This window comes from Leptosomus discolor, chromosome 2, assembly GCF_034619465.1.
Source record: "Leptosomus discolor isolate bLepDis1 chromosome 2, bLepDis1.hap2, whole genome shotgun sequence".
Lineage (NCBI taxonomy): Eukaryota > Metazoa > Chordata > Aves > Leptosomiformes > Leptosomidae > Leptosomus > Leptosomus discolor.
The window spans coordinates 43,498,868-43,760,561 of NC_141392.1; the positions used below are offsets into that span (position 1 = coordinate 43,498,868).

At 41.0% G+C, this 261,694-nt stretch overlaps 4 protein-coding genes across 12 annotated transcripts; 2 read left to right on the top strand and 2 right to left on the bottom strand.

Annotated features, from left to right (window-relative positions):
• Nucleotides 1–75,232: 75,232 nt before the first annotated feature.
• Nucleotides 75,233–162,721, top strand: LYST (lysosomal trafficking regulator). 3 transcript variants are annotated; one of them, XM_086482341.1, is made up of 51 exons: nucleotides 75,233–75,421; nucleotides 77,788–77,878; nucleotides 80,696–82,772; nucleotides 84,516–85,545; nucleotides 87,157–87,318; nucleotides 87,984–88,140; nucleotides 90,440–90,666; nucleotides 91,933–91,999; nucleotides 92,831–92,940; nucleotides 93,992–94,415; nucleotides 95,688–95,832; nucleotides 96,617–96,790; nucleotides 98,466–98,626; nucleotides 99,681–99,871; nucleotides 101,393–101,638; nucleotides 103,234–103,407; nucleotides 103,945–104,094; nucleotides 104,705–104,842; nucleotides 106,601–106,799; nucleotides 108,061–108,192; nucleotides 110,566–111,199; nucleotides 111,674–111,851; nucleotides 112,753–112,922; nucleotides 114,655–114,885; nucleotides 115,847–116,013; nucleotides 116,510–116,662; nucleotides 118,080–118,271; nucleotides 118,818–118,996; nucleotides 120,107–120,313; nucleotides 121,635–121,811; nucleotides 122,298–122,374; nucleotides 123,343–123,531; nucleotides 124,251–124,396; nucleotides 124,472–124,568; nucleotides 125,228–125,289; nucleotides 125,651–125,706; nucleotides 126,706–126,858; nucleotides 127,200–127,444; nucleotides 128,137–128,203; nucleotides 129,086–129,242; nucleotides 129,637–129,777; nucleotides 130,183–130,400; nucleotides 131,710–131,940; nucleotides 132,631–132,820; nucleotides 133,744–133,880; nucleotides 135,449–135,547; nucleotides 139,037–139,176; nucleotides 139,468–139,565; nucleotides 141,157–141,313; nucleotides 154,970–155,075; nucleotides 162,593–162,721. In XM_086482341.1, the coding sequence occupies exons 1-51, from the start codon at nucleotides 75,233–75,235 to the stop codon at nucleotides 162,719–162,721; spliced, it is 11,427 nt and encodes a 3,808-aa protein (XP_086338467.1). The 3 variants fall into 3 exon arrangements, with proteins under 3 accessions (XP_086338467.1, XP_009959271.2, XP_009959272.2); XM_009960969.2 differs by lacking the exons at nucleotides 154,970–155,075; nucleotides 162,593–162,721 and adding exons at nucleotides 141,517–141,588; nucleotides 142,961–145,057; XM_009960970.2 differs by lacking the exons at nucleotides 154,970–155,075; nucleotides 162,593–162,721 and adding exons at nucleotides 141,517–141,588; nucleotides 142,961–145,057 and having other exon boundaries at nucleotides 110,566–111,175; nucleotides 111,656–111,851.
• An 11,990-nt stretch (nucleotides 162,722–174,711) lies between these two features.
• B3GALNT2 (beta-1,3-N-acetylgalactosaminyltransferase 2) lies at nucleotides 174,712–203,318 on the top strand. The gene is made up of 12 exons (XM_086482346.1): nucleotides 174,712–174,814; nucleotides 184,806–184,956; nucleotides 186,288–186,388; nucleotides 187,483–187,676; nucleotides 189,049–189,144; nucleotides 193,358–193,468; nucleotides 194,140–194,218; nucleotides 195,487–195,670; nucleotides 197,316–197,441; nucleotides 201,244–201,403; nucleotides 201,819–201,875; nucleotides 202,238–203,318. Exons 1-12 carry the CDS (start codon nucleotides 174,712–174,714, stop codon nucleotides 202,370–202,372), a joined length of 1,497 nt encoding a protein of 498 aa, XP_086338472.1. The 3' UTR covers nucleotides 202,373–203,318.
• A 47-nt stretch (nucleotides 203,319–203,365) lies between these two features.
• TBCE (tubulin folding cofactor E) lies at nucleotides 203,366–234,649 on the bottom strand. 4 transcript variants are annotated; one of them, XM_086482342.1, is made up of 17 exons: nucleotides 234,587–234,649; nucleotides 233,924–234,057; nucleotides 231,963–232,047; nucleotides 222,561–222,749; nucleotides 221,332–221,420; nucleotides 220,539–220,638; nucleotides 215,259–215,361; nucleotides 210,555–210,631; nucleotides 210,206–210,301; nucleotides 208,736–208,800; nucleotides 208,584–208,648; nucleotides 207,977–208,129; nucleotides 207,054–207,207; nucleotides 206,503–206,571; nucleotides 205,360–205,419; nucleotides 203,949–204,040; nucleotides 203,366–203,706 (listed from the first exon to the last, which is right to left on the bottom strand). In XM_086482342.1, the coding sequence occupies exons 2-17, from the start codon at nucleotides 234,021–234,023 to the stop codon at nucleotides 203,614–203,616; spliced, it is 1,590 nt and encodes a 529-aa protein (XP_086338468.1). In that variant the 5' UTR covers nucleotides 234,024–234,057; nucleotides 234,587–234,649; the 3' UTR covers nucleotides 203,366–203,613. The 4 variants fall into 4 exon arrangements, with proteins under 4 accessions (XP_086338468.1, XP_086338471.1, XP_086338469.1 ...); XM_086482345.1 differs by lacking the exons at nucleotides 233,924–234,057; nucleotides 234,587–234,649 and adding exons at nucleotides 223,164–223,232; nucleotides 224,315–224,391 and having other exon boundaries at nucleotides 231,963–232,002; XM_086482343.1 differs by lacking the exon at nucleotides 234,587–234,649 and having other exon boundaries at nucleotides 233,924–234,138.
• Nucleotides 234,650–240,203: 5,554 nt separating this feature from the next.
• GGPS1 (geranylgeranyl diphosphate synthase 1) lies at nucleotides 240,204–260,192 on the bottom strand. Of its 4 annotated transcripts, none has more exons than XM_086482347.1 (4): nucleotides 260,084–260,123; nucleotides 255,402–255,494; nucleotides 245,085–245,155; nucleotides 240,204–241,323 (listed from the first exon to the last, which is right to left on the bottom strand). In XM_086482347.1, the coding sequence occupies exons 2-4, from the start codon at nucleotides 255,466–255,468 to the stop codon at nucleotides 240,562–240,564; spliced, it is 900 nt and encodes a 299-aa protein (XP_086338473.1). In that variant the 5' UTR covers nucleotides 255,469–255,494; nucleotides 260,084–260,123; the 3' UTR covers nucleotides 240,204–240,561. The 4 variants fall into 4 exon arrangements, with proteins under 4 accessions (XP_086338473.1, XP_086338474.1, XP_086338475.1 ...); XM_086482348.1 differs by having other exon boundaries at nucleotides 260,079–260,118; XM_086482349.1 differs by lacking the exon at nucleotides 255,402–255,494 and having other exon boundaries at nucleotides 260,084–260,192.
• Between the last annotated feature and the right edge of the window lie 1,502 nt (nucleotides 260,193–261,694).

Here is a 261,694-nt window from a genome sequence, read left to right on the forward strand (position 1 = left end):
GTGACAAAGCAGATGGGGTTGCAGTAACTTAATGCTTTTCTTTTGTTCCCAGAAGGATTCTGGAGCTGATGAATGGGGACAGACTGCCATTCTCACAAGTAGCCACGATGGTGTATTTCAGCCTTTGGCTTCTTTGTCTTAAGTATTCACCGGAGTCCATTCAGTTTGTGGTGGTGTTGCTCGCTCTGGGCAGGCGGTGTTTCCTACCCGATGGGGTGTCTAGAACACACAGGAAGCACAGAGAGGAGCTATGTAGTGCAGGGCCTTCAAGATGAGGAAAATGGCCTGCTATACAGATGTTGGTGGGTCATGCCAAGTGGCAGCTGTGGATCTGATCCAGTAACTTTTACAGCAGCATTGGGAATGACAGTGGAGATCTTCCCTGGAGCTGGGTGTAAGCTTATGGAGAAAGGGGAATTGTGGTGGAAGGCAACTGAAGAGGAAGAAGATCCAGTGGATGTAGATGTGTGCAAAGTTCGGGAGGTGGGGCGAGCAATTACCATGATGGTTGTAGTATTGTGCTTTTGTGGTCTTTGGTTAGTTTAGCAGTACACTGATGGGGATAGGTTGAGGGAGAGTAAGATGCAGAGTTGCTGAGTTATAGTGGATTTTGGAAACCCTTTCAGTCTCTTCCTTTCCCACTAAAACCAGAGTACCCCACTAAAACCAGAATGTCCCACTGACCACAGCACTCTCTTCAGGCACTGTGGAATCCCAGTTCCAATTCTATTTGAGGACAAAACCCAAGAGCATGAGGTTTTTGTTCTTCCCATCCCTCTTCCCTGCTTTATGCAGATAAGAAACCTAAGTGGATAAGCCAGAAGAGAGCAATAATACAGTCCATCCTGCTTCTTACCAGAGGGAGGGCATGTTGCTGAGCATGTTTTCCCTCATTCCTGAGACAGCCCCAGATACCCTGGTGAGCCACTGCTGTCAGTTCATGATGCAGCTGCTCTCCCAAGTTGATATTCCCCAGTTTATCTACACCCGCACCACCTCTTCCAGGACTAGATCCTCTAGCTATGACTTGTTGTGCACATTAACCATACACCAAGTCTGTCACAAGGGTCTCCTTAATAATAAACAGTGACAAAGCACTAGTCTGCTAACAAGCTGCTAAACCTGTCCAGCAGCTTGGATCCAAACATCTCTGATGACGTGTTTGTAAGCATGAGATTTTTTTTTTCCCTTGCATTGTATTACAGGCTGTCTTACTGGTTATTAGCCTTTGAGCAGATGTATTTTACATATTTTTAAGTGACTGCCCTGTAATTAATAATTTATCTCAGCACCCTGTTGTCCTTTCAAACATGCACACATGGGGAAATGGCAAACTGCACCGCTAATTTCATTCTCTTCCATGCAGAATATCCTTCTAGGCTCTTGGTTCCCAAGTGACAGTGCAACCATAAAACTGATTTCTTAAAAAAAGTAAAAGACTGATGTACTGCACTCAGTTTCTGTGCTTATATGCCTTGTAACTCAGCTGTTAGGCTGACATCCCACACTGACATTTTTAGCTGACCTTAACCTGCAGAACCGATGGGGTTTGCTTTACAGTTGTTTCAGCTTAAATCCTGCTAGATTCTGTACTGTGTTACACCCAACTAACAAGGCAGAGCATGAAGTCTGGTACGGCCTCTGTATTAATTAAATAAAATGTATCTGGTCCTGGGAAAAAATTGGCATGTTCGATCTTCTCCAGACACACATGTCCATGCTTTATTGTGACAGGAGCAACTTGTGGCAATGACAGACAGCTGTGGTCTTCATGTGCTTTACCCTAGCTGTCTGTGACTTACCCTCCTCCATCTGGTACGTTTTACTGATTAGTTTTATGAACTTGGGAGTCTGGACTTCACCAGTAAAGATGTTTTTAATGTTAGCCATTGATTAAGACAGAGGAGGAAATTGTTTCTCTCAGGGGAGGTGCTGCCACAGATTTATGTGCTTCCTCTGAAAGCTCAGTCCTCACTGGGTGTTCCCTGGAGTCCAAACTTTTCAAGTACAACTTGGCAGTACTCATATTTGCCTGATCATTTCTTAGTTTGTCTGCTAGATTGGCTGCCATTGGGAGATGACATTAGAGTCTGAAAAACCTTTGTAGATTATACATTTCTTCTGATACAGTATTTTATTACTGGTGGAGGAAGAAAATTTAGCTTAATTTTTGTTCTCCAGTGCTGTGACGATTTTCTGTTCCTGCAATTACACAATTTTTATTTCTTCATTTTCAGCTTGATTTTTACTTGAATGAGGAATTACAAAGGGAGGATAAGCGTGCTTTTAAATAAAAACCTCTTTAAGACATTCTTTTAATGAGCAACACATGTACAACAGTTAAGGAACACACAATAAGAGTTTGTTCACAGATCAAGAATAACATTTTCTCCTAAAGCGTCAGCTCTTACATACATGACCCCCACTAATCTTGACTCCAAAAGGCAAATAAAAAGACCGACACACATGATATTATTTATATTAACTATATTGGGGCAATCCCAACCACAGATACAGGCTGGGTGGAGAATGGATCGAGAGCAGCCCTGTGGAGAAGGACTTGGGGGCACTGGTGGATGAAAAACTGAATATGAGCCAGTGATGTGCGCTCACAGCCCAGAAATCCACTTGCATCCTGGGCTGCATCAAAAGCAGCGTGGCCAGCAGGTCGAGGGAGGTGATTCTTCCCCTCTACTCTGCTCTGGTGAGACCCCACCTGCAGTGCTGCGTCCAGCTCTGGGCTCCTCAGCACAGGAAAGACATGAACCTACTCGAGGAGGGCCATGATGATGATCAGGGGCTGGAGCACCTCCCCTGTGGGGACAGGCTGAGAGAGTTGGGGTTGTTCAGCCTGGAAAAGAGCAGGCTCGGGGGAGACCTCGTAGCGGCCTTCCAGTACTTAAAGGAGGCCTGCAGGAAAGGTGGGGAGGGACTCTATCAGGAAGTGCAGTGACAGGACGAGGGATAATGGTTTGAAACTGAAAGAGGGGAGATTTAGATGTTAGGAAGAAGTTCTTTACTGTGAGGGTGGTGAGACACTGGCACAGGTTGCCCAGAGAAGCTGTGGCTGCCCCCTCCCTGGCAGTGTTCAAGGCCAGGTTGGATGGGGCTTTGAGCAACCTGGTCTAGTGGAAGGTGTCCCTGCCCATGGCAGGGGGTTGGAACTAGATGGTCTTGAAGGTCCCTTCTAATCTGAACCATTCTATGATTCTATATGCCTTCTCAGAAAATTCATATAGAAATTTAGATTGGATAGAACCTCTGGAACATGTCAAGTCCAGTGCCCTGCTCAAAGCTGGGACAACATCGATATAAGAGCAGGTTGCTCAGGACCTTGTCTAGTCAGCTTCTGAAATCTCCAAAGATAAAGATGCTACAACCTCCCTGGATGATGTCTCAGTACCAAACCACTGTGGTGTTGAAGTCCAATGGGAATTTCCTTTGATGCAACTAGTGACCATTGCTTCCTGTCCTGTTCCTGTGCATCTATGCAGAGGGTTTCACTCTAGGTCCTTGCTCCAGGTAGTAGAAGACAGCAATTTCTTCACCCCATTTCCTCATATGCCATGTTCTTCAGCCCTCTGACCGTCTTGGTGGTCTTTAGTGGACCTTCTCTAGTTTGTGAATATCTTTCTTGCCCTGAGGGCCCCAAATGACACAGATGTACTCCAGATGTGGTCTTACAAACCCTGAGTAGATGGATGTAACTGTCTTGGTACCTGATCAGGGCTTTAACTTTAATGCTTGGGGTGAGCAATAGTGAATGCAGTTCTTAAGAACTGTCTTTAGAGACTGTTTGGTTTCTTACACTAAGCTTACCTTTGGAGCGAGGGGGGGAAGCTTGGTGTCAGTTTTTCTCCTGGTCGTTCTGAAAGCATGTTATTCTTTGTGGCTCTTTGCATTTCCATTTTACAGGACCCCTATTCCATCATACAAAATGGGTATCTATCTATTTGTTTGTCCTGTTTTCAATCCTTAGAGCTAATATAGAGGGGCTGCGCTGCTACCCCTCTCCTCTGAAAGCCCTGGGACTGCTGGAAGTCCTGGAAAATATGAGAGGTGTATTCATTCTCCATGCATGAGGTGAATTGATCCACCATGCTGCAACTTCAGAAGGACTGGCATGAACATGGGAGGCTTCTTACTGTCAAAATGCAGCTGAAAGGCTTTTGGGTATGGAAGGGTATAAGTGCTTGGAGGGAGCTTCATTGGAAAGGGTGGAGTGAGACAGGCAAAAGAATGTCTCATCTAAAAAGTTCTGCTGGGACCTAGGCATTGGGCAGGGTCAAGCTATAGTGAGCTGAGTATGCACCAGCTGAAATTTGGACCTTGTAGTGACTGAGTGTGCAGAAGGGGATGTGAAGTGCTCAATGCCATATCTATGATGAGCAAGACCCCTTCTGGGTCTGCTCCTCATTCCTTTCGTGTGATTCACTGAGCAATGATGGCTACTGGTGTTGCTCAGTGTCAAGGGATGTTCTGTGGCAAATTGCTTCTAAATATTTGGTACCAAGTAATACCAGCAGCTTCAAGCTTACTAGTTGGATGTGAAAATTTTGAAACTTTAGGTGGTTAAAAGTAAAATTATTAACACAGGAACCAGGTCAGCAACTCTGTTATGTGTGAGGTAGTCTTAAACGATGAAGTTCAGGGGCACAGCCCTCAGACTTTTCTGCAAAGATATGCATGCTGCAAATGGCAGGGGCGTGGGCTAAGCATTTTCTCAAAAGATCAGTAGGGCAAGAATGACCTTCATCTAACAAATTTTTATTATGTTAAAGTCAGGATTGGAGCTGTCACAAGAAAGGGAGCCTTGTGAAACACATTTAAATTAAAGATTCTGTCACTTCAGATACCAACGAGGCATGATACGAATGAAATTATTATTGTAATGTAATAAGAAATATAATAAGGGAGTTTGGAGACTGTGGAAATAGTCATGTGTTGCAGAAAGCTATGTTGAAAATGAGATCTCTTTTATTTTGTGTCTGTCTGCATTTCAGATTCTGCACTTGTTCCACTGAGTTGCCATTGGTCTCATGAGCTCATGAGATGTTTAAAACACAATCAGTCCAGTCACAGGACATTAAAACATTCAGCTGCAAAATACAGCTGAATGCAATATGCCTTCAGGCAAGTCACTGAATTTAATCCTTGATGTCAAGGTATATCATCAAGTTGCATAATACAAACGGTGTCTTTAAGTACTGTATTAGTGTCATTCAGTTAAACAGCCACCTAACTACACAGTTTACCCTCGAGTTAGCCATAGTGTTGTATATGGATCAGGTATCATTTTCTTAATGCAAAATGGCCTGATATCACGTAAATTACAGTATTTTCTGATTCAGTGTTTCAGACGGCTAGGTAAATTGCTAATTCTAAAGGGAGAGGCTTCAAGTATAGTTTCCTTAGGCACTTGCCCATTTTCATAGTTTGAGAGGCTTCCCAGGGTTGTGCATGAGAACAATCTTTTGTTCTTTGTATCTCGGATCAGTGTGCTGCCTGGAGCTGCGAGATGCTTCCAGCTGCAGCTGCCTGAAATGGAAAAGAGATTAGGCATCAGAGGAGGGTTTTCTAGGCTCCTTGTATTTGCTTGGGTCCCCCACCCCTGTTACTTTGCTGTACAGTCCCCTTACAGCAAATCACATGGCTGTAATTCTAGTGTTTTATAGGGAAAAAAAAAAAGTAAAATCAAGGTAATTTGATAGAAAATGTAAGTTACTGCAAATTAATCTGATTGTGAGGCAGCTGTTGAATGGTTTAGAGTATGCTAGCAGTTGCAAGCCCAAGGTCTGCAGAAGAAAGACTGCATGTAATCTGACTGAACTCAGCAAAGTCTACTTGTGGTGGGCACACTGATTTGTAATACTCTTACAGAATAAGAGTCTAATTTGTGCTTGTGTGTACAGGTATCACTCTGAGGAAAACATGAAAGGGAGACCTCTCTTAAATTACAGCTAAACAACCCTGAAGTTATGAGTTTCATCACTTTCAAACAGCATAGGTAGCTCTAAACATATCTCATTGTCTATCACCAGAGCTGATCAAAAGGTCTCAGATGAATTCTTTTTCTATTCAGTTTTAAATCATTCGTTTCCCCCTTGTGACACTGGTTAATTAAGAGGGTTTTGTCATTTTCCCACCATGAAACCGTGCTTTCAGAGACTTGCCATGCAAACAGCAAAACTGGGTTCAAGTCACATTTTCTAGTAATTTTACTGCAAATTTCTTCATAGATGAGCTTTAATGCTCCTTTTCCATTTCTCCTTCCTCTTTTTCCTTGCAGACATTGTTTTTACTCTTTCTAAATGAAGACTTTGCAGTGTATTAATCCAGAAAAAAAAGAGTTAATGTGCCCTGGTTTTCTTGCTAGTGAATGACTGAGGCCCCCTGCTGCCTTATTTATTAGCAGAGCTGGGAACAGAGTGAAGTATTGCAGTAACTGAGTTTTCCGTTTGCCTTGTGTTTAATCATATGGGTAAAATAGGAGTAAAGGCGAAGGAGAAAATGCTTTTTTCCAGTACACATTCGTCTCTGGATCCCACAATTCTTCAGTGCTCTCGTACCCTTTCTTTTTCTTGCAGTTTTCCTCACAACAGTATAGCTCTACAGAAGCTCTCAGGTGACAGGTACAAGACCTTATACCAAGCTCTCCAATACACAGGAAGGGTTTCATTTTTTTCAGTCTGGCTTTTATAATCTTTGTTGTTGGCTCGGTTGGACAGTGGTGGTGGTGTTTGCTCTCTGGACGCCCCTTTGCGTTTCCCCTTTCCACACCCGCCACCCCCCTACTTTTAGAAAGGGTCTTATGCATTACTTCAACCCTGGCTGACATTTCCTTGGTTGTAGTTAGGTGCTCTGTAGTTCATTGCTGCTGTTTATGCAAGAATCCACATCAAAGACTTCATCGTTCCCCCTTTAAAAGATCACACGGAGATCAAAAGTAAGACTTGAAAAGCCAAATCTCCCTGGAAAAGAGCTTACCCAAAATATCAGCAAAAGCTGTTAGAGCAAGCACTCAGCAATTCTGAATGTTGTTTTTTTGATTAATGCAGGTGTGGTTACAGCCCGGGGAACTGGACACCATCTAGTGGCAGAAGGTCAAAAACAATCTGATTCCAATCGTGTGCTGATCCATTCTCTGGGGTTTGTACAAGTGCTTACGGTGGGCAATATGTAGAATCTTCTTGCTGCAGATCTTTCTGTGGTCACAGACCGAACATTTATTTACTGTAGTGATTCACAAACTTAGGGAACTAAAAATCAGCTTCTCGTCGTCTATTAAGAGTTTGCAGCGTATTTATTATTTGAAATTATTTTCCTGTGAGTATGATCAATCAGTATCTTGTTTAGGAGTAGTCTGATGCGTAGAATTCAGTAATACATTTGAAACCAGTTGATTTCTAGGTGTGCCTGGGTTTTTTTTGTTTGGGTTGTGAGTTGGGTTTTTTTTGTCTGCTCTGATTTAAAAGCGTGAACTATTTGAGTGCAGTGCTTAAGAACAACATTGCAAGGAAAGTATTGCTTAGTATTTGAACACGTATTTTGCCCAGTATTTTCTTAAAACTTCACAGATTCAGCTGTTCTGGGGTTATTGGAGAGGGCAGTGTCTAAAAATCATAGAATCACAGAACAGCAAAAAGGTAATTCAGTGTTTTGTTTGGATGTTGTTTACACAAACAAACATATGTTAAGGCTTTAGTGCCTTTGCCCATTTGTTGTAAATAAGGTATTACTTTTTCTTTTTCTTTTTCCTTTTTTTTTTTACTTGCTTCTGTGTTGCAAACAGGATGTTGAGTAGCTAATTTTGTTGGCTAGTACAGCATGGTGGATGAGTTGTGGAGACTCTCAGCTGACAGTATGGATACCTTGTGTTTCTCTGCTTAGCAGAATAAATCCAAATCTAAAAATAAAGAACAAATCTCAACCTTAGTTATACAGAGTTGTTACATATTGTTAGTAGGTACTGAAACTGAGAACCATACTAGGTGCTTTCTTTTCTGCAAGTCTGCAAGGACTGTCAGGAATGTCAGAAGATGGTAAAACTGAAGAATAGTAAATTTGAAATTCATCCACTTCTTCTCTAAAATGCATGTTTATTTCAGGCATGGGAAACTGATACATGAAGATGAGTTTACGTCTTTCTCACTGGAGCTGTCTCCCAACACAAATAGATGTCACCTGTGGCAATGTATTTTAATTCCTTCATTTTATGACAATCATTCATTCTTCAATAGCTACATGAAAGACAAGGTCGCCGTTTTGAAGCCCAAAAGTCTGAAATTGGCATCTAATATCAAAGCTGCTGAGAACAAAAAAGATCTGTCCCAAAGAACAGGACAGCTGTTAATTTATGGTGTCCAAATAGGAAAGGGGAGTTTAAGAAGTGTGAACTCTAAGTCCAAACTTCAAGTTTGGGGAGGCGCTGAAATTTGAAACTTCACAGCTGGATCTCATTCTCCTTTGTGAAAAGATCCATATACTTTACCAGAGCTGTAGGCTATGCATAGAACACTTAAGACATGAGCCTCTGTCTTGAAGTGAATGTGTGAAAACAGGCAGGTTGTACACATAAAAGCAGAAGAAACAAGAGGTCTTGCACCAACAGTCATGTATGAGAAAACCCCATAGATGTAGTCCTGCTTTATCCAGTGTCTCTAATGAACCACATGAAAAGTTGAGATCCGTGTAACTGGTAAATTTCAAACCTTTATTTAGTATAGCTCAAGCACAGCTTTACTAAAAAACTTAAACACTTCTACATTCCTAGATACAGGAAACACAAATGGGTTTATCTTGAATCCTGGTGTTAATCAGTCGCATTACCACTAGGAAAAAATATCTGAAGCATCAAGTAGCGACGATCCCAACACTGACAGCGTGCTCGCTTACTTTTCCCTAGGAGGCACCCATGAAAGTCCACCCTCAGATGGTCCTTGTGGGACCACCCAGCAGCCACTTCAACACTCCACCCAGGCTTGCTGCCAGCACTTTGAATTACCACAGCCCCAACAGCTGCACGTTTTCAGCAAGCACCAGCTCTCTCCCCTCCCAGCCCAACATCAGGAAGCCTGCCCTAGACCCCTCCTCACTTCATAATCTCACTGGCAGCTGCCTGGTTTTGCGCAGCTCCAGCAAGTTCCCTTTGATGGTGCCTTCAGCTGAGGGACTGGATGAACGGGCTGATCTGATACAGAGATGAAATCACTGGCATCCGTGTTGCTTGAAAGAAGTCAGATTGTTGGGAAGCTGTGATTTATTTGAGCAAACAGCTGGGGGGAAATAGTTTTAAGGCACAGGTGTGAAATAGAAATAACATACTTCAACTACAGATTAGAAGCGGCCACTCTGACTTTAAAAGAGTATTTGGCACCTACCGAGCAAAGATTGTTGGAGAGGAGAAAAGTGAGTGGTTCAGTGGTTAGTGAGAGGTCAGGGGGTCATCGAGTCAGTTAAAGTTTTGTAGCATTTCCTGGGGGTTGGCATAGGGGCCTGTATGATTTCTCTGCTTTGCTCTGCGGTCTTCTGTGGGTGCATGTTCTGCTTGAATAGCGTGCATGGTAGAACTTTTACAGGCCTGAGAAGAAATAATTGGCAATTTCAGAAAAATTACATGTCCTAGTTCTTGTGTAAAAGTCAAGTGTGGAAGAGAGCACAGAGCATCCCGTGTTCAAACCTTTTCTGATGGCAGTTTTGTGACAGAAAGATAATGTGACTTGCTAGGTTCTTTTGCTTTAAAACTGGAGAGGTAATAGCTTCTCAACTCATGGCTTTGCTGTCAGAATCAACTTTAGACCATGAGTATGAAAAGGCTTGCAGAATTGCTGTTTGACAAAACCAGGGCAGATGCAGTCCTGGTCTAATGGGGGGAGGTGGATAAGAAGGAAGGCTGCATAGGTCTGACCACGTTTGCTGCTTCACTGACAGTGACAGTAGTGGCCACAGCTCTGTTGCCCACTCAGTAAGTCTGTCTGTTCCTCACTTACACCCCAGTGCAAGACCTTTACTCCTGTGCCTGAGCTGTTCACTAAGATGCCTTAGGCTGGGGATAAGGCCAGATTCATGGAGATGAAGGAAGGGCAGATGATGGAAATTTTGTGCCCTTTTGCATTTTTAAACAAGTGGAACCCTTCACAACCCTTCTCTAAAGTAAAGATTGGAAAAATGCTTTGTCAACATATCTTTGCTGCCTATAGGCAATGAGAAGCTTTTCTGATTTGGTTTGATTTAGATTCCAGCCTGTGTGTATTAATATGCGAGACCAAACAAGTACATCAGAAAAATGGCGACCCCTTCCATGGAGGGTCACAGGCTGAAACAAGATGTGTGACAGGTGGGTAACACCAAAGAGCAGGCTGGATCTGGGGCAAATAAACAGCCAGGTAAAAATTGCATCCACAGACCTCACTGCTTACCTCTCGAACTGGGTTGGAGTTACCAGGCTGCGTTAGGGAAGGCCATGCTTTTGAAGAGGAACTCTGTAGCATACCACGGGTGGGCTTAGTGACTTGCAAGAGGAAGGTTTTTCTGGAGTAACATGGGAGGCAGTGTGAAAGTGCAGGAAGAGAAATACAAAATCAGCCTTTTGCTAGGGTAGAACTAGACTGTGAAAGTTTTTGAAGAAAGGACAAGAGATAGGTACCAGAGACAACAGGAAAGGATTAAAGTTGAGGGTGATAAGAGGAAGAATCAAGAACACTACCCATGACAGTTTGGCTGACCCAGAGGAAAAGTCATCTGGATCAGCAAGGAGTAGATGAGTTGCCAAAGCAGGGGGTTAACAGGTTTGGATGACAAGTTTAGCAGCAGTTATGGACTTGAATGGTGACATGGCTGGCTGGAAGGAGTGTTTGACTGGACAGAAAAAAGGGGAGGTTTCAGAAGAGAGGTTGGGTGTTGTGTTCTGGCCCTGTAGGATGCAGTGAAAGGCTTAACAACACTTCTCTGTAACTGATGTTTTGTTTTTTGTGTGAAGGTCTGCAGACATCAGACAGGTAGCAGGCAAGGCTAAGCTATGTGAGATTACCTGACTGCAACAGTAAAACTCACGTAAGCATCACTAAAGGATGTTAATGGAAGTGTTGTACAAGAGGAGGAACAAAAGGCTTGAAAGATAACATACATAGTGGCCATGGGACAAAGACATAAATAATAGGTTCAGTCTAGAATTTTAATTAATTTGTTTGACATAATTGTAAGTGACAGAGAAAGTTATCTGTTAATGTGTTTAGAATGCACTGTAATTAAGGTCAGTACAGCATTTCAAATGTAAGCGCTGTTTCGCTTCTCCTCCCACTTCTGTACAACCAATCTCTGGGAATCTGGAAAGGATTCACCTTTGTGAAGTGTTCCACAAGTGGAAAACTTCCTACACAGTGTATGCAAAAGGCAGTCCATCAGTTTTCGAAATACTTTAAAGAACTGCTTAGCAATAATTGTCCTATACTTCCTACAATCCCCAGGTAGTGGGCTGTGATCATTGGATGCAGGATGAGGAAAAATTGCCAAGTTGAAAAATCAGCTGAAACAAAATGTCAAGAGCTTTTGCAAAGAATTCCCTGCTTTCCTTCCAAGGAATGCTGAGGTTAGAGCTCTGTGCTACTGCATGTTTTCACCACATGTTTTGGCTGGTAGGAGAGTTAACACTTCTTTTGCACTTTCAGCTTTAAAATCTGCTAACTAGCAAACAAAAAGCAAAAAGGGTGAATTTTATTCAGAGAGGAAATATTTAAGGCCGGTACTTGCGTGCCTCATCTCAGCAGCAAATGTGAGAGCTCTGCAACTGTGTATTCACACTCACAAATCAGGGAAGCAGAATCTAATCTGATGTTTTGTCCTACTGCGACACTTGTTTTTTGTGGGATGTCCTTCATCTCTGTGTTTTGGGGGGATCATTTTCATCCCCTCCCTGTTCTCTGCTTTCTCAGGGCCTGCATAGCGTCAGAGTACAAACATTTGTAATGGTTAAAATGTTACAGTGTCTTTAGCTTAATATGTTTCTCACATCTCCTGGAGCAAGGCGTGAAAAGAAGAGCAGAGGTAGAACTGCTTTTGAGAGTACTGTGTTAGATAAGAAGCCCTTCTTCAGCTGAAGGTGTTCCGTTGTGTCTGCTTTTGCCTTCTGAAGCTGGGTGGTGCTGGTTTTGCAGCCAGTGGCTGAAGGGTCCTCTTCCTGAGGGCGGGCACAGGGCGTCTGCTTGGGAAGCCGGTGGCCGCAGCTGGAGTTTGCCCAAAACAACCAGAGTCACCTTGGAAGGTTGGATCCATCTTGCAGATCAACAGCCCAGCTGCCTACTTAAACCTGGGAAGGGAGAGCTGGGCTCCAGACAGCGACAGTTTCTACTTAGGCAGTACTTAAACACGTCTCCTCAAACACAGATTTAGCCCTGTCTGCTGCAGGTCTGTAATGGAAGGAGTGACGGTTTGCGCAGAGCTCACTGCTGAGCGGACAGCCAATTTGTAAAAATTTGATGGTGAGGATCGATACTGTTGTTGATGGTGGCCTAGCGAAAGAGCAATATCAACAAGAAAGCAGCAGCTGGAAGGTGCTGCATGAGCAATTGCTGGGCACAGCATGAGCACTGACATTTCTCAGGCCTTTGCCCTGAAACTGTGAGATAAAGTTCAGGAGACTGAGAACAGAGCGTGCTGTAGGGAATCGTCCTATTGGGAGCAGTACCTGCCACTAGGTGGTGGTGTATGGACACAGCATGTCTTTTTCCCCAGCTGTGAATTTTATCAAACCTGAAGCAGGGGCAATCAGGGTGGGCTTGGAGCAGGGAGAGGCTGGGCAGGGTTTGGACCTGCGGAAGTTCTGCTGTGATGCCTAGGCTACAAAGGAATGTAACTCTGCATGTTCCCTGCAAAACCTGTGGTGATTGGGGGTTTGAACCGTAGCACAAAAAAGATGGTGGAACAAAAAAAGATGAGCGGCCAGCTCTGGGAGTGGCACCCTTTTCCTCCCATTAAAAATAAAAGTGCAGTATAAACAGAGACGAGCCACAATCTAACCAAATATGGTGAGGCATACCCCTTGGGATGGCACTGTGCCAAACGCACTTTCTGGGTTACTAGAAAACAGCTATTCTAAGGAAGCTGCTATCATTTTATCAAATTATCTTAGAGCTCTTAGCTGCTATCATGCTACTGAGATGACTCTGCATTAAGGCACGTAGGCCCTATGCAATCTTTAGTTTATGGGTCCCTGGACAGTACTATGCTTCACAACAAATCTCCCAAAAAGCTGCACTGAAATTGGGTTAAGTTCATTTCTATCGGTAATGTATATTGCAGCTATTGCTATAACTTTTCTTGAACAAAGGCGTTATGAATGCCAATATTAAGGTTCAATTTGAGAGACTCAAACAGTGCAGGCAGAGAAAAGTTCATCTTTGTTCTGCTCTGTACTATTACCAGCAGTAATATTGGGGCGGGTCAGTGACCTTCCCATTAAATAGTTCCCCATGGAAACAAAGTTCCAGCAAAGCAACCTGTTGTGAAAATGTTAATTCCGGTAAAACATGCAACAAACCCCAACAGGTTGATTTTTTTCTTCCAGCACATTCTCGGGCCTGTCAGTCAGACCATCTGCCTGCCAGCCCATTGGGACCGGCTGCCATGCCAGGCAGTCAGAGTCCTGGCTGTTGGTAACATGCCCCACAGTCTTGGTCAAGCAGGGAGTACCTGGCCACTGGCCACCCCAGAGCACAGTGGAGCCATTGGAACGGGCTGTGGGAGAAGGTCCCAATCTGTGTCTCATCTGACATTGAATCTTTGCAAAAGATATTTTTCACGTGCCAAACCTCCTATATCTGTTTGTTCCAATTCTGAAAAAAAAAAAAAAAAATTAAAATCAAAAATCTTCCTTAGGAGAGGAATTGTGCCTGTTCAAGACTGACCAATGTGCTTATCAGAAAGCCTGATTTAGATCCTTGATTTAAAAGATCTTTCATACGGAGTCATTGTGGGCATTACAGCATGCTTTGTTAATTAATGAATAAATTGAACCTTTTGTAAAAAGGTTTTACATGTTTGGTATTAAAGCCACAAAATAATAAGGGTAGTTACCAGCACCTTGCAAAATTATAAACTACAATGATAGGGTCATTTAAGTATCTGAAAATAATGGATGCTACAAATGGAGAAAGCATGAGACAACTCTATCTCAACATTAAAGTGCCATTCAATTTTCTTTTCTATGCAAAAAGTTTTTTATATATGGCAAAATAGCAATATTTTTAAGACAAGACCTGAATTAAGTACGTTTCTAGGCCAGATACTGCACAGAGTTTCGTGGACTCAATATACTGTAGCAAGTATTCATAGCACAAGAAACTACCGTCACATTTGTCTGGGAACTTATAGCGCTTGGAGGGATCTTCTGAAACAGGGAGTCCAGTTGTCTGCTGTTGCAGGCAGCCTTGTCCTATTATCGCTTTATCAGATTTATCAAGCTCCATCTTAAAACTGATTAGGCCTCTTGCAGCCACTGTTCCTGCCCGGAAGTCTGTTCCAGAGCATTACTTCATTGATGAGCAGAAATAATTGACTAACTCCAGTCTAAATTTTTATGTGGCTGTTTCTTTACAGTGTTTTTGCAAAAAGCGATCATATGCCCTCCCAGACTTTGTTAGATGAAACAATTTTAGCTGTTTTAATCACCTCTTATAAAATAGTTTGAGATTCCTGACATCTTTCTCTGCATCCCTTCCAGCATGAAGTAGTTTTTCCTGCACATGGGGGGTCATGATGCTGTGTTTTGTCCCGGAAGAGCCTTACGAGGGCAATGCCTTACACTGTGGCATTCATGCACAGTGCTTTTCTGCAAGCTTGCTGCAGTGCATGCAAGCTTTTGGCAGTTATTCCAATTATCCCAGGCATGCCCAGTCCAGCCCAGTTCAGCTGAGTGTCCTATGTCATTATGTCCCTTCTGCTCAGGAAGCGAGCTGGAGGCAAAAAAAAAAAAAAGAAAAAAAAAAAATTAAAAGAACTGGGACTAAGGGGGAAATTCCACTCCAGACATCTCCCCATAGACAGGCCACGTCAGACAAGCCTTCGAGCACTGTGAGTATAGACTCTATAATTTCTGAATTGGTCAAGCCATAATAAGAGGGTGTTTTTCCTTTATTAAATCTTTCCATATCCCTGTTCTATAAATATGGTCACAAAATAGTAGGTGCAGCCAGTACTATATGTTTGATAGGACTTGGAGTTCTTCCAGTTTGGCCAGATAATGTCTGATGCCAATGCTTTCCCAGGTAATTTATATACCCACGTGGATTGGGTAAGCCGTAACAAATATAACAAAGGGTCTCAGATCCCTGCTATCCAGCGCAGAATGAAACTTTTGTTCTGGAATCTTTTCAAATTGGGATGTTTTAGGCCTACTAGTGTTATTTAAAGCCAGATCTGAATTGTACCCAAACCTGCTCTAACCAGTGAGTTTCCTGGAACTGGGAAAATGCTTTTCTGTATTTGCTGGATTCTGAGTCTGTGACAAAATGGGAGTGGAACTCTCACCCATGAATGGTGTTTGGAAGGACACCATAGGTTCCTGTGTTAGAGATGCTCTAAGGGTATATGCAGCTACTGCTTTTTTAACTTAATTCTTTTTTTGCCTATTCCAGTTGGTATCCATTGGCTTCTTTGGAGTAATTTCTCATTTACACTAGTACATGGTCCGAATATAGGGATATATATAGGAAAGCCTTCAAAGAGCATTTGGACAGAGCAGAAAGCAAACAGTGTATTTTGTTCAATTCAGTGTTTTTTTCAAGCTAACGTGGCTCCATCTAAAGCAATGATCAGTAAAAGGTGGTATCCACAGCCATCCTAGTCCTTGACTGCATTTGCTGTTCCATTTATGTACCAAGTTCCAGTTTCGCTGCATTTCTTTCTTGAATTGTTTTGCTACTGTATAAAAGTCGATGAAGTGTTAAAAAGATAAAACTGTCCAGATGTTGAAGCTCATGACAACCGAATAGATCAGCTTGACTTTTTTTGAACAGGTATTGAGCCAGTCAATCTGTTCTGTTGCCTTGCTCTGCTGAATAAGGACCTCTTTGCATGTGAGAAGCTATACTGCCTAAAAGGCAAGCTGTACAGGGGACAGATATGTAGCTGCATCTTTCTCTGACACATTTTGGGGAAAGCATATAAAAGGACAGAATAACTGCACAGAACAGCTGACGGACTCAGGAAAACATTGTCAGCCTGGGAAAAATCACTGAATCCCTACTCCCCTTTTTATTTTTGTTTAACATTTTTATTATTATTATTTTTGTTTATCCCCCGTTGCCTGATAGAAGATAGTGAAGATGAGTGCAAGTATTTATCACAACCGTATTTTTCAGTAGGCTGTACCTAGTGAGAGATGTGATTACGTCAGTATGTTGCAGACCATATGGAGAGAAGCAGTTTCACATGACACCTTCTCACTTACCTACCCAAGGGAAGTCCTCAGGAGAAAGGATTTATTGAGTATGAGGCACATAAATAACCACTAATCCAGAAAAATTCTGCTGCCAATCCCACAGTTTTGTTTCGAGATTAGGTGTTCTGCTTGAGATTTCCCCTTCATTTTCTATCTCCCTGACTTCTGAAGTCCTTCTCCTTTTGCCTGCCTCTAGCCTCTCAATCTTTCTCCTGGAACAAGAAAGTAAACCCATATTTTTTTTGTGTCCGTTCTGTTTCTACTTTGCAGGAGGAGAAAGTGCAAAACAAGAGAAGAGTTTGTGCCTTTCACTGCAGTTCCTTGAGGAAAGAGCTAAATGCTCTTAATAGTTATAGAGCCTCTACTGTTGCTAATACTGGGACAGAGATCTCAGCTGCCATATATGAGGCTCATGTTCAGTACTTGGATTAAAAGGATAAAAGGATTTGATCACTCAAAGATCTTGATTAAATCACAAGCTGACTTGTGCTTTAAAGGTCCATAAATATAAATAAAAATACAAGTAAGTCTTTGCAGACAGGACAGGCTGTAGTCATAAAATTGTTTTCCAGCCATGTTCAATTTTAGGCCAATAGACTTTTTAATCTACGGAGGGTGACGTGTAAGCATTATCCTTGATAAAACCTCCTTTCTATTCTGCTGGCTTTATACAATCAAATTTTGTATTTCTCACCTGATTTAATTCTGCTGAACAGTTAGCACTGGTGCAGTGTTTTGGTTTATGCAAGTCTGAGAGTGAAATCAGGCCCTTGGGGACCTTTTGGTTCTCTCTTTTTCTTCTTGTCCGTAAAGTGAGAGAAGAGGTCCTAAGTACTGCATGTTCCTATGAGGGATTTGAGATAAAATTAGTGTACTTTTTAAAATACATGTTTTACCTGAAAATAACTTTGAAACTGAGGATGTTGTCAGGACTTGCTCTTCACTTCTTTATTTTCAGAATCAGTGGAAAATACCAAACTGTGTCATTTAGGCTGACAGTTTCCTGTTTCCTGAACTGGAGATAATGAAACGGTGGCAGGTGTTTATAAAACCTCTTCTGCAAGCTCGTTATGATATATGCAGTAATTAGCTCCCCTGGGGATGTGCTTCCCAGCAGCCTGCACAAGTGACTCACACTGACTTCAGTGGGAGTTCCATGCAGGGAACTGGATCCCTTTATATAATCATGGAAAAGAAAAGCGCTGTCATCTTTACTTAAGGAAGGTAACTTGAATCCGTAGATATTGCTGGCTATTTTTATGTCATCCTCCCATTTTACTCACTGCCATTGAATTCTGCCTACTCTTTGTATTCTTTCAGAGATTCTTTACTCCCATCTCTCGCGTGGCATTTGATTTCCTCAGGCATTGTAGCCCATGTTTTTCCTTTTAGGCGCATCATCCCCACTGATGGTAGTATCCCCCCAGTGAACAGAACTGGTTCCCCTGGCTCTGAAAGAGTCCTCTTGTCTCCTAAAGTCAGTCCAGTTCAGATTTTTCTCCCCCTCTTGCCTACTCCTGCTATATGTTACTGCAGCTGCAGTAGTTTCAGCAGATCAAATCCTGGCATATGTTATTGTGAGAGAGCTGACTGCTGCTTTGTGTTTTGTTTAAGCCTTGTCACGCTTGCACAGTGCAGCTTGTAAGCCTGACATTTTGTGCATTGTATAAGCTATGGATGAGTCACAGAGTTAAAGTTTTGTGGGAATCTTTCCAGTAACTTCAATGGGCTTTGACTCAAGCCTCCAGCACCCTTGGCTGAAACAGATGGTGTGTCTGCAGGAAAGCAGGCAGCCTGATGGACATCACTTATGGCTGTGTGAAGTCATTGACAACAATTTACACCAGTTGTTAGTGAAAAAGTACTTCACACACGTGCAAAGCCTTTCCTGAGATTTGCCATACCGAGTCCATTCCTGTCACCCCTTTATTCCATCATTCCATCCCCCGTAAGTAGTGAAGCAGCAAAGGATAGATGTGGCAGAACCCATTTCTATTACCATCTTCTCTCTTAAGTATTGGGAACTGATATGGGTTTAGTCCCTAAAGCATGGGATGCTTTGACCTTTTCACATTTTATCGCTTATTTTTAAAACATTCTACTTGGAGGGGATGAAGTGCTTTACTAGAAAATGGCTATCTGTCATTTCTACAGAGAAAAATGGAAATGCTAACGTGGACTTCAAAGGTAGTACAGTAAAAGTCTGTTTACCCACAACACAACCTTTCTGAAGTCATCCTGTAGTAGAGGGCAGCAGCCTAAAATGTACCAGAAAACCTTTAACAGTTGTGGAAGTATCACCAGATATTTCTTGTCTGTGTAGCAGTAAAATTACTCCTGTTATTAAGGTCTCATCCTAAGAGCTGACAGAAGGTAAATAAATCACACAGCAATCTCTTTTGTACCACTGAAACATGAAGGAAGGGTATATCCTGTAAAGACCAGTATCTTCAGGCAGTCTACAGGTACAGTTGCCATTTGCCTTTGAGGAAACTTGCCATGATCACTTCCTTTTTGCTGTTTGATTCTGATTGCTTCTTTTCCAGTAAAATTCTGGAAAGGTGATAAATTTCAGCACTACTTAGTCTGGATGTTTGAGGGTTCCCCTTGTTCTGGCTTTGTCTGCTGGAGCTACTGACCCCTAGGCCAACATGACGGCAAATTCTCAGGAAGAAAAACCCAGAACGTCTTTATTCCTACCTCTTGGCAAGGATTCGAAAGCTCTTCTGTTCTGCCTTCTAAACTGTGGTGTTTTAGATAACTTATTGAGCTTGTAATTTTCAATGAGAATGAAAATCAGTCCAAAAAATACAAGCAGCTGTTTGTCAAGATGTAGAATGCAAAAGTGAAAACGTAAATCTCTGTATTTAAGTTTCCAAAAGTGAATGGAGGTATTAAACTAAAACTGGCCTGCTACGGAGCGCTGAAAAGCAAGTTCTAGTTTAATGGAATGTTCGCTGTGATTAACCAGTTTCACACAGTTTCTTTTCTTCTTAAAACACCCACTTGTACAAGGAACTCTCTTACTGCTCACACTCCATCAGACTCATGTTTTATTTTTTAGTCCTGGAGCAAAGAATAGAGGAGAATCCTTCTTGTTGAGAGTACAAACTTAATCTCCAAATCAACAAAGTCTCCATGACTCCCGAGCTTTCTCGTCTGGTCAGATCACCCACTACCAACAGCTTCCTCTCCTCTGTTTACAGCCTGCTCCACTGCAGCTGGGAGCATGGACTGTTCATGTCGCAGCCCACTGTCATGCTGGTGATGAAAGAAGAGGGAAAACTTATTCGTATGTCTCTAATAAACTGTGAGATGTGATGAAAAAATTCAGAATTTAAGTCACCACCGCCTTTAGAAAGAGCAGTCTTCAGGGATTCTGATGTACTTCTAATATTTAAAAGAAATCAGATAACTTTTGTCTTGTAGACACCCAAATACTAATAGATTGCTTATTATTTTTAAGGAGGAAATAGTGAATGGGTTTTGTTGGCTTGGGATGATTTTTACTAACGTTTTAGAATGGGAGTTTGCAACAAGTACCACGTGTTTTTTATTTATTTTTCTTAGGGGAAAAAAAGAAATTGAACAGGAAATATTAAACAATACATAGAACGTGTCTGTCTGCATATATGCTGTCAGATGTATTATATATGTGATAATGATGTACTGAATTGAATTGCATCAGGTTCTTCCCTACATCTATGTATGTCATCACAAACTTGGCTCAGTACCTTATGGGAAAACTTCCTTCTTGTGTAGTATTGTGTTTTGCCAATTACTGAAGTTTTAGGATTTCTCATACACTGCTTCAAATCTGGTTTATTGCTTCTGATCTAAAAAATTACATTTCCTATGATATTAATCTGAAACCTAAATTTAAAAAGTGTTCCACGTGCAAAGCTACTTGAGGATAGTCAGGAAATATCAGTGGTGGTATACACAGTTATGGGGCAAACAAAGAGAGGAAGAAAACAGTTACACTTTGTGAACTTGCAGCTCTTCATTTCAAACATAGTCTTGGGGGATTTCATCAGAAATACACTCTTATCTCAAGGCATGGTTTGCTTATAGCGGGTGGTAGAGGTTGGCTATATATATGTTCCCTGTTCCTGCTTTAGAGTGCAAGACCATTTCTTCTGCTTCCTCTTGTGGCTGAAAACAAGCTGGCTCACAGATAGTCCAACTCTGCGTTCCCAGTTGTAGAGATAAAGAGTTCAAAAGAAGAGGGTTGTTATCCACTTCTTGCTGTTCAATGACACAAAACGAGTTAGTGGTTAACGTGCAGATGTGCACACCACAGAAACATTATGGCCAGAAGAAAATTACACAATAAACTCTATTGAGCTGTTGGAGGATTGTCGCTTACCAGCAGAGCAGACCCTTGGGAGCCCTTGAGGGGAGCTCTGCTGCGATGTTCCTCTCTGCAGGAGACACTACACTGCTCATCCTTTCTCTTGCTGTCTTTTGCCTCTGCATTTGTAGAAGGACTTCAGTATCCAACTTCAGCAAGGAGAGCTGGGCCAAGCTCTGCACGAAAAAACACAGAAGTGACATTTTTTTCCTTGCTGAAAAGTATTTGTATTTTCCAACCTCTAAGCAGTAATTAAGGCATGTGAAGATCCCCCTGCCAAGTCGCTAGGTCCCACAGCTGTTGCAGGGGACTCAGAAGTGCCGCTGAGACCTTGGCAACCCAGCTGTTTCTGCACACACGGCTGTCTCACAGGTAACGGGAAGCAGTCAGACTGTCAGCTGGCAGCACTGCTGAGCAGCACAGCAAGACTTTTGGCATGCAGAAACATGAAGTGCCCTGGAAGGTGCCCTTGCATGCCTGTTCAGACCCTTCACCCTTCCTCTCCAGCTTCACTACACCTTCTCACAGAAGTCCAGCAAAGCAGTACTCTGGGGTTATATTTACAGGTATAACACATCACACATACGGAAGCAGTGTCTTTGAGCATTTCAAGGCTTTGTTCATATTTTTTCAGCATTTGTGATTTTTTTTTTTCTATCTACATTGTAATGTATGGTAGAGAGCTTGAAGAAGCTTTCTCTTACTTTTCACTCAAGCCATGGCCCCTGTGTGCTTTCACCAGAATAGAGAAACATTGATTTCTAATGGCCTGACATTTGTCCGGTTGAAAAGAGACAGAAAGCAACTCTTAGGAGCCAGTGGTAGATTTCACATATATTGAGCCAGTCTGTGTGGTGATTTCAAGTGCTGTTCACACACGAGTCATGCATAGAAGCTATTCATTTTAGATGCAGGTCACATTCTCCAAATGCACGACAAGTTATATATGTTGCCATAGATCATATATCATGATACTTTCTTCTTTTGCAACAGGTATGATATATTTAGTTCTAGTACATTTTGCAAAGAGATTATTTTATAAAGCAGGAGTACAAAACTACAGCCACTTCACACACAACAGAAATTGAATGATTATCAGAATTGGGTTATTATTCTACTTCCTTAAATGTTGTAACTATGTAACTCCATTTGTAGTGATCAGTCCATGTCCAATAGTTTAATAGCATTAGCTACCATAAGTATTTATTTAACCAAGTGGGTTTTTTCTGAGGTCTTTGAAGTTTGGTTTAACTGCGCTCAGGCTGTGAGGCGTAACACCTTTAAGAGTATCATCTGTTGTGCAATGAGTAGAACCTAAACAGTTAGCAGCCCACAGTAAATAAAAATGGAGTCTAAACCCTGTGGATAAAGCAAATATGTTCTATGGAGTATAAGAAGAGAAAGAAGGAGTCTTAAGTATTAATAAAGTATGTCTACTCCTCACAGTGTATTTTGTGCTTGAGAACAAAAGCTCATAGGTAGCATCGGAATGCTTGCTTTCACAGCAGCACTAATAAACTGCTGTCCAAGTGAACTCACCTTGAGTTATCTTGTCAAGTGTGAGTGTCACCACAATAAGACTCTAGAGGTGCACAGAGTTACACTGCAGAGTAGGTAAGATTGCACCCTCGTGTTACAAACATGTGATAACAAATCTGCCTCAAAATATTCCTCTTTCTCACCCTGCTGCAGCTGATTTCACTGTTTTTGTGACTGGACTCTGAACTATGTCAAAAATAACCTGCATCGGTGACATGGGTTCACCTTCTACAGGAGGGACTGACTACAGATGACTGACTGGGTGTAGGAACCTCTTCAGCTGGATCTTCTGGTGATGGAGTAGTACCATGGAACTGCTGCCTGGTGGCTCAGTGAGGACAAGCCCGGGAGCTCATCGATAATTGCAAAATGAGCTTCTATACTCTGTGCTGTCAGTCTGCCCCTGCCCTGATGGGAAGACCATTACCAGCATGTCTGTATCTTTGCTTTTCACTGGCCCATCTGGAGCATACTCCCTCTCTTCCCCTGTCCTGTGTGAAATTCTAGGATCAACCATCTTGTGTCTCTAAGGTTCAATATATTTTACCAACCATGTCTCTTCTGTCTCTTCAGAAGCTCCAGGTGGTTCAGCATCTATGAGACTTTCCTTCTGGGGCTGACAGCAGCAGGCAGACAGAGTGACTCACATTTGATCATCCCCTGGTCTCTGCAGAGATGTTCTAAATCAGTCAAGTGAAATGAAGTGAGTGACTTCTGGTTTAGCTGGGGACAGAGAAGCAGAATAGGGCCCTTTACTCATGCTGGGCTTCAGGGGACAATTCAGTTGCACATGCCTGTGCATTTACACTTAACAGTCCTAAGGCACCTCTGCTGGCAAGAAGTTACTGGGCACAATTAGGAGCCAGTCTTCTTGAGGAAATAATATGTCTGGTTTCTTCTTTTCAATGTCCCAAAGAATTTTAACCCTTCTTGTGGATAGATGTTATTCTGTTTTACTTCAAACAACTAACTGATTTATAAATGGCAACATTTCTCACACTAGTTAATGCATACTGGTTTTTTGGTTTGACTGAAAAATGCTCTCTTTCCTTGATTTTTTTTTAAGTTGGACTTGCAGAATATCCCATTTTGTGGACCAGGCTGGCAATTGGAAGCACATGGGTTTGTAAAACAAACCCTGAAATGTGCTGAGTTTATACAGAAGGATGATACCAACATCAGCAGTTCTATCAGAGCATCTGAAACAACTGTAATAAGCTTCAGTTCTTCACAACAGAAAGTAGCAACAGTTCATGAAGCATTTTAGATTAGTTTGTTTCCGTTTTGAATAAACTGTAAGTCTCCTTCCTCTCCACTAGTAACAAAATATCTTGGGACTGGAGATGAGACAGTTGTTCCAGACAGTCTCAGGATCAGGACAATCACCTACAGGGAGCCGGCCTGTGGCTCTTCCCCGTACAGGATAGGTACATCACAGGGTGTTTTATTTCAGGTAAATTGAAAACTCCAAGCAAATATGAAAGGCAGCAAAATCCTAATTAGCCACTTTCTGTTTTGCAAAAACAGACTTGCAGATTTCATACAGTTTCAGTGAAGACACCCAATGTCATTACCTATAGAGCAACAGAAGGTAAAAGAAGTGAAAGCCAAACATTTATTTGCATTATTACACAGGCATGTTAATCTCTCAGGAACAGAATGTATATTGGTGCTCACAGGTATTTCTGTTCTCTGTTTGAAAAGAAACAAAATGGTATACTCAGCTCTTACACTTTCATTCCAAAAATAAGTAGGAGAATTTTTATATTAAAAACTACTACTTCAGTATTTTTCAGCCTGTAGAATGAGTAATTTACAACCAAGAGTTTAAAAAAAAACCCCATAGATGACAAGATATCTAAGCTTCTGATGTTAGTATATAACAAATTAGATATATCAGTAATTGTCAAAACTCTTTCACCAGCTTGCTTTTAAAAGCTGGAGCTCCTAATATTGAGGACAGAATGGTGCTCTTTTGAATGCCAAAACGTAGTTCTGTCTTCCCTGTGATGAATGAACATGTCTTCTCTGTCACAGGTTAGGTCAGGGCTAGGGTTGTGATTTTGGAGCTTATTTTACTTTCTAATATGATTGCTGTATTCCAACCCTGCTCATTAATTAGAGATGCTTGGAGTAAATGTAACTCACCAGATGTATGGTCTTGCCTGAAAAGACAGGATTTCAGAAGTTTTTGGTGGTTGGTCTTCAGTTAATACTAAGGGATGACAGGTAAAAGATTTCATGGAAACTGTGGTCATCTGAAGGGAAGGAAGGTAGACTTGGATCTTATTATAGTGACTCATGTTCCCTCTGGAACAGACACAAAACTACCTATGAGGAACTACACCCCGCACCAGCTAAGACACGAACTCTAGTATAGTATGAACGGACCACTTTTAAAATCACATTAACAGCAGCATATGATATTGGCGTTGTGTGATTTACACGAGCTGGCTGTTGGTTTTGGTTACCTGAAGTTACCATTTTCCTCAACTGCGGTGTGCAAAGGAATTGAATCAGTCACCTTCTGCTCAAGGGTAAATGAATTTCCTTGTCCTTCAGAGGACCTCAGGTTTGAAACCACTGTGGTTAGAAAGTCCTCCCAATCTAGACAGCAGCACAGGACCTATGACAGTACCTGGATCTCTGTCGAGGTAGTAGTGGTATAGAAGCTGATGTCTCAAGACAAAAAGGGAAATTGCAGTCAGTGTTATTAGTGGCCGTCTTCACTGGAAGCAGGAAGCAAGAAGCAGTCAAAGATGTACTATTTTCCTGTACACTTAACTTTTAGCTAAGTAACCGGAGCCAAAGGTGGCATGTTCTTGCATGTATGTATTTGCTATGGATGGAAAAGCTGCTGACACTTGTGCCTCCTAGAAATCAATAACATGGCTCCTGTCATCTTCAGGGGGAACAGAGGCCAAAGCTGCAAATCCTATCAGATAATTATAAATGAAACAAAGAGTTACAGTATGCAGTAAAAGCCTGCATGGCTGTGATTCAGGGAAGCACTCAATGTTCTTTGTCGAGAAAGTAAATCATGTAGCAACAGGAGACATTTTCAATGTTTTAAATCCTCATCAGGAAAACTAAACAGTTTTGACTATGCACGTTTAGATACTCCGTACCTTCATGGTATTTTTCCACCCTTGAGGATTTTCGTGGTTTTTATCACAAAAAAAGTTTGTTCCTTCTTTTAATACGTTCCAGTGTGCATTTGTTTCCACAGCTGATCACTGAAAGCCCAAGAAAGCAATAGCTGTTGTGAATGTATAATCAGATTGCCCAGCTAATGAGTGGTTTTAGATGGACCTGGGGTCTTTTTTCCACTCTTCTCCTTGTGATTTCAATGTCAATGACACTGTCAATAAATTCTTAATGAGGAAGAATGTTATATAAATATTGGGTAAACTAGGTCTTCTTTCATATTCAGAGCATAGCACACAATTAAAATGTGCCATGGATAGGATCATAGCTTCATTTAACTCATCTCAACCTACCCACTCTGTGCTGAAATGAATATATCCTGCTTTTCATTTCATGTGTCCTGTTGTGTTAAATGTACCATACCGATCTAAAAGTGGCAAATTCTGTGGGTGCCCAGAGTTGTCATCAGAGCCAGACGCTGCACGCTTGCAAGACTTGCCTCCACACAGCTCCTAGAATTAGACAAAAAAGAAATGTGTAAAATGATCTCACTTGTCCTTTCAAAACAGGTTTCTAATCTATTTCCTTGCAAAGAAACCATTGAAAATACAATGATCCATTAAAGTTGACAATCTATTACTCATTTTTTCTGTAACATTTCCTGATTTATTCATGGCGCAGTCACAGTTAACCAGGAAATAATGCTGTAGTCTGTAAGGAACTTCTAAAATTAATTGGAAATCATTACTTTAAAAACCTGTTATTCAGGATCACTTCTCAACATTAATTTTTGAAGCATACTGATTTTTTGCAAGGGTTTTCCCCCCAAATTATGGGTTTTCTTAAGAATGAGATTTTTAAAGATAGAGTGTTATGTCTAAGAATCACTAACCAGAGGTTGAAATCTTCTGAAATCCTTCCTCTAATAACCTCTGCCAAGGAGGGCTGGCAAGTAGGAAAAAAAGAAAAACCAAACCACCAAACAAAAAATGGATACCCTGCAGTTTTTTAAAGCACAACTAAATGTTTAACAGTTCGAAGTGTAAATGAATCTAATTTCTTCAGTAATGTGAAATTTTTAAGGAAATATATATTTATGATAAACTCCCATTTTGTAGAAAATGCACGTGTCATCAGCTGTCTTTCTGGTGGAAAAGTCTTGCTGTACCATGTGTGATGTTAACCGGCCTCAGAATACAGAGAATTATTTAGCTCCTGTACACTGCCGGGGGAGAAAGGCTATGTAGGCTTCTGCTTATCATACCAGGGCCCCACAAGCCACGAATCAGTCTCACTACAGAAAATAATGACATTTGCTTTAGAATTCATGATGTTTCTGAAAATAATAAATATTAATTTCTTTTTTAACCTTCTGTATTCTGAGACTTTAGCACTTTCATTTTCCACGCTTCTATCTGCAACACTGAGGATGTGAGTAATTTTTGAAGGGGAAGTGGAGTTTCTTTGTTGACCACATAAATGCAAGAACTGGGCTTTTATGAAAGACAATCTGCTATTATGAAACTGCTGATGAACCCATCACAATTGGTATGGCTGAGGGGACAGGTTTAGACCATGAGAAGTACCAGGTGCTAATGAACACAGTGAAGGGAAGAAAAACGATTCTGAGCTCTGGCATTGCATCCCAACAGCCAAGTACCTATATCTGGAGTTCAGCTTGTTTATTCCTTTTCCTTGCAGGCACCAAAAAATGTTTTCCTGCGTGCACCCTTTTAAACATCTGTCTGTATTGGTGGGTAGAGATTTAGCTTATTTACCTAAGGTTAGTCTATCTGACAATTTCTATCCACTTACCACCTGTACCCTCCTCAAAACTTTTCTTTTTATGGTCTTTTAGATAAAAGATTTGATACTTACGTGTCTCAAACTCTAAGGTTATATTTGCTTTAAACACGCTGTTGGTGTGTCTATGTATAGAAGCTGAGTATAGGCAGTAACAAAGGTACATGTGCTTCTGACCTATATGCAGGGGTTAGAGTCACAAATCAGAAAGGGAAAGAGCTTTTCCTTTCTTTTGGAAGTGATATCCCAGCTGTTGTCATTGCAAATGTTGGAGCAGTGCCTCTGCAGCTCAGTAGGTAAGCTCTGCCAATCTATTAGTTAAGTCATTTAGCATGGTCTTTGATTAACTTTCCATCAAATTTAACGTTCTCTTGGACAACCTGGCTGTTTTCTATTGTTGCTACAGTTGTGGCTAATATCTTGAGATCTACATTATAAAAATGGATAAATAAATGATTGTATTGATAAGGATTTTTTTTGACATCAGCAAGCTATATTCATGACTACCAACAGCTGAAGCAGCCAGACGCGTGTGTGTACGTGCGTGGTTTTTCAACCACATAGGATTTTGCACAATAAATCCATTAGTGCTGATTGCTTCCCTTTCTCTAAAAGGCCCTGCTTTTTCACTTCGTTTTGCTGTCTCTAACTCTAATTCAGCAAATAGCTTTTAGTAAAATCCTAGAGAGTAGGACATTCATGAATTATATAATTTAATGCATTAGTCACAAAATAGCAGATGAACTTGTTAAGGGTGAGTCATGATTTTATGGCCGGCATCTTCTAGATGTAAAGTGAATCTTTGTGGCTTCCTTTTTTTTTTTGCCTCCAACCTTCTTTGTTCTGTCCTGAATGACAGAGGCCTTGTCTGCTTTACAGCTAGGAACACATACTGTGTGAAAAAGGCACCTGCTTTCTCTCTGCGTTTAGTCTGTGAAACCACACCCTTTTTTTTGCTGAGCAAGTTGTAACTATGGCTTCAACATACATTATATTTAATGCAAGGAGAGTATTTCTTGGCATTTTTCACCAGGATTCGGAGTGGCTCATGAACACCTTGCAAAGCAGGGAGAGCACCCCTGGAGTTGGTGGGGTCTGGCTGCTGCTTTCGGCGTGACAGAGCAGACCTGGGGCTGGGAAGCATGTGTTGTCTGGTCTCTCAGTGGCAGAACATCCTCCTCTCTCAAAGGAATAATTTTGGTTTCCAAATTATAAGTTGTTTTATGGAGGTTTATCACCTTGGGCTTGAAACAGAGCCCACAGCTTAAAAGTCAACCTTCTCTCACAAAATTAATATGCTACTTTGGAGTGTGGCAACCAAAGGCAGCTAGAGGAAAAAGTGATTTCCCCGTGACCCCAGCTATTTGTTTCATACATTTACCAATGCATTTGTACATTTCTCAGCACCCAAAGCTGCACGTTGTGACTAAGCTGTTACAACACCTCCCTGCCAGCAGAAGGAGAGGTCTTCCTTCCTCCCTGCGGCCCTCCCACTGCCCAGTCCCCAGCTCTCCCTTTTGCCCACTTCTACTTCCCAGTCAGGGAGCTGGGGCACCTAGGTGTCTTGGCAGCACAGGGCCAGAAGAGGAGGAAGGAAGGGAAACCTGGGGCAGGGGAGAAGATGCCATCCCCTTTTGATGGGTCTGAGGTCAGCTCGTGCCAAAGCCATAAGCTGTGTATCTTCATCCAAAGTTCCACTTTACCCATACCATGGGTGGTTAATCGATGAAACTTTCATATTGCCACACAATACAGAAAAACATTTTTTGAAGACTTGGGAAATGCAACTGGATACTAATGATATTTGAAGGCACGTGGCAGATTCCTCCTCAGGGAGGAAATTGTCACACTTTCTTCTAAAGATCCCAGCCTCTATCACAGTCTCCTCAAACATGTCCTAAAGAAAGAGATCACATAGCTTCTTCATGGAGTAGCTCCAACAGATCCCTTAAGTCAAAGTCTGTGAGTCAAGCTCTTGCTCATTTCCATGGACATTCCAAGGAGCCTGTTTTTTAAGGCACATACCTTCCAGGCAAGTAGTGCTATCAGAAATGATTGTAGTGATGCAGCTCCCTCTTCAAAACAAGCCAGCATTTGTCAGTTCACTGGACATAGGTGCCCGTGTCCTTTGATTAGAAGGCTGAGTCAAAATTCAGGTTATGCCTACAGATGCACGTAACAGGCTTTGCTTTTCTCAGGAAACATCTTGCTGCTTTCTTTCCCTCTATGTACCTCATGCATCTTTGCCTACTATGCTATGTCCTTTAAAATTTTAATCACCGAAATTACTACTCAGTTATCAGACCTTCTGTTATCTCCACCATAGTGCTTCTCCCTCAGGAAAACAGCCCATTCAGCTCTTGACAGATCATTTCATACCAGCCTTCCCTGGGTACTCTTTGCCCACATTTCACTTTCTAGAGTCAAGGCTATTGGTTAAATATTTTTCCACCTCTCCTCTGTCCAGCAGCACACAGGAAGCTGGAGAAGCACAAACATAGTTCATAAAAATAATACCCAAACCCCCTCATTCCTCACTGAGAGTTTACGCAGGGGTACGAAAGAGTTGCCCAAGGGCTCCTGAAGTTTTGCATAAAGCAACAACTTAAATGTTTCTAGTTCACATGTGCAAATGGAACAACATTTCAGGAGTCTGCAACTATCACCTGCATCCTTGAAGACCAGAGTCTGGTGTGCTGAGGGGAAGAACGTTGCCCCTTGTGCTCACATACACTTTATGGACTTTGTGAGGACTTTGTAAAAAGGATGATTCTGTTAATGGTTAACCAAGTCAGTAACAAGACTGGGAAAACTGCTTTCCCTGAGAGTGCAGCCAGAGCAATTTGTAAAATGATGTGTGATATCCACATGCATACACAGACACATGCCAAGCAGAAGTGGGCAGAGTATCACAAGCAGTGTGCAAGGCTTCCTGACTAACTGCACAAATAACACGGTCAGGGGAGTATAGCTTGGAATGATTCCTCCCCAAAAATGGTGTTATATAAGGACAAAATTCACTCCAGTTGTGGTAGGTTTGATGTCATCTTTGCCTGCCCACACTTGGCATGAGAGCAATAACTTGTGCCAGACGGTCCTTGACTCACAAACATCCAGGTCTCTGCGTGTTGTTGTGTTGACTGGACACTTGTTATGCAAACACTAAATCATAGGGAGTACAGGCAAAGAAGAGAACTGGTTTGCACTGGGATGTGGCTCTACAGCACTCAGTCATTATCTCCATTTCAGCCCCGCCTCTGAAGAAGATGGCTGCTTTGCTTATGGCCACTGCCTAAGTGCCAGTGGCTGCATATTAATACCTTTGCATCAGAGAGGCAGATCAGCTTCTCAGGGACAACCCCACTACCCGTGCCACATTTGTGCCAGCCCTGCCACGGTCTGTACATTACAGCAGTATTTCTGTGAATTAGCAGGGCATGGTTTTGAGACACCTCTGAAACACCACGGGCATCCTCTTCTGCAGGCTGGGGAAGGGCTGCTGTGCTCTCCCAGCTTTCACCGCCTGTCTGTGTGCCTCACTCGGCAACAGCAGCTGATGGTCTGTTCAAAAGGAGCTTTCACATCTGTCTGTAACCCTAGTGACCAGCTTGGTCCCAGTGCTTTGGGTTTCCAGGAGTCAGAAATGCAAGTGCATGTATAATGTATCACTTCTGTGGCACCTTCTCCCTTTCTTGAAAATACCTGTACATTCTCCTCATACTATAGCCACGGAGTACAGCAGACTTATGGAAAGTAGCTCCCCTTGTCATATTTAAAATAATTTTAGAGCCTCTTTTTTTCTTTCCAAAGGAGTATCACTTGGCTTCCAAAGTATAACTTTAAAACAACATGACTTCTGTGACTTATCCTTCATCCACTGCATTTGTATAAATAGCTTCAATAAAAAAAAAAAATACTAGAAGGGTTACTAATGCAATGCAAATCATCTCAAAAGGTATCTGTCTCTTCCTCCCTCTCATATTACAACCTGCAGATTTGCTGGGTAGCTTCCCTTTGCATTAAGAAGACTCAATATTTTTGTTTGGCTTTCTGCCACTTTTCATTGCTTAACTCTTTTTTATAATTAGCAGCTCTTCTGTTTATTAGGTTTGCATCAGTTTAATGAGGCATCTCCACTGGGCACTGTTAAATCTGTCTCTCTGGAGCAGCACTTCTCATGCCTAGTGACTAGTTTCTCTGGTCCCTGCAATTGCATTTAGTGAAATTCCAAGCATCTCAGCCTGAAGTGTAGCGCGCAGTCAGTGTTGGAATAGTGCAGGGAAGAGGAATACCCTCGTCAGAGGTTGACCCCACAGCCCACTAGCTCCATACATGAGTCCAGATCCCACAGTGGCTCCTATGCAGACGAATGACTGCCCCAGCCACCGGAGGCTTTGCACACCCCTGGGGATCTGCAGGCACGGCAGCACATGGGTGAGCCCAGGCTGAGAGAGACACACTGACATAAACCTTTTGGAGAGATGCAACATAAAAGCACCAACTTCTTTGTGAATTATTTGTATAACAAAGTTAGAAAGTTACTGAGTATCAGTGTGACTAAAGGAGCTGATGTGGGTTCTGCTGAGCAAGGCAGCACAGCCTGGAGAATTATTTTTGCTGCCTCTTGTGCTCTGTTTGGGCTGTTAGGCTGAGTACACTTAGTCTGTCATGTACACAGCTGCTATGGGAATACATATGTAAATATGCACTACAATAAGTAAATATTCACTAAAACAAATATACCAGCTTTGGTAAATGCACCTCTTCTCGAGGAATCTGACACAAATTAATACAGATATTAAAAGTAGAGATTTCTCCTTTTGTGTGTACAGTAGATGCCAGCAAACTTTTCTGTTGTCACCTTTGCCACGATAGTGATATCTATACCATAAGTGGTCTATAGGCTAACACACAGCCTGCACTGTATGAGATGGAGGAAAGGAGGGTTTTCCTCAGGACAGTTAGACTTAAAAATGAGAATTTAATCCTTAAACAAGACAGAGATGGCCTTGGATTTATTCAGTAATGCTTCAAAAGCTAGAGTGCCTGGGACCTCTACTTATCTGCCATATAAAAACAATGGTCTGCAGGCATCACAGCCAGAACCATGTTTACCAGGCATGTAGCTGTCACACAGGCAAAGCTCCCACAGTCCTGGGGCTCTGCAGCTCCACGCACCTCTTGTTCTCTAAGGCTCAGTATTACAAAGCGACGGAGCAACTCTGGCCATGCTGAAATCTCTCAGCTTCTGTGGAAATTAACTGAAGTGGAAAGTGCTAAACACTTTCCAACAGTTACTTGACACTCTGCAAGCTGAAGCTGTAGCAGTTTGTAATTTATTTATCTTTCATTTGCATGTTGGCCATCTTGCTGAATGGAGCTTGGTGCTTACTTACATTAAGGCATCTCTGAATCACTCCAGCATTACAATGTCTAAATTGTTTACCTCTGTAGTGGGAATATGGTCTGCAAAGCCTAAACTACTTTTTATAATTCTGAAAGGCTGGGGCCAAACTGTCACATGCTACTGCTTTGATGGGGGCTGTCAAATAAGGGTGCTCGTGAAGTAACAATCTAGAATTTACAATAAAATCTGATAAATGGAGCAAGGAGGCAAAAAAGCGCAAGTTAAACTAATTACCTGCATACTGTAGTTGGTCACTTGCATTCTTGTGTTCTCTTCAGATAATCAAATCCTTTTGAAAGAATAGATGTAAGGCTTATGATATCTGATGCTTGCCACAAAATGGAAAGTTTGGAAACTGAATCTCAGGACCTGTGCCTACTGAAGTCTGACTAAGGCTTTGTGTCTTTGTTACATTTACTTGATCCACGGTTCAAATTACCACTCAGAAACTGACCACATAACGCGATAAAAGAGAAGTTTATCTGTATCAGACATAACCTTTTCATCTCTTGTGCTTAGTCTCTCTCTGGATGAATTGGCATAGTTTGGCAGAACATGAATGAAAAAGGAAAGAAACTATTTCCAAATCTTTTACTCATCCAACAGCCACCTTTGCTCAAACTTACCCTACTTCTTTTTTCATTTTATTTTCTACCACCGTTTGCAAAAGGTTTGTCTTTTTACTCACATTTCAGAGAGCTTTTTTTCACGGACCAGGTTTAGATAAACTCACTAGCAGGCAAGTGCATAGCAGAAATAACGCATATGATTCAACCCACGAGTCACATGCAACGAATAATGAATTATGGATAGTAGAAGCCCAAAGAGAAGTCACAAGGCCAATGCAGCATTTAAATCCTGTTTACAGCTTCAAATGAGGGTGCTTAGATTCAGTTCTTTGCATATTTGCCTACAAACTGGCAACCTTTCGGGTTTCCATGAGCCAGAAAGGAATGTCATTGATTTCCCTTTGCTAGTTCTTTCCCTCCATACCTTGCTCTATAGCCTGTTAAAAAAAAAAAAAAAAGAAAAAAAAAAGAAAACAAGAAAAATAGGAAGATGTAAGAGACAAAGAATCAATAAATGTCTTTTAGCTGAAACTTTAAAAAAAGCAGCCATTGGCCAATGCAGGCTGCAGAGGTGCCGCTGGAGCTGCCAGGAATTGCCACCTTTGCTGAAAGACTCTGCACAGAGAAGCAGCAGCAGGTCTTTGTGAGAGGCAAACAGCTGCAACACCCCCGCCCCCATGTTCTGTGGCCCCCGTAGCTGAACAAGGCACACTAAAGGCCCTGCTTACCCTGTACGTGTCTTGGGGTTAAATGCATGGCTTTACTTTCCAAAAGCCTCGATTTGGTATTTCTCACGAGTTTTACAATCACACGTATTAAATTCATATGTGGCCATGGGTGGAAGAAACACAAAACGCATTTTGATTAGTTGCAGAAGAGTCTGAGGCTTGGAATAAAAGTATCACCGCACAATGAGTTATACCTCCACTTTGGGACCGAGGTTGTATCTTTTATATATAGCAATCAGCTCAAATACGTAGTTGTTTGGTTTGCACCTTCTGGCACAGATATTGGTGTGATATTGACCTAACACAATCTTTCTCTTCAGGGTCATGCTGCTCAACATCTGCTCTGCACATAACAGCTCCAGAGGCAGAGCTAGCTGAGCAGGGAGTTCATTAAACAAAAGCAGGGAGGCAAAACCAGCTGACATTGTGCTTGGACTGTTTGTGTCCCCGGTTATCTCTTTTGCAGACCGTCTATCAAGACAAACTCTGCCATCCCTTCCTCCCAGTCCCCTCACTTTCAGCCAGCTTCGCTGCCTGTTCTTCCACTTGTCCTTCGTCCACAGTTTACCACCTTCAGCCTTTGTTTCCCATTGTACTTCCTTTCCTCCCCCAGATAAAATTGTGATGGCCTGTTGTCTCCTCTCTTCTTCTGCTTTTTACCAGTGGACCTATCTGCAGCACAAGCCCCTTGGAGCAAGGACTGTGAGTTTGTGCAGTGCCCACCACACAAACATCCCAACACAGTCTGAGCCCTCTCAGTGCTGCTTAACCAGCTCATCCCCTGTATAGGGACAGCACTGCCCTCCCTCCCAGTGGATCTAACAAGGTGATTTTGACCTCTGCTGCAGACACTGCCTCTGAAGGCCTAGTTGAAATCACGGCTCATACAGGAGCTGCCTGATGATGAACATCTTCTTCAAGCAGCAATTAATTCTGTGACAACTCCCTGAAGTCTTCACCTCTTTTACCCCACCTCTGCTCCCCTGCAGGTCCATGGCTTTTCCACACTATACCTCCAACAGCCAGAGGAGCAAGGTGCTCTCTGTTTTCTCGCCCAAGCCTTTACCAGCTTGGTGGCAGCCTCAGGCATAATTTCTTCACGCTGCTATGTCTCCTGATGCTCAAGTGGCGTGGGAGAGGCAGGGAGGAGCCACCCTGTGTCTCACAAGCCAGCAGAGCTGACCCAGGCTGGTGGCCTCTTTCTGCTCTGGCTTGTGAGGCTGCTGCCTGGTGCCTCCTCCCCGTCCCGAGGCGAGGCAGCCACCTGCCTCCTTCAACAGCCCCGGCTGGCCCAGCCTGCCAGAGCAGCGCGGGGAGATGGGGGCCCGCAGAGCCTTCACCTGTGAGCTGTGGGGCCAGCTCTGCCTCTCGCCACCCTGTGCTGCACGCCGGCGTGGGCTGCTGCGCATCGCCTGTCTGCAGGCCTCTGGGGCAAGACATGGGCTCGAGTGAGGCTTCCCAGGCTTGCCCTAGCACCCTGGTGTCAGCCTGTGCCGAGGAAATTCGGAGGCTGCCCCAGGGCTGAAGAGGCGCTGAGCCCCACTGCAGGGAGCAGAGCAGGGTCTCCTTCACCCTGGCTCAGGAAGACAAAGCAGAGCACTTCAAATTCCCAGGTGTTTGATGTCCATTAAAATCAACCGAGATACTGTTCCCTGCTAATACTCTGCCAATGTGCTGGGATTTGGGGGGGGCTTATGACAAAGAAAAATGCTGGGTCTGGGTCTGTGAGAAATGGTCCCAGAGGGCTGATTCTCATGTAGAAAAGGCAGAAGGATGCCTCCTTCTCTGAGACCCTTTCCAAAGCACCTTCCAGTTCTTTGCAAGGACTTTGCATCGGCTTGTCATCCTGGCCCCGTAAGCAGCTGCCTGGCTATTGCCATTTCCCTGGGGTCTCAGTCACTTCTGCTCCCTCAGACAGGAGACTGGGGGTTTTTGAGGGGCTACTGGAACCTGTGTTTGCAAAAGCAGCTCCTCCTTCCCTCTGCTCCAGCCAGCCACCTGGTAGCACAGTTGTCCCCTTGTTGCCATAAGAAGTAATGTGAACCCTGTGCCACTCTTGCACCTCTGCCACATGGGCAATGCACTCTGCTTTAACCCCTGGCTCGGAGCAGTCAGCCACACACCAAGGTGCCTGCTTACAGAAGACCCATAGGAAAGTGGGGCTGGACACTGTTCAGAAAGGCAGGCATTGCGATTTGCAGCATTTGCTTTCACTCCTGACACGATATCGCTCAGCCTGTGGCCTTATTGGGTAGTTTAGGAAAATGAATACTTTTGGTCAGTACCAGCCAGCTGGTCCATTCTTATTTGGAGGCAAATTTCATGCTGGCAAATGCGTGTGGAGTTAGCTGACAGAAAGCAAACAAAGGCAAAGTTTTTCTCTATTACACAAAATGATTTTGTTGTTTAAAATGATGCAATTATAATGAGCCTGATTCATTAGCTCTCTTTAAAAAGTCCTACAGGTTCAGAGATAACAATCTTTAAATTTTAATTCCATTTCTAAGTGACTTGGTTTGACCTGTTTTGCTAGAAATAGTAATCCTGCTCATGAATACCATCTGCCCATTCAGACTGCTCGTGTACCAAATAATATCTTCAAGGCTGGAGCTTACGGCTTTAACTATCACATGATACACAGTCCCATGCCTCTTAATCAGAGCATCAAGTGATTTATTCAATGTGCTTTTTTATTTCCTGCCACAGCCTGCCCTCTCAGAAGTTTCCAACAGCTCGAGGCAGCCAGAATTCACTCTTAGGGCTGTCTCCTTTCTGACTAGCAATGCTTTTATAAGCAGCAGCCCTTTCTGCTTTAGCTTGCTCTGTTTGTTTCTCTCCTTACAAACTTCCCTCAAAGCAGTGAACATTTTCAGACAGAGCATGTAGCTCCACAACGAATGCAGCAAGATCTCCCCTGCCTCCAGACATTGCAACCTGCTTTAAGGAAGGATGTAATCTATTTGTACAACACCTGGCACAATGGGACCCTGAATGGGCCAACCTTTAGGCAGTACCGCAGTGTAAATGTTAATAGATTGACAAGATTGCATGAGTAAAACTAACTTGGTGTTTCCGTGTCACATTGCTACGGAAAATCTCAGCCTGTAATATATTTGGGAATTGGCATTTTTGGATTTACATGGCCGTGACCTGAAAATGGCATATCATAGGTGAGCCGTGTGCCAATCGGTATACTGAACACTTACCACAAGCTCACTTGTGAGATGAGCAGCCACAGTGATTTAGATGCATACAGAGCACTCATTTAGAAAAATTTTCTGCTGAAAATGTAACTAGACCTAGCTACCCAAAATTTGATCCAATCACCAGACTTTAAATCCATCCATATGAAGGTGCTCCTGAGCTTTTGCAACTCTATTGAAAGAACAATTCAAAGACACAGTCAAAGAACAATTTGGCCAATAACAGAGGAATATTACAGAAAGCAGGAAAAAACCCAGATTGTTTGGTCCCTAATTTTAAATGTCAGGGATTTTTTTGTATAGGACAGTGTGCAGTGGCTTCTTATTTCACACCAACTGTAACTAGGGTTTATGCACCAGACCCAACTTGTACATGAAACTGTTGTTTGATAACAGTGCAGGCTCACTGCACATACAGCAGGGGACCAGGCAGGGATGGACAAAAGGGGATCCCACATGATGGTGTATGTTTCTTCTGTAAGTCTGTCAGCCAAACCGTGGAGGGCAAGGGCCTGTAGTGAAGTTGGAGCGCTAACCCAAATTCAGCCTTCCAGGCATGAAGGACAGACAATGTGCCGGGAAGAGGACACGATGCCGTGTTCCCACAGGAAACATGTCACCAAACACATGGTAGGTCTTGGCTTGACTGATCAGATTAATAACAGGCAATGACATTACACCATGCTCACTCCAACGGGCTTCTGCATAGGTCCTGTAGATAAACTATGTTTCCCTAGCATTGATAACAATGTTGCCTGTCTTCATCAGTTCTGACACTGATTTAGTGATAGAATCACTGATGACATTTTCACCAACTCTCCTGGAACATCTGTGCTGCAGTTGAAAACCAACAGACTTTCCCTTTCCCTTGGGTTGCTAACACACACGTTTCTACCTTTCATTTCTGTGTTATAGCCCTGCCTTTTCAGACCAAATCGGTTTGTTTGTGAATGCTTTGCTGTGAAATCAAGGGCATTGCCACATTAAAGACTTGACATTGTGGACAGAGACCTTAAAAGCATTTTTTCACATCTTAAAAGTTCTTAGAGTCTTGTAAGCTAAGAGTGCACATCACTCACTCTTTCCTAGGGCAAACAGAGACCAAAGCTACCAAGAAAAACTTTGAAAAGCTGAACGTTGATCTCCTGACTTGTAGCCTGCGACTATAATCACAAGACTACCCTTCCTGCCTTTTAGTAATGAAAAGCAACAATCAAAACTAGAATGAAATGTGACAAAAATGTCTCTGTGTCATTGCAAAGTGCTTAAAAATTAAAATTAGGGATGTGGATTGCTGTTTGTTTTTATTTTAGGTCAGGGTGAAGTTAAGGAAGGGAACTTTCTTAGCATCTCCTTTCAAAATGGGTGTCTCCCTGAATGTACGTGCACAATTTGATTCTGGCCATTTTATTGAAATGACAGCCTCCATCTGTGACTGAGTTGCATTGTGTTTCTCTCACAGTGCTACGAGGAGAACATAGGAGCTGTTATACTGTACACAGGGTCAGGAGGGAGGCTGTTGTGAAGCAGTGGAGCACACAGCTGAGGATACCGCCCCCAGCCTTTCTTGACACTTCAATGACATTCTGCTTTTATGTGTTTTAGGTGGAACATCACACTGGTGCTGAAGAAGCGGAGCCCTCTGAGATGAGTCATTTGTGTATCCTGTGACTGGGATTTTCTTTATCAGCCTGCCAAGATAAAGATTAGTATCCTTTGAAGGATGACTAAAAATTGTCGTATGTTACAGCTAAATCAGCATCAGCTTCTACATTAGTATTATCTTCTAACTTTTGTAATCTTCCTCACCCATCTCTTACAGATTTTGTGTTAACAGAAACAGACATCTAGCTTTCTTCAAGGCCCTAGCATTGCTGTCACTGCCTGGGACAGCATTAGTGCTACTGAGGTGACACTTCTTGTGACAGCCAAAGTGTAGGAGCATGATTTCCTGAGTGTATTCAGTACAAGCAGGATGAGTTAACGCAGCAGGTATGCAGAGTGCACGCCACAGGGGAGAGACTCTGGTCTTCACTATTGCCTTGTGAAAAATACATGTTCAAGAACTGACCTGGTAAGTCGGTACCAGCGTAAGCAAAACCAACCTCACTTATGTACTGTAAAGACATTATTCCAGATGCAAGCATCTTCCTTCTGTCTTCACGATGTTCGTATCAATTCTGTCTATAGTCACAGTGACTTGGACACCAGTCCCAGCCAACTGAAGAAGTAGCTTCTCGTAAGTTTTCAAACACAAGCCTTGTTGTACGATGGGAGAGGACGGAGTACTATTATAATCTGCTAGGCTAGTCCACTCAGTCCCCGAGTGCCAGCACCAGTTTGAAGCCCTTTTCTCAGAAGACAGATGAAGGTGAATGATAAGCTTTCATTTTCTGCTTGTCGTGAATATCTGAGAGATAGCTGGGTTGATTTCAGGACATGCCAGAACTGTGTAGGGAGAGCCAGAGACTCAAAGATGGCTCCCAACATTCATGATGTTGTCAGACACCTTTGAGGGGCAGCCTGGCGGGATGGCTCCATGCTGCACCTGAAACAGCTCTTTGCAGCCTCTGACCATAAACTGATGTTCCTGGGTCCCAAAATGAAGAATAGCAACTGCAGAACTGCTGGATAGCGAAATGGGTGTATCTGTGTCCCCATCCGGACTTGGGCACTGACTGCACCACAGCTCTGCCAGTTTGAAAAGGAGCACAGCGGTGGCCACCCAGAAACTTCTGTTTTCCCCTTGGCAGTATCACTCAGACAGGGGCTTGTAGCTGGGAGACCTGCAGCCGGCACTGCTGCATTGTTGGAGGCAGAGGCGAATGGTACAGCAGCACTCCTGGGAAATACAGATGGATGAGCTCCCCAAGAAACCTCAACACGAACTTAAATCATCTGTTTGATCCTCTTCTCCAGCAAACACTGGAGAACCACAACTTACGCCAATCTGTGGTGATGCAGACATTAGAAGGCTGTTGTGGAAAGGGCTAGGACATGAATATCACATGACTGGACACAGTGCATACAATAATAGTCCATATATTCTCTTTCCTCTGAAATACACTGGAGCTATTACTGTCTTGCTGAGCAGCTGACTAAACATACACAACAAACATTGATAAAAATTACTTTTGACCGCTTGTGTAACCACAAAAATTTTACTTGTGTTTTCAACTAACTCTCTTACCAGGATGAAAATTAGTAGAAAGTGATGAAGAAAATGGCTGAATAAATGCCTGTAACTAATTATTGACATCTGATACCAAGCTTTCGTTGGGAAAGGAGCTGGAATGCACAAGCTAAGTAAAAGTTATTTGGAGATATAATCACAAAAAGTGTAATGTCACAGTTGGGAAATCAGTACAGAGAGAATCCAGCAGCTTGTCAGGTAGTGGTAGTTGTATAATGTGATGGTTGCAATGAATGCATTTAAAGGCAAACATTAATGGACTCTTCTGATAAAAGATCAACTTTATTTTTCAGTCAAAGCATAGAGTTACAAGCGGTATAAACCAAAATTATTTGTAAGTGTAATTAATGTACTTGTGGGAAACCCAAGCACCTTCTGTAATAAAGATAGCCAACAAAATACCTAATGCAATAAAAACTGATGAGCTATGTGATATTTTATACTTCATTACTGTTTTCATAGACAGTCATAGCTTCATTCAAAATGAGTCATACGCACTTCGTTTTCTGTTTGTTGCCAGTGTAAAATACTTCAAAAGAAAATCCCGAATACCCTGGGCTGTGAAGTACACACAGTGCTAAGCTGAGCTAAGGAGAACATCCTGCAACTAAAAAAAGAGAGAACAGTCTTCTGCGCATCAGGAATAACAAAAGCAGCGAGAGCTATGATCATTATATTAAGCCAGGCAGCCACTTACTAAGCGCTAATCAATACAGACAGATTTAGAAACAAACATAAGTCATTTCCAGTAACAGAAGTAAGCAGAGGGCTTGGAAATAGCATAGCAACAAACCTGCTCTGCCTGGAGGAAGCCATTTCCATCAGTCAAGCCCCATCGCTGTCAGCAGGCCATGGAAATGGCACCACTTCAGTGCTGAGTACATGCAGCATTTAGGCTTTTCTGTTCCCAAATTCCACATACATGCAACCTGGTCTGAGCAGAAGGGTCTGTTTAAAACTGTACTCATGGTAAGATTCATGCCCTACCTGGACTGGAGCCAGCAAGTGGCAAACTGACTTTGTACAACATGCATATATAATTGAAAGCCTGACGCTCACTCTCTGATGGAAGAGCATTTCCAGACTTTGAGGTGCTGCAGACTTCTGGACCTTCGTCAGGTGGTTGTGCTTGTCTCCCAGTGTGTTGGGCACACCCTCAAGGTGAGCAGGATGTACCCCGGCTTTGGACCTCTGCACTCCTGCTCAGCATATGGTTCCTCTGCCCACAATAGTCACCTACCTGAGAGAGAAGACACCCCCTTCCCACCCCAGTACAACTGCATGAGTCCTGGGACTTCCCAGTGGCCTAAGTACACCCTGTACCAGACCTCCAGCCCCATGGACGCTTTGGTTTCCCATTCTATAGGCAAATGATAGTTCAAGAAGTGAGAAGAAAATAGACTTGCACAAGTTTCTGACAGACGTGTGAATAGCTTACACAGCACCTGATGCACACAGCTCTAGATTATCCTCACAACCCACTTCATCCTCATGAATCTGGGTTTTCTTTAATTCATATCAGTCCTTTAGTAAGCCCAGGGGAGTTATTTTCCTTCTTCAGTTTAAGGCAGTTGCCTTGGCTTCTTCTACCGTCAATGGAGAGAGAGGGAGAGGGGCATTTTCGGGGGCCAGCTCACCATACGTATCTAGCTCACCGTATGTTAGGAGGGACTGATTTGTCTTCTGGAGGTTCCTGTCTCTCACCATACAAGAATTTTGTTTCAGATTGCATGTCTAATTTATTGAGGGGAGAAGATATACGAGATGAACCTCAAGACTCATCTGCCCATTGCACATGTCCGACTTCCAAGCAAAACTCTAAAGACCCATCAAAATTTTTATAAATGCCCAAGCAGATGTACAAACAGACCTCCTGGTCATCCTATGACATGGCAATACTGCAGCACCAATGCAGGATTTGTTTTAGGTTTCTGTGTCAGACAGAAAATTACACTATAGTATTTCATAGAGTCCTGTGCCAGATTTTTGTCTCCTTAAAATTGATAAGCAGCTTTCTCTTGGTATAAGAATAGGAAGGACTTTCACATCTGGAGAATTTCTAGGAGCTTGCTCAAATTAAGAAGTCAAATTAAATAGCGATCACGTTTTCAGCAACATTGCACTGGCAGTGATCTGTATCTTCTTCCTCCATACAAGCTGTTCCTTGCACAGTTACCCCTCAGACAACTATAAAGTTGGAGTAAATCCTCTGAAGTTAAGGTGGTGTCGGTCTGGTGGCTATAAATGCAGACTCAAGCACAATACAACTGTGCTTCACCAGCCCCTGAGTTGTTCAGCAAGCATGTGGTAAAAGTTGCCTTCATGGTGAAGCTGAAGAGACTGACACGCAGGCTGAAATCAAAACGGGTGGCGCTGCACTTCATCTTCAAGATGCACGTACCCCTCCTCCCTTGTGTTGGCACAGTACTCATGACTATGTCATCAAACAGGTCAGCAAGCTGATCTGGTTGAAAACTTGCCCTAGAAAAATAGCAGATTGTTTTTCAGCTGGGTCAGTGGGCTGATCCAGCTGACTGCAAGATCAGACAAGCACGAGCACTCTTTCCAGCACCTGGGCTTAGTGAAACTGTGCCGAGATGTAACTGTGACTATGCAGAAAGTAAAAAATGAATGTGCCCAGCAAATATTATTTGTGGCCAATTCCAAGACCATATTGTACTGACAGGAGAAGCCATAAATATAATTCAGTATATTAAGACCAATGGGTAAACTGGCATGGTGATAGGTGGGAGGGAAGCTCAAAGAAGCAGCCTGTACCATCAATTCTTCATGAAAAACACAAATATTACATTGACAGCTCAGCTCAGTGCTCAGGGAGGTGCATGGAGAGTGACTTCTTAGTTGTGGCTGTGCTTTTGGCACCTGGCTGCTGCCAGTACATTGCCAGTGCAAAGGCAGATCACCGTCTTAACGGGTTCGTGGCTCTGGATCTCTTCCCATTTAGGTGAAACCAGCACGCCAGTGTCAGCCATAAGAGAGCTGGTGCCTATGCAGTTGGGATCACTCACATTTAGATCAAGTAATTTGGTATTTTAGAACAAATATAAATTCTTTATTGTGACTAGAATAAGGGGATCCTGGTCCTTACAGATGGAAGTTCAAAAGGAGGCATCTAAAATTGCAGGCTCAGAGATGTATGTGCAGATTTTGAATTGCATGGTTTGATCACCCTTGTCTCTTTTTAACGTTGTGCTTAGAGGAACTGGAGACCAGAAAGTTTTTTTTGAAAACCAGCTCAGTTTTGCTCATTGAAATTTGTTTTGGTAGAACAGGACAGAGTTTAGAGTTCTTCACAGAGTTGTCTCAGTGCATGGATGTAGCCTTAAGGCTGCACTGTTCCGTTATTTTAAGCTTATATACAGTACTCAAGCCAACACAATGGAATTGCATGTTGGAAAGCTTTGACCTTCCTTCCTTCCTTCCTTCCTTCCTTCCTTCCTTCCTTCCTTCCTGCCTTCCTGCCTTCCTGCCTTCCTGCCTTCCTGCCTTCCTGCCTGCCTTCCTGCCTGCCTTCCTGCCTGCCTTCCTGCCTGCCTTAATTCCTGTCTTCCCGCCTTCCTTCCTTCCTTCGTGCCTTCCTGCCTGTCTTCCTTCCTGGCTTCCTTCCTTCCTTCCTGCCTTCCTTCCTTCCTTCCTTCCTGCCTTCCTTCCTTCCTTCCTGCCTTCCTTCCTTCCTGCCTTCCTTCCTGACTTCCTTCCTGCCTGCCTTCCTGCCTTCCTGCCTGCCTTCCTGCCTTCCTGCCTTCCCTCCTGCCTTCCTGCCTTCCTGCCTTCCTGCCTTCCTGCCTTCCTGCCTTCCTGCCTTCCTGCCTGCCTTCCTGCCTGCCTTCCTTCCTGCCTGCCTTCCTGCCTGCCTGCCTTCCTTCCTGCCTTCCTGCCTTCTTTCCTTCCTGCCTTCCTTCCTGCCTTCCTTCCTTCCTGCCTGCCTGCCTTCCTTCCTGCCTGCCTGCCTTCCTTCCTTCCTGCCTGCCTTCCTGCCTTCCTTCCTTCCTGCCTTCCTTCCTTCCTGCCTTCCTGCCTGCCTTCCTTCCTTTCCTGCCTGCCTTCCTTCCTTTCCTGCCTGCCTTCCTTCCTTCCTGCCTGCCTTCCTTCCTGCCTTCCTTCCTTCCTGCCTTCCTGCCTTCCTTCCTTCCTTCCTGCCTGCCTTCCTTCCTGCCTTCCTTCCTGCCTTCCTTCCTGCCTTCCTTCCTTCCTTCCTGCCTGCCTGCCTTCCTGCCTGCCTGCCTTCCTGCCTTCCTTCCTGCCTTCCTTCCTGCCTTCCTGCCTGCCTTCCTGCCTGCCTTCCTGCCTTCCTGCCTGCCTTCCTGCCTTCCTGCCTTCCTTCCTGCCTGCCTTCCTTCCTGCCTGCCTTCCTTCCTGCCTGCCTGCCTTCCTTCCTGCCTTCCTTCCTGCCTTCCTTCCTGCCTTCCTGCCTTCATTCCTTCCTTCCTTCCTTCCTTCCTGCCTGCCTGCCTGCCTTCCTTCCTGCCTGCCTGCCTGCCTTCCTTCCTGCCTGCCTTCCTTCCTTCCTGCCTTCCTTCCTGCCTTCCTGCCTTCCTTCCTTCCTGCCTGCCTGCCTTCCTTCCTGCCTGCCTGCCTTCCTTCCTTCCTGCCTTCCTTCCTGCCTTCCTTCCTTCCTGCCTTCCTTCCTTCCTTCCTGCCTTCCTTCCTGCCTTCCTGCCTGCCTTCCTTCCTGCCTGCCTGCCTTCCTTCCTTCCTGCCTGCCTTCCTTCCTTCCTGCCTTCCTTCCTGCCTTCCTGCCTTCCTCCCTTCCTTCCTTCCTGCCTTCCTTCCTTCCTTCCTGCCTTCCTTCCTTCCTGCCTTCCTTCCTGCCTTCCTGCCTGCCTTCCTTCCTTCCTGCCTTCCTTCCTTCCTGCCTTCCTTCCTGCCTGCCTGCCTTCCTTCCTGCCTGCCTGCCTTCCTTCCTTTCCTGCCTTCCTTCCTTCCTTCCTGCCTTCCTTCCTTCCTGCCTTCCTTCCTGCCTTCCTGCCTTCCTTCCTGCCTTCCTTCCTTCCTTCCTGCCTTCCTGCCTTCCTTCCTGCCTTCCTGCCTTCCTTCCTGCCTTCCTGCCTGCCTTCCTGCCTGCCTTCCTGCCTTCCTGCCTTCCTTCCTGCCTTCCTTCCTTCCTGCCTTCCTTCCTGCCTTCCTTCCTGCCTTCCTTCCTGCCTTCCTGCCTGCCTTCCTGCCTTCCCTCCTGCCTACCTGCCTTCCTGCCTTCCTGCCTTCCTTCCTTCCTGCCTTCCTGCCTGCCTTCCTGCCTGCCTTCCTGCCTTCCTGCCTTCCTTCCTTCCTGCCTTCCTTCCTTCCTGCCTGCCTTCCTTCCTGCCTGCCTTCCTTCCTGCCTTCCTGCCTTCCTTCCTGCCTTCCTGTCTGCCTGCCTGCCTGCCTTCCTTCCTGCCTGCCTGCCTTCCTTCCTGCCTGCCTTCCTTCCTGCCTTCCTTCCTGCCTGCCTTCCTTCCTGCCTGCCTTCCTGCCTGCCTTCCTTCCTGCCTTCCTGCCTTCCTTCCTTCCTGCCTTCCTGCCTTCCTGCCTTCCTGCCTTCCTGCCTGCCTGCCTTCCTTCCTGCCTGCCTGCCTGCCTTCCTGCCTGCCTTCCTGCCTGCCTTCCTTCCTGCCTTCCTTCCTGCCTTCCTGCCTTCCTTCCTGCCTTCCTGCCTTCCTTCCTTCCTGCCTTCCTTCCTGCCTGCCTTCCTGCCTTCCTTCCTTCCTGCCTGCCTTCCTTCCTGCCTGCCTGCCTGCCTTCCTGCCTGCCTTCCTTCCTTCCTTCCTTCCTGCCTTCCTTCCTGCCTTCCTTCCTGCCTTCCTTCCTGCCTTCCTTCCTTCCTGCCTTCCTTCCTGCCTGCCTTCCTTCCTTCCTGCCTTCCTGCCTTCCTTCCTTCCTGCCTTCCTTCCTTCCTGCCTTCCTTCCTTCCTGCCTTCCTGCCTGCCTTCCTGCCTGCCTTCCTTCCTGCCTTCCTTCCTGCCTTCCTGCCTTCCTTCCTGCCTTCCTGCCTTCCTGCCTGCCTGCCTTCCTGCCTTCCTGCCTGCCTGCCTTCCTGCCTTACTTCCTGCCTGCCTGCCTGCCTTCCTTCCTGCCTGCCTTCCTTCCTGCCTTCCTTCCTGCCTTCCTTCCTGCCTTCCTTCCTTCCTGCCTTCCTGCCTTCCTTCCTGCCTTCCTTCCTTCCTTCCTGCCTTCCTGCCTTCCTGCCTTCCTTCCTGCCTTCATTCCTGCCTGCCCGCCTTCCTGCCTGCCTTCCTTCCTGCCTGCCTTCCTTCCTGCCTTCCTGCCTTCCTGCCTTCCTTCCTGCCTTCCTTCCTTCCTGCCTGCCTTCCTTCCTTCCTGCCTGCCTGCCTTCCTTCCTTCCTTCCTGTCTGCCTTCCTGCCTGCCTTCCTTCCTTCCTGCCTTCCTGCCTTCCTTCCTGCCTTCCTTCCTGCCTTCCTTCCTTCCTGCCTGCCTTCCTGCCTGCCTTCCTGCCTGCCTTCCTTCCTGCCTTCCTGCCTGCCTGCCTTCCTGCCTGCCTTCCTTCCTGCCTGCCTTCCTTCCTGCCTTCCTGCCTGCCTTCCTGCCTTCCTTCCTTCCTGCCTTCCTGCCTTCCTGCCTTCCTTCCTGCCTTCCTGCCTTCCTTCCTGCCTGCCTGCCTTCCTGCCTTCCTTCCTGCCTTCCTTCCTGCCTGCCTGCCTTCCTGCCTGCCTTCCTTCCTTCCTGCCTTCCTTCCTTCCTGCCTTCCTTCCTGCCTTCCTTCCTGCCTGCCTGCCTTCCTTCCTTCCTTCCTGCCTGCCTTCCTGCCTGCCTTCCTTCCTTCCTTCCTTCCTGCCTTCCTTCCTTCCTTCCTGCCTTCCTTCCTTCCTTCCTGCCTTCCTTCCTTCCTGCCTGCCTGCCTGCCTTCCTTCCTTCCTTCCTGCCTTCCTGCATTCCTTCCTTCCTTCCTGCCTGCCTGCCTGCCTTCCTTCCTTCTTTCCTTCCTTCCTTCCTTCCTTCCTTCCTTCCTTCCTTCCTTCCTGAATCCAAAACTCCGCAGGACAGGCTGCTTGTGTGAAGCTGAAAAGGAGCCAGAGCATACCAGCAAGGAAGCTGTGATTTCACACAGCAGCCTGACAGAAACTCCGGGGCTTCACTGCAGCAGTTTGTGCAGATGAAGCAGCAACCCTCTGACCGGGGCTGTATCAAGTGCTAGCAGAGAGGAGTCCCCAGAAGGAGGATGCCCATGTAATTCTGTGTCACTGTCCCCTTGCTTTCTAGTTGCAGCTCTCTGAGGAAACCAGGTATGCTCTACAGGTTTTTAAACGGTTTTTATTCCTTAGGATGATGCTTGATTTCCAAGAGAAGGGTAAGCTGCATGGGAATAGAGAAGATTGGAGAGAAAGAAAAGCCCCCAAGGAGGGCTGTTCCCCTCGCCGTGGAGTGGTGGTAGTCAGGTTTCTTGCAGGAGGAGAGACGGGGAAATCAGCCTGACTGGGAGCAGCTGGGGTGTTTACCTGGGCTGCAGGTTGGCAGGGAGGGTTCTGGCGAGGTCTGGCGTGAGGGCTCAGGGGTGAGTAGCAGCTGTCACACGTTTTGGTGCTTTCTGGGGACTGATCAGAGCTGGGGACTGATATTTGTGGTTTGGTATCTGTGGACAGCTTGTGTGCCAGGCCAGCAGGCAGGGGAGAGCTGCGCTGGGGCAGAAGGGTTAGGACGGCGTGTGCTGGGCTGGGGAAAAGCTGAAGATGATAGCAAACCCATTTGCACCAGCACGACTCTGCTGAAAGCACTGGAGCAATGCTGACAAAATTGTGAACAGGATTTTGCATTATAATGCGAACAAGAAGATTTGGCAGAGTGCCTGGAGGGGTGCTGGGAGCTAGTCTCTGAATGTACAAATGCGTGTGTTTCTAAAAAAGTCTGTGCTGGTTGCTGGATAGATGTCTGAAGCCCTACGAGCATGCATCACCTTTCATAGGGAACAAAGAGGCTGTTGCCTTTCAGACAGCCTGCCCACTGAATTATTCAATGCAACTAAATAACTACAGAGCCCCACTGAGCTACAATAAACTGCAAAACTGGCTCCCTCCCTTGCTTTGAATCAATGCTATTTTCTCTTTCTGAGTGCTATGTTATAGCACCAAATGGGTGGCTTGGAGCAATGCTCAAGAACAGAAAACATAGTAAGCCAAGGATGGAAGGGAAACTGACATAACACTGTCAGGGAGGTTCAGGCCGAAGCACAGACTGCCACTGGTCGTGGGGAAACGACAGTGTCTGAAACAGAGTACGCTTTGTGCCCCGTTGTGTCTTCAGAGCTAGTGCCTGTCCAGAAATGCTAATCTGGAGACAGCACCCCCCCAAAGAAAAGTAGCAAAGCAGAAAGGCTGAGTGTTGTTACTGTGACTACTTCATGTGCTGGGTTTGTTCCAAAGCAGCTGATGCAAACCCTGTGTACCATCCACACTGGCTCTCTTGCACCCTTTTGCTTGCTCAGCGTCATCACTCTTCTTGTCAGATCCCCCCGCTGTGCCAGGGCCAAAGCTGGTATACGTACCAACAGGGAACCAGATGCCTCTGATTGTTCATGCTCCAGAGCTGCCGGGCTGGGGGGAGCAGTTTGTCCCCATTAGAGCAGCACTAAGGAAATGTCCTGTTTGTGATGCTGACATGAGCGTCCAAGAACACTGTGACAGGTGGGGAATAGGTGCTGAACCAGTCCCTCGCCTCCCCCTGACACCATGCCAGTACCTTCTGCACAGGGAGACAGGCAGACACGAGCACCCCAGCACTGCAGGAGTATTTCAAGCATCCCCATGATTGCTCTGTGTCTGCTTTGCCAGCAGCTGAGGAGCACCCTGAATGCTCCTTAGCATTCCACGCATTGAAGTGGGTTGCTGCTTCTGAAGATGGAGACATCCAATGCTCTAATCAGAAAAAAATAGTGTTTTCAAACATTGAACATTTACCTCATTTACCTTTGCTGAATTACCTTTCCTTTTCCAGCCAAGATAATTCACTGAGAAATTAATGGCTGGACTGGAAACAAAACTATTAGATTGCTAATCAGAAATCACAGAGAGGAATGCAATATGAGTCTGAGTGCAGGAACAGAAATATTTTAAACAGGTCAGTTTGTTTGTTGTTACGTAGAGTTAATAATTTGTAAAAATCATTATCAGTTTGCCAGAAAATGATTATGTTTATCTCATGATTTATTCATAGTGTTGTGGTTAACAACTTTGTGTTGTTGATCTGGCTTATGTACGAGGAAAAACTTCTTTACTCTGAGGGTGGCAGAGCCCTGGAACAGGCTGCCCAGGGTGGCTGTGGAGTCTCCTTCCCTGGAGACATTCAAAACCCTCCTGGACAGAGTCCTGTGCGACCTGCTCTAGGTGAATCTGCTCTGGCAGGGGGGTTGGACTAGATAATCTCCAGAGGTCCCTTCCAACCCCCACATTCTGTGATTCTGTGATTTTCCTCTAAAAAACCAGAACAACAAAAACTAATCACTATAGAGCGACATTGGTTTTTTAGTGAAAGACAGTTTTGCTGCTCTATCTTTCTAATGCTACATTGACTATAATGAAACTCATGAACTTTAGAAAGACCCAGCTTTAAAAAAAAAAAAAAAGAAAACCAGTTTATCACAACAAATGCTTTATGTTTGTATTTTGAGATCTGACCTGAAGTGACCACAAATAGTTGCATAAATATTGAACAAATTGGTATAAACCGTAATATGTAATGTAAGTATCAGATGCATGAAGATATGGCATCTAAATAGAAAAAATCAGTACAGCATTTGTAGAAACAAATATATCACAGTTCTACTAGCATTTTTTGGGAGGAGGGAGGAGAGGGGAGTTGTCAGTGAAGTCTTAGAAATCTGCCCCTGGACTTCTGTTGTTTTACTTCTAATATTCTGGGAAAAGGAAGTGTAGTTTGAGGTGAGAGAGTTTCCTGATAGTAAGTTACTCTAGCCAGCAAAAATGAAAGTCAGCTGGAAAAAGGATTTCAAGCTACGAGTTTTTGAGTAAAAATGGCAGAAAAAAATCGGTGTTGATGAGAGCAAAGGAATGCACCCCGGTCAAAATGATCCTAATTTTGCATGCAGAGAGAGAAGTGCTGAAGACAGAAGTCCTATTACTTGAGTAGAAGAGATCCCTGAGTTATGACACACAGTCTTATGAAGTTGTCAGCCCAGTGCTCAGTAGTGGAGGAGGAAAGGGAGTGTAACGTTAGGAATTATTAAGGAAAGTATAGACAGGAAAACGTAAGCATACTATGCAGGAAACTTATGGTGGACTCACATCTTGAACATTGTCTGCAGCTCCAGTTCTCTCATGCTAAAAGGAACATGAAGAGGTTCAAAGAAGGGCAAGAAAGCTGAAGCAAATGATACACAGAGAATGATTAAATAGTCTGGGACTCTTCAGAGTGGAACAAAAGGAGCAGAGGGAAGATTTGGCAATGAGTCTTAAAACCATGAGCCATGTAGAGAGAGAGACTAGAGAGTAATTATTCCCTCTTTCACAAAGCAGAAGAACTAGAGGAAACCAAGAGAAATGGGCAGGTAAAAGTCCAAAACAAATCAAAAGAGGTGTTTTTTAGCCAGCCGTGTAACTGAACTTTGGAACACTGCAGGACTTGGTGGATGCCAAAGCCTTAAGTGGCCTCACACAGCTACTGGACAAATCAATGGAAGAAAAAATAATCAGTCTATAGACTATGAGGATACCACATCTGTCCCAGGAGTTTATTGAGCCGCAGGCTGCTGCGGGCTGGAAAAGGTACTAAGTATCACCGTACACTTGTCCTGTTCATGTAGCTTCCTGCAGGAAACTTTGACTGATGCTGGGCTGAACAGCTCTTTGGTCTGACCCAGTCTGGCCATTTTTAAGACAAGACTGGAATCCAGCAGGAAACTGAAACAGTGACAAACTCATGGAGGTATTTGCACTGAAACAAAACCAAAATTGTCCCCCCCCGTCAAACTAGACAACAATGAAGAAAGGTTAGCTGTCATAAGAATAATGAGCAGTATCAGACTGTTTCAACTGTGTCCAGGCAAAATGAGTAATTTTTAGTTTTTCCTTGCAGAAGGGAAAAGGAGAGATACACCAAGAGTGGGAGGAACAGGGTGAAAGGATTCAACACAAAAGCTTGCCTAAGATTTATCCAGACAAATACAAACTCCTCTCACCCCTACCATACAGTCAATGGTGGTTGGACCTGCAGTTCTCAGATCTACCACTCTGATGATATATGGTCCTTTAAAAGACAGACTGGTATCCTGACAAATTCTTGGGGATACCTTTTATTGTGATACAAATGGATCTGCAAGTTTTGACAAAAACATGCATATGGCAACAAGATCTTTTTCAGGGGCCTTGTTGTCCTTTTGTGAGTTACTAATTTTGATTTTGCTTTCTCGTTAGAAAATATCTACCCATCCTAAACTTTTCAGACCAATCTTAATTTAATTCAGAAATGGTGTATAAGTGGTGAAAAATAAAATCTACTAGGACTTTCCTTATGAAAAGTACTAACAAGAAATTAAAAAATAATACTTCTTTCTATGAGTTACCTAATTTTATAGTGTTTATCTGGAAAAGAGAAAGTATCTGTTATTGTGAACTGCAGATATGCTTTTTGCAGTGGATTAGGAAGATAAGGAGGTCTCCTATTTTTGCATGGGTTGTAGATCCAGCTATGGCAATGACCATGACTAAGACAACGATATACCTAATAAGAACATATGAAAACAGCAGCCTGATCTGTCTTTATTGAGATTTCACCTCAGTTTCATCTCTTGAACCGGCTCAGCTCAAGAACACATCCTTTGCTGCATTATTTACTGTAGAACAGGGACAAGTCTTCAGACACTGTTACAGACACATGACAATGTATAACTGTAAGAGACTGATCTGGTGTAATTCATGCATTTGAGAGCTGTGAGACAGTGCAAATTACAGCTCAAAGTCCTGTATATAGGTTTTTACATAATTTGCATTTCTCATTAGGCTTCTCTCGTTCTTTGCAGTGATAATTATTCTAGTTTCCATCATTTCTATAGAAATTTATTTCAATCAAGTTTTGTTACATCATCCAAACTCACTGCACTAAAGGCAATTTGGTTCTAGTTCAGCATACATTGCAGCTAGTGATTTATCTCAACTGTTTCTGAGTAAACTTTAAACTGGGTGAATTACTTCTAAATGGGAAAGTAGACTCACTGATTCAAAACTGGTAATGCAAGGCTTTTTTAGTTCTTTCATCTAGGTTAGACATTGGACAAATTTAGGGGTCATACAATGAGTTACAGCCAGGCTTTCCAGCTACTTGCCCTCCTATTCTGGAAAAGGGAACTAGACCCATCAGTAAATAGATCCTTCCATCACTGTGTGCTGACCAGGAATAATTGCAACGAAAAATCAAGCATCGCTGGGAGTCAAGCCCTGCCTGCAGTAGGCAAGCCTAAACAAGGATTACAAACAACTAGGGAAGGCTTCCCACGACTCCTGTGCTTTAAGCTCTTTTTGGAAGCTTTTCATTCAGCCTTTGATTTCTACCCACTTAACGATGTTTTCCTTCTCTCTCTGGTCTTTCTATACCACCACAGTCAACTAGTCAAACATGAAGAATGCAGACATGAAATGTGACCAGCCTGGATTTGTCCGTCCCTGAATGTTTTCAACAGCTATCTCCTCCAACATTGATCTGGAAGTGCATCTACTCACAGACTGTTTCTTCTCATGATAGAGACAGACCCACATCTAAGCTAGTGTGTTTTTAAATGAATCCCTCAGACCATTCATTGATTCCCTGAGCGCGAAACTATCTCGCTATTTTATTCACTCTTTCAGATTTTTTACGGTAGCATAGGAAAAAAATAGAGTAATGTGCTTCCTTGGGAAAACAGACCATTATTCATTCCCTGCTGAAAGGCTGCTCATCTCAGCTGACAAAAGATGCCCTTTCCACAAACCTCTTTCATTTAAGATCGTGGATTCAAGACAGCTCGCATATTATATGTATTACTCCACAGTTTTTATTATTGACTTTATTGTGCCATTAAAACAGAGGTAAATTTTCCTAGGCAGGTAAATACTCATTGGAAAGGAGTGAGAGAGAATGAGATTGTAGAAATGGCCCACAAAATCTAGGCCTTACATTATCTTTGTAATGCTTTCAGATGAAATTTTGATGATGAGAGTAAATGGAGCCTTATGAAAAATGTGTAGTGGCTACTTAAGAAGTTCTGGGAATGGACAGTGACTCATTGACCCCTAAAATTTTGGAACCATTGATCTAAAGCCACTGTCTGTGAATACAACATACTGGAGAATTTGAGTACCAATGTGACCTGCGCAGGTCTCTGTGCTGTGGGCTTGTTCTATTGTCCAGGAGAACAGTAGGGAAATAGCACTCATATTCTTGTTTCTTGCTGGTTTTCTATCTTACTATCTTCTGCACGTATGCAGAGGAGAGACAATTATAGTAGAAATTCAGGAAGAATTCTGCTGAAAAACTGTACAGATTTCGAGTGAGTACTGTTTGTAGAATAGAAGGAGTTATCAGTGAACCAATGTTGACATGAAGAACCAGACTTGATTTAAAGTTACTCTGGCATGAAATGGTGTCATTCTACTCACTTTCATGGACCTGCTGCAAATTTATATTGACATACATCAATTTAGAATGCATAATACTTTACTGACAAACTAGATTTAAAACTGAACAACAGGCATGCTGTCGTGTCTGTTGCAGGAGACTTAATTACTATAAAGAAAATCCACATGAGCTGAAAGATAGGTTGCACTTTGAAGCATTCAAGTGAGAAGCACATTACCATTCTGATAAAATCTTTAATTGCACCTACGTACCTTTCTCAACAATCTATTTAGTCCAAATAGTTTATAATCTTTTTTTAGCACAAACGTGACAGCTGCTTCAGTGCATTTCAATTTAGGGTATGGCTAACTTCCCTTCCAAAGATTTTAAGAGCTATCTTGCAAAAATTCACTCAGATGTTTGTATGTGGTGGCCAGTTCTCATCTGAAAACTTAGTTTCAGTAAAATTAATATTATCAATCTGAAATGCTTCTATTCTTTGCACTTTAAAAGCTAATATTCCAAAGGTGAGTTGATGTACTGTTGGCCATCGACTTCATTTTCATTGCTGCTGTTTCCGTTCTGTCACATAACCACACAAGGAAATGTATGGGCTGCTTAGTTTCACTGCTGTCCTTGAGAAAACCATAGCCAATGTGTAAATGTCAAGCACCGTCTTGGCTCTGCCCTAGCCCTACCTCTGCTGCTGAGGAAAACTGGGCAGCAGCAGAGGTACCAGCAAAGAGCCTTGGAGTTATTGCCAGGCAGGAGTTTCATAGGAGAGGTCAGTAGAAACCTCTGTCTTCCTGTCACTGCCAGGACAGAGGGGCATACGCATGTAGTCATCCTTCAGCAGCTGGAAGATATGAAAGAAAGATAAAATAGTGATATATCTTCTTTTTGGTAAACAGGAAGCCCTGGTTCAGAGGTAAAAGAGACTTCTCTTTTCTTGGCTGCAGGAAGTGGAGCAGCTTCACAATTAGGGAGTTTGCTTCAGGGCAAGGACTCCCCGAGGCCAGCATGGGGAATCTTGGCTCACTTTCCTCTCCAGTGGCTAAAGTGCCAGCTGGGATGGGCTAGACCAAATCTTACCACGTTTCTCAGGAATTTAAAATAAACTGGCTTAAAAGCCGGATTTAGTCTGCCTGAGTGAGCAACTAACTGGCATCTAAACTCCAGGGCATTGAATATACCAGGTTTCCCAAAGTCCCTAAGTTCTCTATGGCCTCTGAAGAGATCTAGGTGCCCTTGAAGGCCACTTGTATCTCTCTGAGCTGAGATCTGGCCTTCCCAAGGGTGGGCACATATCCATGGGCATGGGGTGCCACTGGGGCTCCCATGCCAGCAGCTCCGTGGCTGTGCTGTGTAAACTCACTCAGCAGCACAGCGGTGTGTTGGGCTCCTTGCTCTTCCTGAGTTTAGTGAAATATCGGTGTCACTTGCCTAGGACTTTTTTTTTTTCAGGGATTTAAGACATTTGCAAGTGTAGAAGTGTTGTCTAGGTGCCTAACTTCCAGAGAAAGGCACTGTCCTGTGGTCTGCACAGCTGGCCCTTGCAGGGAAGTTGCATTCTTGGTTTGGACCAGAGGTCCATTTAGCCCAGGACCCATCTGACAGGGACAAGTTGCTTTCTGTCAACAGGATGAGGACCAGCATGAACAACAGCCAAAAGCAGCAGCAGAGGAAAAAAAAATAAGAAACATGGCCATAAATAGATGCCATGTGAAAGAGTATGGGAAGGAGGGTGTACAGGCAGATCAAAGTTTATATTTGCAAGAGGCTTAACCGCTGTTACCTCATGTGTATCTAAACTTGCTTTGACAGGTGGGTCCTGGGATCCTGCTATCTGAAGCATTCCCAAGATCTGGCTCTGTCCGTCCGTGTAATCCTTGCAAGCAGCCCGGCTTAAGTTTCACAAACCTGACACGGCACCGAGGTAGCCAGCGGGCCCTGGGTTGGTGACTGAAATGCAGTCGCAGGGCTGAAGCAAGTCCTCACCAGGAAATGCAGCAGAGGTTGGGGAGCAGGAGGCCGATGCACCAGGGAGAGGTGTAGGGACGCGAGCAGGATGCACTGAGGCAGGGACGTTTGTGCACCCTGCATACCTGTTTCTGACTTCAAGAATCAGGCGGATTATGCCAAACCTAGGTGCATATGAACATGTGACGCCTGTGCTGTTAGCATCGCCTGTGGCCTGTTGCTGCCACTTCCAAAAGATTAGTAAGTGCCCCGGCCGTGTGAGATGAATTGCTGGAGAGGGCGAGAGCGGTGACACAGAGCCAGGGCACATCAATTTACTAGCACCCGTGAACCGGCTCTGACAAGGAGTTGATGGAGCAGCACTCGGGGCGATCCCTTCTTCCAGGCACCTCAGCCAAGCGCCAAAGCCCAGCTCTGCGGCCCCCGATCTGCCCCAAGAATTTACTCAGAGCAGACCCCAACGCAGGGCACAAGCTCTCCCGCTGCTGGCCAGGCCCTTCAGGCCCAGAGCCCTCCGTCGTACAGCGAGTACCGCGGTACAGCGCTACCCGGGAAGCCGGATGCGGCAACCGGGCAGCACTGGATCCGTGCTCCGGCAGCCTACGTGACAAATATGCTAAGAGCGATCTTAAACGTTGACGTGGTGATCCGAACCGGCTGAGCCCTCAGGTGGGAAGCACTGGCCCGTGGGCTCCGGAGCAGGAGCTGCAGGCAGGCAGGCCGGCAGGCCGGCAGGCCGCCCATGTGGCACCCGCCGGGCGCCTCACGACCCGACCCCGGGAGCAAACGGAGCCGCCAGCCCCGGCCACACCAGCCCGGGACTGACCCGCCCTCCGCCGGGTCGCTGGGAGGCGGAGCGTGGCGGAAGTGGGCGGTGCCCCTGCGCCCCGAGGGGCGGGTGAGAAGCTGCCCAGGGAAACCACGGCCCCGCCCAGAGGGATTCCCTCCGCCCCCCGCTCGGCCAGGCGGCGGCGCCGATTGGCTGAGGGTGCGCGCGTGACACCGCCCGCGCGCCGGTGCTGGCGGAGCGGCGGCGGCGGCGGCGGCGGCGGGAGCGGGCGGGCCAGGTGGGGCGAGAGGCGGGGCGGGCGCTGCGTTGCCCGGGCGACGGGGGCGGGCAGCGCGCGGCGGGGCCGGGTCGGGCCGGGCCCTCCCGCCATGGGCTGCCGGGACGCTGTCAGCAGGATAAGAGCGGAGCGGGCGGCCGGGCGCGCTGAGTCTGGCGGGGCGAGGAGCGGGTAAGGGCGGGCGGGCAGGGCACCTACACCGCCGGCTCGGGTTGCGGGGGACGCGCCCGGCGGGAGGCAGGCAGGCAGCTCGGCGGGCACAGGCCTTGCTGCGGGTTTCGGCGGGGGGGCGCCCCGCCGCGGGCTGAGGCCGGCGCCGGCAGCCGCAGTGCGTGGGCCGGGGCGGGCTGTCACCCGGCGCTGGGAGGCGCGGTGGCGTGAAGATGCCCGCCGATCGCCGTGGGTGGCTCGGGGCAGGCTGACGGGCGCGCCCGCCCCCCTCCGCCTGTGGGAGGCGGAAGAAGTAGCCGCCGGTGGCGCAGGCGGGGCCCGGCCTCGCCTGAGGCGCCCTGGGGCAGGGGCCGGGCCGCGGCGGCGGCGGGAGCGCGCTCTGCGCCCGTGCCTTCTTCAGGGACGGGAGCCGGGGCTGGCTCCGTGTGTTTGGTGGCTTTGTATGAGGCGGTTTGTGGCCCCGAGTCGTTCTTTCAAAGTTGTGGCCTCCGCCTTTCACCGAAAGGCGACGCCGAATGCGCCGTGTGCGTGTGCAGGTGGTGGGCGCGGGTCTGCTTCCTGTGCCCTCCCGCGTTACCGGCGGGCTGCGGGCTCCGGCGGGCCGTGCGCTGCCGTGTGTTTGTGCCGAATCGGACCGCAAAGCCTGGCTGTTACAAGGCGTTTGTTGCAGATGGGAGATAGCAGTTGAAGAAAAGCAAATGTGGGCTGTTCACGGAAACGCGATAACGGCGGTGGATGCGGGCTACAACAGCCGGAGCACTTCAGCACCTGAACTGTGGTGGTGGTTGTTTTTTTTTTTTTTTTCTAATCTATTGAAAAGAGTGGGCAGAGGAGCAATGAGAACTCTTCTAGATATTCTCTGAGCATGGGGAGAATGTGTGAAGATACTCTTCTGAGGAAAAAAGAATAGATCTACGAATTGGACATTACCTGGTATCCCCAAATGAACTATAGAGCTGCCTTTTACTTACCTGTACAGTGAGAGAGAAGGCAAGGGAAGCAGGTGCATTACTGGAAGTGAAAATAAAACTTACTGCATAAGAGAAAGCAGAGCAACTGAAGAAGTTCAGGAGGATCAGATGACTGAGTGTGGTGGCCTAGGAGTTGGAAAAGCATTTAATGTGGTTGTAACTGGCCAGAGAAGAAAATCCGGAAGGGAGAGGTTTTTTTTACTTTTTAGTTGTAGTGCCACATGAATCAGTAAGATTTCAGATTTAAAGAAACTTGGCATTAGTGACCCAAGCTTGTGTCACTAACAGAATCATACTGTTGCCTATGAGATGGTGCAACAACCTTTGGCAGAAAACCATCAAGGAGGTCTGTTTTAGTCATGCATATCATAATCTTACGCTAGGTAGCAGAAAATAGATGTCTAGAACGGTAAGCCCTTCCTGAAGGAAGGATCTGAATTTGCTTGCTTGGACAAGAGACCATGTCTGCATGGAGCTTTTATCATAATGGGGCTACAGCATGGTAAGGAGTTAAGAAAATACTGAATCTGCTTTTTTGCCTTTGACTGTAGGTTCACAGACCAATAATACAAAGAAGAAAGTATCCTCTTAGGTACCTTAGAAAAATCTGTGGTTTAGTGGCTCTGATAGTTCCTGGTGGACGTTTAAAATAGAATGAATGAAGAATGAGAATGCTTTCATATGCTGTAATAGAAAAAGTCAGCTTTCTCTAAGGTATTTTAATTTTACTCTTCTTTCTTCCTCATTGTGCCTTGGACAGAGAATCTTGGAAGCTAAGAGCAAGTAGCTTTCAATGCCTTACTTCTAATCCCAAAGTTAATAGTAAATGAGACCTCAGGAAGTCAGTCGTCACTTGGTTTGTAAGACTATACAGATTTCTTAAGAGGAGCTTTTTAAGTGTCACTGCCTTCCTGCTTTTCCTCTCTCCTTCCCCCATTATTTTTTTTACTGCACTGCAAGACAGCTTTCTGTTAAAAAAAGTTTAATTAATTGTAAAGAGTTTTTCTGTTATGTTAGTAACTGTTTAATTAAGATTATTCTTAAATGCTTCTTGTGCTTCCTCCTTTTTCTTAGTCCCTGGTAGGCTTTTCATGTGCCTCTGCATCAGTTTTTAGTGCAGTTGAAGACAAGAAAAGAGGCTGTAGGCGCCTTGGACAGTAGCATAGAAAGTAAGACACAATATGTAAACATAAGAAAAGAGAAACTACATTCTTAACACTTACTAAAAGTAAGTTGCTGCTTTTATAGTTCTCTTTACAGTTAAGCTCAAAGGGTGTAAGCAAATACTATGAGATATGAACAAAGACTTCAGGAAGCTCTCAGTTCTGTATTTTTATTGTTGGTAATGTCTTTAATAGACTGTGGTGTGTCCTTATTAATATCAAGTGTTAGACCCTTGCAGCTTGTGCAGGGATCTTATTTCCTTTGTATTTGAAGAACTTTGCCATTGTCATGGTGTTCTCTTTTAAAAGACAATAACGTTGCACATGAGGGAATTCTGAAGCAAAACTGGTTTTGATACTTTTGCTTTTGTAGGCAGAAGGGAGCAGAGGGAACGTGGGGTGAAATGATTATTTTGTAAGAGGATTCTGGCGCACCAGGAAGCGCTTGCTGTCTGGAACATGCTTGCTTGTCCTCTGGGGGTGAATTGTTGTTAAGTGAACAGCTGTCATTGGCAAGACCTCACTAATATCTGTTTTATTCCTTTTTGAGATGTTAGGCTCCTTGGGCTTCCTTAGTGAAGAACTGCAGTTGCTGTTGCCTGAGATGTCACTACTTTATATTGTGGATTCGACTTGAAGGTCATCTTGTGTTTGATGGAAAATTGGATTATAATGTTGGAAAAGGACTGTTATATGCAGCAGAGGGAGGGCTGCATGTATGTATGTTTGGGATTACTTGACTCTTGCTTTCTTTGCCAGTTGTGAGAATGTCATTTACTCTGGCAAATTACTGCTTGATGAAGATTCATCAGCCTTTAGATAGTATCAAGCAAGTGAGCTGGTGTCATCAGAGCTATTGGCTCCTGTAACAGCACTGATCTGGAGATGGTATATGTGTTTTTAGTGGGACAAGATCAGGTAGAAAAACCTGGTTGCTTCTGTTCTGTCACCTGGACTGATTTGTCTGAGCTAGCTAAGCTGATAGAGCAGCTGCTGAAGGGGGAGATCTCCCTCCTGCCACCCTCCCTTTGCTGGCAGTGACAACTGCCTGATCCCTCAACATGGCAATTCAACAAAAAAAAAAAATCCAGCTGAAAAAACTAGTTTTCTGCAAACTTGTGGAGATGAGTCATATTGAGAAGGAACTGGATGAGCGCAGTGTTGGAGGAGGAGGAAGGGAAGAGTTGCTGGTGAGGAACAGGAACACCTTCTTGCTAGTCATGAGTTGTCAGGTGGGCTGAGCTGTCTTGTTTAGCTGTACCCTAGCTGCTCCTCTGAAGGTGGGGGCTCTTGCTTAAACTCAACAGGGTGCCTGCTTCAGTTGTCAGTCATTTGAGAAGAACTAGTAAAGGAGCATGGTATGCACTAGATCCAGATTTTTCTTTTCCTCTGTTCAGATTTGGATCTTGTATTTGAACGAGTCTTCCAGTGACTTGTTGAAATTAGTGCATGGGAATGTCTTGCCTCCAGATAAAGCGCTCTGTACCGAAGTGATACTGGAATGTGTGAAAGGGAAGGGAAAGGGGGAAAAAGATGCTATGTGTGGTCTTGAGGTTTTTCTTGCTAGAAGCTATTAGCTCTTTATGGTTCATGTTTGCAGCCTGTGGTCTGATTAAAATCCCATTTTTCTAGAAAGTAATTTTTTGTACTATTAGATTAGGAGTGTGAGTCTTACTAGTGCGATTTTTAGGTAACTATGCTGTACTCTGTAAAAAGATTAGCTTAAATCTGATGCTGACAGTGAGAGCAAGAAAGAACAAAATAAAGCACAAAGTTCATTAGCTTATGTATGTTGAAGAAGGGATGGGTATATAGTGGTGTGATCTGTGTAGTGAAGTCCCGGAATAGTGCTGTAAGTGCTGAAACTTTTATTGTGTCTTTGTTCTGGATAGTTAAGTACCACTAGCTTTTTTTAGTCACCACTGCACATTTCATCTTTCATACTCTAGCACAGGTATTTTGTGGTTTTGGTGTGTTATGGAAGAGCAGGGCTTCCACTCTTCTGCTACTCTGACTTTATTTCTTAGCCCCCTTCTCCCCCATAAATAACTTGCTACTGCCTGCTGTTACTGTGGGTGGGATTTTGCAGTGGCCACACATTGGATAAGCACTGAAGGGGTTGTCATCTACATTTCTGAGCTTGTGTAGTTCATGGCAGGCATCTGGGGCTTGCCCTGTGCCACTTGTGTTTGTATGGGGTTTTTGAGCCACGTGGAGCTGAGGCACTGTGATAATTACTCTTACATTGTGAAAGAGCTTTTCTGCACTTACTGGGTGATTTGAAAGGTGGGAAGTGGAGGGCAAAAGTGATGAATGGTGGTTTGTGAAAGGTGGTGGAAGACCAGTGCCTGTTAGACTGTGTCTGTTAGAGTGGTTGAGCAAGCATCTGGCAATCTCGGCTAATCCATACGTTTAGGCATTCTTTGCCCTCTTTTCCTGCATCCAGAAAGTTGAGCTCCATGGAGAAGTATGGGAGCATGAAAGTACAAAGTGTGACATGGGAGCAGAGAGTTCCTGGTTCTTCAAACTTCTGACAGTAGAGAAAAACCTTTCTGCTTTCCCGAGAGAAAGTTGGGATGATGAAATGTAAGAAGGGATTCCCGTCAGGTAGCACCAAATGCAAGGCTTCATTGGAAGCATTAAAACTGATGTTAACTTCATCCAGTTTTATTTTAGCAAATGCCTGGTTACATCTATTCCTCTTTAGTTTTGTGGACGCATTTACTGAAGATTTGTATTCTTGGCAGGGGAATAAATGGCAAAAAAACATTTAACTTGCTCAGTCAGCAGCTGATTTGGTTAGGCTTTAGAGTATTAACTAGAAGTCAAGAAATGAGTAACAGAAATGTCAATGTGAAGGGATGAATAGTTCTTAATGTCTTAATTCTTGAAAAGAATGAATTGATAAGGAAAATATTTAAAACTTAAGGAAATATTCCTGATAGTTCATAATTGTATTGCAGGAACTGATAGAAGTCCAGTGATACAGTTTCATTATAATATTTAAAGAACTGAAATTTGTCCAGTTTTGATTCAGTAATTCAAACAGACAGTGAAATAGTGTTAAAATTAACCAAAAAGGGCAAGTGTTTTACCTTCCTGTTCTTTTTCTGTTGGAAGGCAAGAGAGTGTAATAATCCTAGTTTCAAAGAATTGAGAGCAAAAATTCTTATGACTTGCTGTAGAGAAAACAAAACAAAAGCCCCAAAGTGTAAAACTTTGTGTGCTACCCGAGGTACATATTTATCTTTGTATTACTTGCATCTTTCAATTAGGAGGGGAGATTTGAGTCACTGAGGAGTGTGTAGTTTCATTCTTCGTTTATAAATTTCAATTAACATAAGATCAAAGGAAAGCAGAATTTCCTCTATGTGTCTGGATGTATAGATTAAATGCTATTTCTGCAGTCTTTTCAGTCCAGAAGGTACTCTTAATTAATCTAGAACTATTTTTAGAAGCCTAAATTACTTCAGTTTCAATTTGATTATTGGAGTCCTGCTAAATCCTTAGCATTCGCAGAAAAAATTATCCTATGGTGTTTGGTTACTGAAAATACTACTTGGCTATGTCTGTAGCCTTCATCTGGCACACTTCATTCATCTCCCCAGCTACCCCTCAGCGGTGTAAAATCTTATTTGTGTGTGCATGTGTGATAGACATCTATAGTTTGGGAACTTAAATGTAAAGTTTGGCTATCTTTTGCATTGTGGATGGATTTAGGGTTTTCTCCAGTGGTTTGGGATTTTCTTAAATATTTGTCTGTCTAGAAATAGGTAAACTGGGAAACTTCATACTCTTAGTCATTATTATGTGGAATTGAGTATAATTGTCAATTATAGTTTTTCTGTTGGAGTCTATACTGCTTGACTAATTTTAAGTCCTGTTTAAACTTCAAGAATAAAATAAAAATCCTAGCTATTCCTTATTTGCATTCCCACTGTAGAAAAGCTACCTGAAGTTACATGTTTTTTGCCTGTAGTTCTCCTGATGGCTGGGTCTTCTGGGGCCAGTTCAGTGCAAGGGGGGTCAGCACAGCTGTAGCAAATACCTATTTGATGTAAGGCCTGGGAGAAGTACAGGGCCTGCTTCCCTAAAGCAAGGAAAGCTGTTTGCACTTTGTAAAGAAGCTGGCAGACTGAGCTTAACAGGAATAACAGTGTATGAAGCTCTCAGATATCTAGGTAATTCTTTTTTTAATACCACTTTCAGAATTGCTACCTGCTGTTTTGTCCGCATCTGATTACTCATAGAAAATACGGACTTCACTGACCAGTTTTAAAGTCACAGAAGCAGTCTTCTGCCTATTAATGATCTCTTTTTTGAACTCTAATCATTGACTTTCCCCTCTTACTTAATTGCTCTTAGTGAGTACTTCAGGCACAATGCCAAAATCTGTTTTAAGCACCTTACTTTCTAGTTTGAATCTTCTAACTACTAAGCTTTCAGTTTCAGGAGTAGCCTTTACTCATTCATATCACTTCAGCAACAGTGCCTCAAGATACTGCTCAACTTTTTTTGCCTCTTCTATCCCTGAGTATTGGTGCAATCAAAATGTATAATCTTATAAGTTACAAAAATATTTGTATGTTACTCCAGATCACAGTTTGAGTGGTACATTTGTTGTTTAAAATAACATCCAGGTAGATGCAGTGTGGTCTGCATAGTTGTTTTGTGGTCACAACTGCAGTGTTTTTCCCAGTTGTACTGGAGACCACAGTATCTGCTGTACTGCAAATTAATGTAACAGAGCATTCACAAAGTCTGCCTTGTCTTGCAGGGCTGGTCTCTATGAGCTTGCTACTGGAGCGGCCCTGAACTTCTGACTTACCTTCTGTAGTAGACTGCTGCTTTCCTTTCATTCTACAGAGTCTGTGGAGGTTAGTCTTGATCTTTAGAGTTAGTCATTACAGTGCAAGCATGGCTGTCAAGACTTGATTTGTAGTCTGTTTTGGGGGTAAGTATCAAACCTGAAGCTTGGAAGAAGATATTTATTACCTGTATATATTTTAATTTGGGGAAGAACTTGTTAGTGCTCTTTGAGTGGTGTTCAGAACAAGGCTCACTTGGGAGCTATGCCATTTCAGCCTTTTCACTGATGAATGTTTCACGGACAATCGTCATCCCTCAGTTTTCTTTTGGAAGAACTTCCTGGTCTTTCAGAGCTTATTTTCTACATAGATTCTGTCTTGTGGTGGAATATTTGTCAATTCCTTTCTCTAATAGCATGTGTTTCTTGCATGTGTTTTACTCAGACACTTCAGATAAGATCTGGAACAGATCCTTGGCTTCGTATCTGCTAACAAAGCTTGTCTCTAGCATTTTCATGGCACTGCTTACAGGCTGGTATTCTTTAGTGCATTTTAGCTGGTTTCCATGATAGCAAGCATGTTGCAATAATTGTCTTTGAAGGCCTCCAGCTTTCCCCATGTCTATTCTAAAGAATGTTTATTCTCTGTGTTTGCATGCACTGGTCTGAAATATGCAAATTCTAAATGAACTGGAATGGATTTAATGTGGCTAACAACTATATTGTAGTTACTGGCTTTGGATATTACAAGACCACAAGCTAAGCATAAACTTGACTATAGCATATGTACAGGGTTAATGCATTACGTGAGTGTAGGTGGTTGTTTGAGAGCCTGTCTTTCATTAGTGCTGTACTTTTTATCTTGTAGATGAATCATCTCTGATCTTTTAACTCAGCTGCAGGCTCAACAAGAATGCTTTCATAGGTATTTCACACTGTTTGATGTTTGACCAAATAAAACTCCATGTTAAGTTGAGAGGCTGTCCCAAAGCACTTGTCTAATATGCAGCTAGCCTGTGGGATTCTTTGCCATTAGCTCTGTCTCAGTGATACTTCATCCAGACTCAAAAGGAGGAAATTGTTGGTGATTTGTAACTTGTAAAGGGATACAGATCTTCATAGTTCAACACAGAGCTGGATAACCTGGTGAATTTTAGCAAGAAGAACTTTCCTAGCATTGATCACTTAATCTCTGCTGCTTTCTTAGCACACAGTTGGTATTGCATTGCTCTGTTACATTACGACAGCTTGCGTTGGTCATTATTACAGTGAACACTTCTTAGAACTTTGCAGTAAAGACTCCTAAAAATTTGAATCTAATCTAGTGTTTTTTCCAAATAAGGGTCAGATATGTCAAGTAGGTATTTATATGTGGAAAATCTAGGACGACATTAAACTAAAATATTAAAACATGCTATTTTCTGGCCAACAGATTTCTTCTTTCCCTTTTCTTACATGATGATATATGTAATTAAAGTTTTTGATAGTGTATTGTACGGGTTGACAGTTGGCATTTAATTCTAGTTCCCAAGGTAATAGTACTTTCAAAGAAGTAAATATTAAGCACAAATAGGGTTTGGTGCTACATGTGTTAAACTTAACACATTCACTTTTTAAGCATCTTGAAATTACAGCAACATAATAAACTCTACTTGTAAAATCCCTGTTATGTGTTAAACAGGTAATACAAATTAGTTTTTTGCAAGCAGACTTTAAAATGATGAACAAATCATTATGTGAATACTTCACGATCAAGTAGGACACGAAGTTGTAGTTTAAGTTAAATGTTGATTAAATACCATTTGTGTTTCACTGCTATGAATGTTTCAGTAGCTTATAATGCACGAAAAGCTGCACCAAAAGTCACTAAATTTGTCTTAATGAGACATTCTTAAAAATTACTTTCTTGACATAGACCAATTAAATAAATTAAGTAAAGTTGCTGTACGGAATTTTGCTACGGATTTCGTGTAAGACATGAAAGCTCTTGTACGTGTTCCAGAAGGTATTAAGCTGCAGATGTGGTGTGAGTGAGGACAACTAAGACTCGAGAGGAACTAGGATGAGAGGGGGTTGTTAGCCATCTCAATCTCTAAAGCTTGCTAGGTTTGAGTAACATGTAGTTTGCCTCTACCATACTCTAGTAACAGACTTTGCAGTGTACTGTCCCTGAGTTGTGAGGCCCTGGTAGGCTAGGGCGGTTGCTGAAATCCTAAGTTTTGTCAGTAGCTTCATCATGATGGATGTCAGAAGTAGAATATTTCTTATGATTATAATGATTATGGTTTTAACCTTTGTAATTATAGACCTCTAAAACATCATACAAGCTGCATACGCTCAACTTTGTTTGTAGATCTCTGGTGCATTGCTGATGTGCAGAAAAGTCTGCATTTAGTTTGTATGTGAGCTGGCTTCCTTTTGGGGCACTCATACCCTGCAACACTTGCTCTTTTCTTGCCAATTTCTCTTCTAATTTTGGTAGTCCCTGTTTGGTCAACATTTTTAGCGCAGTTTGTTGTTCTTGCCTTGGTTTCTATTCATCTGTGTGCTGCTACTAGTTACAGTCTTTTTATAGTTAGTGGCAGCTTATAAACTAAAACTTACTGTTTTGTCCTGATAGTCTTCATTAGCCTTGTAGGACAGCCTAATGTACTTCAGGGCAGGGCTATTAGTACATTTTGCATTTAAGGGACTGACATCTGTCAGATGCACAGAATAGTAAAATGACAATATACAGTTGAAACACTAGGGATGTAAATCAGAGTTCATTTAATGGAAGTAATGTCCTAAGATCACGCTTTGGAAACGGTTGAACAGGAAAACTGAATTGTGAGTAAATAGAATCTTTTTTTTTTTGGTTGTATGTCAACAAGAATGCTGTATATGTGTTAATCTGTTACACCTTTGTGAGTTGTGCTTCTATCATTTGTTCAGAGCTGTTGTTACCAATAATTATGCTAGAGAAAAGTGAGATTCTAGAAATAGTCAGGTTGGAGAGAGCAGACTTAAACACAGGTCAGAATATACCACAGGAACCAGTTTAAACTCTAGCAAATACATTTTAAGTTACCTTTGAAATATACACCAGCCAAGTTTAGGAAGTGTAGTCTGGAACAAACTTTGTGCCCAAAGAAATTACTCTTGAGCTTTGTTTCTAACTGTCAAAAACCCATTGAGGCATGAAAATACATGGCAAATGATAATTTTGGGGTAAGGAAGGGTTTGGGGTTTTTTTCTTCACTTACCTCACATTCAGTGTGGCACAGCACAGGTCTGGGTCTTGATCAGAAGAATGGCATCTCTGAAACTGTTTCTGAGAAGTTGACCTGCCTGTACATGTAATGCCATTTTCTGTATCTCTAGGTGCCTGTAGCTTTCGGTATGTTTGCTAATTATAGGTTTGGTAACTTGTTTTTATATATCTGATAGGTATTTTGGAAAGTGCATGTTTCTTTAATTTGGCCAAATCTAGCATAGCATTTGTCTGATCTTGTGTGCATTTTTCCTTGGTGTTCCTATTCTGCAACAGGAATGGCTAGTTTAGCCATCCATGTCACAGTGTTTCCTGACCATACACAATATGAAATTACTATTTTTATTTAAGGATTATTTTTTCAGAAGGCACAGATAATGTAATTCCTTAAAATTCTGTCTCTCTTCAGTGTAGGGTGTAATGCTTTCACATCCACTTAGAGGTAGAAATTTTCTACTTCTTAGGTTGTATAAACACTGAGCTTCATGGATTAAATTTTGTGTTGATACCTAGGCAGCAGTACATAAAGTTGACTGCATGCTTACAGGAGGCTTAAGATACTTGTAGCGGCAGGACTCAGGCTTTGGGTATTGCAAGACAAGCATCCCACATAGATGAAGTGGGAGTTAAATATACTTTGATTTTACATAAAAGTGGCATTAGTAAGATTGTACATCCATAAACACACTTGTATATACAGCAACACCATTGCTCTGAAGGTCTCAACATACTTTTCAGTGTTCATTAAAATAATACTTGTTTACCATCTCATGAACTTGACACACTTTTCCCTGGTTAGTTAAAAGGACAGTGCATGTGATGTTTTACTCATTTTTTATTTTTCACTTTATTCTGGGGAGAGACTCTGAATAACTTGTTTGGAAATAATATTGATCGAGTGGATTACACAGAAGGCTAAAAGCTAGTTGCTGAGCTCCTTGATGACATGAAGGACTTTGTCAGAAGTAGGACCGTGCCAAGAAAATTGACATCTGCCTGTAGTCATATGATAAATTCCTTATGTTAATAGGTTGCTTTTCATGTGCAACTTAATGGCTGAAGCAGCACTGTCTTAGCATGTTTTAATAGGTTGCCTGCTTCTGTAACCCCAAATAGTTAATAAATAATAGCAAAGGACAGAGCAGAAAGTGGTTGGAAATAAAGAGTAGGTAGGAGGTCTTCTGGGGAGCTGGAGTGTTGTCTGCTGTCTGTTTTGAGAATGAACCAGACTTGAAGTGTCTTGGTTTTGCTTTTTGTTTGCTCGTGTTTTTGAATATCAGAGCTGTTGAATGGTTAGCAAATGTCCACTGCCTTTTATAAGCTATGCTTTTGGCTGGTTGCCTTGCATTGGTAAAACAAGGCATCAAACAAGCTTTCTGTTGATGCTCTGCTTGCATTGCAGGTTCCTGTTTTCTTAAAGGCTTGTGTCATTCTCCTCCTGTGTAACCTATTTTGGCAATGTCAGCTGGGCATTTGTTTCTAGCCTGTTCGAAGGTTTGAATGGTATCAAAAGGACAGAAAAGGAAGGATGCTGATTTTGGGGATGTGTTGGTTTGAGGCTCTACTTGCATTTTACCACCAAGTACAGACCTCAAGGCAGCACTGTAGGATATGTTCCAGTTTTGTTCCAGGCCATGCTAGATACGTATTTCTGTATTGCACTCTCTCATGCTGTACTTGTTTTTCCTTCTTCAGTTTGCACTGAGGAATTAATTGTAGTATTCCCTTAGTTTTATGGTTAACAAATTTCTTTAAACAGAAGACAGTCAAATTTGGTGTCTGCTACTAACAAAATTTAGTTTCTGTCATAAATCTGGCAATCTGTGCTACAGTTGCAAAAGCCTGTTACAGAGTGTTGTGGTGTTAGTAACGTGCTGGTGCCCTTCATTATGCCTGTTGTCCTCTGCTAAGAAAAGCTTGAGCTTAAATTGAAAGTTTAACCCTGAAGTAAATCTGATTAAAATCATTGTTGATATAATGGTATTACTGTTAAAATCATTGAAGAGATCACAGGCATGTTCTCCAGAGCAGAAATGTTAAGTACAAGCGATGCGGCTGGGACAAGTATTTGCTAAATGGAATGAATACTGTATAAAGTAAATGTAGCGTTTATTAATGCATTAACACATACTTTATTGTAGAGAATGGGTAAAGGGGGGCTTCAAGTTTCAAACTGGAAGCCAGAAATCGCTGTATTGTACAATGGCTTATAGAAATTACACTTTTTTCAAAGTGTTAATACCTACTAAAAATGCAACTGCATTGTACTCTGTACTTAAAAGGACTTGCAGCCGTGCTGTGCCTGGTTAACGTTTGTCTCTTATCTGGAGCAGAAAACTAGGGAAGATAAACAAATTAATGACTTCATGTAGATACACATTCTTTACTCCTCTTTGCATGATCTGTAAAATAGCTTCTCATCAGCTTCTTTTTCTTATGAGTATGGCTGTTGCTCCTTTCATGCAGTAAGACAGTCATATAACCTGGTAGATAGACTGCTTTTATTGAAGATAACATAGTGAGCTATGGGAAATTAAGGCTTGCAGGTGGCTCGTATGTGCCATGCATACCCTTTTAGGCACACTATCACTTTGTTTTATGCAGGCACCCAAGCCTGGCTATGGAGCTGTATGAACAACACTGAGTGGCGTGGTTGTTTTAGACTGATACAACTATTTACTAATGAGCAATCTGAAGAAATTTGACATCTGCTTCACAATAAATAGAGGTGCTTTAAATAGTTTCTTTTTTACTAGTACTATAAAATTGTTAAAAGAAAACCTACCCAAAATTTAAAAGGCTGTGGGCAGGTAGGTTTGTTAGACCACCAGACTGGGCTATTGTGTGAACTGGAGACCACCATCAAACTTTCTGCCTCGCCTTTACACTTGCTGTAGCTGTTGGACAACAGTTACTGAAAGTAATAATTTAAGTTAGTGTTCTGAGTTTTACTTCATTTGTCTTAGTACGATATTTTATTATAATGCTGCTGTAGTTAATTTAGTGATTACATAATAATAATTTAGTGATAACATTCCAGGCCTTTCTGGGCAATGCATTGAGGAGAACATAAGCAAGTAAAAGACCCAGTTCACTCCCATATACAGAGTGCTAGCTCTGACCTTGCACTTTTGTTGCATTCTCTTCCTTCCCCAAGTTGGTCTGATGTTAGAGAGAATACAATCTAATTGTTAGTACAGTCATGATTCAGTATCCGACTGCTAAATTTGATTTATTTTTAAGTTACATCCTTTAAATTATTCAAAGAATGGTTTTAATATTTTCTTTTAAAGACTTAAAGTGCACTGAAGTAAGTACAAGGCATTCCTACACTTTAAGATGCTCAGCTGATGAGCAGCTACCTAAAAATGGAAAGAAGTCCAGAGAAAATACAAGTTTCATGTGCAGAAAATGGATTTATACCACAACAGCAAATAGAAAGTAAGTTCTTCAAGAGCTGGTGCAGAAAGGGGCCAGAGGGCAGAGATGATATGGATTGAATTAGGAAGATGATGAAGATGGGCATGAAAAGGGCAGATTATATGTGAATGTCAGATCATTCACGGTTAAGTGATTTGTCCTTTTTAAAGCTTGTAGATTTTTTCTGTTTAGAAATAATACTGTTTGTTTGAGGTGTTTTTTGTGAAATATGATAATCATATTCTTCCAGAGGGTGAAATGGAGTTTAAGGATGTCAGGTTTTTTCAGGGCTAGCTGTCTAAGTCCTGACACATTGTATATTCCAAAATTGTAACTGTCTCATTGGACTGTACACAGCAGTAGTGAACTGTGATTCTGGTAGGTTTTTTCCTGCACTCTTATGTCTTAGTTACTGAGTGGTATTTCAGTTTGGGTTTTGTTTTTATTTCTGTAGTTAAGATGACATCCCTGAAGTCCAAAGACAGGTTAAGCCAATCTACCTTAGTACAGGTGTGTTATGTAGCATCTGCTTCCGTATTACCAGGCACCACAGCAGTTACAGCCATGTCACTTTAAACAAAAGAAAAATTCTGCAGTAGAGTAGTTCCTACTTAAAGCATATTGGTTGGCATACTTTCTCAGAGTAAGATGAAATGCTGTGCTGTGTAGGGTGTAATATCAGCATCCCACGATCTGCAATGGAAAGAAGGTGACAAGCAAGCTGAAACCTTAGAGTGGAGGTGGATTTTTTGCTTTTAAAAACAAAACAAAACCCCCAAAAAACACCTCTACAGAGTGTCTGCTATGTTACAGCATCAGCAGGGCAAGTTCTTCATAGAGTTCTTTGACAAGCGATGTAGTTTAAATGCTCAAATCTTGTCAGGAAACAAATATGAAAGGGAAGAAGGTTGTCTGTGCATGTGCAGCTTTTTTTGGAAGTGTCTTAATTATGTCTCAGTTCTCCTTTTATTGTTCTTTGTTTCTACCTTCAAGATGGGATGAGTAATGAGGTTATATCTGAAGCTGTTTCCAAAGACACGTTTGTGCTGTCTGTCTGTTTCAGAACTTAATTGCAGAAAAAGAATAATTACGAATAGTCTAGTACAACTGTAAAACCGCTAGCTGCTTAAGCTACTCAGTTGCAATGAATTGTGCATGTTAGCTGTATGGATAAGTCAGTTTTCTGTGAGGCTGTGGATGAAATATGTTCCCAAGCACTCAAAGGGGGCCTAATTATTAGGAGCTTGCCTGGGGAATCTGTAGTGTTTCTCTCCTTCCTCAAGGAGGTCTTTCGTGTTCATGCTTGTCACAATTGTAAGTTTAAAGTTGAAGTTTTTGTTTAGTTACCACCTGAGAATACTAAAATCATTAATTTAGTCTTTCTTCTCTGTGTTTTCCTATCACTATCTCTCTTCCCCGCCCCCCCCCCCCCCCCCATTACTAATTAATTATGGATGAGTGCTCACCAAGAGACCTTTGTAGTTTTTCTTAGTTTCTGCCCTTTGCGTTCCCATTGATAGCAGATGCATTTTTGGCTCTTTACCATGTCTGGAGAATAAGGTTTTAACATTTAGACTAGCTTGCAACTGGAGCATCCCAATTTGTGGACGCTTCAGTAAATGTGGGTTTGGACAGTTCATCTCTATGCCTGATTTGTCAGTGGGTAGAACTCCTGAGAGTTTTAGGGCTTTGTTAGAAACTGGGCTCAGTTAAAATGTACTCAATGGCACCAAACACAAATATTCTAACACTAGTTTAAAAAATTGGAGTTAGCTATAGGGAAGACTGGTAAGGAGTCCTGTTACTGTTGAATGGCTAAATAATTAGCACTTGTTCAAGATTTCAAAATGGTAGAAAAAAAATGCTGAGAAGTTGCAGAAGTAAACATTGCCTCTGCAATTCTTAGTGTCTCCTAAAACAGCAGAGGAAGTATTCAGCCAGTCAGATGAAACCATACATTAGGATTTAAAGCACCTTTAAGGAGCATTTCAATCTTGTTTAAGTAAATAAGAATATTTCACAAAGATAAAGATTTTTTTTTTTCCCCTTTTCATATAATTCTAAAGATGTTGGGGGAAGTGTGATAACTAGAAACATGAAGTTTTCAAATGAAAAATTAATAAGACCTTTGATATTTTAGCTTACAGCGAGGAATATATGATGTTGGGGCTTTACAAATGCATATGCTCTACAGCAATCATTTTCCTTGAGTCAGAGTCTTTTTGCCCTTTGTGCAGAGCTCACAAAGACAGGGCTTGGTGTATGTGTTGTGGTGTTTTGGCTCTTTTGCATGTACTAGGGATAACTGGCTTGCTATTTTTTGCCATTCTAGAGTAAATTGGGAGATTACTTCTCCCTGTTGTTATCTTAGTCTTTACTTCTTTATTAATTACAGCTCAAAACAGAGGTTGTTTAGAGTATTCCTCTTTTAGGCAAAAAAAAAAAAATCATTATCTGTTCTGATCCTTTGTTAGGACTGGAGCGAGTTAAAGGGTTAGTAGAGAAATAACTCTTAAATTGCTTTAGTGGACTGTACAGAGCAGATACAATACTGTTCCTTTCCAATTTTATTAATTACAGCTTTCCCAGTGTTTAAGGTAATAAAGATTGGTTATCTGTCAGGACAAAAGAGAAGAACAGGCTTAAAATGCATTTGCATCAGCATCTGACTACACAATTCAGTTTCTCATACTATCCATCACTTGTACCCAGAGCTGCAAGTGCTTCAGGTGTTGTGTGGAGGGAGCGATCACTAAGAATTCATACTGTTTCTAGAGGGAAATGTTTAAACTTGCATACATACCTAGCTCACTTTAAATTTTAAAAACTAGTTAACTTTATTATGTTAACTTACCTTACATGCACAAGTTATTTTCTCTGTAATGAGATTTTTGGTTGTGCAGACTCAAGCTAAAAGTGAAAACTAGAGCTTTAAAGCTCAAGAAAACCCCCTTGAGGATGCTTAATAAACTTCAAATAGCTGTCATAAAATGAATTTTAAAAATAAAGAAATTGCATATTAACCATGTTGTATTTTTCTCTTTTTTAAAAAAAAAAAACCTAGGTGAACCAAGGGTGGATTTCAAGAATATAATTTTCTTTTTCTTCCAAATAGAAGATAAATGTGTTAAACTGGGAAAGTAATTCTGGTAAGAATATTCCTGTACTCCTACAGAGCATGTCATTATAGATGTAAGCACTTAGTCTTGCCACTAAAAGGAGCTTTTTGTACCATTAATGCTAACAAACTTGCTCTTTATTACAAGGTCTTGACCTAATAATTGCTTGTGGATGTTTCTTGATCAAGCAATATTAATCCACCTATTATGTTTAAATATTATATTGAAAGTTATTGGGCTCTTTTTTTGCATGTTCTGTGCTTGGATATGATGAAAATATTTCAGCTTTGAAGCTTTTACTTGTAGATATGTAGAGAGTTAACTATGCAGTGGTATTCATTAGGTGGGTTTTATGTGTATTAAATGTTCTTGTTTCTATAGCTGCCATCACTGATTCGTGTTTTTGCTTTGTATTCTTCAGTGATCCTCTTGATAGCTTTCTACAGCTGATTCTTGTATTGTTTTGGTCTTGTCTGTTGTTTTAAACTTCTCAATATGTACTAGGGCTGACTATGTACTATGATATAGCATAAGAGAAAACCAAATAAGTGTTTTTATAAGATAGAATGATCAAAGTGTACGAGTGCCTTGTGTGTGTTTATCTAAAGTAAAATTAATCAGTTTGGGAATCAGCTTTTCGTATTTTCTCCTGAACACATACAGTAGAATTGTATCTGAAGTACACTATAATATTGACTGCCACCCACTCAGCCGTGCTTAAAGGAAAACATCATGAGGGCTGATAAAGCTAAAGCATTGTATTTGTGAAATTCCCATATTTATCTTAATTTGCTAGTTTTTTCTTTTTCCCCCTCTTGACACAGTCTGCATACTGTTAGAATACATAGCAGGGTAGAAGATAAGGTATGCAAATAAATATTAAAACACATGTTTTCTATATAATGCTGTGTAAAAGTTGCCTGTTTTCCCCTTATGCTTCAGGTCAAATACCTTTTAGAAGCAAGCAAAGATTGAAGTTCACATCTAGGTTACAAAGAAAAGCTGAAACGCAGCCATTAGCTTTCATTTATGGAGTGGGAGGGAATGCAATGTCTGTGCAACGTCATGGGCTTTTACCTGATAGGTTTATAAAATGGGTGTTTGGGGTGGTGGGCTGTTAGCTAAAGTGTCGCGGAAATAAATGAAATTCTCTAGGCTCATCCTTCTTGTTCCCTTCCACCCTCCATCAGTATATTGATTCCTCAGTCCTACAGACACCCCATCCTTTAGCGGAGGGAGGGATACAGGGCAGAAACACTCCTCCCTTCCCCCAGTCTTTTTTCTGTAAGGAATGTATTTTATGACAGATTTAATTTCTGTACTTTTCTCTATGTACAGCTCAGACATGAGCAGTGCCAGTAACTCACTGGCACGGGAATTCTTGACGGATGTCAACAGACTGTGCAATGCAGTGGTCCAGAGGGCAGAGGCCAAGGAGGATGAAGAAGAAACTCATATGGCTGCACTGGGACAATACTTGGTTCAAGGCCGTGGGTTTATTTTGCTTACCACACTGAACTCTACTATTGATCAGGTGATAGTTTCTCTTACCTGGCTATGATTTTTGTGTTGAGCTTTGTGTGGATTTGTCTGGCTCATGTTCTTCTTTGTGCTGGTTTTCTTGCCTTTTTATGGAAGCATGCATGAGTTAATTATGAAGACTGGAAGTTTAAGAGGATGTGTTGCATTCTGTCCTTGAGCAAGAACAGAAAAAATAAAAAAAATAGCTAATCAGATACCTGTTTGCCAGCTGATAGTGATGGTTGCTAAACTTCTGACTCCTTAAGGCATGGGTGAAGCTCAAGTGCAGTAGCTGCGTGGAAAGAGGCAATAGGTTAGAATTTTCAAGAGATGAGTGTTTACTGAACCTGCAGTACAAACCGACAGTTTTTATTTTGAGAAGGTCCTCCTGGTTTGAGGCAATAAAATAATTCAAATATACACCTTTTTATTTTGTTTATGGGCCATGAGATGTATTTTTGCTCTGTGTTAAGTAACTTGCTCTTGAACATGACAGAAAGTAGTATTTTGTAACTTTAGCTCAAAAGAGAAAGCATTTTAGAATAAGTGATCGCTTTATACTACTTATATAAAGTCTAGCACACATCCCTGTAGCTGCAGATATCCATTTCCTTCTCTTCTCCTTCCTTTTCAACACTACTGGATTGTACCTAAGCAATGGGTAGGATGAGCTGTGCATTAAGTCTCTGTGCATCAAAACTGTAGATTCCAGTGTTCAAAAATATCAAACTAAGTGAATCTGGGCTGAGTTTATTCAGCCCTTGTCTTAAGTGAGGTCATCTGTTAATGCTGGTCAAATTCACCTTGGAGGTTTGCATTTCCTTCATGAGGTGACTTGTGCCAAGACTCCGGTCAGGTCTGCTGACACAGTTCTGGATTCTGGTAGGTGCACTGGCTAAACATAAACCCACAAGACTGCAATTATATATAATTGCCAAGAATCTTTGCCACTTCTAGAGCTGTGTCATTTTTTAGATGTCACTTGAGTCTTGTGTAGTTGGTGTTAATAGAGGCTTCAGGACTAGAGCTGCTGGAAAAGCAGCTGGTTTTTGTTTAAGGAGAAAATGGAGGATGCCATGTGCCTCCTCTCTAATAAAAACCCACTTCTGAAGTGTGTGTTGGGGGGAGCTTGTGGCATTCTTCATGAAACATCAGCAATTCGGCCATTATTGCCTGAGGAAATATGTGTTTTAAGAAGGTGGGGGGAAAGAGGAACTTGGTTAATGAGGAAAGTCAAATTCTGGAAATGTACCGCTGAAATTTGAAGAGTTAATATTTTGCTTTTCCCAGGCTTATTATTGTGCTTTGAGTGCTGTTTTGCTCATTCCCCTTCCTAATTAATCTGTCTTGCTGAGAATACCTTCAGTAGGAGAAGGTAGTTGGGAGAATTACTTTGAAAAAGCTTAGTTTTCAGGTCTAATTGTATTGCATAGTTTTAGATGCTTTTTTACTTTTCATTTAAATAGAGAGTCTCATTAAACAAATACTATTTGTTATGTATAGGTCTATAGCTATGTATATAGCTCTATATATTTGTTAGTTGTATATAACTGTAACTATTTAAGTTGCTTATCTCCATACATTTTAATTGCACTCCTACCTTAAATTGAAAGGAGAAGGATGTTGCTTCAGCTGCGTATCCCTGAATTATGTTAACTGCCAAAATGCTCAAGTCAGCTTTTTGTGTTTGAAAATTTTTGATCTTGAGGACTGAAACCATTCTGATAGTGCTGCATAGCACACAGTAAAGCAATTGTGTTTGAATTCTGTGTCTTCTACAGTTCCTCTCTGCATTAAAATTCTTAAGCACTGAAGTCTTAGAATCCCAGTAGGAGTGATGTTTTTTAGTGGTTATTCTGTTTTGTTTTTTTAATTAGTAGTAACCTTCCCTCTTTTCTCCCATAAAACTTCATCTTTCTATTGTGAGCCAATAACATCGCTTGATAAATGTAAGCTTTTTCATTTGCTTAAAGATGTCATTTTGGAGAAAGTAGAAAGTTTCCCAAGTTTTTCAGAGTTACATTTTTGTAACTACAGAAGCTTCACACTTGTCTTGGGCTTCATGTTTGCTTTGTTTAGATCAGGTTATTTGCTCTTGACTTTTCTGGTTTTTTGTTCTTTGGGTGAGGAATTCCTTCAAGAGGGATCAGGAGAGCTTCATATAGAAGCTGTTGCAGAGGTGTAATAAATATCTTAGATGCTTTCTGATTGGCTGTAGTTCATGATTATAGCACTCTTCGCAGCTAGGTCATTTTTGCAATGCATGAAACAGCAGAAAGGCATGGGGAACTGAATGTTGAATAGCTTTAAAATAAAGAAGCTTCATCTGTTTTTTTAAAGTGCAAAAACTTTATTGTTTCTATTTGGTTTCTAACACAGGAGCTGACATGTCGGGAAGAACTTTTGACCCTCCTTCTGTCACTTCTGCCATTGGTGTGGAAAATCCCTGTCCAAGAAGAAAAAGCAATAGGTATGTTTTATCATTTACAGTATTAAGGACCTAAAATAAATGATTTGTGTATTACCACAGAGCCTAGGACTCCCAACTAAAGAGTATGATTCTAGGATATCCTCTTAACATAGAACAAAGATGTGGATTCTGCACAGGATTTAAACTCAAAAATACCAATGTTCTGTCGGCATACAAGAAAGATCAAAATTGTACAGAGAAAGCCAAGGCTTTTAGTCAGCATGAAAGTCAATGCTCATGTTACTGTGTAGCTGAACTTGGTGGTGAGATTTTTTTTTTCTTTTTTAGGAGATTTGCGGGAAAAGAGATTTGAAAGGGTATATGATATTTTTGCTAATGTGATGTGTAGAGGGGAAAACATTGATTCTTTTTAAAAACAGCAACAAAGTGATACATGCTGACACTAGATTGGTAAGACAGAATGAGACAGATTTTTCTCTACCTAATCTTAAGAAATAGGAAGTATAGAATAAGCTTAATGCCAAATAATAGTGGACAACAGAGTAAGAAAGAAGTGCAATGTTATCAGGGAGGCAGGCCCTGAAAACCAGAATAATACTGGATGAATATGAATGGAACTAGGAATGGAAAGGCTGCATTCTTTAGAAAATACGATGTTCTGTGTCAGAAACTGGTGTGCTAATTGAGGAATCAAATCACAAGGGTTCAACTGCCAAAGGGTCAATTTAAAGTGAATTAAAGAAATGAAAGGGATGATAGAAAATAAACTGCAAAAACTGAACCAGGAAATGGGAGAGACTTTGTTTCTGGTTTGGGCTCTTGCATTTGTCTGATGCATTCTTTTCCCTATTAGAGGATAAATTGAAGAGAATGAAACAAATGAAGTTACCTGTCTGAGAGGTCCCAATGATTTTTTTTTTGTTATTTTAAACTCCTGCAGATTGAAGGCTTTTGTTAATGTTTGTAGACTTGGAGTATTTAAATTGCCAGTTTCATAGCACTTTATTTTATAATAAACTTCCCTGTTTGCTTAATTGCATCATTCTTTCATTCCTGTAAGCATAATTGAATTAAATAAATGTTTTGGTTGTCTTGTGAGAGCTTAGCGGCTTTTCCAGGTTTAGTTTAAAATGCTGTTGTGTAAATAGGTTTTAAGATGTTCTGCCTTTGCACTCTACATAATGTACAGTTTTTCCTTCTATAGATTTCCCTCTCATAGTACTGATGCAGTAAACATGCTGTATCCCGTTGTGCACTGAGAACTTTCTTTTTTTTTTATTCTTGGACTGAAAGAAATCCACCTGTATTAGGCAGATTTTTTCTTTGTGTGCAGGAAAAATCCTTTGATAAAGTACTCCTGGTTAATATTCTGCCTCCAAAGCAGATGATGTTTCTTCCTTAAGCATCACAACTATGACTATGAAACAGCAAGGCACAGTGATGTTTGCACATAGAAGCCTCTTTTCTTTCAGTTTGATTAATGATTGTAGCTGTTGTGTGGGTTTCTGAGGTGTTGTTGGGGTAGGGGCTGTTATTGTTAAGTATCACACTTTTCTAGATGCTGAACTTACTGGATGGTGGATACTTGTGGTTGTTTTATGCTGGGTATTTTACTGCCCGAAGCATCCAGATACAGTTCTGCCACTACTTAAAAATGACGATGGATTTTATCCAAGAACATATAGGGTTTTTTCTCTGCCTGCTTTTTTTCATGGTTTATGATCTGAGTTTACCAATACAAATGAACTAGTAGTACTTGCATTTTATTCTCCCAAATCTTCTCACCCATTGAATCAGATTTAAAATTTATATTTGCTATTTTATACTGTATACTTGAAAGTCTGGGGTGGTTTTTTATCTTAGCTTGGCTTTTGTGGGAGTATTCAGCACCCTAAACATTATTCCTTTCCATTTCCCTCTTGTCGCCAACTATTTTAAAATCCACTACTTTTATTTCTGCTTTTTGTGTTTGGAGTAATTAATGCTGAAGTAAAGACTGAGGTCTGTATATACTTGAAGATCTGCACTGTTTCTAAGTAGAAAAATTTATTTTTTCTATCACCACTAGTACACTATCAATTTCTTGATGCATTCTAAGAGGACTGAGTTAATGCACCCACTTTCTATAGCAGCTGAGTTGCAAAAAGTAACAATGGATTGTTAAGTTGAAAGACTTTTTTTCCTCCCCTTAGAGGTTTTTCTTGTGGAATAGGGTTATTTGCCAATGCTTATAGTGAAACTCCAATTATATCAAGTGGTATACACAAAGTAAATACTGCTTGAGTAACTGTCTAAAACTGCTTCTATAGCTAACTGATAGCAGAGATCTCAGAGCTGGTATTCTGCTGCTTGATATTGTACTTCTGCTGTATTAGTATGTCAGACTTGCCTGAATTTAAATGACTAGAACTGGAGGCTTGTGTCTATATTGTTCCTTTATGTCCTATCTGTAACAGGCCAAAAGATTTTCAGACTAAGCTTTCTTCCCTTTGCTTACCAAAAAATCCTTTCATCTACCTTGGTAACATCTTTTCTTAAGAGAATGGAATAGCTGTGCCTACAAAAAAAGTTTTAGGAAACCCTCTAGCACGTTTTTGTCTAATGCTAGTTAGAAAATGAACTAACTTGTCTAGGCTTTGAAAACAGTTTTCTAAACATGAGTTGTTGCTGATACGTTTTTTATACTGAAAATGTCAGACATAGGTATATGCAAAACCATGACCTATTAAGATATGAATTTGTTTCATGTTTTTAAGGTGGAAGTATTGAACTATAAAACTAGGAAAAATGCTTTACATATTATAATGTTCCCAAATGTTCCTTTAATGTTGCTTTGTTATCTTTCTGTTTCAACAGGTTTTAATATACCCTTCACAGTAGACGTGTGCCTAACCAAAGAGAATAATGCAAGTTCTGTGAAATCTACTCAGGAAAAACTAGGTTTAGGTGGAAGCAGTCGTTTGTCTCTGCAGACTTCTGTAAAACTAAATCCCCGATCTCGAAAAAGCGGACGTCTGCGCAAAACCACCCATCGTTATTCAGTGCGGGAAGCAAGAAGATCTCAGCTGTCCACTTCGGATTCAGAAGGCAATTCTGATGACAAGACTACTGTAACAACAAAACACAAACGCTACCAGTTACTGCAGCCTTTTTTAACAAATCCAGTTAGGGACAGCTACCTTGTAGGTAGAAGTGATTGCCTGCCTGCAGAAGTGGTACCAAATTCTAGTCGTGATGCACCTAATCTAGAAAATTCCAGCAGAATTATTCCACCACGTGAGCTAAACCCAGAGAGTTTGAATGAGCCAGCTGCAAGAATTGCTGGGAGCAACGTGGATAACTCTCCTTTTGACTTATGCCATGTCTTACTGTCTCTCCTAGAGAAAGTGTGCAAATTTGATTTGAACCACAGTTCTGCTCTTTCAGCTAGTGTGGTGCCCACATTGACTGAGTTCTTATCAGGATTTGGAGACTGTTGCAATGTAAGTAGTAACACAGAGAATGAAGTAGTTTCTGCAGGGTGGACAGAAGAACCTGTGGCTCTCATTCAAAGGATGCTCTTTCGAACAGTGCTGCATCTTATGTCCTTAGACATTAGCAATACAGAAACAATGCCTGACAATTTACGAAGAAACTTAACAGACTTACTTAAAGCAGCATTAAAAATCAGAATTTGCTTGGAAAAGCAACCTGATCCTTTTGCTCCAGTTCACAAGAAAACACTACAGCAGCCAATTCAGGATGACAGATTTTCCAGATACCGTCACAGAGCCTTGCTTCTACCTGAGGTTGTAGAAGGGGTCTTGCAGATTTTGATCTGCTGCCTACAAAGTGCAGCCTCCAATCCATTCTACTTTAGCCAAGCTGTAGATCTGGTTCATGAGTTCATACAGCATCAGGGATTTAAGCTGTTTGAAGTAACCGTGCTTCAAATGGAACAGCTGTGTATGAAGTGTGAGGGAGTACCTGGGGAAGCCTCAGAGCATCTGAAAGCCCTAATCAACAGCATCATGAAAATAATCAGCACTGTCAAAAAAGTCAAATCAGAGCAGCTCCATCAATCAATGTGTACAAGAAAGCGGCACAGACGATGTGAGTACTCTCACTTCATGCATCACCACAGAGATCTCTCTGGGCTCTCTGTATCAGCTTTTAAAAGCCAAGCTTCCAAAAACCCCTTTGAAACTGCTGATGGAGAAGTTAATTACCCTGACAGATGCTGTTGCATTGCTGTTTGTGCACACCAGTGTTTGCACTTGTTGCAACAAATTTCTTTGAGCAGTACCTGTGTTCAGATTCTCTCGGGTGTGCATAATGTAGGAATATGCTGTTGTATGGATCCGAAGTCTGTGATCATCCCGTTGCTTCATGCTTCCAAGTTACCAATATTAAAAAACTTTCAACAGCACATACTGAACATCCTTAACAAGTTTGTATTGGATCAGCTCGGTGGAGCAGAAGTTTCTCCAAAAATTATACAGGCATCATGCAATATATGTACTGTTGACTGTGATCAACTTGCTCAGCTGGAAGATGCCTTGCAGGGCAAATCTAGTGATGCTAGTCCTGCATCTAGTTCCTCTTGCAGAGTTCAGGGAATTCTGCCTATCAGTGGATCTGAAGATATGTTGTTGAGATGGGATGCATTGGAGGCTTATCAGGACATTGTTTTTGAAGAAGACAAACTACGTGGCATGCAGATTGCGAGCCATATTTGCCACTTAATTCAAAAGGGAAATGCAGTGGTCCAATGGAAACTATATAACTGTATTTATAATCCCGTGCTTCAGAGAGGGGTTGAACTAGCTTGCCATGCTCGGCAACTGGGACTAACTACAGCTGATAAACACACACACAGTTACCATAGCCAGTGTTTGCCTTCTGAAGTACTTCAGATTTATTTGCAGTCACTCCCTGTGTTGCTGAAATCCAGGTTGGTTGATTTTCAGTTTAATAATGGAAAACATGTTAATTATGTGCAGGGCTTTGTCTATTTGTTACGATCAAGACATAAATTTTATTTGGACTGTAGGCAGCGTTTAGATATCGCAGGGGTGGAACAAGGTAAATGCTTGAATAATGTAAGATGTAGATTCATAACCCATAGAAAGTGAGGGCTCTCTACCAATAATTTATGATCTTTAACAACCCAAAGTGTGTAGAAAGAAAATAAAAATCTTTGTCCAATGTGACATGCTCTTTGCCTCTTTGTTCCTCTTGGTAAAGTGAGTCAGGAATGTTGAACATAGTAACATGTCACTTTTCTGTGGAAGTTGGACTACTTAGTGTTCTGATCTGTTTCCTTTTTCCTTCTAGAATGGTTTTCGTAGAAACCACCTTTCCAAAATAAGGCTTGAGATGTTTACTTGTCCTGAAATATCTTCTTTCTGATTTACAAAATTCTGTTCACTTAAATATAGTTTTGGTTTTTTTTTTTAAAAAAACAAACAAACAAAACAAACAAAAACAAACTAAACAACCAACAACCCATAAATATTCTTCCAAGACATGAAGTAGAAACTTTCCTATTTATTGTTGAGTTGATGAAATAGTTCTCTAATACAGTATATGGAAGTTTATTCAGAATATGAATTTGTCCTTTTATTCAAGAAAGATTCTGATCTTTTCTATTGGAGTCCTGATAGACTGAAGTGAATTTAGTAGAGTTATCTGAGACCAAGAATAGACTAGTATTCCAGCTTATGTAAAGGATTGTCTAATACATTTTTAACTTTCATCCTAACGTAAACTGTATCAGAAGCTACTAATTTTTGAAAGTGCACTTAGTGGCAAAGAGGCAAGAGAAGTAAAGTTTAGGTTAAAAAAAGTTTAAGATATCGTATTTCATATAGCTTAAAGATGGGAATATACAAGTAAGTACATGATTCATTTGATTCTAGAGTGTGTAACTTGGTGACAATAAAAACTGGTGCTGTGGGAAAGAGAAGGGAGGGTAAGGAAGGTGGATGCCTACAAGCGAACATAGTATGCTAGGAAGCTTACAGATGCTTCCCCCAAATTCTGTATGAACTCAATGTAATATTTGGGGAGTAGCAACAAGGAAAAAAATATACTTGGAAACAACTAATACTGAAAGGTTTTTTTAGCATTGAACATCCTGGTGTAACAATTGCACAGAAAGTTGTGCTTGAAACATATTCTTGAATTCTGTCTGAAATACATGTCAGACATACATGAAACTGAGACATAGCTAGTAAAATGTCTTAAAACTTCAAGTTTATTTGGGAAGGGATCGCTACTTTCTGTGAAGTCACAGAACTGAGAGAAATTGATATATAATAAAAAGTTAGGGGAAGGAAGTGCCACTAAGGAACAAAGGTCATAAAGTTAAACACCTTTAATGTTTTGAACATCATGCATCTTTGTGGTCTACATTTTGGAGGTTCATCAATATTTCCTACACCATATCTTAAAAAAAAAGTTTTCTACTACCAGATGTATGACGCTTACTTGGGATTCTAGAGTACTGCAAACAAGTTCTTTGTCTCTTTAATTTACAGTTTACAGTAACTTATAGCAATTACTGTAAACATGATCAGTCCTTGGTGTTACTCAGGTGTGTAGAACAGAGGGTTATTTTTGGATAAGATCTGCCATCTGAACTACATGAATTTGTGGCTGATTTATAAGTTAACTCTTATGCTTTCTTTTGCAGGGTAATTAGAAATTTGTTTCTGAGTTGTAATGGAGTGAATCAAATGACTGAGTTAAATTACTTAGATGCTTTAAGAAGTCATTCTTTGAAAGTGTTTGAGACTTTAATACTCTGCCTTGGTGATCAGCAGAAAGACCAAGCAATGCCAGAACTGGAAGGCCTGAACAGTGAACAGAAGGAGTCTACGTCTGACTTGCCTACTTCTCTTTGTAGCCAGCATGCTGCTTCAGAAGTTCCTCAAAGCCTGAGCAAGTTTTATGCTGGCTTGAAAGAGGCTTACCCAAAAAAGAAAAAGTTTGTGAGCCAAGACATTCACGTCAACACAATAAACCTGTTCCTGTGTGTGGCTTTTTTATGTGTAAGCAAAGAAGCAGATGGTGATCTGGATTCAGCTAATGACTCTGAAGATACATCAGGATATGATAGTACAGCTAGTGAGCCGTTAGGCCACAAATTACCATATCTGTCACTGGAAAGCCTTACTTTGCCCTCTCTGGAACATATTCACAGGACTGCAGATATTTGGACCATGTGTCGTTGCATCTATTTGTATAGTTCAGTTTTCCAGAGACAGTTCCATAGACTTGGAGGCTTTGAAGCATGCCATAGATTAATAATTCTGATAATACAGAAACTTGCAAAAAATAAGGAAAAGGAGCAAGAGAAGGAGAGAGTATTGACTGAAAGCAGCAGAAGTTCACATGGGAGTCCTCGTGGTGAGCTTCTCAACAAGGATGATTCTGTTCAATTGGCTAAAAGCAGAGAGGTGACACAATTGGAGCTTGACAGTTCTGACAGTCTTGCTGGTGCAGAACAGCTGGTGTCTGAATGTGTCTCCTATGACAGCTCTTTGGGTAGGGAACACACTTCAGTTACTTCAGTTGCCAATCTTGAAGGGATAAAGACTTCTGTAAGAGAAGAGACTGAGTGGGCACTTCAAGGTATCAGACTTCTAGAAGCTCTGCTGACAATTTGTCTACACAGTGCAAGCACCATGCAGCAGAAGATTGAAGTGGAGATGTTTCACCAGGTAGTGTGCAACTTCCCTAGCTTACTTTACTCATGTTTGTTACATACAATATTACTTTACTAGTAATTTAGGCAAAAGTTTCTTTTAGACATGAAAAAAGCTTATGCTCTTATTATGGTACCATATTTTTTACGTAGTACTGAAAGCATACAGTTGAACTATCTGCTTAGTGGTCGGGGTAGTGGTCAGCAGGCATGAAAGAATGGGAGTGGGTGGATGAACAACTGGCAGTTGATGTTTCTGAGGAGGCATGTGTCAACTTGTCAGTTTTTATATTCTGTAAGATGCTGGTAAGGATCCTGTACCCCTTTGCTTGTTTTCCATCATGGCCTTTGACCTCTCCTTTTTTGGGTTGAATCCCTATTCATGCTAGTTCCCTACTTCTTGGGGGCTGGGAGAGAGCCTTCCAGAGTGGCAGATTGATCCAGGATGGATGAGATTTCTATCTTTCTTACTTTTTTGAACTGTATTTCTGATTTATTGTTTGTGTATTTGTTAGTTTGGGCCAGCATGGTCGATATGACTAAGGGCTGAACTCGACGTTGAATGCTGTTTTCTGGATTAGTGTATCTGGAGTCCCAGCAAAGACTGTGATCCTGGCAGATGAAGATTTTGGTTTTCTTTTCCTGCATAAAATATTCCTGACTAGAGGAAAGGGATGGTTTCCTCTGACTACAAAGGCAGTAGTTGATGTCGACAACTATGAATTGCTGGCTGACTATGCCTTTATTTTTTTTTTTCTGTTCAGTTATGGCCTGCTTTGAGTTCTTTGTGTTTGGGTTTTTTTTTTTTCCTCTGTGCACTCCATTTGTGCAGCCTCACATTCTCTGGAGGTTGTCTGAGCTGGTGGGCTTTGAACAGTGGGAGAGACTTTTTTTTTTGAAAGAGTGTTTAGTGGAGAATGTGTGTGACAGAAGTAGGGTTGAAGGAGAGCTGTGTGGGCAAGGCCTGAACACTATATGTAGTGACTCACATGTCATGTTTTTGACAGTTCTGAGTAGAGCATGGTGATTGAGAAAGAGGAGTGTTAGAGGGCACAGGTAGTGAAAGGACACCTGAAAAAACTATTTCTTAACCCTTAGGTGAACTAATTCAGTGTTCTACAAAAAGTTGTTAATTCACAGAAGACACCCTCATTGTGCTTTAACATTTTAATTGCTATCTTGAATTTTACTTGGTAGTTTGTTACAAAAGCAGGAGGCATTAGGTACAGGAGAGAACTGGAGCCTGGAGTTCTGTCTGGAGCTATTTTTGTGAACTTGGACGTGTCACCTTCTGTCTTGTTAACCTCTAGTAATGTTGTGGTGTGGTTTGAATGCACTGTGTACCTGTTCAGAGATGTCTATTTTTGAAACAGTGCTTTCACTTGCAGTGTTTGGGAAACAGTGCGTTGCCAGATTTTTTCAGTGTGCAGATTGCTTAACCAACTAAATCTGTCATGACAAACAGGATGAATTTTTCTTGTTGCAAGAGGCTGGATGAAGTCTGGTTTTACTGAGAAGTCAGATTAGTGTGGATAGAAGGGGAAGTTCCTAAATGAAAGTACTGGATCATTTCTGTTACCCAAAACAGAGTAACATGAACCAAAATGTTTGTCTCCCCAAAACACAGAATCCTGGTGTGGATGATATCTTACTTCAAATAAGAGAGCAGCTTGCTCAGTCAAAAGTGATAGAAACTGACTTGGCAAAGCCTCTGTTTGATTCACTGCTTCGTGTTGCGTTGGGCACTTTTGCTGCTGATCTGGATCATTATGAAGAAAAAATTGAAAAGGTATGAAACACCAACAAAATAGTTGAATTCTAAATACAGCAAGATTTGCTTAGCCAGGTTTATGTTGTTTGGGTCCATTTTTAAACTTGGTAAGACATGTTTAAATATGTTTGGTTACTGTGGCTGTTGAAGATTAATTCTCTGATTCTCGCATGTAAGCTGGTTATTGATATGGTCCCCACATTTATTGCTCAGAAAGGAGTCATGCCCCAAAAAGGAGCAAGCTGTGTTACGCTTTATGGACAAAGCGTAGAAAACCTGACGTTGTCTTCACTCTTTCATCCCACAACAGTGTGTGGCAAACTCTCAAAGGGAGAGCTTCAGACAGGGATGTTGACTGACCTTAGTGGCTGCAGATGTGTCTTCACCTTAAAGTGAATGTCAAGTTGCATTTTTGTGGTGATAGTGATTTTGGAAACACAGTTATTCTTAATGCACTGGCCATCTGCTTACCAATGCTTTGGTCAGGTAGTTAGTAAGAAAAATCCATCTTTGCAGAATCCATTTTTTATGTAAGAATGAAATATTCATAAAAAGTACTCAACTTTCTTGAAAGTATGGTTGTTTCTTTTGCCAATGGGCTTGGAGCAAGTAGGCATCTGGAAGGTTCTAAACTACTTTATTCTCTGACCAAAGATGGTAAATTTGCTTGGTGTGTTATACAGACCCATTACGCTGAAAAGGAGCCTGTGTCACAACCTGGAGATATTTCTGAAGAAACTGAAGAATCACAGTGCTGTAGTCTTAAACTATTTGCTGAAGAGGAGGGATATGAAGCAGATAGTGAAAGTAACCCTGATGATAGTGAAACCAAGGATGAAGGTAAATGAGAACTTTATGAATATACAAAGCAGTCTTAAGACACGATAAAACTTGTTTGTCTGTTGAGATGTACAAAAATAGGGTGAGCATCAGACTGTTCACAGATAGAAATAGTTTAACTTTTTAATTTCCAGTAGGATGCAGTTACAGATGGAGAGATGATGAATATTCTTACTGTTATAGGAACTGTTGTGTCTTGGTTGTCTTGCGTTTCTGTGACTCATGCTTTAAAGTCATGTAGCTCAAATGTATTATTGTGGTCTAGAAGCAGTTTTCTCTAGAGATGCTTATCAGTAGTTTGTGTAAAAATCAATGCTCAATTTTTTATTTACTGTTAGAACAATCTGATAAAAATCAGATGCTCCAATTATATCATGGAATCATAAAGTACCAGGTTGGAAGGGACCTCGAGGATCATCTGGTCCAACCTTTCTTGGCAAATCACGGTCTAGACAAGATGGCCCAGTGCCCTGTCTAGCTGAATCTTAAAATGGTCCAGTGTTGGGGAATCCACTTCCAAAGGCTAATTGTTCTCATGGTGAAAAACTTTCCTTTTGTGTCCAGTCGGAATTTCCTCAGGAGTAACTTGACCCACTACCCCTCGTCTTTTCCTGTCCACATCTTTTTTGCGTAGCGGGGACCAAAACTGAACACAGTATTCCAGGTGTGGCCTGGCAAGTGCCAAGTGGGTTAATGACTACTTTGTCTCTGCTGGTGATGCCCTTGTTGATGCAACCCAGCATCCTGTTGGCTTTCTTTGCTGCAGCAGCAGCACACTGTTCACTCGTGTTGAGCTTGTCATCCACCAGGAGCCCCAGGTCCCTTTCCACAGAGCTGCTCCCCAGCCGGGTAGATCCCAGCCTGTGCTGCACTCCTGGATGATGTTTTCCCAGGTGTGAGACCTTACACTTGACCTTGTTGGACCATAAGGTTCTTGTTAGCCCGCTCCTCCAGCCTATCCAGGTCTTTCTGCAGGGCGGTTCTCCTTTCTGAAGTGTCCACTTCCCCACTCAGTTTGGTATCATCAGCAAACTTCATCATGGTACGTGTGATCCCGTCATCCAGATCACTTACAAAGCTGTTAAGTGGCGTTGGGCCCAATATCAATCCCTGGGTGACCCCCACTTGCGACAGATTGCCAGTTTGAAAAGGAGCTATTTACCGCCACCCTCTGGGTGCAGCCTGTCAGCCAGATCCCCACCCACTGCCCACACCACTTGTCTGGACCATAACGCATCAGTTTCTCAAGGAGGAGGCTGTGGGAAACCCTATTGAAAACCTTGGAGAAATCCAGGTAGACAACGTCCACCGCTTGTCCCACATCAACCGAGCAGGTTGCTTTGTCATAGAAGGCAATCAGGTTTGTCAAGCATGATTTGCCCTTGGTGAATCCCTGATGGCTTTTCTCAATCATGTGCTTCATTTAGCTTGTGGTAGCCCCCTTGTGATAGGATGTATCTCTTCATATTCATTCAGTGACTGATGTTCACATTTCTCTGTATTCTGTTTGTGTAATTAATTTTGAACATGAATTTTCTTTAATTTTTTCCTTTGTACTGGACATCTGGATGCTTATATTCTTGTACGATGTCAGCATGAGCAGTAACAGCCTTTAATAGAACTACATTCAACCTTTGCTGTTTACCTGTGTGACCAGGCTTAATCAACAGATACGCGTTTTAAAAGTGTTTCTGAATTAGAAGTTTAACCTGAAGTATTTCCATTAAACATTTGCATGAAATGTATGTCTGTACCAAATAATTTAAGTATTGTATTCTAAAGTCTCTCCAGAATGTAAGAGGAGAGGCTTAAATGTTGGCCTTTTTCTTTCCTTTTTTTTGTTGTTGTGCATCAAATGATTCTGTTGTGCATTTTCTGAGTTAAATTTAAATTATTTTATGTTAAAAGGTTAGGAGAAGCAGTTTTATTATTTATCTCCTTTCTTTGCAGGCTCAGAGTTCTGTATAGAAGCTTGAGGCTCCATTACAGTGATTTTACTGTCATGTTTCATAAGTTGTGCATTTTGTCATTACTACGTGTGTCTAGTTCCCAGGCAGCGAAGGCATTCAGTTTGAGCATGTAATGTGAGAAACTGCATTCTTGCCCTTCTGTATTAGCAGGAAAATATGAAAATCTGAAGCAGAATAGAAGATGATACCAACTTCTGAAAACTGCTTATTAAGCTAGTGACTATTTTTGTTCTGTGTTATGGAGAAAGTATGTTCTTGGATGTTCTGCTTAAATCATGCAAACTGTATTCAGCTGAGTAAGTTTCAGTAAGACAAGTGTTTTCTTTCAGGAGCAGACACAAAGGCAGAACCAGGATGTACTGGTCCTTCAGGTTATTTTAATGACCTAGCTGAAAACATCAATCAAGGAGAATTAATGTATCCTGAAATCTGCATGCTAGAATTAAACTTGCTCTCGGCCAGTAACGCAAGTTTAGATGTGCTTGCTCATGTATTCCAAAGCTGCCTGAAAATCATCAGCCAGAAGGAGGGAAATGCCACTGTGCTTATAGAACAGGTAAAAATATTACTAAACAAGGACAACAGCTTAGCAGTCGTGTATCTTCGTTTGATTTTATAGTACCAGATCTCAGAAATATTCTCACTTGTTACGGCGTTTGATAAGACCTGAAACAATGTACATGACTGATATTGCAAACCATAGTTTGCTGATGTATTGAAAGATATTTGACTACAAAGCTTTCGAGTTTCACAGTTGCCTCATTTTATCAAGACTGTTCAGGCACTGGAGCTGTAGATACAGATTTAATGACTGTCAGGCCATTGAAAATAGCAGAAAAGCAAATATCTTCTCGTATGTGTATATATGTAAACATTCTAAATTTATGTATTAAATGTGTACTTTCAGAAACTTTCAGTGATGTACCTCAAATACATCGTGCTTTTATTATTCTTCATAAGTTTATAGGATATGTTGATGTCCTCATGATCCTGTAGAATTTCTGATGGTTAGCTTGGTTTTTGCTTTTTAATAATTAAATGCAGTATGCCTCTCTTGCAAGGGAGGAAAATATGGTTAAATAATCTAAGCTTAAAGTGCTTTTTTATACAATCATTTGACTAAGCAGCAGAGTTAGTGCTTTACAGCTTAAACCAAAAGCAGAAAAGGAAAAACATTGTTTTATTTCAGTACTCCAATTCTTTGTGTCAATTATTAGCTTTAAATCACTAGCATACATGTATCTTTTTCTGAACTTCAACACATGAAACTAATTCAAAATAATCTCGTTTTCATTACTTTTCAATATCATTTTGAAAGACCAATCTATTGAACTAATCAATTTAGAGATTTTTAATTAGAGATTTTTCAATTTACCTTTAAGGTGCATTTGTGAAGGATGCTCTTGACTACATGGCTTTGACCTTTTTTTTTTTTGTAGTTACTCTTTAATCTTGCATAAAAATGTTGGGGAAACTGCTTTCAGTATTGCATCTGTATATATCAACATGCTGTACTTTGTCACAACCTGTCAAATCCTGTAATTCTGTTACGGGGGAGAAGATAAGGGAGATCTCAGCTCCTGAACAGATAATGGCTCAAAAGCTTCTTTCATTTGGATTGTGAAGTCTCTCTTCTGCAACTGAACTGTACAGAACATGAGTGTTCACTAGCAAATATAAAAAATATTTCTATAACTTAAAGTAACTGGAATTGTCTTTAAAATCAATTGTAGAGAAGAATTGATGGAAATAAATTATTTCTTAGTTCTTTGAAATGGTATATATTCTTCAGATGTCAATTGCCCCTATATTTTTTTAACAGGGAGCTGTTCAACATCTTTTGGGAGGATTTCTGAACATACTGACACAAACAGAGTCTAGTTTTCATGGTGAGTTCAAGGTCTAAGTAACTTAAATATTGTTTTTTATAACTTAATGTATACACACTCAAATTTTTAGTTTACAATACAAATGCGAAATTGACAAATTCAGTGGTGTGTGTGAATCTATGCAGCTGCTGCTTTAGCTTGTGACAGGTATCTAACTTGCATGTAAATACAGGGTTATTTCTGAGCTAGTGGAAATCTCTTCTGCAAAAACACATGCTGGCAGATCTGAAAATAGTAGTTGAAATCGTAAACCCTGGGGTGACAGCATTAAACATAGCTTGGAAAAATAGCAGTTATCTTACTGATTGTATCTGACTGCATCACAACGTAAGTTTTTATTTCAAATTTCTTTCTAACACAGGTCTCAGTGATGTCGTGATTGGGTTTTATTTCTAATTGGGAAAACAACTAGCTAATCCAAGAACATGGGAGCAGATTAAATGCTTGCCATAAGGTAGCTTCACATAATGAGGCTGCTCCACAGCAGGAGATGGTATAAACCCAGCCCAGGACTTTGATCCCTGGCTTTGTGGGGAGAGCCTTTGCAATGTGGATGCTAGGTTCTCAGCCTTTCAGACTCTAGCTTGCAAACCTAGGAACCAGACTTGGTGTAGCCATCTAGATTCGTTCAATGAAATTTTGAATTACAGTGTCAGGAAGTACTGTTGGATCTCTAGAAATCATCTTGTAATTGTTACTGCTTCCTGAATTTGAAATGTTTTTGCAAAACACTCTGAATTCCAAGTTAATCTTTCCTCATGTAGTATGGAATGAGTGTTGAAAGCTTTTAAAATTCTTTTAAAGAATATTATTTTGTCTCCTTATTTTTAGCATGTCAGATGGTGCTGGTAGACCTGTTAGTTTCCCTGATGAGTTCACAGACGTCTTCAGAAGAGCTAACACTACTTCTGAGGATATTTTTGGAGAAGACACCTTGTACGGTATGTATGGAGTAGCACACAGGAAAACTCAGAGGCTTAATGAGAAGAATGCAGCAAAAAGAAAATCCTTTTGTGCCCACAAATTGTGGGAAATAAGGAGACTAACAGCAACATTGTATCTGATCAGAGCAAATAAAATTCGGTTGTTGAAATAATTCCTGCTCAAAACATGAAAAAAAACAGGAGATAAGAGGGTTTTGAAGTGTGTGTTAGAGTCCTGGGAACTCTGTTCAGCACAAGAATACAAGATTTCTCTCGGAGACTGCTACTGTGGTTATGAATGACAGAACACTAATACTGTAAAACTTGAAGTCATTCCTTCAAAGTTATAAAGCATCTCACTATGTCAAGAATGCTTTAGCAGCAGGAATTACTTTCAAAACTGTCTTAAGTTGGTTTGTGTAGTGCTGGAATCTACTGTTTGTGTGGGATATACTGCTGAAATACCTATCTTAGTTTGTGTGGGAGTCTGTATTAAAAAACAAGCAGAGGGAAATAAAAAAAAATAAAATTCTGTGAAGTCTGAAATAGTACCAAACCAAACACGGAGACACAAGTCACTTTCTCAAAGGTAGCTTGCAGTGGTTGGATAAGTAACTAGAAAAACTTGGTGGCTTAGGGCTCAGCTAGGTTTGTTACTGATGATGCAATAACAAAATGATGGCCTCTGTGTGCATTCTTAACCAGCCTCACACATGGGGTAAAAGGTGTGGTCTCTTGTTGAGGTGTAAATTTAATCTGTAAGCACATAATAAATGTGAGATAAGATTGTGCAATGGCCATCTGCTGTGGTTTAGCTGATTCCCAAGCATGGGAACTTCTAGATTGACTGCCCTGACTAAATCCCCAAAATTGTTGGGCCAAAGTCTGTTGAAGTTGCTGTTTGATGCTTTGTAAATGTGTGTCAGTTTGGATATGGGAGTCCACTTCTGGGAAAACATGAATCAAATTTAAATGAAGAGTGGGGTTCTGTTTAGTTAGATGATGCTTGAGTACATGGTATAAACGGTTTGATTTTTTTTTTCTCATTTGTTTGGTTTATTTCTTCTAGGAGATACTACTCAAAGGTGTATTGAAGATTATAGAAACTAATATTTATATGAACCCATTACAGTACCTTGCGTTCCCTTTGCTACTTGGCACAAATTTGAGTAGTAGTTCTTCACAAAAATCTTCCAGCCCTTCCAACAGCAAAACTGCTGGACCATTAAAAAGAACAAAATTTTCGCAGAGTAAGAAAGAGGCAAATGGTGAAAGTTTGAGTCACCAGCTGCTTTCTTCTTGGCATGTAGCCCCAATTCACTTGCCTTTAGTTGGACAAAACTGTTGGCCACACATGTCTGAAGGCTTCAGTGTCTCACTGTGGTTTCATCTGGAGTGTGCTCATGAAATAGAAAATTCAACAGAAAAGGGGAAAAAAGTCAAAAGAAGCAGCAGACTGGTAGCTGTAAGAGAGAACAGCTTTGACAGCACAGGTGAGGATATAGTACTTCTTGTTTCTATTTAGGTAGCACTGAAGAATTCTGATTACAAGTATTGCTAATCGGTGTGCCATTTACAAAAGGTTGATTTTTTTTTTTTTTTCCTTGAGATGGATATTAAACAGGAGTGGTAGTCTTTCTGATTTTCCTTTAAATACTGTATCGTACACTTAAAGATAAAACATTTCCAGCCTTAGTCCTTAAGTTAGATTAATGCCTGCTTCTGGAGAAATGTATTCTCATGGAGCTTGTAACTTCAGTAAAATGTCTTTATGCTATTTCATGTTATGATGAAGAAAATGCTAAATGCTGCAACTGAAAGGTCATGGGAAAAGATTGCTCTCGAGTTTATTTGGTTTCATGTATTGATGAAGCAAGTGGCTTTTGTGTTCTTTCTCTTTAATAGAGAGCTAGTAAATCTTTGTGATTTAGGATTTAAATATTTGAACTCTTAGCTAAAAGATACTCTGAATCCATCAAGTCAGAGCCTGAGGCGACTCATTATATATCCTCTAACTTTCCTTGTGTGTGCACCATTGTAAATGTACAATAGCTGTACAACATTTCTCTGTTTATACTTTTGTAGAGGCCCACCTGCTCCAAAGTCTTTTGAGCAGAATCTTTTGGATTATAATTTGTAGAAGGAAAAATTCCTGAAGTTAAGATGCTTCCCCATCACAACACTTGGAATACCTTTTACTGCACTTTTTTCTTTTTTTACTGTATTTGAATAAAAGGAGGGAAAATCCAGCCCTGAATCGTGGAACTCACTAGAACTGTTTTTGTTAGATCTGTATTTTCGCTTGGTAAAGTAGAAATACTGAATACAAGATCATGCTTAAAAGGTGATGTGATTTGTGAAGAAAATCTGAAGGTTTCTTGGTGCGCACCAAGACATCCAGTTCAACATAGGAGTGTTGTATGGTACAGCATGTTGAAAGCATCACTGAATTAGTGTATTCATACTTAATGGATTTACATTATTACAAAAACACGTGAGGTGTTGAGTTAATGTCAAGCTCCTCTTCTTCAGTTTGGGAGACCTAGGTCTCTGAAGAGAATGGTGCATATTAGTCAGCTCACTCAAAAAAACCAACCAACCAAAACAAAACAAAACAAACCCGACAGGGAAACAACCAAAAAAACCTCAACTGAACAAAACCCAATTCCCTGTAGTACCTGAACTATTTCTTTTCACACTTACAGTTGGTAGGGCAGGCGTTGTTGTTGTATTGTATTTGTGTATGAACATGTTTATATTTCTAGAGGAATTGAAGTCTACAGGAATGGAATACCTAAGCCTGGGAGATAAACTTGTTGAAGATGGCTGTGTTCATATAATTTCACTGGGTTCCAAAGCGTTGATGATACAAATCTGGGCAGACTTGAACACTGGAGCATTCATATTTCGGTATGGTGTATTAGTACAAAGCAGTCTTGTGACCATATGTATTGTTACTTCCAGTAGCAGCTTGCAGAGAATACTGATGGAGAGTAGAGAACTAACTTCTATAGTAGAGCCATCTTGCACGCTGGTAACATGGAGTAAGTTTATTGCATACAGACCTACAGGTTTACTTGCTTAAAGTATTGGTCTCTGGTCTTGCGTGTTTCATGTACTTTGTATATAAAGTGCCTGAAGTAAGATGCAAGATCAGTCATAAACATAATCCAGTGCAAGGCAGCAATTCAAGTATTAATGAAATGACACAAATGCACGAAGATAAGGAAATCTTTTGTAGCTGTAGGTTTTCGCACCTGAGGTGTGAAAACTGCTGCTATTTAATACTTACCACAACAGTCTTGGTTTTAATCTTCTGAACTCTTTTAAGCCCTAATTTAGTTCTTAAGTAATGCATCTTTAAAATGGGTCTAAAGCTTTTTTACAGTGTTCAAAGCACCTGTGTTTTTTTAGTAAACTGAATTTAACTTCTCTGTTAAAGCGATAACACCCTTACCTTAAATGTAAGCAGATTTGTGCAAACAAGTTAACTAAGTTGAAACTGTAATGTGAGGATTTCCCTAGCTTATGTTGAGCACTCTAAATATAGCATTGTGATCAAAAAATATCTGTGAAAATTAAGGAGCATAATCTCAAGGTGACTGAGGCCAAAAACCTGCAGATTTGGGGCCTAAAAATGCAATTTTGAAAACAAACTCATACACTTGTCTTTCCTTTTCTGTTGTTTTCACAGTATGTGCATGGATCCAAATGATGAGATGAAAGCTGGTCTACTGGCACAGGCTGAATCTCCAGAGAATGTTTTCCTTGTGGGCAGGTGGCAACATTTAGCGATAACATATCTGCAGCAGCCAGAGGGCAAGAAAAATATCCATGGAAAGCTGTTCCTGTGGGTTTCTGGTCAGAGGTAAAGTATACAGTAGTTGTACCTAGATGCTTATCTTCCTAAAAAGATGTTGTCTGGTAGGAAAACATCTACACTATTTTGGTGCAAGCTGAAGGTACAGTTGAGTAGTCTTCTGGGGGTAGGACAGGGGTGTCTTACACTGCTAGGAATTCCCTAGAAATACCCAGAACTGTCTTGATTGCTTTGAGAATCTTCAGTTTGTACTGTGGACCAATGCTGTGGATCAATTTTTTTTTTTTATCGCGAATAAGTGAAAGAGGTAGGTATTGCAAAATTTTGAGTAAGATCCAAAAGAAGCTGTGACATGGAGTTAGCAGTAGGCACAATGTCTTTGGTTAAGTTAAGAATCCAAATTAAGGAGGTATTCAGGTATTGGCAATATTGTTGAAAGTAGGAACGAAAAGCAGATGGAGAGAAGGCAGTCATTTTGTTCTGCTGAGAGATGTAGAGAGGGGAGAAGTTTAAAATAGTTCAGACAAGATCTGAACTGGCAGTGGGAAGTACTACTACTTCCACTGAAAACTTAAGGTCTGTGCTCCTAAATGAGGAACCTCATGCTAGGTTGGGTGGGCCTGCGCCTTCATGAAATACTTCTTGGTTAGAGAAAAAGGAATTTATTAAATATCAGGTTCTATCTTTTCTTCCTAAAGTTCAGACTATGAAGACTTCCTTTGTATAAATTAGGTGGTCAAAATGTGATGTTGTAAAACAATTACATGTATCACAAAAATTCTTTACTATGCCTCTAGAATTCAGCCAGTAAATAAGCAATGTTATTAAAGATATTCCTAAAACTATATCTAGGGAAAAAAACTGTTTCACAATTTTTCTTCCTGCAGTTAAACCTGGCATTGTAAAATACAATACTTGTTTCATTTTGTTCTTGAAACTACATGGAGTTAATTTTTAAGCAACTTGATTTCCTCCACCTATTGTTCAGTCTGTGCATGCTGATATGCAGTAAAGTCCACATACAGAGATATAGGGGAAACTCAAAACACTATAATCTGCACATGTGCAGTTGAGGCCCCTCTATATAGAGAGTTACTTGCCAATTTGCTAATAGTTAGGCTCTTCCAGGAAGCTTCAGATGACCTTTGCAGTCCAATTTGTCTGATGTTAATGCACATAAGGTTAACTGGATGCTTTCTGAAAGCCCAGGCTTATTGCCCATGGCTGTACAGCACACGAGCTTGGACGATGTTCCCTGGTATAAACAAATCCTCGACCTAGTCTTTTTCCACCACCGTTTTCATGATATGCATTAGTGTATTGAAAGGCCTTTTAACCTTTTAGGAACAGTAGAAATTCTTGAAAAATTGTGTTACTATAGAAGTGTGTGTAGTGTTGTATTTTTATATATATATATTTATATATATATAGTTTCTTCTTTGATATTAGAGAGAAGGAGGAAGGAATTTAAGATCTAGGTAGTCTTGACTGTATGGCAACCCTAGTTGGGACTCTGTTCCTCTGTTCTGTGCAGTATTTGAATACACACATTATGTAACTGAGTTTTAAGGTGCCTAGAAGTTGAAGATTACTTTAGTAATTTCGTGTTGATAACAGCATGGCTTCTCATCTACTAAATATTAAAATCTATTTCAAGCTGAAGCTGAATACCTTAGCAATTTCAATAATTTCTTAATATTTAAACTTCTTTCTTTATTTTTAGGAAATGTGAGATTAATTTAGATTATGCATTACCAAGGAAATCAAGCTTGTCATCTGACAGTAATAAAACATTTTGTATGATTGGCCATTGTACATCATCTCAAGAAGAATTGCTTCGATTGTCGGGTAGATGGGCTCTTGGAAATTTGCTTCTATTTAATGGTACTCCTTTATGCTTTTTTCTTGAATAAGTCTTAATTTCCTCTTCCCCCTCCAAGATGAAAGGCTTAATTTGATATCTTTAACATGCTAAGCTTTTTGTGGTTAAAGCAACAATAAATTCTTTACCAGCGTAATATATTGGGGACAAAGTAGGCAAATGTTTCAGTATTGGGTACTTCCTAATGTGTCCTTCTGCCACTATTCTCTTGCTTTGTTTTTAGGGCTCTAAATTCCAGTGACTTCAGTGTTTCTTTAAGTTTCCTTAAATAATACCTTGGGGTAGGGGATGGAGAGATGGTGGTACTTTGTACTTGCTCTGTCTTTTTCCTAAAGAGCACTCAGTCTGTCGCAGCTGGAAATTTGTGCAGACCATAGGTGAGATTCTTGCTATAAATATAAGCTTTGCATTGTCAATCTACGTGGTCTGATTGCTGTGTGCCTCCAGCCAGCATAAGTGATATATCCAGAGAGCACTGGATTTACTTCTAGAATTGTCATGCCACCCATACATCAGACTTGGGTCCTTCTGGATACTTCTTTTGAATTTGACTTCTCACAAACAGATGACCTGAGATGTGCTGTCCAGAAAGCAGAGGAGGTTCATTTTGCCTTCTACTTTCTACGTATTTTTGTGGGTTTCCTCCTTCATTGTAGTGAGCTTTTGTTGCATCCTTTTTGGTCACTCTACCCAGCTCTCTGGTGTTGTAGCATGTTGTTGCTGTCTGTAATCTTGCTATGCTTTGAAAACTTTGAGGGGGCTTGGACAGATGACTTTGCAATTTAAAAAGGCGTAATTGATTATTCAGAGCTGTTGGTCTTCGGTTCATGCAGCTCATTTTCCTGACTTGGTTTCAGTTGCCTTTTGCCACTGAATTGATCTGGCCTGTGCTAATAGGAAGCATTGCACTGTACCGATTGTTTTTCATCAGCAGGGCCTACAAAAACCAGCCTAGTGATCTTCTGTGTAAAGTCTCTGATGCAGTCTGCTAGCCAATGTATGAATTTTGCTTTTTTGTATACTAAAAAGTTAACAGCTTCTCTTCTGGATTTTTAGGTGCAAAGATTGGGCCGGAGGAAGCATTTTACTTATACACATGTGGGCCAGACTTCACGTCTGTAATGCCTTGTAAATATGGCAAAACACTGGCTGATTGTTCGAAGTACATAACTAAAGAGATTCTAGAGTGTGAACAAATTAAGGAGCTCTTCATGGCAAAAAAGGAAGTGGATGTTGGGCCTTTAATTGTAAGTTTCTACTTAAAAATGGTTCTTAATCTCTTAGAACTAATTAAGAAACTGGGGACACATTTCCTGTGGTGTCCCAAAGTGCTTAGCTTTCTCAAAGCAGGCAGGAGCAAATCCAGTTCTCATTAAAATCACTGCAGGGTTCTTCCCACTTATTTCAATGGGAGTTGAATTCCACACAGGATAGTTGTTTCATCTTGCTTTAGGTTGGATTCTGACAACTTCTGTAATACTGCTTATTTAATCTTATAAGCAGGCATCTCCAAATGCCCTAGGATGAATGTATAGCTCTTTTCTCCATTAGTATGAAGGTAGCCAAGGACAGCTTAGTTAAGCTTTTAACATTAAAACTGAAAGGAGCAGAGAAAGGAGGATTTAACTGGCTTTAACAGGAAGCAAAAGATTTCATCCTGATTCTTTGAGGGTTTTGAAGGAGTAAGGTTGCATCAAGTTTGGCTGAAAAGTAATTTTCAACCTGGCAGATCTTAGCTTTTCTCATCTTTCCTGACCAAAACAGCTATGCCAGATGCTGGTGTAAATACAGTTACACTAGAAAAAGAATAAAATAAAACCTGTCAGTGGAGCCTGCCATATTTGGGGAATTTTCTTCGAGCACTGGTAATTCCTGCTGTATGAATGGTTTCCACTAGAGGGATTTTTCTGATCTTGTTCTGTAGCAGCTCTAGCTGTAGGCAAATGGTCATTCTGTCTGAATGTGATCCTTGTAAACGACAGTACTAAATTTTGAGTAGGTTTAGAAGGAATGAATGGAATAAGTAAAAGGCCTAACAAGTCAGTCATGCAACTTGTAAGCTTATTTTGCCTTTAAAACTACCAAGTAACCAGAGAGAAGAACTATGTGCTCAAGTGATTAATCTCTGCACTTTTGCATGAAATGCTAGTGCCTTAAATGTAATTATTTCTATTTTAAATAACCTCCCAAATATGGTCATTTTACATTTCTGTGAAAATGGGTCTGTTTCTGTAGGAAACAGTTTTAGTCTAAGCCTCTTCTCAACAGAAGAAGTTTCATTACTTATGATCTTCTTGTGTCAAAGCTGGTTGAAGGATAGACTTGAAACAAAAAAACAGAGGAATTTTTAAAAAATAGCTGGTATCTTTCTATTTTGGACTTTCCACTTTAGAGGGGGAAACAATTTGTCCAATACTTCTGTATGCTCGTTGTCTTTAATTTTTCAGTAACTTTGTTTTTATGCAAAATAGTTGTAATTCTTCAGGTGATAAGGGGGATCCTTGGTGGAAATTTTTAGTGCTTTCTTAGCTTTCTGTGCTGTACCTACTACATGTATTTGCTGAAACTTAGGAATCCTGTTGCATTTTAGTGCACATGCATCCATATGAAACTTAAGAGCATGCTGATGGTAAAGTAGAAAGGAACTGCCAAAGTTGCTGCTACTTGCTTTAGGTGGCTTTTGTGTGTGGCTTTTTGTGTTTTGGGGGTGGGGTTTTTATTGAAAAAAAAAAAAAAAAAAAACCACGAATAAACTTCTCTTGTTTCAGGAGAGTCTTGCTATTGTTTATACCACATGCTGCCCTGGTCAGTACACCATATATGAACCTGTTATTAGACTGAAAGGTCAAGTGAAAACTGTACCTTCTCAGAGACCTTTCAGTTCAAAAGAAGTTCAGAGCAATGTGTTGGACTCCCATCACCTGAAAACACTTCTGCCTGTTGAATATAAAACTCTTCAGGGTATACTACATGAAATTGGAGGAACTGGTGCATTTGTTTTCCTCTTTGCTAGGGTAAGGGGGCTGGAGGAGCGGGGTGCATGTGTGTGTTGTCCAGTATAAATTTTTTCCTTGGATCTTGGGTAGCAAATCACATATTCTAGCTGCCTTGCTGTGGCCTGCATGTGATTTCTTTTTTCTTAAAGAAAATTTGTGGAAAATACCTGTGGCATAACACAGACTGTATCATGCAGCTTGTCTTAAGTTGTGAACTTAAAAGACTAATTATGCAATGTTTTTTATAATATTGCTGATATGGAAGATGTGGTGTTACATTCAGATTTATAGAGATGGGGCTTCTAAATATTGAAAGAGATTATTTTTAGGAGTGTTGTAGAACTGATCATATTTTTGGTCTCTAATTTTTAAAGGCACTTAAATTCTTTGCCTATCTCTAACACTTCAAATGGAATATTCACAATACCAGTGTAAATAAATGTAAAACTATAGTGTGCAGAGCTTTTATTTTAGCTAGTAAATAGTGAGAGCTTTTTTTGAGAATTGTTCAGCCATGTTCAAAGGCTTATCCTGTCTAAGAAAAATTGTAATTTAAAAAATATTAAGGCTATGAGCCTTAACTTGGTTACTACTGAACTGTGACTTTTACATGGAGAGGTTAATATTTGTGCTAGGAGTCTCTGAAGTACTATAGTTAATTCAAAATACTAACGTAGGCCTGAAACTTGTTTGTTTTGTATGCCCCTGGTAGTGTTTTGAAAGGTGTGGGGAGAGTAACTAATGAGCATTAGACTAGCAATGGTTGGGTGTTCAGACTTCTGGTTATGAAGGTACTGCCTGCTGTAATTTTAACATAGTGAAATCTGAGAAGAAAATCCTTATTCATGTTCTTGTATTATGTAAATTTAAGCTAAATATGTGCTAGGATCCTGCTGTAGACTGGCATCAGTAAAGCAATCAAACAATACAGGTATACATGTGTATAAGTGCAGCAGAACTAATACGTACACAGCAAGGGAACCTGTTGGAACTGAAATTCCATTCATGTGAGATTTTCTGCTTATACTTTTTTGATAAAAATATATTTACTCTTTCTTGGGATTCAGGAATTGTAGAAAGCAGAGAGTGAAGAATGGTCCATAGTCTTAATCTATCAAATTGCTTGTCTCTATGAGCAAAATAAAACTTTAATGTTTGACACTTCCAGATGAAGATAGTCCAGACCTTTAGGAACCTTAATTTAAAGCTTTCTGTAACCATTTAGGAAACATACTTTTACAGGGCAAACAGTTTATTAGTGGTTTATGTATTTCATGACCTTGTGACTTTGTAGTATTGTAAGAATAAATTGGTGCCTTCTACTTACATTTTATTTGGAACAGTTTTTTTTTTTTTTCTTAAAAAGCGATTCTTGTAATGGGGCTCTTACTTTCTTAGCAGATCATAATTTACCACAGGAGGAATGATCACTTCAGATATAATATCTGAATGTACACACATAGGCAAAAATGAAGGTTACGTACATAACCTAAACATCTTTAAAACAGATTTAATCTTGATGTTATGTTTTAAGACTGCAACAAAGCATTTTTAAGGCTTTTTTTGAAATGTTTCTCATTTAAACTGTTTTATTAAATTTGCCTTTTCTTCAGGTGGTAGAGATTAGCAGCTGTGAGGACACTCAAGCTTTAGCACTACAACTTATTCTATCTCTAACAAAATACAATCAGCAGAGAATACAGGAGATGGACAACTGTAATGGTTATTCTATGATTCATCGAGTGTTGATCAAACCAAAATGCATTGTTGGATTTTGCATGCTGAAGGTAGTGCTCTTTAAACCTGTTGTTTTGATCAATGTTAGCACAAATTTAGACGCTTCTCTGTGACTTTAATTCTGCATTTGAAACTGTCTTCACAAAGGAAGAACAGCAATTTGAAGCAAGTTCATTCTAGGAATGTTTTGCCTTGAGCTAGAAACTCCTGATAGGTGACGGAGAAAAAAGGAAGTGTTGAAAGACCCTGATTTCAGAGGAGATGGGGGGGGAAGCAACTTTGTTTCTCTGAGAGCAAAGATCTTCAAGTAAGCTTGAACTTGTAAGAAATTAATAAAAATATCTGAGTGCACTTGAAAATCTTTTTTAAAAAATATTTTTTGTACAGCTTTTAAAAGAATGAAACATCTTAAATGCCTCCAGTGGGGTTACTAAGCTCAATAACTATTTTCAAAGTTGACCAGGTAGATATATGCCTTCCCTATCAAGGGTTTGATATCTCTTTAAAGACTTTTTTTGATAAATTGGATAGGACAACTGTACTGTTTTATGCATATGCCATGCAAAAAAATTTTCCCCCTCTTTAAGACTCTTCTTGAAGGATGCTGTAGTGATGAGATTCTCTGTGTAAATGAAGATGGGCAGTTCATGCTTGACACAGATTCTACTGCAGTTATCCAAGATGTTCAGTTGTTAGAAAAGCTGCTGCTTGACTGGAAGATATGGTCTAAAGCAAAGGTAATTGCTTTCATTTTGGAAAGATGAAGTCTAAAAGTCAATATTAAAATTAAAAGGTGAAGAAAAAGTATTGAGGTCTGAAATTAATTTATTCAGTTAGATGTCAGTAATTACTAAAGCTTTCTAAAATTAATGGTCCTTATTTTTCTTTGAATAGCTGGTAGTAGCATCAAGCTCCCATTATCAATGATGCAGGTAGCCTTAGTGTATTAAACTCTGTAAATGTAATGTACATATTTGACTTATTGGTTGAATGCATTAATTTTTTAGGGAAACTTAAGGCTGAGGAAGACCTGCTTCCATCTGGAGTTAAGTTGTTGAAAATAACCATCCCATATTAATAAAGCAAAGAGTATACAAAATTAGTTTTAGACAAGAAGTAATCTTTTTGTAGCTTAATCATTAAAATATGCTAAATTTTCTATGAGCATAAGTTTTCTGATAGTTTCCAGTTTCTGACCACTTGCAGTCACTTAGTTTTTGGACATTCTTAGGTGCAAAACTAACTTGACTTGGTTATGATCCTAAGTGGTTTGGTGTTTTTATTCTCAGTGTATAGATTCAGAAATACATTTTTGAAGCTGTGTTCCTGTTTTGTTTTGTTTTTCAGCAAGGTGTTTGGGAAACTTTGTTAGCAGCTCTAGAAATCCTTATCAGAGCTAACCATCACCAACAGATGTTTAACATTAAACAGCTCTTGAAAGCTCAAGTGGTACATCACTTCCTGTTAACTTGTCAGGTTCTGCAGGTACGTTCCCTCTGAACTTTGTGCTTGGCAAATACTGTTTCACTTGGGAGGGTGCGGGGGGAGATGACACTAAATGCTGTAGGAAAAAAAAATTCCTTCAGTAGACTGCTGTCCTCTGCTTCCAGACCCCTTTCATCTCCTGCAATACACATTGTTGCTGTAAACTGGTACCGTTCTCTACTGGGTTCTCGATTTACTGCTGGAGGGAAGGGGCAAGAGATTTTAACTGTCTGGTACTATTTGAAAACCTAGGCACTAGGTTACTTGCACAATACATACAAGAGTAAGAGCTGAATTGAGCTAACCCTTTTAATTAAGACCTGGGATGTCTCTTAATAGTTCAGGTCTTCATTACTGAAAAGCATAGGTACTGTGCAAGCAGCAGAAACTGTCTGTCCTGTATTGCAGCAGAGCTAACAGGGCAACCAACCTCTAGTGCTCAGTCTGAGCACTCCTCTCAAAATTTTGATCCAGTAGCAGCTTCCTCCATGGTGAGGAGATGGCTGGTCTGAAGAGAACTTTGGGGAAGTGCTTTAGCCCTTTGATAGACAGTTCTTAGGAACCTGATTTTGAAATGATTTCCTGCTCGTAGTACATACTTGTTTGTGAAAATGGGTTGTAATCTCTTTTTTTTTCTACACTGTTTTCCACCGTACATTCCTTTTTATTCTGAATTTCTCACTCCAACGCATGAAATGCATTTATTGTTTTTCACTCTTGTAATGTTTTTTTAATGTGTCTTAATTATTTTCATTGCTGTGAATTTTGATGTGATATTTCCTACTTTTGGAACTTCTTAGTGGTATAGCTAGCTTTTAAAATTGTGTATTAATGCAAATGTCTAGATACAGAATGTTGCATAGTATTTACCCCATCTTTTGCACATGAGCACAAACGCTAATATACATGCCTATTGGGGGGAAAAAGATAAATTTCTTAGTTAAAATACTACTCAAATTGGCCAACGATGATTTGGCAATTTTGGGAGGAATGATGGAATGGAAGATAAACTATATGAGCCGTTCTCTTCAAAAACCTCCCTTAAATTAACTTCTTTTAGTCTATTCATACAGCAATCTCAGTTAAGGTGCTTGGGTACCAGAAAGAGGTGAAATTTAGAGAAGTTAGGAACAAGTTAATCGCCATGCTCACATTAGTGAGGTTTCCCACAAACTTTTTGAAGTCCTGTTCTAAAATCATTGTTCAGTTTTTGTTTTTTCAAATAGCCATTCCCAAACTATACAGAATGCTTGATCGAGCAGAAATTATAAATATAATTATCAATAGGATCTTAACTGTGTATGTTTTATAAAAATGAGTACTGAAGTGGAAATACAGAAGACCTAGTATGGCACTGTTCAGAAGGTTCTTAGTATGTTTGAAATACATCAACAACTATTTTAATTTCTTTACAAATATGTAATACAAGGACAGTAAACTACACTTTCAATGGTGATACGTGTCATAAGGCTCCAGCATTTCAAGTCAGAGTAGTACAGTATGCAGAAGATGTTCATTTTTTAAAAGTAAACTTGCATAAAATCAGCAATATTTTGTTTGAGTCTGAATTTTGAGTGTGCTGGACTTGGGTAACATTGAGTAGGTACAGTAGCTCCTCTCAAATTAAAGAATACAGGTTTTATTACTTAAGTTGTTTTCCTTGTCTGTTCTTCTACTACGGTGTGACAAAAAAAAAAGACAATTTCTGTCAAATTAAAAATACAAATAACTTACAGTTGTACTGTTCTTCCTTTCTAGGAACATAAAGAAGGGCACCTTGCATCCCTGTCTCAGGAGGTTTGCAGGTCATTTGTGAAAATAATTGAGGAAGTACTTGGATCTCCCCCAGACCTGGAATTGCTGACACTGGTCTTCAATTTCCTCTTAGCAGTTCACCCCCCCACTAATACATATGTTTGTCACAATCCTACCAACTTCTACTTTTCCCTGCACATAGGTAGGTATGTCACATTTAACTAGAAATAAACAATAAGATAAAAATCTACTCATGAATTAATATCTAAAAAAACCCCTCTGTCACTTATAAATTGCTATTCTATGAATATATTCTTTGATTGCTATATTGTAATAACTATATAAAAAAATTACTGAACTATTGGGACTTAGTAAAGTAAAAGCAGTTTACAGTATTGAGACACGTTATAGTTAGACTTTGTTTGCTTGGCTTGCTTGGAGAGCTTTCTTCTGCCTACAGCCATCGATAATCTCTCTGGTGGTTATGTCTGTAGTTTTCTTTAAAGTTTACTGCTAAATGGAATGCATAGTTAGCTGCTTGTGTGGACACATTTGCCTGGGGGCAAACCTTAGGGAAAAACGTGTAACTTACCTGTAAATGAAGCTTCTTCAGATATGATGTGTATGTGGTTCTGTCTCCATCTCTACTTGTTTTCTGTTACTGAATTCCTAGAAAAATAAGAGGCCTGAGGATCATTTTTAGCAAACAATTAGTTGCACTGCGAGACATCATTGACAGGCACCATCAGTGCTTGCGTACAAGTTACTGAAAGTACCAATACGCAGATCTAGGACAACAGCTGTCTTTAGCATATCTGTGCTAGATGATCGCTTTGGCAAAATGAGTGATGTGAGCTTTAAAAATTCTTTCTTGCTCTTTTAAAAAATGAGAAGTGGGTAGATGTATAGTTCATGCTTTAATAGTAGTATTGCAGAACCTTAGCCATAACTTACATAAACATGGAATGCATAATCCAAGTTTGAAGTGTTTTCTCCTTTTGCAGATGCCTGTATACTTCCAGTTTTAGTAATCAATTTCAAGGCAGTACAGTTCGTTTTATCTGTATCCATCCTCTAATATTAATAAATGTAAAATTCCGAGTAAAAGAGTATAGAATGCACTTTTTGATACTTTGAGCCTCATCATTAGATGAACCTGTTTGAGGACGGTCACCTGTTTTTGACATGGCAAAAAGTCAGTTATTACTGCTTGTATGCCTGCAAGGACAATCTTTACATATAATTACTGTAGAACATCGTAATATTTTCAGTGTTCTGAAGTAAATATTAAATATAAATAATGAAAAAATTGTTCGCAAGTGCTTTTTCTCAGATGCTTGTGAGTCAAGCTCTCCTTAGCCTCCAGTGTTGAAATGTAACCTGGCTGCTATGAGTCTAAATATATCTAGAATGCAAGGTTCAAAAGCTTCTATGTAACTTTCCCTTTATCATTTTCTTTCTAGATGGCAAAATTTTTCAGGAGAAAGTTGAATCACTTAGGTACCTGAGAAATTCCAGCAGTGGTGGGAAGTCAATAGACAGTTCTGCATTTGTGATTACAACTCCAACTGGATTTACAGCTTTACCACTGGGAGGTAAAACAATGCTGGGAAAACAAGGACTTTAAGACACAGTCGTTTGGCAGATGACTAGGGTGCCTTAAAGAATTACTTTCCCACAGATATTTCTTACAAAGCTCCCCCTGCCCCTTGGAGCTTAATGCCTGAACAGCAGAGTAAGAAGGATGGAATTGAACATGCTACCGAAACTGCTCTTTTTCAAGTTGAGACAAATTGCCATGTTGGTGGCTCAGGCAGTGAAGGGGACCAGTTAGCTGAACAATTTCATTTGTTAAACAGACCTGCTAGAAATGTATGAGAATGCCTTAACCAGGCAATAGTTGAAATAGTGAGCCGTAAGCAGTGATCCTATTTGTATAAAAAGCATTAAGCTGATACTTCTCTTTATTTATGTGTAATTGTTAACGTCCACCTAAATATAATATTAAAGTATTGGCATGTAGTTATACTGCAGGTGTATGTATAATGTTCCTACATGGACAGGATGGGGAAGTCTTCCCTGTGAAGAACAACTTGTATACCTTTGTTACAAAAATGACAATTGAAGAGTTTTCTAGAAACAGTCTCATTATATAGCATGCTAGATAAGTTGAGGTCTATAAAGGTCACTGCTTTAATAGGTTTTGAATTCCTCTGCTGTAGATGCTGAAATACTATGAAGTTGCTAGTTCAAGCTGGTAACTTTTTTCAGTTGGCGTGCTGTCAGTGTGATGCTTTTTACATCATTATTGAATTACATTTTTTTTAATTGTACTTTTTACACAGGTTTGCATAGGCAGTCAACAGCTATCACCTGTAAAATAAAAGCTAGACAATGTAACTTGGGCATAAGCTTTTATTTACACTCATTGCCAATGAGAATAAATTCTAAATAAAAACACACAATCTATGCCAGTTATATACCAATATGTACAAAATAGGAGAGGAAACAAGTTACTCTGATCTTCAGCTTGGTGCTCTGCATTTCAGGTCATGTAGGACTTGGCTATATTCTATTGCCAATGTAACACCTTTTACAATTGATGTCTTGTTGCTGCTTTGCTTAGGAGAAGCAATTGGAGTCTTCAAGCACTACTTCAGTTGAAACAGTGTTAGTTCAAGTGTCTTTTACTAAAAGCAGTGATGTGAAGGCAGACCACAGTACTAAGTTATATATGGAATTAGTCATTCTCCCATATGGATTATATATGAAATCTTATTCTTCTAAACTGAGTACTCTTTTATATCAATAGTACCAAACTGTTGTTCTTGAATAAAGATTATTCATGTGTGAGGAATACTCAGCGTAAATTTTTGTGAAAATAGATCTTTTAGTGTTGTGGTTCTGAATTCACTTTTCTAAATTTAAGTAAAATACTTGAAATGGCATGTTGGTTAGATAACTTGCTGCCTGCATGTGGGTTTGCAATTGGTTGCACTACCTGCTGATGTGTATGCAGGCCTGGCTGTCAGATTGTTGCAGCGATATAGATCCTTCCTGTTGACTGAAGGCCAGCTCGATCTGCCTGTGTTTGCACATGTGTATATGTGTGTGTGTATATATATACACTTTTTTAATATATATGTATCTCACTTAAAAAAAAAAATTCCTAATGCATCATCATGGTGTTAGTACTAACTGGTGCATAGTTTTCAAAATACTTCTGAATAAACCAAGTCTCCTTTTTCTAGACTAACGAAAAGCTGCTTCTACCAGTCTGGTATATAGATTGCTTTCCCTCTTAAAAATACATTTTATGAAAGGCATCTGTAATGTGCTCTGAAAGTTTGACTGGTTTGGGTCAAAATGTGTGCTTAAAAGGAAGCCCTGTTCAATAAAATACACAGTGTTTTGTTATAAATCTGAGGTACATGTAAAGCCTTTACTTCATGTAAAAGCCTCTACATGAGGTACATGTAAACCCCTTAGAAAGGGGTTTGTGAATAGTATTTCAGTGTCTGAACTGAAACACATTGACAGATTGGACCTCTTAGACAAGAGCTCCAAATAATGCAGTCCACTCAACTGGACCCTGCTTTGAGCAAGGAGGTTAGGCTAGACAGTCTCCAGAAGTGCCTTCTGCCTTCAACAATTTTATGATTCTGTACAAATTCCTGTTAGGGTTGGTTGAGAGGATCATAATGTAAATTCAGAAACTCCTGTAGATATGCAAAAATTATCTTGCATTTATGTATCTTTCAGTTGGGACTCGCTAAATATATGGCTGCATAATAGTTTACTATCTCTACTTGATCAGCCAAATCTGAGCTATGCCAAGTGCTGAAGCAGTTTTGCCGCATAAAATTAGCTTGGGTCATCATGGTGTTTAAATGTATGTGGAGTGTAACATTGAGGGAAAGTTTGTTTCTAGTGTAAAAGGAATGCTGAAGATATCCTTATTTCTCTAGGGAGCACTTCCAAGGCTAGCGTGCAGCCGAAGACAAGCCCTCGAGCACCTAAACGGCTTTGCAAAAGCTTACCAGCATCTCCTCTTTCCTCACCTCAAGTTCATCGAAAAAGACCAGCAGAAAGAAAGGGAAGGAGCATTGATGACCTGCAGATTGTTGGCAAGTGTGACTACATTGATCTCCAGGATAGAATTGGTTTTGTAGGAAGTTCTGAAACCATAAAGACAGTACAAGAACTCTTTCTTAGCAGTTGTGAGTCTGCAAAAACAGTTTGTGACTCAGAGTTAACATCTGCTGAAAAGTTTGAAGATATTGCAAAAGAAGAAGAGTTATCTGAAACTACATTTGACAGTAAAGAAGCAGATGCAGACCTGAAATGTAGTGAAGGTGGTGGTGCTGCAGCTGAGCCATTGCTACGTCGTCCAGACAACCTGAAAGGACTACCTTCATTTCAGAGGAGTCAGAGTAACTTTGCAGGGTTAGGCTTAGCATTTTCTGTTCATGGAGGATCATCAGCCATTGCTCGCTGGCCAAGCTTTGCTGACAAGAATGTGCTTCCTGAAGACTGGGAGAGTCTTGCTTTTTCTTCAGCTAATCAGAATACCCAAAAATCATCTGAAAGCCCTGATGACAGGTAAACGGATAAACAAAATAATAAGTTAGCAGTAGTTCAGTATACAAGCTTTAATTTCAGAGTTTTTGGTCTTAATTACTATTTACAAAAATTGGAAGCCTGAAAGTTAAGGGAGTATTTTCAGTGGCTGTCATAAACCAATTCATTAAGCTTTTAGTTTATAGAATTGCATTGTTTCAATTTTTGCATTATTTACATAGCAAAATTCCTAATTTTTAAAGTTTGCTGTCTATGGTAGGAGTGGGAACTTGTTATGCTAGCTCAAAAAACCTCAAGTAGTTCTGGTCAGATTATCCTTTTTGCTATCTGCCATCTAAAAATAATTGTTAATGAAGAGTGGTAATAGGAGTATTGGAGAAATGATTGCCAGATATCTTCTTCCTCCTGCTCTCTGAGAGTAGCTAACACTTACACTTTTTTTTAATGTTTACTGTTGTAGACAAACTGTGGTAAAACATATTCCTCTGTTTTCAGCTGTACAGAAGACTCTCTTGTGCTTATCTGTTGTGGATTATATGACCTCTTGCGTGGAGTTCTCCTAATCCTACCAGATATCATGCTAGAAGATGTGATGGACAAACTTATCCAACCTGATTATCTTATAGTTCTTGTGAACCACCCATCTCCTCTCATACAACAAGGAGTCATTAAAGTAGGCCTATATGAAATGTTTCCAGCTAAAAGGTTATGAACTAGCATGGTTAACATGTTGGAAAGATGAAGTTTTGTTTATATCTTTTATTTCACTTTCTTCAGTCTTCAAGGTTTACTTCTGAGTTTTAAGATATGTTTCCAACCTCAGATTTAAAAAAAATGAACCAAACCAACACAACACAAACGTAGAATCTTTCAGTAGATAAATATAGTCTGTGATCTAAGCCAGAGGCCTTAGAGGCATACGACAGCGTTACTGATGTAAACAGAAGCAACAATGTAGAAAGTCATGACCATCTCTTAAAGATTAAACACATGCACTATGTTAAATTAAGGTGCAAGCAAAATTTTTGACATCTAACATGGTTGTACTTCGGTTATTCTGGGGACTCATCCACACATTCGTGGCCTGAACATGGGCTTCAGGCTTCAAAATGTTCTCAGATTTTTGTGGTATTGACAAGGACAGTGTTCCTGGGTGATAACATGTATTATGTAGCTGAAAAACTTTGAGTAGATTTGTATTTTAATTCGAAGAACAAGATGACATGGCTTTATTAACAAAATGATCCAAAAAGTTGTGTATTCACTTGCATATGTAAAAGTATAAAAAGTATAAAAACTTTTGATGTATTCATGCATTCTGTAACTGTTGTGTGTAATTTAATCTCCCCCGAACTTGACCAAAAAACTGAGTCTTCAGATTGAAAGGGTAATGTCAGCAGTCGGTTGTAACAAGGGCAGTGTAGATTACAGGTGCAATAGTCCAATTGATATTTTTAATCTGGAATTGTAAAAAAGTGTATTTCAAACTGTTCAAATCATAGACAAGAACTTAACTTTCGAGTGAGTTATGATGTAAATTTACATGTTTAATATAATTATGCATTTATTTTCAGTTGTTGGATGCATATTTCAACAGAGCAAGGAGGGAGCAGAAGGAGAAATTCTTAAAGAATCGTGGCTTCTCCTTGCTAGCCAACCAGCTGTACCTTCACCAGGGGACTCAGGAAGTTGTAGAGTCTTTTTTGGAAATGCTCTTTGGCCGTTCTGTTGGCTTGGATGAAGAGTAAGTAACGCTTTGCTTTTGCATCTTGTAACTTAATATTTAAACTACAAGCAGCACACTTTGGAGGCTTCAAAACTGTTTTGAAATGTTTTGCATGTAGCTTTAACACTTAAACATAATAAACTTCTTAGGACTATTGTACGGCTCTTAAGCTGTTTGTAAGCAACTTCCTCTGGTGGGTGCTGTCAGCTGGGGTCTTGTAACCCCTCTGCCTGCTCAGGCGGGTCCAGAGGAGGGCCGTGAAGATGATCTAGAGGAGTCCCTCCCCTGTGAGGACAGGCTGAGAGAGTTGGGGTGTTCAGCCTGGAGAAGAGCAGGCTCTGGGGAGACCTTACAGCGCCCTTCCAGTGCTTAAAGGGGGCCTGCAGGAAACGTGGGGAGGGACTCTTGATCAGAGAGGGTAGTGACAGGATGAGGGGTAATGGTTTCAAACTGAAAGAGGGGAGATTTAGATTAGGTATTAGGAAGAAGTTCCTTACTGTGAGGGCAGTGAGACACTGGAACAGGTTGCCCAGAGAAGCTGTGGCTGCCCCCTCCCTGGAAGTGTTCAAGTCCAGGTTGGATGGGGCTTTGAGCAACCTGGTCTGGTGGAAGGTGTCCCTGCCCATGGCAGGGGGGTTGGAACTAGATGGACTTTGAGGTCCCTTCCAACCCAAACCATTCTGTGATTCCTGATCCTGCATGAAACACTGACTTGTATCCTTCGAAGTTTTAAGTAGTATTCACTACTGGATTTTGGCAGGTGATCAAGGAAAAAGCTTGTTGCCACAGCTGCTTCCTTGGCTTGGCCCTGAGTTTAAATCCCTGTTTTCTTTAGGGAAAAACCCACAGGTACACAGTTCCCTTGATCCAAAGAGCCACCTTATATTGACAGGAAAGGAAGTTACCTTTAAGCAGACAACTAAGTAAAGATTTTTTTAGAATTAGTCTGATTCCTTAATGATTGTACAGGGAGAACATGTGTCTAAGTATAGTCAGGAGTGCAAAAATCTTGCAAAAATCTCCTTCTCAGTTGCTGCCTGTGCAGGATTTGTAGCCAAATTACTGCTGTCTGTTGGCCTGATCTTCCACTCCCCAGAAAAATACTCCTGTTTAACTGCAAGACTTAAACCTGGCTGCCTAAGTAGCCCTAAAGCAGAGAACTGTTATTTCCTCAGGACTGATTATGGAGCTGGAAAGGTAATTCTATGTCTCAGGTTTTTAGGATTGTGTATAAATCATATGATGGGCTGATAACCCTAGAATAGTAATCCAGTTTCTTAGTGCACAAGTAATACAAGGTCTGAAGCACTGTTCTGAATTCTACAGTTGTAGTAAGCCAGAAGTTGCCAAACTTAATTAAACTTCAGCAGTAATGGATATAGGATATCAAGCCTGCTATCAGTCAGTGTATTATTGTATTCATGCCAAGCTGTATCTGGTTTCTTGATAGTGTCTGTGCCAGTTGTAACACTTATTACTGGAAAGATGATGGGTCATGTTTTTCTACACTGATAAAAAAACCCCACTGTTGTCATAAAATCTGTGTTGTAGACAGTGGGTAGTTAGCTGAACCTTCAGATGTACTTCAGATGTGGCTCTTTATTTTGCTCTTATTTCCTTTAGTACATTAAATTGCAATCTACATCTTTGCCAAAATACTGACATAGACTGGTATTCCAGTTGCATATACTAGTTGCATATACCAGGTTGCTATTTTGAGGATGCCACTCACTTAAATTTATGTTAATAGATTTGATCTGGAAGATGTCAAGAATGTTGGACTCTTTCAAAAATGGTGTGTCATTCCTGTTCTGGGTCTTATAGAGAACTCTCTGTATGATAATGTTCTGCTGCATAACTGCTTCTGTCTCCTGCTGCAAATCATAAATTCCTGCTCAAAAGTTGCAGACCTACTGCTTGATAATGGTTTGCTCTACGTGTTGTGTAATACGCTGGCTGCTCTCAATGGACTGGAAACAAAGTGAGTATTGTTACCGGTTGCTATAAAATAGTCCAGGCACAACCTTATGTGTAGCAAAAATTGCTGTATTGTATTTGTTCTACTTTCTAAAATGATCAGAACAAAATATGTACAAATGTACAAAATCACACTGGTTTTGAGGTTTTCAGCTTTAATTATACCTGTAAGTGAAAATTAATGTTTAGATACTCAGTTCAAACAATGGAGTAGAAAATGTACTTTCTGTACCTAAAACTTTCAAGTGAAGTGACGTTTTAAAATAAGTTTGTTGCACTGTGTGCACTTAGGATGCTTTTTCTAGTAAAACTCACCTGAACAGTAAGAAAAAGCCTCAACAGATAGTAGCATTCTACTGTATCTATAGCCAATGTCAAAACTGCAGGAAAAGTCTCTCCTGTGCTGCCTGTGATTTAATATTTCAGATTTTGAGTAACTTAAATGACTTCGTTAATTAGAAACAATCTTTACTTTTAAGGAAGGTTATACAGTGAAGGAAGAAGAGATGGGGTTTTGTTAATTTATTGCATTAGTTGGTATCCTGAAAAAATAGACAGATTTCCTTTTTACCCTAGCATAGTTGTAGTTCAGCATGGTTACAAAATGAGCTATTATCCTGAAATTTTTTTTGAGAAATACAGGATTTCAGATCTGTGTTTTTCACTTGGAAATCTGACAAATATATAATTTCTTTTCCAATAAAACTTCGTTACAATCTAAAACTTTGTTACAATCTTAGTGTTAGAATGTCTGAAAGATTTGCAAGCAAATCTGCCAAAGTTAACACTGAAGAGGTGTCTTTGATTACAACTTTCTAGGCTTTAGCAGTAAAATTTATATATGAAGTCCAATATAATATCAGATACAGTTGGCAGAAGTAGCGAGGGGAATAGTAATGGGTCTTGTTATAAGTTACAATCTACTAGAATTCTCATGTTTCTGGTAACTACAACTTTGTTTGCAGCATTCCCTTGAATGACTACAAGTTACTTGCATGCGATATACAACAGCTGCTGGTAGCAGTTGCAATTCATGCCTGCAGCTCCTCAGGTTCTCAATATTTTCGTGTTATTGAAGACCTCATTGTTCTGCTGGGTCATCTTCAAAATAGTAAAAATGCAAGGATGCAAAGTAAGTTATCTGCTTATTTTTGGGGTCACGGGACTGGAGAAGTAAATCTCTTCCTCACTGATTTTTGTTTAAATTAATATTCCTGCTGAGGGAGAAGGGGGAGTTTTCTGGTGGTGGATCTTCTTTCTCTAAGTGGTTTTCATAGTAGTTTTCCTCAGGAGTCTGCCTTGCAGTAAAGAATTGTGTACTGCTGAACAGAACCAATCTGAACAAACAGGGACTGTAGAAGTTCATTAAGGGTATTTAAATTGAAGTGTTCTATACAGTTTTATTTTGCTTACTTCAGAGTAATGGAATTCAGTGTCTTTTCCATAAGAACTTGGTTGTGTACTGTCTGTGTTTGTGGAATAGTCAGGTGACTTTCTATGTGACTCCCGTGAAATCAAGAGTTTTACAGCTCTTGACACATTTTCTGGGTTTTTTTATAAACATCTGGTAAAAATTCTTGAAGATGTGTAAAGAAAGTCGTGTGTCTTTTGTATGCCCCTCTCTGTAGATATGGCAGTTGTTCTGCAGTTAAGAGTTCTTCAAGCAGCTATTGAATTAATAAAAACTACAGCAAACCAAGATGCTCAGGAGCAGGCTGGTTCAGTCCCATCGCCATCTGCACCACATCGCGCAATGTTTCAAAAGCGTAAAGGCATTGCTGGTGAGTAGCAAAAGTGTAGTAGTCTTGTCCTTTCTCCTGTATTATTATTATTATTATTATTATTATTATTACTTTCAAACTGTGATTTCAGTGATACAACAAATGAGTCCTGTTGCTTTCCTTTTTCTGTGGAATAGCTTTGTAAAGCAATATATGTGTATTTAGAATAGTGTAGCCTCTACCCGTTTTGAACTTGTGTGGCTTTTGTATTAGGAGAAGGGAGTGGGGGATGAAAATGAATCCTCAGTCGCAATATTCTCACTGCAGTGTCTAAAGCCAGTTATTACCTTCTTTTGGGATTCTCTTCAATTCCCGAGTTGCTTAGTGAAGATGTTTAAGTAATTCATAGTGGTTTTAGTAATCAACTTCACAGTAAGGAAATACCAAAATAAAGTTAGTGCTTGTAACTGTAACACAGCTATTATGTGGGGATTGCGTTGTTGCACAACTTTTAATTAGTGCTCATCCTGAAGTAAATACCTGGCACCCCAAATTTCTAGTTGGGAATGCAAGATTCCTAGATTCTGGTGTGGTTGTGCGTGTGAAATGTTTGTGCAGTTCTAGCTTTGGCAGGAGTACTTTCTGTGTGTTTGATAGCTTGTGAATCATTCTGTGAAGGTTTTGGAGTCTTCTGGCTGGAAGTTGATTTTGTGTATCTCATAAATGAAGCTGCATTTAAGACTTTGTGGAAGATATAGTTTAAAAACCTGACCTATATTTGAGTTTTCTAAGAAACCAAAACAAACCACTATTATTCCCTGTTTACTATAGGAATGTTTCACTTGATATGGCCCACTTTTGAGGCCCCTCCATCAGCCTAGTAACTGTAGTGAAAATATTTTATATTGGTGAATCTGGTAAGGTGCTAAAGATAAATAGTTATTTCTGAAAGAAGCAAGTACAGTCAAAGCCTGCCAGTTAAAGGAATAGTAGAAGAAATACTATTAGAAATACTACTTCTAGCAAAATTGGTGGCAATGTGTGTTACAAAATGTGTTTATGCTGTTAATATAACTGACTCCTCATTTATGTTGATAAAGCTGCTTTCTGATATGCAGTATTTTTTTTGTTGTATCAATTTTTAATCCTTTGTCCTAATTATACAGTAAAAACAGGAATAAAAGTAACTTTTTTAGAATCAGCTTTTCACAAATATGCGAGTTGTAGAATAGATCTGATCTTGAGAATAACTTATTTCATGGTATCACTTCTTGGATTTTTAATTTTTTTTGTCTTTTAAAACATTTTCTATTTGAAAATAAAAACACCCAAATGACACTTATGTTCCCTTCAGTATTAATGTACTTCAAATGTTTTGTTTCCTTAAATTATGTGGACTCCTTGGATGAAAGCAGTTGCTGAATGAATTTTTTTAGTGCATTTTAGTAGGATGCTATTAATGCTTCTCTACTTAAAGGCTCCAGAAAGTTTTCCCTTGCTCAGTCTGATGCTCTGCTGATGAAAATGCGCTCACTAGCCAGTGAGGAATTCAACATGATGATGCAGCGGAGAATGAGCCAAGAAAATCCTGTCCAAGCCACTGAGACGGAGTTCATACAAAGGTTGCAGAGGCTGACTGTCCTAGCTGTTAACAGGCTCATTTATTTAGGTGGGATTTCTTTCTGCTCCTTGGTTTTGACAGAGCCAATGTAGTGATATATGAAAAAAGGATTCTTGCTTTTGGAGTGTTGAAGTGTTTGAGAGGAAAGTAATACCACTGATGCTAATTTCACAGAATCACAGAATTTGATGGATTTAATGATAAAACATCATTCTCCCAGTGATTTGTCTCTCAGTGTTATGTAACTGACAATCTGGATACAGTTTTTAACTGAATGAACTGAATAAGTTGTCTTATTTCCACATTAATCTATTCATGTGTTAACTGCCTGAATTATTACCTGAAGATTTAGCTCTGCCAAAGGGAGCATCTGCTTTTCTAAAATGCATCAGTTTGCCTGTTTTAATGAAATGGCTATGTTTATTAGCAAGTCTTGATGACTTTGGGGGCTAGCTCAAATTTCAGAGAAATAAGAGAAAGAAAGTATGGTAAGTATAGTACTAAAGGCAGTATTTGATTTAATGCCAACTAAAGGGTCATAGGATTGTCTTGCTTGAGATGGTACTGATCAATATGTGCCTCTTAAATTTTAAGCATCTACTGAAGAGTGCCTTGACGTACTGGGTATAACAGAGAACACAAGTCAAAGCAGACTTTCAGCATCCCAGCTGGAAGTTCCTGAAGAGGAAAGCCAGCAAGAACTGCCTAGCAGAGCAAATCCTTTTCTTAAAGAAATGTTCAAAATGTTGGTGGAAGGAGTCAAAGTATCCATTGTAAGTAATTAGATGTTGCCCACATTAAAGCATATTTCACAAGGTTCCTTTATTAGGAACTTTTCATGCATGAAGTCTTCTGTCCGTAAATGCTTTTCTTACTGCCTCTCTCAATTCAGCTGTGACGTTAAAAACTATGTTCAGCTTCCCAGTTGTTCCTGCAGCTGTAAAATAATGTCTGCATCTGTTCTAATGTTTACCTTAACATTTAGCAACATTCTGCTTCCTGAACAAGCACACAGAGGTTAGGCTGCTCTGTAGTGCAGATTTGCTCATGTAAACATCAAAGTTTAAGTTTGCTGGAGCCTATAAAACAAGATCTGCTGTGCATCCACAGATGATGGAGAGTTTGAGCAATTTGTCTAACATATTTTAGAGTTGGGAACGTGAACTTTCTTTTTTTTTTCCAATTGCTGCCAAAGGGCTGAAAGTTTTCTGTTCTAGGATACAGATGTTAGCTTGTCAACCTTTCCAAGGAGATCATGTTTCACTTAGGTAGTTTGAAATTGTTTCATTGGAAAACTTAACTTACTGTTTCATGCCTCTATTTCTCTTAAGTTGTATTTTTAAGAAGTAGCTCAACTTAATTTTCTTTCTAGCTCTGGAAAATTAAGTCTGTTATCTTTCCATCATGCTATACTTGTAGTATTTCTTGAAGATGGCAAGTTTCATTTTGTGAGCACAAACACCTCAATCCGGTGCCTTGTTTCTGAAACTAGTGATTAACATAGAAGAGCTATTCATTAAAATAAGCAAACAAAAAAACCCCTTGATTTTTTTTAAACCCTCTACATTACAATTTTCACTTTTTTGATTTTTGTATAGTCCCTCTAACTGAATATCCAGTTTAACTGGGAGTTGCATTCCTAATAGTGGCAGATTGAGGAAAAATATGCTTATTATTAGAATGAACAAACCCTTCTTTCTTTTTTAGGAGAATGCTTTTAATCTGTAATAATAATCAGTAAACTAAAATTCTTTATTTTTGTAGAGAAATCTTTTTTTCATCTTACATTTGATCATGTGAACTGTGTTTGTTTTGTAATGTGAGAAACTTGGTAAAAGGAAGCCCTATCCCTGTAAAATTAAAAAATTGTCCCTTTTACTTAGGGCACCAGCAGAATAAACCCACCAAAGCAGCAGTGGAAGAGAATCCTCTTGTCATGTAAGGACACGTTCCGTACCCAACTTGGGAGGCTTCTTGTGTACAACTTGTCTCCAGCAAGGCCACTGCTAGAGAGAAGGCAGGCTTTGGAGATGGTACAGGAAGTAAACCATCAAGAGATTATGCGTGACTGTCTTAGCCCAACTTTGCAAGTAAGCTCAGGAGTTTTTGAGAAGTTTGTAAAACCTGTGTTCAATTCTTTTGTTTAAACTTTAGCCATATATAATTCTAAATAATTGTAAAGTTATTCACTGCTGTTCTGTCAGTGTTTAGTGTCATGACGAAGTTGTGTCATACAAAATGCCTCTGTACCTCTGCAGTAGCTATATTATCCTGAAGGTAGATAGTTCTATAAGAGGCAAGATAGGATTATGTCTGGGTGTGTTGACTTTGTAGCACATCAAACATTGTATGTCCTGTGTAGTGCAGAAACAAAAGGTGGTGGTAGTTTCAACATTAAGAATTTTACTGAGATGCTAGAAGTTAAGGTACCCTGAAGAGCAGATTGATGAAGGAATTACCCTTGCCTTGGAACTCTTAACTGCAGACTTCCTGAAAGTTGTAAGAACTGGTTGCCACTCAATTTTAAGAAGCAGTCAGTCTTCAGTCAAAGCAGTACTCTATCTCTTTTTATTTAGTCTTTATTAATTCTTAAAGTGGGATTGTGTATTCTAAGTTCTTAACTCGAATAGAACAGTTTCTCCCTACTTTTCTGGGTTTGTCAGAAAAAGCTTTTTTCATTGTACTCTGTTAGTGCAAGCTTGAGAGAAAGCATTTTAGAGCTGTGATCAGGAATCTGGCAGGAATGTTGCTGTTGGAGAAACTGTAAGAATGAAATAAATTAAGACGTGCCCTGGTTTGAGTCTCTGTATGCTAAGGAGAGACAGTACTTATTGGATGCACCTATGACAGTTAAGTGTTTCTGATTACGTAGATATTGTTCTATTAAATTAAAACTTTCACCAGTAAGAAGAGAGCTGATATACTAGCAATGACTTCTTTGAGGAAGTGTTATGTTGAGTGCATATATGGCCTGTGTCTGCTTCACTTCATTATCTGTCAGCTATAATTTGATTAATCGGATAAGGTGTAGCATTCTTGCCAGGCAAAATTAGGAGTCTCTGGCACGTATTTCTTGAAGTATAAATAAGGCTGCAGGAGCAGAGTACTTGGAAAAGAAACTTCACTTTTGTGTAAGTCATTTAAAAAGTCACAAGATGCTGGGGGAAGTTTTATTGTGTGGAGGATTAAATTCAGCATGTTCTTTCTAGTTTCATAGAAGTTTGCCTGCAAACATTAAAGCAGCCATTTCCTTTTAAATCACAGAAAAATTAGTAGAAGACATTTGTCCAGGCTGACTAGAAAAGGGAATACAGTTGGAGAAGAGAACTGCTCAGTGTTGTATTGTGGAAATGAAAATGACCATACGTCTGCATTCCCCTCTTCCCTTCTTCCCTTCTTTTCATCTTCTAGCATGGACCTAAATTAGTGCTCTACTTATACGAGTTAATGCACAGTCACAGTGATGAAATGACCAAAGAAGAACAAAGAGCAGCAGGAGACTTTGTGATTACGTTGAAATGTTGTGGCTATAAATGCATTCCCCTGAGCCCACGACCAAAACCGGATCTAATAAAAGCTTTGAAAGAGGTTTGTAAATAAATAAAAACTTTAGTTCAAAACCAGTATATTTGAGACAATTCTGTTACATGGGGTTAGAGTTTTATTGCAGACAGCAGTTTTGTTTGCTTGGTGTATGGCTTATGCTTTTGGGGATTCTCTTTGGGTTCTGAATATGTTGCATATACTCAGCGCTTTACAACAAGCTTAGGGGTTAATGCTTCTTGGTTAAGCATGTTACTTAACTCAGGCAAAGGTGAGAGTTCATAATAAGCTACTAGTATCCCATTGTCAGGAAAAAAATAAAGAAATTATGGTTTCTTGCAAAAAAAATTAATAACTAAATATAATTAAACTGCACTAACTGAAATGAAGTCTTGATGGTTTAAAATGCTGTGAAGATTAGTTGAACAGTTTTGTCAGTTTTCCTTTTTTAAATTGGCATATCCTTTAGCCTCTCCTTTCTTATTTTGTCCATCTGGAAAAAAAAAAGTAATGTATAAAACTTCCATTCAGGATCAGAAGAAATATGAGATAGAAGAAGGTGTAAACAAAGCTGCTTGGGAGAAGACAATGGCTAATAATCGGCAAAAGTAAGTGCCACCTTAAAGGGGCTGCAAGAACTCTATAAGAATGTTCTCTGTTCAGTACACACCATTGAAAAGGTGCCTATGTGATTACTATAGATCATATTTCAAATTAACAGTACCGCTAGTTTTCAGGGTTTTTTATTTTACCATTATAAAAGCAACTTGACTGTAGGTATATGCATTTTGATAGGTTGTATAATAAATGGCATTTTGTGAACTTCAGAATACTGACTCATTCTTTGCACATTTGGCATTTCACCTGTAATTTTACAGCTGTTGTACCTGTCCAGCCGCCTCTCCTGTTGCTGTGATCTGTGCAATTATATGTAAGGCAAATGTCCTTGCAACTAACCCCAATATTCAGTGAATAAAAATATCATTATATTCAGCATAGTATTTGAACGCTTTTGTGAGCTACACAGGCTGCTGCTACTTGGCATAATGTAAATTTTGGTAGCTTGTAGCAGATTAAGAGGTTCTTTCCATTAATTTACATCTTGGGCTTTGCCGGAGAGATCAGATCTGAGATGCACACACAACATGCTTCAATGTAGGCAACGGCAGTAACTGTGAAGGTCAGCTTAGTCAAGTCTGTCCAGATAAGCCATAAGACTTTACTATGTTAAATACCTTAAGGTGTTTGAGCAGTGGTAAATTACTGTTCTTACTTCAGATTTTTATTGTAATGAATATACATTAATTAGTAAAGCCTGCTAATATATAGCCATTGATCTTCTGATTGGCTTGTCTTGTCTTTGGCCACAAGTAATAGTGTTTTTGAAGGCTAAGCAGCAGAAGGTGTTCTTGAGTCTTACGAAAATTACGTGGGCTAAGTGGCTCTGCATCTGCTGTAACAAGAACTATGGATATCTACTGCCAAACTGATTGTATTTTATAAGGGGTTTTGGTGTCTTGCCTACCGTTTTAGTGCATTTATTTGACATCTTAAAACAGAACTGTTTTTTCCTCAGTCTCTTTCAACGTCTGGATACAAAATCTAAAGACATCTCTAAAATAGCTGGAGACATCACGCAAGCTGTGTCTCTGTCACAAGGAATGGAAAGGAAGAAGGTAATCCAGCACATCAGGGGGATGTATAAGGCAGAGCTAAGTGCCAGCAGACATTGGCAGGAACTTGTTCAGCAGCTTACCCATGATCGGTAAGTTGTTCTCATCTCAGTGAAAAAGCAAGAGAGACTTGATGCCTGACATGTGCATCTCATTCTACTTAGAGGCACATAAAATGTAGATGATATTAAAATTAGAATTAATTACTTTTTCTAATCATTTGATGGTTAGACTTGTAAAATGCTTGATTTATTCCCCTATTTTTAGGGTGAGTAGCAAAGTAGTCTATGCCATTCAGACAGGATTTTTGTTACATACATTTTGCCATGCCTAATAGAATGAAGAATGTCACAAAGTTTTCATTTCTTGCATTACATTGATGGAGTAACAAAACACTGTTTGGGTAATGTTATTTGCATTAGCATGCAGATCCTGTGTTTGCTAATCTGTGCAGAGCAAACTATGTTAAATCTTGCCAAGAAACCAAACAATGGTATTTTTACCACTGCAGAACTAGTATTATGTCGTGTTTGCAGCAGCTGAGTTGTCAAAATAAAGTACTGGATGCATTGTATGGCTGTCTTTATCAGAATTAGTAACTTAAGAGCAGTCTTATAGTAGTAGCTCATTAGTCAGTGGGATAGCTCATGAAAATAAACTATAGAATTCAGTCTTTTGATATTTTTCAGAAATAATTGCCCAGTATACTACTGTGAAACTTCTGCCTTTCTACTATTTAAATAAAACCAGAATGAATAAGCATATATACTGCCTCTGCTGCCAAGCTCGAACATACTTTGTTCTTTTTCAGAGCCCTCTGGTATGACCCAGTCTATTACCCAACTTCTTGGCAACTGGATCCAACGGAGGGCCCAAACAGAGAGAGGCGCCGCTTGCAGAGGTGCTACCTAACTATCCCAAACAAGTACCTTCTCCCAGACAGGCAGAAACAGGAAGGTAATTACAACATCTTCTAGGAGTATATCTGAATTGTAATGACTGCTAGTGCCTTATTTGTGGTGGTTTTTATAGGTGTGATAAAAACTCCTTTATCTTACCTATTTGAAGACAAAACGCATTCTTCTCACTCTTCTACTGTTAAGGACAAAGCTGCAAGTGAACATATAAGGTAAGATTTGGGTAACACCTCCCTTTCCTACCTTCTCCTATTCCAATGAAACAGTTCTCACTTGTTTGTCTAAATATACATAAAAAATATTGAGATAAGAGATGAATGTCAAAAATAGGTTTTTTTGCTATACTCATAGCAAAAGATCAGAGCTACCAACATGTACATTTTTGAAGTCTTAAAACAGTCTATCTCTACAAAAAAAAATCAGTAAAAGCAAATGCCATCTGGTGTGATTTGGGATGGGACTTCTGTGGGATAATTTGATGGGATTTCTTTACTTATTTGTCCCTTTGACAACTAAGACATGCAGTGCTGCTAGATCTAGTAGGTTTTACCATCAGTGTTCAAAAGCAAATAGTGTTTTCACCCTCTCTGCTTTTACTATTGTGTTACTCGGCTCTGCAGTTGTGTCAGTTTACCACCCATTACAGGCACTAATATTGTCTGAACTAACTGCAGAGAACACATACAGAAATAAATACAAATACACTAATACACAAGTTTAGAAAGCTGAGGTTCTATTTTCTTTCCTTGCTTGGGATTTGAACCATTAGAGTCATGGTGTTGAAACTCTTAGTCTTTGAGGCTGTTAGTTTTAGGTACATGCTGAAAGGTACATAAATCCATAAGCAATAATACGCTTTGAAATATTTCAGAGTTAATCGAAGATGTATAAGTGTAGCACCTTCTAGAGAGACTGCTGGTGAACTGTTGCTAGGTAAGTAGAAGTGTCAGTCCTCATAAATATCTTTCTTGTACAAGATTCTGCTGTATCTATAAGCTTGGCTACTTTTTTAAGTAATTGAGCTGTTGCCTGACTACTTATGGGTTATGTACTTTATAGATCAGTTCTGCCTTTCTTCCCTACTGTTTGCTTGAGTGCTATTTGGACTGTAGTTAAGTTTTAAAGTGGCAGACCACTTGCTAAAAGGTGTGGAATGATAAATTTTTTCTGTCAAGTACTATCTTACCTGGGTACTATTGGTATTCTTAACTCCCGGACACTGTTTATATAACACTAAGACGCTTTATACAAGTAGTAGTATTAGGTACCTCTTTGCAACTATTTTTTCCTGCAGGAAAATGTGGCATGTATTTTGTTGAAGACAACGCTTCAGACACAATTGAAAATTTGGTAAGTATTAGAGCATATTGTCCGGCTTTATTTTTTTCCAAACTATTACCATAAGTAGCTTTTGTCTACTGCCACTCAGATTGCTGGAGTATTAGAGTCTCTGGGCAAGGGCAGCCAAACTGATTAGTTTGTGTTCAGTGTTGCTTCTGTTGCCCCTGGCTGTGGAATCGGTGGGGATAGCAGAAAATGTGGTCCTGGGGCTGGGAGGGAATGAGGAGGGGTGATGTGGGGAGGCTTCTGCACCTTGCTGTCCATTGCTCTGAGTTCATCAGCGTAAGTGTGCAGAGCTTGCTTTGGTCTGCACCTGAGAACTTGCCTTACTGGAAGCTGGAGCACTAGGAAGCACAAACTCAGAAGTGTATGAATTGTGCTGTACTCTACAGCATCTGATTCTTGAGTTTTCCATTATATAGGGTGTTCTAGCTCCCCCCTTATACAAGGGGGCTGTTTCATGGAGGAAACTGGAACTGACCTCATCCTTATGATATACAAAGGCTCTGATGTATTATTTAAGTTTATACATCCAACAGATATTTAAAAAAAAAAATCAAGATATGGGTTATACCCTGAGAGTTTAAAACTATTTTCAGGGAGCTCTTCCTTGCATTGAGTAGGCACACAGCTCCTGTGCCTTAAGATGTTACCAGCTGTTTTATTGCTTTGTCATGTTGAAGAACTGTCAGAATTGGGATTCATGGCAAAGCCTTGCTTGCTCTGGTTGGTTGTCCACTATTTTAGCTTAAGAGACCATCCATGAAAATACGGCATTGCGTGCTAGTGTTGGATAGGGAACTAGAGCAGCTGAGGAGCATGCATGATGTTCTGCCCACTGCCTTGAGGAGAGTGGAGGATAGGAAACATATATGAAGAAAATCACGTCTTAAAGTATCACAGCAAAACTTCAGTTTGCCTTATGGTATGCTGTGTGGACACATTGAAGGGTTTCTTGTTTGGGAAATGTACTATTTAAAATAACTTTTTCAATTGCAAATTCTGCAGAGTTTTCATGGAGAAACCGAACCAGCATCATTTTCTTGGACCTATGAGGAAATTAAGGAAGTTCATAAGCGCTGGTGGCAGTTAAGAGACAATGCTGTGGAAATATTTCTGACAAATGGCAGAACTTTACTCTTGGCTTTTGATAATACAAAGGTAATGTGGCACTGATGCATAATAATATATCAAAGTATTTTGCTGTGTCTTCATAACATGTACATTCATACATTAGTTTTTAAGGAGACCTATTGCATGGACTGATTAAATTCTGCCTAATACATTTGAAAAAAGTTTGCTCAGCTAGATTTCTAGACAAACACAATCATGTTGTAAGACACATCTCTGATGTACTAAGACATGAAAGAATCTTAGTAATACCAAACATTATTCCATTAAAGCACATATCTGGAAATTTGTAAAATGAGAGAAACTTACTAAGTCTTGGTAGTTTGAAACTTTTTAAATTATATGATTAAGTCTATGATATTTTCTTCTAGGTCCGTGATGATGTGTACCACAACATCTTAACTAACAACTTGCCTAACCTTTTGGAATATGGAAACATTACTGCTTTGACCCACCTGTGGTGCACAGGACAGATTACTAACTTTGAATATCTGACTCATTTAAACAAACATGCGGGCCGTTCCTTCAATGATCTCATGCAATATCCAGTATTTCCTTTTATACTTTCTGACTACACCAATGAAACGCTGGACCTAAATGATCCATCAGTATATAGGTAATATGAAATGTTTGAAACTGGTTATTTTCAGATACTTGAACTGATCATCCAGTCTAGCTTTTTATCTTCATTGTACTAAAATGCACACGTACATCAATGGAACTATTCAGGGACAAGCCTAATCCATAATAACTCTGGCTTTTTACAATAAGTGGCTGCTTCACCTCAGATACTTAAATAAAATGCTTAGTATTATGAGTGTGTCTATTCAGAGGATGCTACAAATTGGACTTATATACTGTCTTAATAGGATATGGACAGTCCACAGGTTTAAATAAAAGCTGTATGTTTAAACTCATGTGATTAAAGACTTCCAGGCCAATTAGCAAAAAATAAATAGAAAAGGAAATAATGTTGAAAATTACTTGGCCAGTTACAAAATCATATTGTCTTCATTGTGAATTCTCAGACTAATACATTTCCGTTAAGCCAATTTAACATTTGTGCGCACAAAATCTTTGCCTTTATAGGACGCCTCTGATTTGACAGAGACACTTCTTGTCTGTTACTGTGCTATGGGGTAGCCTGTGGATCTGAGTTTGCCTTTAGTGCTAACTAAAAGTGACCTTTTTATTCTCTGAACTCTCTTGTAAGGTGATATTAAAGGCGTTATTCTTAAAGCATTATTAAATGGTGTGAATCAACACCTTTATAAAAATGACAAGATATCAGTACTACTTCTGTTACAGAAATCTGGTCAAACCAATAGCAGTGCAGTCTAAAGAAAAGGAGGATCGTTATGTGGATACTTATAAGGTAATTTGGATAACTATTTGCTTCTTGCCTTTCTCCTCTGTATAAATGATATGAGGGCTTTAACTTTTTTAACATATATTGATGGAGGAAAAATAAACCACAAATGCAGTATTTTTTGTCTATGGAATTCTTATTTCCAGTGTGCTATGTTTTCTGTGAATTGTTTTTTATAACATGCTTGCAACCTGTGTGTCTGTTCCTGTACCTGGAATTGTAAATTGACTTAGTCTTTCCATGTGATACTACTGAGGAGCTTAAATTGGTATCTTCTTACATATGAACATAGATATATTTAAAGATCCCTAAAGATCAAGAAGATAACTTGTTGCTGTTTGTTTGAAATTACTTCAGTGGAACTTGTGGCTATTCTTTTTGTTTGAATACAGAAAAGCTGTTTTTCCTCAAGTAACTGTTATTTTAACATGCCCTGCTGTGATTACAGTACTCTGATTTTTTTGCTCTTTAGAATGTTTTAAAGGCTGTAGGAAATAACATGCTGGGGAATGAAAGCATCTGCAGCTGGACCTTCAAACTTATATCTATATGATCATCGTCTAGTGTATTATTTGCAAATGTGTCTTCCATTTAGTATTGAAAGGCCTGTACAATGAGTCTGCTGTGTTAGAAAACGGAGGGAAAGCAAAAGTAGTCAAGAAAACAGGTCATTTAAATTGACTTAGGACTTTGATACCTAACTGGGTTGTAAAAGTGATCACATCTTTAGACCCTTAAAGTGTATTTGATTCCAAATTGTTTTTAAATGTGTGCTCCTCTGAAAGCTTTATTCCTAAATGACTCAGTCAAGCTCTTGGTTTTTACTGGAATGCAGTCTAAGTAGGAGGTTTGTGATATTTTTCTTTTTTTTTCCTACTACTTTACTAGTATTTGGAAGAAGAGTACCGTAAAGGAGCACGAGAGGATGATCCAATGCCCCCTGTTCAACCATATCACTACGGATCTCATTATTCCAACAGTGGAACTGTGCTTCATTTCCTAGTTAGGCTGCCACCTTTTACTAAAATGTTTTTAGCCTATCAAGGTAAGGTTACTTCTGCTTGTACTTGCATTTCACATCTGGGCCTTGTCCCAATGACCCAGGAATGCTATATGTACTCTGTTTAGCACAAGTTATCAATTCTAAATAGCTGAGTGTGGTAAAATTAAATCTGGTATGCTTTCATAGTAGACCTATTATGAAATTACCAAGCTAGACCATAAAGCTGTACATCTTATATTTATACATTAATGTATGTAGAATAAAAAGCTGACCTATATTTGACTTGCAGTCCATGTGTAACACATAGTAATTGAGACAGAAGGATTCTAAATGCTCTCAGCTGACAGGAGAGCAGTTAACTAATTGAAGTGGCAGATGTGCAACTGTTACCATGTCTGTCATCGATGTAACCAATTCAGTTTGGATTTCTTTACAGATCAAAGTTTTGACATCCCAGACAGAACTTTTCACTCTACCAATACAACCTGGAGACTTTCTTCGTATGAATCAATGACTGATGTAAAGGAGCTTATCCCAGAATTTTTCTACCTTCCCGACTTTCTAGTTAACAGAGAAGGTACACTAAGAGGGTAACAAAACTCTATACCTGAAACAGCTGTGTGGTTGAGCCTATGGGTTGAAACTGAGAACATTTATATCTCTTGACTGGATATGCTAAGTAGTAGATGTATGGAAGAAATCTGGGGGAAATTTGCAGGATATGCTAAAAAAGCTGTTATGTAGGACTTAAGGGAAGTTTTTTCATGATTGTCAGAGGTGCAAAATTGTTTCCCAGTTCTCTGATTTTTCCATTTGAATGACTATGTACAGCTTGAATGTGTTTGGGGGGCACTTGTTAATGGTGCTGCTTTGTTGATCAGCAATGGCTGTGCTTAATGGTTAGCTTTCATAGAACCCTGTAAAGACCTTTTTGAAGTTACTGTCGACTAAAATGTTGGAATGCTTACTTCCCTGTTTCTAGGTTTTGATTTTGGAGTACGTCAAAATGGCGACAGAGTTAACCATGTTAATCTTCCACCCTGGGCTCGTAACGATCCTCGTCTATTCATCTTGATTCATCGTCAGGCTTTGGAATCTGACCACGTTTCCCAGACAATCTGTCACTGGATTGACTTGGTGTTCGGTTATAAGCAAAAAGGCAAGGCCTCTGTTCAGGCTATTAATGTCTTTCATCCTGCAGTAAGTATTTGTTAAGCAGTGCATTTGTTCATTGTACTTAGTAACTTAATGGGGGAAGTTCAGTCCGGTTTGCTTGGAAAATATCCAGCATGAAGCAAGATCCCTTGCTCGTGAAGACTTTAACCGTTTCAATGTGGAACTGATAAGATCCCAGGGACTGCTGTGAGATTTGATGAGTTTGTTAGTCTTTCTTGCCTTGAGATAAGCATGGGGGATGATCAGGTATGGGGTTTAGACTTTCTGGGTAGTTGTTTGCAGTGGTATACAGGTATTGTGTTTGTGTGTACCTGCTCCGTCTTTCAAAAGAAGCCTTTGATTTAGGCAGATTGTGCTGCAGCTTTTGATACGATTAAAATAGTTTGGTTTGTCCTGGGCTTATTATTTGTGTTCTTGCCTTCATGTACATCTTACGTTTTGTCCCTCTGAGCACTTTCCCCTCAGTAAATTTAATCTCAAACAAGTCTTCATTTAATGTAAAGACTTCCAGAGTTTCACTAAATTGTAACACGGATGTCTCGGGTTGTATTCTTTAGCTTTCATCCTTACTACTGGTTTGGTCAGCCAGGGGGTCCTGGTTTCAAATGCGTTCAAATATGTTCAGTGGTCATTCTGCAGCTGGAAGAGTTAATAAAACAGTAGTGTTTGGCAGTGGTGGCTTTTTTTCTTTTGAAGTAGCCATCCAAATGCTTTCCTTCCTTTTCCCTTTTTTTGTGCACTTAAGTATTCGTTTAGTTATTACTTTGAATTTAAAATATTAATTTTGTATGAGTGCATTCATTGTTTTTTAAGGTGAAAAGTCAAGACCTTTGTCAGTGTGACTGAGGAAAAGTATGTGGAGAAATTATGGAGTAGAGAAAGAATTTCCACTTTGCTGAAATATGATGCATCTTCCTCCCTCCCCCACCCCAAACCAGAACTTTAATATATAAATTAAAAAGAGGTACAGAAAAAAAACTTTTTCAATTTTTTTGTTTATCATCAGCAACCCTTCTGGTTTTGCACAGATTAGTAAAGGTCTACTAAGAAAACATCTTTGACAGAAATTAGTCATGGAATTAGTAGGAGCAGCTCATGTGATAAGTCTCAGTGGTAGTTCTCTCCGATAAAGTGGTGACAAGGTTACTGTTCTCAGTGGCTCTTTCTTTAATCAGCACAGCCATTGTGGGATGGCGTCTGGTCCAAATCTTAACCAACCAACTGAAGAGTCTGTCTCTAAATTTATGTTGCATGTGTGGAGAAATCTTTCCCAAAGACAAACAAGACAAGCTTATTCTTGATGCCGTTCCCCCCCACCTTTTTTCCACTCTAGACCTATTTTGGGATGGATGTTTCTGCTGTGGAGGATCCTGTTCAGAGAAGAGCCCTTGAAACAATGATAAAAACGTATGGGCAAACACCTCGCCAGCTGTTCCATGCAGCACATGTTAGCAGACCTGGATCCAGGCTTATCATGGAAGGAGAACTTCCTGCTGCCATGGGATTACTAGTGCAGTTTGCTTTCAGAGAAACCAGAGAACACACCAAAGAAATAGTGTATCCAGTAAGTCAGTTTGATTTGCAAGATGGTTTAATTAACATTCATGTGCTGTATTTATTGTACCCTTATGTTTACAGTTTCCTTCCTAAAACTGAACTTACTACCCATGTTGTACTCTAAAGAAAATACACAAAATTAGTAAAGTGATAGTGAAAACTGTTTTTCTGCATTTGTGATGTATTTTGTGTCAAACTAAGATAGGTCTGAATTTATCTTGGTTATAGCAAATAGGTGTTGGAAAGCATTTCACTTAACCAGTTTTATACTTTCAGTGATGAATTCTGGAATCCTTGTGCAAACCTATAGTAGGTAAACACAGTGTGCTTCCTTCCATCCTCAGCTGTTTTGTTGTCTGTAGGACAGTTCAACTTTCTTCACTTCAAACGCTTTTTTCCCCCTAAAGTCCAGTGAGAAACTGAATCCTTGCATTGAAAGAAATCTGTATTTTTCACTAAACTACCTGAAGTACAAGCTTGCTATCTCAGCCCTTAAAGAAGTGGGAGAACTCCCTTAAAGCTAATAGTTTAGTTGATAATGCTACAGTGCTTTATATTTGTCTTTCTAGTATTTTTAGTACACTTTAGCAGTCTTTACTGTGTGATATGAATGATTCTCACTTACTCATGAAATCATACTTTTCTGAAAACTCTTTACCACCTTTTAATTCAAACCTTTTTTTGTGCTTGATTTTAGAGTCCATTACCGTGGATAAAAGGCTTGAAGTGGGGAGAATACGTTGGTTCCCCAAGTGCTCCGGATCCTGTTGTCTGCTTTAGCCAACCACATGGAGAAAGGTTTGGCGCTCTCCAGGCGCTACCGACTAAAGCTATCTGCGGTTTGTCCCGCAAGTTTTGCCTTCTGATGATATATAGCAAGGAGCAAGGTATGAATTTGTGCTTATTCTCTACATGCACAATACATGTGAAAATGAGCCATAAAAAAATTAAATCTAATGCTACTATTATTCTCCAGCGAACTTCCCAAATTTAGTCACTTTGGCCACTGATTGATTTATAAATCCACTAACAGCTTCCACAGGTGTGGTGGCTTTCCTGCTCAGTGGATTCTACTTGTAATTTTCAAAACTACATGGAGGCATCCTGTAATTAAGTTGATGTTTTTCATTGGAGTAACATGAGTATTTAACTTTAGAACTTGCCAGGAGATTCAGTCCAAGAAGAACTGAAGAACAGATGAAAAGAACATGTGGCAACAGAAAGGAGAATTAAAGAAACAGTTTTTAGAGGCAGAGAACTAGGAAAGTTATCAGTAAAAACTGAGGTGAAAGAACTTCTGCTTTCAGATAAACTCTTTGGAGGGATTCTTACTGATAACATACAAACAGATTCTTATACTCTTCTTTTGACTTCTTTGTAATGTGTACTAGCGAAGGTTTATTTTTAAAAAATAAGTGGCTTCACATTTAGTTAACAAAAGTAAAAAACAAACAAACACGTTTTCCTTCAAGTTACGAACAATCATTTCTCTAGCTGGGAAATATTGTCAGCCTCTGCCCCTTTTTTCCGCTCCCAACTGATGCAATGTTTCTGCTATAAACTTTGTCCAGGTTTCAAACTGTCTTTGGAGAACACTGAATGTTTATGTCATCTCTGAAAAGTATGTTTATAATACACTACAGGTTAATCTATAGACTAACATAAAACATCTTATTTTGAAATGTTGGGATTTTTTTAATATTATAGCTTATAGTAAAATATGGACCTGAGAATTTTTTTTATTGTTGACTATCAAAGTGATCAACTCTTTGGTTGCGTATGTGACACAATATTATATGCCTGCCTTCAGGTGTGAGAAGCATGCACAGTACTGATATTCAGTGGTCAGCTATCCTGAGCTGGGGATATGCCGATAACATTTTACGACTGAAAAGCAAGCAGAGTGAACCTCCAGTAAATTTTATACAGAGTTCACAGTTCCATCAGGTAAAAAAAAAAAAAAGAATCAGTCTCTTGGTCTTCAACTTAATATTGCTAGTTTAAGTGGTGTCCTGACTTGGCAGTAGGTATTCTTGCTTTCATTTTTCTTGGAGATGAGCATCCAAACACAACTGTTTTCAATCTGATTCTCCTTTGGAATGTGCCCCTCGTTGCTCCAGTGTATCTCGTTCCTGGATGCGTTCCTGTACTAGGTAAAGATCCTTTTTGAATGCATTTGATTTTTGAAACTTTTCCCTCCTATAGAAATTGTGAATTTATGAAAGTTCTGGGCCAAAAAAAATGAGTACGGGAAAAATGTATAGATGCCTCATGTTAAATCATAGAATCACAGAATGGTTTGGGTTGGAAGGGACCTCAAAGACCATCTAGTTCCAACCCCCCTGCCATGGGCAAGGACATCTTCCACTAGACCAGGATGCTCAAAGCCCCATCCAACCTGGCCTTGAACACTGTCAGGGAGGGGGCAGCCACAGCTTCTCTGGGCAACCTGGTCCAGTGTCTCACCACCCTCAGGGTGAAGAACTTCTTCCTTGTATCTAGTCTAAACTTGCCCTCTCCCAGCTTCCAACCGTTACCCCTTGTCCTATCACTGCAGGCCCTTGTAAAAAGTCCCTCCCCACCTTTCCTGTAGGCCCTCCTCAGGTGCTGAAAGGCCACTGTAAGGTCTCCCTGGAGCCTTCTCTTTTGCAGGCAGAACAAGCCCAGCTCTCTCAGCCTGTCCTTGTAGGCGAGGTGCTCCAGCCCTCTGACCATCTTAGTAGTCCTTCTCTGGGCTCTCTCCAACAGCTCCATGTCTTTCCTGTGCTGAGGGCCCCAGAGCTGAACGCAGCACTGCAGGTGGGGTCTCACCAGGCTGGAGTAGAGGGACAGAATCACCTCCCTTGACCTGCTGGCCACACTGCTTTTGATGCAGCCCAGGATATGGTTGGCTTTCTGGGCTGCCAGCACACACTGTTGGCTCGTGTCCAGTTTTTCATCCACCAGCACCCCAAAGTCTGCCTCCCCAGGGCTGCTCTCAATCCACTCATTGCCCAGCCTGTATCTGTGCTTGGGATTTCCTCGACTCAGGTGCAGGACCTTCCATCTGGCCTTGTTAAGCTTCATGAGGTTGGCCTGGGCCTGCCTCTCCAGCCTATCAAAACAATTAAAAGCAGAACACACTATAGTTTAGGAATCCTCTGAAAAGACTGTCTAAAAGATCGTTAGGGATCACTGCATAATCTCCATTATGCTCCAATGGTTGGAGAGATTCTACTGACAAGATTTTGGCTGATGATGTGGCTGTAGATGTAGAAGTCTGCAGTAGTTCACTGCTCTTTAGCTGTGAGTTCTGGGCTACATGGAATTTCCCTCTTTATTTCTGAATGAATAGCAAATGTGACCTAGAGCAGGTATATTGTAACTCCTGAATATCTTTAGCTGAGGAATTATACATGGCTTTTCTTAAGATAACCAACAGAGAATGAGGTTGATGAAATGCTATGACATAATGAAAGTAGCAGTTAGGATAGTTTCTGTGCTAATTTTTTTCCCTGGCTTTTTGTCTTTCAAAGGTAACAAGTTGTGCTTGGGTGCCAGACAGTTGTCAGCTGTTCACAGGTAGTAAATCTGGTGTCATCACAGCATATATGAACAGATTCACTAGCAACATGGTAAGCTCCACTGCATAGGATTTCTATTTAAGGATTTAGCTGTATTCACTATTCCAGTCTTTTTTTAAACAGGAAAAGTGAGAAAAGGGGAATATGTTATATTCTGGACAATTGCTAGAAAGATCAAATGCTCGCTTAATATTTATTTTTGAAGGATCCTTTTTGACGTTGTTAAATAGATTTATCTCGGCACGTTTGTGGGTTTTTCTTAAACTGTTGATCACATACTGCTAGCCTTTAGTCAGCCTGCATGATCTGGGGCATAACTGATTAGACATACAGCTCTGACTATATTCAGGCCAGGGCTTGGAATTGAAGCTCTCTGGTGCAATGAAGCTTCCTATATTAAGGAGTAACTACTTCTGTGAAGGAGACAGAGCTTTGAAAGCCTTAACTGAAGCTGAATGCATTTCCCTGAAGTAAACAACATTTCAAATGCAGAAGGCACTTACACTACAGAGAGCCAGGATGGAATCTCAGTGTATCTATTAACCACTAAGCCTCTTCACTTTGTCATACTCCCCAAGGGGAAAAGCTGTGAGGAGGGAAGGGAGAAAAGTAATTTGTGTTACTTAACGCATTAGTGGAAGATACTGAGGTACTAGTAGAAATCGCGCTGATACTATGTGGTAATAAGCATGAAAGCATAAATAGAACTTGAAATTCATCTTCTGGTTCAGACTGAATTTCTGCGCTTCTGTATGACTTTCTCAAGCAGTAACTTCTACTCTTCATAGTTCTAACAAAGCCTGCAACTTTCTTGACAGGTCATTTTAGGTGTGTCTATAGGATTACCCATTGCAACAACTGAACTAAAATGATTTCTCAGATTTAGCTTGATACAGATACAGGTATTGGCAAACACATAGCATGTGGGAATTCAAAGGCATTATGTCATAGTAGTATTGTACTCCTTGATGCTCTTGAATCACTACATTAGCATGGGCTAGAGAGAAACTGCCTACCCAGGTTCCTGTTTTCACAGTGGCAAACAGCAGATGCTTAGATGGGGAAGAGCACAAACATACAGTGATTTCTTCCCTGGCTTTCTTCCAGTTTGTGGTGATCTGCCACTCAGACTTCCTGAGCTCAGCAGCATTTGGAATTTAAAAAATGGAGAGCTTGAAGCCTGCATGCTTCTTCAGTCAGTTGGATCTTAAGTCAGGCACCTTAACTGCTCACCATAATAGTGAACTTGTAAATAACCTGCACTGAAACTCAGATTCCAGTTAAAATTTTTTGAGGTACTAACATACAAATTCAATATACTTGCCTTCTGCAATGCTAAAAAGAAGCTCAGTAGTGGGGTTATAATTCTTAAGTTCCCTGCACTTCCAGGAAACAAGTGATTTTTGTTCAGCTGCACAGATGTCATTGAGACCATCTTTGCTGAATTTCTAAGCACTGACAGTTTTACATGCCCCAGGCAGGCTGACCTTGTGCCAGTTTTTATAGCTCCTGTTGTTGAGTCAGTTACCCAAGTCAGGGCTGCAGGGAATGCAAATGTGCTTCCTGGCATCTGTTCTGTATGCATCTTGTCAGCTGTTCAGTGATAAGTGAACAGTCTGTTATAATGCAGTACTTGAAACATGAATTTTTTGCCCTGTTTCACATTTACGTGAATTCAGTACTAGGTATAAAACAGATCTCATGTTGTTAATTGGATATGGTAATTCAAAGGCATGCTGTCAGAATGCAAAACTACATCCTTCTTGTACTTCAGGTGCCTTGTTTTTCCTAGCTTCTGTTTGAGATGGTCAAAAAAACCTAATGAAGTTCTGCTTTGAAACTGTGATCTATATTGACAATAAGTCATACCTTCATGAAAACCATAGCCGAAGGTTTCTGGTTGTACAAATTACTTCAGCCTTCACTTGCTTATTATTAGAGTTGTCTTCCAAACAGAAAGAGAGCACTTTAATGATCTGTTTAAGTAAAAATGGGCAGTGGTCATTTAAATTTTCTACTCAAGTGCCATAGGTGATCATTTGGGGTAACCAACAGAAAGGACTGCTATTTAAAGGTAGTTATGCACCTGCATGGTTTTCAACATCCAGATACTGTTTCAGTGGCTGTCATCTAAAAGCAAGTGGAAAGGAAAAAGGGGATGATATTTTAGGCATGAGATAATTATTTAATAATATATTAGATCTTAAGACAGTTGGTGCTAAAATTCCAGCTTGTCTTATTACAATAACCCAGTGAAGAGTCAGTAAACCATTGCTATTAGTACTATAGAGAGAAGCTGCTAAAGGTGAATCCTGCTTTCAGTTCAAGTGTTGAAATGCAGATCAACAGCAAACACTTAAAGGAGATGGGAGGAGCACAGTACAAGTGTTATTAAAATCGGAAGTCTTGATGGTTGCTGTTATAGAAAAATTTGGTATAACTTTGTTTCTCTAAACTGAGCAAAGATTAGAGAAGGATCTGCATATGTGAGATACCACACTGTTCTGAGAATGACAACTGGATACTTTCATAAGTGTGTCTGTCTTGGGTGAGATGCTCAGTAGCAAGAGCAAAATAGCAGGTCTTCCTGTTGTCAAAAAGTGTATTGATTTTTGCAATATTACATAAATTATATTGTCTCTTTTAGTGCAGAAGGACATGTAAATTTTCTACAAACTAGGAGTTAAGTATTTGTATATTTTTGTCTTGTCTGTTACTGCTTTCAATCTTTTTGTAGACCTGCTAAATGCATCCTGTGCCCTCATACAAAAATGCAGACAATGTACTCTGACACGTGTGAGGAAACAAGCAGAAAAATGTTCTTTTCTTTTACAAAGATTATTTTAATCGCTGTACAGCAAGTTGTCTTCATTAAAGCATTAGTATTCTCATTAAGCAGCTCCTTCAATGTAGCCAGTTTTCAGGAAATCTGAGTCATTTCAAAGGATATAACTTGAATAAGAGGCGTTATTTGGTGGTAAATTTGCTGCTTTGATTTTTATCTAGCAGTTTCTATATTTAAACTTCCTGCAAATTTTTCCAACTTGGTATCACTGAAGGACTTGGCACCAACTTGAGGAATTCCCAGTAATTTACTGTACATAGTGGTAACTGCTGAGTTGGGTTTCCTTCTGTGTTTCCAAGTGCTTCCTCTAGATGCTAAAATACTGAGGACTGCTGTTTCGCTGTCATGTGGAAATAGCAGTCTTGCAGAAAAATCAGCTGATTTCAAGGTGTGTAACTGAGACAGTAGTAGTACAATAGTTCTTCATTTCAGTTCACTGGACCACATCAAAATGTCTGCTTAGATTAAAGCACCGGAAGCAAAAATTTAAACATTAATGGTACATATGGCTTTTTGCATTATAAAATATTAAACATAATGAAGCCTTAACATTGCTAAACTAATGACATCAAAAGCAGTAGGAACCATTTATTGAAATCTAAGGATTAAACTTGTCCCTAGGTTTATCCTTTTCACACAGAAGAAATTAACTTTCTTATTCATGAGAGTTCATGTTTTATCTTGCTGTTTTTCAGCCTTCAGAGATAGAAATGGAGTCGCAAGTCCATCTGTATGGTCACACAGCAGAAATAACAAGCTTGTTTGTGTGCAAGCCATACAGTATAATGATAAGTGTTAGCAAAGATGGAACCTGCATCATATGGGATTTGAACAGGTACAAATATATATATATGTAACTTTTCCACTGGCTTTCTTTTAAATACCTGGTTTCCAGCTTTTGGGTATCTTTACCCTTTCAAAGTTAATTGAACTTGTTCCGTGTGGGTCTTAATGTGAAGTCAAACCCTTACCATTTTTTCCCAGGAAGGGTTCTAGAATTAATCTGAAAAATACCATAATCATGCAGAATGTTCATTGAAATTAATGTAACACTTAAGTATTTTCCCCAAGGAACCTGTTCTGTGTCTGAATCTGAACTCAAGGCTTGTTCTCTTTATTTCTTCAGGCTGTGCTATGTCCAGAGTCTGGCTGGACACAAGAGTCCTGTGACTGCAGTTTCAGCTAGCGAAACAACTGGTGATATTGCAACGGTTTGTGACTCAGGTATATTTGGCAGTCAAGAAAGCTGTTTTGACTTGCAGACCAAAGGAATCGTGAGACTTGCTATTAAATTAGTTACTGTGTATGTTAATCATCTGAGGATGCATTTGGTCAAATAGTGCCTTTTTTTTTTACATTGTAAGATATAAATTTCTCCAGAAATTATTAGGCAGGTGTGTGAGTAAAATGTAGATATAAAAGCTAACAGCTTGATCTCTTTATAAAAAGACTTAAAATTTCAAAAGATTCCCAGGAGACCTAAATTCTGTGAAGCTGGCTGCTTTCATTTTATCATAGATTTGTTGTCAAAGGTACAGTTCTTCAGGGGAGTACAGTGTATTACAAAGAAACAGAATTTTTGTTATGCGCTCTGTCACTTTAAATGCTTCCATATCCCCAGAAGCAAGCATAGATCCTGCTCAGTCTTATTTTAAAAGCCTGGTTTTGTACTATATTCTTTTCCACATAGTACTGTTTCTGGATGAGAGCATTGACCTATTTGAGCAATGGGGTTTTGAGTATTTCATAAATCAAGGTGAATCAAATTCATTGACTTGAAGATTGACTGTATATTGTTAAAGCAGGACCAAGTCAGAGTCCTCACACCGTTTTGATGTCTGTAAGGATACCTGTGTATACTGTGTTAACTTGAGACTGAGAGGGAATAGGCTCCATCTAAATGACAGAATATTGTTCCATTGATCCAAGGAGGTACAGAATAAGAAGGAAGAGAGCTTAACTTTATTTATCCATATTGCAGGAGACAGTTATTGACCCAATTCTCACTTTTTGGGGGCAAATTTTCTTTCTCTTTTACCTTGAGTAGGATAGCTCTTAGTACTGAAGTATCTTTTAGCCACCTTTTCTTACTGTAGTCCTCCATAGACTGAACTGAAACAAACACTGTTCCAAATCAGGGCAGTGGGGTGAGGAGAGCAAGATAGCACAGTCTCTATAGTATTACAGGACAAGGGGAAGTTACTCTGGCAGTTTCAGAAACCTGATATTTAGGTTTTAAATTGACATGGAGACTTTTAACTCCATTTCTGTAGCTCACAAAACTTTTTTTCTGGGAAAGATTGTGTTCTTCCTTAATTGTTAAGGGACATGAGTTTCAACCCCTTTTAAGACAAAGCAGTAGCTGGGTTATTAGTTCTTTGATAGAATCAAATAATCCCAGATAACCAGGTGAGAGAACTCTGTTTCCTACTCTTAAGTATTTTGCTTAAAATTCAAGCCAGGGTACAAGAACCAGCTGTTTAAATTAGATATTATCAATTCCCTCTTAGTGCTTCCCTGTTAGTACACAAAAATTGGTCATTAAAAGTAAATTCATATAGCATTTTGAAAGTACAATGTTCTGTAAATATGAAGTGATGTCTCCTAAGTCACTGCAGCGGCTTGGTGGTTTGCATGCTCCCTGTCACAAAAGGAGGGAAGAGGTAATTGCTTACTGCAGCACACATCGCTGCGTAATTTAAACCTCCTGATCTTTCAAGAAGTTAAATTCTTTAATACCTAAAGATTCTATTGCATAGATCTAGCTGTGGTCTAGATTTATTTCTTAATACTCCCATGCTTTGTTCTGTTGCAGTTGGAGGAGGTAGTGATTTGAGACTTTGGACAGTTAATGGTGATCTCGTGGGACACGTACACTGCAGGGAAAGTATTTGCTCTGTTGCTTTCTCTAACCAGCCTGAAGGAGTGTCTGTCAACGTGATTGCAGGGGGGCTTGAAAATGGAGTTGTAAGGTAAGCATACGAAGCTTTTATTAAAATGCGTTATAACTTAGGCTCACAGTTTGAGAACACATAGCCAAACATCGTACTGATATTTGGCTTTAAAGAAGGGGACAACCTGTTGTTCGGTTTCCAGCCTTAGTAGTTGCAAAATAGGTTATGTTTATCACTGAAATATACATAAAATTAAATGTGAAGAAAAATTACTCTTTCAGACTGTGGAGTACGTGGGACTTGAAGCCAGTACGAGAAATTACATTTTCCAAGTCAGCCAAACCTATTATAAGGTAAAAATATCTTAAGTATACAGTAACTGGGATTTTTTTCTGGGGTGGGGAAAAACCCTAACCAAACTGCAACAAAATACCCTTGAGTGTTGAATGTGAATTTGACATGAGAACAGGGGTAAACACCCATGTCTAAAAAGAGCAATGCAATCCTACTAATTATTCATGAAAGCAAGATTAGCACAAGTATACTGTGTTTGTAATGACAGTAATAACTAGGTTCTGCTGCTGGCAGATAGAAATTAGCAGGATTCCCTTGAACTGAACAATAACTACTCTTCTTATTCTTAAATTTAGTATTTTTCCCCAGAATATGTGTAAAAATCATGAGATAATCTTACCTTTGTCAGACTCAGACAGGTTTTTTTCTCCCTCAGAAATAAATTAAACCACTGCATTTTCCCTGACCATTTTTTTTCTGATGCTGGAGGGAAATGGTGGAGAAAGGAGTAAAGGAAGCTCAGGGGAGCCTGGAAGCTGCCATTTTGGAGCGCTTGTATAATTTTCTGAGTCCCCTTGGTGACTTATAGAAGCTGAATTATTCTCATGCCAAAGTGTTTTCAGAACACAGTTAAAGGATTGTCTTTGATATCCCCTCTGGTACAGTAGCCTGCACAGAAGTCTTAGAGTTATGCCAAAATTTTATCACGTTAATGTTAGCATAGTAACAAATCACTCTGAAAAATTTTGATTTGACTGTTGCTGAAATAGCATTTTTTAAAAAATAAGCCAAACCACTAATCACCATTTTTTAGAAATTAAAAACGTTGTCTCATAGCAGTTATTGTCTTTGTTACCTCCTTTGAGAAGCATATTTCACAGAACTTGTTGATGATGATTTAGTAGCTATTGAATAACTTAGTTTCCTGCTTAAATGAGACAAAAAATGGATGCTGACCTTCATGCCCTCTAACATTGCCCATGGCATGACTGGAGGGCTTTACCACTGTCATGGCTCAAGAACATGGCTGAACAGAAGTCCTGTGCTGTGCCATAAAATCTGATGGATTCAGTTTCTGCCTTTTTCAGCAAGCAGGTTCAGAGGGCACTGGGTTCTGTTGCTGAAAAGCCTTCCTTTCACAGCTATAGAAGGGGCAGCCCAGGGCGAGAGTAGGGTGCTGGTACTGATCCTACCCTTTGACGCTGCGAAGGAATGAGTACTGAACTGCATGGCATGCTGAGGTGCTGGACGAGGCTGTCGTTCAGCCTGTTCGGTTACAAAAACGAATAAGCAGGTGTATGCGAACGTGTTACTGTGTTCATGTACTCACTGGGTCTCCCCGAGAGCTAATCTTAAATGGGTTTCTAATGTCTTCTAGCATTTTAAATAGCCAAATCTGGTATAAAAATAGATTATCTTCTTGTTTTTCAGCCTTACGTTTTCCTGTGATGGTCATCACTTGTTCACAGCTAATAGTGATGGAAATGTCATAGCTTGGTGTCGCAAGGACCAGCAGCGCTTGAAGTTACCCATGTTCTATTCATTCCTTAGCAGCTACGCGGCTGGGTGATGGCTATTTTTGCTGCTAACTCATGTCTCTGATGCACTTTAAATCCAAAATAGATAATAGAAACTCTTAGTTAACTGGATTTTGAGGTAGTTTGAATGTCTCTAGAATGACTGAACAGATTTTTAAAAAGAGCAGTCTAAGGTGGTTGTCGGATTGCCTATGTGCATGCACAAACTTGAAGCATATCCAGGTCACCAGGAAGCTCTGGTCATATACTCCAATACCAGCAAAGTGACTCATAAATGCTCTAACATACAAGTCAAAATGCTGCAATATAAAATATAGTATTTTTTAAATCACTTCTTGGTCAGAAGTGATTTAAAAAAATTGATAATGCTTATTCCCCCTCTTATGTTGTAAAATATTGGCAGCATAATTCTGTAAATATCTATTAAAATGTCAGCATATGTATATCTGATCAGTTGAGCGTGGTGTAGTTAGCTCTGGGATAAGCAACCCAAAACTTAAAAATCCAAGGCCACTTAAAATTGCTTTTTTTGAGAAGCAAAGAACTTAGTAGGTGCTTTTTGCACCATTTTATGGTATTGTGATGCTAAAAATTGAATTTCTGTTACCTTTATATTTGTAATTTTTGCCATCTTCTCTGTTAGTGTAATAGTCTTTACAACAGGCAAAAATAAAATACTAGTGATGGGTAGACACCTCATGGCATCTTGAAGCAATAGTTAGATCCCATTTTGTTTTTTTCAGTGTAGTGTTAACTCCGTAACTTTGTAACACCTAGCTATTGCCATTCAGTGGCAGAATATATATTATGTACACATACAGCTTATCTTCCAGAGCTCTTAACAAAGGTGTTGAAGAAGGCACAGATATGCTTCTGTTTCAGTGTCATTGAAGTTCAATACACTGTAAAATGTTTGAATCTAACTGCTTGAATAATCAATGTTCATAAGCATCAGATGACTTGGAAGAGTTTACACAGATACACTGTGCAAATGCATTATTTATTCCTAGGTGCTATTTTTTTGAGGGGACAAAAATAAGCCTCCATTGAGACAGACTTAACAAATTCGAATTCTTAAGCCAGATCAGAAATTAACACTTCAGCTGATGGATTTGAAGACCTCTAAACCTGCCCCATGAATGCGTGCCTGCTAGTCATGTGAGTGGTAAAGCAAGAATGCTACGCAAGTCTGATGTAGTTACATTTTTCTTTTAAATTGCTTTGCTTTTTCATCGTTGACATGTTCTCCTGTTACCATACAGATGAACTGCTGTGTCTTCTCATGTTTAAGGTTCATCTGCCTTCAAAACGCTGTGTATGAAATTGTCAAGTTGTAATGAAGATGACATGCATACAAGAAATCTTTACACTTTTTAAAATTCCAGTCTTCAGAAATTCTTGCTACTTCCTGATTGAAGAACTTTCCAAACTAGAAAAACTTAAGAAAAATACTCTTGTAGTCTGTGACACACAAGCTGATCTTTGGTTCAATTAAGCAAGTGGCTGCATACTGTATGAATTGAATTCTAAACAGCGTATATTGTAGCAGCATTGCGTGCGATGGCTTTAGTCATGTTTTTCACTGTCTAGATGTTAATGTAAGGTCCAAGTACAGACTGAAAAGCTTCCTGGCTCATGTTGAAGTGATGTGCTTTATTTAAGAGAAAAAATACAAATATTGTAGTATTGAGGTGCTTTTGTGCTCCCTGGTTTGGGGTGTTGCTCACAAAAGCTTATTTTTATAAAGTAGAATTCCAGTTGTTACAAATCAATATGCAAAATTGCTGGCCTTGTAAAGAGTGCAATACTATATATTTTTATGTAAAAGTAAAAATGATTTTTTTGAAGCAAGGAATATTTATTCAGCTTAACCTTCTGGAAATATTAAAATAACATTGCAATAGTATCTGTGCATGATGTACTGAGATTTCCTGTAAATGTCAGACTCCACACTGTATATACACTGTCAGATTGTTGGGTAATAAACAGATCTTTGTACCAAATTGTTTGAGATGATTAGGAACATGGTTTTGGCTTAGTTTCACCTCTTTTCTTCTAGGGATCTTGCACACTTGCTCCAGATGAATTTCTGCATGTTCTCATGTCTTTATGCTTTAAAAATCATGACGTGGGGAAGTTCTGTTTGTGGACTACATCCTGTGGCTGTCAGACTGAATGGGGGGTATAAGATGGGAAGTGGGAAACCCTAGGCATGTGACTTTCCATGTGTGTGCACGTGCCCGCCCTTCCCATGGGATGTGTGACTACAGTTCCAATGCAGCGATGGCTCACAGAGCACAGACGTTCCCCTTCCAGCTGCCTCCTCCCTGAAAAGCTGCCTGAGCTAAGGCAAGGCAGAAATGCAACTCCTCTCTGGGTTCTCAGAGGGAAGGAAGAAAAAAGGTGCTGGGTGGAAACTGGGACCTCTGGGAGGCATCTGACGGAATGCAAGGCTCTGCCAGTTGGAGAACAGGGTCTGGGCGAGGGTCATGTGGCAAGGCCTGTCTGTCTAATACCGCTCGCAGGATTCTGTGGTAAACCCAGATTGTTACATTCTGGGTGCAGAGGTGCGCGGTGAGGAAGGGAAGCGGAGGCGATAGCCCGGTACTCCTGGTGGGGAGGGGAGAGGGAGTCTCCAAAGCATTACTGAAGAGGGAAGCCCTGATCTCGGGTTGAGAGATCCACTGTTGAGGCAAACCCGTGACAATGAACAGGAGGAACAAAAGAAAATCAGTAGAGAACTGTTATCTGTGAACTGAATTAAACATGAGTTTTCTGCAGGAAAAATGGTTTCTCTGAGGAAATAAACACCTTTCAACATTTACTCTGAAATGTCAATTTTAAGGATCTTCTTTGCATTTAAATCACATCTATCTTCAGAGAAAGATTTGAAAGAGCAAAAGCCCCCCCTCTCCCTTCCAGGATTTCTTGATTTCCTACGATTGCAGGGTTTGCTGAGTGTTGTGGAGAGAACTCTAGAGAGCAGTGGGGGTAAGTATCACCTGGCTTGCTAGTAACAAACTTTTAGTTTACCTTTTAGTTTTAGTCATACTTTGTTTTGTTTAAAGCTGTATTGGCTTATTTTTGTTAGGACTTCTATTTGCTTATGCAAATAGAAGTCACATTTCCATATGCTGCTACTGTATAACAAAAAATTATAAAACAAACACTATCCAGAAGCTCTACTTACCTTGAAAAATATCCACTGGAACATCAGTTAAGCTTCTAGAGGTACAGACAGCACTCTTTTCTTTGCTACTGGAGTAAGTTATACGCTACTGACAAAGGACCTCTACGTAGAGATTTACTTGCCATCACTTTTCTGGAGTGGGGTCAGAAAGCCACTGATTTTGCATCTGGATTTCTGGAATAGGCTGTGTATTTCACAATTTGGGTGGGTCACTTCTGGAAGAGGATTAAGAACTGTATGTGACTAGTGTAACTAGACTCTTAAACTATCCTCAGCTACCCAGCAGAAAGCAGTTGAGTAAAAACATGAGCTTGCTCAGTTTCCAGCTCTGAGCTAGCATTCCCAGAAAAAAAAAATTTAAAATCTGGATTCTCTAACAGAATTGAATAAAGCCCATATAAACCTCATTAGAGGACAGTTAATGTAGATTAAAGGAACAGAAAGTCATGGTAACTGTTACAGGTATTGCATTCAAAGCCTATAGGCCAACTCTAGCAGGAGACTTCTGGCTGTGATGGAACATAGGAGTTTGCAAATTAAAAAAGAAAACGTCTATAGAATATATGATTAAAACACATTTTAAAACAGCCCTTTCCCCCTTTGTATTTCAGCTTAAAGGACAAAATTGTTAGTGGTAAAAATACTGTGTAAATCAGTGACAACTGTCTGATTATTTGAACCACCTAGCGCATGCTCCTTAACAGCATGTAAATCCTTCGGTAAATAGAGCTTTCGTAGAACGATGATGCAATTAAATGTGAATGAAACAGCAGGCACATAGGCGAGGCAAGTTTCTGATCAGGTAACTCTAAGGTAAGCGTATGAACTTAGCTGCTTCTAGTCAGTGATGTTTACCTTCTTCCTGCTGCGTTTCCTTCTCCCAAGCCACCACCCTAGAAGCCATTGCCTCAGCCTTCGAAGACTCCAGAGCACCTTTAAAACGGGGGCTGTTTCCTGTTCTCTTTCGTATAGAAAATAAATGTGACTTGGAAACGCTTCTGCTCTGTTGAGATGGAATGAGAGAGAAAGTGCTGCCAGCACGGTGAGAACAAAGGGTGATAAATGTGCATCTTTCCAGAGGGACCTAATTGGGAAACAAAATAAATGAGATCGTGGTGATGATACTCCTGTGCATGCGTTAATTAGTGGGGCAGACCAATTTTTCACTTAATTGGCACCTTAACTGCTGCTGGCCTTTATAGTTGACAATTTGTAGTAGAGAAGTACATAAAAATCGATCTCTGAAGCTGATGTACTAAGCCTTGACAAGGTGAGCCTTAGCGGTCCCTTTTCCACAGCGAGCTTTTGATTCCTTACTTGATCCTTCACTCGGCGTGAGGGACAGGCTCTCACCCCAACCCCTGTGCTGGACAGGCTTAGCCTGGAAACGCCCGGATGACTGGTTGATCCCTCGCGTCTGCCGGCATCCGGGAGGTAACCGGGTGGCTGCCAGCAGCGATAGGGAGGCGAGCGGTCGCCAGCGGGCTGCTGGCCGGTACCGCTGCCCGGGGCGCGAAAATCTGGCGGGCGAGGACAGGAGGGCGGTGGGAGCGGGGCCGCGCCTCAGGCGTCGTTCCCGGGCAGGGCCGCCCCGCGGGGCGGGCGGGAGGCGCGAGGGCGGTGGCAGCCGTTGGCCGCCCCGCCCCGCCCGCCCCTAAGCGCCGGCCCCGCCATGTGCCGCCGCCGCCGGGCGCCGAGCGGGGCTGCCAGCACCCTCCTTCCCTGCCTGCCGCCGCGCCCCTCCCAGCTCGGTGAGTGCCCCGGCGGCGCCGGGCGAGACCTCACCGCCTCCCCTGCCTGTGAAGGGGGAGAAAGTGGCGGGTGGGGGGAGGCGCGGGGAGGGTGGTTGAAGGGGCGGCGGGGGCGCGCACACGGTAGGGCAGGGCGGGTCGGGGCGGCCGTGGCGGGGGCGGTAGCGCGGCTCGTAGCCGCGGTTCGCCGCCGTTGTGGCTGTTGAGGTGTTGTGGGAGAGCCGCGGCTTCCTCGGCCCGATCCGCCGCCGCCTGGCAGCCCGGCTGGTCCCGTCGGCTGCTGGTAAACAACGCTGCTGACTGCCGCCGGTGGCCGCGTGTGGTGGAGTTACCTGTTATCCGCAAAAGGTGGGTTCGGGTTTTATGGTGTCGGGAGAGATCGTCCTTCTCCGGAAAACCCGCTTCGACCCCAGGCACCCCTTCCCGCCGGCGGTGATCTCGGGCCTCTGCCCAGCGAGCTTGTGCCTCCTCCTTCAGCTGTGAAGACGCGAGAAAGTGCCTGCTTTTCCTGCTGACTGGTTGGCACTGATGGAGGAATAAATCCTACTGCCCAGCTGCTGCTGGCGGTAATTATTAATGTGCGGTGCTGCGAACTGCTGCAAGCAAAACGATTAAGGTAGTGCAGTGAGACAGAAAACTCGGAATAACAACTTGGAAAACGTTTCTGTCCTGCAGGTAATAACGTGCCAAGCTTCTCAGAGGTGTTTGCTCTACTTTACATGTTACAATTCAGATAAAATACATTTTAAACAGGATTTAAATGGAATAATCAAACTTCCCCATCTGTTTCTGTAAAAGGTCAAGACTATCATTTAAAGTTATCCAAGGAGCTAAAATAGTAGGTAGGAATCACCTTTCCATCTCAGATTTTATGGATCGCTGATGGTTTGCTGGACTGTACGTGCACATAACCTGTATGCTGATGATAAATGTATTGCATAAAAATACTGTCCTTGTGAAATGTCACGTTGGTTCAGCTTGTTTCCTTAAATTGTTAAACGTTGAGAAGCGAGATGATATTCTTGGATAACAAGATTTGGGCGTGGTGGCAAGAATTTTTGGAACTTGATGGTTCGACTGGGTATAGTACCTATGTTAGATGAAAACTGAGCTGTTGAAGTTTGGCTATTTTGCAGTTACGTGATCAGCAATTATTTTTGAAGTCACCATATTTATGGAATTAAAATTATATTCTGTCCTTATCATGAACAGTAGTCTTGTCTTTAATAATTTCTGCTCGTACTACTAAGCTTCTCCTTAGTGGATGGAGCATAAAATAGTAGTAATTCTCTATTATTTCGTCGTGCAGCCATGGGATAGAGTAAGCAAAAGGATTCCTTAGCCACCCTCTCTACATTGAGTGCGGTAAATCTTGGAGTAGAAACTGAGACAGCAGGGACAGTAGTTCCTGTCCCCTTCATGCTCTGCAGATGAAGGGGAAGTTAGCTATGTTGTGTGGACAGCTATGCTAGCTCAGATAGCTAGTGCTCTTGGTGTGGGGGTATTTCTTTAGTTTCTCTTGCCTAAATAGCAACTGTAGAAGTTTACACACACCACACACACCACCCCCACACCACCCCCCCAAAAAAAAAATTCCTTTGATATACCAGTTTGGTGTCAAACAGCTGTGAGGCTGTAAATGTTGCTGGTTGTATTCCTGGTGAGTTTGCAAGTGGATAATGAAATATGGGGATCTTTCTGCAATTTAGAACATGATTTGCAGGTCATTATTCAGGGATGATTCCTGCTAACCTCGCTGGGACTTAAGTTGCGTGGCTGGGTTAACTTTTCTATTGTACTGCGTGGTCCAAGAAGTACAGAGCTTGTGTGGAAGATGTTCTTCAAGAGTTGTGAACTCCAAGTTCTCTAGTAATTTCAGGTCCATCGCTTTAGGTTGCTGAAAGAAAATAGAAGGCAACAATTGGGTTTAAGGCTTTTTAGATTGAGTTCTACAGGCTGCTCTTTCGGTATGGCGTTGGAAGTGGAGCTGGGGAAAATTACAGTGCGGCTTTTCATCCCTGTTACTTGTAGAAGTCTGTACTGAAGAGCTTGAAAATTATATTTTGCTTCTATGTTACTCAAATTTTCAAACTTTTTCTGCATTTTACTAACAAGTATTTATGAAGTTTGGTAAATGTAGGTTGCACTCCCTACCCCTATGCAAGGTCAAGCCGTACCTGCAAATATTTATGCAACTTCCTGGGTTATCATAAGTTGGCCTTTGAAGTGCTGTTCGGTACAATCTAATCTAGGCTAAAACCAAATAAAGAACAGTTTCTCTTTGTGAGCATTTTTATGAGCCCTGGAGATTAAGATCTTTGGCACAAATCAGTTAACTGTACCCAGAAAAAGGATGAAGTTCATGTGAGGTAAAAAACCCCCAAAACCCCAGAAAATTCAGCTGGCTGGAAGGCTGTCACTACTCAGCTTTCAGGAGCAATGCTGGCTAGCATGGTGTGCCAGTCAGCAGAAACTACTGGGCTGAAAAAGGCTGTGTACTGCTGTCACTATTCTTTGTTAACACGATCAGCATTCCTCTTAAAGAAAAGAGTCGCAGAGACTAGATTAATGAGCTCACTGCTCTGCATAAAAATACACTGGATAAATGAGCTCCTATATAATCTAAGCCTGCTGGCATGCATCAGTAACATGTAGACTGGACATAGGCTGATCACTAACATAGTTACTGTAACTACGGTGATTATCAGGACCTGTGTACATCTGCATCGATCTAACTTAATAGGGGGCTGGTGGAAAAACAGCCAGGAATGAACATTAGTGAACCCAGCTGAGTGATTGCTGGTTCAAGGCTTTTTAGGTAATTTAAAAGATGGGGAGGTATTATTCCTTTTGAGCATCAAAAGCAGTGTGGCCAGCAGGTCGAGGGAGGTGAATCTCCCCCTCTGCTCTGCTCTGGTGAGACCCCACCTGCAGTGCTGCGTCCAGCTCTGGGGCCCTCAGCACAAGAAAGACACAGACCTGCTCAAGCAGGTCCAGAGGAGGGCCATGAAGATGATCAGGGGGCTGGAGCACCTCCCCTATGGGGACAGGCTGAGAGAGTTGGGGTTGTTCAGCCTGGAGAAGAGCAAGCTCTGAGGAGAGCTTACAGCAGCCTTCTAGTGCTTAAAGGGGGCCTGCAGGAAAGGTGGGGAGGGCATGATGGGATGAGGGGTAATGATTTTAAACTAAGAGGGCAGATTTAGACTAGACATAAGGAAGAAATTTTTTTTAGAAGGAGGGTGGTGAAACGTTGGAACAGGTTGCCCAGAGAGGTCATAGAAGCCCCGTCCCTGGAAACATTCAAGGTCAGATTGGACGGGGCTCTGAGCAACCCGATCTAGCTAAAGTTGTCCCTGTGCACCGCAAGGGGGGTTGAACTAGGTGACCTCTAAAGGTCCCTTCTGACCCAAATCATTCTATGATTCCATGATCCTGTAGGCTGCCTGCCCCCCCACAATACAGTGCAAAGCTAATTGCACCCTCCTGGGGGTCTAAAGGCCTAGAGAATACTTGACTGTTTAAAAGGAGAGAGGGTCGGAGCCATTTATCAGGCTGCAGCCTCGAAGGAAACACTGAGTGAGATCCCACAGGAGGGTGTTTGAAGGAGGAGGCTTCCTCCATGTTCCAGGGTATGGTTGTTCAGGGAGAGGGTGTGTAATTAGACTCTCTCATTATTAAAATTTCTTTTCTCTCCAGAGACTTATTTCTAAGTAACAATATTATTTTATTAAAGAATATTAAGCTTAAGGTTATTAAAGAATATCAGGGGTCCTAATGAGAGCAGAACCAGGTCTCAGCCCATGCTTTGTCTGCCAGGAAGACCAGTTCATTGCAGCCTGGTTTGAAAGTGAGTACAATTCTTGTTGTGAACATCCCTTCGTATGTAATAGGGCCTTAACTCACGCGCAAATCCGTACTGCCTTTGCAGAGAGTGAGAGAAGGCAGAGTTATTTGTAGCTTGGTAGGTGAAATGTGAAACAGGAGAAATCCATCTTACAAAGCTCTGGAAAGAGAACTGTCTGTATGAAAAAAAGAGATTAGATACTTAAATGGATGCATTTCTAGAAATAAGGTAGTTAAATATTTAAGTGCATGTAAAGGCCAGAGTAGGAGCAGGATTTGGAACAGAACAAATGTTTGTGCTCCAGAGTATAAACAAACCTCTTACTCAGGATAAGTGGAAATTTTTTCCAGTGGCTGAAACACCTAGTGCCAGACTTTTTTCCTTTTTCAAATTCTTTATATGAAGCTTCTTATTCTGATTGTTCTCTGATATCATGAAATAGTTTGTCCGAGAATATACATATTTTCTTTTTTTTAAATTTTCCCCATTTACTGTTTCAGGATATAGGTAAGGACATACCATGTTTGTGGCATTGTTTTCAAAACATGGTTTGTGTTTTTTAAAGCAATTTTGTGCCTAACAACGTTTTCAAAATTCCATTATGCTCTTAACTCAATCTCTTATTCTCTAGATACTTAAAAACTAGCTGGAAGTACTAGAAACAGTGTTCTCGCCAAATTCAGTGCAGCTAGTGACGGTTCCAGTTGTCTAGCTCTGAATGTTTGTAACGTTTACGGTGTGAGTGAATGAGTTGCCAGAAAAGCTTGGGAGATCGGGAACTCTCTGGACTGTTCATGGAGTCTCAGTTGCTTAATTCTGCTTAATTTAAATGTATTATTCAAAATTAAGTTTCTAATTTGCATCTGGACTTGGTCTGTGGCAAATGTAGAAGTGGCTCTGTGACTTCTTTTAGCTTTGACTTCTTGGGCTCTGTGGTCATTAGTAGTCTAGCTGTGGAGATAACAGAATTTAAATGATTCATATTTGCAGGGTTATCATTTTATAAACAAAGATAAATGTGTTTGTTCTTATCTTTACGGATAGGTCAAGACTTAAAAGCTAGGGGGTCGAGTCAAACGAAAAGTCCAGAGATGAGCTGTAATTCAGAACCTCCTGCTCTTGTGAGTGTCTTGTATTCTTTCCACTTGTGCACTGCAAGTCAAAACACATCTGAAAATTGTTCAGAGGCTGTTGGTTGGCTGTGGGTTTTTGTACAGTGCATGGCACTTTGTGCAAAGCCAGTTCCTCCACAGGTATTTAATCCTGTCCCTTGTGAGGAATTTGAGTTAAAAGATTGGGAACAAAGACCATGACCAACCAAAAAAAATAAAAAAAGCTACTGTGTTCTGACACTATTTTATTTCATCGGAGTGCACACAAGGGCAAAACTTGTGTTCCATTGAAATGACACACATGTGTAACAGGAAACCTGTTCTTTGTCTTGGCATATATTAAAGCTCTTGTTTTATTTGGCACAACTACTGTATTTTAAGGTAGCATTTCCCCTGCCTAGACTTATACAAGGTCTGAAAAAGATTGGTTTGCTTCTTCAAATTAGTGTTGAGCATGGTTCACCATCCTGTTTGTATTCCACCATCCCATTTTACAGCACAGGTTACCGATTTTAGAAAGGAGAAGAAACGGCTATCTTTGCCTTGCCTTTGAAGACTCGTGTTTTGCAAAATCAAAGCAGTTAAAAAGTTATGCCTCCATTCTGTTTGTATTCTGGATTGTGTACTTCTATTGACTCTAACATGCTTAAGACATACAATTTTTTTTTACAAGAGCATTTCCTGTGTCCTACTTAATTTTCCGTTTGTATTTTATATCACAGTGACTGGATCAGTTAAGGTATTGAGGTTCAGAAGGGAAATTTGTCTCGTTCTGGGTGTTCACTTCTTGTCCAGAAATAAGCTGGCAGCATTCATTTTGAAAGACCTGAGCCTAAAACTCTTTTGGCAGCAAAACAAAATGCCTCCTTTTGTGTGTTTTCTCCTGCGTCCCATCTGCTTCTCACACCCTGTGTCCTTTGCATTGCCTATCTTTATGTTAGTTTCTAACACTCGCTGCCAGACTAATGTGGCTTCAGGTGGTGCTTGTGACACACGGTATATACAGGACTGTTGGCAGATCGAAACCTCAGCACCTAGCTTTGCTAGGTAGTGTGGCTGGTCCAGAACCTGTCTAGGTCGTCTGTATCCTGTCTTGTCTTTCTTTCCATGTGGGCTTAGCCCAACTTCCAATGACATCAAAATAGTAACTGTTACTTGTGCTGGACCAGCACTGTCAGCACTTGGTCTCCTGACGTGCAGACCAGGGCGTAGGTGTTGCAAGTTTGTTCAAGGTTTGAATGCAGTCATCTTAACTAATCTGGTAACAATGCTGAGGACTGTGTGATAACAAGTTGACTTACCCTCAAGCCCTCAGGGAGCAGCAATGCAAGAAAACCAAACACTGACATACCTTAATTGGGTGTCCTTTCCCAAGAGCTGCAGATCTCTTAAAAAATAATGCATTCCTGTACTGTATACTGTACTGGTTTTTAGTCATCTTTAGACTTCACTGGGGATGTAAGCAAAAAGTTGAAAACTACTGCATAATTTCTTCTTCTGTTACATCATTTCTAAACTCCTTAAATCTATAGTCAGAATTTTGACTCATTCTCTGTCTTAAAATTTCTGACTTTTTCTGATGCTTGATGAGAGCAGGGTGGCATTCATTTCCATTGCACCTGAACTTGTTTTCATGTTACTAGGTGTAGCTGGGGTATGGGGCCAAACTGCATAATGGCTGTGAGGGCCGTTGTGAACAGCTGTTCTGCGTGGGCATCCTGAACCAGGGCAACCGCTGAAATAATGGCCCCATACTCTGGATTTGTATGTTGTTTGCAGAATTCAGATTGAATACTGGCAGTGGGGGATGCAAATATATATTGCAATAAGGTGCTGTTGAACAAGAGAACAGAAATAAATGTTGTCTGGTTTGCATTTGTGACCTACAGCCTGGCAGTGTCAGTGTGATGGGTGAGGGTTGGTTAGATTTCAGATAACTGTCCTCTCACTGGTTGCTGTATTTGCTACCTGTGCTTTTAAATTGTCTCAACTTTCTCTCTCCTAGGAAAAACAAAATGAAGGAACTGGTGTCGAACAGTACAACCAATATATCTCAAGCCAGGAAAGCTGTGGAGCAATTAAAAATGGAAGCATACATGGATAGGATGAAGGTAAACTTAGATTTATTGTTGATACTTTGAATTCACTCACTAGTTTGTGGTACAGCCTCCCTTTTATATTGCAGAAAGACTTGATCAGCTGAAATAAACAAAATCTGTGTTGAGCTATAAAACAATATTCAGTCCTGTGAATGAGTTACGTACTAACTGTTTGGTTCTAGTGAAGCAGTTTCCAAAGACCGGCTTCTAGTCCGCTTCTGTGCGAGTGCCTTTTAAAATCAGCTGGCAGATGCACAGATGATCTTTGTCAGCTGTACCTGAAAAAGTGCATCTGAGGTTTCTCAGTGGTTCTCTTTTAAGAACTGGAATAAGTCTTAAAGATACTGCAATACTTTTGAATAATGATGAGATGAGATGAATTGCTTTGCTTTTTTTTGTTATGTTTTAGCAGAGGCATCATTGCACAAAGAAGATGTATGATTGCAGTGTTCAGTTATGATTCTTCACACCTGATAGTTTTGTTTGTGAAGATTTGGGTTTATCATGCCTCTAAATCTACGTGGATTAAATATTTTAACTAAAGGCACTATTAAACAGAGGTTCTCAACATTTTTAACAAGTAAAGCCTGTGAATTATTCTTCCCTGTCATTCTGCTGTCCACTAGGCTAAAATTTTTGTGAATAAATCAAGCACCTAAAAACTAATAATGCCATAGAAAGTTTTAAGAAAGCATTGCTTATCTCTTTCACACTCTCTCTCTGCCCCTGAAAATGTGGAATAATTATTTGGCTGAAAAATCCAGCCTCTACATGTAAGAAGACTTTAGAGATGGAAAGACTAGAAAAAGGAATGTATTAATATGTTTAAATGATCAGTTTTTCTGCAAACAACTAACTGAATTGTTACAAACTGCAACTTTGTAACTGAGGTTACAAACTCAGTAAGACCGTTTAGAAATGTTGTACATTAAATTCTTCATGAAGTCTTAACCCAGTCTGTTTGTCCATCCATCCCCCCAGCGTGGGGGTGATAGTATATAATCATGATTTTAAGATAGTATCAGATCATAAACTCACTAATTAGCAAGACAGTATTTATAATTCAGAAATATTAGTGCAATTCACATGAATAGTCAATCTTGCTTTTATGGTGGGTTGACCCTGGCTGGATGCCAGGTGCCCACCAAAGCTGCTCTGTCACTCCCCACTCTTCAGTTGGACAGAGGAGAGAAAATATGACGACAGGCTTGTGGGTCAAGATAAGGACAGTTTAAGAAAGCAACAGCGAAGGTCACATGTGGGAGTGAAGGAAAACAAAAGATTTTTATTCTCTACTTCCCATCAGCAGGCAATGTCCAGCCGCTTCCCGGGAAGCAGGGCTTCAGTACGTGTAGCAGTTGCTCTGGAAGACAAACGTAAAAAACAAATGCCCTCCCGTCCTCCTCTTCCTCCCTAGCTTGTAGTGCTGAGCAGACGTTGTATGGTATGGAATATCCCTTTGGTTGGTTTGGGTCAGCGGTCCTGGCTATATCCCCTCCCAAGGTCTTGCCCACTCCCAGCCCACTGGTGAGGCAGGGGGGAATGTTGGAGAGACAGCCTTGATGCTGTGTGAGCCCTGCTCAGCAGTAGCCAAAACACTGGTATGTTCCCAACACCTTTCTAGCTGCCAATACAAAGCAGAGCATGATGAGGACTGCTATGGGGACAATTAACTTTGTTTCAGACAGACCCAATACAAAATAGACATTTCAGTTGCTCAGTTTTGTTGCAGTTTTTAGCAGTGTCTTGTAAGACCATTGGATTTGTGAAACTATAGTTTCTGTCTTGTATAGTGTCTTGATAATTTCATCACATAATAGATGCCTGTTCACAGGGACAGGTATTTCTGTAAGGGAGTATAACTTTGGTAAGGGAAGGTCTGCCTCTCCAGTGTTCAGTGGGGTTAGTCCCCTGATTCAGGTCATGTTGCAGCTGCACGAACAACAGAACTGATAAGAAGGAACTGGTGTGCGTGGGTGGCAGAGGGAAGGGTTGGAAAAATGTGGCCCAGTTTATTGCAATTTGAAATTGTTGATACTTAGTAGATTGTCTTAAACATGCTTTTATATAATCAGTAGTAAGTTTCACATACCACATCATTAGCTCAGTTATGCAGATAGCTTCATTAGTTAGATGTATAATGTTCTTAACTGTGTGTGTAAGAAAGACATAGGTTATTTTTACAGTAGGTTTAATTAAAAAGAACCACAGTTATTAGCAAGTGTGGCAGACCTAAAAAACCAGACAGCTTGAAAGTGTAATTATTTCACCTTTCAAAACAGTTTGGGACCAAAAGGGCACCAAAGAAAATCTGATGTGCTTCAGTGTTCTTAGGGTTCTTATATTAACACAAACTGAATACAATTTGCAAAATGTTTATGTCTTGATTTCTAGAATTTCTTTGAACAAGTACATCAGGGATTTTAAGAAGAGGTTGGTTGGCTTTTTATTCCCTCAAGTTCTGCCTTTTAATCTTGAAATGATTAAGTTTGTGTTTCAGTATAGCCGAATCTTACCCAGAAACTTTCAGGTGGTTTTGACAGGAGATTTTGATTTCTCGGATCACAACTGTAAAGGCAGAGAAATGAACCTACTGCCTTTTTTCTGCTGTTTCACAGCTGCTTAAACTAGTTAGACATCTACAAAAGATCAGTGCTTTCCAAATAATTTAACACAACACTGTTTTGCAAGCAGCTATAGCGAAGTGGTTATTCCCATAATAGACAAGACCGCGTTGTTAACATTAAAGAGGTGCCTGCGTTGCTGACTAGGAAAATCAGAAGTTCCAGCTCATTTTTCTACTACAGAGGCACTTTGTTTTCCATGCACAATAGTTGCTGTAACCAGCAAGAGTTGGGTCTGCTCAATTAAAATCTTGTAGTTAGAAGTATGTTGATAGTTGCCCATTCCCCACTGTGTTCTGGATTTTTCAACTGATTTGAAAATCAAGCCCTATAACCAGTCAGAGCAACGAGCACTGCAGTGTCTTTGTGGAACCTCAGAACAACTTGCTGTTGAGGTGTGAAAGAAACAGGACAACTTAAAAGGGGAGGGTGAAGTTACTGGTGTATTATTAATTGGTAGTTGGAAGGAGTATTACTGTGGTGGGTTCTTGTAAACTGTAAGAATCCCGGAAGGAGCGTAAATTGAACTTGCCTTACTTCCCCCTGGAAGGAACAGGTAGAATTATAATGGAGAAGTAAGCAGAAAGCAGGAGGTGCAGATTCCAAGCTAATTCCAAATTAAATCAGACGAACAGTGGCCTCATGACCAGTAGAATAATACCTCTTCCAAAGGTGCTAGCAGTAAAGCTGAGAAAGCAAAGATAATATTGGTGCTTTATCAGAGTTGTCCCCAAAATAAAGCACTATTTAATCTTCTCGTTGCAAGCAGAAAAACAAGAAGGCGTGCTCTGACATTTAAGAATCTTGGTGTATCAGTTGTTATTCTGTTTTTGGTTTTTTTTTTTAAGAAGGTGGAAAATATTCCTAACTGGTTCTGAATAGTGTTGGGAGATAAGCGGTGGGATTGCCAATAAATGTGTGTGAATCTCTTTGTTTTAGATGTAAAGGATAAGCAGAGTGGGTGTCATAGCAAGGATGGTAATTAGTCACAATCCATGACAAGACAGATGACATAGTAATTGCAGCATTTTGCCCTGTCATTGAAGCTTGTAATTATTAGTGCAGCTAACAGGATTATGTTCTAACTTTGGCTGTTTTTATCACCTCTGTTATTCTGAAATAAAATGGTAAAATTCCACAGTCCTCCTGAGACTAATTCGTTAAAACATCGGGGTTGAGTGTTTTGTTGGATTTTTTTTTTCTTTTGGTAATTTGACAACCAGATGTATTTTTGACTACACAGAATAAAAATACAGTATAAAATATGAGATCAGGATGATATCTATATACTTCATCCCCTTCATCTATGCACTTTGAAAGATTTAAAAAAAAAAAAAAAAGAAATGTTAACTTTCTGTTAGAATTTATCAATCAAACTGGAGTCTGATTTTTTTTTTTTCTTTAGCCACTTCTGCAATATATATGAATTACTTTGAATCTGCAGACCAAGCTGTATTGCGTAGGGGAGCTGAAATAAATGTGTTGGCTTCATTTGAATATTCAAATTACATGCACTTATTTTAATTCTTAGTAAAAGCTGTTCTGAAACTGTCCAGTAGCATTCAGCTACATGTAAACCTAAAGGTGAGTAAAAGCTCTGACAGAGTGGCCTTCATTACCTTCCTCCATGATACGAGCAGGACGATCAGCCCGTTACTTTGCATGGTGAGAAACCGCAGCCGTGGGCCATTAGGCAGCCTCTGACATAGGCTGGAGCAGCCGTCTCCGCTGTAGCCTTACTGCGCTGCTCAATGCAGAGCTCGCCTGCCACTGTAGTTCTGACTAATAACACTGAGCAGGAAACTTGCTGGAGGCAACGCTCTGTTTTGCTCTTTTTTTGGCCACAGTTCTGACTTTGGTTCCTGTGGCTGCGAGCAGTGTTGGCAACGTTTGCGTTGCTCCTGGGATGTGATCGGCTAACTGAACTCCCCTTAGTCAGTGGGCATTCCTCCACTGCGCAAGCCCGAGCTACTCCACTTCTGGTGAAGAAATGGCCGTAATTCACTTTTCTAACTACTGTAATCCCAAGGGGAGGATTTCTCCTCCCCAAACCTTTTATTTTTTTAAAGGATGAAAACACATGGGCAAGCACAGGTTTCATTTGTGACAATGTGCTGAAATGTGATTATGTTCCTGATGTTCCTCAGTTCCTTGTTGCAGGTTTGTTTTCTACTAAATTGTACTGTGGTTTGTCTAAAAGCAAACTAATTTGTGATTTAAACACTGACATTGAAGAAGGTGCTTGCTCTGCTTCATGGCATTCCTACCAGCATTAGAGGACAAGTTAGATACAAAAATTTATGTTGTGTTTTTGCTACTGAAAATCCTTTTTATTGTTATATGATGTCAAAGCACAGTAATACGTAGAGAAACAGAAAATGGTATTACTGGGTTTATCCCTTCTAAGAATGATGATTGAAATTGTACTTCTATCGAATAAAAAGCAACATACTTGGGCTGATGTTGCATATCTGTATGTGGAACAAACAAGATAGTTATGGGAAGGTCGGTCAGTCTACTTAAAAAGATTGTCGGTTTCATGAATAAAATAACTTATTGGTTAGCTTGATAATTGAAGATGAAATGTGCTGGCCATCTTTAATAAACCCTGTCTCTGGGACACAGAGAATTAGACCAGTTTTCTATTAGGTGTTATGGCAGTAACGTTTATTATGACATAGCACTGAAAATGTCATTGAGCATTTTGTGGGCACCTGTGACTCGGAGTTTGGCTTGTTCCGTTTGAATGCAAGAGTTCAGGACCAGCTAATAAATTATTTAAAGAGTAGAACTGCCTTAATTTGAGACACGCAGCTGAGCTTGAAGGACAATAGAAATGTGAAAAGGTGCATGTTAAATAATTATGAATGTACGGGTGATTGTCATTACTTGAAAATACTCCAAAATGCTGTGGTGGTACATTCCTCCTAACATTACTGGAAACGTGGTAACCTCCTCTTCAGTGGGTGCATTCATTCTGTGCTAGCTCATACTTTGCTGAGGTACAGCATACATCATTAGCAAAGAAAAGTATGTTTTCTGTCTTTTGATCTTTTTTGAACTTGATGGGAATTTCATAGTCAATCTACATTGTGCGTTTCTGTGGAGAATCTGCTTTTAAATGAAAATTTGGAATATTATAGGGTTCCTAAGTTTTCTGTTTGTTCATTACAGTTTGACTTCTCTATTCTAGACCGTGCCCTTGCACCCTGAGCCTCATTCTTTTGTCATTGCTTGGCAAGTAGCTAATTGAAGTATGTCTGAAAATAACTACGATGCTTTCATAGTACTTTGAAGTCTGTCACTTTCCACACATTTCTGTTGGATGCAGTCCTTCCAAATATCTCTGCTGATTTGCTCAGTTTAGTGCTCAGTCTCGTGCTTTGCATCGGCCCAGCAATCTGTTGTTCACAGATTGAGTCTCTGCCTACCCTTTCGTCTTAGGGGCCAAAACTCATTTTAAGTAACCTGAACACCCTCGCTTCCTCTGCTAGGAGGGCAGTCTGTAGCGGGATGATCACCATAGGTACTCTACGGGTTTAAGCATTCTACAAAGGCATGTTTTAGTGGATATGTTTGAAAGTCAGTTATTTTCTTCCAGAAGTTCATTTAAATTTTGTGTGAATCCTCATCCAACACCCATTGACTTCATAGGTCTAATCTGAAGCCTACTGCAGGCTGGACTCATGCCAAAGCAAGGTGGGTGTGGGGAAGCTAAAGCTAACAGTGATGACACACCTGCTAGGAAAATACCAGAAATCTGATTTGGTTCTCCTCTTCACAGTAGTTGTGCAAACATGCTGACCTCAGCATTTGACTCAGGAGAAGCTGTCATGGCACTCAGAGAAATTACTTTTTTGTAAAGACTTCCTATCTCAGTTTCTCAACTATCGTTTAATTACTGTTTTTTCAGCATTACAAAGCAAAGAGATACAGATAGCTGTAAGTACCTTGCTAACAAAAAAATTTTATGTATGCATTCTAAATTCTTGAAAAAATAAAGGAGTCACAGTGGCCTAATGTCACCAGCATTCTTATGGCACGAAGCTGCAAAGGTTACAAGGTTTCAGCTGCAGCTGAAATGGCTTAATATTTCTTTTTTTCATTTCATGCAAAATATCTTGTATGCCAACACACAGTTACCCTTCTGTAGGGCTTTTCAGTAAGCCTAAACCAACATTCTGAATTTGGAGACTTTAGAATTGTTCATTTTAGAAGTATAAAAATGTTAAGATAAAAATACCAAGGTAATGCTCAAGTTTAAGGCTATGAATAAAGTACTACTTACAATAACTTACTAAGCAGAAGATACTAGTCTGACGTCATTGAAAAGGGCAATATTTAGCTTCAATGAGAGCTATGACACATGATGATCAAGTTTTGCTCCTGATTTATTATTTCTTTCTAATCCCATGGTCATGTGCCTAAATAACATTTTTTTGCTTGTTGGTTTGTTTTGCATGCAGAGGCGCAAAGGGTAGGGAGAGTGTTTGTGTAAAACCTGATGACAGTGACTGGGAATAAGAGCTGAAGCAGGCAGCTTCTACGGAAACACATGCTTCAGGGAGAATCCCTATGGCTTACAGGCCGTTCGCATATACGTGTTTTAATGAGCGTGTGCTCCTGACCTTCCTTCTGATGGAAAAGAACATCTGAACATGAATCCTATAAATTGATAGAGTCTCATGTCACTGTGTTAAATAAAATATATATATATATATATATATAAGGATTACTAGGCCTCTTAAGAGCAAATTCAGGGTTGTGTTCTCTAATAACTTAAAGGAGAAACCAATTGACTCCTATTTTAAGATAGCCTCCATTATCATGTGTTATATGAAGAATACTTATGCAATGCTGATTGGTTCAGAATTGTTACAGTAGTTCTCTCTTCTCTTCTATTAGGTATCCAAGGCTGCAGCAGATTTGTTGGCATATTGTGATGCTCATATTGCAGAAGATCCCCTTATTATTCCAGTGCCTGCATCTGAAAATCCCTTTAGGGAGAAGAAACTCTTTTGTACTATCCTTTGAGTCGATTTTCCATTAAAAATGTCTTCTGCTAAAATTTAGTATCAGTGTTGCATGCTTTTAGTTTTAGCATTTTTTTTCTTCAGATGTCAATACTTAGCCTATAACTACAGTATTTTTAGAAGGTAATGTATTTTCTGGTAAAAAATAAAAATTAAAAAAAAATCCTAAAAATTTCAAGGTAATTTCCTTGAAAATTTTCCTTATCTTTCAGACCAAGGTACAAGTTTAATCTCAGTTCTTCATAAAGATTCTTCTGGTCTTAATGGAAGTATTGAGTATAGCATCAAATTGTAGATATCTTTGCCAGTCATAGATTTTTCTGGGACCTAAATGAGTTGTATGGATTCTGAAGCTATTTTTAACATTTTTCTTTCCTTTGGAAGGTGAATTTATTTCATTTGCCTTTACAAATTTGTATCTAAAAAGAGTAGTGTGACCTTTCCTCAAGTAGCACTATGTGAGAAGAAATGCCAGTGATTTATGATGTTTGGCACGATCAGTCCTATAAAGTAAGTGGTGTTTATGAATATGTTTTGTGAAGACTGTAATAAGCTTGACTACAAAAACGATCTTAGTCAGGCAACATTGTAACTACAAGTAAAATGGAGATGTATAGTTACACACTAGGACTGCATCAATAAAACTGTAGAAAAACGTGGCTGCTTGTATCTTATTTTGAATGATAATTACTTCAATTGTTTTAGAAAGTGAACTGAGCTGTAATATATGAGCTGTTCCTGAGGGACTTAGTGGAGAGTGTAAATCAGTCCTGATCAGTACAGGGAGGAGGATTACATTCTCTAAGCAGCTCTCTACAGGCTTTTGCCCATGAGAGCACGACTTTGTGGGGATGGAGAGTAATGGCAGGTAAATGTTGTTCTAGAATACGCAGCGAGACCACTGTGCTATCAACAGCCACTAAGTTTGTATGTTTTGTAGCCACAGGTTAGTCATGAGGTAAGTTATCAGCAAGAAATTTGTAGAGGTTGTAGAAGTTTTAGGTTTTTTTGACTTTGCTTACAAATTGCAGCGAGAGGAAAAGAATGAGGTGTAGAATGTGACTAAACGGTCGTCTTCACTAAGTAAAATTAAGCTCAATCAAGGCATCTGATGGAAACAACTGTTACATTGTAGACTTTTTTTTTTAATTCTTCTCCTTAAAAAAAAAAAAAAAAAGGTGAAAGCTCCTCTCTGGTCTGGAATATTAGCAGAGTTCCCTCACTGCAGTACTTTGTATGTACAGTGTGTCAATATACTGGAAATGTCACTCCCAGGAAATGCCTGTGAAGTCAGCCCCACACATCAGGCGGGAGACAGTTTCGTTGGAGAACTGCACTAGTCTGACTGAGTCGAGGTTCTGAACTGCCACCCTTAGTGGAGCGTGCTTCCTCCGCACGAGCATCTTGAATACCTGCAAGGCAAGGACTAGCTGAGGAACTGAGGGCCTTGGGATACCCTGAAATGCTGAATTTAGATGTTAAAAAAGGGAAGTTTGGTGAATGAAGACATTTGTATTTAGCCCAAAGTCCATGTACCTGCTCCAGCTTATTTTTAGTGGTTTCCATCAATGTTTGTTGTACTGTTTTGTGCAGTGGAAATACAAGATGTCTGCATCGTACGGGTTTTGTTTTCTTTGCCAGTTAACTTGGATAATGTCCCATACCCAGCTGCATTCAGCTACCAGTCTAGTCACGTGAGACAGGTGGCTTTGGACTGTGGTTCTGCTGCTGGCCAGCTCATTCACCACATCTGCCTAATACGGAACCTCCATGTTAATCTACTTCTCGCAATATTATTGTAAAGAAAAAATATTCCTTCCAAACAATAGGCTTTTGGGATGCCTTTCATTTAAAGGTTTGGGTTTTAACTTGGCAGCTGAAGACATCAGTAGTCTAGTAGGCACAGAGGTGCTGCTTCACAGTCCCTGTTCTGAAAAGCATGCAAATGTCTTGACCAGGTCTTGTCTCAGCTACATTCGTCCTTGGTTCCTACTTCAAAATTTTCAGCTCAAGACTCCCATTCCTAACTTTTAACAAGAATATATCTTAACATGCGGTGTGTTCAGCTTTATTTTTGGAGGCTTTAGCTAACTGAGTAGCTATTTTATTGACAGTGAAATAAAAGTGGCTTTCTGAAAATATTTGTTAAAAAGAAGCAACAAAATGCTTAATAAGGTTCTTTAGGGAATCCTTCCTACACTGTACGTGATCTGGTAACTGCTCTGATCACCATGGCAACATTTTCATTTGTCCTTCTGCATGTATGGTTTTAGCTGGAACAGCACGGGAGGGGAATATAGGGCATACAGCTTTATTCTCCAGGGCTTTGTAACAACTCGTGTTTGTGGCTCATCATTAACATTCCCATCTAAAATAACAAAATTGCCACAGCTTATTACAGGACTGCAAGCAGCTTGCTTTCTGTTTCCAATTAGCATTGCCATCTGAGGTCCTGAGATTGAAGCATTTCACTGTAGTTTTGAGCATAGCTAGTTATGAGAGCTGTGTTTCAAAAATCCAGTATTATTTTTTGGAAGAGGTGTATGTCATTGTTTTTGATTTAGGTTTTTTGCCAATATTTTTCCTGAAGTAGTGGTGAAGGTGTTGGACCTCTTATGTTTTTAAAAGCTGGCTCTTGTATTTGTGGTTTCTTCTCACCAATTCATAACTTAATCAGGAAAAAAAACCTGTAGCTCTTAAAATGGTTTCATGCTTCCAGTTTTGAAAAAGAAACCACACAGAATACCGTAAATTGTATATTTATTTTAGCAGATGACTATAATGTATCTGAAGAGGTTAAACTGTATAAGCATAACTCCACAGAGGAAAACAGGACAGCTTTCTCTGGTATCACTGGGCCTTATTTACCAGTTCCAAAATGAATATATGCTACTGGCAAATTGCTAATTTGAAGGGGGAAAAAAAAAGGGGGGGGGGGGGCAGGGGGAGACCTGGGAGATCAGTTCAAAATAATTGTAACAGCTTTGGATCCCATGAGAATATATGCCTTTATTCAACACCATCAAAATACTGCCTCTCTGAAGAGAATGGCATCACCTTTTTTTTTTTTTTTTAATGCCAGCTTGATCCACAAATCAACATTTAAGAGAATGTCCTTTCCTCCAAACCATAAAATGCCTTTGTCATTATAATTTTGCTGCTTTGACCTTAGAGGTGGTTTAGATAATCTGCTATTGATAGTTGAGTTTCATGCTCAACCATGTTGCCTCAAAGTCTACACAAAAAGATCTGAAATTTCTTGGTCATTTTTCTAAAAATAAATGCATATTATATCATGAAGTGTAGCATGATTTAAAAACAAAACAAAACAAAACAAAAAAAAAACACCTTCAAAATGTGGCCGTGTCTCACAGAAAGGTTTCCTGTAGGCTGAAACAACGAGGTTTTATTTTCATCAAACTGCCTGATTTGGTTCCCACTAACTTCAATGAGAACAAGACCAGGTCTGTTACCCTCCTAGTGTTGTACTTTTCTCTCTCCCTTTTTATTTAATATGCCATTAAGCTTGTTGCTTTGTCTTTCAGGCCCAGAAAATAATGCATGCTCACTGCTAGCCGTGTGAGTTGGGGCTGTCATCTCACGGAATGAGAGCTCTGGAACAGAAGTTGGATTCAAGTTTTTGACATGTTTTGCAATCCTTTCTTCATATCCTAGCGCTTGCTGCTCTGATGAAATGAGACTTCCCAATGGTGGATTAATCATAGAATCATTCCCAATGGTGGATTAATGGTAAATTATAATGTATCAGTAGCTCTTGTGGGGTCAGCTGTTTTGCATTCCTCAGATTAATCTCCTTAGTTTACCTTGAATTTAAAATGTTATCAATACTAAAAACTATTTCCCTCCTCTCCATTATGTACCAAATTCCCCTTCTTTGCTTCCTACGCCACGTATTCAGTTAGTAGCAGGGTGCTTGGCTGGTGTTGATAGGCAAGATTTTTAAGCTAGCCTCTACAAAACTATGGTCGAAGGAGGGGAAAAAATGGAGGGGAGTTTAAATTAAGCTATTCTAGGTCACACCATAGATTGAAACAAATACAAACTTTGCTGTCAGTGACACAAAGGTAAATACAGAGGTGTTGCCAACCAATTCGGAAGGACATCGTAACAAAGCATTTTTGCAATGGCAGTAGGATCAGCTCTAGCAGAACAACGTTTAAGAACCAGCAGTTTGTAAAAGTGCATATTAAAGCCCGGAACTTTAATGTAGCAATTTGTTTATGCAATTTATCCAGTTGCATTTCTGATATCAAAGGAGTAACAAAAGATGTACTTTGGGAAGATGTGGTTATATAGTTTTTCCTATATATGTATAGGGGTAAAAATCCGTATACATAATTCTTGTAAAAAATGACATAGTTACAGCATTTGTGTAACCTGATTCTGAGCCTGCATCAGAATCTCGATTTGTTTCTTCAAGGAGACTGAAGGAAACTTGGGGGAGGAGTGGCTCCTAAGAAATGGAGGTTTCTTGTACTGAAAACTGATAATACTTAAAGTCATTAGACTGACTTAAATAGTACTGTAACATGTGAAAAATAGTGGGCAAAATTACCAGAATAAGTTCTATATAAAATGTTACAGGCACCTGCATATTTAATCTTATGGTAGAATGATACTTGGAATAAATATTGTACATTTGCATCTAATTGAATTCAACTTTATAGCACTATTAAATTAAGTAGAGCCATAAATACTAAAACTGGTATGGAAACAACTTTTCTGTCTGTTAGAGGAAGATCTATGTCTGAGTTTGTCAAGTACTTTTACACCACTCACACTTGTGAACAAACAAAATGGGCAGCTTTATGCTAAACTAGGGTCTTTCCCAAATTCTTATTACGAGTAGAAATTGCACAGGATCGTCTATTACTGCCACCTACTGATAAAGTGATAAACAGCCGACTGAAACAAAAAAATACCAATGTCAACTAGCAATGACCCCAAAGGGGGATTTTAAATTAATACACATACTGTCATAAAGAAAGCCAGCCCTTCTGTTTTCATGGCCTGCGCTGTGTGCGGTATCGCCTGTCCCTGTGGTACTGCTGTGGTTCAACCTCAAGCTTCAGTTCCACACTTCTCAGTTTAGGAAAAGATGAAAGTCAAATACATGGTCTGGTTAAATAGGCCAGAGGTCTAATTAAAAAAACACTTTATAACTCCCTTCTTGAATTTCATTTTCCAGTTTCATATGTAACTGGGATGCCTGTCCCTCAGTGCTGCTGTGCCACCAGTTGTGCCACCACTTGCTGCTTTTGCTCCCTTCAGCAGCTGATGTGAACTCGAATGGCAGCAAGGCCTGGCTCTGGGACCGAGCACAAATGGCAGTAAGGCCTGGCTCTGGGGCCCAGCGCAAATGGCAGCAAGGCCTGGCTCTAGGACTGAGTGGGCCCCCAGTGCAGTGAGCCACTAATAATCTCTCCTGTTTGCCTTCCTCTTTGAAGAACTGTGCAACAGCTTCCATGGGACTGACAGCTGCACTATTCCTTCACACTCAAACTTTGCTCCTGGCTGCTGGATTTTTTATTTCAGCGTGGGGTTTTTCTCCAATTACTGGAGTTTAGATCAAATGCTTCCTTGTATGCCACAGCATAAGTATACAGCCAAAACAGCTTAGGCCACTGCTTGTGTTTAGAACAGTGTTTTATGGAAAGTGCACTAGGCATGGCGTAAGGACGTGTTTCAAAAGACCCAGCAATTCCACAAAAGCTGTTTGTTGCGTAGCCTCTCACTGTACCATACCCTGTTGTGCCTCTGAACTTCAGGCTGCTTACTTGAGCCCTTCATTTTTTCTACAGCATCCTGCAAAGAGATGCGCATTTTTTTTCAGTGAAAGCAAAGAACGAGCTGAACTTTTTAGAAAAGAACCATTGTGACTTTTTAAAAACCTTTCAAGCAGCAGCGACTTTAAAGATCTTTACAGTGTAATGGCCTCTCTCTGGCAAGTGTGGCTCACATGACTTTTGGCTGTAAAATTATCCTTAACTTTCTTGTTGCAAGGACTGTTCACTACTGTAGTTCTTGTACTGATTCTTGCCTGAGAGCTTTCCTCCTGGAGAGCGCACCAGCTTTTATCCTACTCCTCAGAACACAACACACAGATTTCCAATATATGTATCTGCAGTGCTGATGTCAATATGTTAGTCATATCCCTCAAAGATCAAGTGAAAAAGCTTCAGATGCTAAGATTCTCATGAAAAAGTACCTCAACAGAAACTTAAGAGAATATAATGTTACAGAGAATAGCCTCTCAGGTTTTTTCATCTTTCTCAGGCAGCACATGCATGTTTTCTTCTGGGAGTTTGCTTCAGACTCTGGAAAATAACTATAGAGAGCAACTATGAAGTATCTATTCATGAGAAATTAGAAGACTGGAAAAGTGATTATATTTCTTTACTGTTCTGCCCATACCAGCTAAACAAATACTTGCATCAGGGGTGTGAACACATTTGAGGATATTTAAACAGAATCTAAATAAATGCAAAAAATACATTAAAAGATCATTAAAGAAGCTAAGTTAAGCACTCATTTAAGAAATGTCAGAGATAAATTTGCTTATGCATCTTCCATTTGCCTCTCTCATCTGTATGCACTACTATTCCAGATTGCCATTGCAGGCATTCCCACAAGGCATAGTATAGGCAATGCTCAGTTAATAAGCAGTTACTCAATACTATTTTGGTGTCTTTATTCATTGTGTAGCCCCGGGCCTGATTTACTCACAAATTCTGCTTTCAATGTAGAACTATTCCCGGATGAGCTTCTCTGTGGTGCTCATCATGGATTGCTTTGCTTCACAAAGTATCTCCACAGTATCCTGGAGGAATGAGAGGATGGAACTGTTCCTCTCTTACAGTGGGAAGCTGAGGCAGAGTCTGAACAGAACGGGTGGGATTGGCAGTACCTGCCTCTTCAGAGTAGTTCGCTCTTTCAGCATCTCAAACAATATTCCCATTTGCTCAAGATTCAGCTATGAATCCTCAGCTCTACAAACTGGAGTGACTTTTGCAAGTCAAACACCTGGAAACTAAGGCAAAAAAGCAATGTGAAATGTTTAGCTTCATGATTTTCCTGGTATGGCACACAGCCAATGACCCTTAGCCTTGTGACACTATTTCATAGTCCCACCTAATTCACCTCACATCTTCTGCAACAAATGAAACAGCCATCTGGTGCATTCTCCAGCAGAGCACGTTCATCTTAAAGCAGGGTAAGTATCATGAGGAGAAAATAGCATCGAGACATGTAAATTTTATTTTAAGGAAACATTATTTATCCAATGATAGATAATAATGAAATTATAAATAATATGTGGCCAATCTGCTTTGTAATCCCCCAACAGCTTACCTCTTTACCAAGCATGTGATTAAAAAGCATATTTGCTGTCGTAGGTCTCAGCGGGACTTCCTATAAACCTTATTCTCTTCTGTACCCGCATCCTGAAGTCTTTGTGCCACTTGTTAAAAATAGCTGTATACTAGCTGCGCATGAAATGGCTAACCTCACCAGCTGGCTGTTGCCTGATTGTTGGATATATGGTGTTCTTCCCTGGTTTACAGCGATAGGACACTTGGGAATGGTTCAAAGCTGCGCCAGGGAAGGTTTAGACTGGACATTAGGAAGCATTTCTTTACTGAGAGGGTGGTCAAACACCAGAACAGGCTTCCTAGAGAGGCAGTCAGTGCCCCAAGCCTGTCAGTGTTTCAGAGGCATTTGGACAACGCCCTTAACAACATGCTTTAACTTTTGGTCAGCCCTGAAGTGGTTGGACGAGATGATCATTGTAGGCCCCTTCCACCTTAAACAGGCTATTCTATTCTGTTCTGTTCTATTTAACTTTTCAGAAATTATTAAATGATTTTGGCTGGAACTTATCAAATGTTGCAGTGTGAAACAGGTTGTTGTCACTGCAACCCTCAGCCCAAAGAACTGAGGTGTGGAATAGCTTCAAGAGAGTCCATTCTTCAACTGTGAAGCACTGGGCAGCCTTAACAAAAAAGGAAAAAAAAAAAGGAAAAAAAAAATTAGTGCAGCTTATGATTCCCCATAGTTCTCTAGGTTCAGAGCTTCTTACAGATCCCAGCTACAGGCTATTTTATCAGCAACTGGTGTGAAGGGGTTGCAAGATTAAGTTCTATTGCAACCATACCCTGAAGCATTTAACCACTATGATGGAAAGAGTCAAATCGATGTGATTTCTCTGAAGGAATACTGCCTCCTTGACGTTTTTAGTTCCTTGAATCTCTCAATAAAGGAGAACATAAGAGCAGAATTGGTAGTCATACCCTATCTGGATTTTTTCAAGTGACTAGTAAGTCTCCCTTAAGAGACCATGAGGAAAGATAGCCATGGGCACAATCTTGTTAGATTCTTGCCTCCATTCAGTGTACAAAAGAGCACAGGCCTCACGCAGCAGCGGCTGCACTCTGCACGCTGCCCAAAGCTTTCTAATAGCATCTCCCTTCATGCCTGTCCATCACGGTCCTTAGAGCTGGCTGGTCACATACCATTGACTTTTCTTTGCTGCTGCTAATGATACGAGCTGGCAGGCCTGTCAGCAAGACAGCCTGTATTCCAGAGATCAGTTTTCGCAAGATTCCTCTGTCCTCAGGAGACCCCAGCAACACTGATGGCATCAATAGCCCAAGCTGAGGAGCCTGGGAACTCCTCTGCATCTGTACTTTGTCCAAATCAGAAGGCTGAAAGCGGGGACAGGGAGACAACTTTTGTGTTTGGGAAAATAAGCAAAAGCTATTTCTTCCAAAGAAGGTAAGGAAAGGCTTGATAATTCCTCAATACAGACAGTGAAACTGTTTATGTTATGAACACTGGAAAAAAAAGTAAGACGCACTCCTGGGATGCAAATTTACAACCCTTTAAACTCTAATAAAATCCTTCGTACCCTGATCTGTAATCTCTTTTAGTATTTTTTTTTCTTTAAATAACTGAAGGCACAATGGTTTTGTGCAATGTGGTATATCAGTATTACTGCAAGGTGTGGAGAAAGTTAAGGCCCAAGACCTTAAATGGAATCTCTCACCAGTCCTTCCTCTGCTTTCAGAAGGAGCACACAGAGATCAAGAAAACACACAACTCCCTGGGGACAAAGTCTGCTAAAACACACGCAGCTCTACCCTGCTTCCTGCTCTTCTCATTTGCTGCTAGTGTCCTAAAAAAATCCCAGTCACCCACTTGGGGCAATAATTAAGCGAACAAACATTAAAGAAAATGCTACAGACTGGCTAGCTGTGGTACATAACTACAGCTTGTCTTCTCTGTGTCAGACAGGAGATGTTTATGCACAGACATTATGCAAATTTAACAGAAGCATCCTAAATTTGCAAGCAGCCTTGGGACTAAAATGTCTGGTCTCTTCTGTCTCCAGCTCTTGTGCCCAACATGTTGTGCCTGTGCTGTACTTTGTGTGCCAGAGGTACCACCTGAGTCTGTAACGTCAGAAGAGTAAATCTGCTCAGGAAGCGCTGAATGAAAATGGTGTATTTTTGAATAAATGATACCTAGAATTGGCATAATTGATTCAAAATTTCCGTCTTCCAGGAAAATAATTTAACATTACCTAGAAGTTACAGTCCAGATCCATTTGTCTTTTCATAGTATATATAATCACGATTCTTAAACCTCTGGAAAAATCTCATTTTTATATGGGCAAGACTTTTTGAAAAATGTGCCTAAAACTTGGAGCCTTGAATCCCTGCTTAGATACTCCACTATCAGCTTGCTTCCCCAAAATACTAGTCCTCATAAAAGCCCTCAAGAATGCAAACTGAAACTGCTTTGCTCATGAAAACTTCTGAAAACCAGGGTAATGATTGGGTCTGATCATCTCATGATTTATACACAGGTGCACACTTTCAGTGTCACACGCAACATGAGAAGTACCACTGCTTGCACCTTCTACAGATGATGAAGCTGGGAGGCTTAGGTTAAATCTTTGGCTTTAAAAATTCTTTCAGAGAATGTGGTAGAAAATGGAGTTGGAAAGGCTAGTCCTCTACAACTAAACTGTATTTTAACCATTTCCTACTGGACTAACAAAAATGCACTTCTATCATCGTTTTGACTGTGGTACCCTGTTTCTGTAATGCGGAGAAACACATTTCTCCTGTTTTGTACATCATATAGTCCTTTATCTTTGAGCATGGCAGGTAATACCATATAAAAAGCAAGATACTAAGGAATTGGGTCCTCTGTTTTGTCTGCAAGGAAGTACTTGCTCCCAGATATGTTTATGATTGATCCCCATCAGTTCACCTGGCCTGGGGTAAGGCTTGGGGAGAGAACCCAACACATTGACTACAAGGAATACAGGCAACTACAGAATATTAGCAGTCTGAATATTTGCTGAACCTGCTGAAAGGCAAGCCAAATGTAAATAGTGATAAATAACAATACCATTTTTTGTGTAAATGCTTTCCCTAGTACTATTATTTGCTGACAAGTACATACTCAAGTGCATATTAAATATGTCTAAGTATGCAAACAAACTGAAGTTGATATATTTCCAAGGCATTTTCCTTTTGCTCTTCAAATCAAATATATAAAGGTTAAAGTAATTTGTTTTCCTTCTACTATCTCACTCCAGTTGATGAAAAATGGGTCTTAATTAAGCTGTTTGAAAGGACTTTTAAAGCATTTTCCAATCACTTTTCATGGCTTGGGGATTTTAAAAAACAGATTTTAGTCTTTGTTTTATAAAAACTCAATCCTTTCTTTCAATTATACTTCCTACATATCAGGTTCTACTACTAAATTATGTGTTTCTGATAGAATAGCATCATTTAAGCCTTATGGCTATCACACATAAACTTGTAGTTTATACATCAACTTCTGAGAAGCTTCTGCTTATTTATCCACATCCCTTTTTCAGGTACATTAACCCTGCAGGAGTCCAAGGAAACATTTCTCTTTGTGCTCAGAAGGACCAGAGACAACTAACTTCATTAAAGGTGCTGATAATCTTACGCTCTCCTCCATCCAATCCTACTCAAATCTCTTCAGCCAGCATGGTGCTCTGCAGAGGGTTGCGCTCCTGGCAGAGGGAGATACCCAGCTTCTCAGAGCGGTGGCTGTTGGCAAGATGTGAAGCTGAGTGTGGAGTATTGACGCATCGAAAGGTGCTCCTGCAAGAACAGGAATGCTACTGTCGATTCGTGGCCGTGATCCAGTTGCGGTTAAGGACACTTTGATTTCAGTCTAAAATCCCCCCTGGAATTTCAGTAAAGTAACATGTTCCTTGCTGGAATAAAATAGTCCAGGAACAGTTTACAAACAGTTCTGTGCCAAAGCGAAGCGCTCTCTCCTCTTTATCGGATTAGTAAAGGATTGTTCTGGAAGGCTACTTCGTTACCAGACTTTTTAGCAGGGGCATTCGGCAGATAACCGCAACGCTGCACAAATAAAGGCTCCGGCTTCCCCTCGCTGCTGCCCGCCGCAGCCCCCTGCCCCGGCCGGGCCGCGCTGTACGGCGGCGGGAGCGACGAGCATCGCCACCCCGGCGGCTGGGGCCCGGGCGCTCCCAGGAGAATCCCCTGGGATAACGTCCCGCTGCCGCCCCCGGCGACTCTCCCCCAACGCCGACGCTTCCCCGCCATGGCAAACGTGAGGTAGAGCCGCTCTTCCTCGGCGTTTCCCCGCGGGGTAGGACGCCCGGTCCTCTCTCCCCGCCGCGCGCTGCAGACCCGGCCCCGCTCGCCTCAGCCTCCTGGGGCCGCGCCGCGCCGCCCCGCGGCATTGTGGGGGATGTAGGCGGCCGCTGCCGCCGCCCGCGCCGCCGCTGCCCGCCGGGGCTGGGGCGGGACTGCAGCTCCCGGCGGCCGCGGGGCAGCGGAGCCCGGCCTGGCCGCGCGGCGGCGGCGGCACGGGGAGGAGCAGCGGGCGGCCGAGTCGGCCGGTCGTCGCTGGGAGAGGCCGGCGCGGAGGGGAAGGGGCCGGCTGCGGCGGCGGCCAATGCGAAACTGGCTGGTGCTGCTGTGCCCGTGTGCGGTCGGGGTCGTGCTGCACCTCTGGCTGCTGCTCAGCTGCCCCGGCGGCCCCGGGAGGCACCCAGCAGGTAGAGAAGGGGCGGGCGGCGGGGGCTGCCCGGGGCAGAGGTGCGCCGGGCGGGCAGGGTTCCCCCGGTCCCGGGAGCCTGGCGAGGAGAGGTCGGGGGCCGCGGGGCAGGGCGCTTGTCGGGCTGGTGGAAGGGGGGCGCCTCGCCCCGCGGGCGGCCGGGGCAGTTCGTGGGGCCGGGAGACGAGGAGCGGCCCGCGGGGAAGGAGCGTGTGTGGTGGTGGGGGGGGGGCGGGCTGTGGCCGGGGCCATCCTCCGGCCGGGGTGCCGGCGGCTTCGGCGTTTGTGTGGCTGCGGGCAGCGCTTCTACTGGCAAGTCCGCCTGCCGGGGGGTGGAGAGGGGGACAGCCCGCCGGGGGAAAGCCCGCCGGGGGGCGTGCCTGGGTTCATCGGCAGGTAACGGCTCGTTCGATGCGTCGGGCTGTGGAGAGCCGCGCTGGCTCTGCCGTTTGAAGCAGAGATACCGGCGGCGGCGGGTGGCTGGGGTGGGTGCGTGGCCGCTGTCCGTGGGGTGGCAGCCTCTTCCGAGCGCCCCTTGCGCCGCAGGGCCCGCCCGCTCCCGCTGGGGCGCCAGGGGACGGATTCCCGCCCGTTTCACTTGGGTGGCGGCGTCGTTCCCAGCTCCAGGAATTGCTCTTCGTGCCGTTTGCCTTGGCGGTTTGCAAACCCCCTGTAGTGCAAAGAGCTGTTCGTAGGACGGGGCGCGATCCGACACAAGTGAAATCAGACCCCCATGGGCTTAGGCCGCTCTCCTCGTAGAGTGGGCTGTGGTTTTCAGGCCGCAAATCAGTGTGCCAGGTAGAAACTGTTGGAAAAGAAACTTTGTCAGCTACCCATAGGTGCTGTTCGAGAGCATTAAGAAATACTCTACAGGACATCTGAAAAAATGGTAAGGAAAGAAATGATGGATTTGTACTTGCGATCTGCTTGGAACTCCGTTTAGCGACCCCGTAGCCGGTTCGCTAACAAAGCCACGCTTTGCCGCTGGTGCCTGTCCCCTGCGCGGGGTGTACAGAGCCGTGAGGAAACGAGAGTCTGCTGACTTCCAGTGGTAATTAATAACGCAGTGTGGAAGGAGCAAGGTCGGTGCATCTGCGTAGTCTGAAGGCACAGAGTTGTGTGGTTGTCTCTGTGTCTGTATTCTGGCCATTGCATATCGAATGGGCAGTGGTCACGCTTGAACGGTAAAAGAACGGGAGTGCTAGTTGTTAGCTTTTGTAACTTCAGTGCGTTAATTGGGAGTTGGAAGTGGCAATGTGGAAACTCATGATGGCCTTTCCTGTAGAAATGTGTTTTCCACTAACAAACATTTCTAAAGAAAATCCAGAAGTTTCTCAGTTGAGGAAGGAGGGAAGAAGCTTTGCTCTTCAGAGATTCACTGTTTCAAGCGGTATTATTGGAGTTTGTGTTTGTTACCATGAAACTATGTTGCGTTGCGTACTGTTAGGATAACTAGGATTAAAGAAACAACAGTGCTGTTTTCAATGCTGAAAGGGTAAGCATACATTTTGTTTGTGTGAGGGTTATTTAGTTGTAACCTACTGAGTAATGTATTCCCGCTGAGGAGAGAAAAACTGATGCCTCCTATAAAAAGAGAACTTCTGTCACCTGTAGGAAAATGCTCAGTCCTGTACATGTGCTGACTCTTTGTAGGCCTGATCCTTGCATGACAATTTAAGGAAGAGTCTGCCTCTTAGCCTTCAAAGTACCGCAAGATGTATGAGCTGTCTGTATGGCTGCCTTGGTAGAGGAAAGAAGGATGAGCTAAGGGACCTCCTTTATCTCTGATATCTTCTGTGTTGTATTTTTTTTTGTTATTCACAGTGTTTTAGGAACCTTAATGAATTTGTATACAAGAGTAAGAAATGTCCCTATTTATTAGAAGGCTTCTTGAAGCTGGAACTATTTTAGAGGATCTGGTACTGCCTGATAAAGCCAGTCTTGTTTCATTTGATTATTGAGCAATTTTTTTTTCTTGTTTACTGCTCCCGTTGCTCTTTATTACCTGCTACTTGGAATCACTGATATGAATAAAAATGAAATCTGATCATGGGACAGTGGTTTACAGTAGCTGTGATGTAAAAATGCATTATTTGTGTATTCTTTGGTATTTCTGTGTAGTGTCTGTATGTCTCAGTAATTGTGTAGTGTCTCAACAGTTACAAAATTAGTACCAGTGAGGTCAAAGGCAGAGTGAACAGCAAATCTGGTTTTTTAATGAGTTTAATTCCCCTCTCAATAGTCATAGTGCACATGCACGCAAATGGAAATTTCTTAAAAAGTTTGTAACGTGTTTTAGTGATTATTTACCTTGACATCATTGGCTCGCTAACACAAGACTGGAATAGACTGCTCTGGTCATCAATTCTGCTTACTTTTTCTAATGAGCAACTCTCAGGAAGAGGCTATTCCAGAAGGTTGTTGTCCTGGTTAGAATTTTTTTTCTCATTTCTGGCCTAAACTTAACTTGCAACTGGTTTATGCCCTTTCTGTTCTTAAGCCTTTCAGTTAAAAGGGTCTTCCTTCTCCTTCAAGTACACCTCATCAGCTAACTGTAGAGACCAAAGGTATCAGTTTTAAACCTTTGTTTTCTTAAGCTGAGCAATTCAGGTGCTTCTACTGGCAAAACAGGCTTTCCATTTCTGGAAAGCAGTTAATTTTTGTTGTCTGTAGGTCAGATGACTTTAAATGTTAACAGTATTCCAGTCTTTACTTATTCCATCTACTTCTCGTCCTTTACTGGAAGTACTTCCTTTATTAAAACTTTCTTCTTAACGACCCCATGTGAAAGGCCTGTAGTCTGCCTGCATGCGTTGGCTCTCGATTGTGTCTCTCCCTGTGCAGTGTTTTGACTTTCTCTGTGTTTGTAATCACTATCACCTGGTGTCACAGAAGACAGAGTACATTTCTTGTAGGCAGTACTTGTTAATTGGAAAAAAATAAATAGGATCAGGCCTTTGCTTCAGTGTCCTGACTTCGGTGGCTCCCTGCTTTCTTTTTGTTCATCAGTTAATGGGACTATAATTCATACCACTGAGCGAGACTTGTGCAAGAACATGCTTTTAGGTTTAATTGAAGTCCTTGTCTAACTGGTTACGAACAAGTGCTATCCAAAGGAAGTTTGTGGGTAGGAAGCTTTAGTTAATTTTTGTAAAAATCTTAGATAAATGCTAATTATAAAATGACCTCAGAAACTTGCGAAAGTACAGAGAGACCTGCTTTCAGCACTCCAGGTGGATTCATTGCTAATTGTAGATTTTAATTGATGGCACAAGTCTTATTGAGTAGGAAATTACTCACTGTAGGGCTTCAGTTATAGTGCCTAATCAGAAAGCCCCACACATTCAATGTAATATGCTGCTACTTTGCTGATGCTAATGCCCTTTAAGACATTGTTCCTGTTAGATTTCTGGGGGTGTGTGGCAGCTAAGAATTGGCCCTTTTGGTTTTATTAGACTCAATCTTTTACTAGTGAATAATTATGCAACAGATTAAAGAACACCATTTGCTAGAAACTGCTTGTATGCCATCTGTTGTCCTGTGGTTCAGCACGTACTTCTTCAGACACTGGCCTAATGGAACTGTGTACAGGCTTGGTTAGGCTGGTGTTTAGTGATCTGCCTTGCAGAATTAGGGCTGTCCACCTCATGGACTAGCCTGTGTACTTGACAAGTGAGAGAGAAGGAGGGAGAGCTTAACCTGCTTTTGGCTTTTCAGTATTGAAATAACGAAATGTAGAAACACCCTCTGAGGTTATGAGTGGTGCTGTGCTCTGTAAGGACAAATTCTGCCAAAATGTGATACTTTCTTAAGAAAAGTATCTTTCTGTTGTCTGAAATCTGTTAAGCCTGTCTGCCAGGGAGCAGTCTGCTTGGTCACAAAGTTATTTCATCTTTTGTAGGCATGTAAAGATTAATAGGCTGATAACCTTGGAAATTAAAACCTTCCATCAGCGGGTCAGGTTTGGCCTGGGCAGTAGCTGTGCAGTTTTGCCTAAAATGCCAGTAGTTCACCGGCCTTCATCTATGAGATCTTCCTGTAACATTGTTTTCCAGGGACGGGCCATCCCCATCAAAAATAATCCACTTACCTTTGATGGGCATGAAATAGTTGACAAAGAATCCCCAACAAAGCTGACAGTATTTTCCAACTGAATTGGGATTTTTTTTTTTTTTTACTGTTTGCAGTTATTCTGTGGACTGATACCCGAGACATTGCAAGCTACTAACTAGCAGGACTGGAGTTGCAATTTTGTGTTTTGATGTTGGAGCAGCGGGCAAAGAGTGCCAGTTCTGCCAGAGCTGAAGAGCAAGGCTTGTGGGAGCTCTGAAGGGAGCTCTTCACCAGTTCTCTTCTAAATTGCCCACGAGTAGAACAGCCAGAAGGGAGCAAGTAGCCTTCCCTGGGAGCAGGCTTTTGTTCCATGGCACCAGGGACTCGTAACTGCTTTTCAAAGCATAAAGTTGCTGTTCTTCCCCGCCTCCTGCGCAGGAAAAAAAAAACAACAAACCCCACAACAAAAAACCCCAAATAACAAAAAAAACCCACAAACAAAAATCAAGGACGTCAGTTTCAGTGTTGCAAAAAGGATTTACTTTATTCCTTCTGTGCCTACATTTCTGATGCTTTGGCCATTGTTCCCAGATTTGTCTAAAGTGTGCAAGTGACAAGGGCTGTATCATTAATGGTTTTTAGAGGACTATCATCCCATTGCTATTACTACTGTCACTTTGCAACTCAGAAAGACCTTACTGTTCTGTTTCTTTAAGGGAATGCTGTTGATGTAAAAAACAAAACAAAACAAACGGTGGAGGTAACTGCCTACAGAGATTTTCCTCTTTGAATCTGTAAAGCTTGTTTAAAAGCTTGTCTAAAGGCTTATCTGTCTCAAGGAGTGCTGTGCTCCTGCAGAAACCAGGGGTGCACATCTTGGCCATTTTTAGCTCTGGTATAAAGTAAGTACTGCAGGGAGGTCGTGTAGCTCTGCTTGCAGAGAAACGTGTAATGCAGATGAGCTATAGCAGATTACTTTAAGGGAAGAAGATTAGAGAGGGGGAAAGAGCTGCTTTTGCTCTTTGGTTTGTTCTTTTTCTGTGTGTGTCAGCATTCTGTGAATACAAACCTTTATATTCAGTTAATTCCTTCCTTCATGTTTGTTTGAATCTTTTGCAAAGCAGCACGGAAGAAAAAGGCAGTAAAAAACAGCAATATGGTTGCAAAGTCACAAGAATAGTCAGAGATAACCCAGCATGTTTGGGAATTTTTTTTTTTTTTTTTTTTTTTTTGAGGGTTGTTGTTGCTTTTTAGTCTTATCTTATGAAGTGGATTAGTTGAGAATATTCTAAATAACTTCTGCCTGGCCTACTTAGTTCCATTAATTGATTATTAAAAGGGAAAACAAAAAAGAAAAAAGATAGCTGCATGGGTAGCAGAAGATACAAAGCCCAGCCTTCTGTGGAGCTCACTTATTCTAGCAGTCTCCAGTGGAGGTTTTCTGGTGCCTGCTGGGGCAGGTGAGCCTACACTGCTGTTTCTCAGTGCAGGCACTAACAAGTCTCTTCTCTGTCCAGTCCAGTTCTGTGAAACGTGGGAACTTATCACTTCGGGGACTGCACGCTATGTCAAACTTGACTGAAAGTGACTGGCACATGTAGTAGTTGGTAGGGGACTCATCAGCAGAGTTATGTACAGAAAGATGATATTTACCTTGTTTGTTGACAAAATCAAGCAAAATGATCTCTCCATCTTTTCGTCTCCTTATAATGACAGTAAATATAATTAACAGCTTAACTTGACATTTTACTTGAGAATCAGTCTCACAGGAAGAAAAGATGCATATTAATCTTTGCAGTTTGGTATTTTGAAAAACTTCAAGAGCTGTTGACTACTGCTGAGGTGGTTAAAATCTGACTAGGGCCAGCAGACTGTCAGCAGTGACCTCTTTTCATGGCCAAGTCAGCAGGAGACACACCTCTGTGTCTTTAGCCTTGTCTTCTAAGGGCACAGCTTTGTGCTCTCTAGATGCATTTGTTTACCTTTTCCTGCGTCTCCCCCTAACTTTGATCTGTTGGTAGTTCTCAGTCAAGCTTGGCAGACAGGTGTAGGTCCCAAAGACCAGCGTTTTCAGCAGGTTTCATGAAAATTAGTGAATGTGAATCCCGTGAAAGTTACTGCAGCTCATACTGAGGTGAAGAACTGTACTAATAGAAATACATGTATGGTCAGACATCAGAGAATTATGTGGGAGCCTGTCCTTACAAACATCACAGCCCAAGAAAGCGTCAGTAGGAGCTTGTTTTTAGCCATGTGACACAAGACTCTGACAGACTGGACTTCGGTAGTCCTGGAGCTCACAGAAGTACTCCTTACAGGAGCTGTACAGAATTAAGTGGATCTCAGCAGCTGAGAGAGGACTGAATCCTTTCATGTTTTTAAAGCTTTTGTTGTGGGTTAACAGCCTCAAGCAAGACAGCAGAGTGAAAGTGATTTTTTTCTTGATGCTAAAAGAGTGTAGGTTAGGCATTGCGTATTTGGCTACTTAGATTCCACTGAGAAGTCTTGGTTTGGGTGATGCAACTGAGATACAGCTTTATGACAGTGAGAATTCAAAAGCAAAGCAACTAGTGATAGCGTGACCCTAGAAGTAAAAGCTTCCTCTCCTTCTACATCCCTTCAGTTAGTAACAGTTTTAGGGTTTATTGTGGAATGTGACACGTAAGATCCCCCCACCCCCCCCACCCCGCAGTGTACAGGGGTTTCAGGCTTTTTTTCTGTCTTGGAAAATTTACAGGCTTAATTATCTTGCACAACCAGTTCAAGGTAAGAGCAATATAGTATGTATTTTTTAAGCCTATTATAAACTCTTAAAATTTTGACCTAAGAATGCACAAAAACAGAACATAAGATAAGTAAGTTTGGTCTCCAGTGGCAAGTATTGATTGCTTGTATAAATTGTTATTATTGACTTGGAGGTCAGCAGTGTTTTATCTTAAATTGTGCTGCATCAGAGCATGTATATGCACATATCTGAGTTATCCTTATAAATGAATAATAGCCATAGTGTTTTATTTTTCCCTGTGCCTCTCACTTTGTCTTCCATTTTTTAAAACAGTGCTAGTTCAGAGAGAGAAACATATGAATCTCTTTTGCTGAAAGTTTAGCAAGTGTTATTCCTGCTTTTCCGTGGTTAGCAAAGTTTTCTACTTCCTAGCAGAGAGCTTATTCATTAGCTTTTTGTGAAAGTAAGCTTTCTTTTTTTTTTCTATTTTCAGTGGCTTTAAAAGTAAAATGGCATAACCCTTGGGACAGAGAAGACAGTCTTCTGAATATAGAGCGCTGCAATGCTGCCTTACTAAGCCTGAAGATGGCCTAAAACAAGGAAGAGCTGTCTGTTCTAAAAGTAGTAGGATACTAATTCTGAAGCACCTTGTTACATTAATGTTGTTCCCATGTGAATGGTTCATAAGGAAAAACTTCACTCATTTTAAAACATAAACTAATTAAAAGTATGTATATTTGAGTGGCTTATTTTTATTTTTTTTTAATTGATTTAAGCCAGCTTACACTATTCTGAGTTGTCACCCCATAGACTCCTGCTTTTAGTTTTATTTTTCTTTAATTTTGATTTAATGAAGTGGTTCTGCTTCTAATTAGAAGTGATATCTTAAAAAAATGAATCTGTGTAAACAATACCTCATGTGCAGTCTACAAACGTGTTAGCCCTCCTATGAGATTTATACTGGAAGGCTTGCAGTTAAGGCTGCAGGGAAGTTTAAACAATAATCAAACAATGAAAGAAGAACAAGGAAGGAAAAGGGATGTGTGAGAAGGAATTATGAGACTACAGTGGAATTTGCTAGAAGTTGTATTCTTATAAACATGTGGCTGTTTCATGTACCTCTGCTGTTGTGGAGACCTGGCGGATCTTGGCTATGTAATGACCTCTGAAGACATGCTGTCTCCAGACAATTGATACTTACCAGCATAAAGGAAAAATAAAATTGTGTTTGTATTGAGCAATGCGTTTGGTTTACAAGTTTCCTCAGATATTGTACAGGGCAGTAGGTTTGTTGCTCTGTCAGCAAACAAATCATATTCCTGAACCTTGCCAGCAGTGCAATGCATGGTTGTTACAAGAGATGTAAAAGTTAACTTCAGTGAAAAACTGAGGAATAGAACTAGAGGCTTGCTGCTTGGGTTTTTAAGTCGGTCTGAGCATAAGCTGATGTAAACTTCTGTTAACATGTTAATATTCAGTTTAAGTTATTGATAAGCTTGTAGCTGTTATCAGTACAGATTCATTTAAATAACTTGGAACTTAACCTTTTTCTAGAAAATCAGAGTTTGCATGCTTAGAACTAAAATACTTAGTGGAAAATTGACTGGGAAAGGCTTGCGTGTGGAAACATCCCTTGCCCTGCTCTTGTGCTGTTCTGAGAATCAGTTGCAGAGCACTGTTTTGTTTGGCTTTGGGACTAGGGAGTCAGGTGCAAGCCATGATCAGTAGCCCCTAAAGCAAAAAAAAAAAAAATATCCTGAAATCTCTTGATGTTGATGTTGCGCGAGGCCTCTCCACTGCATGCTGCACAGTGAGGGTGGAATATAGGGCTAGATGGATGTCTGGTGTGCTCTGGCACGGCAGTTCTTGTGGCAGGTGCTGTGAGGTCCCAGGTTAGTGGGCAGATGTAACAAGACCTATCTGTCTTCTCAGTCTCAAAGTGGAGAAAGGAGATGCTGGTACTGAAGGTAGAATCTGGATTATAATTCAACTCTTTCTGGTGGGAGTACACAATTTAGACTTGGTGATATTTCTGATTTCTTTAAAATTAGTTTTTAAAAAATCTTGTATATGCTGTACGCAGTAGTTTAGAGAGCCCTCATCTTTACATTTGTTTTCTTTATCTGCAGCCTAATGAAAAAAAAAATAGTGAAAAGAGAGGAAAGCAATCCTTTGCTAAATCTAAATACAAATCTCTCTTAACTCTACAATGTCTGATAAATGAAACTAAGCAAATTAACTTCAGCTACTTGCCTGACTGCAGGCCCTAAGTCAGAGCTTCTCAGGTCTTTATCTTGTCATAATCTTGCTTGAGATCAAGTCCAGCTTTCATGATCTCCAAATTAAAACAGCACAAGCTAAATCATGGATTACAAGTGTCGGTGGTGACATCCAGCAACAAATAAAGCCAGAGCATTCCTCTGTGTAAGGATGCGATACCCTGTGTGAAGGCAGAGTGATGTTCAACTTCAAAAGGTTAGAAATGATAGGCCTTGACATCCTAGACTGAAATGGTGAGGCGGAAAGGTGGTGCAGTAGTTTTAAAAAGAAGGGGGGAAATGGGCATATTTCTGAATCTGACAGGCCTTGTTTAAATGTGGTTGGTTTTTTTGGGTTTTTTTGTTTTTTTTTTTTCCTAGGTAGAATAATGGTGAATTCTAATAGTGAAGGCCTGGTACCAGTGATGACAAGCCTCTAGGCTTGAGGATACATCATGCTGGAGGAGACATCAGTGAGCAAGCAGAAGGCCCAGACTGTCTAGGGAGTTTTGCAGAGGGAACAGTAGGACCTTGTGTCTTGCCCACAAGGTTTCTGGTGGCTGATAGGAAAGAGAAGCCCAGCAAGAGCATGTTCTTGGGGGCAGTTTGCTCCTAAGACAGGCAGGCAAATATTTAAAGAATGCAAGATGCTGTCAGTCAAAACCAAGGTTTATGTTCTTGCCTGCTTTGTGAGTCACAGTTTTATTAGTTTTGTTTGCCTGCAGTGACTTGCTTAGTTCATTGCAGTAAAGTTTTCCTAGATTGCTAGTAAAGGTTTTGGCATGTTGAAAATGTTTCCCTGATTCTGAACCGTGAATGCAATAGTAATTCTGCTTGGTTTTAGTGTTTCAGGTTCATAGTACTCTTGCTTTTGAGATGCATTTTAATTACTGCTTGCAACTCAGGCTTGTGGTAATATGTGTATAAACTGAATCTTTGTCACTTCATATTTCTAGGTCCACTGGCCCCCTTCTTTCCTCAGTGGAAGCTGAAACATTATGATGTTGTTGTAGGTGTTTTGTCAGCTCGACATAATCATGAACTGCGCAGCATTATAAGGAACACTTGGTTCAAGCACCTGAAACAACATCCGGCACTGAGCCAACGGTAATCTCTAGTGTTTTGTAATTTGGAGCTTTGTGGTGGGGGGGAAGACTATAATAGTTAAATGTCTTGATTTAAGCCTTTCTTTTTGAATGTAATTACTTTTTTTTTGTTTATTTGTGAGCATCTTGTACTCTTTTTTTTTTTTTTTAATCTGCTTAGTAATGTGTAAGAATTCTTCTTGTTCTGAGCTGTAACTATTTTTTATACAAAGAATAAAATGTAATTGATTGTACACTGCTGTTTGTTTTTGCAATTAGTTGCCACTGTTCATTAGTGATGCATAAGACTTTTCCTTTTTTGTGTTGCAACATATGCTTTGTAGGGTATGCAACTTGAAATGCTTAGTAATTGAGGATACTTGAAAGCAGGCAGGATCGCATTTGGTGAGAGAGCCACTAAAAACTCTTACAACAGCTTCAGCTGTAAAGTTCAGGTTTATTTCCCACTGAACTAGGTGCACCAGACTGCTACAGAATGAGTGACCAGCAGAACCCTTCCTGTTTACTTTCATAGACCTGACAATCTACAGCCAGCCCTGTTCTTGCTGAGAAAGTTCTGCTGCAGTTCATTCCTGGAAACATTCTCCTCTTGATAGGCCTCATCTTGGTACCTGCCTTGCACTGAAAGGCATTCACCATTCACAAATTTGGTGCCAGCATGCAGTTTGGAGTGAAGCATAGCTACTTCAGTGATCTAAAAATGTGACCTTTCGTAGCTTACATGGAGTCCCAGGAGGGTATTTAGCTGCTGGGTAAAAGACTAGGCTAAGGTGGATCCTCTTGCTCTCCATACTGCTTGTTGTCTCCTGACTGTGGCACTACCATTACTGGGGCTGGAAAGAGCAACCTGTTGCTTTGCTACAACCCAAAATGGAGACATTTTGTTGTAAGGGATAGTCTGGAGTACTTGTTCCTCCTTTGATGCTATATGTGTTTTTTCTTCTTATTTTTTTTCATTGCCTTTTGAGTGCGGAATATTTAAACAATCTTGAATTAAGTAACAAAGCCAGGCAGGGAAAGGCAGGTCTTCAGGATCCTTCAGTGTTGCCTTAGGTCTGTTTCTGTTTGGCATGCTGGCTGTCTTGAGTCCCATTCCTAGTTGCCAATCTTCCTGCGTCCTCATTATGAAATGGAAAATGCTCATGTGGGTTTGGAATTGAGCCCCTATGAGGGGATTCACATGGTTGCTCTACATATGGCCTCTCATTGCCCATTTTTAAGGGGTTCAAAATCTTAATCCTGTGAAAGACAGGCTGTTGTGATGAAGTAAGTTTATTGAAGATGGAGGGAGGAGGGAAGAGAACTGGTGTTAATAAAATCAAATTATTTTAGTGTCCTTGTGAAGTTTATAATAGGTGCGCAAGGTTGTGCTGTGCCAGTGGAGGACAGAGAAGACCCCTACTCCTGCAAACTTCTGAACATCAGTAACCCAGGTATAGAAGTTAACTTTTAAAAACTCTGTGGTCTGAACTAGAACTAGTCATCTTTTCTGAGTCATTTTGTGCTTGACTGAGACAGCCAGTCTTAAACATAAATGCCACCTAGAACTTGCTGTCTTAACAGTTGCATAATCTTCCTGTAAATACCATGTGCAGGTGTGAAAGGGAGAGATCTTTGGGGGTGTGGAGGGGAGGTCATTGACTTCTAATGGATTTGCATTTTCCTCGTGTTGGGCGACAGTCTCTTCCATATAACATACGTTTTTACTTCATCTCTGTGTTAAAATGAAGTTGGATAGAGCCAGAATGACCCAGTCTAGTGTCATATGTGAAGAAAATAGCAAGGTGCCAGAATCTGGAGTGTCAGATGGACTTCTCTGGTGACAAAGTGAATTCTAAGCAAGTCTGGCTGATAGGTTTTTCAGATTCTGTTCTAGAGAGACAACAATTAAGAAATGTACCACGGGGAAAAATGAAATGCTGTCATGCAAAAATTCCTAACTAAAATTGTAAATTCTTCCTGTCACCTTTTTCTTCTATTTAATTTTTGCTCTTTAATTGCAAGTTAACTAAGGACTGCTTGGCACTTAAGCCAATGATTCACCATAAAATGAAACTTCTGTTACTTTCTCTTTGAATGGCAACATCCACTGCTTAACGAGTCTCCCAAGAATAAATAGTACCTCAAGGCTTAGGGAGGCGATAATGCCAAAAAGCAGGCAGCCGAGTTAAGTGGAGGTGTATGCCGTTTTCATACATGAGTAATTATTTTAGTATGCTAATATACAGATACTCATGCAGTCAAATGGCATTTTTATCTTCACTCGGTGGATTTATTGTGTTTCTAGTCCTTTCCCTGTGGATATGTAGCATTGACTTGCAATTGCTGGTAGCCTGCAGATTGTTGCATCACTGAGTTTCTCGTGCTTTCTTCTTCTCCAGCGTTTGATAATCCTTGTGCCCTTGTGAGCCCTGCTAATTAATCAGAATGCTTTGCATGTATCCATTGTGGTTTGTCTGTATCCAGTTCAAGAACTATGAACTACGAAGTCTTCTCACATTACCTCTGTCCTTTCTTTTTCATACAGTTTTGAATCAGGAAATTGAAGCATTCGTCCTCCCTGAAGACGTACCTTCTGTGCTATCTGAGGACAGAATTGTCAGTGTGAACTTTCGTGTACTTTACCCCATTGTCATTACCAGTCTTGGGGTATTTTATGAGGCTGATGGTGTGGGATTCCAGAGGAACATCACTGTAAAACTGTACCAGGCAGAACATGAGGTAGAGTATTGTACATACCTTTTGAAAGTGGACTAAAGCATGTTGTCTCTTTATTGTGGATTAAGTTCTTACAGAAAGCGACATGCTGTGTTGATGATTTAGAAAAAAGTATTTAACTGACAAGCCTATGAATTATGCTTTTCTGCTGTTGCTTTGTAAATTCTTATTTCACTTTTATTTATATATATATATATATATATATATATATATATATATATGTGCACACATCTCGGATGAGGAGAAGATGACATTCACAAAGTGCCATGAGTTAATTTAAATGCCCTTTTGAAAGAGCACTTACATCTGACTCTGAGACACAATTTTGATTGCATTTGAAGTTCTAAAGTATTGATAGGTACTAAGGAATAAAAAAATAAACTTGAGTATATTTAAAGCACATGTGCAGAAAGACATATTTGGTGCCTTCAAGCAGAGAGATGCAGGACAGCTGTAATTTTTTCTTGTCTGTCTTTGGGCAAGACATTTTGAGATTTCTAGACACTGGTATTATTTACAGGTTATTACACTTCAGTGATAATTCCCCCCCACTCCCAAGCTGTTACAAGTTTGATAGAATAGCTTAGTGCTAACCTGGAGGAAAAAAATCATTGAGCATGATTAATGAATTTGGTATATTGCATTTATCCCTATTGAAAAAATTGGTAGTCCGATTTCAAGACTTCTGGCTATGCTACAATAGAAAGAATTTTAAATTTAAGCTAATAATTAAAATTAAGTACAGAAAATGTACTGAAGTATGGCTTTTATGATGAACTTCTAAAGACTTGGGTTTATAATAGCAAAAAAATAACATGTACTGCAATTAGGTTTATGTTTGCTAAATGGTAGAATTCTAAACGTTGAGACCCTAATACCTTGATCTGCAGTAGCTTTTTACTGCCAGTGAAGGAGAAAAATTGGTATCATAGGAGTGCTCGGAGACTGTTTTCTGAAGATTGTGAATCTGGCAATGCAGCATCTTTGTAATTTGTTATTATGTAAGAGCATTTGGTGGCCTATGTAATATAGTAGCAATTCGGTTTTAGGGGTCAGCATCCTCTGTTGCAGTTAATAGCAGTCAGCTATTTAAACAGAGGATAGAAAGTCTGTAAACTGGGAGATGAGTCTGAGTCTTCCAGATGATTGGCTCTGATTCTAGTTGAACTTGCACTTTTTTTCCATTGTTCCTTGCTTCCACCATATCCATCCATCTCTCAAGTTGTGTGGAGTCTGAGACTGTTGGGAGAACAAAACTTTCACTAAGTTTTATATAATCAATAAGCTGCTTTCTATTGTGACTAACTGAGATGATCGAGATCTGCATAATCTCACAGCACTTTTAATGTGTGCTTTGTTGTTTTGTTTTTCACAGGAAGCTCTCTTTAGTGCTCGCTTTAGTCCACCAAGCTGTGGAGTGCAAGTGAACAGATTGTGGTACAAGCCAGTAGAGCAGTTCATTTTGCCGGAGGTACGTGCAGTATCAGAACTGCCTGCAGTTCATTTAAGTCAGCTGGAGAGACTGACTGATAAAACTGGCCTTTGCTTGAGGCAGAAAAGGGCAAATTAAAACCTCTAGAATGATAGTTGAGGGAGTATGCTGAAATCCAGAATTTCTTTTTCACCATCTCATTATCACCCGTAGTTATAAAGCAAGAGCCTGAAAAATACAAATTGATTAAAAAAATTACATTGACAAATAGTAGCAGTTTCAGAATCCTTCTCAATTTCTGAGTTAAAATTGTACCTGTTTCAATTCAGTGGGAGAGTTTACCAGAGAATGGGACACTTCTTTCTGCCTCCTGCTTTTTCAGACATTAGTACACGAGGTAGGGAGGGGAGGATGGCACAGATTTCTAGGGAACAGCTGGAAAAGAGGTTTCTGCTTATGATGTCTTGGACATAATAGCAAGTAACAGTGTGTTACATTTGCGATGACATTATTAGTTGCATAGTTATAATAGAGAAGCTCTTACTGAGGGCTACTGAAATTTTGGTTATTCCTTTTCTGGCAGCACTAGGAGGAATTTTTCGTTCGTTGAACCACGCAAGGAAACAAGAATTGGAACTTCAAGGTGATCTTTAGTAGGGTCTAACTGTAATATACTAGATGGAGTATGTGGTGCACAAAAGACTGACATTTGGGTTTTTAAAACCTGTCAACATCCTACGGCAGGAACGAGTTTTTTGGTGCCTTTTTTTTTTTTTTTTAAATGGGTGGTCCTCAGAAATTTGGGAGAAGATTGCTTTTTGGACAATAATGAGTGTTAGCATTCTTGCTTGACCAGAGATACCATTAGCTAAGGTAATGAGGCAGGGTCTAAAGGTTTGGGTTTTTTGTTGGTTTTTTTTTAATCCTCTTTGGGATTGGGGGTGCAGTCCAGGAGTAGCATTTTGGTATAGGTGTATAGAACCTACTTGTGGCTGCTTAGGAAGGAAGGTGATTAAACACAGAAGAAACAGAATATAGGTAGAAAGAAACATGATACTGTTACAGTGAAGATTTAGTGAATACGGGTTGACTCAGAATGAGAATTCTAGTTCAGCAGACCCTCCCAGGTACCAGGAATTGTTCCCAGAGAACCAGTGATCTCTCACTAGATATGTCAGCTGCCATTTTAAGCTGTTTCCCTTTATTTAAATGTTCTCCTTTATGACTGTACCCTTGCTGCTATTTCTGTAGGTTGTCTTTGGGTCTGGGTTGTTTTGTTATGCAAGAAATTAAGCATTTTATAAAAGAACGGAGCAAGAGAAGACTGAAAGGGGGGTGGGGGAGAGGATGTTTGGGGTCAGTTTAACCCCTGATTTATTCTCCTGGCTCTCTAAGAATGAATGCATTTGGAAACCTGTTATTTTTAAGGGGAATTTGCAGCCGAATAATTGATTTATCGTCTTAAACAGTTTTTACTGAATACTATGCAAGTTTGTTATGCTGGCAGGACATCCTTTGGGTGAGCAGATCTCTTGCAGTCTTTTTTTTTAATGTTTTGACAATCTAATTTGATATCAAAATGATTCAGTTTTTTTTACTTTTTAAAAAAGAGTATTGGTTACCCAGTAATTCAGTAGTGTAACATGTAAGCCTTTTCCCTGTAAGACTTTGTTCCGAGATACTAAAATTCTAGGCAGTTGTAATTTTGCTGTAAATGGCTGCGTTCTTGCTTAGAGGCAGATGGGAAGTATTTCATTTAGAAAGGGATATTAGTATTCATATATTTCCTTGTGTGGGCTTCCTTAATCTGATACATGTCACGTGCTGAATGCTTACAAGGTAGCATGATGTTTCTAATGTAGATTAATAGGGCTTATGCACAGCATGTAGTCTCCTGTGATACCGAGGATGCTGAACCGTACAAGATGATTCAGAGGAGATAGAATGCCCATGTGTTCCTATCTGCTTGTTTGAGAGCAGTAAATTTGGTGAACTGTTTAATTGTCGCAAGATGATTTCTGAGACAGTATCTATTCTCTGCCTTTCCACCTTCAATAAGTAATGGATTGTACAGACTGCTGAAGAGCTTCATTCATCTTCCAGCTGAAGTGCTGCTCTTTCTGCTCGTCTTGGGGAAAGGAGATGCAGCATGAGAATAAGCATCTGGCAGGCCAGATTGTCAGAGGCAGAATCGATCATTCAGCTTTGGAACGACTGAAAGCGCAGAAGAGCAGAACCGCTAGCAGATAACAAACTCACACGGAGGCTCTTACAGCCAAGTCTAGCAATACCCTTCTTTTGTCAAAAAGCCACGGGTCGCTTGCACGAAAATGGGACTCCATACTATGCGTGCTTTATATTACTAGTGGGGAGTAGTTGGAGAAGCAAAAAGGCACAGCACTGTTAAACATTAGGAAAGGAGTTTGGCAGTGCTGCATTATGTCAGTGCACCTGTTCGGTATTCACTGTAAATGCCACTGCGCTCTGGCAGCAGCAAGGCTGGAATTTAAATGGGGAAGAACAGATGATGTAGTCTCAGGTGTGCCACTAATGTTTTGCTTTAGGCATTTTCAGGCCTCAGCTTTCATTAGCTTAGAGTAGGAATAGCTGAAGGCTGAATTCATCAGAAAATTTGCTTACAAGTCTGTCAACCTGGAAAATAATGATAGTTGGCAGCTTTAGGACATCGTGCACTGAGTTCAGTGGTAATAACTGATTAAGACTCTTGGTGTGTGTTTGAAGTCAGTATCAGTAATGGTCAGTGGGGAGAACTTTAATGTTTCTGGTTGCTGAGGAGCGAAAGGACTCTCAGGCTCACTGAACAACTTACTGAAGTTTTATGTCTGTAAACAAGGCACAGAAGTGGGATTAGAGCCCAGTCCCTACAGCAAAAAAACAGTGGAATGGGAGATGACAGCCACTGCAAACAGAGAAATTGAGTGTATGGGTTTTACTCTTCAGGGGTCCTGCCACTAAAAAAAAATAAAATCTTAGTAATGGTCCATTTCTTTTGATAACTGACAGGTAATTTAAGAAACAAGGGGAAGGTATTGAGCATGCAAGTCAGGCTTGAATAAACACTGGCTAGCTCTTTTATTAGGTTATAAAGCTGGCATTATAAATAATAGATGGGAGACTTCTGAAATGCGCAGCTGTCATTAAATACCGAGACTGCAGCGGATGTTAAGGCCTACTTCTGGAGGAAAGCAAAGAATTGACCTGAACTCTGAGCTAGATTTAATAGTGCGTCAGTAACTGGAGAAGGTTTTCAGAGTACAAGGAAGCTAAAATAGGGAAGAGCAGAGAGCTTAATACAAGTAAGCAGTCTTTCTGCAGCAACAGAGATGCATCTTCAAATAGTTGAAACAAGTTGGTTTTCTTTTCCAAGGTCCACACTGGCTACCAGTGTTTTTCCTATGAAACTGGGAGAATCTGAACGGAATGTGTTCATCTAGCAGTCAGGAGTATAAGCACGCTATAACTACTCTGGACTACCTTCTCATAAGGGTGAAATTGCTTTAAAAAATATAATATTACTGGTACTTTTACCTGTACAGCATACCACTTGTCCCTTGGCATGTTCTCGGGGGGTCTTCAGAAAGTCTGACATAAAGTGGGTAATAGTCGGACTGTTAGTTTTGAAACACACACATACACCCCCCAACCGTGGAGCGACATAACTTCCCGCTCCTTTTCCTGCCAGCCGGGATGTGAGGTCAGGGTTCTCTGACTCTCCTACAGCAGCTGGACAGCTTTGCCAGGGTGAAGGTGGCTGTATTTTCCTTTGAGTTTTGCTGATGTCAGGATTGCGTCTCTGATCTCTGGTTTTGGCAGACAGACTTGGAAATACACCTTGCTTTTTAGTTGTTTTAACATACTCTCTTTATAATATGGGATTTTATAGTTGATTTTTAAAAATTCACTTCAGGCCACCTTTAAATGCCACCTTAATGATGTTAGAAAGCCAAAGCCTTTTACACTAGATTTCTGGGAGTTTAATGTTAGTAATAATAGAGATTCATGATTAGCCTTAAAAGCATGATTATGTGTTACTGAGTTTTGCAGATGTATTTCTTTTATGTGTAACTTACTTTTACTGAAGTGTAAGTAAAACATCTATGTTGTGCATTCAAGTTATATGTTGCGTGAAGTTGACTATTGTAAAATAAAAAAACCCAAACCCTAAACTGTTTGATTTTTATCCTCTGAAGTCTTTGAATACCTGCATGACAGTGTTTTGCTCTCTTACCAGAGCTTTGAAGGTACCATTGTGTGGGAAAGCCAGGATCTTCAGGGCCTTGTTTCAAGAAACCTTCATAAAGTAACAGTGAATGATGGAGGGGGTGTTTTCAGAGTCATTACGGTGAGTCATCTCCCATTCCCTTCCACCGTGTTTCTACTTCTCCTGTAAGTCTTGTGTATTTAGCATTTTGCTTTCCTTTGTTTCTCTGTAATTCGTTAATTCAGTTGGACTTCTCCTGTTGTCTCAGAGGGGAAGTTTGCTATCCCTTGGAAAAGGACAAGGGCATGTAAAAAATGATGCCAGTAAGTGGCATTTTCTTTTATTTTGAAGGGAGTAAAGTTCATCTGTAGTCTTTGTCAGATGTGAAGCATTAGCAGTATATCAGAGATGGCAAAATGTGGGCCAAAAATCCTATGCTGAAATTCCAATCAATGGGATTAAGCCAGTTTTCTGCTTTTTGTCTCTTCCTGTCAAAACGCTGCTTGCTTAAACATGCTGTGCTGTTGTAATTTAGCCAGAATAACTTTACGTTTTGCTCTCAGCTCTGAAACTAGTTTTCTAAAAGCTTCAGTGGTACCACTAGCTTTAGGTGAAACCTCAAAAAAATGCCACAAAACATTACAGTCAAAAATACTAGTCTTTTGTTATTGCAGGTACCTAAACCAGAAGAGCTTTAAATTAATTTCATTCTCAGTTGCCAGAAAACTTCACACCTTAACATTGTAGGGAAAAACACATCAGTAATGAGAGGTGAACTGATTTATTTCTTTCCATTAATCTGTCTCTATCAGGCAGGGGAAGGGTCACTGCCACATGAACTCACCGAAGGTGTGGAGGGAATAGCAGGTGGCTTTATCTACACTATTCAAGGTAAGTCGGCAAAATGCAGCATCTCATTTGATGTTATGATAAAGCACCAACTTTAAATTACATTTCTGAGGTAAAACTTGTGCTCTATGAACTTGATCACCTTAAGTGTTCTTTTAGTAGAAACAATTAATTTCTTTCTGGGTTTTTTATGCCTAATGTTGATGTCACGATGTGGTTTCTTTGCTTGCCCTTTGTCAGCCACTCCAATTGACTTGCATCTCTTTGTCTCTTTATTGACAGAAATACCATTTGCGTCTAGACTCTCTTTTCTGTCCTTGTGTTTTGTTACCCAAACCCAAGTTAAAAAATGTTGTGTAATGGAATCTATCTGTGGATAATTTTCACATTTTTTTTCCAGTCCTGCTACCGTTAGAAGTACTGTGTCGTGATGTTTAATATTGGCTACCGACAAACAGTGACTGCCTAACATAGCCTGCTTTTCCACCCCTGTTGTTGCTGGTTTACACCTGTTTCAGCGGAATGTTCAGACACCCTGTAGGAGCCCTTTAAGATTTTGGCCACGTAGCACTAGAGTCGATGTACCCTTATTGGTCCATCGTAGCCAGCATAAGCAGGGACTTCCAGAGCGTTTCTCCTGTGTTTTTGTAGCTAGGCCTGGCAGATAGAACTGGGCAGTCCTGTTGTCTGGTCATCTCTGTAGGAGCCTAAAAAGCCCTGCCATCCTGTTTGTCAAGAAGTTCTACAGTGCCACGAACTAGCTCCTTACCCAGAATTTCAGTATTCTTGCAGTATTGTTTTAGCGTTTACCTGCAGGTCAGTTACGTGATGTGGTTCAGCAGGGACCACCTATGCCACATCAAAGCAATGCCAACTTGATTGTATTTAGCATAGGAATTTTTTGGTTTGTTTTGAGGTTTATTTTTTTATGCTAGCTATGCATGCTTAGGGGTAATCGATATAGCAGTAGCTATTTTACTCTACCAGTAAGAGTAATAGTGAAGTCCCAACAGCTCTTTATATTGAAGAACCTTAAAAAGTTGAAGCCTTTTATTACTGAAGAGAATGCTTTTTTTACTTTTTGTATTGAAACTTATGCAAAAATATATTTCTTTTTTGTTTTGTTTTTAAAAAGTTCTGTTAAAAGTATTATACACTTCATAGAAATTTTTAAATTAATTTAGGATTTTCATAACGCCATTGAGTTGAACACTTCTTTTTGTCCGTGTGTCATGTATGATCCAAGAGAAACACGTGAAATAGTATGCAGGCGTGCATCTTTGTTTAATGATGGGTGCTGTTTCTTTCAGAAGGTGATGCTCTTTTAAAAAGCCTCCATACTCGCCCAGAAAGGTTTACAAGTCACATAAAAAATCTTGAAAAAGAAGATGCTTTATTGAAGGAAGAAAGCAGTACCTATGATGATATCATTTTTGTAGATGTTATTGACACTTACAGAAATGTTCCAGCCAAACTGCTGAACTTCTACCGATGGTAAGTCGAAAAGAAAGTATTTCCTTTTGTGAATGCTGCTGTTCGTAGTGTGAGGTGATCCAGCTTGTTACGTTACCTGGCAGTTACCATGAAATACATACCTTATGTGATTTAATTCATTAAGTTGTATTTCTCTCTCTCAGTTTTGGAGGCATGTAGTGAGTAAAGTAACAGAATGTATATTTCTTGAATGCTGACCCTTGGTGCCTCAGATAAGCAAGAGCTGGCAAGTGGCAAGACAGGCTTCTGCTCTGAGTCCAGGTGTGAAAATTTTCACGTCTCCTTGTAATTTCTTTTAATTAATTTTTGACTGAAAACTAGCAGCTTTAGTCTTTTAAAGGGTGGCTTTTGGCGAGCGTGTATACTTAGTGTTTCAGTTTGTGGCTGTTGATTCTGGTCCTGTCACTGGGCACCACTGAAAAGAGCCTGGCTCCACCTCTTTGCATCCTCCCTTCAGGTATTTACATATGTCGATGAGCTCCCCCCTGAGCCTTCTCTTCTCCAGTCCCTCAGCCTTTCCTCACAGGAGAGAAAATTCAGTCCCTTAATCGTCTTGGTGGCCCTTTGCTGGACTGTCCATCCAGTGTGCCCGTGTCTCTCTCATATTGAGGAGCCTAAGACTGCACGCTGTACTCCAGGTGTGGCCTCCCCAGTGCTGAGCAGAGGGGAAGGATAGGAAGCTTGTGTACAGGGGGGATGGAAGGCTGAGAGGAAGAATTTTCATAGTCTGTGGTGAATCTAATACGTTATTACCTCTAATTTGCACTTCTTTCCATTACTGTGAGACAACTGTTCCAATTAATTGATATTGCTGTGGAGTAGAAATACAGCTGACAGTTTTAGTTGCTTGCAAGATTATGCACTTATTTAATAAATTTCATGGTTATGAATGTAACTGAAAAACTGAACCATGCTTTCAGTTCTAAAAAGGGAGTTTAAATGTCAAGACTTGGATCTTTGTGATAATTTCTTACAGGTTAGCAAATTTTTCAAGATTTAGTAATTAGAAGGGTTAAGGAAAATGCTTTTCTTGTTAAGAGAAATGACCCTTAAAAACAATGTTTGTTACTGAACCCAGGAATAATCCCTAGGATCTCAAGCTAGAGATATTCAAGTATTTCAGACAGATAAAGATTACTTTTTTTCATATTTGAAGGATACTTTACTGAGGGAAGAGTAAGTACCAAGTTGTTTCCACAGATGTTTCTTACAACCTTCTACAGTTGTTTTGCCCTTGAACAGACGGTCTTATCCCAAAGAGTGGGCTACTGACATGTAGCCACTGGCTTTTAACAGCTGTGCCGCCCTCATCTTCAGGGATTCATATCCTTCTGGGGTCGATACTGTTTAAGATGGATTCATTAGTAAATCCACCATCTGTCCTGGAGAACAAAACTTGAAGTTTGTTTTCTTTAGCTCGTACACGAATCCATGTTGTAGCATCATCACAGGATACAGCTGCATCTCCTTTCTGTAGGATGAGCGGTCAGCCTTGGTCAATAGGGAAAGTCAAGGGCAGGAAAGACATTCCTTCCCTCTTTCTTCCCCCTCTGCTTCCCAAAAAACGCTTGTGGAGTGTTCTGTTGCGTAACTGTAGTTTGTGGGCTGCAGCGCAGCATCTCATCACTTTTCTTTTTGGCTACAGGACAGTTGAATCAACGAGTTTTGATTTGTTGCTGAAGACAGATGATGACTGTTACATTGATTTGGAGGCTGTTTTTAACAGGATAATGCAGAAAAAATTGGACAGGCCAAACATTTGGTGGGGAAAGTGAGTTGTTTTTTTAACTTGTCTTTAAGAGATACCATGTCTTTAGTGAACGGTTTACTGCTTTAAGTCTGTTTTCATGTGGATTCCCCTTTTCTGCCTGTGGAAGCTAGTTATAAAAAGCAGGACTTTTGTATGTGTAAAACTTTGAATCTCAGAATACAGAAATCAGTCCTTTGCAATAGCTTTCCAGAGTGTGCCTTTACAATGAGTTGAACTTGCTAAATATCTTGCCTAGTTTTAAAATGTGTTGTATAAGTCTTCGTCATGGTGCTTAAGTAAATAAAAGTATTCCAGCAGTACAGTAAAGTTAAAAGGCAAGTACATACTAGAATTGTAAAGGTTACTTTTTTTTTTTTTTTTTTTTGGAAGCTGCTGTGTTTTTTCTAGTGGGCTTGAGGAAGTGGGGTAAACAGGAGAAACAAAATTGCTTTTCTAGTCTGGGCTTTATTTTGAAGTCAGTGAATGACAAGCATTGCTACCTGTTTTGCTGCTGTCTGAAATGGTCGATCTCATTCATGAATTCTTGAGGGAAGTTCCCCAGCCTGTATTACACTTGTGAATAACTGGGAGGATCAAAATAGCCCGTCTCTTCCCTTCCATCCATGGTATGCATCGCTACACTGGTGTAACGTCCAATATAGCACAAACGCTATGCTGCTACAACATTCAACACAGCACAGCAGCACGATGTGCCTTCCTGTTGCCTGCTTGCTGAAGAAAAGCTGGCCTTTGCTGCTAGAGGCATCTTGCTCCACAAATCTGGTACTGACTGTTGCTTACTTCTAAGGTCATTTAATAAGGGGTGTGGGAGCATGTGTGTGCAGAATAGCCGGCTATCTTGTGATGAGCTCAAAGATCTGAGTGGTGGGCACGTGTTCTCTAGTCTGTAGAAAAACCCTGATTGTCTGGTGCCTGTTAATTTTTCTTGGGACTACCTTTACCACAAGGCAAGTGAAGGTAAGATAGGTTCATTCTAGCAAGGTAAAAGGTCAGGAACTTGATGACAAGATGGAAACCAACTTGCAAAAGGAAAAATAGCACTATGTATAAGCTGCCTGGGCTGCTCTTCCAGCCGATGTAGGGAAAGCTCTTCTGGAGTATGTTCCTGGCTGTAAAAGCTGAGGGTGCTATACCAAAGAGATTGCCCTCTTTCTTCCTGGTGCTACCTTTGTGTTGCTGCCTACCACGGGCCTGCTCCTTGGCCAGAGTTTTCTGGTTATGTGTTAGCTTTGTGGGTAACCATTGAGTGTACAGGAGTCTTCTGAATGGTTTGGGGGGATCCTTCCAAGCTCTCCTACCTTTCAACTTGGTGACATTTTGTATATTTAGACTTGAGCGTGAAAGTGCAAATGAATGTTAGGCTTCTCTGAGAGCTGGTTCTGGTGTGTGTAGACCTTAACTTCCTGAGCAGAATGTTAATGTATCTGGCCCTTGAGGTGACTTGAGTGATGGTCTCCCTTCCTTCTGCTCCTCTGAGCATGTGTCTGAACTCAAACTTTGCATTCTTCACCTAAACCTTATTAAGCTCTCTCTAGTTCAAACGAGTTTCTTGTTTGTTGTCCAGTGCTCCTTATAATCTATTAATTCCTGTATTCTTAGAGAAACTTAACAGAGTTCTTGTGAATTCTGAAAAGATCAGCTTACTCTGATAGAAACCAGGGATGAGATGGCAGTCAAACTGGGAAGGGAACGCTTTGGATTGAGCAGTACTTAGGTTGTGCTGTCAGTTAGTAGACCTTTTCTGATGCCACTTCATATTGTGTGGTGGTTTTGTTCATTAATTTTAAATCGCCATTTAAAAAGCTTATTTAGCTAATCATCTAGAGCATTTCAGGAAAATCAAATGGTCCAGGTATCCTACTTCAGAACTTTGGCTCATCTTGGAGAGAACATGCTTATCTTGAGTTACTGCTAGTCTGTTCTTTTAAAACTGTAGTCAAAAGATGAGTCACCCTCAGGCATGGGAGAGGTGTCTTTGACAGATCACCAGCATGTCAGCAATTGACCAAATTTATGATGGGGTAGAACGTACCAAGCTGTTTCTGAGGGAGACTAATATGAATGCTGTAAGCGAAAAGGCAGTTTGTTGGAGTCTGCTCATCTACCATGCTATGGAAAGCACTGGGAGATCAGAACGGGACCTTTTCTTGACCTTAATTAGACCAAAAAGAAACTTCAGATACTTGAAGTTTTCCCTGAAGATATGTTTCATTTGTAATACGAACCTCCCCTTCTCCTGAGGTATAAGATACACTGTTGAGTGTAACATGCTTCGTGTTCTAGTACCATATTTCTAGGTTTGCCTTAGAATGGCCGTTGAATGAACTTATGAGGATCAATAATGGTTTCTTCTGCAGACTGAGAAAGGAGTTTTGCTGAGTCTCGCTGCAGAAGTGCCTTGTTAAGGTATCAAGTAATTTTACTAGGTTACTGACAAAAGGAAGTGACAACTTGTGCTGGGAGAGAAAAAGAGTTGGACAAAACGTCATCTTTTCTGTATGTCTGTGGAGACCTTTATCTAGGGGTGACATCTTCAAGTGTAAGTTCTCTAATAGGTACAGTCTTCAGGAGAGGCAAGTGTGAGGTGTAGTGAACAGTACTGAAATCCCCTCAGAAGTATAAAAGGATTAGCAAAGCAGGTGCCCCTCAGTCTGGAGGGGGTTGCACCCTTCCTGCTGTGACTTGTTAGAGTGAAAGATACCGAATCTAAAGTGAGTTCAGGTGTCAGATGCAACTTTTATCTACTTGGTGCTTCAAGATGTCAGCTTCAGCTGTGAATGTGTGGAGTCTGTTAACAGATCTGCCACTCAACTGTAATTCCTCCCTTATGGGGCTCTTGTCTGAGGTGACAACTCTTAGCAGCTCACTAAAGCTTCTACCTGCTCGTGCTCCTGACCGAATTCAGCAACGCTTGAACCTGTTTGCAAAAAGAAGGGGAACGTGCTGCATTGACACAGTTGTGCCACTGAGCTGTGACCGCACCAAGTACTTGTGAGTGTCAGGCCAGCCTGTTCCTGAGCAGGGAAAGCGGGGCGTTTCTCCCCGCCGGACACCGCAGCTGAGCAGGCTCCGCAGCGCTGCGGCAGGGTGGTAAAGCTGTGCCAGGCTGCCTGGGTGGGAGCCGCTGTGGGGGCTGCGCAGAGGGCGCACCGCTGGCTTTCTGCAGGCCTCTAGTACCAAGTACAGTCTTCCTTCGAGAAGATGACTGCCAGGAAGGTTTTTTGAAATTCAGTGGTGGCAGCCTCTGTTGAACATCTGCTTCGTTGAGTTTCATTTGGAAAACCGCTTAAAGTATATATATTAAAAAAAAAACAACAGTACTTTGCCTTGCTTCCTGGTTTTTAAGCAGCCACTAGTTTTATCAGGAAAATGGGATGTGTAACATGGCTGTAACTGCGTGCCGGCTGGAGGCACCGCCTTTGTGTCCTGCTGATTAAGCAAAGGGGGCTGGACACAGACGTGCCTGTTACAGAGCGCAGGTAAGGATGCTCACGCTTACCTGGATGAAAACCCAGCAGTGGGTGCAGACATGCTGAAGACCCGACTGTCAATGCTGCGTTGGTTTCTGTTCTGAGAACTTTCTCCCGTTCCCCAGGATGGAGACCAAACCATAGTTATGCTTTCAGCTGCTGTGTTCGATTAGATGTATGCCCTAGAGAAATTAGGCTAGCAACTATTAGGACCACCTTCTACTTCTTCCTCTCAATATTGTTCGGTATCGGTGTTACTTCAGGTGTTAGCAGTGCTCATCGGTTTCACAGAGGGCTTTGTATAAACATCTGATGTCTAACATGGTCTTCAGTTTCAGACTAAATTGGGCAGTTGATCGAACTGGGAAATGGCAAGAGCTGGAGTACCCAAGTCCTGCATATCCAGCCTTTGCTTGTGGGTCTGGCTACGTCATCTCCAAAGACATTGTTCAGTGGCTGGCAAGCAACTCTGAAAGATTAAAGACATACCAGGTAGTAAAGCGTTGGTTCAGTTTTTCCATCTTAAACTGGTCTGGGGAGCAGCATGTGTACTGGATGAGTTGGAAGGAACATTGATCAAGTGTTAGTGTTGGGTTCTCCTGGTTAATGCTGGCTTTTTGCAGTGCTTTTGGTTGCTACGCTCTGTGTCTGTTCTAGGTCAAAGCACTGTTTTAGACTGAGAACCTCTGGAGCTGTAATTTTGGTTTTGTACTCTCCTAAGAGCAATGTAGTATCACGGGAAAGCTGGGAGGATTAATTTATCACTTCTAAAGTAGTCAGGCAGAGGTTTTTGTAGTTACCATTTTTACTGGTGGTACATGATACAACTTACTCTAGTTCACAAAGTCATGCTTCCTGCTTTCCTGGTGCTGTCATCTGTAGTTTTAATTTTAACGTGTCGTCTCAGGGTGAAGATGTGAGTATGGGCATCTGGATGGCAGCAGTAGGACCCAAGCGATACCAAGTAAGTCTGAAGAAATTCTCTGATCTTACAGAAAGAGAACGTGCCTGCCGCTCCAAGTAACATAAAATAGGGGAAATGTGGTTTTTCTTTAAAAAATCTGAAGCAGTCATTGGATTAAAATCCAGAAAAAAACTTGTTAAGATGTATTTAAAAGAAAAACCACAAACCAACCCCCATCCCCACCCCGCCCAGGTCTCTGACTCAGTCTCACAGATCCGAGAGGGACATACACCTCTCGTTGGTGACCTGTGCCTGCAAAGTTTGTTGCTAGAAACAATGAAAACCTGATTCTTGGAAGTAAAGATTGTTGAAGACTAAATTCTTTGTAAGAGAAACTATTGAAATGGTTCTCTCTCTAACAGGATAGTCTGTGGTTGTGTGAGAAGACATGCGAGAGTGGCATGCTGTCTTCCCCCCAGTATTCTCCACAAGAACTGAGAGCGCTCTGGAGATTAAAGGAACTGTGTGGAGATCCTTGTAGATGTGAGGGAAGATGAGGGACTTGCCTTGGAAAACAGGGTAGCGTGTAACGATCATGGAAAAGTGTACATTTGGAGTCATCCTTGGAACAATAAGTAAGATTGAGGTATCTTTTAATGTTGGGTTTCAGCTAAAGTATAACAAGATTTGCACATCCCTTTTGATAATTACAAGTGGACTGATACCATTCATTTTCTATAGCATAGATGTTGATCTGACAAAAACCAAAATGTTTAAGATAAAAAAAATGTCCTTTTTATATAAAGTCAAAGACATACTTGTAATTAATAAATGCACATAAGAATGCCAACTAGCCTGTCTTTTGTAAATTGAAGTACTACTGATTTAACTCAGTGTAGAGCTGTACCGGGATCCAGTGGAGAGCTGTGCTCAGCACCAGGGCATTGGATAAGTCTTGCTGTGGCAGGTTCTGTGCTGTCTGAGGGGTTGCCCTCATCTGTGCAGGGGCTGGGACAGCTAGGGGATAGGATCGATGTTTATTTATAACTTCATCATTTTAGATAAAAACAATATCAAAGTTTGCTTATACCAAATCTTGAAGTACTGCAAACTTGGCCTGATTAGGAGGGATTTCTGACAGCTCAATGTGTTATTACATGTGAATCTGAGGGTACGCAAGTGGAAGTAAAAGACTGAGGAACAGCGTGGTAAAGAATGTAAAATAAATAGCAACCCCTTGCAGTGTATGCTGAGAACTTATACTGTGGTATATTAATGCTGTAGGGTAGAATAAAGGCCTGTCAGACTTTGATAGTCTATAGTCTAAGGCTGTGTAGGTTCTTCTGCAATTACTTCTACTGTTTTACTTCTGTTTGCTTTAAGGTCTTTTCCCCTACTTCCAAACAAAAAGAGCAAGTTGCCTCTTCCCGTGCAGCACTAATGTTGTCCTATTGTAATCAAAGAGTTCACAACTAAATCACAGACTCGATTCAGTAAAACAAATTCTCACCGCTGCAGTGGGAAGGTTGTACAAAATCTTGGCAAAAGGGTTACCTTGATTTATTTAATTGAAGCATTCAAGCACTATTTGGTATCTCTCAAGTAAGACAATTCAGCCCAAAGCAAATGCTCTCATGGAGACTGACGATTGAGTGTAGGAGCTGAAAGTATTACTGTGTAGCCCTCTGGTTCCCAGATGGGTGTTGAGGTGCAGGCTCTCCGTACCGTCTACAGGCAGTCTGTAACTTCAGCAGTTCCAGTCTTGGCTTTTCCTTCTGTCTGTCACAAGAGTCCCCTCTCACCACCGTACTAACACACAGTCTCCATTTTCTATTGAGTAGAACTGCAAAGGCTTTAAGTCATTGTCCAGTTCAACTTCTTTTCCTTCCAGCTAGAAGAAGAAAGGAAAAAATCCTGATTAGACTTACATTGAAATCTGTTCATGTAAACCAAACACAGATCACGCAGTTGCAGCCAGGGAGGATCTGTCATATTATAGGAATGAAATTAGGTCCTAAATTACAGCAGGAAGACTGCCCTCCTTAAGTAAAATCGATTTGATTAGAATAGAACATGCTATTGACCTTTAGCAGCATGCAGTATTTTATTGTTGAATTCCCCCTTTTAACTCACTTTAGAACTTTTGTAGGACAGTTTCAGTTCTGAACCAGGAATCTTAAGTAGGCGATACAGCAATCCTTTGACCCTCTGAATTGTCATAGACTCTGTCAAGGGGAAAGAAAGAAAAGTTAGTAGAAAAATGCTGCTACCACTGAGCTGTAGCAAAGTACTGGTGTTTCAACTATACTTGCTTATAGCAACAGTGAAAGGCTGTATTGCTGCTTCAGTTCTAACACTGCAATAATGTCTTTTATACCTGAAACCATAACTGCTAATATCAAATTGAAAATGGTTCAATCTCTGGTGGGTAGGACAGGATATGCTACTGCGGTTTAAGTGCTTAGATCCCATATACCAAATTAAAGTGTCACGGCTTCATAATTTACTATTTTTGAGTTTGTATTTACTACATGCTAAACTTAAGTGACCTTTGGGATACACACCAGTCAGGTTCTGACCACCTGCATCTGGCGACTGTTCCTTAAAGTCTTCATTACCTGGAAATGGCTTTCCCGGCACAAATAAATGAACGTCACTGTGGAACTAGTGCCATTCTTAGAAATGGTATTACATTAATTAGTTAAAACAAATTCCTAGCAGAGTTGTAGAATGGTTTATATTATGAAGTCAGTTACACAAAGGGATATTTTTTGTAATGGATCTTGAATGAGTAAATGTAGTTTGTTCCAGAGGCGGTACCTGTGTTTGCAATAGATATACTCAGTATTTTGGTTGAACTTTCACTTCTTTTCAAGCTTTATCTAAAGGCACAGCAATAGTGAGTTATTCCTGTAATACCACACATTGTACTTAGACAAATATTTTTCTATCAAACATTTTTGTAAAAGCTGTATCTATCTGATTTTATGCAACTTGTGATAATAAATGTGATTTTTATTTTAGAATAAAGCTTGAGTAAGTCTCTTCTCTCAGACTCCATTCTGACACCTCTTTCCAAAACATCAGTTCGATTTAGAACAAAGCCCATTCATTCTCATCTCACTCCAGGCACTAAAACATCTAAAGATAAATTTGATTTCTAATTTAACCTATGAGATACTAGACCGCAATAGCTAGAACTGCAGACTACATATGGGCTCTTACTGGTTGTTACTTGGTTAACACACCCACCAGTTAAGTAACCTTTGATTGCCTCAGATACAGTAATTATGAAACCAGCAGCAGAGGTCATAAGACAGCCATCAACTTTCAATCTTCAAGCTGGACTGAAAGTAAGTATGAAGGTTGGAATAGTGGTGACTTTTTCTAACCCTTTCTACCTTTGTCATTTCTTTATATGACAGAATCTTCAGGGCAGAATCTTCAGGAGCTGACAAAGCCAGAGGCAGCTGCCATTCTTTAACACAGTTATCAGAAAAGGAGCTACAAATCAACTGCTTAAACACATGCCAAGACTTCTTACCTGGTAGCTTTTTCTCTACTGGCTTCTGTTCAGGTTTCTCAGGACATGTAATTGTCAGAGCTTAAGGAAGAACGGTGAGGCATTAGTGAATGAACGTTAGGCCCTGTTCTGGCAGAAGCACAGAGTTTTTCTTGTGTTTTTATTACAAATTATTTCCCCTAGCTCAGCCTAATCTAAAAAAATTAGGACATAGCAGTTATCTGAGCAGCCAAGATAGCATTTAGTCATTCTCTGAAAAATTAAAAGTAATTTTAATAAAATAATCAAGTTTCTATTCAGCTTTGGTAAGTTAGGGAAAATATTTTATAAGTGACTCCCTAATACTTTACATGTTGTTTTGGTCATAGGAGTATTTACCCTAAAAATGCTTAATTTCTAGTTAGCTTTTTAAAATAACCTGCAGCGGAATGGAAACTTCTTACTCAGTGTAAAGCAGGTTTTTAACCCTCAGTATCACAGAAGCACTGTACAAGCACATCTTAAGTTATTAGCCTAATTCTTTTTTAAGGATGAGTCTTTTAATCTCTGTAAAAGGTCTCCATTAGGTCTAGCCAACTAGATTCCTTGTTCCATGTAGTCTTCCACCTAAATGCATTAGAATGTAATGGCCTTAAAATATTATTTTGCCCATGGAGTAAAACAAGGTTCAGTTCTTCAATCAACTGTGAAACAAAGCTGAGTGAATGTGTCAGTCTGGGCTGTAACCTCATTTAGATAGGTAGACAGCCCCCAATACCCAAGCTACCCATATTTTTCCTGACTGTCCTAAAGTTAAGAAGCTATAAAAAAAATGGTCAGAAAACATTTTTGAGGTTATTGAGGTTAACATCTCACATGTCTGCTGTAGAGAAGCCATTCACACTGTCAGAATGGAGTATTGATTACCTCTGTTCTCCATTAAGTCTTAATTAAGAAAATCATTCAGCTTGAGTTGAGGGGCGAATGAGAGAGAGTACACAGAAGCAGGTATCGAGTCAAACTCATTGATACAGGCAGGTCAGAGAAGCAGAATTACAAGCTGGAACTCTGTGAGGTCTCAAAGGCTTTTGAACCTTTTGTTCTCCATCTACACCCAGGAACCTCTAAGCTCATAAAATGTTTTACATGCAGAAGGAACAATTTTGACCATTTCTGGCCACTTACTCAGAAGCTCATTTTTCAGAGTCGAAGGCTGCTGTCCCTTCAGTTCTCCTTCTTCAGGCACACCGTATTCTGTGTGAGAGGGAAAGGGCACGCAGACATGAACCCTAAAGACTAAAACTCGACAGCAGACCCAAGAGCTCTGGGGTGCTGGATAGGCAGGAGCCTGCTGCCTCAGTTCCCTCCGCAGCTGGGCTACTCTGTAGGGCCGAGTGCTGCGGGCACGAGCCTTACCCAGCTGCTCGAGCAGTGAGGGGGGGGGCACAGGCACGTGGGATGGGGTGGAGCAGGCGACGGGCACACGGAGGTGCTGCTTTTACGTTCCCCATTTAAAAAAAGCCGCAGGTGGAGACAGCGGCTGCCTGCTCCCCAGGGGAGTTACGGGGCAGTGCAGTGCCCAAGCAAAAGCCATCTGCGCCCAGGGTGGGCTTCCCCAAGGCAGCAGAAGCGCACGGAAAAAGCATCAAGGGGAAGGGAAACTGAAGAGAGACCAAAGCAGTGCTACCGCAGTGCCAGAAGTGAGGAAATGCTAATTTCACTGTACTTGTACTTACGAACGCAAAGTGATGGGTATCTGGGGTGGGCAGCAAGAAATTCTTCACTTGGTTTGTTTTTCTCCGGGTTCCAATGCCCACCAGCTGCTAACCAGTCACTTCCAAATATTTTGCGATAATCAAGCTCTGCTCCTTTTCTTTCAGCAGGAAGGATCTGTACTGACACAGGAATGGCACATAACATAATTATACAACTTTCCAGAGAAGAAGAATCTAATTAATGACAGTGACTCCTTGCTCTTACTTAGGTGTTCAGTATGTTTTAATGCTACCCTGAATCTTACAAACCCTATGTATGAGTACTGCCTGATCCATATCTCTGGAACATTTAGAAGCCATTAAAAAAAAATCTCACAACCCTTACCTCCATAAGACTGATTCATAAATGAGTATCTAAAGCAAAGATGTTAATGTATATGATGACACAAGGATGTTTTTTGTAGCTATGGAACAGATGCTGCTTCTGTTCTTTTTTGTAATAAAGATTTGCTGAAAGTTTGATTTGGTTTAGATAATGCTATTTTCCTATTACAGAAGGCAAATGTTTGTATTACTGTCACTGAAACAGATTCAACAGTGCTGCTTTTTCGTTGTTTGTTTGGGGTTTTTTTGTTGGGTTTTTTTGTAGCCAGAGTATGTTTTTTGTTAACAGTCCTGCAACTTCAATGTGACTCGGGCACTTGAAAAAATCCCACCATTCCTCCATCTTGTCCTAGTCCCCGCTGAGTTAGCAGCCTTCACAAACAGGGCTGGATCTTGTAGTCCTACTGCGTGCCCCACTGACTGGGTGATGGAACAGTCAGCACTTTGCTTTTGCTGCACCCAAACAACCAGTGATCTTAAGAAGACACTGAGAACAATTCCTCAGGCACCAATTTAATGCTTTTCCCTGGACTCACGCAATTTGTTGAAATACCCCATACCTCAGACTTGTTCAAAACCTCCAGTTGACTTATCTTGGCAATAATTAGCTGTCTCAGGGTCTCTGGGTTCTTCTCTGTGTCCATTAAAGGGTTATTGTGACACTGCAGTGACCGCAAGCTTGGCAGTTTATCAAGCTCGTTGATAGATGACCACTGAAATGGAAGGGAACAGTCTTTTGAGGAAACATAGAACACCACACTTCATTTCAGAACAATCCACAGTAACACTGAATTTCCCTGTGCAGTGACCACGACTGAAACCATTCTTTTGCTTGGCAGACTCAAGTACTTTGATCTTCATTTAGCTAAGAAAAAAACCCCCGCATTACAACCCCTACAAACTAGGAACTACTCTCAGCATTTCAGATCATTCGAATTCTGTGACAGGAATTACGAGGTAGCAGAGGGCTATGACTAGCTACCATAAACATCTTTAACTGAGATGTTAAGAAATGTTTTACAAATCTTTAAATTATGCCTCTGTCGATCAAAGTATCCAATAGTTACCTCAGGATCTCACAGAAATTTTAAAAAAGCAAACTGCAAGTTACTCTTAAACAAAGATAGACATATTTACAAAATGTGAAACTATCACAGTCTAACCTACCTGTGATATTTTATTGTCTTTTATTGCAAGATGTTTTAGCGATGGAAACATTTTAGTCTTGCATCCTAGGAAAAAGCATAAATTTACAAGACAATAGTGAAAACTTTAAATAAACAGAATTATAAAGCTGTAAATAAATCACTTTTACATACCAAATCCAGCATCAGGAAAGTGTATAGAAGATATTCCAGTGTTTCTAAGTATTAGGTGTTCTAATCTGAAATTCAACAGATACAATGATTACTGTACCTGGCATATGAACTTTTTGTAAAGAAAAACTACCTGAATTTTTTTTAAAACAAAGATCTAATAAGCTTTTGACATGATGCATCATCACTGACAAATGAACAGCAGCTTCACAGACAGCACCCAGACTTCAGCAGAGTGTTCAGGGAACAAATTTTGCAGAGAATAAGTGCAATGACTTCAAGCTTTCAAAACGGCTCCTGGATTTAGACAGTGTGATTTTTCCAGATTTTTTTTTTTTTTTTAAACAGCTTGTGGCTATTTAAAATCATGGCTGCTATTCTGGTGCACAGACAATAACGCCACAAATGAGCAAAACTATGGTGTTAGTCCCGCAATTTTCCAGTCACTGTAACTGAAGTGCTTAAGGACCACACACACCTACTTTCCCCAGATGGTAACCCCAAAGCAATGAATTGTAGCTCAAGCCTGTAACTACCACTGAGAATTCAGTAAACCAGAAGAATCTGCGTAAAGGGTTGTTACTGCAGACATTCTTTTGAGAAAGTGGAAATACATTCACCCAGTGCAGTATGGGAATTACACTGGTTGGCTGGGCTTTTTTTTTTCTGGTGGATTTTTTTAATTTTTTTTTTTTAAATTTTGAAGCATGTCTCTTTCAAAGTCTTTAAGCTACCCCAAAAAGGCACTGAGACTTCCAAAAATGAGTGCCTGTGCAGAGGACATGCCACACACTTCTACCAGTAGAGTAACAACGTAACCTTCTGCATGGTTAATGATGAAGAGCAGATAACAGAGATGGGGAAGAATTACCAGCACACTTTTTAACCTCCCTCCAACCCCTTTGTTTTGGCTTCTTTACAAAGGTAAAAGAAATAGCACGGGTGGAAAGTGATGATGGTCTTTAGTGTGTCAGCCTCAGGAGCAACACCTTCCAACAAACCGCCCAGGGGCTTTCTGCAGGCGCAGACAACCCCGCCGTGGCTCTGCTGATGAACCTGCATGACACCGTCATGGTCGGAAAACTTCCTAAGAAACGACCTCCCCCACACTCCTTTGCTTTGCCACTGCACCCAAGCGCCGCAGCCCTGTCAGCTCGGGTACACCCCTGGGCACACCAGCGTACGGAGAACTTACCGAGTAATGCGATAAATCACTTCCGTTTCGTAAGTATATAATGAAACCCTAATAACATACAGCTTAAGAATGTGTTACTATACAACAAAAATAGATGATTATATTAAAATAGTTCAATAAAATAATTCAGTTACTCTCCTCAAGAGGGCAAAATGCCTCTATTTCACGAGTCCCTAAATCTTCCATGCAACATCAATACTATCATATTTCAGTCAGTAAAGACTACGGAGATGAATATCCAGGACAAAGGATTTCCAGCAAATCCACTTAACAGCTACCTGGGGAGATGTGCTATTAGATGCAGCTGATTTCCGTCCCGTAACTGGTTGTCTGAAAGGTCTAACAGCTTCAGGGTCTGCAGAACATTATCAGGCCTGCCACGTTGGGAAAAAAACAAACACAGAAGAGAGTTATTTGTTAATGAAAACACTAGTTTTCTAAGTGTATAACTGTATGCAAATAACCATGTACATTTATAAATGTTTAGAAGTACATCACGTGAAGTTCGCATAATTTATTTTACAATTATGTCATGGTGATGCAAACATTACAGGAACGTCACTTTATCTGCTATGTGACTTCGCAGCACCTCAGTCACAAACGACTGACTTAGGGAACTCATCTTACCTTTCCAAAACTGTGATGTTATTAGAAGCAAGGTACAATTCTTCGAGTGCTGGCCATCCTGGAGCACAAAGAAGAACCTAAGAGCAAAACTTAATTTAATATAACAAACGTTGAAAAAAATTATTCCAGAAATTAAACTTTATGCAGATTTCCTCAGAACATGTTCAGAATAAGCCATAGCTCCCCAAAACAGAGAAATAAGTATTACGGGTTGCCCTCCCTTGCTTCCGGCTGGCTCCTTCCTGGATCTCCCAGCACAGATGACACGAAAGGGGTTCTGCACAGCCACAGGACCTACAGTTCCAGGCTCGAGGCTGGAAGCTGCCCTGCCTCAGACTGTGTGACCTGGGAACTGAGTTTACTTTATTCAATAGGGTTGAAGCGATCAGATTTTCCCTATGATGAGGCGAGGAAATGGCAGTATATACTTGACTGCTACCAGTTCTGGAACTTCTGCACATCCCATCAGGTCTGACAGACTGGCTAAATGTCTTAACTTATCCGAGCTTGAAGGCTTCTCTGTCACGGGGCTGTGCCAGCACAGGAAACCACCGAAAACCAAGAACTGCATCGAGTCAGCGCATATCCTGAAGTTTTCAAGTACTCTACAGATAACAAATTCATTCAAAAAGGCTGCAGATTGAACAAAGATGCATTTGGTTTAAACCTTATGTCCTGAAATTACATAAAAATTATTATTTTATTTTATAAAGATTTATTTTTTGCAAACACCTACAGCAGATAACACAACTTTTAAAAATAAACCCTTACTACAAAGCACTAGAAATTGCTGGCATAACACCCCATTTTGTATGCAATTGTGACAGTGTCAAAAATTTTGCAGTTTTAGCAAACGGAGTTCCATCAGCACTGGAACTGACTGGTTTTCTATAGATCTGTGTCTGAGTTGCAAATGATTTTTTTTTCCGCTGAGGTTTTTCTTCTGTGTACTCTCCAGAGTCTAATTCAAGATTGAGCTCATCCTGCCACTCCTTCCTTGGTTACGAAATGTAGAGTGGCTCTTTCCTCCTTCTGCATTCCTATTTTTCTGGAACTTGTAGGTAATAAATTATTTTTAAGCCCCCACCTCTTTCCAAAATGTGTTTGCAATTGGCTAGCAGATTCAAAGTTTCCGAGATGCAGGAACACAGAAGTATGGATGCACAGCATGATCGCCTAAAGCTTGTTTTTACAGGAGGTCACAGGGGTTACAAAGCAGCAAAGTTCAGAGATCTGGACAACCAAAATAAGTGTGTTATGTATATCGCTAACCACTTCTCCTGCAAGCGCCCACTACCCTGGACACCAAAAAGCCTCCCTTCATTCTCTCTGTTACAGCTGTACAAAGCTGTAACTGCCTCATTATAGATACAGCACTAAATACTAACGCTGAGATCTCTTCAAGTTCCGACATGTGCTTTGGGGCGCAACTCTCTCACGCCCAAAAATATAAAACATCATCCTGCTACCGTATCTACAACACATGTAAACTTATAAACTCAGATGTAGCAACTTTTCCTGCTCCAGAGCAAGAGCAGGAAATGCCAATATTTTACCTCTTAAATTTGGATAGTGTTGCCCTATGTCAACAAGGCAGACCAAAATAGTTTATCTATTAGCGATGAGGAAGCATGAAAAGAAGCCTGCAGAGTCACAAGAAATTAAGTGCACGTTCACTACAGAGAACCTTTGGGGGACTCCCCCACAAAAGCCCTGAGTGGTGCTGGGTGGAATAGAAAAACTGCATGAAACTGAACTATCAGCAGACTTTTCAACAGACTGACCAAATGACTAGAAAATTGCCAAAACCAAATGACAGACACATCGCATTTCTAAGAAACTCAAATTGCCAAATTTTCTACTATTGCTTAAAACAGCTTCCATACAGAAACACCAGTTCACAGATCCGATGCCTAATTAATACTTAGGAAAGATCAGGGGCTTGTTGGGGATAGCTGGTGGGGAGGTTGGGACAAATAACCAGTGGAGTAGCCACTGCTGATCAAAAAAGAGAAATGGAAATCTGAGACCTATTGCAAAAGAAATAAAAGACAACAAGAAGTAATTGTCACCATGTAAGCCCATGACGCTCCTGTATTTTTAGCTTCTTCATCCCAGGAAGCAAATAATATAAACAGGAAAGGCACAACGAAGCCTAACTACAATCATCAAAGCTATGAATCAGAGAACAGCTGTTCTCAGTTATGTGCATATAAGATATCGGGAATTATTACATGAAATTACCAGGCAGCGAGATCAAAACCCAAAAGGTGTATTTTTTTCATACAGCACATAATTAAACTGATGTAACAGATGTGGATGTCAAAATTTTCAGCCGGGTTCTTAATACAGTTAGATAAATCATGAAACAAAAAATCCACAAAGATTAATTAATTACAGGCATATAGTCTCCAGATCAGGAAGCCCCAGAATTCCAGATTACTTTGTAAGAAGTTCTTCCCATACGCTTGCCCTTTGCCTAGAATTTTTCCCAACTACCTGCTACTTACCCGTGTCAGAAACCTGATCCTGCACCTCTGCTCTAACCCAGATTTTTCTTTTACCCTGTATAACAGTAGATTATTTTATAAATGCAAGATCTTAGTTTGAAAACTGAATGACAACTATAACATTATGATCTAAATGCTGAATAAGAAAAAATGTTTTTGGAGCCATAAAAATTAATTCATTACTCTCAAATGCATTAATTAAATTTCTAAGTCAAGGGTTTGTAACTGCAAGATATTTTACAGGACAGCTTTTCTTCTTTATGTTATGTTTTGAACAATCAATTATACAGGAATAAGCTCTTTTACTGATACATTAATAGAAATCTCAGATGTATTTAGATATATGCATACAATATACTAATGAAAGAACGTTTCTGAAAACTGATGCTCAAGGCATGTCAATGTGGAGTTCTGCATAACTGTGTAAGTTAAACATGTCCCTCTACTGTGGAAAATATTTCAGAACAGATGAAAAAGCCGCCACAAGTCTTCTCTTCTGTTTTAAGCACTACCTGCATGTCATATATTCTTACACACGGCAACCAGTTATTTCGAAATGCTGTTCACCATTCAGTTTTTTTTCATTTTAATTAAAACATTTATAGGAATTTCAGACATTGCTTATATTCCCATTGACAATCACTGTATTTCTCTTTTGCCTGGATCATATTAGTTATTACCTTCTGTTAAAAAGTTGACTTTTCAAAGTAACTCCCCATATAGCTTAAGCAGTAACATTTTCAAGTGGTTTGTTCAGAGAGTATTAATGGCAGGTAGGTCCCCTTATTTTTTCCCTTTTGTTTGGCTGCCCTGGAACACTACTTTTAAGCACAGGCTCATGTCTCCCCACTTATAAGGGAATGAATCAAGCAAATTTCAATTTTATAAAAAAGATTTCTGAACCGAAAAAGTCTTTACCGCCTATGATGAATTGTAGGCTAGAGCAGAGTTTCCAAAACAAATGCAAAAGCTATGTCATTTTAAACTGCTCTGACTAACCTGGGGCTTCTCTCTGAAACTTACCCCTAAAGAACTCTCATCTGCCTGAAGCAACGGCTCCAACCAGCCTTTCGGCCAGCCTGGTGTGGAGGAGAGCTGCTGGCAGCTGCCAATGTCTGAAACGCCCCCGTGCACAGACTGATGAGCACTCCATGACATTTAACGTGTTTGTAGCCACTCGATCCCTCCATTCACCTCACCATTCGTACTGCTGCTGTTATGGAAGGATTGCCAAGTGTCCGAGCACAAACCCCACTGATGGTTTAAGAGCACAGGGAACGGACATTCAACAAAAATACAGCGATGAGCCTCCTCTAGCCCTGCTGCAAGAGAAGAGAATGAAGAAGTTTCTTTCTATGTAACTCAAACCCCCCTTTTGGTAAGTGCTCTATTACTGGACAGTGGCTGGCAGCAAAAATCCAAAAATTCCAGTAATTTCACAGTGCAGTAGATACAAATCTGCCCCTGAGAAATCCTAACAATGGGCTGGAATTTACAAGCCATTATAAGCAACGTGGCATTACTGAGATCTGCTTCATAAGACCCACCTCTGAAAAAAACCCCACTGCTAACATATTTGACAACAGGTCTTCATTCTTAATGAGACCTTATATTAGGGGAGAGTCATTTAAATGTCTGCAAGTTTCAGTCCCTGAAACAAGTCAGAGCTTTGTTTATTCTGTGCTGTATCTGTGTTGCATATACCAGGCATCAGGTATTTCAAGAACTATTGGTATGTGCAAAGATACTGAGCCAATCTGCTGATGCAAAGTGATGCCAAAACAAGTACTTTGTGTCATAATGACAAACGTTCTTTCCACTTGCATTTGTTCTATTACATGCATAAAAATTCAGATAAACCTTTAGTAACTACAAGGAAACAAGAAGTTTTCATTCACACAAACTTTTGGGACATGCAGTTATATTATACTCCAACTGCTTTACCTGGACTTGGAAATTTACAAATGTGGATGAAGTTAAATGTGTCTTACTGGACTCCTGTGACAGTGTAACTTTCTACATTACGTAGGAACTACATTAGTTACTATGTAATTAATGCAGTTACGCCACAGCACCTTTTCTAAGGATGATTACATCTCAGTAGAGCAATGCATAAATGTTTATTGTGCTTTCCTTCCCGCAAAAACCTAACAATATAAATAATAATAATAAAAAAACCAGGAAAGGTTATTACCTCTGTCCATGTTGTCCCAGTTTGATTAAGTACCAGAATCCTCAATTTTGAAAATACGCTGGATACAGCAGTTGATGTAGATGGAAATTTCATTTTGTTTTCACTGTGTAAAAAGCATAATTATTAGCATAATGAATAACTGCATTTATTTAAGTCACTAGTTTGGAATTACGTATTAAAGACAAAACCAATTTACACACAAGAGTCACTGCCAAGGTGTCACGTATTTTAAAATACTATAAAATATCCTTCCAGTTATATTCCAAGCATACTCTTCCCTAATTTACTTTCCTACTTCATGAATGCATATTTATTCATCTGTGGTTTCCTTCCCCCCTTTTCCTCTCCTAAGTTTTGAATATGAAAAGAATAATTTTCATTAATGTTAAATGAAGCAAAGTCAGATTTGGGGCTTAAACTCCTTAGTGGCAATTGAAAATAAAAAGTCTACATGACTATCCAGACCCTGTAACACTAAAGGATGTGAAAGCCACTCTCAATAGCAAAATACACCGTAAAAAAGTGTCTCAGATCTGCAGTGTTCAAATTTGTTTTCACTACTCACCCCCAAACAAAATTTTTTCTTCTGTCTTTCCTAAGGTCTGATCTACCTGCATATTACACTAAAAATCTCTGGGTGCAGTTGTACTTACACGCTTACAGGCTAAACTTCCCCATTTAAACAGGCTCCAAGAGAGCTGGCTGTGGTGGTGCAGAGCTCCCCTCCCTCGGGCCGCACCGCGATGGCGGCACCAGCCTTTATGCTCCTGTTTAATTACAAAACGCCGTGGGCTGGGGCAGCTTGGTACTTTCTGACCCGGCCTAGGGAGGCAGGGAGTTGAAGCATGGGGGTCCCTGCCCATGCTGGGGGCAGTACAGCGAGCTGGGGCAGCTGGGCATCCCGAACCACGCCTGCAACTCCTCCTGCCTGGGAAACGTACCCCAGACTCCTCCTGCCTAGGTCACAGCCTGCTTTGAAGAATGTCACATTGCTTGACAGGAATAATGGCTACAACGAAATAGTACTGACCAAAGTCAATCATCTTGCGCCCCTACAAACACCAATCCTAAGCGAAGCCCTTGGAGCTCTCCGGGACGGCAGCGGGCTGTGTCCCGACATCTCCCCCTGAGCTGGGAGGCCTCTCAGGCCAGACTCTGACCGCCCGCTGGTAAAGCCGACTAAGGGGAAAGACCGCCCGCTCCTAAAAGCCGACGAAGGGAGGTGCGAGTAATTCACTATAATTAGATTTTGTTAAATCTGAAATAACTGGATTTATATTATATGGTATATAATCACATGGTACCCAAAATTTACTATAATCTGCAGAAAAGAAACATCTTAATCATCGGTTAACCTCTATATTTGTATATATCTGAGTGTGTGTGACTTGTTTGGAGACTCTATTAGATCCTTATCTAAATCACTGCATTGAGTATAATTGACTGTTGATTATTACCTATAACAGTGTTAATGAACTTTAAGCTGCTGCTCTCTTGAAGTTATATAGGACCCACAAGGTTACGTCAAAAGCACTACACTAAAACCCCTGCACTCCAGTCCTTTTAGCCATAAACCATTGACCAAGTCTGGGACTAAGGGTGGATCTAGCCGCGCTCTCTAAAGGAGTTTAGAGAGCAGGAGTGTCTGCCCTGAACCCTGTGACCCAACGAGAGGACTTCCTTTACCACCTTTCACTCCCAATCCCTGTGTAAAATCATTCCAGCCCAACTCCAAGTCAATTTTCCTCAGTATATTTCTCTTACAATCATTCTAGCCCAACCCCAAATCGATTCACTTTTGTGGATTTTCCCCTACACACTAAGTAGTAAGAGTGAACCTCGCCATTGAACTTTGTTAAGTCATGCTTTATAAATTCATATTGAATCACGGTTCATATTAAAATCACTTTTGCTAATATTGGTAATCTTTGCTAAATTCCAAAGTCATTAAACTCTGTCAAATTATCATTACACCTCAATAAAACACTGTCCTAGGTTACAGTGTAAAATGTGCCAAAAGGAAAAAAAAAAGTATTCTATTACCATCTTCAGGAGCTGTTGAGACCAGGTGGGGCGGTGCTCCCTGCCTCCGCCCTCTGGACTATCTCCTGTTAATGGGCACAATGCCTTATCGCCTGACCCATCGATAACTCGCTCCTGGACTATCTCCTGTTAATGGCCCATCAAGGAACTGCCTCACGACTCCCCATCCCATTGTGAGATGCTCCGCCCGGGGGGAAGGAGCAAAGCAGTCCATGCCAAATAAAAACTGAGATCTCCAACACCCTAGCAGCCTTCTTCCACTGGATTCCCAGAGGAGTTTTTCCCCCCCACTGGAGTTCCAGAGGACAAGAGCTACCTACCTACCACTGGACCTTCGGAGGAAGACCAGACTCTTTTACCTGATTGCTGCTTCCACAGAACTACATCCATCGCTTCAGGAGGACTGCAGCCAGCATCTTATCGGACTTCGGACTGCTACTGCCACCCTAACAGGGTGTCAGGTTGTATTCCTCACTCTGTCAGTGTAAATCAGTGGGTTGTTTGTTTTTTCCCTGCCTTGTGTTTAATTATATATATATATATATATATATATATATATATATATATATATATATATAATTAAAGAACTGTTATTCCTATTCCCCATATCTTTGCCTGAAGGCCTGTTAATTTCAAAATTATAATAATTTGGAGGGAAGGGGGTTGCACTTTCCATTTCAAGGGAGGCTCCTGCCTTCCTCCACAGACAACTGTCTTTCAAACCAAGACAAACACATTGCTGCTTTCCTGTTCCGAGTGAAATGCATTCCACTCACTCCAGGGCAAGCAGGATCCTAAGTCAGGATTCCGTGACAAGTGATTTAAGTGAAACTAACAACTCTACTCTCTTTTGCGACACTGGTGGATGGCTAATCGCTTTTATTCTTCTTCCAACATTCCCTACACAAAAAAAAATCACTAACAGACTTACCTGATAATGTCATCTATAAAGTAAAGGTCAAAACAACAGAAAACAAATTCAGACTATTTCTGAATAAAGCATCAGATTCCAGCATCAATCCCATTTTGCTTTCCAATTTTACCCCAAATAACTTCTGAAAACCCTTCAGTCTACACTTCACTTCTCAACAATGAAAAAGTGGAAAAATTATTCTAGGTGGATTAAAATAAATTCTCTATGTTCTCAAGCATGCTGATAACAATAAATCATGACAACGTATGCTCCAGGCAAAGTTAGATTTACAAATAGCACCCAGGTTGCAGACAGCTGTTCAGTGCTAAATATTGAAGAAAATGGAACACCTACAACTAGCTAGAAAACCAGATTTTTGTCACATTAATCATAAGAACAAATACAAAAACTGGGGTCACTTTTTTATTAATTTAACTTGGTATTTATCTCAATTTAGCTTACATCACTTGCAGTTGTTTTAGCTACATTGTGTGTACTCTACAATGAAGGCTTTGGAAGCTGCTAATCCCAACACAGATCTTCAAGACTCTTAAAAAAAAAACCAAAAAACAAACTCGTGTTTTGAGTTTCTGCCTTCAGTTCTATTGCCCTGCTGCTGTCTTGAACGACTAGTACCACCTCCAAAACAGCTGAACAACTCTGCTTGAAGAGCTAGCAGTCAAGACGTTAACCTTGACAATAAAACAAACTTCCTAAAGTTGCAGCTGTAACATTAACTTCTCAAAATCAGTGGTTTAGGCTGCTACCTTTTTACAAACTTTAATCTAATGTGTTCGTTCACACCAGAAAATTAGTCTGGCATGTGCCAGCTACAGTGTGTAGGTGTGTACTAGAAATGTTCTTTATTTTGAAACGTTGTGAATTCTTTCTTGTTTCAATGGAATTGCAGATTTACTGAACAACATCCTCCCTCCTTTTCCAATGTCATCGCTGCACAAGAGATTCTTCCCTAGGTCTGTCACCAAGATCCACAGTTCTTAACAGCATCGTTCCAGGACTGGAATAGACTGGTCTTGGGATACTTAAGATGTGGCTAAAGCATTATGGATATTTTAGTTTGGTGTCAAGACACTGTTGGTAAAGCTTCATTCTTAAAGAAAAGTAGGCTCCTAAATAAAGACTTGCCTGGGCAGTCAGAATATATGAACAATAAGAAAAAAAAAAAAAAAAAAAGAGATAAAGTCTTAAGGTACTAGGAATGACTTTAAAAAAAAAAGAAAATCTATGTCCTTTACAGTTTTTCTATGTAGAAAAAAAAATTCCTAAGCTTATGGAAAAAACCCAAACAGGTTTGCAAACCCAGAAGGCAAACAGATAGCTAGTGCTAAACCTAACTAAAAAACGCTAAGTGAGATTTTTAAGTGACAAGGATGTGTTACTAGTGCTTTCGCAGGCAGGCTGCAAACTCCTGCAGCAGTGCCACCTCAAGGTCTTGGCTTCTTCCAAGGTGCCCATCTGCCAGCGGAGTCCCCACACCCTCCCAGTGCCACGCAGACCCTACACATAACTACCCAGAGAGTCTGAGCTGCGGCACAGGCACCAGCACACTGGCTGCTCTGCTCTGCAGCTGGTCTCCTGGCTGCAAACCAGACTCGCTGCACACACGCAATGTGGATGCACACACGCACACATGTTGAGTCACTTTTTTGCCCTGGGGCAAAATAAGCTTTAAAATGAAGAGAATTGTCTTAGATGTCACAGAAGTGTATAAGGGCATCGTACAATGCTGTAAATCTAAGTTTCTGTACTCCTTCGTTTCTATAAAAGTACTCTGAGTAATTTTTTTTTCATCTTCAGTCTAACTGCTTAAAAGAGCCTACAGCACCCTGTAAAAATCTACAATGCATTTTAATCCAGTCTCCCTAGCCAACAAGCCAATTTGCATAAAAATGATGAAATCTGTTATGTAGAACACATTGACAAATGCCTAAATTCCTGTATATGTTTAATGGCTGAAATCTGGATTCTGTTTTTCAGACAACTGTGATTTTTCTAATTTTACAAAACTCCAGTCACCATCCATTTGTCCCAAACACTTCTCCAGAATTTAGTTTTACATAGATGCTAAACTCCTAGGGTTCTAGTCTTTCCTTGACAAGGGATGTCTGGAAGATACAGCAAACACACAAGTTGTTTAAGGACAAGATTAAAAAAAAAAAAAAAGTATTAAAAAACTTATCTCCGATTAAAACAAGTACTGAAGCACCCAATTACCTTTAGAAAGCTGACCCTGTATCTAAAAGAGCCTCTTCTTTTTTGTCCCTACCCCAAAAGTACAGAAACCCAAATACGAATATTTGTACCTGATGTTAAGTGTTTCCAGATTTTGAATTTGAGAAGCAATAGCTGTTACTGTCTCCCAAGATGATATCAGATTTTTTGACAGATTCATATGCCTGATATCTGACATTTCTCATAAAGAAAATAAACTTATCTCAAATCTGAACTTCCTTTTTCAGAAATTAGAATTAGGGTTTGTTTTTGAATCAAACAGAAATAGATTATACTTGTTTGGGCTGAGAGATACACTACAGCCCAGTTACCGCAAATTTTATTTTGATTTATAGTATGGAAATGGCTTATAGTTTTATAAAATAGCTTAACTTTACAAACCCTAAAATGGATTAATTTCTGTATTGACAGGAACTCTTACCAGTCCTTATCAATGAACAAATAATACCTGCTCTGTATTTCTGTAACATCACTACAACACACAGTTTATTGAATACATTATTTATTATGTATTGGAAACCTCTGGTGCCTACAGAACACATCAGTTCTATTTTTACGGGGTTATCTATTCTAGAGGTATTTTTTTTAAAAAGCCCCATTACTGGAGACTTCTGGTATTGCAGTCATAGTAGCAACCTATGACAACATTTCTATTTTTATCCACAATTTGCATTCCCTCTCAAAAATTGTAGGCATCTGCTTTTTAACTGTGTAAACATTGCATTAAGCTTCTACATATAAACTGCAGTTTTAAACATTTTTTCAATAACAGGATACAAGTATCACTCATTGAAGTGAACACCTGGAATGCTAAAATATGTACTTTACTTGTGGTATCATGCAATATAGCAAAAAAAAGGATACTAGCACATGTTCTGCTGATTTCCCCTTTCTGACCAGCACGGCTCACTGCACACCCACGCACTGAGATATCCACCAGTTGGTTCAGTTGGCTAAATGAGAAAGAACATTCAGTTAAGTAACCTGCAAACAGAAATAGGTACGTTATCAAAACACCTGGTTCTTACAACTAAATAATACCCTTTTCATACATATGATCTCCTTTAGAATTAGAAACGTGCAGCTTGCTACACTGCAGTGTCTGTTTTCAAGTAAAAACATCTCCTCTATTTTTTGCCTTTACATTGCTACTACAATATATGTCTGGTTGAACCACAACCCCCACGCCCCAAAAAACCCCAGCCAACCCTCATCCAAATGAAAAAGAGAGAGATAAACCAGACAAAATATAGCTATGCAAATTGAAATTTAGCTAGAGGGTCAAAGTGAAACAGGTTTCTGGTAACTTTGTGCAAGAGGTCCTAAGTTATCTGGGCATTCACAGAATCACTTATCCAAAAAAAAAAGGGGGTGCGAAAAAGGGGGGGGGGGGAAAGGGAAAAAAAAAAAAAAAAAAAAAAAAGAAGAGTATTTTCAACCGCTTAGTATGTTCTGGAAGACAAAGGGAGAATAGTTGTGGAATACCAGCTCAGAAGGAGACTGCCACCTGCTGATCTGATGCCTCTCTACTGCTGGAAGTCACTAAAACTGCAATCTATTCCACATCATTAAGTTACTTCCTTTCTTACCCTTCCGGATAAACAAACATGACACGAACTGACTGAAACACCTCTTCACTAGCAGCACAGTGACTTTCTGCTTTCCCTTTCTCAGTTACAAGGTCGTTACTGATAGGAGTAAACAAAGATGAAATAATACTGTACGACATTAAGAAAATACTAAAATGCATCTGTTAAAAAAGGACCATGCATGTGTATAACGATTCCAAATATCATGATAATTTATCTCATTTGTTCCTCCCCGATTATCATCACCGTCTACTTTCTGAAATCAAAATGAGGATTGTGAGTGCTCAAACATGACATAATTCCAGTTCCTACCCATAAAACAGGTAAATTATGAAGCCACAATAGGAAGATTTCTTGTCTCTTCCTCCACTGTGCAGTTTGGCTTACTTTTAGATATGTCAGTATCATGGGCAAGGCAGCCAGCTTCCTTTCCTTACAGCTGAACTACTACTTGACTCAGGAATCGCTAAGAGTGTATCTTAGATTTTCATACATTACACTTGCCTTTGTTGTTCTGCAATAGAATCCATGCCAACAAATTCCACAGTCTTCTTTCCTACTACTAATGTGTTCTCTGTCCCATGTTGAACGTCTTGCTCACCACTCAATCCGTACCGATCCTTTATCGCAGTAAGAAAATCAAGTCCAAAATTTGCCTTGTTTGGCCGGATAAACGATCCTCCTCTAGGATGCCTAGGACAGAGCAGCCAGGAAAAGGTGAAACATGAAAGTTATCATAAGAATGACTAGTTCAAAAGTATTAATTATTAATTTTTTAAAATACTGGGAACCAAAGCAGTCAAGAGGCAATTCTACAGGCTAACTTTAGGTATTACCATTCCCACTTGGTGAGAACAGGTAAGACTTGCAACGTATCTTTGATAGTATTTGACCCAACAAGCTCACATTGTGAGATGCCACAAGAACTGAAGCACCAGATCTCCAAATGTACTCACACATCAAAATTACAATGTCCGTGCCGTTATTAGAAATGCTCTGTTATTTCCAAACTCATTATGAACTCAGTTTTTCCAGAAAATTAAGTTTCTACCTATGGATAGACACAAAGTTACCCAAATCATACAACAAACGTGTCTGGAGTCTTACCCCAGTCTAAGGCCCATAGGAATACTCAGAATAGTCATCGCCTCATTATAATTGACTTGGATAATTCACCTGTAATTAAGAGAACGCAGCATTGCCCTTCCATCCACACAAATGACACAAGATGCAAATTGGAACTCTCATACAAATTCGAACTTTTAAAAATTCTGATACTAACTCGGTATCAATTTTGAAACTGAATATTCAACAGCATTATCCAGCTAATGCATTTTCTACACAGTCCTATGAAGTTTCTTAGTTTTTCACTGAAAAAAACTTTATTGCATGACAATTTCTTGCCATGCAATTGCTTTGACAATTTCTATTAAAGTTAGCAAGGAAACAGTAGGAAGAACTGGCAGAGACAAGTTGTGGGAACGGTATCATGGAGCAGATGGAGGATCTGATAGGAGGATCAGTCAGAAAGCAGCAGGGAGAAAATTGGTAGTTATGATTACCTGTCTGCTTTCCAGCTGAGAAGAGTACAGACTTTGGTTGGAAAGTACCCAGGAGAAAGAAATCACTTAAGTAAATAAAACTCCTCTTTTCAAAACAGCATGTAAACGTCAAGTGGCTAATTAGCAAACCACAATATACACCACCAATGCTACAGGGCCCCAAATTCTCTCAAAAAAACACTAACTAGAGCCCTCGAATCCTATGGACTTCTTACAAGTCGAAGAAATAGCTTGGGCATCATATATTCACATTTTTATAAAAAAATCGGTACTGGAAATTGCCTGTGCCAGTTTCATTCATTAAGATTTGTAATACATATTTAAGTACTCTCATACCCTACAGAAGGATCCAGGTACAAACTAGGTATTATTTACTCAAAAAATATTTCCAGTCTAGTTTTGTAGTGACTAAGTTCAGAGCACAATGATTACAAAACAAGCAGAAAGGCATGCTCTTAGAGAATGTAAATCCAGTGTGTACTTTCATGTTCGATAAGCATTTTCAATTTCCTACATTTTAAATCCAGTAACTTTAAGTCTTTTTTTTTTTTTCCCATTCCTTTGAAGTTCTTCATAGCTTGCAAACATTTGGCTAGTTTAAATGTCAAACTTCCTCAGTGTAAAAAATTATGCAACTTTCTTAACTTCTTCAAACAGTAAATGACACTTTCACCACGTAACTATAACATCTCTTACCTGCAAAGTATATCACTTTTGCCTCTAAGTCAAACAGCTTCATAGATAGCAGACAGTGCAGGATTCTACTTGGGGCTCTGAAAAGAAAACTTGTACTCTTGTCTATCTGTAACTCGTCCTAGGTCCTGCTGTATGTTTATTCTGACACCTGTCCTTCATCACGTCACCTTGATTCTCCCCATTTTGTCCCACTCAACAGTTTGCTACTTTTTTTCCTCTGCTCTCCCCAACTCTCTCACCAGACCTAATCCAGACCCCCACATCTGTATCCCTCCTGTCATGCCATTTACCCCTGGCATAGCCAAGCCCTTTGGGCCTCTCCATCACCACACCCATTCCTAAGCCCATTTCTGTCCTCTCAGGTCACCATTTCTACTGGCATCTCTTTCCTCTGTTGTTTTTGCAGGAGCCAGTTCTATCCCTAAGAAAAAATGGAAAGGAAACTAGATACCTTGCCCCTTGTCACCTGAAGCTCCAGGAAAAGCACGGTGCATTTCTCTCAAAAGACCCTTCTATTTTTTGTTTTGATCAGAGCAAGACAATAGGGTTTCTCTCTCCTGTTCCTATCATTTCCAAGCACTATGCATGCTGTCTTATCTGATGTATACTCAAATCCATTCCACAGCCTAAGTTTCTTTTTCAGTTCCATTCTATTAATTTGATCTACTTTTTCAAGAACCGTCACAGAGGACAGAAAAGGAGACTGCAATAGGAACCTATTTTCAGGCAAAATGATTGTGTATTCAAGGAGAGAGGTCGCTTACCTGCAACTCATTTTCCCTAAAATACACTGCCTGTATTAACCTTCACACTAGGGAATACGAACAGCACAAGCCATACGTATATATCAAACAACTACTGTTCAGCACCTGGACTCATGAAAAAGCACACCTATTAGCAATCAGGCTCCGTAATTGGGCGCTAAACAGATAAAACCTAATCCAAAGAGTCATCCACGATGTGTATCACGAGATGGAAGAACCTGCAGACTACTGATCAACTCAACTTAAGCTGAACATTCTGAATTCTGAGAACAGGGATTTTGCTCCCATGTGTGTAAAACGTCCTGCAGCCAGGACAATACACCGTGCAGAAATGAAGTGGTAGAAGATATGCCCAAATATCCTCAAGCAGAAAATCTGGAAAATGACCAAATGGGGCTCTGACAACCAGCTGGCTCTGGTTAATACTGACGCTTCTTACTGACTTTTAGAATAGAGAGGTTGACCTCAATCTCAGAAGTCAGCTTGTAGGACACTTCCTATTCATGATTCAGTAGCCTGAAGCCATACAGCCCATCTGCTAGCATGCCTAGGGCCCTTGAAAGTTACTCATTAAAATTTAGATTAGCTATCAGCTTCCACTGGTTAACTATTTTCCTGAATAAAGAGGAAATTTGGCATCATTCTTCTTTGCTAACGTAAAACAAAGTGGCAGCACTCATCATCGGCTCATCATTACAGGTACACGATGGCTTTTCACATGCTAGAGGAATGTCACACACACAGACTCCTCAGTACCTGAAGAATAATGCAGCAGTACATAAACTGTGTGCTGCCAACAGTTACACACTTGAGCTAACTGCAGAAGCAAGCTTCTGAGCCAAGGAGAGGGATCACAGCTTTACCAACCTAGATAGTAAAGGTGGATGAAAGGGCTTTTTTGCCCAGTACTGGCTGACTCCAATGATTTTCTCAAGGCAAATATTATCAGGACCGAGGCACACAGACTACAAAACTCACAAGGTGTCATAAAACATAGCCAGTTGAATCCATGCACACCTTTTCTAGACAGGCTCTGAACAGATCTCTTTCTTTTAGGGGAAGGTGCTCAACAGACCAGGCTTCTTTTAGAAGAATCTACACACTGCAGTAAAGAAAACCCTCCAAGTTTTAGAACAGTCTGTGGCAGCTGTGGCATGAAACAATGCTTAGAAGTGACACCTAACACTCATCTGCTACGGTGTATCGAATTCCTGACTGCACAGCAGAAGCTTTGCAAACACCAGCGAGCACTTGAAGTTCCTGCAAGTTTACCTTAGTCAAACAGACATGAAAGCTTGAGTCTGAGCTTTCACAAAACAAGGACAGACAGACATCTGCAGTTCCAGATGCTATCTGCTGGCACACAGGACACATTTGAATAGTGGTTAGGGACAACAGTTTTGTTTCAATGCTGTTCTATTGACAGCAGAGAGCAGAAGTCTCTGATGGGCACAGTGATGCATGGTGAAACAATCAAAACTTCCTGAGACCTTCTGAGGCTGAAAGGAATCTTGGGAACGCATTCCCCCCTTGCTAAATGGCAATCGCTTTTTCTTCACAGACACTAAAATGGTACTGACACCTTCCTGTATTCTGAGAGTTTGTTCGTGCTCTAAGCAGATACTCCTGGAGGTGAATCTATCATTCCTGAAGGAGAGAGAGTCTAATTTAACATAAACAGATCTTCTTTTAGGCAGGAACACAACTTTCATGCAAACAGAAACATCTGATTGGTCACAACTGCTGTCCGTAAATCAAAAAACATGTCCACAGGCAACTAAAAAAAACTCACCGAAGAAGGAAAAACTGAAAACATGCAATGCCTTTGCCAGGATAACTTGGCGTTTCAGGACTATGAAAGTCAAAGTTCCACCAGAAGAAAACTTCATAGCACAAAAGGAGGAAAAAGGCCACAAAGATCTGAGAAGAAATTGCAATTCTGCCAGGCTGAAAACATCACAGAAACAAGCCTTCCTCTACTTCCCTCCATTTCCCTGGCTTGCTGTGAAAGCCAAACCTGGGGAAACAGATTACGATTTAACACTGTCAATACTTCTAGTAACAGTATCTGCTGAAATACCCCAGGATTGCTCTGGAAAGCGATCTGGGAAGAACAAAACGTACTCTTTAAGGGAGGGGACACATATATACACACACACACGTGTGTTCTTTTCAATTATGACTCAAAGTACTCTAAATGTGTGCTACAGCAGAATGTTACTCCCATCTTGTGAGGTGAGCAGAGAAGTACGTCATCTGCTGCTGGGGAATCCACACATCTCCCCCAGCAAAACGGCAAGGATAAAAACAGCTGCTGAAAGAGCAATGCCTGCGTAAACAGTATGTGTGACTGGAATACCCAAAACTGACTGAGAGGAGGGCTGAGGAGGAAGATGACCCTTCTGCCTGATTAAACAGGGGGCTGACGGGAAGCAAAAAAGATGCCTGAACACCTGTAACTGTGGGGAGAAAGAAGAGGCACCAGAGCAGCAGTCAAAACCTGGTCTGATGCTGTCAAAAGTCACCCCACCAGCAGCACGTCTCTGCCTAGGCCAGCCAGAGCTGCCTCCTGGCCAGAAGAAGCAATTGAACACATTGTGGATGTTTTTCAGAAACTCGAGTGCTTTACATTTGTGTGTGTATAATATTTATATATATGTGTATAGACTCTTGCTTTTCTAGCAACCATGCCCAGCAAGGACAGACATCGTGGGGAGCGACATCTACACCCCACATCTTGGTGTGCATGCATGACCTTCCTACCAGCACGCACGTTAACGGGCTGTGGGGACACAGAAGCTGGAGCACCCACGTCTCCCCCAGGAGGTGTGTGCGGCGGAGGCACCCGCATCCCCAGGGGAGGTGTGTGTGCTTGCAGCCCCCACCTCCCAGGGGGCCACAGGCATGTAACTGCGTGAATGGGTCTGTGGGGCATGAACTTATCTGAAAGCATACTCCTGTTTCAAAAGCTGTATATAAATTTTAACACTATTTTAAGGCTTGATTACTTCTCATTTCTCTTGAAGGACTGTAGAACACAGCTTATTTTAATTACACGATACACTACTGCAACTGACAGCTAAAATAATAGCTTCCCCAGTCATTAGGAAACAAGACTTTATTATCGGAGGTGAAAAAAAAAAAATAATCACAAAAATGCCACTAGAGTATGCACTGCTCTTTCCAGATAACCCAGAATTGATGAACATGCTCATGATGCCAGTGTATTTTGATGTATGGCTGTTTTGTTCTTTGGTTCTCATATTCTTAAGAAGTTTAATTAGCACCACATAATATATGACCCAGCTAAATGTACTGCCATGAAACACAAAAGTTTAGGTCATATTTCTAAAAACTTTACTACGAAGACCACATGTAGCTGTAAGCAGACCTACCGGTTTACTGAAATAAGGACTACAAAGAAGATCCTTTGGGAATGAGAACCTCAAATTCAGTTTTGTATTTCTTTCATGATTTCATTTTGAAATGTCACTCTGAAAGAGTTATTTCTTTTTAAAAGCACTCTTTTCAAAATTACCTTAAAAGGAATTTTCAAATATCTTTTCATTGCATTTGTTTACAGTACAAGCTAGTACATCAGCTGCTTCTACTTATCAAAATTCAGGGAGTGAGCAGAGTAGGCTTGTAAGCAAAGGATTATTGATAAAGTTTGAGGAAAAAAAATTATTTATTTTTATATATGTATATATTATATAAAGAAACATAATTCATCCCGCCCAAACGGTAGTAGTAAAGAGGTGACACTTCGGGTTGTGGTTTGTTGGGGTTTTTTAGTATGTTTTTGATAAAATAAGGTAATTATTTGTTACTTAAGTTTGCCTCCATCTTCACCATTGGTACATGAACTACAAACTAGTCTGCACACAGAAAGTTATGTCCGTGAGCCATGGCTGACTGCTAGAACTATTATCTATTCTCTTAGACTCCAGAAGGACTTCCTCTGGTTGGAACAAAGCAGAGTACAAAGAACAGGTATTATAAGAACACACAAGTTTAAAGATCATTACATTTAGATTTGTGGCTTCACTCAAAGTTGATTCTTAGAACAAGAATTGAAATCACTATCTGAGATCTCATCTCTTGAGAGCACATTAATGGTTGCTAGAAAAGCAAGAGTCTATACGCATATATATAAATATCATACACACACAAATGTAAAGCACTTGAGTTTCTGAAAAACATCCACAATGTGTTCAATTGCTTCTTCTGTCCAGAGAGATTCAGAATGGCCAGCCAATGACTTTTATTATTTCTCCTATAGCAGAATATAAATAGCTTCAACTTGGAAACTGCTTCAATTGAATTCAAAGCATTTAAGCAGCAACTTCTGCTAATACATTCATTCAAAAGACATTGTTACTCTAAGATCATAATTTCCAAATCTTTAGCTAAGAAAAATCCAGCAACATTGAATGTTTTTCTTGCATTAAGTGCGCTTATCCTCCTTAACCCTTGTTTTATTATTATTATTACTACTACTAGACACAAGGAAAAAAAATATACAGTTCTCACAGGTGGGGTTTTTTATTTATTTTTCTAAAGAACAGATTTTGTTTTATCATCTCATTTTCTGATAATGAGGTCTCTAGGGCTTCCACCTTACACAAATGTAGAAGTTAAGAAGATACAGACTAAGAATTCTGATTTGCACTACTGAACGTAATCTACCCCTTCCCTCTTTGTGCCTGTTTAGCTACAGGTAAGAGCTAGTATTCCCAGAAAGGATTTCAAAATGGCTACTTTTAAATTTGGAATTCTTTAATAAATAAATTCTTCCGCTATTTCAGTCTGAGACCAAATGGCTCTACTTGCTGCCTTGAGAACAACTTTCACCTAAAATGGTAACAAAGTATATTCTTTACAAGTGCTGAACTGCTGGTCTCAATACAAATACAGCAGCCTCTTTTGCTACCTCAAGGAATTCCATTTCTCTCCAGAAGACCTTTTGGGAGATAGAAAACTAGACCTACTTGCCCCACAATATAGAAACAGTAATTTTAATGTATCTTTTTTTTTTTTTCCTTCTGTGTGATACTTCACAGCAACAGTTCTAAGTCCCTTCCATACCATATTCCCATATTCAGCCAGAAGAAAGTGACAAGGCTCATCTACTCATAAAAATGGAATTGATCACAATTTTCACAAGCTGAAAACACGTGCTCAAAGGTTAGCAAACACATGCACTGTTACTACATGCTTTTGGTTATTCTTTTGTAGGAAATTCTCATAACCAATTTTCTCTGTTGAATCATACACTGACAGTAAAACAAAATACATGTACAAATACACCACCTCTGGCTCTGGACAAATCTTTGAACCATGACTAGCCAAAGATAGTGAAACTCTGGAAAACTGTCACTGTGTACTTTTCCTGCTCTTTCCACACTTCTCCAGTGATCTGCTGTTAGCCGATGTCAGAGGCAGGAAACTAAGCAAGACAAATCTTTGGACTGACTTGATCCAGCTATTATGACTTCCATTTGCAGGCAAGTTGGAAAAAAAAATATGATCTGCTTATCCTTTCATCGATGGCTTCAACTTTTTCAAGACAATTAACATGAGGAATTAATTTCAGAGAGAAGTCTTCTTATATTTTCCAAGAAAATGAAGCAAAAGCACATCCAAAAGCAAGACCACAGACAACTTTTAACTTATTTTCTTGGTTTGTCACTTTCCTTCATATTTTCAAAAGCTGCCTATTAATTCTGAGTGCTCACTGTCACAGGATTTGACTTATATTAGATTCATTTCACTTGAACGAGCACTTGAACAGTTTGAACAAACTGTAATCAAACTACCCTTTTACAGTTACCAGCTTTGGAAACTAGGAGGCGGAAAAAGACCTAGAAATCTCTGCATTTCATCTCATTAATGTAAGACTGCCTGTGATCCAGTGGTCAAAACAAACATCCACGTCACACCACACCCTTTCTCCAAAAGCTGCCAACAGACAACGGTTGGGAAAAATACGACAACAGGGCAAGTATTTTAGTGATATAGCTGCAGAATATTCTCTCATCCTTCACCACTTCAATGCTCAGGAACTTACTGAGCTAGCAGCCCTTAGTATTTAAGAGCCATCGATGACTTTTCTTCTATGAATTTGTCCAGTTATTTTTTTTTTAACTCACAAACTTTTAGCTGCTGCAGTGTCCTCTGACATGGAAATCAACAGGTTGCTGCTCTTAGCATCAACCCTAGAGTCCCGTATTCACCAATTTCAAACATGTTAAGTGATTGAGTCTTTAAACTTAAATGTAATGCATATATATACTTAAAAATCCCCACGCAGCTACACTGTGTTTCGCACGTATCAAATGCAAGCGAACATACTTAACAGTTCCTCAGTGATACAAATACAATCCAGATCACTATCACGAACTTGGTATTCTCCCTTAACAAGATACACACAAGTCATCTGAAGTCTAAATCTAAACTATATCTGAGACACTTAATATGGACCAACATTTCACTTCAGAATTACCTAAGGCAGGTAGGTAGGACATTTTTTTCCTTACTAAATTACTTACTGATTTTCTCAAAATCTTTACTGATTTCGTTACTAAAGCAGAAGGTCTAAACCTACTAAAGATAATATTAATAACATCCAAATGTCACACTTTATTATACACCTCCGAAAACATGACTTGTATTTTCTATTTACCATATTCTGACCCCTGTAACTGAACTAATAACAATGCAACAGCCTTTATGGCATAACTACTCAGAGCATTCAGATTTATTATCTTTTTAATATCAGCCAACTGATAACAAAAGGGCTTGCCCTAAAAATAGCAAAAGGTCATTTTCCCACGACCACCTTGTCAATACACATGACATGTCAACACTGTGAATCAACTCACCTGCACTTAAAATACTGTGTTCCTTCATAGGTACCATCATGCTTTCCCCTCTGAGGATCATCCCATTCCACACCAAGCCAAATTCCTGAAAAATATGGTAGATACATTTTGAAATTTATGACAACATAGCCGTAGAAATCACGTTTGGAAGGAACCTCTGAAGTTTGTCTAGCCTAACCTTCTCTGTCAAAGCACGAGATTGTCACCAGCACTAAAGCAGGTTAGCCAGGTAAGCCTTTACCTAGCCAGATCTTGAAAATCTCCAAGGAAAGAAAGATTCCAACCTATCTGGGCAGCCTATTCCATTGCTGCATTACTTCTGTGGAGAAAAAGATTTTCCTGCTGTCCAATTCAAACCTTTCCAGCCACAATTTGTGGCCATCGTCCCTTCTTATATATTCTCAATACTAGTAAGCAGAATTTGGTTCTGTCATCTTGGTAACCATCTGTCAAAATTAGGTGCCACTTAACCACACTAACCAAGCCCAGATCCTTTAACCTCTCTTCACAACACACGCACGTGGTCTATGCCCTTGAGCACCTTTGCAGACCTCCACCAGATCCTCTCGATTTTATCCACATCCCCCTTGAACTGGGGTGGTCCCAAACCAGATACGTCATCCCAAGTGCAACCTTATCAAGAACCCCTGGCCCCAGAAGGGGATAACAGCTTCCTTCGATTTGTTGGCCATGTTCTAAGCCAAGCCAGAACAACACATATCTCACTTATGACAAGAGCTCACTGTTGGCTCCTACTCATGACAGTATCCACCCTAACTCCCAAGTCCTTTACAAGAGACCCTGTGGGTTGTTAGTGCTTCCTGATCTGTACTGACACACAGGTTTATTTCACACTACATGTGGAAATTTAGCCTTCTTGAATCCATTAGGCCCAAACCTAAAGTTCATAAAACTTCCTCTGAATTATTCTACCTTTTGTCACATCAGCCAATCGAGAGTGAACGCTGTTCATTATCCAAAACACCGCTGAATACAGACCCCAGCACTTATTTCTGTAGTACTCACGCGCTACCAGATATCAAGTCATTGACTATCACTGTTCCACTTGACAGACCTGCAGACTTTCAACCCACTTAACAGTCCATTCATCTGGCTTGTATTTCCCCAGCTTCCAAATAAAATTCTTTAGAGACACTGTTAAAAGACTTATTAAAGCCAAGGAATATTACATCCCCCATTCTCCCTTTGTCCACATTCCCACTCATATCATCACAGGTTACTTTTTAGGTAATTAGGTTTGCCAAGCACAGTTTTCTCCCTTTTACAAGCATCAAGTATTCCCAACTACCATCTTGTCCTTCATAGGCTTGTAAATGGGACTCCAAGGGAACATCCTACATGATCTTTCCAGGAACTGAAGTGAGGTCAATAAGTCTGCAGTTCCCTGGTCACCCTTCTTGCCTCTTCTGGAACTGTATGCTAATCTCCTTCCAAGCATCAGCAAGCTCCCCATCCTGTCACCACAGTTTTTCATATATGATGCTCTCACAATCAGACTGGTCAGGTCTTTCAGCAAGCTGGACTGAATCTTATTTGTCTCCATGAATTTGAACACATTATCAAAGGAGTGCCTAGTCTGTTGATTTGCTACTGATACCTATCACTCCTTCCCAGGCTATGCCAGTACACAGAGATCAGGGAATAGACTGAAAAGCAATGGAAAAAAGGAAGGCACTAAGATTTTTCTGCTGTAAGAAAAAATGTAACCAATTTCAACCAAAAGTACTTCTTACACTCCTTTTGACACCTCTGACTACTAAAAAAACCCCCAACAACTTATCTAGATTAGAAGTTGCCATATTTACACAAGAACAATGAGGAAAAAACAATTTGTAAATTACCACATTCTACTTAACGATTTTTTTAAACTTGAGAAGAACATAATTAGAATTTTGAAACAACCACTAAACATAGAGGTGATTTACAACGGTGATGTTTACCTGCTGTAGGAGGAACACTGCCAACATAGCGCACAGTCGCATACTCCGTGCCACACAAGATTCTTTGACCCAGTGCGTCAGAAGGCACCAAGGCAGTCATCCTGGGAGAACCGACGTCTGAACCACGCACAGGCCTGCGGAGGCAGAAGCAACACCCTTAACACGCACCAGCCACTGCTTCCACAAGCCCCCTGCCTTGGGCTCGTTCTCATCACCGCCCAGCACCACGCCGGGTCCCCGAAGCTGAGGTTTGCCCTCCCACACGCCCCCAGGACTCCCGCTGCCGCTTAGGAAGCGACCCCCGTGACGCAGCAGCTCCTTTGGCGGCGCTTCCGAGCCGCAGCCCGCACACCGCCCTGCCCGCAGCGGGGTCGGGGAGGGCCTGCCATTAAAGCAAGTCGCCGCCTCTCGGCCGGGGCCGAGGCAGCGCAGGCGGAGGGCAGATAGCGCAGGGGAGGAGGGAGCTCTGCCTAGGCTAACGCACCGGGCGGGAGGAGCCGCCCCGGGGCCACACGCCGGTTCACCCTCTCCGTACCCGCGCCTGGGCACAGCCAGCCTCACCAGCCCCTCTTCCGGCCTGCGCGGACTGACAGCCGTCACCCCGCGCCCCGTCTGGCCTACCGACGCGCTCCCATTGGCTTCAACCCCCCCGTGCCGCCCTACCTTGGCTGCTATCGGCCTACCCCCATCTGCGACCCCGCTGAAGTCACCGCCTTCACGGGCAACACGCAGGACGCCGCCGCCGCAGAGCCTTCTGGGTAGTGGCCGAGGGCGGCCATGCCGCGCAGACTCGCCGCCCCCGAACTACAGCTCCCGGCATGCCGCGGGGCGAGGAAAAAGCGCTCCGATTGAGCGAGGTGGCCCGGGGCGGGGCTGGGGGGAGAGGCGCGGCGGCTGCGGGGACAGGGGCTGCCCGGTGCGGGCCTTACATGAGCAGCCGCAGGTTTGGGGTGGGCGCGCGAAGAGGCGGGGAAAAGGGCCCCCAGGGAACTGCTGCCGCGCCGGCGTTTTAAAGCGGCGTGTGGTAGAGCAGCCGCGCCACCGTCAGTCTGTCGTAACTCGCCCAGCGCGCGGCCGGTGATCGCTAAAAGCAAGCACTGGCCTCAGCATCGAGCTGCCGGGCCCGACCCTGCCGGGCCTCCTTGGGATCAAACGGCCCACGCCACCGAAACGCGGCTCGAAGCGAGCTAGCAAGAGGCGCTTCCCAGCCCAACCGCAAGCTGCGCGCTGGGCGGAGGCGGGACGGCCGCAGCCCCCTCCCGGGAGCCAGCGAGCGAGGAGAACGCGGGCACCGCGGCGGGGGCCAGGGAGCGGCCCCCGGTGCGGAGTCTGCCCCGTGCTCGGGCTCACAGCAGCAGAGGTGTAGTATTCGGCACTGCTGAGGGTCGAGAGTAGAGCTGTAACAAGTAGAAAATACAGCTTATACAAAAAGTACCCGGATGGCCCATGGGCGTAGATCACCAGCCCCGGCTGAAAGACTACTCTTTTAAGTAGCAATTGCTGGGGAACAGAGATTTAGTAAGAGCTCTTCAGCTTCCTAGATGTAATAGCTTTCACTTTCAGAATATCCTAGTTGAACTACATAGACCTGATTACAGCAGGTAATGTGTCTTTTCAAAACAGCATAACCAAAAATGGATGCGCTTGCCCTTTTTCCTTTTTACAGACTTCAATAACAATTAAGTAACTTCTACCATATGCTCCAGAATAACAATGGAAACATTATGAAGAGAGTGAAAATCTACTGTGACCAAGAAAAGATGCAACTGCTTACTGACAGCACATAATTCATACACCAGAGTAGAGAGTATTTTCATGGATTGTTCTGGAGCTCAAAAGCAGAAAATTATCTATTATTTCCTTTCACATCAGTTAGTCTGGTGATGCCAGGTTTTGCAGTGCTCTCCCTGGAAGCGGCATGTTAGATCTTCTTGGGGAATCCCCCACACTTCTCTATGCTGTAATAAACAGAGGTGCTCAGGAAATGCCTTTTCCACGAGTTAGGTGTGAACTTGTATTCCACAGGGCACACAGGCGAGGAATGTTATCAGGATTCACGTGGTTTAACCTGCAACTTCACCACAAATTTTGAAGGTAATGTTCTTGAAAGTGAATTAATGAATCGGGGATTACTCCTAGCCACACTTGACAAAGGTGACTTCAAATTAATTTTAAAAAAACATGCTGCAAAAAAGGTGAACACTGGTACTCAGCTATGATAAAAGTTATTCAGGAAGGATGTTAACATGAAGTAACAATCAAGTCAAGCAGGAACATAGCAGATTATGTTTTCCTGGTGTTAAGAATAGAAAAATGTTAAAGAAAAAAACCCTTTGTTTTACCTATATATTTAATTGAAACCTTAAGACAATATGCAAGTTATTTAACTATCAGAATAAGTAATTTTTAACGTTAGTATCTCTTTCATACCAGTTGGCAAGCAAGAAGGGAAGCTCAGGGAAACTAACTACACTTTAGTTTTCCCTAACAAAGCAAAGGAGATGCTATAAAACGAGGTAGAATTACATAAGGCAGCCTCAGGAGCCTAAACCAAGTTTTTTTGGTTTTCTCAAATCCTTTCCCTGGTTCTGCTCTTGCCTCTGTCCACCTGCTAGCCCTGACTCTTGCTAAGTGGGATAATTCATTAACCCAGACAAAAATTAACTCCTCTCCCCCAGGGCTAGTGAGTTAAGTTCTTCCATGAAAAGGCCTAACGAGCATTACCACCAAAGCAGAATAGGTGTTGAGAGCAAATGAGTAGCAGAGGGAAAGGAGCTCAAGGTATATGGGACGAAAATAATCTATGGCAGTATAAAATGTTATAGGCTTTAGCTTCTTGGAAATAAAGGTTTCTGGCATTTCAAGATTGCAGCAAATTTTGGTTTACTTTTGTGAAGGCACATGATGAGCCAAGATTTAACGCTTCAAAAGTGAACCCAGACTATTTTGTTTGTCCAGGATCAAAAACAAATTTGATGGTATTGTGTGCGCCATGGTATTAGTAGCAGAATAGAAATATAGCTGAGAAAACAATTACACTGAAAGTACTGAGCAAATAATACAAAGAACTTAGTAAATATCAAACCTGAAACATGAAATAAGATTAAGACAGAACAAAGAGCAGCAACAGATGCCTATGCAGCTCTGGCATATGAATAAAAGCCTGGCCTAATTCAGTGCTAAAAGACATGTCAGAGTTCAAACTGGTTTTATAAAAGGTAAAAAAAACCAAACCCCAAGACCACACAAATCCCTTGTTTTTATACCATGTTAGCATTTTAACAGTTAACTGGGGGAAGAAGCCATTAATATAGGAAATATCCATAGCACATGGAAGCATTTAGATATTTAATAATCAGCAAAATCAACCACGAAGCTGAAAGCATAAAGAAGTATCAACATCTAATTTCCCACTGCCATTAACATTTGAGCTGTTTGTATCAACAGCTGGCCAATACATACAACGTTGCACTTGGTGGGTACCTGAACAGCCGATGCTCAGAGAGATGTCGAAGACAAGCTATCTCCACAGGAGGGTCCTGAAAGGATGTGGTTTTCACTATAATTGATGGGGATAACATCAGCCTTGGAAATAACAGACGTCCCAACCAATGGCTAGCCACTCAAAGACAGGTGACAGCATTCATCTACATCCAGGCAAGCACACAATCAGAAAACAGACTGAGGTAGGGGGAAATGCGGGAGCCTGACGAGTGTTTGCATTTCTCTTCATGTGCACTGTAAGAGCTAAACCCCCAAGAAATGCACTGGTAACCTGCCCAAAGTAGCGCTCATTGCTAGCGGTAGGAAGATAGTAAGGGGAACAGTTCTGGCTCAAAGGAACTGAAACCAGCATCCCCTTTATTTCCTCACAGGCATTTCAAGTTGCAACTCAGATTTCTGTTCCACAGCAATGCATCTCTTGTGAAGATCAGGAAAAAACCCTACTCCCTGTGTCATGGGAGGCATAGTAACAGAGAGCAGCACTTGCACAACAAAACTAATTCTGCAGCCACAAGAACTCATGCCGCTTTAAGAAAATTATTTTCCTAACATGGCTTAACACCAAGAGCTTGTACCAGAGCCAGTACTGGAGAATACTGATGAGGATACACAGTCTCATGGCATCAAATATAAAATCTACCTTGACTACGGAGCATCATCACTGCTGATGCTTAATACTTAGAGATGCTCTACCTGCTTAACAGATGAAGGGCAAAGATCCCAGCCTCTTCCAGCTCCTGAACACGTCAAGAAAACCCCTCAGAGGCCTCAGTTCATCTTAACCAAAGTGAAGAGCAACGATACTCTGCTTCTGGGCCTTTTAAGATATACCTTCAGGGTATGCTTTGAGTACTGCTATAAAAAGCCTTGAAGGCAGAAGAGTAAGCCAGAGCTGTACGGTTTCTTGTTGGTCCAGCTTTCTTTTCCCAGGGTACTTTTCCCTTCTTACCCATTTGTGGTTTGAAAGGTCTGTAGCTGGAAAACTTCCAATGTACTCACTCCTAAGTTAACGGAGGCAGTTTAACAAAAACAAAAGAGCTACCTCACTCATTAGGGAAGTTTGATTACACAAAACTGCTTACATCCAGCAACTGAGCAGACATGAAATGGCACTAAGTGCACTTTGCATTGTATCTGTCAGTTACAATATCCTAATAGGCACAAGGATATCTTTTTCAGTAAGACTAAGAGATTCTCCTGACAACAGTTTTTCCAGTGCTCTCCCCCATTCATCATCAGCTGCAACAGTGCTTAGAAACTCCCAAGACACGGCACAAAATAAACGTTGTACTTTGCTGCAGATAGTATTTTCTCATAAAACATTACAGATTTACAGGCTTACTACTAAGCACTGCAAGTTATGAAAAAAAGGAATTACAATTCACTGTCTTTAACACTGAAAAGACACCTTTCACCAACTTTATGCTATTTGGTCCTGGCGACCAGGTCCATTCAGTGAAAAGGCTATTATTCTGTGCCTAATCATGCAGCAGACAGGGATTCCTCCTCAGCACACAGATAAAAGGGATAGGCTATCATCCATAACTACATAATGTCTCTGAAAGCAGTCACCCCGAATTTTTTCATGCTTGATCACTTTCAAAAGAATCTTAAGGCTGCCCAGGGAAGATACTACAGCAACCTCCTTCCGTTAGTTTCCTCAGTGGGTTGAGACCACGACTCTCGCTGCTTTCCAGCTACACAAACACATGCATAAAACCATCTTTTAACTGTCAGAAGCCAAGTACCTCTGGCCATCTATTTTGAGAGTATGTTTAAGCTAACACTACCACTGATAGCACCAGTCCTACCTTTGATATGAATCATTATCTCCCTATACCAAAACAAAGCTTTACAGGGCTGTGAAGACTAAGGGAATTGAAACTAATTAAATCCAGCTCAGTCAAGAAGAAATAAACATCTCTGCTTATGTTTTGTTCCCTTTATATACAGATGAGCAGAGGGTTTTGTCACTTTATCAGCCCTCCCCCCTCAATCTCACTCTCAGTTCCAGTTCTATTTCAGTATGTCCGTGTACATAATTTTAAAGCACTATTTAAGCCATTAACAAAACTGAAGCAGTATTACAGTATGTAGAACAAGATGCTGTATTTTGTTTCAGAAAAAAATTACAGAACTTGTCTCTTTGGAGACACCTATAACATGCCTCCAGATAGCAATTCAGAACAGGAATGCCATATGAATTATGAATCAACTCCTGGAGAAGCCCCTCTAAATTACAAGTAGAGATTAGAGACCTGCACCAATTACAGTACCATAAAGTTACCTGGTGTAAATCCCATCTTATTTCTAGTAGCAGCTTACTATGTTGCTACTTACCACTATATGTATGAGCTCTAATGCATAGATTTAAATCCCTGGCTACAAAACACTTGACAGCTTAAAAAACTAAAACCAGGTGATCAAAATTATTCACTCCAGAGCTGTAATCAGCAGCAAATTTATGCTTTGCTGAGGCAATGGAATCTTTTCTCTAAGGTACTCAGAAATCTTTATAAAGCTACAATTTCAGACTAAACATTAGTCTTATTCACATACAAAATACTACCTTTCATAACTTGCATTCCTCTGAAAATATCCCCAGGAGCTGGACTGGATAGGATATTCACTTAGATGATCCATCTGATCTTCACATGTCTGTCTGACAAATATCACACAACAGCTTTATGTGCATTGTGGTTGCAAGTATCTCCTTTTGTTATTTAACATTGCACATTTTGTTTACTACAGCATTGTTTGAAAAAGCACAATACACTCAGGTCAAACTGATTTAATGTAATGAAGAATTTCAGCCAGACATACAGCAGCCTGGTTAAAGATGTAAGTTTTAGGCCCGAAGTAATGGTGATGATCATGTAATGATGATCATTTAGATTCAAAACTCGTTTCAGTTCTAGTACATTTGCTTTAACCGACCTGTAAGCAGGTACAGTTAAAACCGTACAGATAACAGGGTATATATTTCAATACTCAGTGACAAATTGTTTTTAACAGTAATTTCTGTAAGATGGCTATACGAGAATGAGTTTTAAGCAAGACTGATTACCACACCTCTCAGTTTGGGTATGTTTCCACTTTAAAAAGAATTTAATCCAGCCCCAGGAGTTAAATTTTTAATTTTCAGTTTCTTTGAACATTTTGCTCAGTTGTTCAACTAGTGCTACAAGCTCAGGGTTTCCACCAAGTGATTCAATTTGTTTATAGGCTTCAGATTCAAGCTCTTTCAATGTATTCCGAGTGTACTCAAAGGAACCCACATTTTCAAGGTAATGTACACAGTATTTTTTTATATCTATGTTCTCTGTCCTCTGACGTAAAATGTTTTGCACCTGAGTACTTTCAGGTCTTGACCAAATTGCATGAATGGTTGGGAATGAGAACTTGCCCTCAGTTAAGTCTTCACAAAAACTCTTGTTTTCACTATATTCTTTGGAGTGCAAGTTGGCGTAGTCGTCTCTTATTTGGAAGAAGAGGCCAAGTGTGTTAAGAAGTGGTTTTAAGTCTTTTTTATAATTTGAGAACAGCTGCATAAGGCCTACAGCTAATCCAAAAAGCCCACCTGTCTTTTGCAGTACCATAGCTTTATATTCAGCTTCTGTAGGACAGGTGTAAGTATCCCTCCAGTAAATATCCAAGCCTTGGCCTTTATGGAGTTCCAGAAGTTGACGGGTAAAAACTTTAACAGCATCTGGATGATCAAGGGTTAAAACCTTCTCTAAGCCAAGGAAATACACGTAATTAGCACAGTTGATTACAGATGGAATTCCATAGATACTGTGTGCCACTGGAAAGCCCCGTCGTAGCTTTGAGTTATCTTCAATATCATCCACAAGTAGGCTTGCATTGTGCAACATCTCTGTCACTTCAATGATAACCTATTAGAAGAAGAGAAAATTATTAAGTCTCCCACTTAATTTAACCTCCAGTTTTGCAAGACCTTATTTGAAATGGATAAGGTTTTAAATAATTATATTCTCCATCACTGAGGTTCCCCTTTATACCACTTGCTTTTATTAATAATACAGTTTCATGATTCTCTTCATCAACCAGTTTGCTGCAAGTCCTGGATCATGTGGTCTGTCTTTTGTGTAATGTTTTCAGATTCAAAGTGAACTTACTCCCTGCAGTGTTTCCACTTGCACACTCCTCTTCATTGCTGCTACCGTTCTAAAATATGCTATTGTCTAGGAGTCATACAGTAACTGTTATTAGAAACATGAATAGAGGAAATGAAAGGCAACACAATGTTGTGGTAAGTTTAGATTCAGATCTCCCAAAGTCAGTTCTTGAGAGTGTCTGGTATCATCCATTAACACATTTGTGTCATTAACCTTGTTTTGGTAAGTGGAGAGAGTTCATCTTTCTTTCCCCACACTTCGTGTAGTTCTCTTCAGCACCGAGCTCTTAAAGAACAGCCTATTCTCTCTGAAACATCATTTGGAAAATTCTTGGCAGAAAGACAACAACTTCCAACTTTCGGGAAGCTTGCTACGCACTTACTACTTGTTACTAAGTAGACCAATATCATACACCACCTGAGGTACACAAACTCTTCAGAAATCAAGCTTGGAGCTGACTTATGTTTGACTAAAAGTGAACCTTAACAATTCCAAAGCAGGACATTTCAACAAGAAATTAAGAGTTTTAACACTATATACTGTCTTTTATTGCACAGCTGCTATCCAAAATGAGGTATATTCAGCACCTGATCAAATGGAAATAAATTTAAGCATGCAAAACTGCAAACTCTATAAACTCACTACAAAACATATCTGATTAAGATATGATTTTAAAGCTAATGAACCAATTACACTTGCTAGCTACAAACATTGCCCTTGGTCAACATTCATCAAAACTGCTTCTAAAAAATACTGAAGCCACCATTAAATAGTGGCAAGTACCTAGAATGGTCCTATTTGGGGGGTGATGTAGGAAAAAGTAAGAGGGACTTCACTGCAAGCATTTCTTGAGCAGCAAGCCACCTAGTGTTCAGTGACCACTGCCCCAAAGATTAAAATGCAAAACCCAGCAACCTGTTTGTCCAAGATATGACTGCAAGAACAACCTACTTAAGTACTAATGACTCACCTACCAGTTAGAAGTGAGCCCTGCTTTGACCTGCAAAGATACGTTGTTGCCCATTGATTAAATCAGAGGATAGAGTACTTACTGAAAGCAACTTCGCATACCTCTTTGCCTGAATACTCTTTTAGTTCATTATGTCATTCTCCTCTGTACTATCAGGAAAGTTGCCATCTATTCTGGGAATTCTCTGGATAAGCCTATTCTAGCATTTATCTTGCTAACCTATTTCATATCACTGTCAATTCCATGAACTTTTGCAGCTTCTGGACATTTAAGGTTTAACTGAAACAGTGCTTCATGACTGTGTGTTTGAATTAAGCTATCTTGTGAACTTAAGACAGTGTCAAGAATGCTTCGAAGCTGAAAGTAAGGACCAAGAAAGTTCAGCCAGCAGAAAAAGCTTATTTTATCAAGTAGCCTGAGGAAATTAAGAGAATGAAGAGACTGCTTTTCATAGTGAAAGCTGAACCACCCATACGGAGTGTAATGCTTTCTTACAACCTAAGCCTATCTAATCAGTAGCTGCTGCACTATCACTCCAATACACAGATTTCTACCTCCTTACTTGCAATAGCTTTAAAATTTGCTTGGCCCCCTACTATGCCATTTCAGTGCCTTCTTAAGAAGAAAGTTTATGTGACAGACCCAGCGTTCTCCAATTCAACAAGCTGAAGTGTCTCAGTGCAGCATCAGATGGGTACTAGAGATGCAGTAAGCAGAAAAAAAAAAATATCACCCATCCCATTTGGCTGGGAAAAAAGTGAAGTGGTGGCACCCAATAGTAAAATCAACTACCAAGGAACAGTAGCCTCAACTGTATCATCGAAATAAACTATATGAAGATAAACGACCTAAGGCAAAAACCATGTCCCACAATGAGTGGCAGAATTCAGATTTTTATTAAAAGAAGTACAAATAGCTGGAAGGTAATCAGGCTGCTAGGCACATGGGTCGTCTTAAAAAGATTACGAGATGTCAAAAAAATGACCAGAGGTGGTCCTCCAGACTTTAACAACCTTAAGTTACTAAAATTAGTACAAGTATGCACAAAAGCAGTAGTAATTGTGTCACGATGCAGATTAAAAGATGGCAGGGCCTTGATTTTGTCCTCAAATGACCTGAAGAATAAAAATACTAAGTTCTATCACAAACAGCTCAAGTGGTAAAGGAAACATTAAAGCATCATTTTTCTTCATTAAGATAATCAAAACAAGTGGTTTAAGTTTTCAATAATGATTACATGATTATCAGTTTAAAAGTGACAGGTAGAACTGGTAACTTCTGTTCATACAGAGGCGCTGCAGCTTTAGTTTACTACACTACACAAGAGAAGATGGACCATTACTGTCACAGGTGCCGAGCAAAAAAGCAAGAGGCAAGTCAGACTGCAGCATAAGAAATCCCAGCTGGACTGAATAGAAAAGTTTGCTATCATGGAAGGGGTTCAGCACAGGAAGACAGGCCCTGAGAGGCTGCAGAATCTACATCCTCCAATTTTCAGAACTCCAGAAGCCTAAAGCAGGTACACAGTAAGCCCTGCTTAAGTAGGGGCTTGTCCTAGATAAGTTCCAGAGGCTTTGAATTCTAATCTATGATATTAAATCCATGCATACAATCCACAGGTTGCTATTTTATTTGTGCTGAGCACAAAGGGTAAGATGTCTCTAGCTGGAAGTCATAATAAATCTGGCTAAAAATTATATATATGACAGGCTGGAAAATAGAAGAGTTACTAGATGATGAATGCAGCCTCTTTCTTCACTGTTTAAATCACTTAAACCATTTTGCTACTTGACAACTATGAAGTGTCACTCTTAAGCCACCCTAAAAGTACTTCTGCCAACAATTAATGAAATTAACTAGGGATCGGCTGGGTAGGTGTCAAAACACATAACCGGTTATTTTAATTCTTTACATTGTCTTGGACACATAGAATCTTTTGCACTCTATATGCAGTTTAGCAAAACTGTAGTCTAACCAAGAGCGTGATTTTCATTTGACAAGCCAGTGTTTAATACACAGCCACACATCTTGCACAGATTTGTCCAACAGAAAAGCAAAACAGAAGGCAAATTCACAGTTTAATGCTTCTCATAGAGAGTAAGGACTCTAGACTGTACCATAAGCAGCCCACAGTTTTCAGTCCAGAACAAGAAGTAGTTTGTAAAGTTGATTTAAGTGCTTTGACATTCTTGAATCAAAATCGTAAGATTTTATTTTCATACACTATTTGCGTGGTTTACAAGGTAACTGTCTAGCTTCTTTCATAACTCATTGAAAACTCAAGGTTAATAACCAAGTTACGTTAAGTGGGTAACAATCTACAACTTGAAAGGTTGCGCACACTTGGAAAAAAGTAACTGTTCTACATAAGACAAGTCATGGAAGTAATTTATTGTTACATCACAGTCAAAGCTTTGCACTAAAGTTGTTTTCATGGAAGTTTAATATATACAGAGATCAGTCATTTAAGATTTCTGATCATTAATGCTATGTAGAAGAACCATCTGTTACCAGTAGTCTTGGACTTTAAAAATAATATAGCCAGTACCTGTATTTTATCTTCTGGAACATTCAGCCAGTGATTAAAGGCCTGTGACAGTTTGGTTCTCACTTGCTTACCTACAATAAAAATATTACAGGCATTCATAAAAATCACATGAAGTTCATTACTAGGGGAAACAGTTTGTCTTAACAACTATAGCTGATTTGAGACAAGTAAATTGAGCAGTGTGATCACCTGAAAGCAGAAAAGACATCCTAGTGTGTAGCTTGTTTCTTTATTGTATAAACATCAATTATCAGCAGCTTCAGTTTTAAACATTTCACAAAGCACATTTACAGGTTACTATACTTAGTTTTGTCAGTTTAATCAGTCAGTGATCCTCAATATGCTGGTAACCTGTACAGATCAGCTTACTACTTCTGAAAGTAAGCCCTAGTTTGCCAGGTATGGTGATTTCATGTGTGTAACAGATTAAGAAGTTTCAATAATGATCGTTATTAGCTGAGGATATGGATATTGAACATCTATTTTTCTCCATTTTTAGGTCTTTCTCCTGTTATTCTTCACTTGCTACTGACAATTTGTAAAACAGAAAAGTGACGTTTGATATACTTACTAAATAACTAAACAAAAATCTGAACAGAACATTCTGAACAGAATAGAACTTTCCAAGAATTCAGACATCTATCTTATACCCGAGAAGTCTACCTATGAATAATAGGATTTGCTCTGCTTTGGCTAAATCTAGTTTGGTAAAGCCAAACAGTCACCTTGTTTCATAGGAACGAAAGACAAGATCAAAAGCCCAAGTTTAGTGATAAAATAAGCATTACTCACAGAATCAGAGTGGTGTGGGTTGGAAGACCTCTGGAGATCACCTAGTCCAACCCCCCCCGCTAAAACAGGTTCACCTACAGCAGGTCACACAGGATCATGTCCAGGCAGGTTTGAATGTCTCCAGAGAAGGAGACTCCACAATCTCTCTGGGCAGCCTGTTCCAGTGCTCCATCACCCTCAGGGTAAAAGAACTTTTTCCTCATGTTCTATTCAATCCAGACACATTTTGCCTGACAGTTAATTTTAATAGAAGTTAACCTATGTGCCTATAAATTATTGATGCCAGCTTTCTCTAATAAATTGCTAGGAGTCATGTACCAATATTTATTCAGTGTCTACTGATGATCAATGTGAAATAAAGTCACCCTCTGTCCACAGTGAGACAAGGCTGCTCTGAACTTTGAGAAGCTCAGCTATGTGTAAGATCTTCAAATAACTACAAGACAGGTTTAGACAAACAGCTCCACATATGTAGCCCACATCAACCAGGCCTTTGGAAAAAGTTTTAAATAAACTTCAAAGCAGTGAAACCTAGACAGTGGGTTCCATATTACTTGTCTCAAGATCTACTGAAACATAACTTAATGATTCTGCAATATTAGTCCTCATGTTGATGGTGCCATCTTGCCCGTAGCACTGAAAAAATTTCAACATCTGAATCTCTCCCTAAGGCTTCTCAATTGTTGTGTGACCAGCAGGTACAGAACAGAGTTAATAAAAATGGGTAGATTCACTTGCAGTGATATACCCTGGAGAAATTGGACTGAGGATTTTTCCTTTTCTAATTAAGTCACCACCAAGTAAGCAATAGCTTTGTGGTTTGGGTTCTGTAGCAAGGGTGATAACCTTCCTCCCTGGCTCAGAGGGCTTCAATTTTTGACTCCTTTCTCAAAGATTTCCACTGTTTCCCATCTTTTGGCTTTCATTAGACAAGACTAACTAAAAAGTTCTGCTTTTCCCCTCTCCCCAACAGCTTTGTCCTCTGTCTCCATCCTGTGTGAAAGGGCACTCCTATCTGGATGTACGTTGTCATTTGTTTGTGTTCTCCATTTTTGTTTTCCATGCACAGTTTTAAACTCTAACAGCTTCCTGCAGGAAGGAGGGATTGTTTTGTGTCTCAAACAACAGAACAGATATTTTAAGCTCCCCATGTCAGGCTTGCTCTCTCTAAGTACATAGCTGGTTCTAAATTATTTTTTAAAAACCAATTTAAGTCAATAACTTGCTGATTAGAAGTTCACTATTTTAACACAGGTAACCAGAACTCAAATTTAGTAGCACCCAAGAGTATAAAAACATCTTAGTTAACTAAGCAGCACCACTAATTCAAGTTAGACCTGCTTCAGACAACATTTCCTGCAGATACTAAGGATTTGAAACACTTCAAACACTCAAGACTTCCCCCCCCCCCCCCCCCCCCCTCCCCGTTTTCCCATGTGGTTAGACGCTATTTTGGCCAGATTGGTTCCCTGATGTGACTCACTACACACTTGTGACCACCAATACTGTGCAAGGGAGGGTCAAAATGCACTGCATCAGAGTTTCAGTATTTTATTTTAAAATAACAGCATGAGTTAACTGAGGAGAAAAGATTGCTCAAAAATATTGAGAAAAACCTGTTGTGAACATCTGCCAAACTGTGTGGCTTGCCAGTTAAGTATTAACAAGTATTTCAGCACATCAATAAAGAAAACTACTCAGAGATATCATCACATTAAGGAAGTGTACCTTATCTACAGCTGTTTATTCACTTCTAAGTTACACTGATACAGACACCACCTACTTTTTTACATTAGGAAGCTAATTTTGTTTTTCTGAATGCATTTCCTAGAAAATATGCTTATGGAATGCTGGATGTTCAGCAAGAAGTGTTATTTTATCATGAGGCACATAACTAGCACACACTCTAAATGGATTATTAACATGCACAATGGATTTGGCCACTTCAGTTCCTTAGCACAGACAGCATTTGAATTGTTAGACTTGTCTACCTTGACTAGCAAGGCTGTCTAGACACTGACTATTCAAGGAAAAACCACTGTACAGTGAAGTATTCATCTTTCCTTTTACAGGTGCAGATTTGCTTGTATGAGCCCCTTTAAAGGAACACTACTGCTACATAAACTCTATTTTATCTTGCTCTGAAGTCAATCCTACCTGGTGTATGTAATATCACAGCAATTTTCTGTATGCATGTTTTATGCCTATAGCCATGCTATGATGGCAAAAGACCAAATCCCTCTAACACTGGTCTCAAAAGCCTAAATGCAGAAGCCTCCATTCCCTGCCACACCCCTCCTTTCCCCAAACTAGACAAGACAACAATCCAGGGACACTAGGACAAAATTAAAAGGACTAAAACTTAACACTGGCAGAATTATCCAGTTTCTTCACTGTCACATGCCACTGCTCTGTTAATTATTCTATGCAGGCTATTGTAAAACTGAAGAATATAGAGGTCTAACTTCCAAAATTAGAAGCTCTACCTACTGCAAAGAGCTATAATAACAGACATTACTGCACCAAGCTCTTATGAAAACTATGCTAAATGTTTTCAGTTTAATCTGCTTAAGATGCCAATATTACCCAAATCAAACAGCAACTATGGAAAGCTTTTCTCCTTATTAATGCTGGGTAGAAAAGGTGACGAAAAAATATTCATAACATAACAGGCTCATTCTGATGAAATTCCTTCTACAGATAAGAATGTAAAACCCTTATCCTTGAAACAAAGATCAAGGTAGATTAAAGATGATGTACTGAGGACAATCCCTCCCACCTCTTCAGCCAGATGAGATGCTTCTCAAAAAAAAAAAAAAAAAAAGAGTCAGGCTTACTCTCTATATACCTAAGTGTTCTTGTGACGGTACAGACCCAAAACCCACAGACCTCCAGCTCTGGACATGCTCCTAATTAGTACTTCTTCACTCTCACTGCATTAAAGTGACCACAAATTACGCCTTTAGGGTAGTACCCCACTTACAGTGAGGTACCTAAAAGGGCTAGAACAGCATGGGAAAGAGCAGAGGGACTATTAGCCTAGCCCTCATTAGAGCCTCACTAAGCTAATTCAACTCATTACCCCAGCAGAAAGCTGTCTGCTTTTTGCTAGGTTAGCTTCCTGACAGCATTATGTACTGAGTCAGCTTATGAAGCGGGTCTGCCAGAGTTAGTATGGGGTAAGCAGCAGATGTTGAGAGCCAGGGAAGGGGGCATTGCCCTTCTGGAGGAAGCAAGCTACTACATTACCTCAGCTACGTTGTACCCTTTCACATTTAACTCTGTCCTCTGATGGATTAGGGCTAACCGGGTGTCATGGTTTGAGGCTGGGCCGGCCACTAACGAATGACAGACGCTCTCTACTAACCCCTCTTGCCTCCCAAAAGGGAAAAGGAGAGAGAACAAGGGAGAGAGACTTTACGGTTTGGAAAAGAAAACTAACACAGCTTTAATGAAACAATAACAATAAAAGAAAAGATAATATTAAGGAAATAATGAAAAACATACAATATGTACAAATATATACAAAACCAATACCAAACCCAACTCCCCCCACCCTGATGACAATATGTCACTGCCACACTGCAGGGCTGGCAGTGGGGCAGTCCCAGGCTGGACTCGGCAGCAGACAGGGATGGGATGCAGGAGCTGGACTCAGGCACTGGATTCAGGGATGCACAGACCGGGATCGATGACAGAAGAACAGACAGTCCTCCTCAGATGTTGGCCATCGAAGAAGAGAGGAAGAGAGCAAGACCCTCGTGATCTCTCAGCTTTATACTGAATATGATGTATATGGGATGGAATACTCTGTTGGTCAGGTTTGGGTCACCTGTCCGGTTCGCTCCTCCCTGTAGGTGTGACCCTTTTCACTCCCGGCACCCCAACACGGAGTACAAGATTTAGCAGTGACCTTGGTCGCTATAAGAACAAGTATAAGCAAGGGCCTCTCTGCACACCATTCCTTGGTATGAACTATAAACATGAGGCCTTATCACTGCTAGAAGCAGTCACTGTCTGGAAAAACAGGCTGCTGTTTCAGAAAGTGCCATTAGAGGAGACTTAACTGAAAAGTTAAAGCACTAAAACAGAATTAGTTCTGATTTAGCCCAAACCAGGACACTGGGTAAATTCCCCAAGCAGACCTCCCCACACAGCTACAAGAACACTAAGGTCAGCATAGGTGAACTGCAGGAAGAAAAGCAAATAGAGCAGGCATATACACTTTTAAACCTGGGCAGCCACTTGTGACAGATGAAGGTCACTGCAGAATTATCTAGTTTAACTCCCGTTCAAAACAGGGGTAACTAATCCAGAGTTGTGATCCTGATTTTTGCCTTGTTTCTTCTTCTCAGAATCCTGAATGCCACCATCCCATGGTCACTGCAGCCAAGGTTGCCCCCAGTCTTCATGTCCTAACCAACTCTTCCTCAATTCTAAGTGTGAGGTCCAGCATAACACCTTCCCTTATCAGCCCTTGATCACCTGTGTTAGTAAGTGGTTATCAACACACTCCAGGAACATTCCTGGATTGCCTGTGCCCCGCTATGTTGCTCCTTCTACCAGATACTAAGGTACCTGAAGTTTGTCACGAGGACCAGGGCCTGTAAATATGAGGGCACTTTCTAGGCGTCTGAAGGCTTCATCTACTTCCTGCTCAGATGTTAGTAGTAAAGACCCATTATAGCATGACTCCTATTGATCTGCCCTCTAATCTTAACCCACAAGCTCTCAACAGGCTTATCTGGCTGAAGGCAGAGCTCCATGCAGTTCAGTTCTCTTTCACACAAAAGGCAATTCCCACTCCTTGCTATCCTAGACTGCCCTTCTAGGCAGTCTATATCTATCCACTGCAGCACCCGAGCTGTGTGACCTACCCCACATCAGATACCCCAATAAAACTGCAGCCCTGCAACTGCATGCAGACCTCCAACTCCTCCTGTTTATTGCCCATGCTCCATGCATTTGCACAGAGTTACTTCAGAGGCACCCACAACCCTGCAGATTCCCCAGAAACAGTGAGAGCTTCCCCCATCATTTTGTCCTGTTCATATTTCCTTGTTCGAGTACCTACACCTGGGATGGGCTGCCTTCAGCTCTGCTCTGTTGATTACAAGGTGTCTCTTGTCCACATCAGCCTACACCCTTGGTTTGCAAGTTCACCATTTCCTCACTTGATTGTGTGTAGTCACTCCCCCCTCTATTGTAATTTCTAGTTTAAGTCCCTCCTCACTAGGTTGCTCAGCCTGTTGGCAGAGGCACTTTTTGCCCTGACTTGTGTAGCTGGATGCTACCTCCTCCTGGCAGTCCTTGATCTACAAAGGGAGTCCCATAGTCATAAACCCCAAATCTCTGCTATCAATATCGGCTGCGCAACTAACCAGTTGTTGACAGGCAGGATCTGTCTGTTCCTCTTGATTGCGAGGGGAAGGGTGTTGAGGATCACAGAGAAAAGCCACCTGGCTTCCTGTGCCCTTGGCCCTCATTCCAAAAGCCAGTCATGCTCAATAAGCCCCAGGAATCCCCCTTCTGTATCCCTCAGGGCTCAAGTGGAAGAGCTGCAGCGTTAAGTACCCTGAGAGTAAAACACACCTCGGTAGTCCTTTCGTAACATCCCTGATCAGATCCCGGAAGCAGCAAACCTCCTTAAGACAGAAGCTCAGATGGAGGCCTTCGTCCCCTGCAGGAGTCAAGTCTCCCCACCACTATCACATGCTGTTGCCACCAGGTGCTGGTCTGATGCTTTGCTGCATACAGAGCTTCCAGCCATGTGTCTTTTTCCAGTGCACTGAACCTATTTGGCAACTGCCCATCTGCTTGAGAAACAGGAATCTTTCTCCTGGTGCCAGAAGCCATCAGCTCCCAGCCTTCACTATTGTGGGAGTAGCCATATCCCAACACAATATGCACAGACTGTCCCTGCCCCTCCTTCAATACACCTGGAGGTTTCAGGCTCTTGAACCACCAGGGTCTTGCTCTTTTTGTCATTTCTGATGCTGTGCAGCCTGCTGATCCCCTTCCACTGCTCCTTTGCTTGGTGACAGACATTTTCCATCACTGCACACCTTTTAGGGGCAGGGACATCACTTTCTTCTGGCCCAGTGGTGCTCTCAGGCACCCCTGCAGCTCTGAACCAGAGTGCTGCAACATCCCTCAGGAACTTGGCCTAAGTTGAGGCCTCTGATGCACCAAGTGTAGTTGTGCCTGCAGTAGAGCTCATGCTCTGTGATGCTTAACTCCTTCATCAAGCTGGTCAAGTTCAACAACCCAGTAGGAAAAAAACCCTGAAAAACAAAAGCCAGTCTTCATCATTTAGCTTGCTGAGCAAGCCCAGGAAAGACTGCAGCCAAGACCAGAGGGACATGAAAGGGAAGATGCACAACCATGAATGGGATCAGAATCTAACCCTTCCACTAGCAAGCTGTTGACCATATCAGTTTTACTGCAACTGAAACTCCATATACTCCTTAGTGCTGCAAAACCAGCTACTGCTGTTAACTCAGAGGTAAAGGATTCATCACGTGTGAATCAGGCCATTTTTGAGACAAACCACATCGGAATTTGGGAAAGTTAATCCTGTTTATTGCACTTTGTTTACAAGATTAAAGGACAGGACACCAGATTAAGTAGAATCCCCCTATAAACTAGTATAGCAACATTCTACTACAATGAGATTTTATAAGAGAAGTTAGCATTTCAAAAACATACCTTCTCCCAAGCATTAAATTCTGCTAGTGAAGGAACAAACTATCAGTTAAAATAGCAACATAGTAATAAACCTTAAGCCTAGTAGCTTCTCTATCCTAGTGCTGTTGAAGTCAAAGAAATAGACAAGCTTAGTTTAAGTATCACCCCCAAACTGTTACTATTAAAAGTCTTAGTTCATTAATGGGAAGCAGAGTAATCAACTTCTTCTATTGAGGGACTAATCCTTAATGGTTATAAAAATTTGTGTTCTTACCCTACAGACAACATTAGCAGGCACCTTCTCCCCACCACCACCCAACCACCTTAACACTGTTACCCAATCCCTTTTTACGTGAACAAAGTTTGATATGTACCTAAAGTTATTCAAGTTCTCATAGGTTACTAAACTGTTTGGCAAGTTTGTTTAACTAGCCTTAAAAGATAAGCAACTGGACTACTGTAGCACCATAAGCGTACATGTTTGACACTCAGCCAAGCCTTCTGCAAAAGCCCCTCAGAGCTCAAGCTGATCCAACACAGAAACAGCTCCTTGCCTCCACGCTTGTGCCAGCTCACTAACATGACAAGAGAAGATTAACCAGGCAAGTTTTTAAGTTAGACAATTGATACTACCTAATCATTTGGTTAGTAAATTGAGGCTGAGTACTGGCACAAGTTACGAAGCAGGAGAATACTGCCAGAAGCATAAAGAGAATGAAATGAAGCTGCCTCTTTCAGCAAGATTAGCTCAGGCATCTCATTTGGGCTCCACCCTAATTATGAATAGGTAGCATATGGCCAGTTTTTCCCCCTCACCAAGCATTGGTGCTCATACTGATTCCAAGGATAACACAAGTAACTGGCTCCCACTGATCTGTACTTGGCATAGCTGACTTTGGGAAAAGCCAGCATTTCAAAAGCAGCAAACATCCAGCTATATGATTGTGAACCCTCACTGCTTCACCCATTACTCTGCACAAGCCTTCCACAGGTACACCACTTTTACCTGCCTAATTTAAGAGAAGTCGTCCCTTTTGAATCACACCACCATTTCTGCACAGAGAGAAGTGTATCTTGTCTCTCACCTTCTCCAAAACATAAACTAAATTAACAAGAGATCAACATGTTAAAGTGGACAATCAGATCTATACTGATACTTTAGCAGGATAGCATATAAAATGCTTGCACTGTCAATAAGTATAACATTATATAAGCCATCATTATAGAGTGATCAGGGTTGAACTCACCCACAAATTATAGGAATTTAGCCACAGGAGTCCAGGTGGAAAGATTAAGTGTATATCCTAGATGCATCACTTAAAGGCTAACCGAAGAGCAAGCACATTTGCCTATGGAAGCTTTTTTTGGTGGCACTTTTTTCTGTTGTATATTTCCTACTAGGAAGCTTAGCTTTTCTTGCTGGTACCTACAACAGCTTAAAAAATAATTAGCAGCTAAAGATGCAATATACCTTAGTTATATCAGATAATCTAACCAAACAAAAAGTACACTTCAAGATAGTGTTGGAGGAAAGTAAATTTCTCAAGTACCAGCTCTTAGAAAGCTCTCTGGAACACCGTAGACTCATTCTCAAGGTAGTTTTCTAGCAAAACCACCACCCATGTGAATAGCTGTATGAATGACCCAACATATCCAAATAGAACATACTGTGAGGAAACAGGAGACAAGCTTTCTGACATTAAAAAGGCACATTACTGCCAAATTATTTCCTTTTCTTATTTTTCAACTCAAGTAACTGCTGACTACCAAGTCAAATGAAATCACTAATGTAGACAATCCTGGATATTTGTAGAGATCAATAATGGAATTCATTATACACAGGTATAATGAATTAGGACCCCACAGGACTACAGGTCTTGCTGCAGATGTGCAAAAGCCACTTAGTACTGTGCCTGTGATTCATTATGCTACTTGTCTAGACAGAAGGTCTTATACCCTGCTCAGACATAATTTTGTTCAGAATTATTTTCCTTAATATTTGCCATACTTTAGATCTTCTTTAACTCCACCAGTATGCAATATAAGCTGGACAGAAGGCAATCATGCAACAGCACAAATGACAAAGTAGTTCCACTATTATTTTTTACAAAGTCAGTCACTTTGATAACTTGTGTGGTCTTCCTTACCCTTCAAGTGTACAAGTAAAAGCCACAGCAAACAATCTGACTGTTTAGTCAAAGAGGCTTCTGAGAGGCATACCCATACAGTAATTTTCTATCAACCTGCCTCCTGAATTCTGCTAAAATAAGTACTGTTCAAGACTGAAAACTTCATCTGAATGCGTTGCTAAGGACCTGATACCACACAAGGACTGGTTAGTCCTCTGGCAAGTGAAGCAATCCAGGCACCATCAAAGCTGGCCGTAAGAACACCTGATTCTACACATATCAGGGAGAAGAAATTACACAACAGAAACAAGCTGTTAAAAAAAGAAAAAACCACACAACTCATTGAGTCCAGTACAGCAAGCAGATAAAGTCAGGGCTGATAAGTTTTGTTCTTTAAGAATGGGATCAGGTGTTCAGTACTCGCCCTTACCAGTTTTAAAAAGTAGCAAGTCAGCTACTCTGAATGGAGAGCAGAGTAACTGAAATCCTTCTTATACTGCCACAGACAGACTCAAGGGCTATTGCAACAACCTCACCAAAAAGGGTGGTGCTACAAGAGGAAGAAGAAAACAAATATTGAAAAGTGTTACTTTTTGTTACTCTTAAATCCACAAATAAAGAACTAATGAAATTCTTGGCTTATACTTCCAGAGGTAAAAGTTGCTATAAAAACAATTTGGATATTTAAAAACAAAGTACAAAAACTTGCCTGGTAGTTGAAGTAAATACTGGTATGGCTCTAGTATTCTTTTAGATGTTTCATCCATCCCATCCATTTCTTTATTTCATAAGACGTAGTTCACTGTTAAAGAAATCATTAGTACACTATTTAGATAAAAAACTAGTGAAGTAAAAAACCCAGATGCATACAAGTAATTAAAAGTCAGTTGTCTTGAAGGTTAGGTGCAAATACTCCGATTTTGAACCTGATACCCTCAGTTAATACTACCTTCGCTACATAAAAAAGTTTTCCAGGTGTCATATAGAAGTGAAACAAGCATATGTACTAAATACAGTTGTCTTTAATTATTCATGAGTAGTTTAAAGCAACTCCTAGACTTTGTTTGCTCTTTTATTTGTATTAGAGAGCTTAGATGATAAAGTATTTAAAATATTAGCATTCACAACAATGAAGCTCCACTGTAAGCCTTCAGAGAAGACACTCAGCACATACAAAACCTCATATGACTAATGCGATCAGACCTCCCTAAATGTTTTCCCCATGCAAATGTGGAGATGTCTAAGAGCAGGAAATACACCTCACAACAAGGCAACCTAAACAAGCCGAACACTAGCTTCAGCATTCTGATAGAAGTCTTCTGTCCTGTTTTAGAAGGCAGAACATAAATATGCCATTTTCTTACCTCTTTTTAAGCATACGGACATCTTTACACACTATATACATCATAGACTTATAAGAAATCTCTTAGGATCCATTCTCTACACAGCTCAATTTTCTACTGATTATGTTTCAGTTCACATACCTTTGGTCATCTATACGTGCATTTTTCCAGACTTTTCTACAATAGATTTTCTGTCCTTCCACTTCTACCCTTCCTTGCTGCACTGCAGATGAAGCAGCTCAAAACAATTCTTCTAATGTCATTTTAAGACAGGAACTGCAGCAGTAGCTTAAAGAGTCATGCTACTTCAGCACCATTTCTCAGCTACTTAGATAGCATCATGGAAACAATATACTTCCTGTATTCAGGAGCAACTGAATAGCTGTATGAATGACCCATAAAAATAACTATTTTAAAGTGGTATTTTTAAGTATGGACTGATGCGATTCTAGTGTAGGTACATTAAGGGGAGTGGTTAACATGAATGGAATAAACCATATTCCACAGTTGCCCAAAATAATCCAGCTTTCCTATCAAAAGCTCAGAAGATCAGCATTAAGATCACTGCTTCCTCTTAAACTACCTGAACAAACTGGTATTCCACAACATTCACGACCTTTCCCTTCCAGTATAGCTCAATCAGTTCCTGTCTACTCCCATTCCCACCCTCCACACCCATAAGTATTTGTACCAAATAAATACTATTTTCCAAGCGTAGGTTTGGATCAATACGTTTACTCACTGCACTGCATATGTTCAAATATATCAGTATTTCAGGGGCAAGAAAAGCTATTTAAGCAAACACAGTTGCCAACAAAATGCTCGTAAGACTGCACCTTTTGGGAAAGCTTTGCACAGTTTCTTAGCAGTAATGCTACAATAAGCAGTATAGCCTTTCCATTCTACCCCATGGTGGGCCAGCACAACTAGCAGTCAGGCCACACAGTAACCTAAATCAGATTTGACACCGTCAACTCCCTACTTTATTTTCAGCTTGTTGGTAAAACTGGAGGAATAGGAACTGCTTTTAAGCCAGCACTGCCACTGAGAGTCAGCTGTCAAACTCTACCCTTATATATGAAGGATAAGTCTCAAAGGACTTCAGTGAGGAAGTAAAATCAGAAAGATTACCACAGTCCATCCCAAGATGTTTTAAGCAGAAAGAAGCTGGTAGAGACGGATATAAGGACACACTATCAACTTAACAACTCTCCTGTGACTACTATTTGCGAAAAAGCCACACATATGGTTTAGAATTGAAAGTGCCTAGCTATCCAACAGAGCTGGGAAGGGATATTAGGCTTCTCTGTAGAAGCAGGCTGCTTCTGCTTAGAAGTATTAAAGTCGTTGTTCTCCTCTCAAAGAATCAGGCAGTTTCTTGCCTGTCTGTGGGACACCAAGACAATATTCAGAATCCCCAACTAACCTGAAATTCACTAGTATTATACAGCATCAAACTGAATATTTCCTTGTTTTGGCACAGACCTAATAGGAGTCCACCTGAAATGCTGCTTATCAGCAGCAAATCAGTCAGGTGCTTCTCCCACAAGTGCTGAGATTATTTTTTTCCTTTAAATAAAAGGGAGGCAAAAAAATCTCTAATGGACAAAGAGTGGATGGTAACTTAGATCACTACAGTTAAACTTTTCTAGACTGCTATGCTACCTTTAAATAAAGTGATAAGTAACCTCCACTAAGGGAGAAACAGTCTGATTATTCAGACAGCTACACGTCTAACACACCCTCCGAAACAAGAACAGTGATCAGAACCTCCCCCAAAATTACACAAAGGGACACTTGATAAAAAATATGTAAATGAAGCTGATTATAAAGGTCTGTAAGCAAGAATACCACAATATGATACTTGCAATATTACTGCTCTTTGCACAAAGTTACCACATTTGACACACTTCGAAAATGCTTGATATTAAGGATTTCCTGCCTAGGTGACTGACCAGTTTACTATGGAAGGTACACCGTTGCAGAAAGTCTTCTCAGTGAAGACATTTAGAAACAAGATCTCTGCCAGCATCTCCTAACAAAGTAAAATTGCCAGGAGTTAAACAACAAATCACAGCGAATGCCAAGCCCTTTGTTAGTGAAAGTGCAAGAAGTGATTACACATATGCATATTCAAAGGATTAAAGCAGTTAAGACCATTTTGCCTCACTTACATCAGTACATAGACTTGCTGCACTTCAATTCATGCATGATCAAATTTTTCCAATCATTTCTCATGAGCATACAGAACTGCTGATATGGGTGCAGGCCATGCAATAAACCTTCTCTCTAATGATCTCTTTGAAAACACACAAGACACTAGAATAAGAGGGTGACATGGGCTTCCATAAATTAGAATTACTCTAAAACTATAACTGAAGCTATGATCTGTGTCTAGGAGCTTTCTGGAAAAGATGCAAGTAATATTAATTCTAGGTTACTCATCAAGAAAAATCTTCACTTTGGAACTTCATAAAACAACTTCTCACCTCATCTCTTCCATCCCATTCTGCAAAATATTCTCCCCCTCCTCCGAGTCAGAGGAATACGATCACTTGAATATTCCAGGTTAAATATACAGACAGTATTTTGAAAAGCATTATCATCTCAGTGGCTCCCATCACAGTACAGTTGCACAGAAAATAGAAGAGAACAACCAAAGGAGCTATAGTGCAAAAGGAACCATCCATAAAGTTATTAAGTCTGCTCCATCCCAGAACTTCGGGCACGAGAGACAGTGGTTTCATTGTAACCAGCGGAGGAAAAAAAGGCCCCAAGTAGGGGCACATAAGAGTGAGAAGATCTGTTTCAGAAGGAATACACAGGAACTGCTGTGAATGTGTATTGTTTCAAAAAGGCTATCAAGGCTCTTAATCCAAATGCAATTTGGACAGGATACTTATCACCCTAGTCCACATTCTCATTCTAATTAGTAGAGTCGTCTCTACAACCCCTCCTAGACCGGCAGTGAACAAAACTTGTATTCACCTGAAGGACAGGCAACTTCCCACAGGTGGAAGGATAGTCAGTCACACACCTTCCCCGAAGATGCAGCGAAGTAAACAAGCGTCTTTCCATAGCTATAATTTCAACAGTAACGCCAGAACAGCAAGAACATACCGTTTCTGTAATTGTGCCTCGATTTCAGTCGGCTTTCCAGATATAACTGAGCAACAACGTTACAGAAGCCAGACAACAACACAGGGGTTGCCAAAGTCCCGACGCTATGCTAGGATGGCACACAGGCAGGGTTTCTAAGGTGCAGGCTGACCCGAGGACAGAAAACCAATCGGCAGAAACTGTGACTATTTCTGAATCGCTTCCCAGAGAACACAACGTAGTTGCCCTGCTTGCAGATGCCTAACCCCCGCCCAAAACATCAGCCAAACCAAAGCAAACGGGGTTCGTTTTTCGGAGTTCAACGTAAGCGATACAAACACGGCGGCGGCAGAGCCCCTCTGGCTGCTCCCACAACCCAACGACAGGCACCGCAGCCTCGCCAGCGCCATTTTAGATAAAGCGAGACTGCGAGGCGAGGACTCCTCGCTCCCCCTACCCGCCGTCCACCCCCATTTTCTCATCCGCGCCGTCTGCAGCCGGGCTCAGCCGCCGAGAAGGGAAGCGCCGCCCGCCGCGGCGCCGCCAGCCCGGCGCAGCCCCGGCACCCGAGCGCTCAACCAACTCGCCCCGGCGACGGCGCCGCTGCCCGCCGGCGCCGCCCAGCACTAACGGCAGCCGCCGGCTCTGGCCCCCCTTCCCCTCAGCCCCTTCCCGGCCCCCTTCCGGGCAGCCCGCCAGCCCCTCCTGGGCGGGGCAGCGGCGGGACCCGCTCCCCCCGCAGCCGGGCTCGCCCTCGCCGCCCGGCCCAGCGCAGAAGGGGAAGGACCAGCTCCTCTGAGAAGCGCCCCCCCCTCCTCCCCCGCCCGGACTCCGCGCTAGGCGGCGACAGCGCCTCCCGCCAGCAATGGCCGGCTCACGGGCAGGCGGCGCGGGGCAGCACCGCGCGCCCGGCCTCGGCCCGGGCAGCAATCGCCAACGCTCACCTCACCTCGCCTCGCCTCCTCTGCCGCCAGCCGGAGCTGCGCCGCGCTCCGCTCCCTCGAGCTGCCTCCGCTCCAAGAGTGACAGCGGCACCAGCAGCACCCGGCAGGAGGAGCGCCACCCCCTTCCGCTCCGCCCGGCGCCACCTTCCCCTCTTGGGGGAAAATGCGCCACCAGCGCCCCACCGCGCAGGCGCCAACCTTGCCCCCTCGGCTCATTAGCATTCGGCGAGAGCTCCGTCCCCTCGCGGCGGCCGCGCGCGGTGCGCCCTGGGAGATGTAGTCCGCCCGCCGCGCCGCGCCGCCTCTCGGGCCGGTAAGAGCGGCGGGCGGGAACAGCGTCACCCGTGAGCACCCTCGGCGCCGAGTCTCAGTTTCCATAGAAGTGGAGAAAAATGATGTCAGTATTTCCGATGCAACGGCCAATGGGGTTGAGGAAAGGGCGGGCTCCGCAGGCCGGGGCCCAATGGAGGAGGCGGGGAGAGGGGCGTGCCCTGGTCGGTCCGTCCGTCAGTCAGTCAGTCGGTGTGGGAGGGGGAGGGGGACCGAGAGGCTCCGAGCCGAGCAGTCACCGCCGCCACCGCCGGGTCCGCGCAGGACGGATCGGCCCCGCCGCGCGAAGCCGCCGCGAGCAGAGCCGTTGCCGGAGCGTTGAGCGGGGACCGAGGCCGGCCGAGGGGGCCCGGAGCTGAGGGGAGGTTTCGCCCCGTTCCCTTCCCTCCCCCCCGCCTGGGGCCGGGGGAGTAGCGGGCGGGCGCCGCGGAACAAAGGTAACGGCGCCGAGCCGGAGAAGGAGGGAGCCCCCCGTCCCCGCCGCCGGCGGGTGGGGAGGTGGCGCGGGGCCCCGGGGGGGGGGGGGGGGGGGCGCGGGGCCGGGCGGCGGCGGCGGCGGGGCGTGCGTGCGGGGGGGAGGGGGGCGGTTGTTTTTCTCCTCGTAGCGAGACTGCGGCGGGACTCGCCGATCCTCCTTCGCTCCCCCCCCCCCCCCCAACCAAAAACACCCAACGGGGGGGAGGGGGATCGGCTGCCGCTTGGGTGCAGGAGGAACGGCGGCTTCTCCAGCCCCCTCCGCCGGGAGGGGACGGAGCCCCTTCCTCCACGCACACTCTCCGTGTCCCCGCCGAGCAGGTCGGGCCCCTTTCTCCCCGCCCCCCTCCCTCCCCGTCCCCGTTCCCTTCTTTTCTTCTTCTTCCTTTTCTTCCCCTCCGCCGCCTCCCGCCCTCTCTCCCTCCCCTCCCTCCCTCCCCCCGCCCGGACCCGCTGCGCCGAGCCGGGGAGTTGCGGCTGTTGCTGCTGAAACTCCTGCCGCGGAGTCAGCGCTTTCCTTTATTTGAGGGGGGGGGGGGAGGAGGAGCCGCCGCGATCAGGAGCCGCAGCCCCTACAAAAGCGTGCGTGTGTGTGTGTGTCGGGGGGGCTGCTACCGAGAGACCCTCTCCCCCGCCGCGCACACAGGCACTCTTCCTCGTACAATGGAGGAAGAGCCTGCCTTCCTCTCTCCTCCTTCCCACTCTCCGACTCCCCGCGGTAAAGTGGGGAGGAGGTGGGGGGGTCCAAGGGTTCGGAACCCCGCGGGTTCCCTCCCGCCTCTTGGTGCCTGGAGAGGGGGCGCAAAGCGCCG

Bases quoted from the DNA above. Each gene is read 5' to 3' on its own strand.
- LYST (XM_086482341.1), top strand. From the start codon at position 75,233: ATGAGCAGTGCCAGTAACTCACTGGCACGGGAATTCTTGACGGATGTC. The intron at 92,000-92,830 runs GTGAGTTCAAGG...CCTTATTTTTAG, and splicing joins AACAGAGTCTAGTTTTCATG to CATGTCAGATGGTGCTGGTA. The intron at 122,375-123,342 runs GTAAGTGCCACC...TTTTTTCCTCAG, and splicing joins ATGGCTAATAATCGGCAAAA to TCTCTTTCAACGTCTGGATA.
- TBCE (XM_086482342.1), bottom strand. From the start codon at position 234,023: ATGACTGCCTTGGTGCCTTCTGACGCACTGGGTCAAAGAATCTTGTGT. The intron at 221,421-222,560 runs GCAAGTGTAATG...TTTCTCATTTAG, and splicing joins TCTATTGCAGAACAACAAAG to CCAACTGAACCAACTGGTGG. The intron at 210,632-215,258 runs GTAATAACCTTT...TTTTGCTCTTAG, and splicing joins CTGGGACAACATGGACAGAG to GTTCTTCTTTGTGCTCCAGG.
- B3GALNT2 (XM_086482346.1), top strand. From the start codon at position 174,712: ATGCGAAACTGGCTGGTGCTGCTGTGCCCGTGTGCGGTCGGGGTCGTG. The intron at 184,957-186,287 runs GTAATCTCTAGT...AAATTATTTTAG, and splicing joins CATCCGGCACTGAGCCAACG to TGTCCTTGTGAAGTTTATAA. The intron at 187,677-189,048 runs GTAGAGTATTGT...TGTTTTTCACAG, and splicing joins TGTACCAGGCAGAACATGAG to GAAGCTCTCTTTAGTGCTCG.
- GGPS1 (XM_086482347.1), bottom strand. From the start codon at position 255,468: ATGGATGGGATGGATGAAACATCTAAAAGAATACTAGAGCCATACCAG. The intron at 245,156-255,401 runs GCAAGTTTTTGT...TTTTTATTGTAG, and splicing joins GTATTTACTTCAACTACCAG to GTAAGCAAGTGAGAACCAAA. The intron at 241,324-245,084 runs GTACTGGCTATA...TTCTTCTAATAG, and splicing joins TTCCAGAAGATAAAATACAG to GTTATCATTGAAGTGACAGA.